General features: G+C 45.1%; 2 protein-coding genes across 4 annotated transcripts; both read left to right on the plus strand.

Annotated features, from left to right (window-relative positions):
* The first annotated feature begins 4,502 nt into the window (after positions 1-4,502).
* On the plus strand, positions 4,503-207,068 carry TIAM1 (TIAM Rac1 associated GEF 1). Of its 3 annotated transcripts, none has more exons than XM_044251032.1 (27): positions 4,503-4,713; positions 62,630-62,806; positions 73,178-74,151; positions 88,679-89,126; positions 94,607-94,779; positions 111,055-111,279; positions 113,330-113,515; positions 119,613-119,759; positions 122,249-122,323; positions 124,826-124,996; positions 130,976-131,080; positions 138,200-138,281; positions 143,885-143,971; positions 149,328-149,552; positions 164,924-165,027; positions 175,160-175,339; positions 176,262-176,330; positions 176,659-176,784; positions 181,825-181,933; positions 185,816-185,995; positions 186,089-186,207; positions 190,946-191,054; positions 195,327-195,385; positions 195,940-196,042; positions 198,369-198,456; positions 200,792-200,964; positions 204,506-207,068. In XM_044251032.1, exons 3-27 carry the CDS (start codon positions 73,189-73,191, stop codon positions 204,973-204,975), a joined length of 4,776 nt encoding a protein of 1,591 aa, XP_044106967.1. In that variant the 5' UTR covers positions 4,503-4,713; positions 62,630-62,806; positions 73,178-73,188; the 3' UTR covers positions 204,976-207,068. The 3 variants fall into 3 exon arrangements, with proteins under 3 accessions (XP_044106967.1, XP_044106968.1, XP_044106969.1); XM_044251033.1 differs by having other exon boundaries at positions 175,235-175,339; XM_044251034.1 differs by lacking the exons at positions 4,503-4,713; positions 62,630-62,806; positions 73,178-74,151; ... (10 more) ...; positions 149,328-149,552; positions 164,924-165,027 and adding an exon at positions 169,545-169,763.
* A 33,160-nt stretch (positions 207,069-240,228) lies between these two features.
* Positions 240,229-240,549, plus strand: LOC122910311 (protein S100-A10-like). The gene has a single exon (XM_044254958.1). The coding sequence runs from the start codon at positions 240,229-240,231 to the stop codon at positions 240,520-240,522; it is 294 nt and encodes a 97-aa protein (XP_044110893.1). The 3' UTR covers positions 240,523-240,549.
* Positions 240,550-288,358: the final 47,809 nt, after the last annotated feature.

The raw sequence follows: 288,358 nt of genomic DNA on the forward strand, positions 1-288,358 counted from the left end.
GAGAAAACTCGGTTCAAAGTCACTAAGTGTGCTGGGGGTGAAGGTTAAGTTGTAAAACATTTTATTTTTTTAAAGATTTTATTTATTTATTTGACAGAGAGAGATCACAAGCAGGCGGAGAGGCAGGCGGGGGTGGGGGGGAAGCAGGCTCCCTGCCGAGCAGAGAGCCGGATGCGGGGCTCGATCCCAGGACCCTGGGATCATGACCTGAGCTGAAGGCAGAGGCTTAACCCACTGAGCCACCCAGGCGCCTCAAGTTGTAAAACATTTTTGCATCAAATCAAAGTGAACGAGGGTCTGCCCTTGAAGACAGTGTCTGAAAGGGCGAACTTCGGTTTTTCTCTCAGAGAGGGAAGGCCTTGTCCGAGGGGGTGTCAACGGTGTTCAAACACATCTGCATTCTTGGTGAACCTCAGACCAAGCGCAGGGGTGGGTGAGATGGATCCACATTTAGACTTTTAATCCGTTTCAAACATGAAAAATTGATTTTGACCATCAGTCTGGTGGCCAACCACAGAATGGCTTCGTAAAAAAGCTTTTGAATTTCTTTAGCGATACTCTATGATTAATGGGATCTGGGTTTGGGTCTGCGGTGATGCCGGGGAGTCATCGCTTTGGTTCAGATTATCTGCGAATTCATGAACACTCCTGCTGGGCTTCACCTACTTGAGGAGGAGAACCCTCTTTCTCTCCACCTTTGCTGCTGTTTGCTCTTGCGAGGTGACATGGGGGACGGTGGGTTGATGTGGAGGCTTGTTTGCCTTGTGCCTGGGAACCCACCTTACCGTCTCCGTGAGCTGGGAAAGGGAGGGACAGGTACGCTCCGTAGGTGTGGAGGAGCTGGTGTCCACATCTTGGACCTTGTCCACCCAGCGGATGGCAACCCTTTTTTCTGTTTCACTGCTCTGATCTTGGATCCGGTTGGTTCTGAAGACCCTTGAACAGAAATCTGGAAGAGTCTTGCTTTAAAGAAGGCATTGGTGTCATTGAGAACACAATTTGAAAGGAATTTTACGAGTCCGCTCTTGTAGGACAAATTTATAAAACAGCAGGATAAAGCCTGAATGAGAGTCTACGCGGAAAACACATAAACTCATCATAGTTTTTTGTTTCTGAGCATCAGTTCAACTGACAAAGGGAAGGAGAGCTGTCTGACCCTTTCTGAGTTTCCCCCCACGTACCAAATGTTTTCCAACATATATTTATGTATTCATTATATAGTCTTTTATCTGGGTAGCTAGCTCTTGTGTAAATATCCACGACCAGGACAAATGCCTTCTTAAGGGTGTCATGGCTTCGAGTTTTTCAAAATATTTTTCCATAAATCTTTTTATTTGTGGTAACGTTTGATTGTTTTTGTGACTCGCGTCATTTAACATCCCGCCCCCCCCTTGGGAAATTGCAAAGCACAAAAGTCAACTGTGCTCCCTCTACTGGTTGCATTTCTTCAGAAGAGAAACACCGTACATTTCTTTTTTTTTTTTTTTTACATTATCACCATTGTTTATCTTGTACAAGAATATTTAAAATATCTTTTTTTAAAAAATTTTTTATTTTTTATAAACATATATTTTTATCCCCAGGGGTACAGGTCTGTGAATCGCCAGGTTTACACACTTCACAGCACTCACCAAAGCACATACCCTCCCCAATGTCCATAACCCCCCCTTCTCCCAACCCCCCTCCCCCCAGCAACCCACAGTTTGTTTTGTGAGATTAAGAGTCACTTATGGTTTGTCTCCCTCCCGATCCCATCTTACATTTCTGATTAAGTGCATTGCTTTCGGTGGGACTCGTTAGCTGTGCTCACATTTTCTTTTCCTAAACTGCTTTTAAGAAGCAAGACCTAATGGCATTCAGAGCCGCAGATCAATAAGCTGGTGACCGAAAGCGTCCTCTGTCCCTCCCATTTGTTCCCAGGTGTGCGGAGGGGACCCCCAGCCTGGCGTCCTTCCTTTGATGCCAAGAGCAGCTCCCTTGGGAGACTAGTGGCCGCTGCCTGAGGACCTCTTGGGTCCTGAGTTTGTGAGCTTCAACCGATGTCAGCTGTTTCGTGGTCTGTCCGCCACTGAATGGAACCCGCGGGTTTTCTGTGGGCTCACAGCTGGTTCAGCCTCTTGAACTCGGGGTGCCCCGCGGATTCCTCCAGAAGCAACTATAGGAGAGTCTTTACTTACTGGCCTGAGAGATGGGTCAATGAGGTGAAGACCGGTTCCATTCCATCCACATGCATTTATCCCCTACTGACTATCCATGAGGCTCCGAGGGAGTTCGAGGGGAGCAAACCCACTGTCCCATGTGCCCTGTTTTGAGAAACACTGAGCAAAAACAAGACTTCTCCCGGCAAAGAAACATTTCTTAGGTAACGATGAGACCAGAAAACCTGTAGAAAAGATGTATTCACTTTGTAGGTTCTTAACCCAGACGGGTAGACACGGGAGGGCTTGCCTCTTTTTTCCCCCCGGAAGTGATTTGTAACTTTCTTTTCAATAAACTGTAATCAGATTAAACATCCTTCCTGTTCTCAGCGGAGTGTCTCCCCTGCTCGGGACTGTCAATAGAGAAATGACTCTTGGTGCCTGCGATAAGCAGGTTTTGTCTGTGGATCTTTCCCAGCACCTACCCTGCCTCCTCCCCCACAGGCATGCTATCTGTGATTCTAAAGCTGATACATACCCTCCCCCCCTTATGTCATCTTCCTCCCCACTCCCTTCTTTATTATTTCCATCTAAATTTGACACAGGTCCTTAGCTTCTCGAGTGCATAGGCTTGAGGCTGTGTCCCCAAGCCTTAATGCTTTCCTGCTTCTGACTCCAGTGCCCACTATCTCTGATCCCACGCAGGTGGTCCAGCCCTCATCAGATGCTGCACAGTGGTAAAGGAGGAGAAATGCTATTGTATATCCTTATAAGTCCCCAGATAGTCTCCTCTCCTGCTGTTGATAATCATATATGGAATGAATGCATTCGTTGATAGTGAAGGCTCTCTCCCGGGGCTTCTCATTAGCCAGCGATATTGGCATTTGGGGCTGGGTAATTCTTTGTTGTGGGAGGCTTTCCCAGGTAGCATCCGTGTCTTCTGCGTCTTCTGCCTGCTCGATGCCAAGAGCTTCTCCGAGTTGTCACGACGACAAATGTCTTCATGATTGTTGAATGTTCCCACTGGGCAAAGTCACTTCCGTTTTTCTGCTGATTTCATGTATCTAGTCTCTTCATTCTGTTCCTTCAGAATTCTCCATGGACATTCTTTTGTTCATTTGCTTCATTCATTTAATTTTCTCCTTATGCCAGCCTCTGCTCAAGTTACTGAGAATATAAAGATGAGCTAGGCATCTCCTTCTATATATGAGTCAGTTTTGGGTGTATCATGGTTTCCACTATTTTGTGGAATCATCATTATGTTATCATTAATGTTTTATCATCATTATCTTGAAAGTTCCCTTTTCTGAGTGTTGCTCCCAGCCTACAACTCTGGCAGGCGTTTGAGTAATTAGGACTTCTTTAATGAATGTTGTATTTCTTTTCTACAGTCTGGGTTCTTGAGGAAAGCCCTTTGCAAGTGTGGGTCAGTATCCTTGGCCTTGACACAGCTATTAACCTTGTAAAATGACAATGCTCTAGTAATCTATCGATTTCATCCATGAATGCTTCACCTGTTTCAGATATGGCCTCCACTTGTCATTCCAGATCTCCTCTTTTCTTATATTGTGATTTCCTTCATTTTCTTTAACTGGCCACCTGAGGTGTCATTTAACGTGTGTGGTTATTTTTTAGTGTTATTTAATGAAACTTCTCTTTCGGAATCAAGGTCAGTGCTAGCAAAGGGGATGATTGTTGGATTGCTTTTGGGTGGACTTTGAAGTTAGCTGGTGTCCTTTACAATGCCTAGAAACTGTGCTATGAATATTACTCATGGGAACTCAAGTTTGTGGCAGCTATTTTCTAGGGGGGAGGAAGAGGGGGATATATTTCAGGGAGGAGTCTACTGATGCTCCAACTATATTGGTAATTTAAAAAAATTTTTTTTTTTTTGCTGCATAATGGATACTTGAGGGTTCACTGTCTGCTTTGCAAATATATTTTTGCACGTCCAAACTCTTTTTAGTAAGTTTTAAAGGAACCATAGCCAGTTAGAAGTTTGCTTTTTGTTTTTCTGCCCCCGCCTCCTTTTTAAGTAGATATTTAGGAATTAGGTTTCTACTGGCTCACCTGCCCACATTCCTGTCTGTGCAGAGGGGCCATCCTACAATTATTTAAGATTTCTAGCTTTTTAAATAAAAGCCTTCTTGCCCTGTGCTGCCACCAGTAAATAAAATAAAATAAAAAATAAAATAAAATAAAATAAACAATAAAATAAAATAAAATAAAATAGATAAAATGGTTCAGGCCTGTTAGGAATAAAATTTCCCCCAAGGTTGTGAGGAGCTCAGAGTCTGGAGGGACAGCCAGCCTGAGCTCTCGGTCTGGCAAACGCCGAGGGGGAGAATTAAATTGGGGAAGGAGGTGGAGAGGAGGGAGGCGACGGTGGGTGGGGAGGAGCGACAAACCCTCTCCAACACACCCAAATGACCAGATTCATCACAGCACGAAACTTCACAAGTTACGCCCACTCCCGCTGCCGGAGCCGGGGAAGGCGCTGCTTCCTCATTTCGGTGGCTGGAAGTTGGGAGACGTGCGGCGAGACCGGGAGGCATGTGCGCCCTGCGCAGCGCCGGTGAGCCTGAATTTCAAGCCCCTTCTTTCCGCCGCCGAAGGTCTTTGTGCTGGTGGTGAGGGCTCGCAGCCCGGGTGGCTGTGGCCCGGGGAGGCCGCTGGGGCCCCCGGCTCGGCGGCGGGGCGGCGGGGCAGCAGGGCGGGGGGACCCGTGCGCCCGGAGCCCCGCGCCCGGCAGGATGGGTGAGCGGCGGCTCCACGCTGTGCTGGGACACCCCGGGGGCGCCGCCCGTGGGCCTTCTGGCCCCAGGGTGAAGGGTTGGGGCTTTATGAGCCCTTCACCTTTCCCTTTCCCCCTTTGCCTTCCTAACCAGGGATCTTGAGGGGTAGGGCGGGAGGGAGGCTGCGGGATCAGGTCACTCACCAGAGGTGTCCCCGCTGTCCCCGCTGTCCGGCTGCGCGGTCCGTATCTCCTGAAAGGCTCGGGAGTCAGTATTTCCAAGGGAATGTTTTGAAGCCGGGGCTCGGGACAGCGCCTGGATGGGTGTGGGAACTCTGTGGGGAGCCATCAGAAGCCTTGCGTTTCTCATTAATGGGGTGTCTGTTCGGGGGATTTAGTTCAGCTCAAGACTTCCTAGTACTGAGGTGTTACTCGTGTATCTGGAACTTTTTTGAAAAGAGTACATTTTTCTGTGGCAGCTGCTTTATCTGCAGGTCGATTGCCTAAGTCAGATTTGGGTGCAGTGGGGAGAGGAAGTTTTGGGCGGAGGCTGGCACCCGGGATCATTGCAAGTGACGTTGAATATAGGTTCCCGCAAAGGATGAACTTGGCCGAAGGTAAAGGCAGACATTTTTTAGGTTTTATTTGAAGCCCCGTTTAGAACTTTGTATTATTCGCTCACTGCATGGGGATCTGATGGAGGCTTTTGGGCTAATTTACCTGTTTTACCTATTTTATATCCAATCAACAGGTTAGTATAGAGAAGTGGGAGCTGTATGTTTGAGTGTGTGTGTGTGTGTGTGTGTGTGCGTTTTTGAGTGTGTGTGTGTGCGTGTAATCCTCCCTATGAATTTTTAGAGAATTGTCTTATTTTTAGGACACCTTCGTGGAGGTAAAGAAATGGGCGGCTGTTACTATGTTCATAGAAAATCAGATTTCCTTTTCTCTCGGATCCGGGGTGGGTGCTGTTAGGAGGGTGAGCAGAGCTGGATTTTAGCACGATCCTGATAATCAGAATGGCACAGGGGACAGGGTGCTGTGGCCATAGTTTGACTTAGATTGCTTTCACCTTCCAGCTTTCCTAAAGTTAGTGAGACAGAAGTAAAACGAAATAAATGACTTTTAAGCCAAAGCAGACACGTCCCAGGGAAGAACAATAGGTTGCGTGGTCTAGGCTGTGACAATGGCCAGAGCCCTTTGTTCTAGCTTCTTGAGGATCCAGACAGAACAGGCCATGCAGATGTGAACTTGATGGCTCACCTGAAGTGCGTGGCCGGCTTCCCCCACCCCCAAGAAGTCTGTAGCAACTCACTCAACAGGAAAGACAACCAGACTGGATCTCGTGATGGTGCCGGTGAAGCTCACTAATAGACCCTTGCTTACAAGGAGTTTTATGGAACCATAATCCTTCGCCAGAGAGAGGAAGTATATTACTAATAAACGTATCTAGACTTGGTCATATGAGACTGTTTCATGCAGACATTAGAAATTGGATTAATTCCGCTATATGAATTAGGTAGGTGCAGGTAGGTGTGAGAGAATATTATAATTTTTGTCTCACTACTTTTTTCTAAAGGACTCCTTACTTTCCCATAAGTATCCTGGTTTGACCCTGATTTTTGTTTGTTTGTTTGTTTCTGAAGTTACAAATTTAATTTGTTTAACAGGAATAGGGCCATTTAAGATTATCTTGTTTTAGTATTTTTTTTAAATAGGAAGTTTCCTAGTTCATGTAAATTTGAAAATTTATTGGTATGAAGTTGTACAAAATATCCTTGTATAATATTTTAGAAGACTGTAGAAATGTAGAAATGTTTCCTTTTTCCTTCCTTTCTTTGGGTGGGGAGAGGCAGGGGAGAGAGAGAATCTTTTTTTTTTTTTTTCTTAAAATTTTATTTATTTATTTGACAGACAGAGATCACAAGTAGGCAGAGAGGCAGGCACAGGGGGAGAGAGAGAGAGAGGGAGAGAGAGAAAGGAGGAAGCAGGCTCCCTGCTAAGCAGAGAGCCTGATGCAGGGCTCGATCTCAGGACCCTGGGATCATGACCCGAACTGAAGGCAGGGGCTTTAACCCACTGAGCAACCCAAGCGCCCCTTGGGAGAGAGAGAATCTTAAGCAGGTTCCACACCCAGCATGGGTCTCCATCTCAGGACCCTAAGATCAAGACCTGAGCCCAGATCAGGAGTCAGATGCTTAACTGAGTGAGCCACCCTCCTGAAACGTTTCCTTTTTCATTCCCAGCATTGGCTATTTGTGCTTTTCTTGTTCTTGATCAGTCTTGCTAATGTATTAACAATTTTATTGACATTTGAAAGAACCAACTTTGGTTTTTGTTTGTATTTTAAATGAAACAAAAACAGTGCCTCTTTTCTTAAGTTTACACACATTTATAAAGTCCTGTGCTGTGGAACACTGTCAAAAAAGATTTTAAGAGCCTTTAAAACTAAGTAACCGAGTCTCCTAGCTGTAGGGAGACAGACATTATGAATTTATTTTCTGTGTCTTGGAAATCATGTTTCTTGGTTTTATTAAACATACCTTGTGCTCTTCGAGTATCATACGCAGTGGATTGAATTGTTCTAAGGTGGGTTTGGAGGAGTCACTGGGGCACACCCTGTGAAATTGTTGTGGAAACATCCAGCTAGAATTTACATAAGATTTACTGGTAATTTCCTGTGAATTGTAGGTGCTTTAAACCGACTTGACAATACAGATTTATTTTGTACGAGGGTAGAGCAAATTTGTTGTAATGACTGAGGAAGAAAGTTGTGTTTTGGTTCATATTTAATGCATGAGTCTTGGCTTTTTAACGTTTTCTCAGAAGAATCTTTCTGAGTTTGTGACAGTATAAGAACAAGAATTTTAGAGTCAGAAAGAGCTGGGTCTGAATTCTTTTTGCCTTTTTTTCAGAATTTATTTAAGTAATCTCTGCATCCCAGATGGGGCTTGAACTCGTGCCCCTGAGATTGAGAGCCACACGCTTTACTGACTGAGCCAGCCAGGTGCCTCTGGATCTGAATTCTTGCTCTATCACTTGTAGCCCTAAAATTGCCTAACCCCTCTGAGCTTACATTTCCCCTCCTGTGAGTAAAAGTAATGAAAACTGCTTAGGGGGCTGTTTGTTTGCTGGTGCAATGTCTTACTTTTTTTTATTTTTTTTAAAGCTTTATTTATTATTTAGAGAGAGAGTGTGCGTGTGCATAAGAGCTGAGGGAGAATTGTCAAGCAGACTCCTTGTTGAGCTCTGAGCTCTGGGTTCGATCTTAAGACCTTGGGCTCCTGATCTGAGCTGAAATTGGGAGTCGGACTCTTAACTGACTGAGCCACCCAGACGCCCCTGTTGTGAGATTTCTGCCCGAGTATTCACGGCAGGCACCTGTCTTGTGAGTTGGAACAAAGCAGCACTTAATACACTGAAGGACATTGCTCTTTTCCCCACCCTGCCCTTTCTGGTTGTACTTCTGCTCTCATAAATTCTCTCAGTGCCTTCCTTCCAGAAATGGGAAAGGTTATTGCAACAGAGTAAGACAAAGACATTTCTCCCATCTGTTCTCTCTTCAGTATGGGCAGTTGGGTTAGTAGGGTCACTTTCCATATTTCCAGTATTTTCGTCGTCTTGTCCCAGTTGATCGGTGGTATCCTGGCTGTATTTTTTTCCACTCCCATTTTTACCTTAACCTTTCTGGGATTATTATTTTTTTTTCTTTCAGTTTATCTCACTTCCTTGAGGGTCTCACTGCTCTATTATTTCCTTCCTTCCTTCCTTCCTTCCTTCCTTCCTTCCTCCCTCCCTCTGCTCCTCCCTCCCTCCTTACCCTCTCCCTTCCTTTCTAGCAATGAAATGAGTACGCAGCTCAAAACTTGGCAGAGACTGGGATGTAACTTAGTGGGGTTGTTTCTGTGAAGGCAGCGCTTGTTCGATCTAGTTACTCCAGAATTCTCATGACTCTACAAAAGATGCTCAACATTCCTAGCCATCAGGGAAAAGCAGATCAAAACGACAACGAGACACCACCATCTCACTACCCAAAAGACAAGAAATAGCAAGTGTTAGGCCGAGGAGAAAAGGGAAGCCCCGTGCAGGGTTGGTGGGAATGTCAACCGGGAAACAGACGGTGCTAATCAGAACCGTGTCTGTTTTCTATGGCTGTTGCATTTTCTGAGAATGTTTCTGTAGCGCCCAAAGTTCCTCTGTCCTTTGGGGGAAGTGTGGATGGCTGAAGGAGGTGTGGATGGTTGAAAGGAAGTGTGGATGGTTGAAGGCTACGGCTGACCTCATAATCAAGAAGGGAAATGAGAGACGTGGGGCAGAGCGGGTTGACTGGGTACTATGCCAGGACTGTGGCATTATTGAAGTCATGCAACTTTAAGCTCTTCATTCTCCCTGGGGTCTGTCAATTGAAAAAAGGTCCTGGGCTATATATGGCCTCATTAGTGAATGTTTCTTTAGGTGTCTAGTTGTGTAAGGGGCAGAATGGGCGAGGGGAAGGGGTTGTCCTCCGGGGAAGGCTTGGCACTGCTCTGCCCAAGGGGTGGGTCTTGGTTTCCATTTTGTGTAGTGAATCGGCCTCAGCTGGGAAGTGATTTTCGAAGACGGACAGGTTGACTACCTGTGGTCTGGCCCGTCCGCTCTGACCCGGTGTGCTGAGTAACTGTGCTGCTGTTTGTCCTGGTTGGGGCTTTTATGAGTGGGGAACAAGGAGGTGTATAGTCTTTGTTAAGTGTTTTGCAATGGCACGCCTCCGGTTTATTTTGATTCTGTTGCTTGAAAACAAGTATTGGCCTGGCCTTCATTGGTAAAACTTGGGGGAGGGGGTGGAGAGATCGTGAATTTTGGAAAGTTTTACATGTTTAAGGGCTTGGGGGGGGTTGCAACGGAGGGGTGGTGTTCCTTGTAGTGAAGCACGTGATCCGTTAGAATTGTAGGCTCCATTGTTTGAGATTTCTGACTTGTGTAAATTCAGAGATTCTTGTGGGCAGGAATAACCATGGCCCAAGTGGTTTCTACAAAGTTGTGGTTGAATAAGGACCTGGTAAATACTTTTCTGATTATTGACATACGAATACTAAATAGTGATTTACCGAGTGTCTGTAACACCCAATTCTTCTCCTGTGTTATCTCGTTAATGTTTCAGAGGACAATCCTGCAGCCTCTAGAATTATATAAAAAAATGAGTACAAAACCCATTATTTTCCTATGTCTGCTCGTGTAGGTAGAACCGGTGTAGACTGAGTGAGGCCCACCTTTCTAGACCTGAAAGCCAGGAGGAGAGGAGGGTCGGTACATGGGGTGTGAAACTCTGAATCCTATCTCTTCCTGGGACGTGAGTAGCCCTTCTGGATGGCCCATTTGGAGATCTTGAAAGAAGCTTCTTCCGTGTGGGATGGGGTAAGGGGGCATTCTCACAGGGTTTGAAAGGAGGACTCAAACTTTTAAAGACCTTCCTCCCCTTGGGACTCTGCTCAAATCCTCCTGTCCAGGGACAACAGGAGGTTCATTATATGTGACTGCTGTTTTCATGGAAACAGCGTTTGCTGATTTGCTCCATTCACAGTTTGAGGCTTTGAAATTGGTTTCCTGGGAACCTTCGGAGGTGTCAGGTCCCGTTGTTGGGTCATTCCATGGACAAGCCAGTCCTTCGGGCTTGACAAAGAGGGTGTAGTGGTGTATTTCCCACAGCAGGGTCACCATGGGTGGGTCTGCCCCTTTGTAAGTGACCACTGATTTGCCTTGATACCTTATGCCTTGACTCAGGAGGAAAAAGATTCCCTTTACACTCTTCTCAGATCACATTATTTCAGACACTTCGCGGGATAATGAGCCTCTTACCTTTGTCTTCCTGGAATCTCTTTTGTCTGCCTTTATGATACCCGAAAAGGAGAAGAAGGTATTGTTTTGGACTGCAGTAGGGGAAACTTGGTATCAGAATGGGCTTTTTCTAGGGCTATTCAATGTGAGATCATGTTACTTTTTAAAAAAGATTTTATTTTATTTTAATTTTATTTGTTTATTTGACAGAGAGAGAGGGGGATCACAAGTAGGCAGAGAGGCAGGCAGAGAGAGAGAGGGAAGCAGGCTCCTTGCTGAGCAGAGAGCCCGACGTGGGGTTCGATCCCAGGACCCTGAGATCATGACCTGAGTCGAAGGCAGAGGCTTATCCCACTGAGCCACCCAGGTGTCCCCGTTTTTTTTAAGATTTTAAAATCTTAAAATCTTAGAGCGAGAGAGAGAGAGAGCAGGACTGGGGGGAAAGTCGGAAGCAGGCTCCCCGCTGAGCTGGAAGAAGACACGGAACTTGATTCCGGGACCCAGGGATCACGACCTGAGCTGAAGGCAGATGCTTAACCGACTGAGCTACCCGGGCGCACCGAGATCGTGTTATTTTCAGCAGGCAGGGCGAACCTTTGCCTCATCGGGGAAGTGGGTTTGGGTATCGGGGAGTAAGTACCGTGTGGAGGGCTCGCTCAGATTGATACGTTCAGATTGGTGCCTTCATGGCACCACAGGCAAGGAGCTTCCCACTGAAAGGAACAAGCCGCAAACATGCCACAGGTCAGGCATTCAGGGCAAAGAAATAACGCTACCCCCTGGCGTGGCTGAGTCCCAGGAGGGGTTGTGTGTGCTTTGGTTTCCCTTCTGCCAGGTGGGCAGAGCGGCATGTCCCCCCTCCTTTACTTCCTGGGGAGGACAACCACTTAGACCAACGGGGCCTTTATAACTCTACAGACTTGGAGTGATTCTTCCTGGATATGTCTTCCGCCCATGAACAAACCCACCCGAGCCTTCTTAGTTAGAGAGCGCGCCGCCCTGTTTTCATCCTTTACTAGGGTTTGGGAGGAGGCCGGCCCCTCCCGAATTTGAACAAAATAGGCGACCGCTGACCTGATGGGGAGGAGAAATCACAGATGTTTCCTGATGCACCATTCCTCCTCCAGTTGTTGTTTACTTTTGATTTTACTGTACTAAGAGCACTTCGCCTGAGACCCTCCCTCTTGTCAGATCTTTAAATGCGCAACACGGTGTGAGTTGCTGTAGGTACAGTATCTTAACAGTGGCTCTCCAGAACACAGTCATCTGGCATGACTGAAATGATGTCCCCAGTGATGAGCAGCTTCCGCTTCCCTCCCCGCAGCTCCTGGCAAGCCCTGCTCTGCTCCCATTGAAGTTAGATGGTTTTAGATTCCTCATGTAAGTGGAATCCTGTGGCATTGGTCTTTCTGTGACTTTCTTTTTCTTTCTTCTTCCTTTCTTTGTTTTTTTCTTTTTCTTTCTTTTCTTGATTTCATTTATTTTGACAGCACAAGTGAGGGAGAGAGCAGGGGAAGGGCAGAGGGAGAGGGAAAGGGAGAAGCAGGCTCCCCACTGAGCCGGGATCCTGGGACTCAACCCAGCACCCTGGGATCATGACCTGAGCCGAAGACAGATGCTTAACCAGCTGAGCTACCCAGGCCGCCCCGGTGACTGGCTTCTTTCGCGCAGCAGAATGTTCTCAGGGTTCATCATGTTGTTGCGAGATATCCCAGGGCTTCCTTCTTAAAGGCTAATACCATGTTGTGCATCTACACTGCATTTTTCCCCATTCATCTGGCACTGGACATGTCAGGCGGATTTTGCGTTTTGGCTGCTGAGTGCACAGGGTTGAGGAGGGTTGAGACCACCTGTTTGAGAGCGGCTTCCCTTTCTTTCCCATGCACGGGGCAGTGGGCTGGCTGGATCCTGTGGCGGTTCTGTTTGTCATTTTCCAGGCAGCGGCCATGCGGAGTTCCGGGGCTGCAGCGGCCGCGCTCCTGCATGCGGCCGCCCGCACCCCTGCGCCTCCCAGCCGGCGCTGCAGGCCCTGCTTTGCGGATCGTGCCGGGACTTGTGGGTCCCGTCTTACCTGTTGCTCCTGAACCAGACCAACAGCCTCTGACCCCCCTTTCTCAGCGGCAGCCTGGGTACCTCCCTGTCAGTATTTACATCTCCTGGTGTTAGCATAATCGGGTGATTTGCCTTCTTCAGGAGGCAAAAAATGATGGAAATGATAACAGTTCAATAAGGACAAAACCGCCCTGAGACCCTGGGAGCACAGGCTGGCCCCGCCCTTTGCTCCGCCCCCTGGAGCTCACCTTTCTTGCGCGTTTGCTCCCTTTCTCCTGCTTTCACTCCCGTGTACCTCCTGTGCTGGGCAGCTGCCCTCAGGGCCGGATCCCCGTGTCTCCCAAGGGACCCCTGTTCCTACAGGGCAGCCCTTAGCCAGGACTAACCACTGGGGGCGGGGCAGGGGGAAGGTGCATGTGCATGGATTTTAGGAAAATTCTGAGGTTTCCTCTCTCCTCTTTGGTGTTCTCCCCAAATTGGGTGTTCTCTATAAATGAATTCTCATCTGTGGCTTAAGTAACTTGTTTAAAGGAACAGAGTTAAAAAGTAGGGAGCTAGTGTTTGCACCCTGGTCTCCTGGCTCCAGGGTCTGTGTCCTCTGCCACGCCCACTTTTAAAAGATTTTATTTATTTATTTGACAGAGAGAGAGATCACAAGTAGGCAGAGAGGCAGGCAGAGAGAGAGGAAGGGAAGTAGGCCCCCTGCTGAACAGAGAGCCCGATGTGGGACTCAATCCCAGGACCCTGAGATCATGACTTGAGCGAAAGGCAGGGTCTTAACCCACTGAGCCACCCAGGCGCCCCTCCCCCACCCCTTTAAAAAAGATTTTATTTATTTGAGAGCCAGAGAGAGCCAGCATGAGCCAGGGGGAGGGGCAGAGGGAGAGGGAGAAGCAGGCTCTCCACTGAGCAGGGAGCTGGATGCTGCTTGATTCCAGGACCCAGGGATCATGACCTGAGCCCCCCCAGGTGACCCCAGGGTCTGTGCTCTTAACCAGAATGCTCCCTTGTGTTTCTCCGAGGCAGGGCTGCCTTTCCCTTCCATTTGTTTGCCTCAGGTGTGCGCTGTGCATTACACTGTCTTGGGGAGCTCTGGAATGACCCATGTAAGGAGGGACTGCCCGGCTGCCTGCAGGCTGTTCCCCCAGTCAGCCTTACTGGGTCCCTTTCTGGGCATTTGTCCCCCCTGTTTTCTCCACTAAGATGACGTCCTCCTATCCCTCCTTCAGTGTCAACTCCAGCCCACCTCCTCCTCACCTCCTTTCCAGTCTGTCCCAGACTACTGCCCTCCCCCCACCCCCCAGCACCAGTGACATTTGTCAGATGTTGTCTTGGACAGCGGTCTCCTCTTACCTCTGGTTTCAGTTACCCGCAGTTGAGGGTCAGCCGTGGTCCACAGGCAGATCCTCCTTCTGACGTATTGTCAGAAGGTCAGTAAGAAACCACGAGAGACTCTGGACCCTGGGAAAGAAACGGACTGTTACAGAAGGGACGGGGGTCGGGGAGATGGGGTAACCGGGTGATGGGCGTTACGGAGGGCACCTGTGGTGATGAACACTGGGTTTACATGCAGCTAATGAATCGTTGAACGCTACCCCCCAAACTAATGATGTACTGCTTGTTGGCTCACTGAATATAATAATAATAATAAGTAAATGAAAATAATGTCCCTTGTAGCCCAACACACGTCACAGTGCCCATGTCACGCCCCTCACTTCATCTCATGACGTCAGCATTTTATCGTCTACGGTCAGCACAAGCAGAAAGGTGAGACCACATTCAAATACCTTCTATTACAGTATAGCGTTATCGTTGTTCTGTTTTCTTATCAGTTGTTGTGAATCTCTTCTATGCCTACTTTATAAAGTAAACTTTATCATAGGTACATTTGTATAGGAAAAAACACAGTATAGGTAGGATTTGGGGCTGTCCGCGTTTCTGGCATCCACTGGGCGTCTTGGAACGTACCCCACGGATGAGGGGGTCTGCTGTACATCTTCTCTTTGCCCTCGTTTGATTGTAAATCCTGGGGAGCCATGACTGTGTGCCTCTAACCACGGGGTAAATGTTCAGTGACTTGATTCTTTGGAGATTAATCAAAACCTAGTCAGAGCTGTCCAAAGAAATGCCAAGGTTGTTTCCAGGTTCTGTGAATAAAGGGAAATAATGTGGTCGAAGAACAAAACTGAAAAAGAAAAATAAGGCAGGGGCAAATCTAGAAATTGTTAGCGTGTTTTGTGTGAGCCTTTGTGTGCATTTCACTCCACAGCTGTTCAAGTTGAATCACAGAGTGGATGTCTCATGACTTGGCTTCAAGCACAGTGGCTAGCCACCCCCCCCCACCCCAGCGGGGATTTTAAGCAGATTTATGTGATGAATAATGTGGGTTTTCTTCCAGTGCTTGAGATGTAGTTTGACAAGCTTTATGTGAAGAGTAGGTAAAATATGTCAAGTGTCTCCCCCCCCCCACCCCATTTGGAAGATAACAAAGATGTTCCCCAGCAGAGTCACTGTATTGAATTTTGCTGGTGGCTGGCTGCCTGTCCACGGTGACCTCCCTTCTTTGGCCAACTCAGACATACTTTGCCTCCTGGGTGTGCTCCCACCCTAAGGTCCAGGAAGGAGGGTTAATCCAGAACTGAAGATGCAGAGGGGAAGAGACCATGTACACTGTGTGCTTGGTGTTCTGCTAAGTGATCTTTAGCAGAGTACGTGACTGATCCCTGCTGCCAGCCACCCTGGGGTGTGCCATTCCCCCTCCAAGTCCAGTCGGTGGAACCCACATGACTTCACTAAAATCACACATTGCGCTGACCCTGGATTTGAGCTGTGTTTTATTTGACTTCCAAACCCACAGCTCTTCCGAGATGTGAACAGGTGTTTAGATGATGATTCTAGTGGTCATATTAACTCTAGAAATCTGAGACTTCTGGGTTCTTTTCTGACCTGTTCCTTTTCTATCTTAGCCGATTCCCCCTTAGCACTTAAGGGCTTCTGAATTTGTTAAAGTCAGTATTGCCTGAAGTGCCATATTTAGGTGGGACTTTTGGTGAGTAGGGAGTCCAATATTTGAAAAACTGCAAGATTAGGGATCTGACTTTATTTTTAGCTACCTATCCACACCTGCACACACACACATGCACATGCACACCTCTCCGCAGGTGAAACATATCCAGCCCATTCTTTGAACACTCTCAAGAATGCTAAGTAGTTTTAACCTTCTTTGTAAGAAGAAGGAGCCCCTTTAGCTGGACCGGGGACTTCTGGTCACTGTCTTGTTCTGTAGCACATATAGCCCGAGATGTTGGTGCCCACGTCGGATGCAGCAGGACACCCTGGGTCCTTTGCCTGTTCTGTCCTGCTCCTGCCCACATTGCATAAACATTGGCATGGCAGGGACAGATGGCCACTCGGGAGGCTCCTTTGATGTCACATTTGGTTGCCTGGGTAGGGGGTAGAGGCGGTTGCAGCCAGTCTCCGAGGGAAGAGGGAAGAGAGGCTGCCTGGGAAATGCCTCCTTGACAGTGGGTAAACAAAAGCTTAACTCCAGAAAGGCTGGGCACCCTGGTCCGTCCGCAGGCTGGGGCAGTGATGGAGCAGGTTGACATAAATGCGTTTAGCTTGGGACAAAGCCAATTGGCGCAGAGCAGAGTCTTTTCTCTCTGCTTCTAATTGATGCTTCCTGAAGTTCTGTTTTCTTATGAGAGAAGGTGGATGGTCTGGGATTGGGGGGTGCTGGGACGAAAGTGATGGGTTGCAGATAATTACTTTCAGAGCCGGAAAGAAAACTCATTCCAGGGGCGCCTGGGTGGCTCAGCTGGTTAAGCCGCTGCCTTCGGCTCAGGTCATGATCTCAGGGTTCTGGGATCGAGTCCCGCATCGGGCTCTCTGCTCAACAGGGAGCCTGCTTCCTCCTCTCTCTCTCTGCCTGCCTCTCTGCCTTCTTGTGATCTCTCTGTCAAATAAATGAATAAAATCTTTAAAAAAAAAAAAGAAAAAAAGAAAACTCATTCCAGAGGACTGGGTTCGCTTTGCTAGCGGCTGAGGAGAAAGTACCTGAAGTCCCGGTGATGCCGGCGCGAGCTGTGGGCGCCTTTATCCGTGGGACTCTTGGCTGGTCAGGCAGCGTCGTGCTGTGTAATGGGGAACTGAAGGCTTTGGAAATTTCGGGAAGAGTGGTAATGAAGAACACGCAGGCAGGGAGTGTGTGAGGCAGCTGAATGGTACCTGAAAGAAGAATCCAGAGTTGACAGTATGTGACCATCCAGTGGTTTTTTGGTGGTTTTAGCTTTACAGGGAACACCGGAGGTCGTTACAGTCGCCCTGCCTGCGAAGCCAGCATGGAGTTCAGTCACGGTGGAAAAGCCGAGAGCCACAAGGGTTGACGGAAAGCTTTTCCGATTAGCCTCCGGGTCATAATAACTGTTGCTCTTTGTTTTTCTAGTGCCTGTTCAGAAGTCCCGACAAACCAGAGTAAGGGAATCTCTTCACGTTAGCACAGTGACATGTAGTTTTTAGGCTTCACACTGTCCGCGAAGGGGGAGGACAGTTAGTTCATTGATTCGTTTATCCCAGAGCCATTCGTGGCCGGGGGGCCGGGCTCTGGGTATCATTGTCGGAGGTGTTCCGGGGGTGGGGGGGCTCAGTGAGGTGTGACCCACAGCTCGATCTCCCTCAGGGAGCTTACGGTGTAGAAGGGAAGAAGAGATGATGGGGGGGCTGGGGGGAAAGTTCACGGGCCACGGGAGCGCTATCGTCTAGAAGTTCGGTACATTTGAAGGGTCACGACGTGAGCCATTCAGCGGTGGGATGGTGGCGTGATCGGCAGAATTATTAATGATATTGCTAATTTCTCTTGCGTATTAAGAGCTGACACTCTGCCTAGCACGGTTTTAAAGGCTGAACCTGTATTAACCACACTTCATCCTCCAAGTAACCCAGTGAGCTGTATCAACCCCGTCTCCCAGCCGAGGAAGGGGAGGCAGAGAGAGGTAACCGTGATACAGCCCCTCACGGCCAAGTCCAGCCAGACACACCTGGGCAGGTGGCACTCCCGGCAACCCCTTGCTTCCGCGGTTCTGCCCATTTCTCATTCTCCTGTGTTGCTAGAACTGTCAGTGCATCTATAGTATTTCTTTCTTTTGAGGAAACCAGAGACAGGGGCGCCCGGGTGGCTCAGTGGGTTGAAAGTCCGACTCTTGGATTTCAGCTCAGGTCATGGTGTCCGGGCCCTGAGATGGAGCCCTGGGTTGGGCTCTGTGCTCAGTGGGGAGGCTGCTTGGGATTTTGTTTCTCCCTCGGCCCTTCCCCGTCCAATAAATAAATAAATCTAATTCTTTTTTTAAAAAGATTTTATTTGGGGGTGCCTGGGTGGCTTAGTTGTTAAGCGTCTGCCTTCGGTTCGGGTCATGGTCCCGGGGCCCTTGGATTGAGCCCTGCATCAGGCTCCCTGCTCAGCAGGAGGCCTGCTTCACCCTCCCCCACCTCCCCTGCTTGTGTTCCTTCTTTCATTGTGTGTCTCTCTGTCAAATAAACAAATAAAAATCTTTAAAAATAAATAAAAATAATTAAAAAATACTTTATTTATTTGAGACAGAATGAGAGTGAGAGAGAGAACAAACACAAGCAGGGGGAACAGCAGGGAGAAGGAGAAGCAGGCTCTCCAGCAGGGAACCTGATGCGGGGCTCAATCCTGGGATCCCGGGATCATGAGCGGAGCCGAAGGCAGACGCTTAATCAACTGAGCCACCCAGGCGCCCCTAAATAAATAAATCTTAAAAAAGAGAAAAAAAGAAAGAAATCAGGGGGCAAACATCCAATGTAGGTGTATTTCTGTTCCACTTCTTTTATCTTAATTTTTTAATTTTTAAATTATTATTATTTTTTAAAGGTTTTATTTATTTATTTGATAGAGAGATCACAAGTAGGCAGAAAGGCAGGCAGAGAGAGAGGAGGAAGCAGGCCCCCTGCTGAACAGAGAGCCCGATGCGGGGCTCGATCCTAGGACCCTGAGATCATGACCTGAGCCAAAGGCAGAGCCTTAACCCACTGAGCCACCCAGGTGCCCCGATCTTAATTCTTTTTAAGTTTTTAATTTTAATTTCTTAATTTTTCTTTTTTTAATTGAAACACAGGCGACACGCGGTGTTGCATGAGTCACACATGGGCGGTGTAGCACTTGGACAAGTCTACGTTCCGCCATGCGCGCAAGGGTGGCTCTTTTCTGGCTGGTCCATTTTTTCCAGCATTTGGAGAAACCTAGTCTGTGCTGATGCCTGCTGGGCCCTTTAGTCTTGTAAAGATCTAACCAACCTGACTCTTTCTTAGGTCCTTGGAGGGTGATTTTAATTATCATATAAATAACATGACTATGAGTGTGGGAGTTTTATCACTCAGTTCCTTGGTGGTGGTTTGAAGGTTTTTTTCTGGGTGGTTCCTGTGTCGATGTTGATACTGCAGGAAACTGTTGCTTGCCTCGGGCATAGCGATTTTTCTGTTTTGGTGAATGGTGTGTGTGTGTTTAAATTAGGTGAGGGAGGTCAGTAAGTGTAGTCATTTGTATTTAAGCAGAATGGTTATCATTAATTGCCAGTTGATGTTTATTTAATAAAATGGGAAGCAGAGATGAGCACCAGCCTGAAGTTTGGTGAACCCAGTGTTTCTGATGTGCTCTTCCTAACTCTTTCACGACAGGAGAGCTAGTTGTTGGGGCAACAAATGATGTGGTAGTCAGGGTCCTGGGGATGTCTGCATATCTCCTTCTATAGGGCAGTCAGAGCCCGTGATAGTCTTATGTATCAAGAGTCAACTTTTTTTTTTTTTTTAAGATTTTATTTATCTATTTGACAGAGATCACAAGTAGGCAGAGAGGCAGGCAGAGAGAGGTGGGGGGTGGAAAGCAGGCTCCCCACTGAGCAGAGAGCCCAATGCGGGGCTCGACCCCAGGACCCTGGAATCATGACCTGAGCCGAAGGCAGAGGCTTAACCCACTGAGCCACCCAGGTGCCCCTCAAGACTCACCTTTTAACTCCGTCTTGCTATACTATTTATTTAAATGTGTTTCTTTCAGCCCCAGATGCTGTGGGCTGCATTTTATATATTTGGTGTTCTACTTAAAATATTGTGTCACCCTCTGGTTGTGTTTTCTTTCCTCTCTTTTCTTTTTACTCCAGGGAGAGGGGGTTTCATGTAGGACGAAAATGGAAACCAAAGAAGAGACAGAATCTGGAAGTAATTTTCAGCAGCAGAGAAATTAAACAAAACGAGAAAACACCCCCATTTTGTTGCGAGTCGGGTAAAGGGAACATAGGAGCGTGTACTTGATTTTTTCTTGGTGATTGGATATGTTTTATGTGGGTGCCATTTTCTTTCGAGACTGTATAGTTAAAAGAAAGCAAAAAGCAGCGCTGAATGTTAAATATTTCCATCTTCTCCAGAGCACCTCAAGTTGGCATTTAAACTCAGATCGCCGGCCTCTTATTTCTGTAGCTTGAAATCGGATTGCAGTCCGGCAAGTGGGAGAACCTTAGTTCAGGTGACCCGGTCTGTTGATCCCTCTGGCTTTCTCCGGTTCTCTTTTTAACTCACAAATGGGAGTGGGTGGGAATGCCCGGGAATACTTCGAATGTGGTAAATACAGGATGTGGGAAATTCATCTGCGAAATGTCAGCCTGCAGTAGACATTGTGTAAATGTCTACATGTACAAATGGAAAATGGAAGGCCCTCTCAAATGCCTTGTGGTCTGTTTGGAGAATTTAAAGCTGGCGTGGCCCCGCCGGGGAGTCCCAGGCTGGAGTAGGATGGCAATGTGCGGTCTCTGACACTAGGAATGCATTTCGGTTTTAGAGATGTTGACAGTGAATTTTGATGTAAGCCGTCATTGAGAAAATGGTTTCTTCTAGTGTAGCGTATCATAAAACATGTTCTTGGATATCATTTTTATCACACTTTGCCTGAGAGGTGGCTGGTAGTTCCTTGAGCAGTTTTGGGCTGACCCCCTGCAGTCTGTTTGGATGTGGCGAGTTCCCCTTTTCCAATACATGGATCTGTCTGACTTCAGATACCTGCATTTCTTATTATACTTTTCGTTTAGTAATTCTAAGTGGATTTTGGCAGAATTGGTTGAACGGATGCTTACTTTCCTAATTAATTTCGATACCTATGCGGGGACCTCTATGAATTGTTGTTTTAAAATTTGTCATGATCTTGGCTGAAGACTTGGTTCAAAGTTTGAAACACATTTCCCAGGCAACAATTTGTTTCGCACCTGCCTTGGGCTGTGCTCAGGGAGAGGCTCGTGGAATTCAGGCCCGGAGATGGCTCTCAGCCACAGGCCGGGGTTCCCGTTGAGAAATATGGGCTCGGGGTCCTGGAATGGACAACAAAGTCCCACAGACAGGGTTCCTGAATAGGGACAAAAGAAAAAACTCAGAACACTTCCCATTTCCGAGTTTATAAATCTATTCGAAGGGCTTGGGAAAACCACAGTGTAGGGCATGGATGCATGTTGTATGAAATTAAGACCAGACCTCTTTGCCGATGTCATTTCTCAAAAAGGTTCTTGGAAAGGGGGACTTTCCGGAAGAATACAGAGCCAGTTTTGTCTTTATCTCCTGAAAGCTGTGCTTTCCATTTCTCTCTCTCTGTCATTTTGCTTCCTGAAAATGCTGGTGACGTGCACTGGACCCCACCCGCAGGTGTCTAAAGTGGCTTTCGTCATAAGTGCCCCAACCCGGAGGCACCCGAGATGCCCTTCAGCAGGTGAAGGGAGAAGGAAACAGTGGTTATCTGGATGATGGCGTGTTATCCACCGCTCAGAAGGAATGAGCTAGCAGGCCACGAGACCCATGGAGGAACTGAAGAGAGGTGATCTAAAAAGCACGCTTTCTGTGATTCAACACTGTGACATTCTGGAAAAGGCAAAACTATGGAGAAAGGAAGAAGTTCATAGTTGCCAGGAACTTGGCGGAGGGAGGCAGGCACGGATGGGATTAAAATCCTGATTTTCAGGGCAATGCGGCTCCTTTGTATGATCGTTATAATGGGGGATACATGTTCTTATACATTTGTGAAAACCTGCCCAAAGTACACTGCCAAGCGTGCCCCTTGATGCAGACTCTGGATTTAGGGGTGACAATGTGTCGATGCAGGTTCACCGCGGATAATAGAAGTACCGGCCTTCAGGGAGATGTCGATCATAGACGACGCTGTACGGGTCTGGGGACGGGACGCACTCGAGAACCCTATATTCTGCTCAGTTTTGCTTGTGAACCTTAAACTGCTCCCTCAGATAACATCTCTGTAGCAACATACAACCTGGAATTGAGGGAAATGGCTGTGAATTCCCTTCCTGATAGCCAGTTGAAGGTCTTTTGAGCTAGATTCCTTCTCAGAATCCTTTGCAAGCCCCTCTGCTTGGGTGGCAGCTGGCGGGGACAGCGCGGAAGATTCCCCATGGAGCGGGAGGTCCCGATGTTCGGAGAGCTGGGGTACAATGAGGAAGGCGACTTCCTAGCCAGCAAAGCATTGACTTCAAGTTCGTGTTTTTTTCCTTCTGATTCTGTGTTGTGCCCGTGTTGTTGGTACCAAGGATGCAGCTTTTGATGACTTACTCCTTTGGTGGATTCCATTTAGTAGGACTTTTCTGCATTGGGCCTGGATGGGAGGGGTTAACTTCGGTAGTATTTAAAAATACTGTGGCCTGCAGACCAGACATCATCCTGTCCTGCCTTGATCTTGTTCCCTTTCCCAAGGGCAGTTCCCAGGGGAGCCGTGTGCACAGGGCCCATGAACGTGGGACTGAGCGATGACCACAGATTTTTCTGGAAGTTTACACCAGTGTTTCTCCTCGGAGGTCATCTGTCACTTTTCCAAAGTCACCACTCAGGCCTTCAGCCCGTATTTATCGAGCATTCCCTTCGTGCCCAGCCCCTTCTAGGTTCCGGGGCTGCAGGAGTGAACAAGACCCAGAAAGAATCTGCATGTGTGTAACTGTGGGAGACGGACAGGGAACAGTGGTTAGAACATGGGGTATGTTGGGGGTGCCTGGGTGGCTCAGTGGGTTAAGCCTCTGCTTTCAGCTCAGGTTGTGATCTTAGAGTCGTGGGATCGAGCCCCGCATCGGGCTCTCTGATCAGCAGGGAGCCTTCTTCCCCACACCCCCCTGCCTCTCTGCCTACTTGTGATCTCCCTCTGTCAAATAAATAAATAAAATCTTAAAAAGCAAAACAAAACATGGGGTATGTTGGCAGGTTATCACGGCAGTAGGGAAATAAGAAGCAAGGAAGGGGCCAGGAAGAGTCGGGAGTTTGAACTTTTGAATGGGGGCAAAGGAAAGGCCCCCGCGGGGGTGACTTTGGAGCAAAGATGCTAAGCAGTTGAGGAAGTGAGGTTATTTTTAACAGATGGAGAGATCGACATAGAAGCACGGGGTCTGGCTTGCCGGAGAAGTAGCTTGGAGGCCACTGGCACTCAGGTGGAGAGAGGGTACTGGAGAGCCAGGAGGAGGGTTTCAGGCCGTGTGGAGAGCGGGTGAGACCGTTCAATTCCAGCCCGTGGCCCGCAGTAACCCGAGTGTGAGCAGTGAGGGTCGTGTCATTGCTCCCACTGGTGCTGTGGGGCTTTATGAATAAGGATTTCTCTTTTCACCTTCTGTAAGCATAAATCTCTTTCTTTGAGTGAGGAAAGGGACTTCCTCTTGCAAGTGTGGTTAGCGGAGATGAGTTCAGAACGAATTCAGAAGTGCCCAGAAGGGGCCCTTGGGTGGCTCAGTCGGTTGAGCTTCTGGCTCTTGATTTCAGCTCTGGTCATGATCTCAGGATTCTAGGATTGAGCCCTGGATCCCACTCTGGCTCTGGCTCTGTGCTCAGCTGGGAGTCTGCTTGGGTTCCTCTCCCGCTGCCCTTCCTTCCGCTCTCTTTTCCAGCTCTCTCTCTCTCTCTTTTTTAAAGATATTATTTATTTATTTGACAGATCACAAGCAGGCAGAGAGGCAGTCGGAGAGAGAGGAAGGGAAGCAGGCTCCCCGCTGAGCAGAGAGCCGGATGCAGGGCTCGATTTCTGGGATCATGACCTAAGCCGAAGACAGAGTGTTTAACCCACTGAGCCACCCAGGTGCCCCTCTTTTCCGAGCTCTTAACAAAATAAATAAATGAATCTTTATCTTTGAGCCTTTTTGCTTTTTTTAACATAGGGTTCTCTGCAGCCCCGTGTTTTGTTTACCTTCAAAACAGAAAAATCCCCGTCCCTCCATTTGGCTCTGTTTTTTGCCTCTGGGAACCTCCTTCTTGCCTGGAACCAGATTCGACTCTTTCCATGATGTCACCCCCGCCCCCCCCATCCCTTTTTGGTTCCGGTGCTCATCGGGGGTCTCGCTCGGTCCTGGGAAAAGTGAAGCGCGTGTCAGGTGTGTTGTGAGGCGCCTAAATCGTGGCCTGCCCACAGCTGGTGGGTCTCTGAGCCTTTCAGAAATCCAAACCTGAGTTTTTTTTGGTGTTTGACCCTTGTTAGCCCGTTTTAAGGGGCATGCAGTAAATTTGCACACAGATGTTAGTTTACCAGTGGACTTTGAACAGAATAATAATAACTTTCACATCTGGTCCCCTTTTCATCTAGGGATCTTAAAAACCCCAAGTGCACATTAATTAAACCTCACATCGCGGGAAGGTAAGGTAGGCGGGGTGGGGGAAGGCCCAGTGCTTTAATCACCGCTGCAGAGAACATAGAGGGACAGCCTGTGGGCCCAGCACTAACAGGCATTTTGCATTTCACCAGTGCCTTTCATCTGGCTTCTTAAATACTGGCAAGTATTACCTGGTGGGAAGGGCATCATTATGCACATCTGCAGGGAGTGGGGACTCTCCCGGGACACGGAGACCTAGCTGTTTTCAGTAGGATTATTGCCGAGGACTCCTTCATTTCTGGTTCATGGGTTCTTGTGATGGTTTATTGTGGATTATCCGAGGTCTCCTGCTGTGGACAGAAGGATGGTAGAGTTGACTGGTAAGGTTGTTCCCCGCGCCCCCCCCGCCCCCGTCTTTTTGGTTTGGTATACAGAGAGGGAGGGAGTTTCTTTGTTAATTTCAGCCACCTTCCAAGCTGGTAATGGGTAATTCTCATTTAGGGCCCTGGGACATCCCCTACACTCTAAGTGTCTCACTCCAGAAAGTCCCCCAAGTGAACTGGAACAAGAGAAAGGCAGGGGAGAGGCTCTCCCCAGAAGATGCTGCTTGAGTCCATTTCTGGTAACTGAGGGCATCGATGTAAAAAAACAGAACAGAAGAGGGGGGAAAAAAAACCCAGAGGAGAAAGTGTTGTGGTCATGTCGTTAATAGGTAGAGAATTCCCCTGCTAACCTGTGGGAGGGAGTCAAGGATCTGGTTCCAGCTGAGGTCAGAGTGTTTATAGGCAGAGCCCTAGTCCTTCTGTACCAAGGGCTGGGTCATTCCTCAGGGGGACGCTTCGTGGCGTCCCTTGGCAGGACACGAGGATGGTGCATGATAAACAGTTGGTTTGCAAAAGCGTGAGTTATTTCGATTTTAAAGAGAGTACTTAGGCCTATTCTTTAAAATTCCCCCAATACCAGTGTAAAGTATGCTATCGATTTTATACTCAAATACGGCATTTATTTAGAATTGCATGTGGAAATAAACAATATAACGGAAACAGGTTGAGAAGTAGGGGTTGTTTGAATGCCTCCTCCCTGTGACCCCTCGAACCCACTGATTCCTGGTCTCTCTCTCTCCGACTTACAAGGTAGAAAGATACTTGTATGTCTGCAGATAAAAGATAAGCATTTATATATTATTTTAGATGAAGACCCTTCGGAGTAAATTCTAAAAGTCCACCCCATAAGAATGTATCCTTTAAGGATGCTTGTGTAATTGTATTGAACTGTAAAAAAACAAAACCAAAACACTTTCGTTCTTTGACAGTGTTGATGTGGTTTTTGCTTACTTTGGTGCAAATCTAGTGGGAAGATCATCTGTTCTTCTATATGGTTGTGGGTTAGGTGTTCACTGTTTCCTTGTACTATGGGAGCTCTAGTTGGCAGGGACTTCACAGACTGGTCCTTTCATAGATGAATAATTGGAAGTTGACTAGTTAATCGCTTTGCTCATGGCAATGTCAGGGGCCCTGTGGATGGAATTCCAGAATGCCGTGGTAGCTTTTTTTTTTTTTTTTTTTTAAAGTAAAAAAGATCTATTTATTGAGAGAGAGAGCATGAGCAGGAGGAGCAGAAGGAGAGGGAGAGAGAGACTCTCAAGCAGATTCCATGCTGAGTGTGGGGCTGGATGTGGGGCTCCGTCTCACAGCCCTAAGGTCACCACCTGAGCCGAAACCAAGAGTCGGACGCTCAGCCGACTGTCCCATCTAGGCGCTCCCCGAGGTAGCTTTGATGCCATCTGACAGGATTCTGACAGCTGCACATGGAGAATAAAACACAGCTCTCCTGTTTACTAGCTGTGTGGCCTTGGGTAAGTCACTTAACCTCTCTGTTCTCTAGATTCTTTCCTTCCAAACTGGGGATAAGTGCTTTCCTTCTAGAACTGTTAGAAAGAGTAACGTCGTTCTCTGGTGTCTGATTCATAGCCTGTCCCACGGAGTGTCACCTTCTGTTGTTCGTGTTATTGTTGGCATTGTGGCCACCATCTCTCTGCCCTTAGGCTGGAGTCAGTATTGGAGACTTTTTTTTTTTTTTTTTAAGATTTATTTATTTTTGAGAGAGAGAGAGAAACAGAACAAGAGGGACAGGGAGAGAAAATCTCAAGCAGCAGATGTTGGGCTCGATCGCTTGACCCCAAGATCATGACCTGAGCCGAAACCAAGAGTCAGATGCTAACCCACTGTGCCACCCAGGCGCCCCAGCACTGGAGTTTTAGAAAGATATCTCTTCTCTACTAAACCACTGTAAGAGGGTCGGTTCCCAGCTGTCCCGGGAGCTTCCCGGGTGTAACATGAAACCGGCCCCTTACTCAGAGGCAAGGTCGAGACTGAAGGAAGAGGCCACTCTAGGCTGGTAGGTTTGCTCGTCGGGGGCAGCAGCGAGATGAATGGTTCCCTGCACCCACCCTAACACCCAGTCTGGAAAGGGACAAAGAGGCCCTCACCGGGTTCAGTCACGTGTACCACATACGTGTTCTCAACACCACATGCCCATCTCCACACATGTCCTTGGAGCAGCCTCTGGGCACAAGAAAAGCAAGGGAACCCACCTTTCCAAGGACAGGGGAGGGGGTGACGAGCCTCCGAGGGCCTGGGTCCAGCTCACGGGTCCGTCGGCAGTCCTGTCTTTCTGATGCCGCACCCCAACAAGGATTTAACCATTTCTGAGGCTCATTCCCTTCGTTTCCTCCCTGTGGAGCCTGGATGCTCATCTCCATTTTCCACAGCAGGTGGCCATCCTGAGATTCGAAATCTGTTCTTTCTTGACTTTGTGGAGGACCAAAGTGTACATTCCTTTTCCACGGACTTCACCTGCAAATGCAAATTTCCCTCGAGAGAAATTTGACGAGCCTCTTCGTGGCTGAGGGGATCCTGCCTGAGCTACGTGGGAGAACCATGGATCTCGCTTTAATTATCAGTGGCCGCTAATCACCCTTACGGAAGCAGAAATGGAGACCTGTGTGTTTCACGAGCAAGGCCTTTAGCGCTGGCCGTAACTCAGTCCGGTAGATGTAATAGACACCCGACCAGGGGATGGATCTTCCCAGTGGGGATTCATGGGACACAGCTTCCGTCTCACAGTGTGGCAGCAGGGACAGGAGAGTCAGTGCCTAGTGCCAGAGCAAGGCAGTGATGACCCCAGGACTACATCTAGGTGAGGGCAGAGTGTTGAGGCTAAGAGTGGGGGTTCAGGGGCAGGAAACCAGCCTCGTTGTGATGGAGAGCATGACTGGACTACTGTCTGTGAGCAAGTTACTGTCCTTTTGTGGCTTCCGTTCCTTCCCCTGTATGGTTGGGGGTGGGAGTGTGCCCTCTCCTAGAGCTCTTGCGAGGAGCAGACACATGACCCTTTGTAAGGACTGAGGGAAAGTGCCCAGGACACGCACACCTTCTGCACACGGGAGCTGGACTCCTTTGGACATCGTGGCGGGGCAGGTGGACACGTGGGGCTGGGGGAGGGGAAGACACAGCCAGTGGAGCTTAACTCCAGGCTGGCCTTTTCTTTCTCTAGTATTTTTAAACTGTCCTGCACATTCATTACAGAGAGATGAGAACGTATAGATAAGCAAAGAGGAGGCAGTCGGAACTCCCCTTGGGCCTGCTTCCAGAGGTGCCCACTCTTTTAACAGCCCATTTCCTCCTAGACTTCGTTTTTCCTCCCCTGCTGAGTGAGTTTCTGAAGGATGTCAGGGAGGGTTAATGTTTTCCGGCATTTAGTTCCACCAGTTTGGTTTCCTACATGTTATGTAGGGAGCAGGTTTTGCTTGCTTTCAGAATTCTCGCACGAAATACTAAAAAAACGCAGACGAGCATGGTTCACAGCACGGACCAAGGGGCCAGCGTCTAGCCTGATCTCAGATTATGTGGAGAAGCCCGCAGTCGTGGGAGCGGGGTGCAGGCCGGGGAACACTCCCTGTGCGTCTCCTCTGGCTGGCCCGGCACCAAGTGCTTCAGGTGGGCGACTTCCCATATCCACAGAGCCACCTTCTGGAACATTCTTGCTCTTGTTCAGCTCTAACTGAGGAGGCCCGGAGAGGTTGAAGGATTCGCCCACCAGTGCATGCGCGGCCGCGCAGACCTGGGCCTGTCATGGGAGCCCAGTGCCCCGTCACCTGCTTGCCCTTTCCTGCTCACACCTGCCTCGGGGCCCCCTGACTCAGCCGTCCTTGCTCAAGGCTCCTATTTTTTAAAAAAAAGTCGTTTTTTGGGGCGCCTGGGTGGCTCAGTTGGTTAAGCAACCGCCTTCGGCTCAGGTCACGGTCCCGGAGTCCCGGGATCGAGTCCCGCATCAGGCTCTCAGCTCCATGGGGAGTCTGCTTCTCCCTCTGACCTTCCCGCCTCTCATGCTCTCTCTCTCAAATAAATAAAAAAATTAAAAAAAAAAAAAAGTCTTTTTTTTTTTTTTTTTTTTTTTTGACGAATTGTATTTAGAAATAGAAAGTGAACAAAACCTTTTTTGGGTGTGTGGTAAGATAGACACAACACAAAATTTACCATTTTCAGCATTTTTTAAGCGAACAATTCAGTGGCGTTAAGGACATTTGTGATGTTGTGCAACCCGGACCACTGTCTATTTCCAGAACTTTCTCATCCCCCCCAGACAGAAACTCTGTGCCCACTAAACAGTAACAGCCTCCCCACCCCCCATGTCTGTTCTACATTCTGTCTCTATGAATTTGCCGAGTCCGCATAGGCAACTTCTCATCTAAGTGGAATCATACAACGTTTGTCTCCTTGTGATTAGCTTCTTTCACTTAGTGTAGTGTTTCCGGATTCATTCATGTAGCGTGGATGAGGAATTCATTCCCTTTTGTGACTGAATAATACTTTACTACATAAACAGACTAGATTTTGTTTCTCCGGTCCTCTGCCCTGGACATTTATGTTCCTGCCTTTTGGCCGTTTTGAACAGTGTTGTTAGGAACATTGGTTACACAGCTCACCCACCACCGCAGAAAATAATCCCATTAAAAAAGTGGGGCCTTAGACTTTTCTGTAGAGAAGATAAACGAGTGACCAACAAGCACATCAAGAGACGCCCAACATCATTAGTCATTAAGGAAAGGCAAATCAAAACTACAATGGGATGCCATTTCATGCCCAGTCGAAGGGCTATAATAATAGTAAAAAATAAGGAAAACAACACATGTTGGTGAGCCCGTGAAGAAATTGGAACCCTGGTACATTGCTGTTGGGAATGTAAAAATGTGGCAGCTACCGTGGAAAACAAGTTTGGTGGTTCCTCCAAATGTTAAACATGAAACTACCATCGGATTCGGCAATCCCACCCCTAGGTACGCCGTCCCGAAGAATTGGAAGCAGGGACACAACAAGATAACGAGCCTGCTGGGGTTGTGTTATTATTATTCATCAATTTATCCTCTTTTATTTTTTTTTAAAGATTTTTATTTGTTTATTTTGGCAGAGAGATAGGTATCACAAGGAAGCAAAGAGGCAGAGGGAGAGAGAGAAGCAGGCTCCCCGCTGAGCAGGGAGTCCGATGCGGGGCTCGATCCCAGGACCCTGGGATCACGACCCGAGCCAAAGGCAGATGCTCAAGCAACTGAGCCACCCAGGTGCCCCCAATTTGTCCTTCCTTTTTTTGTTTTAAAGATTTTATTTATTCATTTGACAGAAATCACAAGTAGGCGGAGAGGCAGGCAGAGAGAGAGCAGGAAGCAGGCTCCCCGCTGAGCGGAGAGCCCGATGTGGGGCTCGATCCCAGAACTCTGGGATCATGACCTGAGCCGAAGGCAGAGGCCCCAACCCGCTGAGCCACCCAGGCGCCCCCCAATTTGTCCTTCTTAAGGATGATTTACTTTGTTGCCATCCACTCTGCTAGCATGAAGAGCAGCAGGGGGAAAACCAAACCGAACCAAACCAAACCAAACCCTTCCACGTTTACGCTGAGGTAATGGCGCAAAGCCACTTGAGAAACACAAAGAAAGAAACACAAAGAAAAAAACCCCGGAAGCCACCTTGTGCTGTCAAGACACACAGGAGACATCCTGAATATGAAATGAGACTCAATTAGGTTTTTTTTCTTTCTAGTCACATCATCAAGATGATGACAAGCAGATGTGTATATGGAACTCTTTTCTCTCCTAGCCTCAGAGCCCAAAGGTTTATTTCCTAAGTAGGAAATTTTGTTGGATGCCCCACGACAACATTGGCAGGTGTTGCTAATCAGAGTTGGAAGGAGCACACCTAAGTAGGAAACAACATCGGTTTTGGATTCTTGGATAGTTACTCTGTGTCCACGAGGTGAGTCTGTAGACCACCTCCTAAACCATTGATCATTCTACCTGAACTTTATTATTACCCTTAGGGGTGTATCATAATACTCACACTGGAATGTTTGTTACCCTAGAAATTCACTCTGAACAGTAGCATAAAATACTCTTTCTGTAGAGACCTGGGAGCTCTAAATGTCCAAATTCTTATCTCCGTAATCCTGCCATCAGTTCTGTCACTGGGCAGTAACGCGGAGGAAAGTACCTTCTTTCTGAAATCCTCTCTCACGCTGGGCCTGTGGTTATAGGCTTTGGTTTCCAGGAACTTCTGGGAGGAAACTCCATCAGATTGGGGATATGCATTATGGTTGTCTGATCAAGTTAGGCCCATGTAATCTAAACTTGGAAAGTAGCAGCTAAGTCAAGCGTAGTGTTTGAAGTGACAGCCCACCCGACGTCCAGAAGATGGAGAAGATGAGCTGGTTGGGACTGGAGAAGCTCTTACCCTCTGCATGTTCTGGACCAATGGGAAGAGACAGAGGAGTCAAGAGACCGAGATCAGATGATCCCCTCTGTTACCAATGTAGGATTGGAGGTTATGATGTTGAGACATAGCAACACTTACGATTCAGGAATGGAGTTCCGTGCAGACCAAGCACTGGGCACAAGGAGGCCTCTTCGCATGAGGCAGGCCCTCTAGAGTTCCCTACTACATAAGCTCGAGCAGAACCCAGACCTTGGGTTCTCTGTGGACCTAGAAGATCCCAAAGACAGGGGAAGTGGGGCCTTGAGCTAGGCACGTGTGGGTCATGCCCCTAAACGAGGTGTATGCCTCTGCCTCCCCAGAGCAGCCAAAGGATCAGAGAGGCCAGGATGTTTTCTGTAGTTGAAGACATTTCCTGTGGGAGAAAACCTGGGGCCCAGGACGTGGCACAAAGTGTTCCATCCAGTTGAGCGCTTTGTCCCGAAACACAATTATTTGTCATCTTTGATCTGATGAGTTTTTAGTGAGAGGGCTAATAGAGAGAGTGAGAAGAAGTTAAAATTATTTTAAAAAATTTTTAATGAAAAGTGGACACCCTTTTTTATCTGAGGGTGGCCACATTTCATGATTGTTTACATGTGGTAAACCTTTTCTTGACCCATTTTGGCTGACAGTTAGGAACAAGCAATGATAAAGCAGTGATTTTTTTTTTTTAAGTAATTGTTTTTTTTAAAGACTTATTTGTTTGAGGGAGAGAGAGCACGTGTGTGTGTGTGTGTGTGTGTGAGTGTGTGTGCATGTGCGTGCACACACACACGCAGGTTGGGGGGAGGGACAGAGGGAGAGAGTCTTCGAGCAGATGCCCTGCATCACGCAGAGCCTGACACGACACAGGGGCCAGTCCTACAACCCATGAGATCGTGACCTGAGCCCAAACCAAGAGTCAGACGCTTAACCGACTGAGCCACCCATATACCCCTAAAAGTAATTATCTTAACATTCTGCCAGTTCTGTGTTGGAGGTGGGAAGTATAGGTAGGTGACAATATTCAGTTTTGCAGATTTAGATACCAGAACCTTGGTGTCCTAGCAAGGGACCCTCTACTTAGTCACCCTTGGTGGGCACTTGGTTTTGTAGAATCAACGAATGGATGCCATGTGTACGTTTGGCCAGATTGCTACTCACGGCCAACTTGGGGCGCGATGCTCTCCCCTCCTGGCATGTTAATTTCATTTGTATGTAAAAGCTTTATGTGGTTTTGTTACCAGGTTCGGTGACCCTCACAAAAATAAATACATTTACATTAAAACTTCTGTGGGTTCCTCTTAGTTGAAAAGCAAGTAAAAGCCATGAGTCATTCCTCATACAGGTGTGGAGATGACCATACACATAATCTTGGATCCAGTTCCAGAAGGTTCAGAGGCCTTTGAAAGTTCTCCAGGGATCCTACCCTAAAAACCTTTGTATTAGGGCAGTTCCCAGTGCCTGTTGCAAAATTGCTAATGTTAGCAAGTCTACGTGACCCCCCTCCCCACCCTTTAAAAGCTAGATGTTTTTTGATACTAATAGCTTGTAATTTCCAGCTGGACTGTGTGGTTTGTTTTTGTTTTTGTTTTTGTTTTTTTAAATGAGGGTTGAAACCTTTTTGGGGTTTATGAAGTAATTTTAGTGGTTTGGAGCCAACATGACCAAAACAATATAATGGAGTAGAAAAGAAACCAGGCTGTATGTTTGTACATCTGTCTGCTTGGTTGAGATATGGTCCCAGTTTGAGAAGAATGATGTCTGCTCTGCCTTTCTTGCTGTATATTTAAGGCTATGGGAGCAATGTAAAGAAACGCATTCTTTCGTTCCATTATATGTTAGATTACATTGGCCCCTTCTCTTCCTTGTAAAAAGAATGTTTGGGAGTTCCATGGTCCCACTAACATTTTTATATCGTAACATCCTCTTCCAAGCAATGACTTAGCCAACAGTCTTTCTGGGGACCTTCTAATGTCACTGAGCTTAAATCCTACGATTGAAGGTTCTCCTGATTTTCCTTAGTATTTCAGTCGTTTTTTTTCCGCACTCCAGCTAAGAACCTGTGGGATCCCCACGCCGACATCACATACCACCACAGACAAGAGGTTTCATGGTTCCTGGCCTCTTTGTCCTCTCTGGAAAGTGGTACCGATAATGATAATCTCCTCTCCTCAGGATTGCTGGAGAGACTAAATGAGCTTACGTGTATAAAATGCATAGCGTAAATCATCAATAAGCATGAATCAGTATTCTTAGTAGTAGCTGAACTGTTCGCTATACCATGTAGGAATCACATTTGTGACTTCCCTTAGAGTTTCTCAGAATCTGTCAATCGTCCATTCTGGCTGCATTAACCAAGCAGATGAGCCCTCCATGGCAATGTTCTTCTTTTAAAAGCATCTGTTTAATTTTCTTTTCTTTTTTTTTTTAAGTGTGGTCTACTTAACTCCTGATTTCTTGTATAAATTATTTTACCCCCACACGTCCTAAGTGGCATTAAAAGAACAATCTTTCTTTTCTCTATATTATGAACCAACATTCTGTTCACTTACAAATGTTGCAAATGTTGATTATTTGGAACCCAGATGGGAGTCTCCTAGAAAACTCTGAATACCACTGAAACTCAACTGCCAGGATCTGTTATTAAAGTAAATGTAGTTTAAAAAAAAACCCAAAACCACCAAAAAAAAAAAAAAAAAAAACCACCAAAAAAACCCCACCAAACCAAACAAACAAAAAAACCACACCACCAACACACACACACACACACACACACACGGCTAAGTAATTTTCCTGGTGTTTTTTTTACCCCTCAGAAGTACTTTTTGTAGGCATTGTGTTAATGTTAAAGGAAAGAAGTTGATCGAATTTCCAGGATTATCAGACATACTAAAGCAAATGTCTACCCCAAATAAATATATTCAAATTCTTAGAGAAGATAATTTATGCATGAAAACCTTGCTTCTCCACTGCTCTTAAGCGCATTGCAAAAAGATTTAAGTTGGAGCTTGCTGTATCTTGTAAAGTAATATTGAGGACATACTCTGTGCATATAAACCCGCTTTTTGCACCAGGCTAGTGAGTAGCTGCTATAATTTAAGGGTTGCGCGTGATGTGGGTTTGAGAACATGGCCCGGCTGTCTCCCATAGGGCCACCCGCCCTTTGTTAAAATGGAGCCTCCTGAAACTCCCTTCTGTATCATTCCCTGCCCCTTTCGCTCCTCCTATTTATATGATGTTTTCCTGTTCTCTTTTCTCCCTTTCACTTTCTGGCTATAAAAACTTTCCCTTTGGAAGGAATGTAGTTGCTAGTATCTGGCAGAATTCTGTGGGAAAGCGGCATATGTCTAGGGCCAAAGGGCCTTGTTTGGAATTTCTTCTCAGCCGCTTCCAAGAACTTGGGGGACTTAGTTGCCCTCTCGGAGCCTCAGTTCGCTCATGTGTAAAATGGGTTGCCTGTCATCACCGGACTCAGTGAACACTTTAGGCTGGTAAGTTTTGGGTTTATTTTTTTAAAAGGTATACGTTTCTTAAGGAGAGAAATAATAAACATCTGATCGGTTGGGTAGAGAATGCATTTTGTGAATAAGGAGGGTCTTTTTGGAATATTTTATTTATTTATTTAACAGAGAGAGAGAGAGACAGAGACAGAGAGACCACAGTGAGGCAGAGAGGCAGGCAGAGAGAGGAGGAAGCAGGCTGCCTGCTGAGCAGAGAGCCCGATGTGGGGCTCGATCCCAGGACTCTGAGATCTTGACCTGAGCTGAAGGCAGAGGTTTAACCCACTGAGCCACCCAGGTGCCCCAAGGAGGGTCTTTTTAGAACCCTTGAAAATCTCAACTGCTCTCACTTTTTCTGTTTGTGAGAGTTCTAACGTAACATGCTGTGTAATTCACACGAATGGTAACTGACGTTTATTGATCACGTTTTACGTTTCAAGCCTGTCATTATATGTGTTTGCATTCTAGGGCGTTGTTATCCTTCCGGTTTCCCTTGGGGCTGAGGTGGTAATGGTGAGATATTATTAGGAAGAATGCCCTGAACTGATTTCTCATCATTTACGGATGAGAAATTGATGCTTAGTGCTACCAAGATGCCAGTAGTCTTCCTGGCCGATCACGGACCCATCTGTCTCTCCGCAAAGAGAAGTCCCTGGAGGTGAATGGACTGGTGAGTGAGGGGTAGGATTTCCCTCCCCGATCTCGCCGTTTGCGGGCTGCTCCGCATGCACCAGTCTAGTCCAACGTGTGGAGGAAGTGGAACTCTTGTGAAATTTTTGCATTGACCCAGAAGTGAGCGGATGAGTCTTTTATGAAGAAATGACTCACTGCGTTTCGTTGAGGCTGGTGGTAAACCACTTCTCATTGCCATTTGGACCCAACCCTAAACCCCACGTTCCTAGGAACCTTGGTGGGCATGTGTAGAGTGATTTCCCTGCAGCCTTGAGAGCGTTGGTCTTTCACTGGGTGATGTCACGAAAGAGAAGACAGTGTCTTAGTAAAAGGAGCCGTTCCCGAGGTGGAGTCCCTCCACTCTTTAAGGAGCTGGCAGCTGGCAGCTAATACCAGCTAGTATTAATTGCCCTCTTGAGTTAGCAGTTTGGACTGTATTTCTCTTACTGCACCGACAGACAAGTGTCAGAAAATGTTTCCTGACAGTGATGACAGCGGGCAGGACAATCAAGGTTTTTCTCCTCCTTGGTGCAGGGGACACTCGTCCTGGCGGTTCCCTGTCCACAGGTTGTGAGAAGGTCCCGTCGAACCAGTGCAGGTGTTGGCTGGCTTGTTAAAACAAGTTGACTCTCTCCTTTCTCTCCAGAAAATTGGGAGGGCGGTCCTTGGTCACAGGATCACATAACACGAGTCACTGGGCTGCATGGAAATATAGAAAAATGTAAATTATCCTTTGCTCCAGAAATAAACATCTTGGCAGGCTGCCCTAAACAGCTTTCCTCAATGAGTATCGTCAGTGCTGTCCTCCTCCTCCTTGCACTGTGTGTGTGTAACACTGTGTGTGTAACACTGTGTGTGTGTAACCCTTCCTTCTGGGTCGTTGGCTGCGATATGAGGAGCACACCAGAGCCTGGCTCATCATTTGGGTGTCCCTGATTTGGTAGAAAGGAATGCCGCAGCTAGGGATTTCCGTTTGGGACTTCTGACTCTGAACAGTAGCTGGGAGTTCAGGGTTTTTGGGAGTTCAGGGTGTCTAGGCTGTAAGTCTGTGAAGTTAATTTAACCCCCGTGGTGGTAAATTTCCAAGATTTCTCTGGAGCTGGTCATTTGATGTCCATCCAGGAAATTCTCAACTAAAGTCGATTAACCCAAGGCAGATAGTCTGACTCCTTTAATGCACAATCCCAAATTTATGTGGTTTCATACATTCGGAGGTTTACTGATTGTTCTTGTCACATTTACCATGCACTGGCGGCAGGAAGGGGTGGTCGTTTCTTTTTCAACCCACGGGATTATTCAGGGACTCAAGCTTGGAGTTTTCTCCTGGCTTCTCCATGTTTGGTGTACAAGGAAGAGGAGAAGGTAGCTGTAGGGTCTCCAGACAGGTGTCGAGTAGATTCTGGATGTGGCCAGTGAGCCCACGTTCCATGGGCCATGACACAGGCATGCGGTCCTCACATAGCGGTGACTGGGCCAGGAAGCTCCATTTTCTTGCTTCTCAGGTGAAAAAGGAATTGATTAGTGTCTCTGCTACAGCTGGGTATTTAAACTTAATCTTAAGGGTTTCTGAAGATGAAGTATTAAGTTAGGAAGACCTTAAAAGAGGAATTTAGTTGCCTTGGTAGCTAGGTATTGGGTCTGAATTCTAGAGTCATTTTTACATTAGGTGTTTATGAGTGTCCCATTAGTGGAGAAGAAAGGCTTTTTTCATTTTATTTCATATATATATATATTTTAAAGACTTTATTTATTTGACAAAGAGAGAGATCACAAGTAGGCAGAGCAACAGGCAGAGAGAAAGGGGGAAGCAGGCTCCCAGCTGAGCAGAGAGCCCGATGCGGGGCTCAATCCCAGGATCCTGGGCTCATGACGTGAGCCGAAGGCAGAGGCTTAACCCACTGAGCCACCCACGCACACCCTCCCCCCTTTTTTTTTAAGTGCTGCATTGGGGAATTTTCTCTTTGCCTAATCATGTGTTTATTCCTTGCTCAAGGACCCAGGATAAATGTCTGGTCATGCATGATATATTCTAGGTATAATCAAATTTGGATTTTTCAGACATTTCCTCTGGGGATCTGTGCTAATTTTAGAGATGTCCTGAAGTTTGTCTTTGTACCTCATTTTTCCTGGAGTTTATCACTGACCCTGGCTTTTCAGTGCGAGAAGGCCACGTCTTCGTGTTTCTTTTGAGAGACCACTCTTGATTTTGCAGGAGAACTTCTTCAGCCAGATTTTCCAGTCTAGGAGTGCAGAATTCCAGCTCTGTTTTTTTTGTTTTTTTTTTTTAAGATTTTATTTATTTGTTTGACAGAAACCACAAGTAGGCAGAGAGGCAGACAGAGAGAGAGAGAGGGAAGCAGGCTCCCCACTGAGCAGAGAGCTTGATGCGGGGCTCGATCCCAGGATCCCGAGATCATGACCTGAGCTGAAGGCAGAGGCTTAACCCACTGAGCCACCCAGACACCACCCCCCCCCCCAGCTCTGGTTTTTCCTGGATGGAAGATCCACCCCCGCCCCCTCCTTCAATTCTAAAGCTTTTCATTTTTAATAGTTTTGGAGTCATCTAAAACTTTTCATACCTTACCAGTCACATGCAACAGAGTCAATGTTGAACATCTGTTCTCCTCAGGTGATTTTTTTTGTCCCACAGAACTGGTCCTTGTCTTGGCGCTGAGGTTGGTAAAGGAGAGGTTGCTCAGGTTGGAAGGTGCAGGAGAGTGAGGCTCCGGGGCTTGTCCTGCTGGCTTCATTCCTTCCTGCCACATCTGGTGTGGGTCCATGTCCTTCCTCCTCTTCCCTACCAGCCCTGCTCCCTCTAACTCTCCCTGCTGTTAATTTACTGCGGGCTGTCAGACCGGGTCATCAGGCTTGTTAAGTTGGGAATCAGTAGGCTCTAAGTGAGGACTACAACACAGGGACTCCCATTATCGATGGAATCAAGTTCAAGCTCATCACCTGGCGTTTATGATCTTTGGCAGCCAGCTAGGATGGCCCTTGCTGGGTGACACAAGGTACAGCAAGCCCCACCCCCATCACACACACACACACACACACACACACACACACACACACACACACCCCACCCCCTTCCTGAGCCACACCAGGTTATAATCACCATAATCCACATGTGCTCATAATAAATATTGACAAGTGGGGCACCTGGGTGCTTTCGGCTCAGGTTGTGATCCCAGGGTCCTGGGATAGAGCCCCACATCGGGCTCTCTGCTCCGGGAGAGCCTGCTTCCTCCCCTCTCCTTGCCTGCCTCTCTTGCCTACTTGTAATCTCTCTCCCTGTGTCAAATAAATAAATAAAATCTTTAAAAAATAATAATAAATAATAAATATCGACAAGTGCTTATTGAGTACTTACTATGTGCCAGGATCTCTTACGGAATATAGTAAAACCTTTAACCCTCCTGAAGGCCCAAAATGTTTAAATTATATTGAATAGAGATTGCATTTGCAAACTTTTTAAATAACCAACAGTTCTTGTTGTATGTAATTAATATAGTCTATAGCAACAATTAATAATGAAGTATAGATTTAAATGTTCAATGGAAGGATCTGTGGAATACGTGAAAGCCTTTAACTCTTCCAGGGATGAGCTGGGTCATCTTATTGTGTCCTTTTCACCAATGAGAGAAGGAGATGCATCAGACTTTCAATTCAATTCTTTATATCAAATGGGTAAAGGTATGCAGGTTTCGTAACTTGCCCTGGGTTACCTAGCCAGAGCTGGCTGATGCCTAGAATGGGCTCCGTGATGCTACTGGACTCATCCTGTTGAACTTCCCTCCTTGTCCTCTCATTATTATTTTTTTTTTTAAAGATTTTATTTATTTGACAGAGAGAGAGGAGGAAGCAGGCTCCCTCCTGAGCAGAGAGCCCGATGCGGGGCTCGATTCCAGGACCTTGGGATCATGACCTGAGCCGAAGGCAAAGGCTTTAACCCACTGAGGTGCCCCCCTCCCTGTCCTTTAATGCTACCCGGAGGAACCCTTAATTTCTGTCCTCAGAATTCAGTGGGGGCTCTTCCTCTTCCTGTCACTTGCCCTTAGCATACATTCTGTTCTCCCTGAATGAGGTCAAGTCTGTGACTACAACTGAGAGCACTTCTCACGACACCTGTCTGTAAGCCCCTCTCCCTCTGCTGGACGTGAGCTTTTTTGAAGACACGATCAGGAATGTTGTATTAAATGCTAGCGGAATCGATGAGCACGAGAGATTACCAGGCCCAGCATCCCACTTTGCAGATGACAGAACTGAGGCCTGGGAGTTTCCATCACAGGTGTCTGGGGTATATCTCAAACTGGAACCCACAGCCTCAGAGTCTGTGACGACATGGTCGAAAGCAGGACACTTGGCGGTAATTTGGGGTCTGTTCCTTCATTATGGGCAGTGCAGTGGGTGGCGCACAGGGCTCTGAGATGGGGGAGATGTTTCTGATCATCCCAGGTGTTTAATGTGTACTTAGAACATTAACAGTCGTGGGAGTGGCTTGGCACAAAAAGACAAAGCAAGGCCTTGAATTTATACAGACCTGCTGACTCATGTCCCATGTTCTGGTGAACAGAAGAGCCTATGAGCACGTGTGGCTAAAGGGGTTTTATCTTGTTTCTAAGTTCAAACTAGCCCATTTGATACTTTTTCATTCATTCTCCTATTTAACGTAGTAAGTTGCGTGTTAAATTGTTTCAGTTTCATGATACAGATGACCGGTGATTCATTTGTATCTGTGTGTATGACTTAGAATAAATAAGCTGTCATGCTTCAAATTTTGTTTTATTTTGAAATTGTCACAAGCTTGGAGAAAAGTTGACAATACAGTATAACGAATTTTATTTTCTGTAAATCATTTGGGGGATAAGTTGCTATTACCCCAGACAGGAGGGTTTTTTTATTCCTCTGGGTGGAAGAGAACACTTTTCTATACAACCGTGCCCCAGGGCTCAGAATCACAGAATGAATGGATATGTTCCCACCAGGCACTCCTCATACCCTGTTGTAGCTTTGCCATTTGTCCCAAGTGCTGGAAGGGTAGGGCCCTTTTGTTTTCTTTAAAAAAGATTTTATATATGAATTTGAGAGAGAGACAGAACACAAGCAGGGGGAGAGACACAGGGAGAGGGAGAAGCAAACTCCCTGTGGGAGAGGGAGCCTGACATGGGACTCGATCCCAGGACCCTGGGATTATGACCTGAGCCAAAGGCCGATGTTTAACCCACTGAACCACCCAGGCATGCAAGGATAATGCCCTTTCAAACAGTGTGTGTGTCTAGTTAGAATCATGTGTTGGGTTGTCATGTGTCTTCAGATTAGACTCCTATCAGGAATGCCACCTCACACTTGATTCTCATGACCTTGATACTTCTGAGGAGCTCTGGACAGTTTTTGGTCCAGTGTCCTTCCTTCCATTTGGTTTTACTCACTGTTTTCTCCCGATCAGACTCTTCTTCTGCATCATTGTTAGAGAGAGCTGAGATGTGGTTGGTGTGTCTTTCTTACGGTATCGTCCCTGGGAACTCCCAATTTTGACCTGTTTAATTTCTCATGGTCTCCCCTCACCCTGGTCTCTGGGTTCGAAGATGCCGTCTGTCAGCCTGATCTGCAGGGAGGTTACTCACTGCCCCCTTGTAATTAGTAAATGTTTTTGTTTTTTGTTTTTTAAGATTTTCCACACCCAGTGCTCAAACTCACAACCCTGAAATCAAGAGTCGCATGCTCTGCTGACTGAGCCAGCCAGGAGCCCCAGTAAATGTTTTTTATAGAGAGATATTTTGAGATTATGTAGATCCCCTCTTTCTTATAGAACTTTAGTCAATTTATTTATATCTGTGTGCACTCATGGCTTTTTATATTAGTCAGTGGGTTGTACTCTGTTCATAGAAGTGTTTATTTTGACACTCTGGTCACTCCTGATTTGACCTGTGATGGTCCTGTCAAGCAGACTGCTCTGTCCGTTGTGTCCCCCGATCCCTCACTCTGTTTGGATTCTGAAGCACCCCGACTGCTCCCCTCCGTGGGTACCTTACCTCCCACCCCCAATGCTGGGACTCTCAACCCCCAAGCCAGGACAGTCCCTTGGGTGGATGCTCTCCTCACTCTAGTTGCTGGGTTTTTTATGCTTATCTTGGGGGTCAGTACACTGTAGATGTTTTTAGGAAGGTTTAGGGGAGAATTGGTTGTGTTGTTACACTGAAAAAAAAAACAATGAAGCCTGTTTAGAATTTGTAAGCTGGTGGGGGAGGGTGATGGCCCTGCCTTCCGGCACGTTCTTAACACAGATTGTTCAAAGGTTTAGGAGAAGTTCCATCTTGTTAAACCCAACTTTGAAACTTTTGTCATCAGCAGCACCCGGGTGGCTCAGTCGATTGGGCATCTGTCTTCCACTCAGGCCAGGATCTCAGGGTTCTGGGATCAATCCCCATGTCCAGCTCTCTGCTCAGCTGGGGAGTCTGCCTCTCCCGCTCCTGCTTTCCCTACTTATGCTACCCCCCCCAATCAAATAAATAAAATCTTTAAAAAAGTGTCACCTTTTCTGTCAACACCAACGAAGGGGTGTTGGTGAGATTTCTGAGGTGATTTGGAAGGGTTACTTCTCAAGGAAAGCCTGGGCTGAGGCTGAGGGACAGGAGGGCACTCTCCTGGATGGAGGCTGTCCGAGAACCCTGTCAGCTGTTATCCGTGGTCCTGTAAGGAAGGACACACGCTGGGAGCCCACTTCTCTCTATTGTGTGTGCTCCCCTCTCTTCTCTGCCCTGTCGTCTTCCATGCTGCACTCCCGTGGGCCCTGTGAACCCTTTTGCTCAGCTTGGGAACCAAATACTCATTCATTCATGACCACTCTCTTTTCTATACAGTTTATTATGATTTGCCGCTCCAAAAATAATCAGCTGAAATTCTTGGCTCCAAATATAATTTTTAAAAAATTGTACGTAGATACTTGTTTTTAAAAAGACGGTATTTTAGAGGAGCAGTGCTCGTAATGAACACTTCTGGTTGCACATGCCTGTTAAGCAAAATATTTAAAATCTCTATCATTTATTTTATAAATATATCTTCTCTCTCTGTCCGCCCCCCCCCATACACATGCACACACGGACCAGTGTGACAAAAGATACTTATCTGAGACCAGAGTTGGGTAAATTTAGAAATTCAAACGTGTTGATGGTGTAATATCCCAATCTGTTGTCAGAATTTGCTAGAACCGGAAAAGTTCTTTTTGTCCTCTTGAATTTTAAGAAACCATACCTACATGGAAAGAGATCTTGACCATGTCCTCCATACAGTATGTATCCCTCTCACCTTTGACATGCCCTAGGTTCTTGGCTGCATTGAGCTGGGTCCCCAGATTTGAGGCTGGTAGGATGGATTTCTCAGAAACAGATTCTGTTTCAACATGATGACTGCGTGCCACCCCCACTGACCCAGAACACAGAACATTTGAAAACTCAAGACTAGTATCTAATGGCTTATCCTGATTCTTTTTGCAGTTTAAGCTTCCAAGATTTTCCCTTTTTCCTTTCCTTCCCCTTCCTCCCCCTCTTGTGTTCTTTCCCTTCCATGGTGCTGTCTACCATTTATCCTACCTCTAGTACTAACTTATATAGGGAACCCGTAGGTCAGTCTGGAGTCTGAGGAAATTGCACAGAGGGCGTTTTTGAACAGAGCTGTAGCTTTCACAGCCAGTTAGAGACCATAACCCTTAAAGAGTTCCACCAAGCCGTGTCTTACGTTTCATTGATTTTGGTGACCGGAAGCGTGGAGTAGAGTTTCATGTATATTCACTCTATTGTTTACTTTCTGTTTTATCCTACTCATTTTTTTCCCAGCGTGGTTTTTTTTTTTTTTTTAAGTCCTTTCCTGTTGTTGTTGTTGTTGAAACAATTATAAGTCATTTGGATGCTAATGATCATGAAGGCAGTGCCCTTGTACAGTCCAGACCTAAACCCAGAGGTTACTTTGCATTGGCTGTGGATACCTCGCAGGACAGTGTTGCAGGATATTTGACATCTCAGTTTCAGGTTGAGTAACAGTGTTTCTATTCTCAGAGCCTAATATCCCACCTGGATAGCAGGGGTGGGGGGTGGTGGGGTGGTGGGGGGCGCTGGTCAATTACATTTGTCTAGTGTACTTTGATTATCTTACCTAGGGTGTAATTCCTAGCGGAGTCCCTTTGTTATTTTTCTCAATTCCAAGGGTGTCCTCCTTTAATGCCCTTTTCTGTATCCCATAGCTAGGGATTACATAATAAGAGGGTCTAGAGAAGAATCAGAAATGGAGCCCAGTGTTTTTATTGTACAGTGTTCAATTCCGCTGTATTAATCTAGCCCGCATGAACTGAGCCCTAAAGAAGTAGGCCATTGGTTTCCAGCCTTGGGCTCCTGATCTGGGTTCTTCCTGGCTGGCCAGAGAGGGTAGTCAGACCTGTGTCATAGGCTTGATGGAATGCCCCGCCTTCTCCCCAGTCCTGAGCACTGGGCACATAGTATCTCATACATAAGAGCTGTGGCTTATACTTGCATGTGAGTGTGTGTGTGTGTGTGTGTGACACACACACACACAAACACACACAGAGTCTCACTCTCCAGAGAACTCTGCTCTAAAACTCACAACTCAGATCAACCTTTGTTACCACTTCCGTGCATACCTGGGAGTTATCTACTCTGAGTCAGACTTTTGGAGCTGGATGTCCTGAGTCCGTTTTGTAGCAAACACATTTTATTATTGCCTCCTCCTACCATGAGATATCAGGAATTTGTGCTTTAATCCCTTAAAACTGTGACCTTTTAAGTCAAAATACTATACAAGTAGTATTTTGGCATATCTGTAGTTGAGGGTACTTAACATTAGTAAATCTGATTTACTTTGTGCATTCCTGATGCGTTCTGGATAACTCAACGTGCACTGCCACTGGTGATCTTCTTTCCAAGACACTTACATTTTTGTCTCTAGTTATCTTCAATCAACAGTGGTTATATTTAGAAGATGAAGTTTCTGTCTTTAATTTTGGGTAACAATAATCTTTTCAAAAAGCTTGCGATAGCTTAAAAGAGCTGAAGATCTGGTGTATTATTTTATAAGCTTGTAGTCTTTTGAATTGTTGTTTCTCCTCCTAACAATTGATCAGTGAAGAGGGATATTGGATGCCCCTCCTGAGTATTCCTTGTGAAAGCATCATGACTTTTCATTGCAGTCTGTAAGGAATGAGATTTCAAACACTCGGGTACCAGTTTCACAGATAATCTTTTCATACTTGCCTTTTTTTTTTTTTGAGAATGTCTAATTATGGTACTGGAGCGTGGACATTGCAATTACTAATCAATGTCTGGCTGTAGTGAGCGATCCCACATTTACCATCTGCTGATCCACTTCTCTGGGTCAGACAGTAGTCGGTCGAGTGGTTTCCGATGGATTGCTCATTTACTGTTAATATTTCCATTTTACCAACAAGGAGACTGAGGCTTGGTGGCGTGAACAGACTCTCCACATCCATTTAGGTCTTCAGAAGCAGAAGCAAAATTCCCACCCAAGTCTGTCTGGCTCTGAAGTCCATTCTTTGAGCACGGATCTCTCGGTCCCATCACTTACTGGCTAATGCAATGCAGTTGAGCTTGAGAAGGTCTCCTTGTCTGGGAACAATTCTCATTTTGACGGGTGCTGTTGGGTGTCTTTCACAATTGCTCAAGACCTGCTCATGATCTGTTTCAGATCTCATTTTGAGATTAATAATGAACCCTTAAGGGCTTTTCCCATTGTGTCAAGTTCAAACAAAAGAAGCTGACAGACTCCCATCATAAATCGAACATACGTAACAAACAAACAGCACAAGTCCCAACAAGAAATGATTGCTCTCCCGAAGCCTGGGCCCATGTCAGCAGTTAACCGTGTTTCTCGGAAATGTCATGGAATCGGGGAGGGCGGTGGCGTGGATATGCGGCTGGGCTTCCTCCCTGAAACATGGCTGTGTTTTCCTTCCTTCCAAGATGCATGGAGCCGATTTGTTTTTGCTTGAACCCCAGAGGGAGATGGTGGAGTCTTCTTGATTAAATGGGCATGATGTATTACAAATTATTCTTGAACAGGTCGTTGCTACATCTTTAAGGTGTCCGGATGCCCTGTGTAGAAAACAAAACAAGCCCACAATGAGAAATTTTGGCTCCTGGTTGTTGATGGTGTTAGTTATAATTAGTGGGAAGAAGCTGTTAATTCCGAATCTGGGTATTGCCGCTGTAGAGAAATCACCTGCAAAACTCGTACTTTCCTCCTGCAGTAGTATTTCATGTGAAGCCATGTGTTGTATCTTTTTCTGACTCCTATATCCCAGGCCTTATAAGAAAAGGGCTTGTGGGGCGCCTGGGTGGCTCAGTGGGTTAAGCCTCTGCCTTCGGCTCAGGTCATGATCTCAGGGTCCTGGGATCGAGCCTGGCATCAGGCTCCGAGCCTGTCTCAGCAGGGAGCCTATTTCCCTTCCTCTTTTCTGCCTGCCTCTCTGCCTACTGGTGATCTCTCTGTGTCAAATAAATAAAAATCTTTAAGAAAAGAAAAGAAAAGGGCTTGGGGTGGGGGTACACATACTATTGTCCTTCTTTTGATTTATTTTAAAGCACGCACTGCAGTATGGGATAACATACACATGTGTTACCCCACTACCTCTCACCCCCAACACACACCTGAACCTGGCGTGGGTCTGACCCATGCCCCGTGAGTAAGAAGCCCGAGCGCCAAGGATGATGCCTGGTTAGTCATCATCATCTCTCCCATGGTCTGTTTTATGGATGATGGAGAGGTCTGGGTAAAGAAACATGGAAAGTGGAAAGGGAGCTCTGCCTGACGTGGGTAGTGCTGGTGATGATATCGAGAATTGGCTGCCAATGAAGTAAACACCTCAGTGACTTGGCTCTGTATTTGGCCAGAACACTGAATCTGTAGTAATAAAAACAAGCCCATTTTTGTTAGATGGGTTCCTCACAATTAGAACCCACAAAACACTCAGGGTCTCACAGGCCATTGATAGATACTAGAAAAAAAAAAAAAAAAGAAAGTTTTCATGATGAAGAAAGTTCGAGAAGTTGGTTAAAAAAGTGAAGGGCAAGAATTCGGGTTCCCTTCTTTGACCATGGAATGCATTTTTCTTCAGGCACCTGTGAACATTCCCTGTGTTTCTACGGAGTGTGTACACATATCGGAAGACGGGGTAGAGTTGAGAAATGAGCGCGACACGTTTCGGAAGACGCAGACCTGGCTTTTCATCATGGTCAAGTTTCGTGCTCTAGACGTAGACATGTTACTTACAATTGGAAATGTTTCCTTTTTTAAGGATGTAAGCAGTCTTCCGGTTACAGATTCAGATACCAAAATGATCATCACCTTTTTCCCCCTGACTAGTCATAACACTCAGCTTAAAAAAGTCACAGTCCCATTAAACTGCCATCCTGTCCTGTTGTGTACAGTCTCATAATCTATTTTTTTTTTTTTTTTACCTTGCCCTGTGAAGAGCATATATTTCGTTGTAAAGAATATTAGGGACATGAACATTCTCTTGGCACAAAGAATTTTATTTAGTCGCACCTTCATTTTTCGTGTACTTTGAGCTCATGGTAGGTACTTAGTTTTTGGGTCTTACATTGCATTTTTTTGGTTTTTGTTTCATCCCTTCCCTCCCCATGAACTGTGCCCCCCCCCCCCAAAGGATCTTTAGGGCTGTTTCAGGAGCCTGAAGCCTTCCCCATCTTCGCATCCCTGTGAGATCTTGAACCAGCAAGGGAGGGTGCTGAGCACACACTGATCTGTAGTCCTAAAAGCTACAAAAATTGAGATCCATCTCTGAAAGCAATAATCGGAGGGATTTTTTATTTTAGAGGAGAGACGTCATGATCTTATTTACCTTTCTGGAATACTGAGCCGAGCGGGTACAGCACAGATGGCAGTCTGTTCCTGTGAGTGTGGGGACGGAGTGAGAGAAACAGAACAAAGCAGGTGGCTCTGGTTCTGGCCCCCCTGGTGCCAACATTAGTTCAGGCCACACACAGTCCCCGCTTCCCTGAGCTTGTTCAAGTGAGACATTGGTGGAACCAGAAGGCTGATATTATTTTGGTCATCGAGCTCTATTTAGTGAATGCACTTGATAAATCCCCTCTTCCTTCTCAGGGATGCTATTTTGAATGGAAAATTACTACTGGAAAAGCAAATCCCTACATCGATGATGGACACAAGATCTCCCCCCTTGCTCTGTTATATCCTCCACACCCCCAACAGGTTCCTCTTCTGCGTTTTGGAAGCGCTTATTAGGTGCTGAATTTTCTTTTTTAAGTTTTATTTATTTACGTCACCTTCACGCCCACCGTGGGAGTTCAGACTTATAACCCTGAGATCAAGAGTCCCATGTTCCTCCCGCTGAGCCTGCCAGGCACCTGCCCAAGGTGCCAAATTTTACTGAGGAGGAATAAGAAGCCATAGAGAAATTCACTGATTTACCCCAAGTTGTCAAGTTACCCTGGTGCTCACAGACTATCCGTTACCTCCCTACTGTGAGTGCTCTTTGGTTTGGTCCTTGAACAAAATTCAGCTTCCTACCCTATGGCAAAGCAGAATTAGGACGCCCAAACCAACTCTCTCAGCTTGTTTTCTCTCAAGGTGAATATTTTCAGAAGGGGGCACGCTTAGGGCTTGGGAGGGCTGTAGTGACGCCTGAGCCTTCCGAGGGTTGGTTCGGTTTAAATGTGGCCCTGTCAGTTCTAGCTAGCTCGGAGGACTTGCTTTCCCAGCGTGATGCATTAGTCATGAGTGTAGGAGGGTGTTGAACCATCATTCCGACCCTCCTCCCCATCACTGGGTTTTCAAGCGCAACTTCAAGCCCAGCTGCATTAGAATTGAGGACATGCTGGGAACACCCCCCCACCCCCACCCCGCTGTGTGCTTGAAGTCTTGGCTCAGGGGTGGGGGAGGGTGGTGATTTTAGATCCAGGGCTAGAGCAGAAAAGTCACCATGGGGAAGCTTGTGTACCCCGGACCTCCGTAATTTATGTATTATGCAGTGGGGTAGGGGGTAAGAGAGGATTAGAAGTGTGGGGGCCGGTGTATTTGTGTTTTCCATTTTGCAAATAATATTTTGATACTGTTTTCCATATTGAAGAAAAAAGGAAAAGAGAGCCATAATTCTTGATGATGTTGGCTACCAGCAGACATAAGCTCAGAGGGACGCAGTTACCTAGAAATCTGTGACAGGGGCCCCTGGCTGGCTGAGTTGTTAGAGCATGTGACTCTTGATCTCAGCAGTGTTCAAATCCCACGTTGGGTATAGAGATTACTTAAGAACAAAATCTTCAAAAAACGTTCTTAGAAATACGTGGCAAAGATGACATCAAGAAAGTGAGGCCACTGTCCTCAGTGACCCCCCTCATGCCTTGGAGCTTGGGGCTACGAGGAACACCATCAAGTAGATCTTCTTTTAGAGCTCAAATCTGGTGGGTCAGTCAAGAACAATCACTGGAAAGGCTGTTGTAAACATTCTTGGCAGAATAATTTGAATTCTTTCTGTTCCTTTGGTTGACATTGATGCCATTACTAGGTATTGGAGAAAAAGTCTGTCAGACACATGATAATGAATTTTTTTTTTAAAAGATTTTATTTATTTATTTGACAGACAGAGATCACAAGTAGGCAGAGAAGCAGGCAGAGAGAGAGAGAGGAGGAAGCAGGCTCCCTGCTGAGCAGAGAGCCTGATGTGGGACTCGATCCCAGGATCCTGAGATCATGACCTGAGCCGAAGGCAGCGGCTTAACCCACTGAGCTACCCAGGCGCCCCATGATAATGAATTTTGTATGTTCACTTGGCTAGGCTGTGGTGCCCAGTTGTTCGGTTAAGCACCAGTGTAGATGTTACTGTGAGGTAAATTTTAGATATGATTAGCATTTAGATCAGTAGGGATTGAGTACAGTGGATTGCCCGCCATAATGTAGATGGGCTTCATCCAATCACTTGAAGGCCCTGTAACAGTAAAGGCTGAGGTCTTCTGGATGGAAGGAATTCTGCCTCCAGATGCCTTTGGAGTCAAGACAACAGCAGCATTTCTCCTCTAGGTCTCTACCTTGCCAGTCCGGCCCACAGATTGTGAGCTGGCCAACACCTACAATTGCATAGCCAATTCCTTAAAATACCTGTCTCTCCATTCATCCTTCCCTCCCTCCCTCCCTCCCTCCCTCCCTCCCTCCATCCATCCATCATCCATCCATCCATTTGCATCCTACTAGTTGGTTCCCTTTCTCTAGAGAACCCTAACATAGGACACGTGTGCCATGGAACATCATGTCGGAAAGTAATAAACTGTAATCCCTTCTTCAAGGAACTGGTGATCCTCCTAGAAGAGAAGGATTTAGACAAATATTCCCGTAACTGATAACTGGGGATTCAGAGAAAAGTGGTGAAACAAATCTTGGAAGACCAGAGCTTTGCTCAGTTTTCTAGTAAAACGCTCCAACATAAAAAGAGAATTGACTTCCAACCACTCTATGAGCCATTTTATTTTGGGGAAAAGATGGGTATTTTCACCTTACAAAATCATAGATATTGAAAATTTTATTCCATTATCAACCTGCCCCACCTCCTCTGCCCTCACTAGCCTCGTGAGTAAATCTGTGAGTCATAGTGACTCTTTAGAAAGACTCCCCTTTATCCCGATGGATAGACTCCCTGCTGGCTGTGCCGGGGGCGTTGGTATGTCGGGTAGCAGAGCAGGGATGCGAGGGACTGGATTCTGGAAGGACACTACGTGCCTCTTGAAAGTGTGTTAGTTGGGGTTTGCAGTGATGAGTGCACTAGGTGGGCAGTGGAGAGGGATATTAGTGATGGGGATTAAAGGCAGGGAGACCTAGTGTAAAGGACAGAAAGCAAAGGAGCAGGCTATAGAGAATACTTCAGGGACTTTGGAGGAAGAAGGGGAAGAAGGAAAAGATGGGAAGAAAGAAATGGGGACTCCTGGGTGGCTTACTTGGTTAAGTGTCTGCCTTTGGCTCAGGTCATGATCCCATGGTCCTGGGTTCAAGTCCCACATTGGTCTCCTTGCTTTGCGGGGAGCCTGCTTCTCCCTCTGCCCCTCCCCCCTGACTTGAGTGCACGCGTGTGCACGCGCTCTCTCTCTGACAAATAAATAAAATCTTGGGAAAAAAAAAAAAGGAAAGAAATGCATGTTTGTGAAGTCCCAAAGAAATACCAAGGAAGAGTGTTTTCAGATACATTCCCTCAATCCTCAGCACAAACCCTCATGGCAAATTACCCATTTTGCGGATGGAGAAAGTGGTATACAGGGATGATAGGTGACCGGTTCAAGGTCACAAGGACATTAGATGGCAGCTAAGGGCTAGATCTGACTGAACCCAAAGTCCGTGTTACATTGATAAATTGCGCTACCTTCTGGGAGGAGTCCTAAGTGTGGAAGGTTTTGACCCTAAATAATGTGTCAGGTTTGCACTATCACTGGTTAGTCCCATGGAGGGGTCCAGAAGGGGGTTACAAAGAGGGATGTGTGCTGAAGACCGAGGTTCAGGTAGCGGGGAGGGTGGAAGGAAGTGAGTTTTATTAAAGAGAAAAAAGAGAAAAGTTCTCCATATGGAGAATTTGGTAGAAGGCTACAGGCAGGACCTATCATTGGGGTCAGAGGCATATCTGTAATGTGCCCAGAGTCCAGGGAAAGGAATCCTGTTTTGATGGCAGGCGGCCGGGGTTGGGGATTGGGGGGGCGTGGGTGCTGATGGGAGGCCAAGGCCATCTGAACTCGTAAGTGGGAGCTCCTTTAGCTACAAGTGGTTTTCTGGATGGGAAGCTGGCCAGACAGAATGAGGATTTCTTCCAGAAGATGAAACCTTTTCTTCTCACCTAGGAAGACCAAAGTTTCATTCAAAACTATTTCAAAAAATGGGTTTTTGCTTTGTGCGTTGTTGTTGCTGGGGGTGGAGATCAGCAGGTTGCAAAAAGGAGTCCCTCTTTCCTGTATCATTTTCCTTTTCCTACACATGGCATCGTCTTACCAAGCACTGGTGAAGGGATATTGCCTAACATCTTCATTGCAGGAAACACCATGTAATGGCCCCCAGGGACAGCTAGCCCTGTCATCCCATAACTTCAGAGCAGCCTCACGTTCTCACCTGAGGTTCTTCCGGAAGATTCTGGGAGATTTTGACACTACTGTGTTGTTGCTTCACAGGAAGACTAAGCTGTGGGGGGAAATTTAGATTGTACAGTTGGGGAAACTGAGGAATTCGTCAACTAGGCTTATAAAACAAACCTTACCAACAGATTTGGGGTTAGTTTTTGTTGGTAATTAAAAAAAATTTTTTTTTCATCATTATTATTTTTTATCATAATGACGTTTCTTCTGCTTCTGGAGAGTTCCATCGCAGCTTGCAGACCCCACCTGTCCACCATGTCCCTGGAGGAAATCGCAAGCTTGGACCAAGTTGGAACAAGACAGGAGGGGGCGGGGAAAGGAATAGGTCCCCCAGGTGGTTTTGTTCAAGCCAGGATGAGGTGGCCTGGCCAGGAGGCATTCCTGTGAGCTTCCCACGTGCGATCTTTTTTCAGTTTCCAGATCAGTGTTCTCCGGGCTAGAGCAGTAGTCTCCAATGTCGTGTGGATGCACGAGATGCTTTCCTTAGGGCATGAGAAGGAAACTTCAGAATCTATCTTTCTCTCTGTCTTGGGCACTTACATTTTTGCATGTTTCTGTTGGGGTCCCATGAAGGATGCACATTACTGACACACACACAAAGGTAAAATGTGCATCGTTTGTTTGAACAGTAGCTCATGCACGTGGCCCGACACGTTAGTTAAACGAGCGAGGACACGCTTCCATGCTGTTTGAGGTGGGCATGCTCAGAACGCCTTTGCCGAATGAGGTTGCCCGTAAAACCATTGGCACAGTAGTGCCCTGGACAGGAGTGCGCTCGCTAGTCCTTAGAAGGCAGGCCGGTGTCTGTTCTGCTTGCTTTGTGTGTGGTCTCATAGATACGACTTGGCAATGAATGTCAAGCTTTTTAAGCTAGTTGCTGTCATACGAGAAACAGATTTGCTTTGCGATTTTATGTATCGGTTTTTCTGCACGGGGACTTTGATGTATCGCTGTTTCAGGGCTGTTCCCATGGTTTCCCAGGAACCGTCTTTATGTGAAAGGGGCTGATTATCCTCTTTTGACTACAGGGAATAGTCATAAAAAAGTCATTTGATTTTTTTTTTTTTTCCCCTTCTACTTTAAAAAAAATCAAGATTGCAACCATTTCATGTGCTTTTCATTTCCCTCCCAATTTTTAACTCCGTTAGGATGAATGTTCGTTGTTATTCAGCCGAAAAGATCTTACACCATTTGAAGTAAGAATTGGTTGTTCCATCTTGCCTTTCTTTCTTTTTCTTTCTTTCTTTCAAGATTTTACTTATTTATTTGACAGAGAGATAGAGAGAGAGCACAAGTAGGCAGAGCGGCAGGCAGAGGGAGAAGAAGAAGCAGGCTCCCCACTGAGCAGGGAGCATGTCGTGGGGCTCAATCCCTGGACCCTGGGATCATGACCTGAGCTGAAGGCAGCTGCTTAACCCACTGAGCCACCCAGGCGCCTCCCATCTTGCATTTCTGGGCCAAGCTGACTGGCACTTTTTGTCTTCATTGCATCATGTGTTTACTGGAAAGAGACTCTCATGACGGTTCCAATGATGATGCAGGTTTTAACTTAAGCAGGTTAACATGGAGTTCCTTTCAAGTGTAAGGTGGGCAGAAGCTTCTAGAACCTATCCTCTTCATTTAAAGAAATGGATGGTCGGGAAGGTTGGATTGACTTGAGTTGCTTGTGGCCCTAAAGTGAGCGCGTGTCTTTTCTGCCATGGCTCTGAGCCCACTGTCACACGTCAGACCCAGGGTTCTCCAGTGTAACCAGACGGTAGCCGGAGGCCTGCAGTCCTCTTGCCATCTCGCTCTCGTGTAGAAGGGGTGGCAGTTGTGCTCAAATGTTCCATTTGCGCTAGTGTCTGATACACGGCTGTGTGCGTCCCACACTCATCTCACTGTGATCTGCGCGGCTTGGGGGCCTCGGCCTTGTAGTCGGCGATCTTATTTAAGTGGGAAACCCAATCTCACGGCGAGTCAGGAGCGTGGTGGGTGTCCTGGGGACCTGGAGAGTTCTGGGGGCTGAACTCCAATCTGATTTACATTTTAACTTCATGGCACAGAGCCCGAGGCAGCATTTTATTTTTGTGTTACTGATGCTGTTTGATCCATTTATTATTAGAGCCATTGGCTGAGTCCATAGAAGGCGTACTTGAGATAATGGTTTAAACTTTTGGCCTCTCACGGGTCATCAGAGGTTGTGTGTGTGTGTGGGGGGGGGGGGTATGTTTAAAGTTCTTTGATTATACAGTGGAATTGGCCCATATCTGTGTCTCCATAAATCCTTCCTGATCTAGGCTTTTTGGCAGGGTCTCTACCTTCTCCCTCCCTCCTTCCCTCCTTCCCACCGACTTCCTTCCCCCTTCCCTCTTCCTTCCTTCCTTCCGGTGCGGTGCTCCTGTGTTCCAGCCCTGTTGCTCTGTGTCTGCACGGAAGGGACACCATATTTCTAGTATGATCACTGTGCATTCCCACCTCTCAAAGGCAAAACTTCGGAGTCGGGTGCTCTGTTTGACCTCATGGTGGAAGGTGTTACTGTCAACCTTCTTGGTCAGTTACCAAACTAGAAACTTCAGAAGCATCTCTCCCTTTTTTTTCCTGCGCTCCCCATTTTTGATGGATAAGTGTGTGGCCACTGAGTCCCGGTGACTTCAGCCCGCCATCCTCCTCACCTCAAGGCTCTCGCTGTCCGGGTTTAAGCCACCTTATCTCCAGCCAGCCACTGGCTGATTGACCCTTTGCCACAAGCCTCCGCCTTCTCTTCCGTGCTAGCCAGGGTGGGCTGGGGACAAGTGTTGGATTGCGTACCTCTGCTGATAAGATCGCATCACAGACTCCAGGACACAGAAGGTCTGATTCCTTTGTGCAGTGTCCCCCGCCAAAGCCCATCTGTTAAGCCTTATCACCTCCAGCTCCCTTCTGTGCATCTGCGTCTGTGCAACACTGGACTGATGCTTTTAGCGAACAGCCCTTTGCTCTTTTTCTGGAAAGTTCTGCCCCCCACCCCCCCTTCCCCCCCCCCCACACTCCCTCCTGTCCCTGTTTATTTCCTCCCATCCTCACAAGCTAAACCAAATCCTATTAGCCCATCAGGACCAGGCTCAAATGACAGCTGCTTCTGGCCAAATTAGCCTGTTTCTTCTTATCATTCACTATTAATGAATTATTAATTATCATTCATCAATTAATTATCATTCACTATTAACAAGACCAGGTGAGCCTTTTGACAGCTGAGTGGAGAGGTGACCATTGTTTACTCAGATTTGGTGCATCATAAGGAGAATGGTCTCTTCCCATATCCTGGGCATACGGTAGGTGCTCAATAAATATTGGTTGAGTTAGCGGTTAGTCGCAGTCAGCAAAATTGTGTAGGCTCTTCTACAGACCGTTCACAAGGAGTTTTTAGATAGCCATAAGCGTAACTATTTAAGATCTACTTTTATATGCTCTATTTCATAAGATGCTGTCTGTTGTGAGGCACACCGCTGTTTTGTGTACCTCTAAGAAAGAAAATGGCGCCTGTGAAACCACACCGCACCATAGCGACCGTAAGGCACAGTGAATTTCAGAGATGTTCAAAGTGACAAATGTGTTTTTCTTAGAATTTTAGAATTTCTTAGAATCAGTGAAATAAGGAACTGTGTTTTATCTGCCGGAGCTTGTGTAGTCTTAGTTTTATAACTGCCAGAGAGTTGGAGGTGATGTGCAGATAAAAAATTGAGGTCATTTTAAATGTGGTTTTTTTTTAAACTTTAAAACGAGAGAGTAGAAGAGCATTTCGCGCTGAGGAGCCTGGGACTACCTTGAGATGCAAGCCATGTGGAACCTTGTCCTGTCAGTCTTGTCTCATGAATGAGCCCTAGTTTCTTCCTTTTTATTTTTATTTACTTATTTTTAAAAAAAAGATTTTATTTACCTATTCAGTTGGAAGATCAAGTAGGGAGGGGTAGGGGGAGAGGGAAGGAGGGAAAGAAGCAGGCTCCCATTGAATGTGGAGCCCTTCGTGGGGCTCGATCCCAGGACCCTGAGATCATGACCTGAACTGAAACCAAGGGTCAGACACTCAACCAACTGAGCCACCTAGGGGTGGCTAGGGGCCCCCGGCTTCTTCCTTTTTAGAAGATGGAGACTTACAGGTAAAGAATCAACCCCATTTTGAAAACCCTTAGGAGGAATGCCTTTAAAAATTTGTCACAAATCATCTTCTTTGACATTGAAGTGGAAGATTCTTTGCTGCGCTGAAATGTTTTCCTTAGCCTTACCTGTTAACCACCTAAACACGTATCAGGATCAGTATTCCTGATGTCCCCTTCCCAGTGGCATTGCACAGGGCCCGTTAAGTGTCCCTTTTTCCGTAAGGCAGCTGTGTTTCTTGCCATCATACTCACTCATTGAGTTTTGGTCACTAAGTTACATTGTTAATCTAATACGCACGCGTATACATTCTTAATATTTTTAGTTTCTCTTCCTTCCTCTCCGTCTTTAGTATCTGGTTTACTGAAACCTCTTTAGCCATTTCCTCTGGGAGGATTTTGCCGTCTCAGGCATGCCTTCCGCCAACACAGATGCCACCAGCAGCAGGAATAGCTACCAGCTGGGGACACAATTCTTTCTGATGGGCCCTTTAGGCTCGAGCGTGAGGGACCAGCAGTGCGGATTTGGGGTTTCCCGGCCTGGTAACCTCTCCACAGGGGCTTTTGTGGTATTTTCTCTCCCCTCTGTGTCGAAGGCAGTCCTGGGCCCTGTTGCTGGCAGCCGTAGTTGCTGCCGCACGCTGCTGGGGTGCGTGGCCTCACCCCAGGGAGCTCTTCCCCGACTCACAGAGTGGCCCTCCCATGCAGTGTGGGGGAGGTGGCTCAGGTCACGGAACTGCTGTGCCTGGATGGTGGCAAATGGGACCAAATCGCCAGGGCGACCACATCTTGCTCCGCTTCCTGATGAAGAAGGAGGACCCCTTGACAGCTCGATTACAGTTCGGGCCGAAAGACTTCCCTCCGGGCTGCTCAGTGAGAGAATAGAGGAAGGGAGAGGCCAGGTTTTAGGGGTTGGAGATCAGCAGGGGAATGGCAGGTTACCCTTTCACAACGCTGGGTCACCTGGGAGGGCCTGGAGAAGGTGGTAGAGTTAGCCAGCAGCGGTTGAGTCTGAAAAGTCCCTACTCTTAGAATGCCCTTCTGGTCAACTCTGCCCTTCAGAATGGAGGACCACCCTTCAGTCAGTCTCCTGGTTATAAACAGCAGGTGTGGAAAGCCAGAAAGAACTAGAACCAAAGTCCCCCTCTGGAGCTGTAGTCTTTGACAGTGAAAGAGGAGCTGCCCTAACCCACACCCCTTGTCCCAGTAGTTTTGGGATCTGGGGCTTCTTCCTGTCCCTGGGGAGGCTTCTATACAGCTGTGTGGGAACAGGAGGCAGGTCTGCCCAGGGAGAGGGACCTGGATGGCAGGACTTTGGAAAAGACGTTGTTGGAAATCTAACTAAGGCAATTGATGTGTTTTGGAGAAGATAATTCTGGGGAGCAGTTTAAGGATTGTACACTCTGGTGGGTCTCACAGGGGCTGTGGAAGCACTTTGAACAGAGTACTGTCCTCTCACAGGCACCTAGTTCCCTCACTGGAACATTCAGCATGGCGGAATGCTGAAGGACAGATTTCAGCATTAGCCGTTAACTGTGGTCTGCTCCTCTTCTATGATCCTTGGGAATCAGATGTCTCATTCTCTCTTGTAGTGACATGGGTGTGCTTTTTTGACATGACTCAAACTTGAAGTTGAGAATTTTGGGATCTGGGAGCCTGGAGCTGAGTGAGCTCTCACAGCACATGGTCACTCCTCTTGGAATGTTGGGTGGAATTCTCAAGTGTTTGGTAGCTTTGCCATTTCTTAGTGGGAATGATACTACTTAGATTTTTGAGAAATCATGTGGTTCTCGTGGTCAGTCCTGAAGAAGCTGTTAAATCCACTTTGGTCAGTTGGGCCTCATTTGGGCCCTTGTTGAGCCAGTCCGTGGGGGCGTTTGGGAGATTGGATGGCCAGCTGTGGACACAGCCCTCTGGGACCGGCAGTCTCCAGACTTTCTTGGACGAAGCTGGGAGGGAGCTCCGTAGCGAGTGATGCAATGTTGGAGTTGGATGCATTGGCCGTTGCCAGTGTCCAACCATAGCTGCAAGACAATAAACACCAAGAACCGAGGGAAACTTAGAAGAGTATTTTGGCCTCAAGCCACTGACACCCTGCCAGACAGATAGTAAGCATTCCATAAATGGTAGATCGCACTGAGTTGGGGTAGAACGTGTTACTTCACTTTGAAACACACTGACTTTACTCCTATGAAATATGGTAATGTCTGTCCCTGCTGAACCTGTTGGTTAAGTATTGCCAAAGATTCACTGTTCTAAAATTGAAGTTATTATTTTAGTAGAGCTTTCTTGACTTATAGCTGGCTTGAAAATACTGGTTCTATGAACATGTTTCCTCAGTTACCTTGGGATACACTTGGATGTACTAGGAAATAGCATTGCTCAAAACTAGTGTGGTGTTGGGATATGGGAACTTTCAGGGATTTTGTTCAACTGATAAGGGTATCTGTTTTTACCTGTCGCAAAAACACCATTGGGCCAAAGCCACGTCATCCATGCTCTAGGGAGTAGGACTTTGGAGCCCCTGTCATCACCCATCCATCTGTGCTAAAAATCTTGCTCCTGTCTTGAGTCCTCACATGGTTCTCCTGGGAGGGAAGGTGTGGCACATCTTCACTGGGGTAGAGTGGACAAGCTCTCTCCTGGTGGATCCCTCACCTCACGCCATATGAGGGTGGCCATCCTGTCACATGACCCAACCCTGCGTTTCCAACCCCTCAGGACTCTGGAGAGCAAACAGGGATTAAGGACAGTTTCCTGGAGGGTTATGCAGCCTCTCTACTCTTAAGCAGTATTCTACTTCTTCAGAACTTCTGCTACCGAGTTGTGGTTTTCTTTTTTAATCATTCCTCAAGAAGACACATCGCTGTGAAGTGTGTCACTGAGCCCATGTGGAAGGAGATGGCCCAGAGCATTGCTTATCATCACAGTGACCTCGGAGAACCACTGTGGAGATTTCTGTCTGGTCTTGGTACCAAAAACATTCATCCTTCTTCTGACCATTTGATTAGGAATTGTGAATTTTACAACCGCCATGTTTTCTCAGTTTGAGTTGGCTGTTGTAAAGCTTACTATAATAGAACTGGTTGCATAGCTTGATAGGGTATACTGGTTACCCGTATTCCCTCTATCCTTTGGGTTTCTTTTGGGTTTGGGGGGCGTTAGTAATTTCTTCTATTTTAGATTATGTGTCTTTTTTTTTTTTAAGATTTTATTTATTTTAGAGCGGAGGAGTGTGCACGCATGAGCGGGGGAGGGGCAGAGGGAGAGGGAGGGAGCATGGAGCCTGACGTGGGGCTTAATCTCATGACCCTGAGATTACGACGTGAGCCAAAACCAAGAGTCGGACACTCAAGTGGCTGAGCTACCCAGGCGCCCCTAGATTGTATATATTTGAAAGTCCCTCACTACTGAGTCCTTTGTTGAATAAATAGTTAAAAAAAATATGTAAAAAAGATGACCAGTGGGGCGCCTGGGTGGCTCAGTGGGTTAAAGCCTCTGCCTTCGGCTCAGGTCATGATCCCAGGGTCCTGGGATAGAGCCCCATATCGGGCTCTCTGCTCAGTGGGGAGCCTGCTTCCTCCTCTCTCTCTGCCTGCCTCTCTGCCTACTTGTGATCTCTGCCTGGCAAATAAATAAATAAAATCTTTAAAAAAAAAAAAAAAAGATGACCAGTGAATTTTCTTTAATTTTTGAATCATGTAAAATTTTTCAGTGCCCTGGACCGATCATCCATCCATCCATCCATCCATCCAATACAGATTTTTAGACTTAAGTATGAATACTGAAAACTAAATTTTTTTGGTGCTTATTACTTTTAAAGTAAACATTCAGGATTCTGACTTGTTCAGGGTTTTGGTCCAAGACCTCTACAGCCTCCTTCCCTCTGCTACTCATTTTTAAGGTTCATGGTGAGGGGAAACTTCCAGATTCTCATTATTTGACTAACTGTGGAACAGTTTTGGGCAGTGAAGTCATAATGAACAGAGTTAGGAGTTAACATACGTAGGCAGCATTCTATAGTTTGTGTAATGGTTCGTGTTGATTCTCTGTCTTTTAACAATCTTTTTAGGTAGGTAAGTAAGGTTGATAATCTTACGTCCTCATTTTTCCTGTTGATTGTACTTGCCCAGGGTCATATAAGTATGATAGCTTGGTGCATGAGCCTGGGTATTTGGAGGGCATGTACAGTGTCCCTTTTTCTATATGCTTTGGTCTCTGGAACTTGCAAGGACTTAAAAATGACAGGATGTTCCTTACGAGTGTTTTTTGAAGGTGAAAAAGAAAGTTCTGGTCTGGGAGACTTTTTAGGAAAAGCTATAGGTCCACTGTCATGGACACAGTATTTCTGACATCTGTCATATTGTCAGCTCACCTCAGACTGGAAGGTTGGGGCCGTGGAACCCCTCCACCTTGTCCATTTTGGCAAGTATAAGAAGCCAGAGATGAGTTTTGGTAATTCCTTCCCCCACTTCCAGCCCTCACATTTCCCTGTGAAAGCTGCTTGACACCTGACCCAGAGATGGACTGTAGGAGTTGACGGTGAATCAGAATGAGACTGGAAAACACGGTACAGTCAGCGTTCATGCCCCATGAGTGTAACATAAGCAGGCCGCTGCTGTTGCCGGATTGCATCACAGTGGTGTTGTGTGCCGTGACGAGTTGGCTAGATCCCATCTTCCAGCTGTGTCAGTCAACTCCCTTGTTGCCCCGTAACAAATTTAAGGTGACTCGTGTCATCCCGCTTATCACACGGACCCACCTTCATTGAGTTAGGCACCCTGTTTGCAGGAAGTCCCAGTAACAGTGGCCTCCTATGGTGTACTTCTTACAATTTACAAATGCCAAGTAATGGTGGAATCGTAGCTAACGTTTTTGCAAAGTGATGTCATGGTAGGCGCTAAGCTAGTCATGTAACACAGATGGTCTTTAGTGCTCATGATAACCCAGTGGTTTAGGAGCTATTCTGTTGCAGAGGGGTGATACGGAGAGTTTGCCCCCAGATCACCCAAGTGAGTGGTGAGGCCAAGATTTGACCTCATGCAAGTATTAAGACTGAGGCTCCAACCCCCAGCCATGAACTTGGTGCATAGCTGCCTTCTATTGAACCTGAATTCTTTGCAGTTCTTGAAGAAAACTCAGAGTCTGCTAATTGTTCTCAGGGGCCATGGTGGAGTCAACCACTCTGGGCAAAACGAGTACTGCTTGGCATGTTGGCTTGGCTTGGCTGCAGATTGCAAAAATCCATGAGGCTCTTCATTCATCCACGTCACAGGTCAATTCCACTGCTGGGGTCACAGGGAGCATTTTTTTTTCCCCACCCATATCAAACAAAAATTCTACCAACTCAATTTTGTTTTCCTGCAGTGTTTTATTTAAAAAAAAAAAAAAAAGCCCTGTAACTCTCATCCTCTTCCCCATATCGTTCTTCTGCTCAGGAATTAGAAGGCTGTAGATGGAGAAAAATTATAGTTCTGGAAGGTAGAATACGTTCTTCTTTTAAAGTATAAGAAAATGCATTATCAGCTTCTGGGGAGCAGGTGGAAGGGCAGCTGCCCGCGGGCCCCCATTTGCCAGCAAGAATCCAGCCTTGCAAATTATTGGCAGCTGGCACCGTAATGAGTCCATTTCAATATAAATGGGCTGTTGCTTATTAATTTCTGCCAGTTCCTAGGCAATTCAGGAACTGCTTTGAAAATTTGAAAATTCGCAGAGAACAGCTTCAGGAGGATGCCTAGGAAAAGAGAGAGAACAAGCTAGCAATGGGGGAATTATGGAAAGGGCACGTATTGTAGGGTAATAATGGGGTATGGCTGAGAACGCGGGCTCCCTTCCTTGCAAAGCGTGAGTCACCCACTTCAGGTTAAATAGTACGTTTTCTGAGATAAGGAAGAATCGCAACTTCTCTGATTGTTCTGTTCTCTGTGGATGTGTGCATTTATTTATTGACTGCTTCTGTGGGGCTGCCTTCCACAAAGTAGGCAGTTTTCTCTGGGTTCCTGTTCAAAGTGTTGGGCACCCCGGGCTCACACCTTGCTGGAACCAGCAGCAGTGGGTGGTGGCAGTGGGCAGCCCCACAGAGGGATGTCCGGGAGGAGGGCGATAAGGTGCAGTACCCCCTCCCTATGGGACCCCCAGACTGTCTTTCTTCCTTAGTATTTGCAGTTTCATCTCAGAATGCAGGCTTCCCCCCCCCTTTTAAAAAAATACCATTTTTAATATTATTTTGCAGGTAGAGAGAGAGAGAGAGAGGGAAGCAGGCTCCCTGCCGAGCAGAGAGCCTGACACGGGACTCGATCCCAGGACCCTGAGATCATGACCTGAGCCAAAGGCAGCGGCTTAACCCACTGAGCCACCCAGTTGCCCATGATATCATTTTTTTTAATCATTTTTTTTTTTTTTTAAACATTGCTTGTTCCTGCAGCCGTCCTTGTCCATGTATCTTCTGTGCTAAAAAGCAGTTTAGGTATTTCACTAAGTTCTTTTCTGTGCATATTTTTCACGACTTGCCTCTGAATTTGATGTCTGGCCAGCGGAGAACGTGTATGCGATGAACTCTGTGTGTTTTGCGTTTTTTTTGTTGTTGTTGTTTTGTTTTGTTTCACCGTTTTTTGACATTTTCTTCAACTTTCGTCATAAATGAGGCTGTTTGGATAATAACCAAGACTCCCTTGTTTCCTTTTATTGATTATCTCTGTTCGTTGAGACCTTTTGAAGATGAAGAGGGAGCCATGGGAATATTTCCACAGGAGCCCGTTTCTGTTAGCTGCTACTTTTCTCCATAGAAATAGGGGGAAATGATCATTTGGTCTGTAGGACTGGTTCTTACCGTCAGTAGGGCTATGCTTGTATTTATGTAGGGATCTGATTATGTCTGCACTCTCTACCTGGAGCTGAAGATTGTGCTGTTAGATTTGGGGCTTGGTATCACACACAGAATGGATGTCAGAGAATTAAGGAGAAAGGGCTCCCTGGAAAAGGCCCGTGTTCTGTGTTCTGGCTGACCCCTTCCTTTCTCTTTTCCGTCCTTTGCAGGTTTTCGGCACATCCTTAGACACTCACAGGAGACGATGATGGCCTCCCCGAGGGGCAGGTGCTGACCCTTTCCGAGTCCCTGCTGCTGTTCATCCTGACGCCATTTCCCATCTCCATATCTAAATGCCACAGTGCTCTTGGGGCAAGTTGGGCTGGGAACCACTGTTGCCTTGTAAGGTAGGTTTGTTATGAGTCGTTTTGAGCCCATATACATCCGCATGAATCAGTGGAAACGCTTCCAAAGTGGTGGGACTGATACGTTTTAGTGTAATTGGAATTGCCGGGTTGCATGTAGCTCGTGGGAAAAAGAATTTGGAACCACTTCTTTGGATTAGCATTACACCCAGCTAAGAATTCAAAAGCATTAGCATTCAAACTTAAAAAAAAGAAAAGAAAAGAAAAGAAGAAGCCGGTACCTATGAGATCTTTTCTCTCCCCTGTGAATTGCCCTCAGGGTCTTTTAAATTTATCCCTGAGCTTCGCCATCTTTTTATTGGATTATTTTGAAAAAGACTAACCTAGCTGCAAATCTGAACTTCAAAACAATGATATATTTTGTTTCTGGTTTGGGTGATCTCTAAAAAGCAAAATAAATACAGTCAAAATAATAATCTTTCTAAATCAAAGATCATCTTTTATTTGTTGCAAAACTTTCCTGTTTAGTCTCTTGTGTTAGGGGTGTTTGCGTGTGACTTGGCAAAACACTTCTCATGGGTTTGTAAAGATTTAGCAAAAACTTTCAGAACTTTGTCTCAGTTTAATCTTAGCTACCCCCCCCACCCCCTACCCCACCCCTGTCTTCAAGCTCAGCCTCCAGTAGAGAAAAAACAGGCTTGAAACCAAGACCTCCCACTAGAAGCTAATTTTAAATTTGCAATCTGTTGTCTTGTGATTTTCGCTTCAAATTTAACTTTGAAATAAATACATTTCATCCTTTCTCCTGCAAATTTGGAGGTCTGTTTTCAAGTCATAGAAGGGCGATCATTATGTTTATTTTAATAAGTTTTTAAATACCTCAGGGGAGTGAAAAATCACATTATTAATAATTATAATTTCTGTGCATCATTAAATGCCTTATTCTTGGATTTTGCAAGGTCCTCACCAGTGACTGAGGAACCTTGCTTTGGGAGTTCACTTTTGTCTTGAATGTGATATGAATTGGGTCATTTGGGGCCCACTAATGAGCTCTGATGTTTTATGTATTTGAAGAGCCCTTGTTTTAAGGGAGTCTGCATGGGGAACACTCCCGCTGAGGAGATCTATGTATTTAGGTGACCGAGACAGGGGTTGGGTACGGCAGGGTCCCTGCCACTAGGCCATTATAATAAGGTGGGAAGGGGGTCCATACGAAGCAAGACAAGTGTGTCACTGTGCAAATAACCACGCAGCAGACGCCATGTAAGGAGGTCAAGCAAAGTGCTGTTGAGAAAGCATGATTAAATCCAAGCTAGATAGTATTTTCTTTACCTTAGGTAATTTTTCCCAGCCATCTGTTACGAGTTTGGGTTTGGTGTCGTTTGTTGTAGCTGTCAGCCCAGTGCCCACATCCTCACTCTCTTCAATTATCCAAAAAACCCAGGGACTTAAAGCATGTTAACATGTTTTATTTATTTGCCTTTCCTTAAAATCAATTACAGTTCAGTGCAGAAACTTTAGAAAATACCCCCCCGCCGCCAAAAGTGTAAGTTTTGAAAAATTGAAATTACCCACAATCACTCTATCCAGAATGATTGCTTTTAAAATTATTATACAGGTCTAGCGCGTGTGTGTGCACGTGTGTGTGTGTGTGTGTGTGAGAGAGAGAGAGAGAGAGAGAGAGAGAGAGAAAGTGAACATATTATTAATATTCTTAAAATTGAGAGAGAGAAAGTGAACATATTATTAATATTCTTAAAATTTTAACCTGCTCAAAACCATTTTCTTGGTTGTGCACCTCAAATAGAAGTGTTGTTTTTTATTTTTTTGTTTTTTGAGATTTTATTTATTTGTCAGAGAGAGAGCGAGCACAAGCAGGGGACCGGCAGGCAGAGCAGGCAGGGGGAGAAGCAGGCTCCGCGGTGAGCAAGGAGCCTGATGTGGGACTCGATCCCAGGACCCCGAGATCATGACAGCCAAAGGCAGATGCTTAACCACTGAGCCACCGAGCCATCCCTCAAATAGAAGTTTTTACTTCTGAGAGGAAGAAGAGTTTTGCTCCACTGATGTTTGGTCCTACAGTAGAATGATCTTTTTTGATTATCTACTTCTGAACAGGGCAAGCCTTAGCAGGCTGACCCACAAGGCTGGGCTTGGATCACAAAGAATGGGAAGACTAGGGAAAGCGTGTGTCACTCTGGTCTCTGTTTGGGGACAGCTTGAACTGCTGGTCTCATCTAGGAAATCCGACTTCCGGACCATAAAAAATATTCTAGGCTCCTTAGTTCTCAAGGTGATGAGGTTATTTCTAGTTCCTTTGTATCTTCTTCTTTCTGTTGCTGTTTTCCCTCTGAACAGTCTGAAGTTACAAGAGTATTTTTGTTTGTTCCTCTCTGCCCAGAGACCTTGGCCATGGGGTGGCTTTCTATGAACTAGAAAGTTTTCTCATGTAATACAGAGAAAATGTAACAGTGTGATGAGAGACACCATTTGCATGATTTGTGTTGGGTCGTCCAGGTCTTGCCTTTCTTTTTTCTTTGTGTTCTGTTTCTCTACTCCTGTATAATCACTGATGTTCATAATGCTTTTATATAGACATTGTGAACAGTTAAGCTTTTCATTTATTTCAAGAGTGCTTACCTTTACTTGGGGAGCATAGTTAGAGTAGTGGCTTCATTTTATTTTATTTTTTGGAGAGGGAATTTCTAAAGAAAAACATTTTACTTATTATTTTTTTTAGAGAGAGTGCACTTGTGTGTAACAGGAAAGGGGCAGAGGTAGAGAGAAGAGAGAGAGACTCTTAAGCAGGCTCCATGTCCAGTGCAGAACTGGATACAGGGTCTTTCTCATGACCTTGAGACCATGACCTGAGCCAAAATCAAGAGTCAGATGCTTAACCAGCTGAGCCACCTGGGGAACCCAGAGAAAAAAAATTTTAATATTGAAGAATTTTTTTTTCCCACTTCATTGATGAATTTGGATGTGCTTTGTGTACATTTCCTAGCATGTGAGTCCCAGAATATATTGGTCTGCAGTTTCAATCATGTGATTCAATCATTTAGAAGTCTTTGCTACTCTAACATCTGGGTCACTTTAGGATCGACGTCTATGGATTGCCTTTTCCCTGGAGAGCTGGTTAGAATTTCTGGGTTCTTTGGAACACATTGTGGACATTTTAAGTGTCATATTGGGAGACTTGAGTTCCTGTTAAAATCATCTGGAAAACGATGGTTTTCTTTTTTTGCTGTTTTAGCAGGCAGTTGACCCAGCCAGGTCCCACACATAGGCCACTTGCGTGGCAGTCTGGGAGGTTGGCAGTGGTTTTATGTAGTAACTCAGCTCCCAGGGCCTTTACCGTCTTGCTTGGGTCGGTCTGAGGCTGGGCATCTGAGGCGGGTGAGCCCGGGACTTGTATGGATTCGTACACAGCGCTGGTAGATTGGCTTCTCCAGCTCTCTTTGCTCGGAGACCCCCCCTCATTCCTTGGTTGGCAGGGGCCACTCTTCTTGGTTCTTTGGCCGGAACAACGGGTGCATCTTGGGAATTTTTGCTCACCTGTGTCAGAGGTGTACTTCCACATAAGACTGGGAGAGAGGAACCGGGAAAATCAGTCTTGCATGAGCAGCTTCTTCCGGTTTTTTTTTTTTTTTTAAAGATTTTTTATTTATTTATTTGAGAGAGAGAGACAGTGAGAGAGAGCATGAGCGAGGAGAAGGTCAGAGAGCGAAGCAGACTTCCCATGGAGCTGGGAGCCCGATGTGGGACTCGATCCCGGGACTCCAGGATCACGCCCTGAGCCAAAGGCAGTCGTCCAACCAACTGAGCCACCCAGGCGTCCCGCTTCTTCCGGTTTTGACTTCCCCACACAGCATGCTTGTGCTTGAACTTTGGAATCTTTGGACAATTGCTATTTTCTTCGGCCCCAAGTTCTTCAGTCTTTTCTCAGTCAGAGAAAAGTCAGTCCTGGTGCCGAGTTCCATTTCGTTCATTGCTTTATGGAGACAGAAGCGCCGCCCCGGTTAATCAGCTCTACCTCTTTGTTTCACTTCCCTTTGGACCACTTGTCTGTGCTTACTTTGTGTTTCCGGGTAAGAGATGCTAAGTGATGCTCAATGCATGCGTATTTTTTTTTTAAAGATTTATTTATGTATTAGAGGGTGAATACGGGGAGGGGCAGAGGAAGAAGGGGAGAGAGAATCTCCCAACAGACTCCCACACCCAGCACAGAGCCTGATGCGGGACTCGATCCCACGACCCGGAGATCATGACCTGAGCTGAAATCAAGAGTTGGATACTAAGCCAACTGAGCCACCCAGGTGTCCCGATAGCACGCTTATTTTTTATTGCCTGATTTGTTGAGACTCTATTAGAATGTTTTAAACTATATTAGAATGTTTCAGCTATAAAAGCAGATTTTAAAATGTTTCATTTTGAAGAACTCTCCTTTTTATTTTTTTGAAAGAGAGAGCAAACGTGTGAGTGGAGAGGGGTACAGAGGGAGAGAGAGAGAGAGAGTCTTAAGCAGGCTCTGTGCCCAGCAAGGAACTCAACGTGGGCTCAGTCTCACCACCCTGAGATCACGGCCTGATTCAGAATCAAGAGTTGGACACTGAACTGCCTGAGCCACCCAGGCGGCCTGAAAAATTCTCACTTTTAAAGAGAAATTCTGTTTAACCAGACTCTTTCAGGTATTTAACGCTTTGCTTTTTAAATTTTGAAATAATTAGAGATTCACAAGACATTGTACAGATGATGTACAACCTAATGGCTGTTCTTATTGATCAGTTTCCTTCAGATACTTTTTCACTTACTCACTGTGTATTTAACTTGGTGGATTTCAAGGAATATACTTGGATTACCTGAAAAGTTTAACTCATTGCTTTAAGAGAAAGGTCATGGTGGTAGAAAAAGCCACACTGCCTCTAGTGTCCTTGAGTTCTGGCCCCAAGACTCTAGATTTTCTGACCCCACACCACTGTGAGGTGACCCCCTACTCAGGGTGCCACCATGCCACTATGTCTCCCTTGCCTCCATTTTGTCTGGGTCTCTGAGGCCGAGTACGTCTGCACTGTCCACCTAGACAATGGGGAGGGGTACGCTCTGAACTCTGAATTCTGTAGGGACAGCTCTCAAAAGAGGAGGCAGGGAAGAATTGAGGGCAAGAAGTGAAATGAGGCGAAAGCAAGGCCTTCAATCTTTGGCCAGGTAATTGGGGGTGGGGAGCAGAGTGGAGCAGGGGCGAGTGGTCTGGGATGAGGGACCTTCAGGTGGAAGGGAGCCCAAGTGACAGGCACGTTGATGACCGCTGTGTCCTCGAGACATCTGATGGAAGGGGCTAGCATAGTTAAGTCTGATGTTGTGGTTTTCTCTAGTCCACACTGTGGTATTGTTCCTAATTTGTGTCGTGATCCCATTCTCACCTCCTTTTTATTGTGGTTGTATGAATTTCTGCATTCTAGGTTAAAGTTGAGTTTGTCATTCACTTGCTCAGTGTTCTGCCGCCGAGCACCTTTTACCTTTCAGGTGGTGTTCTAGGCACTGAGGATATAGCAGTAAATGAGACAAGCAGAACTTTTAGCCCTCCTGAAGCTTCTGTTCTGGTGGGGAAGGACAGAGAATAAAAAAGTTAAGTAAGTGAAATATATTTTGTGTTCTGGTTGTAATAAAGGCTAAGGAGGAAAAGAAAAGAAGAGAGGTAAGGATTGAGCTCTGTTGGTGGGGGGGGGGCTGTCATTTTGGATAGAGGTCAGGGAAGGTCACCCTGAGAAGACAGTATTTGAGTCAAAGTCAGAACGAACTGGAATGTGAGTGAGGTAGTGAAGGACGGTTGTAGGCAGAAAGAAGAGCATGGGCAAAGGCCCTGGGGCAGGCTCAGGTAGCCAGAACTTAGACCTTTGAAAAGAAAGTATGAGAAGCCAGATTTGAGGTCTAAATACTGAGGGTTGTTCTTGTGAAAAAATCTTGTCCAATACCTCTTGCCTAATCCCCCTCCCGCTAAGTGCTCCCTGAAAATGCAACTTATTTGGAACCACTATCATGCTACATCAGGAAGTGATAGTTTTAATGAGTTTAAAACTGGAGACAGTTTCCGGCTAGAGGCTGAGTACTCTTATTCTGACGCTCTTCTTTGTAATTTCTTTTTTTTCTTCTTCTTCTTTTTCATTTCTGCCCTGGTTTTTGCATTTCAGTCTGACCTTGATCTCTGTTTTCTCACCTCGCAACAGTGTGATGATCGCGTTGGTGAGGTACTACTGATCACTCACCTTCTGCTTTGTTCCTAAAATGCATGACTGCTGACTATCTCCTGTCTGGAGTCAAACACTTCTAGCCTCGGTAGAGGCTCCTGAGGAACTGAAAGCTGCTTTCTACCCCGAAGTTCCTTCCTGACTCACGGGGACAGACCGGGTGTGGATGTAAATTACGAACTGGGTTTTTTGTTTTCTATAAAGTCAGTGATGGGGTTAAACAGAGACTAGGGAGGTATTCAGATGATGGGAGTAGCTAGCATTTTACCTTTTTGTACAGGCAAAGGATTAGAACTTCCAGTTCGCCCGTGTTCTGGAGGGGCACAACATTCCCGTGGGGAAGAGGTTGTCCCAGAAAGAGGAGATTGTGTCTGTTGACTGCCACGAGCATTTTATTTATTTATTTTTATTTTTTAAAAGATTTTATTTATTTATTTGCCAGACAGAGATCACAAGTAGGCAGAGAGGCAGGCTGAGCAGAGAGCCCGACGTGGGGCTCGATCCCAGGACCCCCGGGATCATGACCTGAGCCAAAGGCAGAGGCTTTAACCCACTGAGCCACCCAGGCGCCCCATCCATGAGCAATTTTAATTTTTCGTGCTTCTGTTCACTTCTGCGTCCCCCCACCAACACCACACGAGCCCTTGTGGTTCTCACCAACCTTTCAGGAAAAGTTTTCAAATTAAGGGCTATTTCAGCAGGTCCCCAGCAACTGATTTTTTTTGACTTGCTTCAGACTTCCTGCCGACTCTGTGTAGGTCACCCCCTGAGAATTTCTCTTGGTAGGATTTAGGAGATTTGGCATTCGTCTCTAAATTCTAGTTCTGAAGATAAAAATGGCTTCTTTCCTACCTTGGCCGGCTGGAAAGGATCCTGCTACTAAAAATGCTATTAATATATCAGGCCCGTCGGAGTGATGCATTAGGTGCTGTAATTCTTGAAGGTTGGGGCCATTTCCTTTAGGAAACCTCTCCTGAGGCTTTTAACTTGATTGCTTTTCTGTTGGCAGAAACGAGCCTCACCAAAAAATGTGTAGTTGGGAATATGCCTGTCAATTTATATTTGCAGGCTTTTGATACGTAGAATAGAGAAGGGTCCTCCTTGTGGGTGTGAGGACACAGTTTAGCTTGTCTTACACGCAGTTCTGCCGCCATCATTCTTTTCCTTCTTTTAAACTTGAACCTGTTGATTTTTTTTTTTTAAGATTTTATTTATTCATTTGACAGACAGAGATCACAAGTAGGCAGAGAGGCAGGCAGAGAGAGGGGGGGAAGTAGGCTCTCCGCTGAGCAGAGAGCCTGATGTGCGACTCGATCCCAGGACCCTGAGATCATGACCCGAGCGGAAGGCAGAGGCTTATCCCACTGAGCCACCCAGGTGCCCCTAAACCTGTTGATTCTTAAAGTGGAACCATGGCTGACACTCGTTCTAAGCTTTTTATTATTTATTGGAAAAACATACAGATACATAGACACATTCAGGTGTCTTAACATGTACTTTAAAAGATCAAGAACTCTAAGGAATTGGCCATGGCCTTTAGGTATTAAAATGCTTATGTGGGGCTGCCTGGATGGCTCAGTGGGTTAAAGCCTCTGCCTTTGGCTCAGGTCATGATCTCAGGGTCCTGGGATCAAGTCCCATATCGGGCTGTCCGCTTAGCAGGGAACCTGCTTCCCTTCCTCTCTCTGCCTGCCTCTCTGTCTGCTTGTGATCTCTGTCAAATAAGTAAATACAATCTTAAAAAAAATATATGCTTATGTGTTGGAGCATCTGTGTGGCGCCTTCAGTTAAGAGTTTGACTCTTGGTTTTTGGTTCAGGTCTTGATCTCAGAGTTGTGAGATCGAGCCCGGCGTTGGCCGCTCTCTCTCTCTCTCTCTCTCTCCCCCTCCCTCCCTCCCTTTTCTCTGCCCCTCGCACTCACATGTGTGCTCTCTTTCTCTAAAATAAATAAATCAAAAAAAAAAAAAGAAGAAGAAACGCTTTCTTATTTATTTGACTTTCAAAATGTAGCACACAATATTCTTCAGGATATAGATCACAAATGGTCATGTATGGACAGTGGATGTTTTTCTTTCCCCTCTAGTGAGTTGAATTGTTGTTGTTGTTTTTCTTTGCCCCTTAAAGACGCCAGCCAGAGAGGCAGGAGCTTATTAACTGCTTTGAAATATACTTGCTGCCGGGAAAAAGGAGATTGTCCTGCTTGGAAAGTTCCCTCTGAGAATCACATGATGTGTGACCCAGTGGGGAATATTCCAGTATGGGAAAAGTGTAACATCTGGTGCCTGTGTGAGTTACCTCCGAACTCACTGGAACACGAAATGGAGGTTTTCCCTTCCTGCGGCCACCGATTTGGTTTCCATGAAGATGGGCTCGTCTGAGTTGATGGAGTGTTTTAGACGGAGTGTGAGATTATAGAATGATTCCGGATCAGTGTGAAGGTGTCTGATAGTCCCGACTCTTTGTTATGGTCCTGGTCAGTTCGTTCTCTGTGTCCCCCCTGGTACCTTTCACTGTTTTCTTGTCTACCTTCCATGGCTACGGTATCCGTTTCTTGAGAGTTGGGAGCGTGTCTCTTTTGTTCGCTGCTGTGTCTCTGGCTTCTACAGCATGGTAGGTGCTCATGTATTTTCTGAATGAATGACTACGTAGGTGGTTGGAAACATCAGCGCAGGAATATATACAGCTACTATATTTTCCCTCTTTTCCTTTCTGGCCACTTTTATGTGTGTGTCTTAAGCGCATACAATTTGAATGGTACAGAGAAAGAACAGAGTATCGAGAAGAGGCTAGGAGAGTCACAGTCCCTGAGCTTTGAAGGTCTTTCTTCTTTCTCCCTGTGGGCGACAGTCACCAGGCCAGGGAGAGAGACCGGAAAATGGGAAGGAAGGACTTGAATTAACCTGGGTAGCCCCAAAAGGCTGAATTACATTTAGTGGTTTCATAATGTGAATTTCTGTGTGCAGGGCACTCTGTACCAGATTAATGTTCCTGGTTTGGATTTGCTCCCAGAAATAAACCCATTAGTCTGCTGCTAAGCAGAGAGCGGGGTTTCTTTTCGTTTTGCTCATCTCCCTCTCCCTGCCTCCCACTTCATGCCCCCCTCTGAAATACCAAAAGTTAAGGTTTTCAGAATGCCGGGGCATTGAATTGAATTTTAGGTAAATGCCCATTGTTCCTTTTGACCTGGATGAACTAGGAAGAGTTGATCGGACTTATTAATCTCTTGAGTGTTTCAAGTTTTGATTGATTTTTTTTAAAAGATTTTATTTATTTATTTGAGAGAAAATGAGTGAGAGAACATGAGCGAGGAGAAGGTCAGAGGGAGAAGCAGATTCCCCAAAGAGTCAGGAGCCCGATGTGGGACTCGATCCCAGAAGTCCGGGATCATGACCCGAGCCGAAGGCATTCGCTCAACCGACTGAGCCGCCCAGGCGCCCCTGATTTTGAAATACAGATGAAAGTCCGGGTCAGACGGAAACACTGGGAGGGAGGGAGGTCGTCAAATGCTCCAGTGAGTTTGGTTACTGCTTTTTGAACCACATTATCATTTCCAGCAGAAAGTCCGTTTGTGGGGTGCCTGGGTGGCTCAGTGGGTTAAAGCCTCTGCCTTCGGCTCAGGTCATGATCTCAGGGTCCTAGGATCGAGCCCCGCCTCTGGCTCTCTTCTCCTCAGGGAGCCTGCTTCCCCCTCTCTCTGCCTACTTGTGATCTCTGTCTGTCAAATAAATAAATAAACTCTTAAAAAAAAAAGAAAAAAAAAAGAAAGTCCGGCTGTGCTTTCAGGGTTTTTGGTGTCTGGAGAGAAGCCGAGCTGGAGGGAACCACGAGGGTTTGCAGCCCTGTGAAGGCAGCACGGCAGCGGGCCCTGTGGGCAGCTAGCTACCCTCTGGGCACAGACACGTTTAATTCTCTACATGTCTACCTGGGTTCTCATTTCACATCGCGGAGGGCCCGTCTCAGTGGAGGCGTCAGTTCTCACCTGCAAGTGTGTAAGGGCCCAGGCACCTGCCAGATGGGCAGGTGCAGAGGATGGGGTGGGCAGAGGATCGTGTCCTGTCGCCTTACCAAGCTCTCTGCCCGCCCCGCACCCTGAGCTCTTTCTGTTAAACTACCCATTCGTGACTCACTTCTCCCCTCCTCTCTTTCCTCCCACCCCCCATGCTGCAGACCATAAAACCATGGGAAACGCAGAAAGTCAAAATGTAGAGCATGAGTTTTATGGAGAAAAGCATGCCAGCCTGGGCCGGAAGCACACGTCCCGCTCACTGCGCCTGTCGCACAAGGCTCGGCGGACGAGGCACGCGTCCTCGGGGAAGGTGATCCACAGGAACTCTGAAGTGAGCACACGATCCAGCAGCACACCCAGCATCCCGCAGTCCCTGGCCGAGAATGGCCTGGAGCCCTTCTCCCAGGAGGGCACCCTAGAGGACTTCGGCAGCCCCATTTGGGTGGACCGAGTGGATATGGGCTTGAGACCCGTGTCGTACACCGATTCTTCCGTCACTCCCAGCGTGGACAGCAGCATCGTCCTCACAGCCGCCTCTGTGCAGAGCATGCCAGACTCGGAGGAGACCCGGCTCTACGGGGATGACACTACGTATTTGGCTGACGGAGGCAGGAGGCAGCATCCCTACACATCCAACGGGCCCACTTTCATGGAGACGGCGAGCTTTAAGAAGAAACGCTCCAAATCTGCAGACATCTGGCGGGAGGACAGCCTGGAATTCTCACTCTCCGATCTGAGCCAAGAACATTTAACAAGCAACGAAGAGATCTTGGGTTCCACCGAAGAGAAAGACTGCGAGGAGGCTCGGGGCATGGAACCCCGGGCGAGCCCCCGGCAGCTCAGCAGCTGTCAGCGTGCCAATTCCCTGGGTGACTTGTATGCTCAGAAAAACTCCGGGGTGACGGCAAACGGGGGGCCCAGGAGCAAATTCGCAGGCTACTGTCGGAATCTGGTGTCTGATATTCCCGATCTTGCAAACCATAAGATGCCACCAGCTGCTGCCGAAGAGTCTCTTCCCTACAGTAATTACAACACACTCCCCTGTAGGAAGTCTCACTGTCTTTCTGAAGGTGCCACCAACCCACAGATTAGCCATAGCAACAGCATGCAAGGCAGAAGAGCAAAAACAACTCAGGTAAAGTGGTTGAAATCTGTTTCACTATTTTGGAAATGGTGCATGAGTTCAAGTGCATGCTTTTGCTCCTGCAAGCTTCCCATCTTTGAGTGCCTGGCGGCGGCTGCACCTGCTACTACCCCCTCCCCCCCGGGATTCATCTCAGCTCTGCTTCGCCCCTCTTCCAGTTCGGTGCCAGGGGTGGGATGAAGGGGAGAGAGAGAGAGAGAGAGAGAGAGAGAGAGAGAGAGTGTGTGTGTGTGTGTGTGTGTGTGTGTTGGGGGGGTGATGTGGGTAGGAGTGAGAATAAAGCTGATAAGTTCATACTCGGGACCTGCTGCCTCTCCAGCTCAGCTCTTGAATAGCGTCTCGCTTCTGCTGAGCCTCCTTCCTCTCCCCGGACAGATGGGCCCGGCGGGTTGCACACTCTCGGGGTGTCTCTCCAGTGCCGCAGGTGGGAAGCTCCTCGGAGGAGGCCTCTTTGATTCAGGGCGGGCTCTGGTCATTGGTCAGCTTCTCGCGGGGGTTGGCAGGCTTCCGACCTTACCAGGAGCCATTTCAATTTCCTGTTCCTTGCGATGCCGGCCAGCCCTGTCTCTGGAGGGAGGGGCAGCGGAAGGAATGACATGGGCGGCTTCCAGTTCCTACTTTGCAGCCAGCTCGTTGTTTGACCTTGGGCAAACCCTGACTTCTAGTTGCTTCGCTGAAAAATGGGAGTGAAAAGGGCTCAACGTGCCTGTTCAGGGGTCTTGGGCAGGAGAGAGATGGGTGTGAAGGCGTTTCTTTAAAAGATTTTTTTTTACAAGTGCCTTGCTGATGGAAAGAGATCTCATCACCTTCATTGGTAGTCATACTCCCCCGGAGCCTAAGAGCCCACCGCGCACTCCTGTGTGTCCTGGTCCTTTTTTGGTCCTGCTGTTCCCGGTCGCCGAGTTCCGGGCGTCCTGGCTGGTGTTGAGGAGGGGTTCATGGTTTAACAAGACAGTGCTTCTGATCAGAGATCCAGTCAAGCCCATTTGCCTCGAAAGGCACGTCAGCCTCCAGGGTGACCAACCGACAGCCCCGTGGTCAGTGGGAAAGCGGCAGGTGCCCTCCGAGCCGACCGGGCAGGGGTGGTGCTGTTCCAGGACGAGTCAGACAGGCCTTTTGAGGTTTAGTTCTCTCAGAAAGGGGGTCTAAGGAAAATGGGCAGATGGTGGGGAATCCAAAGAGGGGGCAGAGAAAATGGACACTAGACTGTATTCTTGCTGGAGAGCAGATTTTTATAAAATAGCCCCGATCTCAGGTTTCTGATTTTATGTTGGAATTTTTAATTCTCCTGTACCAGCCATTAGGGGAGTCCTCGGTGTTTTTTGTTTCTTCTCCTATGCTAGCTTTCTGTATTAGGATAATTAAAACTTTCTGTATGTTCCTCCAAGTTTATATGGGTTAAAGGAGACCGTGTTTGACCTCTCCCCTCCTTTTCTTTCCCAAATCATGTTTGACTGTGATAAAAATACACATGACATTTACCGTCTTGGCCATTTTGGAGTGTGTAGTTCACGTTCACACTGTTGGGCACCCATCACTACGTCCATCCCCAGAACTCTTTCCATCTTGAAAACCTGTTAAGCAACAACCTCTCATCCTCCTCCCCCAACATGGGCCCCACCCCCCGGCCCCACAGCCCCAATTCTGTTTTCTGCCTCCATGAATTTGACTACTCTAGGGATCTCCCATAAGTGGAATCCGGTAATAATGGTCATCTTGTGACTGGCTTCTTTCCCTTAGCATAATTTCCTTGGGGTCCATCCATGTTGTAGCCGGGATTTCCTTCCTTTTTAAGGCCGAAGAATATTCTAGCACGTGTGTGTTTGCTGCAGTTTTCTTTTATCCATTCATGTGTCGAAGGGCAAGTTGTGCTGATGATGTCCAAGCCAGGTATCGGGGCTCCACTCCTCACCTGGGTGACTTTGGGCAAAAAACTATCAGATGCGGGAATAATAAGTAAGGCCTTTTGAGAAGATGCAATGAAGTAACACAGTGCCCGGTCCTTTGGCAGCAGCCGGTAGGGGAGGTTTTGTTAGTCGTTGGCTGTGTTCCTTATTAGTGGCGGTGTAGGACTTAAAGGCCCAGGGTGGTTCAGTGTTTTCTATCAAAGTCTTGTGTCTTAGAAACAGTTGTTCAAGACGTTGACTCTACAATCAGAGGAGATGAGCCTGAAGTTGCATCCCCATGGACACCTGAATTTTGTACCCTTCTCTTCTTGGGGGCGAGGCTCACTGATGGGAATGATGGAACAACCCCCCTGCGGGGGCTGCTCCTCACTGTCCGTTTGGGAAGTGGAGAGACCCGTGAGATAGGTGACCTGTCCTGTGACCTGAAAGGGGCCGAAGGCTTGGTCTTAAAGGCACGGCCGGAATGGCACTGCAGGGCTGAAACGAAGAGAGGGGCTCCTGGCCTTCAGGATTCAGAGAAGAGTGCGTTGATGCAGGCAGTTGAGAAGGGAACATGACCTATGACCTGTGACTGTCCCTCTTACCTGGAACAATGCCACCCGGGACTTTTTTTTTTTTTTTTTTAATGGGGTGGGGCAGAGGAAGAGAGAGACTCCACGCTGAGCACGGAGGCCGACATGAGGCTCGATCCCACGACCCTGAGATTCTGACCTGAGCAGAAATCAAGAGTCAGAGGCTTACCCTACTGAGCTTGCCAGGCGCCCCACGTTAGCTCACATTCTGTATGAAATCTAAGAGGGGTGCCTGGCTGTATTCTGGCTCTCCATGTTGTGCCCCACCCCCCGGCGCCCCAGGCCGGGGACAGCTGGACCTCTGGTTCAGCCCACCCCCCGTGGATGGGGGCTTGAGTCACAGCTGACTACACCCAGAAGAGAGGGCAGAGCAGTTTTCTCCTGCAGAGCCGGTACCACTGTGAGCTCTCACGTGTCATTGTTCTATGAAATATCCAATTTTGGCTTGGCGCCTTCGGAAATTGTTAATATATGGAAGTGAGATCATCTAAACGTGGTGTCTCAGAATGTCACTGCCTCGGCAGCTTAATGTGATGCAGAGAGCAACGGACTCGCAGTCCGGGGACGTCCATTTACATCCTGGCTGGCTCCTCGCTGACCGGTGACCTTGGGCGAGTCACTCCCGTCTTGGGTGCCGCGCAGGCTCCTTCTCTGTCCGCGGCGAGGGACACCAGCCTCTGACAAGCACCCTTAGGGGAACCCGGCGGGCACCCAGCGTGGACACCTGTTGCAGAGTCCATAGAATGAACGGAAGAATTATTTTCGTATTGACTTTATATGTTGAGCGAGGATCTTTAATGACTTGAAACAAACCCCAGAATTATGCACAACAGTCCCCATCCACCCACGCTTCCTAGTCTAAGTTTGGCATGTTCATCCAACGCGATTTCTTGAGAACCCACTATGTTCCAAACAGTGTATTTTAAGAGACAGTGGGTGTGGAAGCTTCCTTGAAAAGAATTCCTTTTTTTTTTTTTTTTTTTTTGTTCTTTTTTTTGTTGTTGTTGTTGGTAAAAGTTTCTGACCCGGGGGAATCTCTTCAGCGAGCTTGGATCGGAGATGTTAAAGTTCCTTCATCCTGCTCTGGTGACGTAGTTGAATCTGTAACTGTCAGCAGTTTACTCCCCAGAAGAAGAGTTTCTGGAAGACATTTGGCCCCAGAGTGTGGTCTCTGAGCCTGGGATGAAATACACTTTATCTGAAACAATGGGAACAACTTCTTTGGATTTGAAAATGATCGAAAAAGAGTCTTTGACCGTTTTTCCTTTTTTTGTTGTTTGTTCAGTAGTTGGACGTGTTACTGAAACATGAGGCCTTGGAGCTCACATGTAGTTTTTAAAAAATAACACCTGTTTCATGCCTGCCACGTGGTGAGTGCTTAGGAATTATTTAATTCAGTAGGTTTGAGTGTGTGAGTGTGTGCACGTGTGTGTGCACGCACACAACATGCATGAAAATTTGTGTTGCGACTGTTTTGTATTCCTTTGTTGGAAGGGTTTATCCGTATCGCTTAAAGCAGAGTTTACTTGCATTGATGTCCAGAGAAAGACAAGAATAGATTGGCCCTTGATTTGATGGATACATTATTGGTCTTTTGGACTGAACTTGACTGTCTCTGATATTCCCATGGTTAACACTCAGAGCTGGGGCAGCCTGATATCACGTAAAGACGTTCTGAAATCCAGCAGAGCCGAGCTTGTCGGTCTGAGCACTGTTTCTGGATGGACCTCGGTGCCTCCTGAATGGGGCTGATGGGAGTTCTGCACGGAAGTGAGTACGAAGCTCCTGGCGCGTTGTCTTCTTGCGCTTAGTAGAAGCTCAGTCGGTCATGGTTATTAGTTGTGATGGGAATAGTTTGGCTTCCTCTTTCAGAGCTCAGCCCTCCTGTGTCTCAGACTTCCAGTGGGTGAGGTGGAAAGAGAGAACTGCCAACTGATGGAACATCTTGGAGCCAGGCTGTGTGTTTCAAAGGGAAGCTTTGGCTTGGGGCCATCGTACGGGACTTGGTAGGAGAGCTTCATTCATCCACTTAGGAGATGGAAGAGTGGGAGCTGCTCTTACCAAGAGCTTCTCAAGGAGCCACAGCATGGAGATAGCCTGGGACCCCTGCTCAGAGCCCCCTGTGGAGATGGGACACTGATGATGGGTTTGTGTGTTTGTGCAATTTCTGACCACCTCTGTGTCCCCAGAAATCTTCACACCATAGCGGATGGAGTCGGAACGAGGTAAGGCAGAGCTCTCCATCCGTTTCTGGCCCCCGTGGGCCATTGACAGTTTCTTTTCAGCCTGATTTCCAGCTCACAGATCACCCCTATGTCCAGCCCCCTCCCTTTGTGGGGGAGGAAATATATCTAAAGAGATGAGGCGACCAGGTCTCGCAACTAGATTAAAATCTAGGTCTCCTGACTCACCGACCAGGGTCATTCTTCGGAAGCCCACACCCCCACACCATTACTTCCTCCTCATTCTCGAACAGATTCCAACTTACATGTCCTTAGATTTTAAGATCAAATTTCTCAGTTCTGGGGCAGAAGCGAAAAAGGATGATTGACTGAAAAGAATGTAGGAATGTTCACACTGTAGCCCAGGCGCAGTGGTTCCTGAGAGAGGTGTCCGCAGCAGGGTTCAGAAGAAAGCCTTGCTTTCTTGTTTGGAAAGGCAAGTCCTAGATCCATGATTTCAGCAACAAGGGGTGTGCAGTGTTCTTGGAAGAGGCTCTTGAGTTCCTAGCAAAATTGTGTTGGTTTTTATAAAATTTGTTTTGCTTTACACTTAGCTTAAATGGCTTAGGAATAAGTATGTTCCCCAAGCTGAAAACCGACATCAGCATCCAAGAGATTCTTAACCTTTGGTCACAGACTCCTTTGAGAGTTGGATGAAAAATTTGGACCCTTTTCTTAGATAAACACATGGACCACCCTTCTGCATTCAATTTCAGGGGCTCCATGGGTTCCCCAGTCTATCTAGAAGCTTCTGGTTAATAACCCCAGGTTAATTCTTTATGAAACAATATATTTTCATATAAAATTTATTTTTTTTAAAAAACCCCTTGCCTTGCCTTTTCTTCAGACCATTCGATGCTTCTTTTTTCCTTTCCCCTTGATCTTCCTTTTTCTGGCATCTAAGTTAAGCAATGAGATAGTGTTTTGAAAGCAAGCCCATCCATTTTCGGCAGGAATATCTGCCTCTTGGCCAAGATCTTCTTTGGGGGAGTGAGAGGGTGAGTAGGTAGTTGGGGGATGGCTGTGTTGTTCGTTTCAGACCCTTTCTACTTGTAAAAAGTATGGTGGACTCCAAAGGGCTTCTGTTTATGTGGCTTCTAGCTATAAATAGTTATCACACTAGAAATTGAAACAGGAAAGCAAAAAAAAAAAACAAAAAAACAAAAAAACCCCAAAACCACTTGTTGATTCATTTTTAAAGTAGAACCAATAAACCCATTCTTTGTTCACAGAAATGACTTTTTATTTTCTAAAATTTAAAAAATTAGGGAGGAGAGAGGTGTTAATTTATATTTGACAAATCTCCACAGTTTCTGGCAAACAGGAGATCCTAGAGTGTCCTCTCTGCTTCTGCCTTCACTCTTTTGTGATTGTGTTGGTTGGTTGGTTGGTTGGGGGGAAATGTGGTTTTGCCCAGGTAGCTGGAAAAGGCAGGGCATGATAGCCACCCCCTGAAATTACCTGAGGATCCCTGGTCCACACTTTGAGCTGCCCATTGAGGCTAATACAGGCTGGGGAAGTTTAGGCCTTCAAAATTCCCATTTTTAGTTCAGTGCTTGAAGAAGAGGAACGTCTGTGTTCATTGATGAAACTGCTGGTTTCTTAGCATCACTGAGGAGGAGGAAGGGCTGGAATTGGGAGCTTAGAGCCCTTCCAGAAGCCTGCTATGAGGGCCTAAGAGGGCCTCCATGGAGCCCAAGGTAGAACTTAGGAAATAGGCTTTTCACTGTCATATGGATGCAGTTTGCTCTGGATGACTGTTGGCAGATTATCTAATGTGGCCCATAGGACGGCACGTCCTGTCTTTCTTTTTCTAGTTTAAAAAAAAAAAGTTAAAGAAAGCACTTTAAATTAACTCTGGTTATGTCTGTAAATGACATAATAAAACCAGATTGTTTGAAGATTGCAAAGTTCAGCTTGACAAGTAGGGCTCACTTCTCAGCTCAACCGTAGCTGGGCTTGAGCTGAGCCGGGAGATGAGCAAACCTTTAAATCAAATGAAAATGTAATCCACGAGGAACTGTTTTCCTTGTTTGGAGATTATGGTGGAAAATGAATAGTGGTTTATTCATGGAAAGGTGGGTTTATTTTTATTTATTTGTTTATTTATTTATATTTACTAAGACTTTATTTATTCATTAGAGAGAGTATGCACATGCGTGCACATGTGCACACACGAGTGGGGGTGGGGCAGAGGACGGGGGAGAGCAGGGAGTCGGACGTGGGGCTCCATCCCAGGACCCCGGGATCATGACCTGGACCAAAGGCAGACCCTTAACTGACTGAGCCACCCAGGCGCCCTGCAAAGGTGGGTTTATTTTTTTGAAGTGTCTTGCCTACTCCACGCCAGATACTGTTTGTAGTGCTTTGGGATGTGTCAACAGGAAAAGGTCCTTGAGCTCATGGAGCTAGTTTGGGGGTGAAATGGGGACGTGCAGGCAGAAAACAGCATAATAAGCGCTCGACATGCTATGGAGAAAAGAGCAGGGCAGGGCAGATGAGGCAGTGGGGGATGCGGGAGGCAATATGAGATGGGGCGGTCAGGCTTGACCCCCTCGAGAGGGCAGACTTGGGAGCGGTCATTGATTTGGGAGGTGGGAGTGTGCCCTGCGTGTTTGAGGGAGCAGAGCTGGGGCAGGGGAACAAGATGCTGCAGAGAAGTTGGCCTGGCAGTCGGAGGAGGGAAAGGAGTCTTTTAGCTGTGGAAAGGGGGGATGTGAGCTGAGCCTTAAAGGATGAATATCCTGGAAGCAAGAATAGTTGGGAGCATGCACCTGCGTTGCCCTGACTGGTAGGTCCGTCCTGTGCTCCAGTGTGAAGGCTGGACGTCTGCAGGGGGCTTTGCAAGGCAGGCCGAGGAGCCTTCCACATGGCTCCTGGGAAGGTCTGCCTGGCTATGGTGTGCAGGGTGCATTGAGGAAGGTTGAGGGAAGAGAGCTTGTTGCTGAACCACGGCCGTGGCTCTGAGAAAGGAACCCGCAGGTCAGGTAGTGAGGAGGGGAAGGATGACTACAAGGTTTGAGGCACCTATGTAGAAAAAAGCAGATAAAAAGAGAGAAGATGATTCATTCGCTCAGATGTTGACAGTCCCCAGTCTGGAGTTACCTGTAGCAACATTTCAAGCATTTGCTAACACACTTCTGACTCCTTTTTAGCAACTGTAAGAACGTTGCGTCGAGAGAAATTTTGAGTCACTCCCATTGGGGATCATTAGAGAAGGAGGGAAGACGTGTTGAAAACATAAAAAGGCGTGGAAGTTTTGTCTTGGGAAAGGGAGAAGGGAGAACTAGAGCTGGGTTTTAGAAGTCTTTCGAATGGAGGTGGGGCATGATAGTGGGAAACCCAGCGGGTAGAATTTACAAACTTCAGAATTGAAAATGCAGAAAGGCACTGGATGTTTGGTTAGAGAGCAAGAGAGAGAGGGGGAACAAAAAAAGCCTTACATGGAAAAGTAACACTGCAATATTTCTAGCAAATCAGGAATGGCAATTATTAGTAACAGTGTGCATAGTTATTAATCGACAGTGTAGAAAACACCACCATTTTGGGGCGCCTGGGTGGTTAAGCATCTGTCTTGGGCTCAGGTCATGATCTCAGGGTCCTGGGATCGAGCCTTGCGTCAGGCTCCTTGCTCAGTGGGGGAGCTTGCTTCTCCCTCTCCCTCTGCCTCCCCTCCCCCCTGCTTGTGGCCCCTCTGTCAAATAAGTAAATAAAATCTTAAAAAAAAGAAAAGTAGAAAACACCATTTTCCTAGGTTATGATGCTATTTTGCAAATGTGAAAATAACTTAAAAGGCACTTCATTGGCTCATACCAGCCGTGGTCAGCCCATTTCCCCCAGTTTCCTCAGCAGCACCCTTCCACGTTAGGCACTAGAGAGCGAGGTCAGGCAGTGCTTCTCTCCTTGGGCCAAGATGAATTTAGACCGAAGGTGGAAATGACAGTAATCCTAGTTAATGCTTTTAAGCAGGTACTATGTGCTGGGCACAGTTCTAGAAACCTTTGCTGGGTTAATTCAGTTCCACAGCATCTTAACAGAGTGTTCTAAAGGGGAGATAACTGTTGTCATCCCCATTTGACAGGTGGGGAAACAGGCACAAAGCAGTTCAAAGTAACTTCCCTGGGATCGGTATTGACCATACTGAGATTACCGAGGGAGAGCATCCTAAGAGTATATCAAGTATACTGAGGAGAGAACACTGGGAGCCAAAAACAGTATTCATGTGTGTGCGTGTGTGTGAGACGGGGCACTTGGCAGTTTGGGGGACAAGAAGATGGTAAACCAGGGGAGAAGGAGTGTTTTAGAATTGAACAAGGCAAAAGTTGTTCTAATTCAGAGCTTCTGCAAGTCAAAATTTCTTCAACCCCCTGAAAGTCCACGAACTCTCTATATTTAGCTTTTCTGTATAGCTATGTGAAAGCAAAGCTGGATTCATCGGGGAAATTAAACAGCGTAACCAAGGAAATAGCTTCTAATTGCATCAGACCGATAACTACACATGGCTGATTGATCTTACTGTCCTTGAAATGTCCCAGGGCCCTTGAACTTTGTGGCTGATTACCTTTTCAAAACTGTGTTCACCTGGCATTAACACAGAAAACCTGTCCCTCAGAGGATTTGTAAGTTGCCCAGCGAAACCACTGGAGCCTTGTTACAATGTATCGATACCCTCATTCATGCCGCCTGACCCTTCAGTTTGCCAAGGTGGTGAGAAGGGGCTTTATATTTGCTGCATGCCGCCAGCATTTTAGTACCCGAGCCCACGTTAGCATTTGTGGTCCAGCTCTGGTGACCTCGATGACCCTGGCCTGGCAGCTGTGGTGTGCTTCGGGCTACAGCTGGCCACTTGTGCACCCGGTAGGAAAGTGCATACGTTTGTGCTGGGAATCTGCCAGTGCCGTGGAAACTGGCGAGCGCTCTAGAAATCTGTCTTGGGAGGATGTGTCCAGGGAGGCCAGGCTCTGAGAGCCTCTGTACCCCATGAATGTTGTGTATAATCGGAAGCCTTTTCAGTGGAGTGTTTCTAACACGGGGAGTATATTTTGAGTAATTTCCAGGAAATCTCTGAGTGGATCATGCATCACATGGGAGTCACTTCTCTGTGTCGCTAGGGTCTTACCATCTCCCCTGATCTCCTTTGACTTTTGAATTAGAGCTTGGTATATGATGAACTACTAGGACCTATGAGATGCTAAGAGACCTCACTCACTATGAAGGAATATATCTTGTGTTTGCTATAGACACTGCTGGGCTCCCGTGAGATTCTGCCCTGGGGTTGGTTTTTGGATTTCTTGCTGCTGGGAAGAGTGGGGGAGGTTCTGAGTATGGAAAGAGTCCGTTTTCTCAGGTGCCAAGCCCTTGAGAGTGAGGTGGGAAGGAGGAGGAGCCCTCGGAAGGATGACCACCAGGAAGGTTCGCTTGACGGTGGCCCTCTTCCTTCTGAGCTCTTGGAAGGTGCATTGCAGTGACAGGCATCCTGACGTCGGAGGGTGATGGGCATCCGGGATGCAGCCTCGGAGGGGTGGATGCCTGCTGTTTTCCAAAGTGTGAACCCAGTGAGCACAAGGGTGATGTATGGAAATGTTTGAATCACGATATTGTACGCTTGAAACTAATCCAGCACTGGATGTTAGCTAACTGGATGAAGATAAAAAACAAGAAACAAAGTGGGAACCCAGAGCCTCTGTGTCGGAGTGTCTGGCTTTGGTTTGTGCTAGAGATTCTGAGGTGATGCTTAGGCATTTGGGGAGTGGGGTTCCACAGATGATTCTGACCCACACTGAAGCTGGAGGTTGCTGGTGCCCGCGAGCCTCTCGTGGACCGTTCCGGCGTTGAATAGTGCTTCTGGTTAGGTCGTCCTTACTTCACGTGATGCTAGAGCCTGGAGCCTCTGGGTATTTGGGACATCGCAAACTTCATGATCAAGTCGGGTTGGGTCTGGGCAACCCGCATGTTTCCCAACAGGCTGGGTCACATATCAGTGGGGGCCATCTACCACCGAGCCTGCTTGGCCACATGTGGAGATAAGGTGGAGTCGGCTTGGACAAAAGATCCAGAGCATTCCCCAGCGGTTACACAGGTTGTGTGCTCCAGGGCTATGCCGTTCACCTAGGGCCAGCAGGCTTCTCACCCGGGGTGATCACTTTTTTGCTCAGATCAGTGGCCATCCCAGAGCTGGGCACACAGAGCCCGGGCCATGGCGAGCTGATAGCAGCAGTCGGCGTGAGCAGATGTTCAGGCCCGGCAGAGAGGTGAGTGTCTGCCAAGCCTTAATGCTTAGTTTCTAGAGAGGCCCCGGGGTATTCCATAAAGGGGTAAATGGTTTGTGGGGAAGTCGGAGACTTTAAGACACATGCTCTTAAGGGTTTGGTCTGTCTCGTTTCTGCCTCTTTCCCTCCTCATTCACCTCCTCCTTCCTCTTATCCCTACTCTGAGATTTGAGCTCTTTGCCTGGGAAGTTAAGGCAAACAGATACTAGCTTTCGCTGGGAAAACCTGAAAAGGGCCTTGTTGACAAAAAAGGGTAAAGCATGGAGTTGCCTGTTTCGGTAGAACCTGGCCAGGTGCTGCTTACAACTGAGCAGTGGGGCTGCCGTGTCATAGTGGAAAAGGTGGTTGGAAATGTGAGTTCCGACTCCCGGTCGGCCAGCAGCCAGGGCTGTGAATTTCTGAGCCCCAGCATCCTCATTGATTAATCAAGGGGATGGCTTTGCAAGGTCCCTGCCTATTCTTGAGCTCTGGGAATTAACAAGATGCCTTGAGTCCATTCTCTCCCTGGTTCTGAGGTCTTTCTCTTACAGACCAGGGAGGTTACCAGCATAGCGAATCTCTCCCTGACGTACAGAGATGCTTCTCACCTCTTTGCATCTTAGAGGGGAGCTTGGCACTGATGCCTTCCTTTCTTCCAGGGAAAGACTGAGACCCATGAAAATGAATCCAGATGTTTAGGAAATTCACACACACCTGGTCTCCCACCACCCAGGGTTGTCTTGAATCATCAGTCATGGCATATTTTACTTATTGTCTTTATTGACATGGTCAATATTCCTGCTGGGAGAAGTGGGAGTTCTTACCTGTGTTTTCCTTTTTATTTATTTTTTTTAAAAGATTTTATTTATTTATTTGACAGAGAGAGATCACAAGTAGGCAGAGAGGCAGGCAGAGAGAGAGGGAAGCGGGCTCTCTGCTCAGCAGGGAGCGACTCGATGTGCGACTCGATCCCAGGACCCTGAGATCATGACCTGAGCTGAAGGCAGCGGCCCAACCCACTGAGCCACCTGGGCACCCTGTGTTTTCCTTTTTATATAGGGCATTTTTACCCACTGGATCTGGGTCCTTCATGGCCCCGGTGGGATGGCAGATAGCAAAGTGATGGGACTTGCAGTTGCTAGCGTATGCCTTTAATCCCCTTGAAATCCCAGAGGTCTGAACTCCATTGGAAATGCAGCTGGTCCTCTGAAGCTATCCTAACTCCTTCCTGCTTCTGTTTTCCCTCCTTGCTTTTTCTTTTCTTTCTTTCTTGAAGAATAGTAGAGAGGGGTTCCCAGTTAACCTTGAACATCTGTCAAAGGTAGTATTGGCCAGATCCATTATTTTCCTCCTTTAAAAAAATTTTTTTTTAATTTATTTATTTGACAGACAGAGATCACAAGTAGGCAGAGAGGCAGGCAGAGAGAGAGAGGGAAGTAGGCTCCCTGCTTAGTGGAGAGCCTGATGCAGGGCTGGATCCCAGGATCCTGGAATCATGACCAGAGCTGAAGGCAGAGGCTTAAACCCACTGAGCCACTCAGGCGCCCCTACTTTCCTCCTTGTGCACACTGTTCTCTTTATTGTGGGTTTTTTTTTTTTTTGAAGGTGCACGGTGTTCTGATTTAATATATGTATACATTGTGAAATGATTACCACAATCAAGTTAATTAACACATGCATCACCACACATAATTACCTTTGTGTGTGTGTGTGTGTGGTGAAAACACCTAAGATTACTCCCTTAGCAAATTTCAGTACCCAGCATGCTGCACATTCGATTCCTAGAGCTTAACTTTTTTTTAATAAAGATTTTATTTATTTATTTGAGAGAGAGCACGAATGGGGAGAGAGGCAGAAGCAGACTCCCCGCTGAGCAGGGAACCCAATTCGGGGCTCGATCCCAGGACCCTGAGACATGCATGACCTGAGCCAAGGGCAGACGCTTCAGTGACTGAGCCGCTCAGGCGCTCCTAGACATTATAAACTTTCATAACTGAAAGTTGGTACCCTCCTTTGGCTGCCATCTCCCCCTTTTCCCCACCCCCCCACCCCTGATAGACACTGTTCCGCTCTCCGTTCTATGAATTCAACATTTTTGGATCCCCCATATAAGTGAATCATACAGCATTTGTCTTTCTCTTGCGTGTCACGTCTGTCTCTGCCCATCTTTTAGTCGTTCGCTTAGTGTCTCTTGATGACGAAGGTGAAGTGAATTTTGAGGCCCTCACTTAAGAATGGACCAAGTGAGATGGGTAGAGATAAGGTCCACCAGCTGTCCGGGCCTCGCCCAGGACCGTGTCGCTGTGTGGCTTGGTTCATTCTGCCCCGTGGCCTCTTAGCAAATATTTGAGCCCAAAGATTTTATTTTTATGCCAACTCAGAATAGTCTGTTTTTACATTTGTGAACCATAATTGGCTGCTTCTGAGACTGAAGGCTGAAAAAGTGGTGAAATCCCCAAAACCGTGTGTTACTTTGCCATCTCTTCTGTGTCATGCCCTTGTACCTGTTCTCTTCCATGGAGAAAAATCAGTCTGATTTCTTATCCATAAGACCGTTGAGCTGTCCTATCCAATATTGCTGTCATTATCCCTCCTTGATTACTGCCATTATTTAATTATTGTTTATGGACATGCCTGTAGCACTTTGGAGCGATTAAGGTTCTGATTTGAGAACAGATCTGTCTCTGTCCCCGAAATGTTAGGCTTGAGAGCGGGGACAGTGCTTTGGAACTTCCAGATGTTTTTAAATTGGAAATTGATACCCCGGCGTGCTGGCAGTTGCCGGAAGCTGTCACTTGGCCCAGGGGCAGTGAGTAGCCTGCCTGGGGCTCCGAGCTTGCTGGCTTTGAAAGGGCAAGGTAATTGGAGAGCCTGCCTTGGAGCTGTGGGCCCCACAGACTTATTTAGCTCAATGCAGAGTGAGAGGCTGCTTGTTTTCGAGAAGGGACGCTGATTACAGCATGAGGACTCTTGCCTGTTCGTGGGACCTGGGTCCTTGCTGGGTGAGTGGGTGAGGCTGTGCGCTGGTTATCTTTTGAGTTGCCACATTATAAAACAGACTCCTAACCGAGTTATTTATTGATTGATTTACGGAATCGTACTGGCTGCAAAGACCTTGTTACCCCCTACTCTGACACAGCTAATCAGCCTGCAGAATTTCCTGGAGTTTGGGGCAGGCTGATGAGGGTCAGGGAGCTGAGCTCTCTCAGCATGGCGGTGGGAGCATCTATAGCTGATCTGCCAGTTAGTTGATTATCTAAGTCAGATAAATGATAAGCTCTTGGAAGCCTTCCTTGGTTTTTAATGCATATTTCTTCAATGTTTGGGATGGTTCGCATTCATGCCAGGGCGGCTTAACGGCCCCCTGTCGCCCCCCCCAACTACCCTCCCCAGCCGTTTTGCCGACAGGTTGGGTTTGTGCGGATCTGGGGTTTGGGGAGGAGTTGGTCCACGCCCGGCTGGGGAGCAGCGGTGCCGTGTGGGTTCCCTGCAGCTCTGCCGGCTGCCGAGTCCCCGGCTCTCCTCTCGTCCTGATGCATGTCTTCCTCTTGTCCCTTTCTGCTCCCAAGGATGTTAACGCCGGCGAGGGCAGTGAGTTCGCGGACAGCGGGATCGAAGGGGCCACCACCGACACGGACCTCCTGTCCAGGCGATCCAATGCCACCAACTCCAGCTACTCGCCCCCCACCGGCCGCGCCTTCGTGGGCAGCGACAGCGGCAGCAGCTCCACCGGGGATGCGGCCCGCCAGGGGGTGTACGAGAATTTCCGCCGGGAGCTGGAGATGAGCACCACCAACAGCGAGAGCCTGGAGGAGGCGGGCTCGGCGCACAGCGACGAGCAGAGCAGCGGCACCCTGAGCTCGCCGGGCCAGTCGGACATCCTGCTCACGGCCGCGCAGGGCACGGTGCGCAAGGCCGGGGCGCTGGCCGTCAAGAACTTCCTGGTGCACAAGAAGAACAAGAAGGTGGAGTCGGCCACCCGGCGGAAGTGGAAGCACTACTGGGTGTCCTTGAAAGGTAGGACGGGGAGCGCCCCGCCCCCCGGTGTGGGAGGAACCTTGCGCGTCAGGGTGCACCTGCGCACCCGATGGTTTATGAGGACGTGGGGTGTGCATTTTATACTACTTTTAACCAGTTGTGTAAGTATGGGAATACTTAGTATGAAATCTTCCCTCTTAAAAATTTAGGTGTGACCCTGTCGTGGACCATAGGGCAGATCTCTAGAATGTGATCATCTCTCTCTTTTTCAAAGATTTTATTTATTTCCTTGACACAGAGAGAGATCACATGTAGGCAGAGAGATGGGTAGAGAGAGAGGGAGCATACAGGCTCCCTGCGGAGCAGAGAGCCCGACGTGGGACTTGATCCCAGGGCCCTGACACCAAGACCTGCGGTGAAGGCAAAGGCTTAACCCTCTGAGCCACCCGGGTACCCCGTGATCATCTCTCTCTCTCTCTCTCTCTTTTTTTTTTTTTTAAAGATTTTATTTGTTTATTTGACAGACAGAGATCACAAGTAGGCAGAGAGGCAGGCAGAGCGAGAGAGAGAGAGAGGGAAGCAGGCTCCCTGCTGAGCAGAGAGCCCGATGCGGGACTCGATCCCAGGACCCTGAGATCATGACCTAAGCCGAAGGCAGCAGCTTAACCCACTGAGCCACCCAGGTACCCCATGATCATCTCTCTTAACTGAAACTTTCTGTGCCTTGATTATCAGTAACTCCTCACTTCCCCCTCCCCCACCAGTGCAGTTTTGTTTTCTTTCCTTTTTCACAGTTAAGCTAGAGGAACATCCCACATCGAGTTTCCTTGTATAGACAGCTGCTTCTGAGGACAGCTCATTTGAGGGACGTGTTCCAAAAGAAAAGTCATTCAAGTTAGGGAAGTGCCTCCTAAAATAACTATTTTGGAGGGAAACATTCATTTGAATCCTGTGAAATGACCATTTCTTTAGGCTAAAAATGCTAGAATATCACTAATTTCATGAGGCTCAGCCCAGTGCTTACTAGAATGTCTGAGTCATCCTAGGTTTGTGAAAAAGTAATTGTTTTACGGTCACACTCGACTATATGAGAGAGAGGGAGAGAGAGGGAGAGAGAGAGTGTGTGTATGTAGATACACATGTGGAGACATGGCTGCCTTTTCATTAGTAAGTGTAATGCTTTTATATGTTGCTATTCGTTATCCTACTTCAGAAGTTCATGCACATACTATTGTGCATGTCTGCATGTGTCTCCGTAGGAGAAAAGCTCCCATTTGTGTGCTCCGTGTCTGAGAGAGTACTTGGAGTCAGCCCCCTTAGACCTTCTGTCACAAACCAAATTTGAGACCGGTTCAAGTATGGCAGGACAGGTTCGATAGGTTAACAAGCATGAAGGACAAGCACAGGGAGACATCTGGGCTTTCCAGGTGTGGTGTACCCTCTAGACCATTCCATACTCCATCTCCTTAACTGTGGTTAGAGGGAGAACATCCAGTCCTAGAGGCATAGAGCATTCTAGAGTCTGCACAGTGAGGCGCAGGCCATCCCCTGAAGGACAGGCGAGGTGTAGGTCGGTCCCATTACTGCTGGTGCCAGCCGTTGCTTCAGTACTTCAGTGAGACAGGAAGCGAGCTTGTTAATTAGACCGGACGTTTTCACTGCATGTCCCAGAGATCCGCAATGATGGTACCTGAAGTGAGATAGAACTGAGTTCCCTCTTGTCCACCATAGGCTGAAGTTATGGTGATTCCTTCCTGTGAGTCATCCAGGTCCCAGGTTCCTTCTGTCTCCTTGCTCTGCTGTTCCCAGATCCAGTCCCTGTGGTCAAGGTAGCTCACCACCAGGCCCACTTCCCACAGAAAAATGAAGGCGTATCTCTCTACCCTGTATCAGGGCCATGATAACCAAGTACCACAGACTTGAGTGGTTTAACCAAAGCAGTTTATCTTCTCACAGTTCTGGAAGCTGGAAGAGATCAAGGTAGAAGTGAGGCTGGGGAGACACCTGACTCCTTGGCTTCTCGATGGCTGTCTTCTTCCAGTATCTTCCCCTGGCCTTCCCCATCTGCCCGTCTGTGTCCGAATTCCCTCTTCTTAGAAGGTTAGCAGTCAGATTGGATTAGGGCCCATTCCTCTGACCTCAGTTTATAAAGGTATTTGTAGAGACCCTAACTCCAAGTACAGTCACATTCTGAATTACTGGGTTAGGACTTCAAGTAGGAATTTGGGGCGAGATAATTCAGCCCATGACAGGCCGTGAACCTGTGTGTTAAGTAAGCTTCCCAGGTGATTGCTACAGCTGAGACACCAATGTTAGTGTCGTAGACTAACAATAATTAGGCGCTTTTTCACTTGGGACGTGGAAGAGGGCATCGTTTGGTTCCGCCGTTCCCTTAGAGAATAAAGGATACCCAAAGCCCGGGTGTGCCATCTCAGAGCAGGGGCTCCAGAGCCCGTTAGAAGAGGGAGCCTTCACGCTCTTGGTGACCCAGATTTGAATGGCACAGTCTGTCAGGCTCCTGGCCCAGGACACAGAGCCACCGAGCCCTCCGTTTCTTGATCCTGACGGGTTCCCATTATAGATCGACATGCTCGGGCCTGGTCCTTGCCACTCAAAGGCAGAGCGTGCTGCTGTGTTTTCCTTGGCAACTCTGGAGATCGAGAAATAAAAAAGCAGAGAGCACCTGGGAGTTGTGGGGGTAGATTTCTCTAAAGAGTCTGCCACTTTAGGCAGAGTAATTAATTTTTTTAAAAAATGATTTCATTTAGAATTAGTCTCTGGAGTGTCTCTTTCGGCAAGTGCTGAGCATACAGGAGACGGCCAGGGGTGGGTGAAGGCAGACGGACTGCTTTCAGGAAGCACGTGCTTCCGGGATTTGCTGCTTCGTGTTAATCTTCACACCGAAACAGGCAGGAAATGAGAGTACATTTTAACGATTTTAACCAAGTTTAACCACCTACTGTCAGGGGTGATTGTAAACCAATGTTGCAAAATTACAAAAACAGCAATTTGAGAAGACCGGAAAATGTTCCACATTTGCACACGTCAGGGTCTGTGGATGTCTCGTCTTCATGATCCATTGGCTTCTTTCTCTGTCCGCAGCCGATGGTACAGCTGTGTTGCTCCTTGTCTGTTCAGAGTCTGCTAATCATTAGTGTCGTGTTAGTCCTAAAGAGGAGAGCAGGGTTTCTCAACAGGGGCACTGTTGACATTTTCTGGATAATTCTTTGTTGTCGGGATGCTCTCTGGGGCTGGGCAGGATGTTTAGCAGCATCTCTGCCCTCCACCTGCAGGATGCCAGTGGCACCTGCCCCATTCCCCCCATACCCAGTGACAAACAAAAATGTCTCCAGATGCCACCAGATGTCCTTGACCTCAGTGGCAAAATTGAGGGTTTTTCCCACCTCAAGAACCTCCGATTTGGAGGAAAATAGCATCCCCTTTCCATTTTCTTTCCTATATTATCTCTGAATCTGTGCTAGTTTAAGAAGTGAAAATAGGTACAGACAATTCTGCAGTGTGTTGTATGTGTTTCTGAAAAGACCTGCGATCTTCAGAATAACAGGGACTGTGGGAAAAATAAGGTTGGGACAGACTCCTTAATAGGTACGTCATTAAGTTATATGTTTGCAGGGCACCTGGGTGGCTCAGTTGGTTGAGCAGCTGCCTTCGGCTCGGATCATGATTCCAGGGTTCTGGGTTCGAGCCCTGCATCGGGCTCCCAGCTCAGTAGAGAGCCTGTTTCTCTCCCTCCCTCTGCCTGCAGCTCTGCTTACTTGTGCTCTGTCTCTATCTCTCTGTCAAATAAATAGATAAAAATCTTAAAAAAAAAAAAAGGGCCAAAAAAAATTATATGTTTGCAACTTTTTAGCCCAGCACTAAATAGATAGATAAGATAGACGGGTAACTAAATACTCTGCTAAAAACACTCAGTAGTTCACATCTTACTTTTTAACAATGACTGCTTTGGAAAACGTGGGACTTCACCTTTCAAAGCAAAATAAATATAACTAATGGGTAGAAAGAAGAATCAAAACTCCCGAATTCTTGAGACCAGGACAGTGATGAAGAAATCCTAAAGTTCAGAAGCACCATACGACGGGACTGGTAAGGAAGGCTTTGGGGAGACTCTGCCAAGGGAAAAATTGTGATGCGGGTGGACACGGCATTCAGCTGAGTTCGGGGATTTGCCTTCAGCAGCTGTTAACCTACAGATGTGAAATACGGTGGGCTGGGTGACACTGCCTTTGAACTCATGGGACTTCTCCATTGATCCCCATCATTGTGCATTGCTAATCACATAGAAGCAAATTTGCTTTATGAAAACTCATATGGTAGCTGCACTTTCAAGGACTTTGCTGTTCACATAAAGCATGGCCCTTGCTGGTGGTTAAGATGTTGAAAACTGAAGAGTTAAGAAAGAGTCATAAAGTGGGGCTCAGGCTTCCCCCGAAACTGGTTTGACTTCCAGTTTGACTTCCCCTGAAACTGAGTTGATGGTAAATGTTCAGCTAGTAATTACTATTGAGGTGAGCCTCACGTGTAGGTGACGATGGAGAGAGTCTCCTAAACCCACCTTGCAACAAATTTCGGAGAGGTTTTTACTGTGACTGCCTCACTAGTTTTGTGGTGCAAGTAAGCGTGGATCAGGCTTCCAGATCCTGCAGCCCCTCATACATGTGCCATGACATACCTTCTTTTGGGAGGAACAGGGACATGGTTTAATTCTAGAAGAGCATTTTATAGAACATACTTGAGCTCGAAAAGCTATCATTTCTTGCCTTATCCTTAAAACACCTAAAGCTAGTATTATAAATGGCTTTCTCCAAGGGCAGAGCCAAGAAACCCAGTTAATTGTATCTCCTGGTTATACATCACGGGAGCTATCTGGAAGGGACTCCATTGGTTTTCTACAGTCTGGTGGGCCTCACACTGTGGAACTTGCGGTTCTGACCTGTGGAGCTGGGGTTCTAGCCATCCCCACTGGCCAGAGGAGCTATAAGAATGTGCTGTGTTACAGACCCCATATATCTGTAACAGAGCAGTCTAAAACAGAAAGTGAGGGTCTTAAAGAAGTTGAGGATGTGCATGGGTTGAGAAACTGGGATTTAAGAAATCTTTGCCTTTTGAGGTACCTGGGTGGCTCAGTCGGTTAAGGGTCTGCCTTTGGATTAGGTCATGGTTCCAGGGTCCTGGAATTGAGTCCTGCGTCAGGCTCCCTGCACAGCGGGAACCTGCTTCTCCCTCTGCTCCTACCCCCACTCATGCACACACTCTCTCTCTCTCTCTCTCTCCATGTCTCTCAAATAAAATCTTTAAAAAAAAGAATCGTTTCCTTTCTTTCAGTCCATCTAAGATTTCAGTACAAGCAAGGCCCCTTTCTGCGTATTCTCTGGGTTTCCACATGCTTTAATTTCCAGCCCTCCCCTTTTGGTAGGACACGAGCAATAGTTTCTACCACTGAATTCTCATTGTACAGGCACCGACCACTCACACGGACCCCTGTTTTGTTTTCTCAGGGTGCACACTCTTTTTCTACGAGAGCGACGGCAGGTCTGGAATAGACCACAACAGCATCCCCAAGCACGCTGTCTGGGTGGAGAACAGCATTGTCCAGGCTGTGCCTGAGCACCCCAAAAAGGACTTCGTCTTCTGCCTCAGCAATTCCCTGGGTGACGCTTTCCTCTTTCAGGTTTGTGGGGCACTTCCTTTTGGGACGTTTCAAACCTCCAAACCAGCCATCTTCCTCTCCGGTCTATGTGCCCCACACCCTGTTTTCCTTTCAGTGCTGGGTTTTATCATTTTTTCACTATAGAAACAAGAGTGATCAATGACAAAATACACATTTACATTGAAATGAGAGAACTCACCCAGAGTGTTCCAAGGGAAGCCCAGGGAAGGACGTGAGTGGACTTTGAGAAACTTGCCCTGTTCATCACTTGCCTGTTGAAGGATTTGTCGGTGTAATCTCAATGCCGTTCGTGTAGAGCCTTAGAAAGAGATGATGAATTCCTTAATTTAGAAATTATTTGAGCTGTCAAAATTTTGTACCATAATGTTCTCTTCTAATATTACTCATAAAGTAAAATAATGACATCCCAGAAATGACTAGCTATACCCAGATAATTTCTCTTCCTCATCTTATCAGAATTTGTACCCAGTGTTCTTGAAGTTTGCATGTTAATTGTGTTTAAAAAAAAAAAAATACTAACCTGCTAATCCCTTCAGGGTTAGCATTTAATTTTGTAGGGAATTATTTGGGTTTGGTTGGTCATGATGCACTCTACCAGAACTTTTGGTTGTGTTAGTTAGGAGGACTTCCTTCATGTGTTTCCATGATGCAGGAATTCCTCCAACTTTTACTATCTGCTTCCTACATGCTTCGCACAGTGCTTTTGAGAACAAGAAGATTTTGACATAGTTCCTACTCTTAAAATTTTCCCATGTGATGTGGGAGAAAGACATATGGATAGATCTTTGTAGAGTAGGAAAGCCCAACCATTAATGTTAAAGGGCGAATAAGGATGAATTGGTTGAAATGGATAGTGAGAATATTCCATGCAGAAGACAGATCTGGATAAAAGGCATAGAAAAGAGCAATAGGTTATTTCATTGAGTTTTTGGATCTGGCCATTAAGTTATTTCCTTTTGGGCCATTACAGTAAGAAGGTGGTCTTTTTTTTTTTTTTTTTTTGTGAATAGGCAGAGAGCATGTTTTTTCTTGCTTTAAATCAGTGACATAAAACATAAAGAAGAGTGTACAAAACATAAATGTATTGCTCAATGTAAATATGTACTACCACCTAAGTCACAAAACAAATTTCTAACACCCTATAAGCCACTCCCCCACCCACATACACAAATGCAGGCTACTAGTTGGGTAGAGGGAATATGTGTTTTATCATCCAAGCGAGGATACTTTTGTTTATCTGGGAATGTCATTTCTCCTTCATTTTTGGAGGATAGTTTTACTGGGTATAGAATTCTTGATTGACAGTCTAATTGGAGTGTTTTGAAAATATTATTGTACTGCCATCTGGCCGTGGATTCTGATGAAAAATCAACTTTGACTCTTAAGAGGATCCCTTGTATAGATGAGTTGCTTCTTGGGACCACCTGGCTGGCTTAGTCCATAGAGCGTGTGATTCTTACTCTCAGGGTCATGAGTTCAAGCCCCCAAGTTGGGGGTGGAGCCTACTTAAAATGAAAAACACATGAATTAGATGAGTTGCTTCTCAGTTGCTACTTTTTATCTTTGTATTTAAACAGTTTATCGTATGTCTCTAAGTGTTAATTTCTTTCTCTTTATTCTACCTGGCATTCATTGAGTTTCTTGGATGTATGGATGTGTGTGTCCAAATCACATTTGGAAAGTTTATGGCTATAATTTCTTTGAAGACTCCTCCTGTCCATTTCTCTCTCCTTCTGGGACTTTCATTATGTTTATATTAGTTGCATTTGATGGTGCAAGTCTCTGAGACTATGTTCATCTTTCTTCATTCTTTTTTTGTTCTCTTTCATGGGCTGGATAATTTCAGTTGACCTACTTCAAGTTCACTGATTTCTTTTTTTTGCCAGTTCAAACCTGTTGTCCAGCCCCTCTGATAAATTTTTCACTTCAATTATTCTACATTTCAACTCCAGAATTTGTATTTGGTTCTCTGAAAAAAAATTTCTTTAAATTTCTCTATTGATATCTCTATTTGGTGAGATACCATTCTGATACTTTACTTCTTTAGACATGATTTCCTTTAGTTCTTCGGATATATTCCAAATAGTTAATTTAATGTCTTTGTCTAGCAAGCTACCATCTGGACTTGCTTAGGGATGGTTCCTATTGACTGCTTCTTTTCTTGTGTATGTGCCATGCTTTGTTGTTTCTTTGCATGTTCCATACTTACGTGGTTGAAAACTATATTTTGGAGAATTTAATGTGGTGGCTCTTGAAACCAGATCTTCCCACCCTCACCCCCAGGGTTTGCTGATACTGATTGTTGTCACTGCTGCTTGTTTGTTAAGTGACTTTCCTGAAATCTATAAAATATTTATTCTTTGTCATGTGTGACCACTGAAGCCTCTGCTCTCAGTTATTTTAGTAATCAGCTTATGATTGGAGAGATTTCCTTAGATTCCTGGAAACAGACTTCTAGTCTTCCCCAAGGATCTCTATGTCTTCAGCACTCAGGGAGCTAATTAACGGCTCTGCCTTAGCCTTCGTGTCTGCTTGCACAGAGCCTCCAGGTCAGCTAGAGGGGTGAGCATAGGGCCTTCTCGGGGTTTTGTGGATGTGTCCACAGTCCTATACATGTATGTGACTTTCTAGATTCCCTGAACTATGGATATCTTATGAATTCATATCTTATTCCCCGGCTTTTTAAAAAAAAAGCTACCTCTTTTGTCTCAACTGTCATCACGGGCTCAGGCAGCGATGATATTAAACAGTTGTTGCTGATTATTTTTACAAATTCCCCTTGGGATAAAGGCCATCTGCACATGTGAGTTCTGAGGTAAAATAGGAACAAGTCCTGTGAATAGGGGTTTCCTGTGAACTGTCAGGTCAAATAATGGCAGTTCTCTGAGAATGGTGTTTTGTGGGAGCTCATCACCACCCCCCACCCCACCCCGCCTTCAGTGATTGCTAGACTGCTCTTTTTCACCTAATTGTGTAGGTAGGGAGTTGAAGATGGGAATATGGCAAGCCAGAATATCCTCAAAACTTGCTATTCTTACTGAGATTCAGCTATCACTTTTTCCAGTAGAAGTACCTAATGTTGTTACAGCAAGATCTAATTAGTTGCCAGAGCTCTGAAAAAATTGATTTTGACCATTTTTGCCAGGGTTACTGAATTTACAGAGGAGCAGTTTTTTTAAGGTCCTTACTCTCCCATTTCCACTGATTAAACTCATCAGGACACTGTAGAGAGTAGATGGTTTTGAGAGAGATACCAGCTTCATTAACAATTATGCCAGGATAACAGGTATAAATTACAGCAGGTTCAGGTTAACTGGGATGTGTAGCAACCTTTCCATAGGTGCATTTGGGTTGATCCCTATTTGGGGGAGGATAATGAGCAATGTTGTATTCTTTTATCTGTGTTCAGGATATGTTTGTCCACATTTCTAGTGGTGTATACCTAGGACTGGTATTGCTGTGTCATGAGCTAAATGTACACATTCAGGTTTAGTAAATACTGCTAAACGGTTTTCAAAATGATTGAAATAATTTATGCTCCCATCAGCGGCCTAGGAGAATTCCAGATGTTCCTTATCCTTGTCTAACACTTGTTATTGTCAGATCTTTTTTTATTTTTCATTTGTAAGCTATTTGTGTGAAGCTGAGTACATTTTTGAGGGTTTAATGACCAATTCAGTATCATTTTTGCTAAGGGCTTGTTTCAAGGGCTTATTCCTGCCGATTTTTCTGTTGGGTTGTCTCTCAGTGATTCATAGCAGTCTTTACATATTTTGTGTTTCAAATTCTTTTGATTATATGCATTGCAGATATCTTTTTCTACTCTGGCTAGCCTTTTACTCTGTTAAAGGTATCCTTTGTTTTACTGACTTTTTAAATTTAATGTATCTCATTGCTCAAATTTTCCTTAATGGGTAGTGCTTTGTGTATCCTATTTAAAAAAAAAAACCTGCTTTTTTGCATCTGGCATAGCTTCTTATTAATTATTTGGATATCTTATATATGAGGGAGTGCCTAACTGTGCTAATAATAACAATCAATAATAACATATGATAGCAGCAGCTGTCTTTTACTGAGTCCTTATTGTATGCCACCATCTGGAAAGTGTTTTACATTGTGAGTCACATATAATTCTTTAGAAAAATTTTTTCTTAACTTAAATATAGTTGATATACCATTTTCTATTAGTTAAGGTACACAACAAGGTGATTTGGCGATTCTGTACGTAAATGTAATTACCATTTGTCACTGTACATTATTACAGTATTATTGACTGTATTCCCTATGCTGTACTTTTCATCTCCATGACTTATTTATTTTATATAACTGGAAGTTTATACCTCTTAATCCCCTTCACCTGTTTCGTGCCCAAACACCACCCCACCCCTGGCCCCTGATCCCGGGAACCACCAGTTTGTTTTTGGTATTTATGAGTCTGTTTCTGGTTTTGTTAACTCATTTGTTTTCTTTCTTCAGTTCCACATATAAGCGAAATCGCAAGTCACATTTAATTCGTACAGCAATCAGTGGGTTGGATTGTATTATCTGTATTTTAACCAATTGACGTGGACTGTGTTTCCCATTTGGTGAAGCTCGGGCTTTTATAATGGGTAATAATTAGATGCCAAGTGACAGTTGCTGAGTGTTGGCTGGATTCAAACCAAGCCTCTCTTTCTCTAAAGTCTTTTAGTGTCTAAATATACTATTTACCCCATTTCTGTTACTATTTAAGAAGAACATGGGCAGGAGTCACTGACCAGAGTCAAAAGGCCCTGTTTCTCATTCTCAGAATTAAGCCACTCGTTGGGAATATTTCAGTATTTCGGCTATTCTTGGCTAATCTGATCGGTTTCAGGAGACTCTCCTTTTACTCACACGCTGCTGATGTGAATTCCTTTTGAAAGGAATGCCTTCCTGACCATAGAATTGCTGGTACAATCTAAATATCCAATAGGTCACATTGAATAAAATTCTTTGGTGGCAACATAGGACCTTATTCATGAAAACCTCTATGTCTTCTTGTTAGGGGGAAATTTTTATGCCACTTACGTGGGATAGAGCACAAAATGAACCTTTTCAGAAGAAATTGCTGCTGTTCAGGATCCATGAGGGCATTTTCTACCTTCTACTTATTGTAATCCACATGACTCTAGAGGGGCTAGGTTTGAAAGAAATCTGTGTGTGTGAGGGGTGAGGGTAACGCAAGGGAGATCAACCACGATTATGGAAATAATTTGTAGTTATTCCAGCCCTGGGGCTCAATTCAGGACGCACAGTTGACAGAGCCCGCATGCTGCTGATTTGGTGCTGTTTTTCAGATCCGCCCATGGTAAGGAGATTCGTGTTACCAGCGAAAGCAGAAAAGGGGTTTTGTGTGCAGGATGGGGTTGGGAATTTGCCTGAATATTAGAGCCAGTTTAGGTAGAAGAATTGCTGTGCTGTCTGCAAAGGGAGGCAATGGCTCCTGCATTTCAACTTTTCTAGAGATCTCCCCTCCAACTGGAAGCCGGCACCAGTGTCTACCACCTACTAAGTACAATTTCGTGTTGGGCCTTCCTCTGTCCATTACTGGTGGATGTTACAGACAGTTCCAAAAAGCTCAGGGGGTTTTATGGTAAGAATGATGCCTGATTGGAAACAAAATCATATGCAATGCCGTATCTCCAGAAGTGTAGAAAATCTCTGTCAGGGGTCACTGCCTTTCCATAGAAGGTTTTCTTATCATTTAGAAAATCACCTGTAGGAGGATATAGCATGGATGTTAAAAAGAGATTAGTGAAAAAGGAATAGTATTTACACCATTATGACGAATTGGGCATTAGATATAATATCCAAGTCAGATGTCTTGTAGGTAGCAAATGCTCTTTACCTGTTACGGTTCTCATTTTAATTATAAGGAAAAGTGTCTAGTGCCCTGTACTCCTCTTAAATAAGATCTTTACAGAAGGTGAGTGTGGCATTCCGGGGACGAGGCTAAGGCTTTGAGTGTTACTAGGCTCTTAGGCTCCAGACAGTTATTTTGAAGTACCACATCTGGTTCTGTGTAGACTTGATGAAGGTCATTGGCACACATGCCCTGAACCAGGGCAGCCAGATTAGGGAAAAATCTGGAAATCATCTTACACAAGGAGGCATCAAGAGGACTTGGTCGAAGAGACTCCAAAGGCGATTTAGCATCTTGAACTTGAGTAGATTAAAGTCTAGCCTCACCTTCAAGGTAGGCACTGTCTCTGCAGAGCCCCTGCTAGCTGGTCAGCCTGCCCACTGCCTGATGACCTCCATTCCTGGGAAGCTTGGAGCTCTTCAGCCATCTGCTTTGCTCGTTAGCTCCAAGATTTATCAAGTTCTTCGTTGTGTTGATATAATACACTCTTTATGGTGACTTTTGTCATTTGCCTTTGTTTCCATAGGTTTTCCAGGTCTAAAGCAATTCTTCCTCTTCTTTCTTCTAACCTTTTACATGCTTGAAAACAGCTCTTATCTGTCTTGTGCCATATTTTCTGTTCAGGCTTTCCTGTGGAAGGTTTCTGAGCCATTCTCCTACGATTCAGGTCTTTGGTGTTCTTCCTTGTAAATAGTTCTGGAACCCAACACCCTGTCCCCTGTGAGGTCAGTCCTACGCAGTCTGCCCACAGTTTGGTTCATGCTTCTTCCCATTTTCTTCACCACGCTCGTGTCAGTTCCTTAATTTAGTAGGAACCGCACCAAACTGTTGATTCATACTGAGCTTGTGGTTTATCATACCCACAACATTAACTCTTACAAGTTCTCTTCCATCTTATAATAGATGTTTCAAGAACTCTAAATCCAGAAGTTAAATATACTTCTTTGAAATCTTATGTTTGTGGTTTCTGCGCTTCTGATGAACTTGTTGAAATCTTCTTGGATCCTAATTCGATCTTCCCTCTTAACTTCATGCTCCTCTGCAGATCAGACAAACTGGACCTTTTGTCGTTGCTTTCTCTGTTGGTTTAAATGTGGCCTTAGTCTGTAGCTAAGTCCTGTTTTCCCATTGCCATAGATCATCTCCCTGCCTCTAGCTAGCCACTTTAGAAACACTTATCGTTGGTTTTGACATGGGTTAGTTGTGAAGGTGGGTGAACTCCTAAGATGTCTGGAGCCCCAGGCAGATTTTATCTATATAAAGAATTTGTCTCACCCCAGATCAGCTTCATCAACACCATTCTGGTGGCTCACCTCATGCAGTCTAGTGAAAGAAATACCAGATAGGCTGATGGGAACAACCCGCTAGGCATAGACTCATCCAGGAGCTCCTTAGCCTATCTTATTGATGCTACATATGGGATACAGGGTCAGAAAGCTCCCTGAAAGGGAGAAGGGAGGGGTGTTCCTCCCAGACCCTGTCCTTTTCAGGCATCAGAAGGGGTTTTACCAAAATACGGGACCCCATTTGCTTAGCTCTAAGGAGGGTATTGATGGAGAGTGTGGATGTTGAAGTACAAAATGAATACACAGGGCTGGTACTCACTTACGGCACATGCCCTACTATTATTGTATTCAGAGGTCTCCTCACGTATGTTAAATGTACAGTGCAGGGATATAATTGTGGCTGAGCTAGATTTTAGTATATAGTCTGTATACTATTATGTAATTTCCAAATAATATGTTACTGACCCTATTTGTCTTCCTTTTTACATTATTTTAAATTTGTATGAAGTCAATATGAGCTCGTAGTTTTAAAGAATTCAGTTAACCTTAAAAGACTTAGAGTGAAATTCTCCTCTTGTCCTCTACCTCTTCCCCAAGCCTCAGGTCTGTCCCCAAAGCAACTAGGCTCAGTTATTTTAGCTGGGTTTTTTTGTTCGGTTGGGTTTTTCTTTTTTCTTGTATTTACCCTTATTTCTCATTAACATGTTTACAGTATTTCTTAATTGACTTCAGACATCAGCTACTGACTTTCTGTGATGAAAGATGGATATTCAGCTGTATTATATATGAATTCTCTCCTTTCTTCATATTTATATATGGTTATGTGAACATTTAGGATTAAATCAATAATCTCTGTTATACTGTTAGGATTTTCCATGCTGCTGTGACCATATAAATCATATTAGCTGCTGGGCCAAGTAGGGTATCATCATTTTATATTCCTTTCTTGAACAACTTTTTGGGTTTTTTCCTATAGTTTATGCCTGCCTCTTGTTTTCTGCCCCATTTACTTATTTTTATGCTTAATTCGCAGTATTTTCTAAATCTCCAACTTATTATTTAGTCTCTTAGTACTATTTTGTGTCCTGGAGATTGCTTTTCCCTGGTCCTTTACCTGCCTGCTTCAGTCTGTCTCTTTTCCTGGCCTCAGGCATCGTAGTTACCCTGGTTTCCCCCTCATTACCGTAGTTAGATTCTTGGAATCTTCCAAGAATCTTCCAAGCTCAGATTCTTGCACATCTTCCTTTTTTCTCCTTCCTTTTCAGGAATACAGACAAATAAACCTGTGATAACTTCCTACAAAATGGGTTCATATTTGAGAATATCTTCATTCTGCCTTTTACTTGAATTATCTTTGAGGAATTTGGAATTTAGTTTGAAAATTATTTCCCCTTTATTCACTTATAGTCTCATACCAGTTGCATTTTGGATTATCTTGTGTGTGCTTTATTTTCTCTTTTGAAGTTTTAGGATAATTTTCCATCACCAGGGTTATGATTTCTCAAAGGGGTTTGCCTTCTGTTGAGATCTTAATTTTCTTTTTTATTCCTAAAAGCTCCTTTTCTCTCTCTTCCTCTCCCTTTCTCCCTCCCTTCCTCCCCTTCCCTCCTACCTCTCCTCCTTCCCTTTTCTCCCGTCCCACTCACCCTCCCTTTCCATTTTTCTCTTTCCTTCCTTCCCTCCCTCCTACCCTTCTTCCTCCTTTCTTTTCTCTTTCTATCCTTCTCTCCCTGTTCCTTTTTCATTGTAACCTGTGCATTTGTTTGTTTACAGCTTTAGATTCTTTTGTGTCTCTGTCTCTGGGGATGTTACTGGATTTTCAGGGAATTTTCGGGGCTTCATGCATTATTTCTCTTTCTTTGAGATACATTGGCTTCTGCGCGCTTTGGTCTCTGGCTTTCATGCTAGAGGCGTTCATCAAATGTCTGGTGGTCCTTGATTATCTGATCATATTTAAATGTGAGGTACCAAAAAACTGCTCGGATATTGTTTGTGCCATCTACGGGGGGCTTTTAAGCATGAACAGATGGTAAGACCTTTTTGTTGGGGGTGTCCATTTGACAGTGTTTATTGGTCTTTTCTGTGGGGCTCCTCGGCTTTGCCAGAGACGACTCCTGCCGTTGCCATCTTCTGGGCAGCCTTCCATTGATGATTCCCATTTGCAGTAAACAGTTCCTCCTTTTGTGCCCATCTTCCTAGAGTCTGGGCCCTCTCTTCTCCAAAGAATTTACCTTAGGTGGGTGAGGGGGTAGGGAGAGGCGGAAGTATGAGTTGGGGGGTGGTACCCAGTTTTATGACTTTGTGCAGTGGACAAGGAGAGCCTCATATTAAGTTCTCTTTGCAGATGGTAAAGATGGTACTGGGATACTGGGACACCTGGCTGGCTCAGTCCGTAGAGCATGTTACTCTTGATCCCGGTGTCTTGGATTTGAGCCCCTTTTTTATTACTTAAGGAAATTTAAAAAATGACAGCTTATTTAAGTCTTGTATAAATAAGATTTAAAAATAGAAAAAATAAAGACTTTCAAGAATTCACACAGGAGCTTCATTCCCTGCTAACCTCTTAAAAACACCTAACTTTATTCCCCTTTTCTTGTTTCTTTTTATATGGAAAAAAAGAAGTTCAACCTACTTGACAATTATTCTCGTGCCTCTATAAACTCAAATTATCTGAAATTTTAGTTTCCTAGATCTGGCATATATTCCCTAGTATTTCTCTCGTTTAAAATGAATTTCCCTTTTCCTGCCACTCACGTAAACCATTGATTATCTGAAATCACTGAGTATCCTCCATTCAGTTGGGTAATTGAAGCTGGAGCTATTTAAATACATAATGAAGCCCTGAGCTTCATCTTAACTCCGCACTCAAAGGGGCTCTTATGCAAAATGCATTTTTTGCTGATTATATTCCTCTGTTGGCAAGAACTTTGCTTATTCCCTTCACTGAACTTTGTACAGTATTTATAGCATCTCGAGAGGGCAAAGGAAGAATCAGGAAATTCAGTTTTGCTACCTGTCTGCTGCTGTTTGTTTAATAGAGGCAGATGGGTGTGGAGGAAATCACAACCGTGGTGACAGGAGTGGGGTTGGGGGGGGTGTCTCTCCTTCCTGCCCTTTGACCCCTGGATTCTGACAGAGGGCCCTTTAGTGGACCTAATGTCCCTAATCAAACTTGCCTGTTTCAAGAAGGCAATGCAAAGGTAGTTTGAATTGGTTGGATTGAATTGAATATGGTTTTGAAAAGCTTTTTCTAGCATGTCAGATTTTAAGTCCTGGGAAACAGTCTCTCAAGTTAGTGGTCTGCCGTGACCAGCTCTGCAAACTGCCGGGAACTGTTAACAGAGTTTTTCTGCTTAACTCAATGTTGACTTCAGTCAGGGCGGACCTAGCCCACCCTCTCCTGGACACATAGCTCTGGGTATGCCCCTGGGAATGGACCAGCCCTTTCACAAAGCTCGTTCAGGGACTGTGCTTCTTAGAAACAGACTCAGCTGAATGATCGAGAAAGGCAACGGCTGTGTTGTTGAGACGGGGCAGCAGGAGCGGAAGTTTTCTCTAATCGAACTGCCTTCAGCCACCAACAGGTTCCGGAGAAGGTTGGAGGCTTGAGGCATACTTAATGGTTAAAATGCCTGATGGATACATTTTCAATAAAGCTATATAGGCAGACTTGTCTCTCTCTCTCTCTTTCTCTAGGCTATGGGGCTTGGTGCTTTTGTGTATTTGTTTTTTGAAGATTTTATTTATTTATTTGGCACAGAGAGAGAGAGAGAGAGAGAGAGAGCAAGCACAAGCAGGGGCAGTGGCAGGCAGAGGGAGAGGGAGAAGCAGGCTCCCCGCAGAGCAGGGGGAGCCTGATTTGGGACTCGATCCAGGACTCCGGGATCATGACCTGAGCTGAAGGCAGACGCTTAATCAACTGAGCCACCCAGGCGCCCTTGTGTATTTCTCAAAGTCTTAATTGCGGTCAAGTACACATGACATAGCATCTTAACTGTCTATAAGTGCGCTGACATTTGGTGGCGTTCAGTACGTTCACACTGGGGTGTGTCCGTCAGCACCGTCCCTCTGCAGACTCTGCTCATCTTGCAGACCTGAAACTTGCAACACGAGCTCCCGCTCCCCTCCTCCCCGAACCCCTGGCAACCACCATCTTTCTTTAAATAAATTTCAGGATAGCTGCTCTGCCAAATTTAAATATACATCTTTCAAAGGCTCCTTCGCTTCTCGGCTAGTATCGGTCTTTCTTTCCACTTCTTCTTTTTTTTTTTTTTAAGTCATCTCTGCACCCAGCCTGGGGCTCAAACTTAGAACCCCGAGATCGAGAACCGCACATGCTCCATCGATCGAGCCAGCCAGGTGCTTCCACTTCCTAACGGGGATGCAGACATAAACTCTCTGGCATCAGAATGGGGGTGTGTTGCCCTTGGCTGAGTATGGCAGAGACCCTCAAAGGTGGAGGGAAGAAGGGGTCCCGCTTTCATTAAAGAGAGGAAAAGGGTGTTGTTGTACAGAACCTATCAGATTATGGCTCTCCTTGTGGTTGAAAGTGTGTTACATAGACTCCTCAAGAAGCATTGAAGTGGGATTTTCACTTGCATCAGTCAGGATGGTTAGATTATTCTGTAGGAAGGTGCAGCCCTCATATCTCCTTTTCATTCCGCCACGTGTCTGACAGATACTGGTCTGAGGCCGTGTTTGTCCCGGACTCTCTGGAGCCCAGGCTGACAGAAGGTTCATCCTGACACATGGCTTCCATGACTGTAAGCAGAGGGACCAGAATGGGAGTGAATCGGGCTTGTATTTAGTGATGACACATGTCCCTCCCTTCTCCTCAGATTCATTGACCAAAGCCATGACTTGGCCACACTGAACTTGATAGGGAGCAGGAAGGTTCCATTCTCCTGTGTGCCCAGGGAGAGCTCAAAATGTTCCAATTACAACACAAATGACACCACAGGGGACCAGGTTCGGAGGAATCGATGAGAACTGGGGTTCAGGAGCAGCGTGGCATGTAACAAAATGATTTTCAGCACGGGATAGGTCAAGATCAAGGTTTGCAATAAATTCCTGTGTTATATCTAACTTTTTCTGGGCTCTGGTTTCCCCATCTATAAAGTGCACCTGGGGGATGTTTTTTATTTTAAAAATTTTAAATTTCTAACTTAAATTAGCAGAGCCTGTATCATGTGGTTGGAGATCTTAACCATTAATTCTTCAGATCTGCTATCAGGCATGTAGGTTTCCTTTTCTTGCTCCATGGAGTAAGGTGGGAGGGGCCTGGGGGTGGGGGTTTCTCATGGAGGCGGGAGGTGGGAGCCGCTGGCGGGGACAGATGCCCCCCTCACAGCAAGCGTCGTTGATGTGCCAGGTGTTTCTACAGCAGACATCGGAGCCTCTCCTCATGGCATGTGCTGCCTCCCCATAGATTCTGTCTGAGACGCTCCCAGCGGTGTCCTTTTGAATAGGTGAAAACGCTGGCTCCCCTAAAGTCTGAGCGCTCCCTGCGTCCCCTGAGCTGCACACACAAAGGAAAACGCATGCTTCAGCTCAAGGAGGCAGCTGCTTATCCAATGACCGGGGCCCCGTTGAGAGGATCGGGCTGCTTGGAGCTTCCCTTGCAATCTTCTAGAGACAACTTTTAAGGAAAAATGAAACCTGAAATCTATTATTTTTAGGATAGTCACAGAAAAATTCTGCATAAATTTAGGGTACTGAATCTTAGAAGGTTTTTTTTGGTGAACTTGCTATTAAAGTATAATTTCTACACAGGAAAGTACACATTTTGATGGCATTTCAAAAGCTCATACCCCCATGTCGTACGCGTGTGTAACCAGCACCCAGACCAGGGAGCCGAACATGGCCAGTGCCCCAGACGCCCCCGTCATGGTTCCTTCCAGCTGCTTCTCCCTCCCCAGCTCCCACCAAAGCTCTCCTTTTCTGACTTGTAACGGTACATCCGGTTTTGTCTGTGTTTGTGCTTTAGACCAGGAGAATTGTAGTCTCTATTCTTGTATGTCTGACAGCTTGTCCTCAGGGTTACGTGCGTGAGGTGTATTCCCGTTGTGGTCTTAAGTTCTCCGTGCTGTAGCGTGCTTCATCGCGCGATCATACCTCACGTTACGCATGCATTCTGCCGTGGGCGGGTGTGGGGGTGGTGTCCAGTTTGGCCCATTGCAGATGCTGCTGCTGTAACCATTTTGGTGTATGTATTCAGGTGAACATGTGCATGCATTTTCATTGAGCGTGTACCCTGGATTGCATTTTTGGGGTCACAAGGCATGACTTTTCTTAGGTATCCTCCAGTAGCTTTCCAGAGCACTTACACCGGTGGTATTATTTCCATCCAGCAGCAGCCAGCAGAGCCTGGGAATCCTGGTTGCGCCATATCTTTGCCTGCACTTGGTATTTTCTTCCTGGAAGCTTTTTTTTTTTTTTTTTTTAAGATTTCACTCATTAGAGAGAGAGGGCGTGCATAGAGGCAGAGTTAGAGGGAGAAGTAGACTTCATGCTGAGCAGAGAGCCTGATGCGGGCGGGGTTCAACCCCAGGGCCCTCAGATCATGATCTGAGCCAAAGGCAGATGCTTAACTAACTGAGCCACCCAGGCTCCCCCCTCCTTTTTTTTTTTTTTTTTTTTTTTAAGATTTTATGTATTTGAGAGAGAGAGAGAGAATGAGCTTGGGAGGGGCAGAGGGAGAGGGAGAAGCAGCCTCCCTGCTGAGCAGGGATCCTGACATGGGGCTCCATCCCAAGGTTCTAGAATCATGACCTGAGCCAAAGGCAGAAGTTCAACCGACTGAGCCACCCAGGCGCCCCCTCAAAGCTTTTCTTTTAGAAAAGAATCCTTACTAGGTTGTTTTTCCATCGGAGCTAACTTCTCCCTCCCTCCTTCCTTAGCTCCCTCCCTAGACAGATAGTTAATTAGATAGATGAAAAACAACTCTACTTGGTAACATACCCACTAATGCCGAGGCACTGAGAGATTCTAAGGGTCAAACCCTGTGCTCTGTACCAGGCAGGAACAAGCCTGGTGCATTTATCACATATGGGAGGACCTAAAACTCTGTATTTTTCTGGAGTTAATTGAAAGTAATATATAAAGATAAAATGGAAGAGAGTGACTTTCTTTTTTTTTTTTTTTTTTTTAAGATTTTATTTATTTATTTGTCAGAGAGAGGGAGAGCGAGAAAGCGAGCACAGGCAGGCAGAGGGAGAAGCAGGCTCCCTGCTGAGCAAGGAGCCCGATGTGGGACTCGATCCCAGGACGCTGGGATCATGACCTGAGCCGAAGGCAGCTGCTCAACCAACTGAGCCACCCAGGCGTCCCGAGAGTGACTTTCTAAGAGGAGATACACCTTAACAATTTGAAGCAACATTAAGCATTTAAAGGTGAATGTCCCGTACAGACCCACGGGTCCCTACAAGTACTTACCTTGAATTTCCGCTGTCACTACCTCCTCTTCTCCCCCTCAGTTTCCACAAGATGATTCCATTTGCTTTGCTCTGCCGCTCCTCTGAGAACGTCCAGCTCCCTGATGTCTTCGTCAGGCGCAGGCATATACTTCTCTCTAAAAGTCACAACTGCTGGGCTGTTGAGGTCTGCCTGGCAGGTGGTGGCTCTGTTGGCTGGCACCATGTCGCAGTTCCCTCTGTGGGACGCAGACCAAGGGGATTCAGAAATAACGTGGACATCTGGGGGGTCTTTGGTTGCTGGGGTGCAGAGTACCAGGCAGTAGGGTCCCATGACTGGAATTTTGTTCATCAGCCAGCTCTCCAGTAAGTTTGGAGACTAAGAAGATGCATCAGAGAGGGAGGGGGGAAAAATCAGTGTTTTGTGCGTAAAAATGATGTTGGCTGGTACTTTAGTACTCAAGTGGCCGAATAGACCTTTTTCTTCAGTGTGCTAATTTCTGAGTGTTTATTAAACCTCTCCGGGCTTCAGGGGATACCCGGAAAATTCTAGCCTGTCCTCACTTAGAAATACTCGTTGACTCAGTTCCTGAAGTATTTGTAATGGTGGTTTAGTGCTAATGAGCTGTCTCCCCCAGACTGTTCTCTGACTTTCCCCCTTCGGAGCCCCTTGAGTCGCCTTGAGTTGCTTGTCTGTCGCTGGGGGATGGCCATGTGAAAGGAGAACGGAATGGGAAAAGCCGTTCCTCGCTGCTGGGTGGCTCCACTTCCTAGAAAACTCCCACGTGTCCCCGAACTTAACGCTGCTTCTGGCTGCCTTGAGCTCCTTCCGCAGCCCTAACTGTGTCATTGCTGCTTGACTCTGGCACGGGGCCTGTGGATTTGGGTCACAGCAGCTCGCCGGAGGCAGGGCTGGTGTGTTCCCTGGCCAGTGATGTTCCTTGGCCTCGATCTTGACCTTGGAACTGACCAGCCCTCTCTGAAAACTGACCTTTGGTTCAGAACAACCCTCTCCGCTAGAAAGTAAACTCTCCGTATACGATTATCACATATACAAGTGTCTTAAGTTCGGACTGCTGTTCACATAAATGGACAAGTAAACAAATAAATAAGCGGGTGGCTTGTAAGCAATAGATGTTTTTTATTTCTCACCTTCCGGAGGCTGGAAGTCCCAGATCAGGGTGGGGGCATGGTTGAGTTCTGGGCAGGCCTGCCTCCTGATTCAGAGACTGCGTCTTCTTGCTGTGTCCTCCCTTGGCAGAAGGGGACTAGTTAGCTCCCTGGCCGCTTTTTATAGGAGCGCTAATCTGCCACAGGAAGGCTCCACCCGTATGACCTAAGCACTTGCCAAAGACCTCACCCCCTCATACCATCACACAGTGGGGTTAGGATTCCAGCATTTGAATTTGGGGGAGACAAATTCATTCCGTCACAACCAGCGAGTTCTGAGCAGACCCAGAGACTCCTATCCCACGCAGCTCTTGGAGGCCGGGGGTGGGTGTGGCGTCTGACCCAAGACCTCCTTGTTTCAGTGTCTCTGCAAGGGTAGGTCGGGATGGTGAGCCTGACCCACGGCGTATGCAGACCTGTCACCCTGACTCCTGGGGCCGTGGCTTTCCTAGAAATGCGCTGGTTCCCTGCTGATAACCTAAGAGGCGGCTGTTTCTTCTCCCCCCCCCTCCCCCCCCCGCAGACCACCAGCCAGACGGAGCTGGAGAACTGGATCACCGCCATCCACTCCGCCTGCGCAGCGGCCGTTGCGAGGCACCACCACAAGGAAGACACGCTCCGGCTTCTCAAGTCTGAAATCAAAAAACTGGAACAGAAGATTGATATGGATGAAAAGATGAAGAAAATGGGCGAGATGCAGCTGTCTTCAGTCACTGATTCAAAGAAGAAGAAAACTATATTGGACCAGGTACTTGTTCTTATGCGTTGGGACTTGGGCGGGGGAGTGGTAGGTCTCCCAAGTTCTTGGGCTTCTTGGAATGACAGAGGATCATTGGTGATGTTATTAGCCTGTCATCCGGGTGGCTGAATTCTTTACTGTGACAGTCACTGTCCCTCGCCCACCATTCCCAGCCGATTGTTGTGAGCGGGAGGGAGCAACATTACATGGAAAGAATCTAATAGAGGAGGCTTCTCACTCCCACTGGTACCACGCTCCTTCTAGGGCGTTTGTGAAATCGCCGAGTCTGGAGTTTGCCCCCCTCCCCCGCTTAGGTTGATGAGGGGCTCAGCTGTGGTGGGACACACTCCCGATTCCTCAATTTAGAAAAGGTAGAGTGTCTTTTAAAAAAATGTGTTGCGGGGCGCCTGGGTGGCTCAGTGGGTTAGGCCGCTGCCTTCGGCTCAGGTCATGATCTCAGGGTCCTGGGATCGAGTCCCGCATCGGGCTCTCTGCTCAGCAGGGAGCCTGCTTCCCTTCCTCTCTCTCTCTGCCTGCCTCTCCGTCTACTTGTGATTTCTCTCTGTCAAATAAATAAATAAAATCTTTAAAAATAAAAAATAAATAAAAAATAAAAAAACGTGTTGCAGTGTTTGAGCAGAAGTATAAAGAAAAGACTGAGCGAGGTGACAGACAGAGGACACGTTTGCCTTCTACTCAGTTGTTTCCACGCCTGTGATAGCCATCTAGTCATGCTTTGAAGCTTTGTCTTAATGTTTAGGAAATAATTATGTGGGTAAGTGAATTTAAATCCCTGAGCGGTTGATGGCATGGGCCAGCCTGTGGTGTCCCATGGGTCTCGCCCGCTGTTACCAGACACGGTATTTATTGTCATTGACACGAAAGTCACATGGCGTACAATGACCCATTTCGAAGTGTCCAATTCAGTGGCATTTCGTTCATTCACAGTATTGAGCCCCCACAACCTCTGTCTTGTTGCCAGACATCGTCATTCACCCCAGAAAAAAGCCCTGTTCCTGTTAAATCGCTTCCCCCTGCTCCCGGCGCTCTGCCTCAGTGGATTCACCCATTTTGGATGTTTGAGCGAAGCGGAATTACATAACACGTGACCTTTTGTGTGTGAATTCTTGCCGTTTGTGTCATGTTTTGGGCTTGATCCACATTGTAGTGGATCTTTGTATACACCATAGTTTATCCGTTTGTCCATGGGTGGACATTTGGACTCTTTCCACTTTCTGGCTATTGTGAATAGTGCTGTGGACGTGGACGTACGCAAACACTATATTTCACGTCAAAGTAAAAAGTCCATGTCTACCATTAGTCGTTATCCAGACCTTGGCTGACATCACTGAGCCCTCGCTGTGCACCAGACCCTGTACTGAGTCTCATTCTTGCATGATCTTTAAATATCATTTCTGTCTTAGAAAGTAAGTATTACTTGCCATTTTGAAAGACAAGGACACACACACACACATACACACACGAAAAGAAAAGAAAAATGAGGATGCATATCTTGGATATACCCTGTGGTTGGAGTTCTATTCCAGAGCCTCAGTCTTCACCTTCTAGTGTTTTCTGCTTCCCACCCTGTACTGTCTGCCATGACCTCTTCCCAACAGCTCGCGGTCTCTTTGCTTGTGATCTTTAATTCACCTCGCTTTTCCTTTTATTCTTCGTCTTTCTATAAGAAGTCTTCTCTTGGTAAGTCCTAGAATTCTCCAGTGGTAGAAATCCTACAGTTGGGTTTGTGGCCCAGAGCTCGGAGCTGATGGGCTAGAATGGCCCACAAAGTGACATCTGTAACGGGACACACAGAGCAACTAACATATACTTTCTGCTTACCAAACTTAATGTATGACTGTAGATCTTTGTGGGGGGGGGGAACTAAGTTATGAAAACAGTAAGACTTGAGTTGCTGTTTCCTGGGAAACTTAGGGTACCTGTTGTTTACCGCTTACAAGTGTGATCAATACCTTGAGAACATCAGATCTGTAACGTTGGTGGAGGATGAAGTTGTTAACGTTTGTTTTCCCTTTTATTCACCTTTTCACCACTGTAGATCTTTGTTTGGGAGCAAAACCTTGAACAGTTCCAGATGGACCTATTTCGTTACCGCTGTTACTTAGCTAGCCTCCAAGGCGGGGAGCTGCCAAACCCCAAAAGGCTACTTGCTTTTGCAAGCCGACCAACGAAAGTGGCGATGGGCCGTCTTGGGATCTTTTCTGTATCGTCCTTTCATGCCCTGGTGAGTAGAAGCTGAGGTGTGTCTAAGAAATATTTATCTTGACTGTTAATCCTGAGCAGGACTCGACAAGAGTGTCGGCCGTGTTTTTCGAATTTACGGCTGTGTGTGGATGTCTGACGTGTTCCCTCCCTCTGTGGTGGGTACGGATCTTTGTTTGAATCTGTTCTGAAATTTATTACTTAACGCCTGTCTTGATGGGCCCTAAATTACCGTGCAAAGAAGACATGAAAGTTATTATCTTAAGAGATCTCTGCGTGTAGTGTTTGTTGATAAGTCATGTCATCTTTGGCAGTGTCCTGGTTTTTATCCAAATACAGATTTTTTTGATATTAACCTCGTGGAAATGTTAAGTGGAGAGCTCTCTCCTGCATAAATACATTTGACACACACGTACAAAATCATATAAACCATTTAGTAAACATAGATCTCTTTGGAGATCATCCTTCTCACTCTAATTTTAAATATTGTAATTCTGGAAATCAGTTCTGGACAGTCATGACTAGCCGATGCGTTCGAGGAAGGTAAAGATCTTCTGTGATTTTCCAGCCCGACCGACATAACGTGTTTGCTCCGGAAGGAGAGTGTTCCCCTGACCTCCGGAGCGGCAGATTGCCTCGTCGTGTTGTGTGTTTGCAGTCTGTAATTTTATGTGCTTGCTAAATTGCGAACAGCTTTATGTACTTTTGGCTCCTTTCTTCTCAAAAATTGCTGTACGAGTAACACGGTTTCAGCCCATCCAACTCAACACCCACTTAACATGTACTGCACCTTTAGCACATTTGCTGCGGAATTAAATGTTAAGGCTCAGGTTCCAGAAGCGGCTTTGGAAGACCTTGGCTGTGCTGCTCTTGGCTTGCCGTGTCAGCTGTACCCTTCAATTGAGTTCAGAGCTGTAATTCAGTCAGAGGCGTTTGTATTCTTTATAAATAGATTAGCGTCATCATTCAGATAATTAGGGGTAGATTTACATTTTTAAAGAAGTCTTAAACCAATTTCTGGAGTTATTAAAACTGGCATCCTGATTTGTTCTGCTAATTACAGCTCAGCTCTTGGTCTCTCTTGGTCTCCCTGGCTACAGCCTTTCCATATAGTTATTAAGTCCTTTTTTCTTTTCTTTTTCTTTCTTTTTTTCTTTTTTTTTTTGTAGGGATGGGTCAACGTGCTGAGATGTCTAATCTTGCAAATGGTTTTTAGTTTGAGGCTCTAGGGCTGTTTCTCTGAAACCTGGACGTCAATTTTAACTTGACCAAATCTCAGTTGGCCTATTGTGCAAAAAAACAAAACAAAACAAACAAACAAACAAAAACCCCAAATTGGGATAAAAATTCTTGTTGGCTGCCTTGCAAGAATGTCGAGGTGGCTTTTGTGTTACGGGAGCTTATGACATCCATGGTGCAGGTCCTGAATTAATTCTAAACCCCAAGCATCCGAATGGCCTTTTTCCTTTTCCTGGGCTTGATGAGGTTTTTATAAGAAATAATTCTGCGATCCACCTAAAACTTCTTTGCCTTACTTTCTTCAAAGCCATCAGAGCTGACTTCTCTGAAACAAGGAAGTAAATCACTGTATTGTTACCCTTCTGTAGTTTATCTGCCGACTAATTTCCTCTGCCTCATTATCTGTGATTTGTGTATTCTTTTTCTTTTGATGGAGAGGCTGTGACTGTCTGGCCAGTTCAAGATGGGAGAGTTAGGAACTTGGGCTTTTTGGGCAGTGATTTTATTTTATTTATTTATTTGTTAAATAAAAGTAGAGAGAGGCAGAGAGAGAGAGCTAATGCACAAGTTGGGGGGAGAAGCAGGCTCTCTGCTGAGCAGGGAGCCGGATGTGAGACACTTATCCCAGGACTTTGGGATGGTGACCTGAGCCGAAGGCAAACGCTTAACCGACTGAGCCACCCAGGCGTCCCTGATCAGTGATTTTAAAGAATATATATATATATATATATATATAAAGACCTTATTTATTTATTTGACAGAGACAGACACAGCGAGAGAGGGAACACAAGCAGGGGAAGTGGGAGAGGGAGAAGCAGGCTTCCTGCCATGGAGCAGGGAGCCCGATGTGGCACTCGATCCCAGGACCCTAGGATGATGACCTGAGCCGAAGGCAGACGCTTAACCATATGAGCCAGCCAGGTGCCCCCAAAGGAGGATATTTAATTCCTTACGTGCAGCTTTCTCTTCCTTTGGTGTTTCCTCCCCGCTCCCCCGCAGCCGCGTCTGCAGTATGCTTCTGGGTGCCCATCTGTCTAGGTGCCCGTGCAAACTTCTCTTTTCCATGAGGGGTTTTGCTTCAGACAGAACCAGTTAGGCAAGGCTGTCAGGTATCTGTTCCTGTTTGCTGCTCCCGTTCCTGTAGGAGATCCCGGGTAGGGAATTTTACAGTCTGATTTATTGGAGACTTATTTTTTTCCTCCTCTCCTTGTCATTTGACCCCAGGGAATTTTTTTTCCTTGGGATTGAAACAGGCTTCAATTAGCTTTTGTCCAGAATTTTTTTTTTTCCCTTCTTTTTCTTTTAAGGTGGGGGGTGCATGGGAGGAAGAAGTGTGAGGGCAGCCGGGCAGGGGGGCGGGGGGGACGGCGAGGAGATTTGGGCTACAATTTAAGTCCCATTCACCAGGAGGGCTTCCCATAATGCTCAGTGATTTGCAGTAATTAAGTAAAGGGTCCCCACTGTACTCTTTGAAAGAAGGTTATCATTGTTCTTGTTTGCACAGATGAGCAGAATGATAGAGTAATCAGGTTCCGGCCACAAAGGGAGGCATTGTCTGGGCAAAGATCATTGAGAAACTCTTGAGCTCTCGTCTACTAGTTCTTTTGCCAGCTTCCCCCCAAGCACCCCCAAATCCCTGAGCTTGTTTTGGGTCATTATTGTGTTGGGGGTTGTACTTAGTTCAGCAGTTTCTAGGGCCCCCGGCAGTTTAGAATAGAGCCCTCGGGGAAGCACCCATTGGTTAAACAGACTAAACCAACTGGTCAACCGGTAACTGAGAATATTTATGATTGCAGAAGTTTCTCTTCTGGGAGCACGTGGGTGGCTCCATCAGTTAAGTGGCTGCCTTCAGCTCAGGTCATGATCCCAGGGTCCTGGGATCGAGGCTCATATCGGGCTCCCTGCTCAGCAGAGAGCCTGCTTCTCCCTCTCCCTCTGCCTGCTTCTCTCCCTGCTTGTGCGCTCTTTCTGTCAAATAAATAAAATCTTTTTTTTTTTTTTTTTTAAGAAATTTCTCTTCTGGGCTCAGTTCTTCCAGAATTATAAACTAAAGAGTTACTGTTGGAACCACGTTATGCAGGATCTCTGCTTTTGCTTTGTGATGTTGGTTTATTTATTTTCTCCAATTCAGTCAACAAGTACATGGGAAGCCTTGCATATGTCACTTATTTTTGTGATCAGGTTTCTAGCAGCAGACAACCCAAAGTTCTTTTCCTATTGGAGATTATATTCTTGTGGGGGGAGATGCAGAAGAAAGAAGCAATTAAATAGACATGGTAGATCCAGTATTGATGTGTGCCACAGGGAAGTAACCAAGATACTAAGACAGGTACATATGAATATATAATCAGGGTAATACACTGGCCCTATATTTACATATGGCTGCCTGTATGTGTGTGTGCATGTATCTATAGGTGAATTTATCTGTTTTTTTCTTTTTTTTAAGATTTTATTTATTTATGTGACAGTGAGAGAGAGATCACAAGTAGGCAGAGAGGCAGGCAGAGAGAGAAGGGGAAGCAGGCTCCTTGCTGAGCAGAGAGCCTGATGCGGGGCTCGATCCCAGGACCCTGAGACCATGACCTGAGCTGAACGCAGAGGCTTTAAGCCACTGAGCCACTCAGGCGCCTGCTGGTGAATTTATCTGTTAATACGGAGGCAGATAAATATGAGGCCAAATGGGCGCTTTTTCCCCTCCAGGATTTTTAACTTTAATACCATTTATTTAGTGGTTCTTGGCCTCATTTTGTGACGATAAGCTTAACTGATCATTGAAATAGTCACACGAGCATGGGTGTTTGTGAGCACACTATAAGCTTCTTTTTTTTTTTTTTAAAGATTTTATTTATTTATTTGACAGACAGATCACAAGTAGGCAGAGAGGCAGCAGAGAGAGAGGAGGAAGCAGGCTCCCTGCTGAGCAGAGAGCCTGATGTGGGGCTCTATCCCAGGACCCTGGGATCATGACCTGAGCCGAAGGCAGAGGCTTTAACCCACTGAGCCACCCAGGTGCCCCTATAAGCTTATTCTTTTTAAAACGTATGTTTACCTTTAAGAAGGTAAGGAGAATAGAGATAATGTTTATCTGTTTCAAGTAGATATGTGCCTTTTGGTTTGTGATTTTTTTTTTTCCTTTGGTCCCCCTCAGCACCTTGAGCACAATAATCCTAGATCAGAGCTGTTTCTGTAATGTGGTGTTGGATGTGGGATTTTTATCTGCCCAGATCTGGGTTTTCTTCTTTGCCAAGCTGGGAAAACACAAGATCTCATCTTCCTATTTTCACTTGGGACCAAAACCTTCCCCCGATACCCATGCAGAGAAGCTGTTTGGGTTCCTGTTTGTAATGTCTTTGCCAATCTGCTCATGGAGCTTCTAGGGGACTTAAAAGCCCAAAGAGGTGTGCCTTCTAACCACCGTGCTTGATGGCTGGGGGGCCCTGATGTTACCCAATGGTGTTTCATTCCCTAGACTGCTGCCAGTTGGCAGTCATCACCCTGGGAGTGGCCCGTGTGGGAATCTATGACAAGGAGGTTCCAAGACTCATCTCCAGCAACAAAGAAGGGGTGGGGAGGTTTCATTTCAAGTCTGACTTGCTGTATCTCCTGGCACTCCCTTATATGAAAGGAAAGCCTGTGGGTGGCCTAAGTGAGACCTCACTTAAGCTCCTGGGACTTCGCTTATAGCCCATAGGATACACTTCAAGCTTGAGCTTGTGCTTGGGAAGAACTCTGGAATCCTCACCGAGATGCAGCGTCTCCTTGAGCCCTTGTCCCAGAGGCAGATTTAAACTTGGTGGGAAGGGGGGGGAGCGGATGCCCTCGGAAATATTTATCTGGGCTGCTGGCATCTGGCAAATATCTCAACAGAGTTTAGCTTCCCTTTATTTGTTTATTTTTTTTTTAAACAAAACAGAACTTTTATTCCCCCTTTACCTAAACATAGGACACGTAAGGCCAGTAAGGGGGCTTTGCCACTTTCACGGACCTGGGTCCCTTCCATCTGATGGTCCTGCCGTCCTCGGAAAGGGTTCTGTCTGAATGTCCTAGACTAACTAGTTCGCATATGGACCTTCCTTTGTTGAGAAGGGAAGCGAAGGAGAAGGGGAAAGTTGCCCTCTTCTTGAGGATGATTCCTGCAGCTTGGTATGGCCCTTCTGCTTATCTCCATTGTCCAGGACTTTGCCGCAAGCGCATGTCCTGCTATAAAGGAAAAGAAGTCAGCTCTGGGTAGCCATGTGCTCAGCTACCTGGGGACTTTCTCTAGCTGAGGCAGAGGGAGAAGGATACTGGGGGACCCCTGTCACTTCCCTAAGAAGGGAATTATGGAATTCTGAGAAAATCAGTGGAAGAGTGGGTTAAGTTTAGATTTTTCACGTGGAATCACAAGAACAAACACATCCTGTTTTTCCCGATGCTCAGGCACCGTTTTTCCAGAACGTAGAAACAGCTCTGTGGCATTCGGGGAGAATCTTAGTTAGCTTAACTTACTGCTCAAGGTCAATCCTGTGACCAGAAGGGCACCTACTTCTTGGAAACAGAACCTATACATTCTGTTACTGTGTTTTCCTGTGATTTCGGACCGTGATGGAGTTTGCCAGCCTTTCGGTTCTATCTTAAATCCACGAAGGGCCCTCAAAGTCCTCATGTATAGGGGTCAGAGATGAAATGCTTTGGCGGTGGGGTCAGTGTTGGCTTTTTAAAAAAATTTCTATGAATTTGAAGATCTCATTGGCTTTATTAAGTAACTCATGAATCGGGCAGCGTCCCATCCAGCACGCAGAAGGATGTCCCCTGGAGGTGTGGCGTCGCGGGGACCCCTTGGAGCAGGGGAGCCCTACTGACGCCTCGCTCTTGTTGATGTCGTTCCTCACTGTTTGCAGGTGGCAGCTCGCACTGGGGAAACTGGAGTGAGACGTCGTACTCAGGCCATGTCCAGATCCGCCAGCAAGCGGAGGAGCAGGTTTTCTTCCCTTTGGGGTCTGGACACTACCTCCAAAAAGAAGCAGGGACGCCCCAGCATCAATCAGGTAGGAAGCAGGGCCAGGTCGCTTCCCCAGCCAGCTCCCATTGGGCCTTGTGAGGGGGTGTGTGCGCCTTTATTGATCCTGGCTGGTCCTTCACATCGGCTGGTTGACACATGATGTTGCTTGCACTAGACTTTTAGTAGATAATGCGTATGCCTGACTTTGAACCCTGCTCTTAGTCTCTCCCCAGGCTCCTGTCTCCCCACCTGCATCCTTTCCGAACGCTGGTTAATTATAGACCTCCTGAAAGTGCACAATTCATCCTGAGTCTTCAGAAAAAAGCAAGGCTTGTTGATGAAGCCAAGTGGGCACCTGAGCACAGAGTTTTTTAGGCTGCCTCTGGCGCGGGATCAAAGGCAGCCGCTGGGGAAATTGGACTGTTTCTTTGCCCTTGGCTTTTTGGGGTTGACATTAAATGGGTAGCTCCTTTGCCTTTCGCCCAGATGCTGGGGCTCACAGGGGATCTCAGTACATGGTGAACGGCACCACCAAGAAGAGTGGTGGGGGGGTCAGGCCTCCGACAGTCGGATGCTGTCCCTTGTCCCTTATACCCCTTCTCGCCCAGACCGCCGTCCTGCTAGAGTCGCTTCTACGAACCTTGCCCCATTGTCATTGTCATCCTCCTCCTTTGGTTTTGTGAAACGAGTGGCTCCAGGACCACTTGTTCGGGTTTTAGGGACTGAAGGAACATGGTTGTTGGTCTTTTCAGGCGAAGGAGAGGGTTGGATTCGTGGATGATGGTGGCTGGAAAGGGAGGCAGTGAGCATTTTTGGAGGGCATGGTAGGATTGCCTGTTCACTCTGTGCCCTCACGCATAGTGAGAAGCCAGCTGACCACCTTCATAAAAAGATCCCTCATTATTTGTTCTGATAATCCCAGCCTTCAGTTGGCTTAAGAACTGAAGTTTAAAAGAGATGTCAATCCTGAAAACCGGTGTCCTGTGTTCTTCACTGACCACCATGCTCACCGTTTAAATGCGGGTTATCTGTATCCTTGATGGAATTTGCAGGGAACCAGAGTCGCAAATGGTAAGGTAGCCGGGACCCCCTATGGTCTGTTCTGTGGTCTCTGGGGAAGGCGGGACATCCGAGTTTATTACTCCGGAGTTTGCTTCTGTGTAAATCTGAAGAAAAAACAGTTTAGAGGAGAGTCATTCTTTCTTTCTTTCTTTTTTTTAAGAATTTATTTATTTATTTGAGAGAGAAGGAGCAGGGGGAGGGGCAAAGGGAGAGGCAGACTCCCCGTTGAGCAGGGAGCCCAAAGTGGTGCTCAATCCCAGGATCCTGGTTCCTGAGACAAAGGCAGATGCTTAACCGACTGAGCCATCCAGGTGTGGCGGAAAGTCATTATTTCATCCATAAAAAATCACACAAGAGATTTGGCGGCTCTTGCCTAAACTCACCCACGGGGGACTTTCACAGTAAAGACTCCCCCCTCCTTCTGGGAGGTGGTGTGGTGTTGTGTGTGAATCCCGTGAGGGCCGAGGGCTCAGACCACCACTAAAATATATGCCAGGGCTTTGAGGTTGGCAGCTCGGCTTGACCTTCTTTTCTATCAAAAGCCTTGCTTCACCTGCTTCTTCCATGTAGGCGCCCAGTTGTGTTACATTCCCATCGCTGCCAAAGTAGATGACTCGCATTAACCCAGTCCAAGAGAATGTTTTAACTTATTTCAAAAATCAAAGGGTGATGCAATGTCTTCCAAGCAATTCTTGTTGCTTTTTCTTAAAGAGTTTACAAAAGCACACCAACAGAAATTTACTTACTAACTCAGTACTTTGAAATCAACAAAAATCGTCTGTTTCTGTCGATCTCATTTACATCAGGAGAAAGGCTTTTTCTTAATCATCTGTACGGTCCTGATAGTATCTGATTGGTTTAGAGCCAATATGTGTTATTTCTCCTGTCTCCATGTTTAGATTTTGATGACTTAGCAGAATTCATTTAATTTGAACAACAGACAATTTTCTGTTTTGTTTTTGTTTTTTTTTTTTAATTAAAAAAAAACACAACCTTTTCTGTGTTGTAGAAGGTACTAGAAAAGTATGTTCTCGGGTTCTACTCCACAGAGTTTGAAAAATTAATTAGTGATAAACATTTGATCATGTCTAGGAGGGAATTGCAGAAACTCTTCAGTGTGAACAAACCTAGATCATTGCTTTAGCAAATGTATTGTCTTTAAATCTAAATGAATTATCCAGATCTAAGAGCTAACTTTCTCTTTTCTTCTTCTCCCTCTTCTTCTCCTTCTTCTTCTTTAGCTTCTTTCTTCTTCGAGTTGTCATAGATCATGGGAAGTGATCCAGTTAGAGGAACGTACTTTCCATGGTCTGCTACCATGGGATGTGCTCCCTATTTACAGATCTGATAGAGGAGTAGTTGGAAGCTCTGTAATGTTTTCTAAGAGCCATGTCCATTTTCCATCCCCCTTCTCATGCCTCGTTTGCCCTCTTGCCCAAGGTCTTTTTTAATATGATTCTTTTGTACGTGCAGGTGTTCGGTGAGGGAACGGATGCTGTAAAGAAATCTTTAGAGGGAATATTTGATGACACTGTTCCAGATGGCAAGGTAAAAATAAACACGTTCCTTTTCTAAAAGTACCACAAATGTATCAACATCACACAATTCATTGGTTCCTTGGGATCCTAAAATTAAGTGGACCCTGTTAAATACTGAAATGATCAGATCTTCAAAGTTATGTAACAGGTCAGTAAAATGTGGAAAAGCCTTTTATGTGTAAAACTTGGTAACAAAGAGAACACGCTCCTGCTGCCATAACATTTTCAATACTTACCATTTGGATGTGTAATTTCCCATCTAGAATTTAAGACAAAATTTGGGTTCTGGGGAGCTGAGTATTTTATGTCATTGCTGATTCCTTTTATATCCACCTTCCATTCCCAAGAAGTGAATTCGTACTGCCCTCCCTCTCTGCCCACACATGCTGTTTTGTTCCCATTAATTTCAAAGAACTGTTCCGATAGTATATTCTTTAAACAACAAAAAGAAACCTGCATTTGCCTCCTGAAAGACAAGTATTCAATTAAAGATTCACAGACTTGTTCCAACCTTGTGCTTGGATTTAAAAGGGGTTGTCAAACTGCTCTGATTGAAAGCCCATAAAGAATATTGATTTTTTTTCTTTCCCCTGGGCTACTTTTTTCAGCCTCTAAATAAATGGACATTCCCGAGTTTTAAAGACCCTCGTAGTGATACCAGCAACCTCTTTGTTCGGGGGTTCTGATGTCGACAATGTGACCTTGGAAGGATCCTCTGGTTTTCGGACTCCGAATCGATATGACAGAGAGTTTAGCCCTTGGTTGCTGTGCAACCAGCAGCCGCGTCAGCAGCCTGGCGTTCTAGGTGGAGCCGAAACTCTGAAACCAGAGTGCGGGGGGCAGTGGGGCGGCGGGGGGAGGGTTCGGGCCGCTGGAGCGGGGAGGAGAGGCGAGCGGCCACGGGCAGGCCTTCTCTCACTTTTGTGCTCGGACTGCTCCTGGATTGTGTCATCGTGGGTGCAGAGGCAGCTGTCCTTGGAAATACCCAGCCGCAGCCCTCTCTTTGAAAGACTCTCTCTCCCTCTGATGAGACCTGGTGTAATTAAATTGCTATACCTAGATGCGATCCAAGCATAGTTTTTGATATTAATGGAGAAATTTCTGAAGTTAGCTAACTCATCTTGCATACGATTATTAGTTCGCTTTTAATGTTGGGATATCCTCTCCAGACACAGAGATCCTGGAACCCGTAAATGTTTTTCCTCTGGATTTCTGTGTCCCTTTTGTTTTTCTGTTTCTTGGAGATACTTCTTTATTCCGTTTCTTGGCTAGAATGCCTTGATCTCAAAGAGCAGTTTAGGTGCAAAACTTGGACCGATCCATTGCTAAGCATCATTTTTTTAACATGGTGCATGGGGACAGTAGGAGATTCTGATTTTAGTTAATGGGATTTAACCAAGGGGATTGCTTTATTTGCCGATCCTTCCTTGGGGTTTAATTTATCTGCACATGCAACATCATTCAAAGCCAGAGCTGAAATTGTTTTCTCAAGTGAATTTAGCTCAGTAGCCTTTACAGAAGTAGGTCCCCCATTCTGGGATTCGTTCTTTTTGTGAATGGAAGTTGTTACGTTACCACCTGTCAGCCTTTGTTTGGAAATCTGTTTCTTGTAATTTGTTAATACCAGCCTTGTTCTTGGTAACCTATAGATATGTATTTACTGATTGGTGGCCTGGTTTTAAACCAATAATCAAGTCTTATCAAAGCACATCTTGCCCATCAGTATTCTTTCTCCATTGCTGAAATCTAACATCATTCTTCGTTTCCTTATTTCAAAGAGATTGGACCCCTGTTTCATTGCTGTGGAGGGTTTTAGCTGCCCGGCTCAGATTAACCCAACTGCTGAATGCACGCATATGCCATCCTTACAAACCGGGCGGTATTCCCCGGCCCTCCCGCAGAGTGGTGGGGAGGATGGAGTGTGGCAACAGCCTCAGAAGGCCAGAAAGATCATGCCTTGAAGTTCCCTGAATGTCACCTGGGAAGTGGAGCCGTTTCCCTCCCAGAACTGTGCCGGAGGTCAATGCAAGCCAGAGACGATGGTCCCCGTAAATACGAGTGCTAGAGCATCATCTTTTCTTTAAGAACGTCCCTGGGGCCTCACTGTTGCCTTTGAAACAGAACTCACCCGTAGATATTCTTGCTGCAGGAATTCCCTGCTCTAAATTAAGGCGGGTTGGTGGAAGAAATCCTAGCAAGAACACTGAGCTGAATGGATGAGCCATTTCTCTCTTTCTTCCAAATTTCAGTGCCCACTCACTCACACACGGCCCACCCGTGGATGCTGTGGACCAGGTCTAAGAAACCGTATCTAAGAAATCTTTCCTTCCTCTATTAAAGCTCTTCTCTCAGTAGCTTCTTCCTGTCTCTGAATGTCCCTTTCTTTAGCCAGTGCCACCATCTCTGCTCCGGGTCATGTTCATGGGAATAATTAATCCGTGTGTACGATCTGGGGATCGAAAAGAGCAAAGCCTGACTACCGTTGCCCGGCTAACTTGATTTCTTACCGTAGAGGGAAAAAGAAATGGTGTTGCCCAGCGTCCATCAGCACAATCCCGACTGCGACATTTGGGTCCATGAGTATTTCACTCCGTCCTGGTTCTGTCTGCCAAATAACCAGCCAGCCCTGACCGTCGTCCGGCCCGGGGACACTGCCCGGGACACCCTGGAGCTGATCTGCAAGGTATGAAGTTACTCGGGTCATTTCCTTGAGAAGAGCAGAGGGGGCCGGAGGAATTTCCCACGGTGCACGGGGGAGTTGGGAGGCGTGCTGGAGAGGCAGGCATTCCCAGTGTACCTCCATTTCCCCTCGGAGCAGCTTGGGAATCCTTTGTGATTGTATGCATAATAAGCAGAAGCGAATTCTTTGGCTTTGGGAGGAGAGGGATTCTTTTTAAGTAGCTTCATTCAATATGTGTATTTCATAGAATTGTAATGAGCTTATCACACACTCATTGCAAAAATTATAGACAATTCGGGTAAAGAACAAAGCGAGCGAAACCCACCCTTCCAGGATCTGGAAGTTATGCTGTAAACGGTCTGGCGTCTGTCTTCCCTTCTGTTTTCCACACGCACACACACGCGTATATTTAATGGTATCTTGTTTTGTGCGCTGTGTATAACCTGCTTTTTGACAGCAGCAGACACGCCGTTGCATCTGGGGAGGGAAAAACTGAAAGAAATATGTGTGACCTCTAGGATGGGGAACTCCCTTTCCTATAAAACAGAGCATTAGCCTCTTTTTGTGTGAGTATGTGACAGATGCCTGAGCTCATTCTCTCTGCTTTCACTTGAAGCTGAGAAATTTCCTAATCTTTTTCAAGGTCAACATGGTATTGTTTTTTTTCACTCCCAACGGGCAGCCAGTTGGAAGTCCCTTGCGTGAGGGAAGCAAAGAGGAAAGCAAAGAGCTTTCCTCATGGGCCGGTTTTTACTTTCACACAAGTGATAGCACTAATAGTCCTATTTAGTTCTATCAAGTCCGAGAAAGAACTGATGCCCCCCACCCATTACACAGATGGAGAAAGTGAGGCCCAGAGAGCCGTAGCTCCTGGCCCTGGGCTCACATCACAGTCAGTTTGCAAAGGAGGGATTGAACCCACATCCTCCGAGGCTCTGAGCCTCAGTGTACCCTCCGGCACCAGATTGCTCATCAGGAAGGGTAGGATGTAAGGGTCAGAAGAATCTAGAATCTGTTCTTGAGACAGTGTGATGGTTTTCCCCAGGGCCACGAAAGGGCAAGTAGAGACCTTTGTGGCATAATTTTGCCCTGGAAGAAACTGCATGGAGACAGTGACATTTTGAGGACCTCCTCACTCAACACAATCGTTTATAAACACTGCCCAGCTTTCTGTCCCATAGCAAGCACCTCAGTGCTGTGTGTAACTCTGCAATCAGCAATTTTTGAATTTGTTAAAGAAAACAAATCACTAGGGCCTTTGTAAGGGGGAAAAAAAAGGCTCTTTTTATGAGTGGGAGAAATGAAACAGTCTGGCTCAAATAAGCCTTATGTGCAGGAAATGTAGAAGGACCATTTGTTTCGGGACAAAGCTAAAACCAGCCCCCATATAGGTGTTAAAAATAAATGATACTGTTACATGCTTTGAATCCTTCATGTACATGAATTCCAGCTTTTTGAAGATAATGGTATTTCTGTTCACATTTTTCATTTTAATTACTTAACAAAATTGGCCTATTGAGGATTTCTGCATTCTTTTATTTATAGATTAGCACGATTCTTTAGAGACCCATTAATATTCTGCAGAGCTGTGGGAGTTATTCTCAGAACTGCAGCTGAAGGTGTCAAAAGTAGGACTCTTGTGCTTTTTTTTTTTTTTTTTTCCTCCCCATAAGCCCAACTTACTTGGCATTACTTTAGGGCCTCCTGTATCCATCAGCTTCAGACACAATTAGGAATGGGAAGGTAGGTCAGTTTTCCAGTGACCATCGATGGGTGGAAAATTGAACAGTGAGTGGGGAAAATAATGATGGGCCCAATCTGAGATACTTTTCAAGCAGTTGCCTTGATAGAAACCCAAGGAATGAGGAGTAGTATTGTCACGGCAACTAGAGACCATCTCTACAAAAGATAGTTGGACCTGTCCCCCATGAAGTGTTTATTTCTATCGCTGGAAAGACTTTTCATGGCATCATGAGGGGACAGAAGGTCATCCTGCCCAATTTTCCTTGGATCCTCAGCTCTTTTTCCCCAAAAGTAGAAATAAAGACAAAAAACAATATGGCGTGGGACAAGCTTAAGTGTCACGAGTTTAAAAATGGAAAACTTCTGTGTGCACTTTAAGAAATTGATGGTCTCTGGAAAAACACCCATGTAGGATAAATTATATAGTGTGCTGGGAGCCAGGTGCCTTCTAAAGCTGGCTGCTTCTCTGGAAAACACTTTATTGTCATTAGTGGAGCCAGTTTTATTCTTAAGAGGGAAAGAGATAATGGGGAAACAGTGCTACATGTTATTAATGATCTAATTAATGGTGAGTGTTTTTTTCTGTTGGAGGAGGGACTGAAAAAGAAAGGTGATTGTCAGAATATCTGTCTTTTATTTCTTTATTGTCATTCTCAACGTGGGTGATGGATGCTTTTTCTGATATTTAATAATCAATCTCTTTCTTCTGTCTCTTGCATTCAGCTCATTCTCTTTCCTATTCTATCTGATCCACATCATTTCCCATCAGTTTGTCATCTACCATCCGAGAACCAGTCAAGTTCTGGTATAGTAAATGTTTCAAGATCTACATTTCATGTACCGTTCATGTTATGGATGTTTCGGAAAAGATTGTTGCTAAATATAGCAGGTAACCATGTTGGCCTATGGGTTTTTGATATATTCGATCATTGCAATTACCAAAATAATTGCAAAAAAATTCATTCATCCATAGTCACTGATATTATTCATGTGTGGCCCTGGGATGAGTTTTATTTCATGCCATCCCTATGTTGGCTCATGCCTTTGATTAATCTATAACCATTGGCTTTAAAAAAAAAAAAAAAAGTCACCTTGAAGAGGAGGATAAATATCTTTGGAAATTCCATGGTAGTTGCGTGCGCACGCACATGCGTGCTTGTGTGTGTGTGTGTTTGCATGGATTTCTATATGTGGTAACTGCATGCTTTTATGTTTCCCTGAGAAGTTGGACCAAAATGGAAGAGCAATCCCATATGGATTGAAAGATCACATTATTATCCATTATAATTGGCTCAGACTATTTACTGAAAAAAGCTGCATTGTGTTTTACTACTTCATCCTTTGAAGTAGATGCAAATTAAAAAAAATATATGCCAACCCAGCTAATACTTGTTCTATGGTAATATTCATCTTTGGGTATGATGTGTGGCTACATGGCCTCAAAATGAAATCAGATGGTCTCTAAGTAATTCAAGTAATGCACTTTGGAAAACTGATTGGTACCACTTAAATGTTTCCCTCACTGATTTTTCTCTTGAGTTAGAAAGCTTTCTCTTGAATGTTTTACAAGTCTACAGCAGGCCAGATATTTAGAATTGCCATGTTAAAATATTTATTGATGTTTGGAATTCTTTTTTGCACAAAGATGTATTGCGAACATGGTAATTTTCTCGACCTGCCTTAGTATTGACTAGCAGATACTCGGGGAGCACAAAATTCTCCTTGAAAGTTCTGACGATCTGATTTAATCCATTAGGATGAAGAAGTTCATTGGTTAATTCATTAGGATAAGTATTAAAAATTTTTTTTGTTGTGTATGCCATTTTTGTTTTTCAAAATCATCAGGACATTATTGTACATAGCTTCATGAAGTTTGGAAAAGCCGGTGAGGGAGGGAGGGCGGCAAGAATCGGCCTCATTATCACTGTTGTCTTTGCTGTGCTCCTTGAAGTGAGGTACCTTGACAGCTGTCATTTGTCATTCTCTGTACATCTGTGGAAGTGTTTCAGCACAGGAGCACTTCAGGTGTGCTGAGAATCTCCAGTCTTCATCAGGACCATCTTAAGATGTTTGGTGCCTGATAGTGGGGCATCTGTCTCACACTGAGGGTTCAGGAACCAGAAACCTCTTAGGTGAGGTTGCTGTTTGGGTCCGACTTCCAGAAGACCGTCTGACTAAGTCACAGCCTCATTGGGAGTATCCGCAAAGTGTTTATTAACGATGACAGTAGGGTTGCCAAGTAGACTTGTTCCTTACCACGACCCGATGGAATTTCATTTCTGTTTCCTTCCCACCTCAGTCAGAAACAGATGGTGGACACAAATTTTTTTCTTCTACTTAAAGATTTCAGTGAAGACCTGGGTAGGTGGGAAGCAGTTGCAGCTTCTGTCTCTGGAGGGAAACTTTCCTGATCCTTTTACCCTAAATATTATTATTTCATGGATGTTTGTCTCAGCAGCTCTCCCACAAGCAATAGATCGCACACTTGAAAACTTGCCCGTTGTACGCTTCTCTGGATTACCCGTACGCTCACGTTGTCTTAGACCCTGACCATCTGGGTCGGTGCGACACTGGGCATTGGACCAACGGTGCCTGTGATCACACGGCGAGCTTCAGACCCTCACTTGACTTGGGAGAGGATACACAGTGGGGGTTCCGAAGAGTCACTGATAGAAAACTTGCTAATCATCGCGCTAGATGTTCAGAACACACTCATTTGCACTCTCTGGAAATGAGCAGGATTGAAATTGTGGTCTCTGGAAATGTGCCTAAGGCAGGATGCCTGTCTTGTATGTATCTTTATTCAAAAAGCAAAGGCACCACCCCACCGCCTTCCATTTTCAGCTCACCCTTTCTCCACAGCCATACACACGCCTAAAGGCTTCATTTCTATTTCTGCAGTGCCTCACACGAGGTCGGGGACACTTACGAGTTTTTATTAGATGTGATCAAATGACTGTTATTGGAATAATTGTTGGCATGATCTTAGTTTGGCCTTGAAAATGTTTTTGGGGAGGTGGGCAGGGTAAGCAGGAGGAGCTTGAAAGCAGTGAAAAATCCATTTCACTTACCTTTAAATAATTCTCCCCATTGGAGCTTTGGGTGGGAAGAGATTTTACATTGACGAAAAATGTCAGACTTGTGTAAGAGTAGAGAATCATGTCATAAACATCCTGCATGTCATACTATCACCAAGGTCCTATGATCACCGAAGTTATGTTTCGTCTGTTTACCAACTCCCTTCCCTGCTCTGAATTGTTTTGGAGGCGAATTGCAGATGTCATATCTTTATCTCCTAGTACTTGAGGATGAATCTCTAAAAGATAAGGCTTTAGAAAAAATGACTCGATTCAGACATTTTCTAACAATCATTTTCAGGCTGCCATGTAACTTTCGAAGAGCATTTTCTTATGTTTTTCTCTGCATCTTCATGAATTTAGACGGAGGGTTAGTCATAAAACCACATTGCCACTATGGCTTCCCCCCACCTGCAATGTTAAACTGAGGATGACTTTCTAGAGGGGAAAAATCAGTTGACCCGTTCTGGACCAAAGGAGAAGGCCTGGATATTTCAATCCTTAACGATTTTAGAATTGTTTTCTTTGGGCAAGTCATTCAGTGTGTTTCCAAAGCTGGACCTGTGCCCGTCTGCACTGCCCCCGGAGGGAGTCTCACTTGGGGTGTATATAAATAAGACTGAAATCCAAATGCCTTGTCTTCACACTGACTCGCCTGCAAATGAACTGTTAACAACTGTCCCAGTGTCCCCATGTGGTTAGAAAAACAACTTTGCTGGGCACAGCTTTTCTCTACCACTGGGAGTACTTCCTTGCCTTTCTGATACTTTGCTCCTTTATCACCTTTGTGTGTTTGGAATTATGTGGAAGGGCTTCTTTGATCTGGTGGGTTTTGTTGCAAAACCGGTGTTAAAGGGTATGACTCAGATCAGCAGCAGTGGAGAAGCGACTCAGTTATTTCCATGGAATCATGAAGTCATAGCTACCCATGGGATGTTATTCATCTGTTGAATGAAAATGCTTTCAAGATTTGAGTTTTCAACGTAAACCTTCTAAGAGGTATAGAAACGTTACCTCCCCTCTGCAGTGAGAAATCTCTGGAGTCTAGAAATCTCTAGAACTCTCTAGAATTCTCGGGATGGTAATATGTCAGTGGGCGCTAATGATTCCTCTTTACTGTTGAACAGACATTGTCTTTTCTTTTTCCTTTCTCTTATCCCAGACACATCAGCTGGATTATTCCGCTCATTACCTGCGTCTGAAATTCCTAATAGAAAACAAAATGCAACACTACGTTCCAAAGCCCGAGGAGGACATTTATGAGCTGGTAATGTTTATGACTGTTGTCCAAGTACATTCTGTGGGAGATTATTTTTAAATTATATGTGTGCCCGTGCTAATTGTGGTTGGTGAAGAGGAACGAATTCTAAAATAAATGAGCCTCCTTTGGCGCTCTAAACTTGGTGAAGGTGGCCTTACTTCTCACAGTGTGTCTGCCGAGTAGAAATGCCACCTTTGTGCGATCGTGAAAGATTGAAATCCGGAGCTGCCCCTGAGAATTTTAGTTGCTTTCCTTGCGGATTTGGCAGTCCTTTGTTTTGAATCAGTGACTCAGAGATCAGCTGGCTTTTGTCGGGGGTGAGGGGGGAAGCACAAATTCCGTGTTGACTGACTCCTTCTACCTGTGTATGGGAACCGATGGGTCGAGTCCCGTGGGATGAAAAGGTGGCTCTGGGATTGTATGTCCCCGTCTTTTATAACTGTCCTTACGGCAGTTCCTGGGGACATTTACATAGGTTCTAGCCTCATCACAGGACATGGGTTCTAAACTCGAGCTGGGTTTTATACTGGCCCTACTGCTTAGTCATTTTGTGGTATTGGCAAAGAAAGAGGTGCTGATAGAGTTGACCCCTGAACAGTGCAGGGGCCCCGGGGCATTAACTGCCTGCATGGCCAAAAATTCGAGCGAATTTTTGATTTCCCTGAAACTGAACTGCACATAGCTTGCTGTTGACTGGAAATCTCACCCATAGCTTTGACAGTCAATGAACGCATAGTTTGTCTGTTGCATCCATTATGTCCTGTATTGTTGCAATAAAGTAAGCTGGAGAAAAGAAAACATTATTAAGAATGTCACAGGAAGAGGGGGCGCCTGGGTGGCTCAGTTGGTAAAGCAGCTGATTTCAGCTCAGGTCATGATCTCTGGGTCCTGGGATCAAGCCCCATATCGGGGTCCCTCACTCACCACCGAGTCTGTTTGTCCCTCTCCCTCTGCTGCTCCCCCTGCTTGTGCTCTCTCTCTCTCTCTCTCTCTCTTTCAAATAAATAAATAAAATCTTTTTTAAAAAGTTATAAGGAAGAAAAAAATACATTTACAGCCCTCTAAAAAAAAATCTATGTAAAAAATGGACCCATGTAGTTCAAACCCTTGTTGTTCAAGGGTCATCTGTGCTTATTTTCGAGGATTTCGCAAAGATTAGACATCGTGATGCACATAGTAGATGCTCAGTCAAAGGTGGTCCCAGCAGCAAGACAGCGACAAGTTCCTTTTTTTGTTAGGCGAGTGATCCATTTTTCAGTTCCAGGAAGAGACGTTTGAGGAGCAAGGCGCCTCTCTCTTGGAATTCGTTCTTCCCTGTCTGCCCTTAGTCATTCCTCTGGGGGCCACCGTGCTTCTTGCCACGGAAACACGAATGATAACAGTATGACTTCAGACACGCTTGCACCACAGAAAGCAGAACTGGAAACTTAAACCCCAGTAGTCTCTCTCTCTGAAAAGGAGAAGCGTGATTTAAAATTTAGTGGGGAATTTTGTTTCCAATCCACTGTTTTTTTGACGTTCACTTCGTGTATGCTAGAGCTCAGCCAGCGAGAAGCACGCAGTTCGAGGAGTTTGAACCCATGTAGGCCGTCCTGCTTCCCGTGCTACGGTCCTAAGTTGGAACGTTGCCATCATCCGGAACTGTTCCCTCGTGCGCCTTTAAGTGTTGCTAAAGCAATCCAAGAGGGAGCGCGTCCGCTGCGCTTTTCTGAGCCGTGCAGTCAACAGAAGAAGGTCAAGACCAGCCTATTTCCAAGCATCGCCTAAATAATTGGCTGTTAACAGAAGAGGGAACTTTTAGCGGAGAGTAGCTGATTTGTCCCCCCGCCCCCGGCACGTGGAAGAGCCCCAGCTTTGTTCTCTCGGAGCAGAGGAAAGAAAACCCTGTTCCTTACGTAAAAAAGGAAAGCGCGTTGGCAGTAAGATTGGAATCGCCGCCAGATCACCCATGTGTTTGCATCTTGGTGGTCGTGACTTTCCTATATCGCACCTGACCCACGTCCGTGTCCCTCGTCTCCCACACATAGCAAGTGCTTGCGACACGTCTCATGAAATTATACAGACTTGATGACTGTTTTTGAGTCTTGGCCGTTGTGTAGTTCATCTAATGTAGGAGACAGAGGTGTGCTAAGGTTAGTCTGTTTGTATCTACGGTTGCTGGACAGATGTTCTAATTATAATTTTTTAAAAGAATCTAAAATGCGAACAGAGCATGGTATTCTCTCTTGCTCGTTGCAAAAGGTCTCCAGCTCGGAGATCCCTGAGGAGGCAAACGCCGGAGACTCATTAATTTTATTGTTCAGACTGCAAGGGAGTATTGCTTACTCACATCTCTGTTTTTATCGGATTCTGAACTTTTTTATTCTTTTTTTTTTTTTTTAAGATTTTATTTATTTGAGAGAGAGAAGCAGAGAAAGAGAGCATGGTTGGGGGAGGGACGGAACGAGAGGGAGAAGCAGACTCCCCGGCCGAGCAGGGAGCCTGAGACCGGGAGGGGCTCGATGGCAGGACCCCGGGATCATGACCTGAGCCCAAGGCAGACGCGTCACTGACTGAGCCGCCCAGGGGCCCAGGAATTTTTGGTTCGTAAGATAGCCTGGGCAACTTGGTAAAGCCTGCATGAAATAAAATACGTCGGCTTGCCAGTGGCCTAATTATGTTGAAATAATTATCAAAAACAGTCTTAAAATTATAGATAATATATGTGCTTATTTATTGGGTCATTAAATAATAAGAGCTAGCGGTAAGTCTGATAGCTCCCGCTGTTTTGAAGTCGTGATGAGCATGAATAACACTTTGAGGTAGTAGTGGCCGCTAGAATGTGACTGGGAAATAACTAATTTTTTTCTCATGACAGGTCACAGCGGCTGCTAATACTCCTGTGTTTGTTGCCTGCCTGTATTTCTGATTGGAGATTTCAGTTGCTTCAAATGCTAGGTTTCAGTTACTGGTTAATGAATGAATATAAAGATGTTATTTTTTTTTTTCTCCCCACCATGTATGTTTATACCCCCCCTTGAATTCTGCCCAAGGGTTTCTGGTTTCCAGTCCCTGGTACAGGCCATTAACTGGTTCTGATGTCCTTCTGAGGCAGGAGGTGTTTGAACCCACAGTGTGCCTAGAGGCTCTTTGAGAGTTTGCAGATTTCAGTGTGTTGACCCTTACTGACCAAGCATCAGACCACTCATAGTTAATTGGTTCCCAGTGCCCACCTCCATTTTATTTTTATTTATTTTATTTTTTAAAAAAGATTTTATTTATTTATTTGACAGAGATAGAGAGGCGGTCAGAGAGTGGGGGGGAAACAGCTCCCCGAGAAGCAGAGAGCCCGATGCGGGACTCAATCCCAGGTCCCTGAGATCATGACCTGTGCCGAAGGCAGAGGTTTAACCCACTAAGCCAGCCAGGTGCCCCATTTTTATTTTTAAAGATTTTATTTATTTGTGAGAGAGAGCAAGTGTACTCACAAGCGGGGTAGTGGCAGGCAAAAGGAAAGAGGGAAGCAGGCTCTCTGCTGATCAAAGAGCCCGTTGGGGGACTCGATTGCAGGACCCTGGGATCATGACCTGAGCCGAAGGCAGATGCTTAACCCACTGAGCCACCCAGGCGCCCCTCCTCCATTTTATTTTTGACAGACCAGGGAAGCTCACGGATTACGAAGTGGTTTTCTCAAAAATAACTCATTTACAAATGACTGCCCCATTATATCATCTATAAACAATTCTCTGACATTGTTTTACCCACCGTTCTTTCGTAGGAAAGCCGGTAGTTATTAGGAAAAGTATGTACTGGATTTTAAAGACTTCAGGGGTCTGGCATGTTCGCTCTGTGGCTTAGGGGATCCTCATGCTTGTGAATGGCTGCAACGCGTTCATGACCTGTTCGTCTGCTTGGCTGTTGACGTTCTGATAGAAGTGCGATCTCCGTGGCTACTTGTTCCTATTTGGTGGTTGGGCCCGTGGATGGGATGATAATGAATGAGAAGCACTGGCTTTTCAAAACCCATTTTAAATGTGTTTTTCTTGAAGTGATGGGGGAATAAAGAGTTTGCAGAAACACTGATTAATTGATTTCCTAACGAGTACATATTTATTTAGCACTTCTGTGTGCCTACCACGACTATAGCTGTTCCAGGCACTGGGAGACGCCATCAAAAATCCTTCCTCCTAGGGATGCCTGGCTGGCGCAGCCCACAAAGCTTACGATTCTTAATCTTGGGGTCATGAGTTCAAGTCCCACCTTGGGCGTAGAGCCTACTTAAAAAAAAAAAAAGATGGAAAAAAGTCTCCATTCTTCATGGAACTGATATTCAAATTTGTGAAGACAGATATAAAAATATATAATTTTTTTTGCATAAAAACATGTAAATGTACACTTTCGGAGGATGTCAAGAGCTTGGGGAGGAAAGGTTAGGTCTAGGGGACAGAAAGTTGGGGCATCCGGAGGCCGAGGGTGCTGCTCCTTCAGCTGTGTTTGGAGTGATGTGTGAACAGAAGTGAAGTGAGACAATGAGTCGTGGAGGTATTTTGGAGGGAAGTGTTCTAGGCTGAGGGACAGAGGGGGTTGAGGCCCTGTCAGGGGGCAGGGGGCAGGAGTAGTGGGAGTGAAGGGGGTTTGCTTGCTGTGTGAGGAGGGCCGTGGGTAGGGTAAGTGAAGGGGCTGGGGAGGGAGGCTTGAGGATGTAGGAGAGGAGGGAGTCGGAAGCAGGGTAGGCCATCTGGGGTGTGCGAGAGAGGGGAAGCCCCCGGGGAAGAAGGACATTAGCAGACTTCTGTTTTAGTGGGCTCACTGTGGCCGATGGGTGGCCAGTGGACCATAAGAGAAAGAGCTGAGAGCATTTAGGGGGCTAGTGGCCAGTGGTAGCAGGGGCAGTGGGTGTTGCTGGCTTGGACCAGGGCTCCCAGAGGAGCTGTGGAAACAGAGGATTATGATTTTACGATAACTTGAACACTTGGTAATCAAGTTTTTTCTTAAATCTGATGACCTTTAATCTGGTGTTTGAAAAGCGGGAAAGCGTGAGACACCGTTGATTTAATCAAATAAAGGGAATGTCTGTGACGTTTCGCTGTTGAAGCTCTTTGTATAAAAGGACACAATTTTATCATTTCTAGTTTCACGTATTGATTGTGCTTGCACTGAAAATATATTTTAAAGTGCAGACCCTTCTTGAGATTTCGATATGTTTTATTAGTGCTTTTTACTAAACACGATGTTAGTCTAACTACCCCTAGAAAAGACTGTGGCCAAGGGGCTTAGTAGATTACACTAAGTTATCGTCTGACGCTGGTCAAAGACACAACGGCTTTCACACCAAATCCAAACAAAAGTAGGAGGCAATAATCGGAAAGAATAGGAAGACTATTCACAAAGCTATGGTCCCACCGGGTCTGTGGAAACCACTTGGAACTTTCCGGAGATGATTGGAACAGTGGCATACTGCCACCTAGGGTAAGACTTTGGCTCTCAAGGAAATTTTTTAAAAGCATGCTGTGAAGAGCGCTGGGTGTTAGAGGCAACTGAGGAATTCTTGAACACGACCTCTGAAACTAACGATGTGTACTGTATGTTGGCTAATGGTTTAAATTTTAAAAAGGAAATAAAAGTAAAAACCAAGGCTCAAAATAAGTCAAAGGGAACGCAGTTCATGGCATTTTATTGACCAGTCCGTGATGTTCTCAAATAATGGCATAAAATGTATTTTTGGTAGTTTTGACTTTGGTGACTGTATCTTCTGAACTAAAGATAGGTTTTGTAACTGATTTCTTCTGATTCGTAGAAGGTATTTGTATGAACATTTTTCTGAAGTACAAAAAGGAAAAAAAAGCACATGAAATTACATCCCTAACCCATGGCATTTGTTGAAAGTTGCATGATGTGAGCATGTTCTAGAGGACCTGGGCTGTGTGGTTGGTGGTCCCTTTATTCCAGGCTCCCTGAGTCCCAAGCATCAGACTCATCTCTCCCACCTGTCAGCTGCCCTAAGAGAAGAAAAGGAAACTGCCATTCTTTTCTACTTGCCTGAATTACATTATTTCTGGAGGAATCACCATGTGGTCAGAGATGGGAGCAGGTTTAGATAACCACCAAGACTTCCCGTTCATGCTAAGAGACATCCTTTTCTTATTGACCTTGGCACAAACAGATTTTCAGTTCAAAACTGAATGATAGCTTTTACGTTCCATATGAGCTTTGACACACGTATTTGTTTTTGGAATACTTATCATCATTTTGGAAATGGCCTTTGGCTTGCTTACCTAAGAAGTAAGGTTTGGTACCTCCAAGTGAAAATGAATTAAACTAAATTCAGATAAAGTTTCTGGTGTGTGACCTGCAGCTTTCTGTTGCCTTTTTCCCCTCCCAAGATTTCTTGGGATTCTAGAGAACTGATTAATTTACATGCTTTAGTTTCCTAGCTAATTTGGTATAATCCAGCAGCTAAACAAGAATACCCTCCATTTATATAATTTGCTGTCCATTTCAGTTCTTTAACTTGTTGGGATCTATTGTACTACCATGAGCCCTTTGGACAAAAGTGGTTTGTGAACAGAAGAAAATGGAAGCACAGAGATTTCTCCTTATTTCTAAAAATCTGTTGTCAAGATCTTTTCAATCTCTTTCTGATTTTAATAAATTTTTCCCCCAGTACTGGGGATTTTGGGGGAAGTGCAGAGGGAGAAGAAGAGAGAGAATCTTAAGTGGGCTCCATGCCCAGTGTGGGGGAAGGGGGCTTGATCAGACGACCCTGAGATCGTGACCTGAGCTGACGTCGAGAGTCAGACGCTTTAGTGACCAAGCCACCAGGCGAGGCGTCGCGAATACTGGAGATTGTTTATGACTTTAGCCAATTTATTTCTCAGGTCTGTGAGAGGTACCAGGTGGGAGACGACACACAAAGTGGTGTTGAGGGCTTATTTAGAAACTGGAACCGTAGCTAAGTTGGGGAATAGGAGTTTGACATTTCTGCTGTGGTTCTTAATGAGTTCAGTTCGATAAAGGGGCTGGGATGTGATGAGACTTTACTTCCAAGTATCAATTGCGAGAAAATAGAGCCACAAAACGATGTCTATTCCTAGTAAGTTATTTATAATGAAATCCTCATCAGACTCCTCTTTGTCAACTTTTCAGCTGTACAAAGAAATTGAAATTTGCCCAAAAGTCACTCGGAACATCCAGATTGAGAAGTCAGATACGGCCAGTGATAATTATGGTACGTTTATTTTTCTTTGATCTTTGGTGTTTTTCAAGTTAAAGCAATTCCTGGGTAAATATGCACCTATTTACAATTCAGGAAAATGCCTTTGGGGCCTGTTTAGAACAGATAGCACATCTGGCTTCTGTGCTCTGCAGAGCAGCCAACGTCAGGAAAAAAGAGATATTTACTGTGGGTATGGGGAAGACTTCAGCGTAAATTTCATAACCTTAATCAGCAGGATTCAACTGTCATACAAAGGAAATGCCTGTATCGGGAGTGGATGACTTTATCTTGTGGTATACGCTTAGTAATGAAGAAATGATCTTTTCACACCTCTCTCCCTCAGATATACTCATTATTCTCCCTTCTCCCACAAATCATGTGAAAGGAACTCATTTGGGGGTTGTATGGGGGGCCCCTAAGACCACCCCTAGAGTTGCTGATTCACTAACACGACCCAGAGGACTCCGTATATAGTCCTACTCACGACCATGACTTATTACAGGGAAACTGAACAAAGCAGCATCAATAAAGGGGAAAGGCACACAGTGGAGTCGGAGGAAACCCGGTACAAGCTTCCCAGAGTCCTCCCCCAGTCACACAGCGCGTCCTTACTGTCCCCAGCAACAAGCAGACAGTGCCTGGGAGCCGTGGTCCAGTGGGGAAGCTTGTTGGAGACTCAGTGCCCCGACAGCCACATAGACACCCTCTGCCTTGAGTGTACCAGAGTCTCGGACTCCCAGGCGGAAAGCAGGTGTTGGGCGTAAACCATATTACTTGCACACATCCGAGACCCAGGGAGCCTCATGAGGGTGATGGGAACCCACCCGAAATCCAGGTCCCCAGATGCCAGCCAGGGGCCAGACCGGTGAACAGGCCTTTCGAAGACTAGCGCTCAGGGTTGCCATGATAACGCTCTCCCCGCTGTTGCCCACATCCTGGCGTCGTTGACTAGATCATCCCTTCCCCATGCTTCCGACTGCTTAGCATCACGCCGTGTGATCGGAAAAGCAGTGGAGCTGGTGTTTCAGCAAAAGACGTGGGGAAATTCATCCCACCACGTTAGTCAGGAGTGGCGGGCGTGGCCGTGAGGTAGCTCCGGACAGGGAAATGCCTTCCAAACGTCACCACGCATCCGTCCTGGGTTGGCTGGGACGCTCTGTGTGGTCCTCACTCCAGGTCGCGGGCCCCCGGCCGCTGCCACCTGGGGCAGGTGGTGAGATCAGGTGGTAAGCCAGGCCCTGTGCACCCCAGTGTCCTCCGGGGGGCAGGGAAGTATAGCCCTGCTCTGTGCAGGGAGGAGGGGAGCCTGGAGAGCCGGAGGGAATGACAGGAGCCTACGCTATATGCTCATTTACGGCTTCTCCCTGAGTTCAGTTTTCGGCTTTTTAGCATCTGAGCATCTTCAGGTCCTTTCCTGCGCAGCGGGAGGGCGCGGTCCTTCCGCACTCGCTCCCGCAGGTGCCCCGTCCTCGTCTCCGAACGCTCCCGAGGCCACGTGGCTTAACGAAGAGAACCTAATTGTGAACCCCGGTCACCGGCACGACGCCTTCCTGCTGTTTCCCTCTTGACCCTAAAACTAAAGATGTCGTAAATCCGGAGGATGTTTTCGATGGCAGAGGAAAAATGTCTGTGAAGGGCTTATTATGCCTCAGAAGCGTGCCCTTGGTCATTAAAGCAGTTACTGGGAGCGGTGCTATAAAGAAGCATCTGGGTTCTTCAAAGGAAGATGCACCATGCACTCTTTTCTCTTCAAGCAGCGAGAAGCAGGAGAGGGCTGAATTTCAAGCTCCTGATACGGAACTTTAAGGTTGACTGGTACTTGGACTCGGAAATGGGGCATAAAACTGCTGTAATTGTGTTATATATATATATATATATATATATATATATATATTTTTTTTTACTGACATGACTCAACCCACTTGCATTTCCACGCCGAAGGTGTTACAGCGCATCCGACATCTGCCCAGAACGTCTTGTCAGCTGCACTTCTCAGACCGTCTGATGTCTTCGGAAGCAGGGTTTTTGTTTCGTTTTGTTTTCCTGTCCCCCGCGGACCACCGCTGCTTTCGTAAACTAGGAGAGCTCACGCGTGGGGGTGTGCCAAGGTCACACGGCGGGGTTCTTAACGCTTAGTCTCAGTTTCTGTCCTTAGGCGACTGTCAGCAGCCAGCTGTGCTGGGATCCTGGATTGCACTTTCTAGAACCTGCTGCAGGGGCTACTCTGAGTTCACGCGGGCATAAGGTCTTCCAACAGCGTATTGATTGAGAAGTTAAACAGTCCCCCAATCCCGAGAGGCCCGGTTGCCTCTGAACTCAGAACCACCAGCGACTCTCCAAATCCAGCGTATCCCTACCGAACCCCAGCACCCAGGAAGGGCGCCTTCCTGCCGTGTCCCGAGCTTGGTATATGTGAAAGTGACTAGCGAGCGCCAGCGTACAAAAAGCTAATTACAAGCCACATGCTGCCCTCTGTCTTAGAGCACTTCAGGGAGGCGAATAGCACCTAATAATCCAACGGATGGAACCACTGGGAAGATTTGACGCTTCCTTAATATCTCCCGGTTGCCCTTCCCACCACCTCTGCTGCAGGGTATTTGCAAACCTCGTTGAAATCAGATCAGGTAGTTAGGAGATGAAACATGATCGCCTCGGCTGCCTTGAACTCACCTGGGATGCCTCGACGCATCGTTTAAGGAACATTCATTCCTTGTTCTCCGGGGACTGCCGCTGGTGTGCTTCGGTCGTGTGAACCGTTTCTGTCAGAGGTGCCTTCACTTGGCCCATTCTCTGAATTTCCCTGTACCCTGGAATCTGATTTTGGGTACTTCCCTGCTGTTTCTGATGTTGTCATGATTTTTCTTTGGCTATAGATTTTAGTACGAAGAACCTTCTGGTTGGTTCTCACAGGACTTTGTCACCTTGGTTTCTTTTCTTAGTTTGAATCACTTCCGTCATTCTCGAGAGCAGTTCGGCACTCGTGGTGTAACTGACGGCCTTCCGAGGGGGCGGGTACGTTGGGCTTATATTCTGTAACTCCTCCTGCCTCCTATCGGCAGTCTTTTGGGGCTACTTTACATTCATCAGCCTGGGAATTAGATCGTTATTATCCTATTTAAAAGGAAAAAAAAAATCTCGCCTGTACTGATTAACTGTTAAAATCAGTGTTCTTTAGTAACCTCAAAATAACCCAGCTGTAGGATGTACCCTATTTTCTTCGTATCTGTCAGTGTCGAAGATGGGTGTAAATCCCTCCTCCCCCGAGTGTGCACTTTCCTGACATCTTGAAATGGAGGCTGCTCTTGGGGACCCTGAGAGCCCTAGGGATGTCTGCTGCGCAGCCGAATGAGGGGAAAGCTGCCTTTCTGAACGCTGAGAGGGACTGCTGTTTGCTTAACACTAAACGGGTGTCTTTTGATAGGATTTCCAGCGCAGGGCTCAACTGCTACTAACTTTGTGCATGTCGGCTTCCACTTGCCTGATCTTCCAGAAAAAATTGCTAAAGCTTTCTTCAGCAATCCTGTCACAGAGATTCGCCACCAACTTGGGGGGTCCGATCTGTTTCGCAGAGCCCTATTTGCCCAGTGCCAATTTCATGGTCAGCCGAGTCTTTGTTATTCTCTCTTGGTTATAAAAAAGAAGACCAAGAGAAGAGCGGATGGGGCAGAGGAACAGCTCAGCCTTCTCCACTGACTTTGGCTTAAGGAGGTTTGGATCCTGTTTTCCACCGTCTCCTGTTCTGGTGGCTTCAGGTGGCTTTTCCCCTAACACCTTGGCATTTACTGCTCACTTTAGTTTTTGTTTTTTTTTTTTTTTTTTTTTTTTTTTTTTTTAATATATTTGACAGAGAAAGAGAGATCACAAGTAGGCAGAGAGGCAAGCAGAGAGAGAGGGAGAAGCAGGCTTCCCGCTGAGCAGAGAGCCTGATGTGGGGCTCGATCCCAGGACCCTCAGATCACAACCCTAGCCGAAGGCAGAGACTTAACCCACTGAGCCACCCAGGCTCCCCCTCACTTTAGTTTTAATAGAGAAAGAAATTTGGCCTCAGAACTTTACAGAGTCACAACATTTCAGAAAGGAGATTCCTGTATTTAATGAATCTTATCCATTCTTTCTTTTGACCTAACCCTCGGTTCTGCATTTATTCTAACGGATGAGGAAAAAAAATTCTCTCCTGAAACAGAGATGGATAGACCTATTTTAAGGCTAATGTCCACGTCAGTAGCTCATGTATAAAATTGTTTTTACTCGAGTGAGGCTTCGTGAACCGTAATCGGAAAGTTGCAAGTGGCTGTAAGAATGGAATTAAAAATAGGAGTGGAAAGTCCTCAGGGCGTGGCCTGTGTTGTCCCCATCTGAGGGAGTTATGGTACTGGAGTGGGCGAGGACAGTTGGTAGTTTTGCCCGTGTGTGGGTATCCATTTCCTGGTCCTGTGAATGAAACAGAAAAACACATATTTGTTATGACATGGCCTGAAAAGTCTTGATGATTCCCGGGGTCCCCATCCTGTAATTAGTTCTTCTGTGTTGTTGTTATTTGCTTATTTGTTCTTTAAAACCAATGTGGTTTTTTCAGCCTCAAGGTAAGTACCTGTATAATGGGATTATTTTTCACCCAGACCTGAATGATGTCAGATCTTTACAACTGCTTTCATTCTTGTGGCTCTTTTAGGGATGTTCATCCAAGTTTTATTTGAGGGAAAGGTTGTACTGGTTGGGACCTTGCACTGGTGGATCAGAAGGAGGGTCGTGTGTGTGTGTGTGTGTGTGTGTAAGTAATCTCTACACATAACGTGCCTCTCAGGACGCCGGGATCAGGAGTCAGATGCTTCACTGACTGAGCCGGCCAGGCACCCCGATCTGGAAAGAGTTGTAATGAGACTCTCTAGAAACAGAGGTGACCAGGGCTTTGGGTCACAGAGGTGATCCAGTAGCCCCAGGATCAGGAGCGTCTCAGATCCCCTCTTTTTCAGAATGTAACAACCCCAGGATTAATGAGTAATGGGCTTTGGGCTCTGGAAGACTGGACAGGTAATAAGGCAATGTTAAGATCACACATTAGTAGAATGTGAAATCAATCCATTTCACTATAAAATAAGATTTGTCAAGTGAGTTGCTACTTAATCCTGTTTGCAGAATTTTATTAAATCAAACTAGTTGTCAGTACAATAGTACCTATGGCAGAACACACACCATAAAGTTGTCAGGTGTAATGTATTGTAGGACAAGGATTGGCTAAGAAGAGTCAAGAGGACCCAGGTGAGATAAGCTCATCATTCTGTTTGTGCTGGGGGGAGACAAGGAAGAACAAACACTGGCATATACTAGCGAGCAAGGTAAAAAAATAAAATCGTCTTCCGTTTGAGTTGGTAGGTAGGTAGTATGAGGACAGACGTACCTGGTAAGACTAATTTTTACAAGTAGTGGCTTTTTTTAAAGAGTTTTCCAAAAATACATTTTTCTGCTTTGCAAAAATAATACGAACAAGGAAAAACAATTGCTCCAAACTGTAACCAAAAACATTCAACATACGTCGTTCACAGCGGGTACTTCCTGCTGTTTGGTAAACATTCAGAAGGTGTGAGCCCTACCATTCTGGCTTCTGTGTTTTCTAGGGTTTTCACTTTCCTCTGTGGAAGAAGATGGTGTTCGAAGGCTGTACGTGAATAGTGTAAAGGAAACCGGTTTAGCTTCCAAGAAGGGTAAGTCGTTGGCTGTCTTATTCGTTTGTCTGTCTGCCTCTCCTAAATTCCCCTTGGGGTGTCTCTGGTGGTGCAGATTATTTGAACCCTGTCTTATTGAAAACCCTTGGAGGAATATGGATTTTATTCTCTAAACTCAGGTGGATAAGAAATGTCCCGTTCTTGGATTTTAAATCTGATTCTGAGCCCTTGTCCTTGGGGCAAGTGGGAAATTCCATTCTAGTCTGACATGATTGTCTTTCTCTACCAGGCAGGATGGTGTGGAAGTCCTAGGGGGGTTTTCCCGAAGCAGCATTTGGGAACACCCCCCTGTGTTGGCCCCCGCTGCCATTGCCTCTGTCCTGAGCCTGCAGATCTCTTTCAGAGTGGATGTTGTCTTGCTCCCATTCATGGAGAAATCTCAGCAGATGTTGGGAACCTAGGGCTTCAGGATCCCGTCTTCTTGCCTGGCACAGAGAGCTCTCCTCCGTCCCACCCCGCCTGCAGCCCTACGAGGGCTCACTGGAGTCCGGGTGACTTGTGAAACCTCAGCTCTCTTTCCTCTTTGTGCTCAGAGAGAATCTTTTCAGCCTAGATTTTTTGCTTCCTGTGTTAGTTTCCTTGGGCTACAGTAACAAATGATCACAAACTGAGTGATCAGAAACAACAGGAATGTATGCTTTTCTAGTTCAGGAGGCCTGAAGTTCAGAATCAAGGTGTGGGCTGTTTTCCTTCTGGAGCCTCTGAGAGAAAAATCTGTTCCATGCCTCGTCCTTGCTTCCAGGGCTTGCTGGCGGTCCTCAACATTCCTTGGCTTGTGCCTGCCCCCCTCCAGTCCCTGCTCTGTCGTCCTGTGGCCTTCTTCCCTGTGTGCCTCCGTGTCTACGTGGCCTTCTTAGAAGAATACTGGTCACTGGTCTTAGGGCCCATCCTAATCCAGGATGGTTTTATCTCAGCTCGGTTACATCTGCAGAGACCCTGTTTCCAGCTCAGGTCACATTCTGATATTCCGGGTGGACATGAATTTTGGAGGACCCTTTCTTGCCCACCATACTTAGCATAAGCACATCTCACAGGTAGGCAGGGCTCAAAATCCACCTTTCTTTCATTCTTGTTACAGAATTCTTAGTTTCCATCCAGGTGGTGGCAAAATCATACCCGTTGAATGGAGAAGACCAAAACATCTGGGTCACTTGGCCTGAGATATTACACACTTGGCCTTGTGTCTGCTCATTTAGAGCCGCTGAGTGGGGCAGCCAAGGAACTGGTAGAGTGCCCTCCCTTGCCACCTCCTTCCGTGTCTTGGCACAGTTTAGCTCTGGGTGTTCATGACTTACGAGCCACCCGCGCAGGTGACCTCGCCCTGTGCTGTAAGCCAAGGATGGAAGTGTGACAAAGGGCAAATAAAGTCAAAGTCATTTATCCACTGTTCTTATGGAGGAGGATTTTCCTTCTGTCCTTTCCAAGGCCAAAGGCAGCCTGGAGGCCAGGGTCTGACACTGTGTCAGGGTCTGGAGGCGGGGGCTGGAGCTGTAGCTCAGCTAAGAGTAGAGGAAGGTAGGGTTCCTACACCTTCAAACCCAAAGGCTGATTGTTATCTCTAGCAGCGCGCGGAGAGTGTGCCTGTTGGCGTCGGTGTGGAGGTGGGGAAATGTGCAGCCTCGGCCTCAGTCACTTCCTGTTTTAGTTCTTTGAATCCGGGAACCCTGGTGTTAGATAAAAACAAATGGTCTTTTGCTCCAGCCCACCGGCCCCTGTCGTCCTGTTCTCTGTACACTGAAGAGTGATGGCCATTTGGCCACCTGGGTCACGAACACCATCCTAATACCCGCTCATAGAAAGCAACGTCAAGAAAGATATTTAGGTGATAGTTTTTTGTTGTTGTTGTTGTGTTTTAATGTTATATCTGGCCTCTATGTGCAGACCTCTGGGTCATCACAAAACATTCTCCTCCTTTAGCGTCCGATTTCTGTTTTACCTCATTCTTTTTTTTTTTTTTTTAGATTTTTTAAAAATTTATTTGACAGAGAGATCACAAGTAGGCAGAGAGGCAGGCAGAGAGAGAGGTGGGGAGGGGAGCAGGCCCCCCGCTGAGCAGATGTGGGGCTCGATCCCAGGACCCTAAGATCATGACCGGAGCTGAAGGTGGAGGCTTAACCCACTGAGCCACCCAGGCGCCCCTACCTCATTCTTCATAGACTGCGTTGGATGCCCATCACCTTCTAACTAAGTCTTTTATTTATTTTTGGGAGCCACCTTGGGCTTTTGGCTTGTCCTGAGCTAAGGGTTCATCCCCCTCTAATACCCACCTACCCCTCTGCTGGATCTCACATTGGCTGTACTTACAGAATTGACTTTTTTTTTTTTTAAAGATTTTATTTATTTATTTGACAGAGAGAGATCACAAGTAGGCAGAGAGGCAGGCAGAGAGAGAGAGAGGAGGAAGCAGGCTCCCCACTGAGCAGAGAGCCCGATGCGGGACTCGATCCCAGGACCCTGAGATCATGACCTGAGCCGAAGGCAGCGGCTTAGCCCACTGAGCCACCCAGGCGCCCCAGAATTGACTTTTTGAACCGAAGTATGTTCTTCTAACACTTCTCTCTCTTCAGCTCGGGCCTGTCCTTCTACTCTTGGGGTCACCCGAGGCCGGGATCTCGCATCTCACAGGCTGCCATCGACGTGTTTTTCGGATGGCTGCACAGCACAGGGCCCAGTTGAGAAAGCCACGTGCGTCTTTCTCAGCATCTTCTAGACGCTTCATTTTGCCACGGCCAGTTACGGGGATTGCTTCTGGGAAGGCCCTCCCTGGTTTTCTGTGAGCGAGAAGAGCTTTCCCTTTTCTTCTGCTGTGTATTTTTTTTTTCTTCTGCTGTGTATTAACGAGAGTTCGCCTCTGTTGAAATAGATCCTCCCTGTGCTCGATGCTGTGCTTAATCTCCCTGAGCTCATTGTCACTTTTACTTAGGAGGAAACTGGGGCTGGGAGAGATTCAGTAACGTGCCCACGGTCACTGAGCAGTTACACGGTGACATGGGGACCAAAGACCCCGGTGGGGTGCTCCGTGGCTCACTCCTGCTGGGCTGCCCACAGTCACGTGTTAATACTGAGAATAAGTCCCTTAGCCAGCTGCCTAGAGTCATTTTCTAGGGCTGCTGTAATGACGACAAACTTGTGGGGGGTGTGGTCGGGGTGTGTAAAGCAACAGAAATGTATTCCCTCCCGTTCTGGAGGCCAGAGGTCTGTGTCCTCTCGGAATTCTCTAGGAAGAGCCCCTCCTTGCCTCCTCCAAATGCTGGTGGCTCTGAGGGTTCCGTGGCCTCCAGCCCCCGTGGCTGCCCCTGTTTCTACATGGCCTTCTCCTTTCTGTGTGTCTTTTCAAAGGACATCGTCAGTGGGTTTAGGACCCACCAGAAAATCCAGCTTGGTCTGTCTCAAGATCGCGTATTTAATTACAACTCTGCAGATTCTGTTTCTAATAAGGCCCCATTCACAGCTTCTGGGACATGGATGTATCTTTGGGGGGCGTCCCCGTTTGTCCTACTACACACTTTGGTTCTACCATTCATAGTGAACCTGGAAGGTCTTGGAATGAAAGAAACAAACTTGGGGCACCTGGATGGGTCAGTCGGTTAAGCGGCTGACTTTTGATTTCGGCTCCGGTTATGATCTCAGGGTTGTGGGATCGAGTCCCGCTTTGGGCTCTGTGCTCAGTGTGGAGCCTGCTTGAGATTCTCTCTCTCTTTCTCTTTGTCTCTCTATGCCCCTCTCTCAAAAAAACAAAAACCCAAACTCATAGATGTTTAAGTCCTTTCTTCTGTTCTTTGTATCACCTCCTCTTATATCTAAGCAAAAGGGTTGTCTCCAAGAGAAGACTTCAAAAAACCAAAAACTAGCTACCTTTCGCATGGGGGAAATTTTGTATTTTCAACTCAAATGCCGTGATGCCAGAATCTTTTACCTAAAAATGGAGTGGTTAGCGTCCCAGAAGCCCGCCTCCATACTGGGAAAAGTATTGTCCTTTCCCTGCCATTGCCTTCTCACTCAGAGTATCTCTTAGAGTATCTTTTTTTTTTTTTTAAAGATTTTATTTATTTATTTGACAGACAGAGCTCACAAGTAGGCAGAGAGGCAGGCAGAGAGAGAGGAGGAAACCAGCTTCCCACAGAGCGGAGAGCCTGATGTGGGGCTTGATCCCAGGACCCTGGGATCACGACCCAAGCCCAAGGCAGAGGCTTAACCCACTGAGCCACCCAGGCATCCCTCTCTTGGAGTATCTTATGCTACAAGACGGATGTCAAGTAGTTTGGAAACCGGAGTACAGATGACCAGGGAGTATGACTTGGTGAAGCTGGGGAGTGAGAATGTCTCTGGGGAAATACTTTCCCGTGGCTTCAGAGGTGGGATCTGTGGAATCTGCGTGGCTTCTCATTTCTACAGCTCATTCCTTACCTTTCCCTTCACTCACTCCCTTTGTCGAGTTTGCTTTTCTACTTGAGTCTATAAAATAAGAATTGGACTCTTTTTTTCCTTCCTAGCTGAAACAATAGTTCGGCTTTTTCCACGTTCTGCTCTGCCCTCTCCCTTTCTCAAACGGCTGACATGTTCTCTTAACATCAGGTTGAAATCCCCCAGGGAGGGTCCGTCACAACCTCTTGTTCGTTTGGGTTGGGCTACTTCATGGTTGCTCCTTTGGGTCCCTTCAGCAGCTCTCCCAGCGTGCTTTGCAAAAGCAGCGGAACCTTCCGGAACCTTCCGAGAGATACGCACTCCGAGGTCCTGATATAGTTCAGCGAAGGGAGGAGGGCGTAAAATGATCCTATTTGGTTCATAGATTGTGTTGGGGATCGAGTCAATTTCTGTGGTCGTGGCCAGAAGCGACTCCCCGCATGCTGGCTCCCAAGCTCATTCCATGGCGGTGATCAGGAGATGTTAGCGGGCTGTGCCACACGTGTGCACTGTAGCATGTGCGTGTGCAAAACCTACTAATTGCAGTAGTCAGAGCATTTCTGCTTCTCCCCCCAAAACTGAGGATAGCAGCCAGAAGTAGCATTTGTGAGGAGGAATTGGCCGATGCCCAAAGCATAGAGATTTGGGAAGGAGTCAGTGGGTTTGGTCGGTATATTCAGGACAGGTAGGCATGCTGTCACATCCGTGTCCAGAACCTTCTGGAACCAAGGCCCTTGTGATCTCCTGATCCTGGCTGTGGAGGACGGGCCCCCCCCATGGACACCAGCACCGGGGCTGGGAGGCCCGTGACGCGGGAGCCCCGCGTGCCCTTTCTCGGGCCTTCTGTGCTGTCGCGATCTGACTTGTCCCCGCTGCAGCGGCTGCTTTAATGTGTGTGTGAAATGAAACATTTTCCGTCTCGCGTTGGCAGGCCTGAAAGCAGGAGATGAGATTCTCGAGATCAGTAATCGGGCTGCAGGCACCCTGAACTCCTCTGTGCTCAAAGATTTCCTCGCGCAGCCGTCCCTGGGCCTCCTGGTGAGGACCTGCCCTGAGCCCGAGGGAGGCGTGCAGCTGCTGGACTGCCCGCCCCACCGAGCCGACGGCCCTCTGGACCCCAGCGAGAGCCCCCTGGCCTTCCTCAGCAGCAACCCAGGTATGGCTGCGACGTGGACCGTGCGCGGTGTGTGAGTGTGAGTGAGTGTGTGTGTGTGTGTGTGTGTGTTCCACCGGACTGGGGCCAGCAGGATGTGTGAGTGAGATGAGCTGCTTCCCGAAGGCGTGCTTCCTGTTAATTTCCAAGGTTCAGGGGACTCGTGTTCTCGTGAAATACGTGTCTGGTCCCCAGTCAACCTGTCCTACATGGACAGCTTCTGCGTACCATTGGCGTTTGTTATTGTGGATCAAGTCAAATGGGTAGAGACCATTGTCTCTTGGCTGTGGATGGAGATGACAGAGAGAGAAGGGCCAGGAGGCACTGGGGCTCTGGGGCCCAGCTCTGCCCTCCACGTCACTGTCCCCCAAACCATTTCCCTTCTGCGTGAGAGAGGCCGTAAGTTGCCCAAAGGGGACATGCATCAGAGCTCCTAAGGTCGGCTTCTCTTGGGCTCCCCCGATGTTGTGTGTGAGTGTGAGTCCACACGCAGAACCATCCCTGTCCCAGTGTTGCTCTCTCTGCTCACGGCTTTTCTCCCCATCCCTTTGTAACCTTGCGCTCCTCCTAAAAGAAGCAACCAGAATGCTACCTGCCCCTGGAAGCCTTCCTAGTAGTGGACCTACCAGAGCTAGTTCTCTCCTCTGGGTCCCTAGGGCCCTCCAAAGACATCTTTCACGTGGGCCCTGATCATGTGATACTCTTCTTACTGGCCTGTCTCTCCCTTGTCCCGAATTTGTGTCCTGGGACGAGCGTACATCTTCTTCCTGTGCTCCCACAGGTGCCCCGTCCCCGTTGGGCGAGAGTCCGTGAGTGCATCGGTCAACAGCATTGTCACTTCCTTCCTTCCCCGTGATTGTAGAATTGGGGTTGATTTTAGTAAGTTGGGGTTTTGGTCTTATTTTCTTTCTAAACCTTGAGTTAAATTAAAAAAAAAAAAAAAGTCTTCAGTTTCAAAATCTGGGGGTAGGTGCTTGGATTATTCTTGCCCTGCCCATTGTTTTTCAGATTCTCTTCTGAGGTTTGGCTCCATGAGAGTAAATCGCTGGCAGAACCCTTGTGAGAGTTTCTTTTGCTCAGTAGCTGTCGCAAGAGTTTGGCAAGTTGAGGCTTCAGAAAATTGATGGCACCTATTTCCGTTGAGTTCCTTGAGTCATGATGTCATTTCAGTACTCACATCCCCGTCATGTGTTTTGTTTTTTTTACTTTTTTGTTTTTTAAGATTTTACTTATTTATTTGACAGAGAGATCGACACACAGGGAAAGAGAGAACACAAGCAGGGGGAGTGGGAGAGGGAGAAGCAGGCTTCCCACCAAGCAGGGAGCCGGATGTGGGGGTTTGATCCCCTGACCATGCCTGGATGATCCCTGGATACTAGGATCATGATCTGAGCCCAAGGCTGATGCTTAAGGACTGAGCCACCCAGGCGCCCCGACCCCCATCAGATTCTTAGAACAGGACTCCCACATATGCTCAATGGGGAATGGAGACCACGAAGGCTGTTCTTTTGTGTGACCACGAGATGGCAGCATCGATCCCATAAAACTCCAAGGAGCGAGGTTTCTATAATAAGACTTTGAATGAAGTATGTTGTGTTAGATTGGGTTGCTTAAAGGATTTTTTATAAGATCTGGATGTACATACTATGAAAGACAGTGTGTGCACAACTTTTTTTGAAAATTTTTTTTCCGTCTGCGCCCTTCTGGTGGATTATGGTTATAAAGCAGGGGTCGGCAGACTATAACCCCTCAGTCGTAGGCAACCCACAGCCTGTTTTCGTAAATAAAGTTTTATTGGGACACAGTCATGCCTGTCATTTATGTCTTGTCTCTGGCTACTTCCTCACTGCAAAGGCAGAGTTGAGTAGTAGTGACAGGGACCTGTGGTCTGAAAAGCTGAAAATATTCACCATCTGGCCCTTTACGGATAGTTTCCCTGAGAGAGTGTGACTGGAATTGTTCACAATTGGCCCCTTTAAAGGTCATCACTATTTTAGGAGTGTTTCTTCTTTTAACAAAATTGTGCGTGTGTGTGTCTGTGTGCATTTTGCAAATTTTTATTAAAATTGTTTTACATAGGGACGCCTGGGTGACTCAGTCATTTGAGCGTCTGCCTTCGGCTCAGGTCACGATCTCAGGGTCCTGGGATCGAGCCCCGCAATGGGCTCTCTGCTCAGCAGGGAACCTGCTTCCTCCTCTCTCCCCCTCTGCCTGCGTCTCTGCCTACTTGTGATCTCTCTCTCTCTCTCTCTCTCTCTCTCAAATAAATAAATAAGCAAAATCTTTAAAAAATTGTTTTACTTAAAATGTATTTGCATACAAGCATTTTAGAAATACTTGAGTATAGAATATAGACTATATATATCGTAGGTGTCCCATCTTTTATATGGCATTTTTTTTTAAGATTTTATTTTTATTTATTTGACAGACAGAGTTCACAAGTAGGCAGAGAGGCAGGCAGAGAGAGAGGAGGAAGCAGGCTCCCTGCTGAGCAGAGAGCCTGATGCAGGGCTCCATCCCAGGACCCTGGGATCATGACCTGAGCCGAAGGCAGAGGCTTCAACCCACTGAGCCACGCAGGTGCCCCTATATGGTGTTTTAAACCTGACTACTGACCTTTACATACTGTGTATGACCTCCGTTAGGCCAGTCACCTTTGAAGGCCGAGTGCTGAGTCCACTGAACTGACCGGTGTTCAGAACGTGTTAAAATTTCCAGTTTGGAATCACTCTTAGAAGATTCATTGATTCCTTTGCTTTTTTTTTTTGGTTGAACGATACGTTGGCTCTAACATTCGTTGAGTGAGGTGCTGAAAGTCATTATGGTGACGGGGCCGTGACTGTGTTCTCAGACTTAAATGTTCGCGAACGTTCTGTTTTTTAATCGGTTCACCTTTTAGTATTTTGCAATGATCCAAAATCCTTCAGAACAAAGTCTTCTGAGTCCAAGTCAGATCTCTAAGTTGTCTTCAGCATTAATAAGTTCCAGAAGAATTCGCAAATGCTCCGGGCTGTCGCAGCCCAGCTGGGGTGGCTGGAGGGGGAGCCTGAGTTTCAGCCTCTCTGCCTTCTGGTTGCTACTATTTCCTAGTTCCTGTTTAACCGTGAAAAATAAAAGAGACATGTAAACAGGATAAAATCACCTGAAAGATGGCTCCATAATGAGGCCGAGATAAAGCAGCGTCTGCCGACAGCTGCAGTTAAAATAGCAAAGAAAACCACTAGCAAAATGGTACAATGGGGAGGCTGCACTATAGCCTTAGTCTAAATTTAGAAGTAGCTAAAAATAAACGTCCTGAGGGGCCAGTTTGAGGCCTGATGCAGGGACCATCTTAATGGCGGTCACAGTGCGTGGTTGGCAGCCTTGACGGAGGGCCTGGCACTGTCTCAGGGCCCCGGGGGTCCTCGGGAGCCCTGACCGGTGCCTGTCCACGAAAGTTCGGCCCGGCTGCTCACTCCATCCTTCAGGCCCGAGGAGGCAGGCTTGGGCCAGTCCTGCCCTCAGAACCCTGACTGCAACAGGGAAAGAACTTTCAGTTCTGAGCCCCTTTTTCTCATGGAAAGGTTTGTTTCCTGTCTGAAGGCATCACACCCGAGTGGCTAGGAATGGGCTCTGGGACCAGGTTTCTCGGGACTGAGTCCAGTTTTCTTTTTTTTCTAGCGTTTATCAGTTTCATCTCTCCAAGCCCCCGTGTCCTCATGCATCCAATGGGGATATTGCCACAGTCCTCTCTCGCTAAATTGTCGTGAGGGTGAATTGAGTTATAAAAGTAAAAGTGTTTAGGTTTTAGGAAGTGCTCGATAAATGTTCCACATTCGAGGCACGTGAAGATTTCCTGGCTTGTAACCAGAGGCTGCTCACGTCGGATCTCACCGGTCTCTGCCTCGCCCACCCCAGTCTGCAGCGGGTAAATTACCTGATGACTTTGTTTATGAATACCTTCCTTAAGTATTTTCCTCTCCCGGGAGGGGGAAAGAAATGAGAGACATCTGGGCCCCTTTTCAGAGATGCGATTCACGTGGCCTGGCCCGAGGCCTCGGGGTGCATCTGTTGTGGTGGTTGCTTAGAACTCGGATTCTAACGTGCAGCGAGAACCAGGATCCACGCCCGTGGGTCAGCAACACTCCTTTGGTTGGTGGTCCCCTTTCTGTTGTCTTGGTGGAATGTTATAATCCCATGCAAATCATCCCTAGTGGTATCTGTTGATACCACGTTGTGGTCTGAGATTTTTTTTTTTAAATTTTATTTATTTATTTGACAGAGAGAAATCACAAGTAGATGGAGAGGCAGGCAGAGAGAGAGGGAAGCAGGCTCCCCACTGAGCAGGGAGCCCGACGTGGGACTCCATCCCAGGACCCTGAGATCACGACCCGAGCCGAAGGCAGCGGCTCAACCCACTGAGCCACCCAGGCACCCCTGAGATTTTTTTTTAAAGGTTATTTATTTAAGTCATCTCTATACCCCACACGGGGCTCGGGCTCAGGACCTGGAGGTCAAGAGTCGCATGTTCCATCCATTGAGCCAGCCAGGCGCCCCTGAGATTTCTGTAGTGCAGATCTCTTAGGCGGTGTGGAATGCATCTCCAGCCTCCTCGCCCTGTACGGCAGGGAAGCGTGGTTGCACGGGTTGCTGTGTTGGCTGAGAAAACCACGGACCTCAACCTGAGTGTTCTCTCTAAGACCCAGTTTCCCCCTGTCCGTCAGTGACCGTCCGTGGGTCCTTGTTGAAATCTTTCTTGAGCTACTTTGATCCTTTTTCTTTTAAAATATTTGTATACTGGCATACTGGTAAGAAAATGGAGGAAGGATGTCTAGACAAAAAGTCCCTTGAATAACTGTTGTTCTAGAAAGGACCTTGGAGCAGAGAGGAGGAAGTTGCAAAACTGTTTGTGCGAGGTTTCCAGAAAGCCTCTTGAATGTTCCTGTGTGGTTTATTTTGAATACTGAGCTCATCTAGGGCTATCAATGTTGGGGGCCAGATAATGCTTTGCTGTTGTGGGGGGGCCGTCCTGGGCATTGATGTGTACCAGCATTACCACAGACCACTGTAAATTAGTGAGTAGCCCCTTACCCCCAGTCAAAATACCTATATGTTGCCAGATGTCCCCTGAGCAACAAAATCTCCCCCATTTGAGAGCCACTGGCCTGATTTCTCAGAAGGTAAACCTGCCTCACCCAGTTAGAGAACTAGTCACAGCGAACATCAATATAGGAAAGCAAATACAGATCTAAAGTCATTTTTAAAAGTTTCATAAAACATTTATTGAGGGAACTCCAACACAAATACCCCTTTCTGGCATCTCCCTCTCCCTCCCCCACTTTTGAGTCAAGGGATGAGCGAAGAATAAATAAATGCTTCGTTTGAGGCCTTTCTCCCAAATGTGAATAAAACTGTTCTGGCAGAAGATTTTTTTTTTTTAAAGATTTTTATTTATTTATTTGACAGAGAGGGATACGTGGGAGAGGGAACACAAGCAGGGGGAGTGGGAGAGGGAGAAGCAGGCTTCCTGCCAAGCAGAGGGCCCAATGTGGGGCTCGATCCCAGGACCCTGAGATCATGACCTGAGCCGAAGGCAGATGCTTATTAGCTTAATGACTGAGCCACGCAGGCGCCCCAGCTGGCAGAAGATATTGATCACTGAGGTTAACTCCTGAAGCAAAGGTATTTCAGTCATTCATTATGCAGAAGTCCACATTTTATGCAAGTTCTAAGAATCCATGCCGGTACCATGGATGGTATCTTTCCAGGGTTTCGGAATATCTGTGGTGTCGTTCATTTTAAATTCTGCCACCGAGGGCTCACATCCATTCCATTTTTATCGTGACTGAAGCTCTGCTTCATCTTCCCTAAAATTCCACCTGACCCTTTGGGGTGAAGCAGGTGCGCCCTCCTGTCCCTCACTATTCCTACAAAAATGCCAGGGCTCAGCAAGCTGAAGTTGGTTATTGTTTGAGAAATGGTCATTCTGGAAACTGAGCCTGGGAGAGCCGGGCCTCTGCAGCCCACCCTGGCCCGTAGAGTTCAAGACAACTGGGGCCATCGTTGGGTTTGAAGAGTCAGTCCCCCCCTTGATAGACCTGAGGCACATGTGTCTGATGCCGTGGAACCCTGGAGTCTGTTTGGAGTGCCGAGCTCCCTCCTGCAGGAAGTAGATTAAGCAGTGTTTGTTGTAACAGGAAAAGCTTCTGTGACAGCGAGGAGAGGTGAAGGCACCTTGGTCAGGGAAGGAATGGTTGGGCGCCCCACACGGACAGCATTTTGACCGGTGGGCAGGGCGTGCTTCCCTACCTGTTCTGTTCCAGACTGCTGTTCCATGCAGACTGTCTGGAGCCTGATTCTGAAAACAAGACAAGTAGGCCGAAGGGAGAGGCAGCAGAGAAAGAGGAACCACACAGATTTATCTCCCTACAAACAAATATGGCCCCGTCTTTCAGAGCTCGACATATCATAGATACCAGGAGCGCGGGGTCCTCTGTTGATAAAATGTGGAACTGTGTGCGTTTTGTAAACTGTCTGGATTTTGTGCCTTTGTCATACAGCACCTGCTTCCTGAGGCCCTCCTGGGGCCAAACCCCTGGTCTTCGCTCCAGCTGCACTGGGTCGCTGACACCCGTCAGATCCTGTGAGGGGGGAGAAATGCTTGAGAATGTGAGAGCCTCCTCGGCATATTTTTAAAGAACACGAATAAACCTTACATTATTTCACTTTCACCACCAAGTAACTGAATCAGTAATGCCTATCTCTGTAGTTTTCGTGGATTTAAAAATTTCTCTCCATAGAGAAAGAGATGCTGAGATTTTGTGAAATTTGGCTGGAAAGATGTTATTTGCTAAGTTAAAGTTAGAGGGTTTTTTCCATCGTCTATATTAAGCTCTCTCTGATTCTTTGTTCTTTCTTTATAATTATTTTTGTTTCTTAAGTTTGTTGTGGAGAGAGTGTTTGTGCTGATCTTAGATATATTATGAAGTGTTTCTGTGGAATTCTTAATAGGACAATAAGAAGACTGAGGGGCGCCTGGGTGGCTCAGTGGGTTAAAGCCTCTGCCTTCGGCTCAGGTCATGATCCCAGGGTCCTGGGATCAAACCCTGCATCGGGCTCTCTGCTCAGCAGGGAGCCTGCTTACCTTCCTCTCTCTCTCTCCGCCTGCCTCTCTGCCTACTTGTGATCTCTCTCTCTCTCAAATAAATAAATAAAATCTTTAAAAAAAAAAAAAAAGAAGACTGAAAAGCAAAATAAAATCCTTTCCTAGTGACTAAATTTCATTTCAGCTTGATGTTTTTATTGGCAATAGCTAACTTTTTCTTGCCCTCTCCCGCTCCAGCCCTCAAATCATTTTTTTCCTCACAGAGATTTAAACTCAGGCATTAATCAAGGCTTTCAGAGAATCAGTGTTCTAATCGGTTCTTCTTTGGCAACATTTGAATCGGAGAATCCACTTATTTAATAACCATTGTTAAGGCAGCTCGTGAGTGAAAGAGTTTTATCTTCTTTAAGTCCTGAGTAGAATTGGAGGGAGTCAGGGGGAATGTGTCTCCACCGAGTAAATTAAAGAGAAATCTAAATGTCAGGCGTCGATGTGTCTGTCCTGCCCGTGGTGAGTGGGACATGCTAGTGGCAAAGGTTCCTTGGTCCCAAGACCATTACTGTGATGAGAAAACCAGTCTGAACAGTGAAGAAACCATCAGACCTGTTTACAAAACGCGTGTTATTCGTGGTACCCGTGGATGTGGCCAGGAGGTCCTGTCCCGCCCAGCCTCAGCCCTGCTCTGTGTGTCCTTGTCCTCTGGGGCTGCTCCCCCTCCCCCCAACACCCCGACACTCCCAACACCCCTCCCCCACCTCCAGTCTATCCCTTGTCTCTTCAGATTTGGCCCCGCTTCCTTGTGCTTCCAAAATGATGGCCGGGCCCGTGCTCTGTGCTGGACATTGTGCAAAAGGTGGGGACGGGGTGGAGGTGAGAGCCTGCTGGTTCCCTTGCTCTGACCACTTCATCAGCCACCCCTCGGCCTTGTCTGCAGCTTTTCCATCTCTCTGATGGTGAGCAGAGCCATGTTTGCGCAGGCATCCTGGTGAGGAAAGGGGCACAGCTCCCTCCCGGGCAAAGAGGAGAATCCCTTCAGTGTCTCCTGTTAGAGGAAAGTGTCGTGTAGCTCAGAGTGTGGGGAGCTGCACTGGGGTTGCCAGAAAACTCCGCAGTGTTGTTCCACCAGATTCATAGGCCAGGGGGCCTTCCGAGAAGCTGTCAGTTCCCCCCTCTCTGGCTTTCTTTGATGGCTAAATGCCCCCCTCACCCATTTATTGGTTATCTTCTGCTAAGTATCAGACCACCTCAAGACAATCATTCTGTTTGCTCATTCTTTTGGGCTGGGTGCTTGCTCTGCTGCCCTTCCCTGGAGTTGCTCCTGTGGCTGTGTCATCCGGTGGCTTGACCGGGGCTGGATCGATACGGCCTTGCTTGCATGTTTGGTGCTTGGTTGAGTGGACCCCCCACCCCCCGCCTGAGGCCTCTCAACCTCAGGAGGCTAGCTTGTGGTTTCTTTGCATGGTGAGTGCAGAGGTCCTAGAGGTGAAACCAGAAACTGCAGGGATGCTTGCGGTCTTAGCCTGGAATTCGTGTCTCCCCATCTATGTCACATTCTGTTGATTCAAGCAAGTCACAAGGCTAGCCCCAGTTCATGGGGTGGAGGAAAAGTACCACAAAAATCTGTGCCCAGAGGGTTAGTTAGAATTATTACTTTGCAAACTGTCTTCCACAAGCTACATTGCTTGTTCTCTTTCTTATTTTATTAATTTTTGTCTTCAGCTAAGGGCAGAAGCATTGGGGTAGAAGTATTGGAATAGAAAAGAATACATGCTTTAGAATCAGACAGACCAGAGCACCTGGGTGGCTCAGTCAGTTGAGTGTCTGCCTTCAACTCGGGTCATGACCTCAGAGTCTTGGGATCGAGTCCCACGTGGGGCTCCCTGCCCAGTGGAGAGCCTGCTTCTCCCTCTCCCTCTGTCCCTCCCCTGCTCATGCTCTTTCTGTCTCTCTCAGATGAATAAATAAAATCTTTGGGTGGCGCAGTTGGTTGGACGACTGCCTTCGGCTCGGATCATGATCCTGGAGTCCCGGGATCGAGTCCCGCATCAGGCTCCCAGCTCCATGGGGAGTCTGCTTCACTCTCTGGCCTTCTCCTCGCTCATGCTCTCTCTCACTGTCTCTCTCTCAAATAAATAAATACAATCTAAAAAAAAAAAAAAAAGAATTGTACATACCTACAGATACTGATTTGTAAAACTTCCCTTATATTCTAAAAATTAACATTTTTGCTAGTTATACGTTGAAGATAACTTTAATCAGTATGTGTCTTGTGGCTTTTGACAAAGAAGAGTTTTTAATTTTAATAAAAATTTTTGTCTCATATGATTTGTACTTTTTATATCTTATTTAAGAACCCTTCTCTTGCCTAAGGTAACAGACGTTGTCTTCTGTATTTTCTTGTGAAAGATTTTATACTTCGGGCTATTCACATGCTTCTGATTTATACCTCCCAGGTACTGATTTTTGTGAATGGTGTATGTTACGGTGCAACTGTATATTTTTCCATCTAAGTAATTACTGTCATAACAATGTTTATCAGATATACCAGTCCTTTCCCCGGGATCTGCAATGGCATATCTGCTGTATGTCAGGAGGCACGAAGGCTGTTTCTGGGCTTTTTTTTTTTTTTTTTTAAGATTTTATTTATTTATTTGACACAGAGAGAGAGAGCACAAGCAGGAGAAGCTGCAGGCAGAGGGAGAGGGAGAAGCAGACTCCCTACCGAGCAGGGAGTCTGATGTGGGGCTGGATCCCAGGACCTTGGGATCATGACTTGAGCCAAAGGCAGATGCTTAACCCACTGAGCCACCTGTTTCTGGGCTTTCTTTTCCGTTAGCCTGTTCCCTTACTCATTCTCCATTGCTTTAATGATTCTTTGGTGTTGGTTGAGACTTATGTTGTGGTCTGATGTGTAGCCTGTTTGCAGAAATTGCTGATCCTTGGGGAAAACTTACATTCACAAACTCTTAGGAGCAGTGTTTGAAATATATTCATGGATCAAGCTTAATAGCGATCGATACATTTTCATATTGTGACTAAACCTGCTTTGTCTGACACCTGTCAAGTTTTCTTTAGGTTGGCCGACTATGTTTTCCTCCTCCATTTACTTTTATTCTCCTGTGTCCTTGTGTTTAGATCTCTTTCTTGTATATTGCTTGTAGGTAAGGCTTTGTTTTTTATCGTTTTGGTTTTTTAATCTAAACATAAAGTTGAAGTATCAGATTTAGTTCACTTTGCATTTATTTAGAAGATCCATGTCTTTTGACTCGTTTCTATCCCATCATTTTGCTGGCTTTGTCTTTGCTTGTTTTTTTCTTTTCTTTCCAGTCCTCTTTGGGCTTGGATTTCTAAATTTCACTCTCGGTTTTATATAATCTAATTCTGTTTTAGTGGTCACCCTTAAGATGTTAGCGTGATTTCTACCATAACAAAGACCCAGGTCAGTCTTTTTACTTCCCTCTTGAAGCATAAAATGGCCATGAAATCTTTAAATAGAATCACCTACATCACTGTTTTAGTTGCATCTTTTTGTGACCTACAAACCCCCCGCCCCAACCTTTTTTGGAGTGTGTGGGGTGTTATTTTACAAACTAAGACTTGCACATGCGTATATCAGCTCTTTACTATTTTATTGTATATTAGATTGTGTGTGTGTGAGTATGTGTGTGTGTGTTCCCAGCTGAAGTGCAAACATACCCTATTTTATTGTGCTTTGTGGATATTGTGTTTTATAAATTTGAGAATTTGTGGCAACCCTGTCCTGAGCAAGTCTGTTTTTGTACCACATTTCCAACAGCATTTGCTTACTTTGTGCCTCTTTGTCACATTTTGGAAATTCTTGCAATATTTTAGGCTTTTTTTTTACTATTATTTGTATGGTGATCAGTGACCAGTAATTATGACTTGCTGACAGCTCAGGTGACTAGTATTTTTTAGCAATAAAGTATTTTTAAACTAAGGTACATACTTTTGGGTACACCTGACTGGCTGAGTCGATGGGGTGTGCGACTCTTGATCTCAGGGTTGTATGTTAGAGCCTCATGCTGGGTGTTTTAAAGATTTTTAAGATTTTAAAAATAAAATCTTAAGGGCGCCTGGGTGGCTCGTCAGTTAAGCATCTGCCTTCAGCTCAGGTCATGATCCTGGGGTCCTGGGATCGAGCCCCACATTGGGCTCCCTGCTCAGTGGGGAGCCTGCTTCTCCCTCTCCCACTCCCCCTGCTTGTGTTCCCTCTTTCACTGTCTCTGTGTTAAATAAATAAATAAATAAAATGTTTTTTAAAAAAATCTTTTAAAAAAAGGTAGGTACTTTTTTTAGACCTAATGCTGTTGCACGTTTAATAGACTGCAATGTGGTATAAACATAACTTTTACAAGCGCTGGGGCACCAAACAATTCATTTGACTTGCTTTGCTGTGATAGTGACTACATTGCAGTGGTCTGGAACCCAAAGCACAGCATCTCCCAGGTGTGCCTGTATGTCCTTTTAGAGAGTGTTTTTAGGGAGGTTCTGTTTATAGCGAACTTTCTCACTCTCTTTCTCAGAGAACATTATATTCTTCTTATTGAATATTTTAGCTGGAAATACAATTCTGTGTTGGTAGTTTTAGCATTTGAAGGTTTCTGTGGTTTAGGGAGGTCTTGTCTTCGGATGGACCTTTTTATTCTTTCTTGAACTTTTATTTTTATCTTTTTAAAATGTTTTTAAACTTTTTTTCCCATTATTTGGAGAATAATTTCTGTAATCAAACCCATGTAGATAAGACCTTACATATTTAATACAGTACATTACCCCTGTACAAATGGAAAAAAATTATGTTTAACGTTTATAGACCAATATGGCTGTTAATTTCCATACAATGCCAACCCAACACGGTACAACTGGGATACTTTTTCCAAATACTTTTTCCAAAATTTGGGATACTTTTTCCAAACTTTAGCACAGCTAAAGTTTCCAAATTTATAGTTTTATTTTTATCTTTTATCTGTTGAGTGCTTTTTATATTTTTAATTAATTATTTGTTTATTTGAAAGACAGCATGAGCAGGGTGGAGGGGCAGAGGGAGAGGGAGAAGCAGACTCCCCACTGAGCAGGGAGCTCGATCCCAGGACCCCGAGATCATGATCAGGCCGAAGGCAGACACTTAACCAACTGAGTCACCCAGAGGCCCCTTAGATTTTTTTTTTTTTTTTAAGATTTATTTATATATTTGGGGCACCAGTGTAGCTTTGTCAATTAAGCATCTGCCTTTGGCTCAGGTCATGATTCCTGAGTCCTGGAATCGAGTTCTGCGTCATGCTTTCTCTCTCTCTCTCTCTCTTGCAAATAAATAAATAAATAAATAAAATCTTTTAAAAATTGTTTATTTATTTGAGAGAGAGACAGAGAGAACAGGGGGAGGTGTGGAGGGAAGGGGAGGGATGGTCAAGCAGACTCCATACTCAGTGCAGAGCGTGATCTGGGACTTGATCTCACGACCCTGAGATCATGAACTGAGATAATGACCTGAGCCAAAATCAAGGGTCAGACACTTAACTGACTGAGCCACCCAGGTGCCCCTCTATTGAGTGTTTTATTTGAGTGGTTATAGTTATCATTTTGAAAATCCCGTTAATTTATCTAATCTTTTAGGAAGTTATCTCTTTTCTTGTTCCTTCTTAAAAAATTTTTTTTGGCTGTACTTGGCATTCTATATCTGATGACTACAATACCATTCCTTGGGAGTCTTATTCTGTGTTTCTTGTGTCTGCTGCTTCTCACTCGTGGGGACCTAGTTCTTCCTGGGTTTTATGATACTGGATTATGGATTTTTATTTGATCAAGCTTTATCTGTGGGCATTGTATGATACCATCATTAAGTGTAAATTCCTCCAGAGGGATTTTGATTATGTCTTTGCTGCAGCCTTTGGAATACAAATCTACAACAATTTTAAGGCAGTTTTTCATCTTGAGTGTCATGGATGAAATGTTTGTGTCCTGCCAAAATCCATATATTGAAGCCTTGAGCCCCGATGTGATTGTTCTTGGGAGTTGGGGTCTTTGGGAGGTGATTACGTCAGAGTAGACCCCCCACAATGGGATCTGTATCCTTGTAAGGAGACAGAAAGAGTGGAGCTCACTCGTTCCTCACACGCTCAAGGGAAATGTCATGTGAGAACACAGGGAGATGGTGGCCTTCCACCAGTCCTCAGCCAGAACTAAATCTGCCAGCCCCTTGACCTTGGACTTCCATCCTTCAGAACTGAGAGAGCGAGAAGTGTCTGTCATTTCAGCCACCACATCTGTGGTCTTTTGTTAACAGAAACCCAAGCAGACCAAGGTGTGGAGTCCCCTGGATGAGTCTCGAACACGGGGGGGGGGGGGCGGGGTGGCTGGTGTCAGCCTGTGGTTGTCACCTTTGGCAACCCCTCCCCCACCTTGTTCCCTTCCTGCTCTTCTGTCCTAGAGTGTGGGCAGAATCAGACAAGCTTCCTTTCCTTAGTTTGCTCCCTCCTCCCCTCCCCTGCCCTCCTCTCCCCCTCCCTTCCCTTCCTCTAATGAATACTTTTTTCTTTTATCATTTTACATCTTTTTAGACCAAGGGTGTGGCCCTTCCTGGCAACCATATGAATGTGGGAGAATCAGTTCTAAATCTCCAGCCCTTACAGACCAGACGCCTGTTTTCAGTATCAATGTCTTTACAGTTGGAAGCAGAGTCTCCAGGGCACGGGTTCCCAAGCCGGGATGGGGCTGCTGTGGGGAAATGTGTGGGTGTATTTTTCTTAGCACAGAGACTGGGGGGTGCTAATTGTATTTACTGCCACCGAGTGTTCGTATTTACAGCCACCGAGAACTAAGCTGCTTTCTTTGACTGCTACTACCATATGATAGAGGGAACAAGTTACTAGAAAACCCTAGAGCCGGGGGCACCTGGGTGGCACAGTCAGTCGGACATCCGACTCTTGGTTTCTGCTCAGGTCGTGATCGCAGGATCGTGGGAATGAGCTCTGTGCTGGTCTCTGTGCTTGGCGCGGGAGTCTGCTTGGGATTCTGTCTCTCCCTCTCCCTTTGCCTCTTCCCACTGTGCATTTCCCCCCACCACCAATAAATAATAAATCTTAAAAAAAAAAAAAAAGAAAGAAAGAAAAAGAAAATTCTAGAACCAGAGCAAAAGGAGGACAGGACATGGGTGGAAACTTCCATCGGTTGTATTCCCTTCATTGGTGCTTCATTGCAGAGCAGGACAGGGGACTGAAGGATGCAGCGTTGGAGCCCAAGTGTGTGCGTAGAGGTCAGCTTCCTCCCTGTTTTATGGCCAACTTTGAACCCGAACAGAAAGTGATGCCAAGCAGAGGATGACTTGATAGTGTCACTGGAGAAGGTAGCCTGTTCGCAAACAGGTTTTCATCCAAAGAGTCAGAAAGTGGCTCCTTCTCTCTGGTTTTTCTGTCTTGCCCATCTGTATCGCAGTGATGTCGTCTCTGATCTGGGTTTGTAAATGTCTTGGAGGCTCGCTAGTCCACGCGTGGTCCATGCACAGTATTGACTGGTCTCATCTTGGAGCTTGTAAGAAATAGGGAAGTTTCTTCAGCCCCGAACCTGTTGAATCTGGATCTGCAGAGCGTAATCCCCTGAGTTTAGATGTTCTTTACATTTGAGAAGCCCGACAGAGGATGGTGGACTGTGATGTTCTTTTCCTTCACCTTTGCATGGAATATGGTGGGAAGTATGGAAGTCTGGTGTTAACGTTTACAGTTTGCCAGACTTTTGCAAATACAGACCTCACACACACTAGGACTGAATGTTTATTGTCCTTGGGTCCACCTCCAAATACCATCACGTGGGAGGAGGTCAGGGCTTCAACATATAATACAGCTATGTATTAGAAAATTTATTTGTTTTTAAAGATTTTATTTATTTATTTGACAGACAGAGAGATCCCAAGTAGGCAGAGAGGCAGGCAGAGAGGTGGAAGCAGGCTCCCCGTGGAACTGAGAGCCCGATACGGGGCTTGATCCCAGGACCCTGGGATCATGACCTGAGCCGAAGGGAGAGGCTTTAACCCACCGAGTCACCCAGGCACTCCTAAAATTTAAAAAATATATATATATTTACTGTCATATAAAAATAACAGTAGTAACAATAAACACAGCAACACACGTACTGAGCCAAGATCGTGGAGCTCACACTTGGAGGGTCTAACAGTGTATACCTGTGTCGGGGGACTGACCCTGGGCCCCCCTTGCACAGGCCTGGCGTTTGGCAGTTGCTCTCCATGTGACCCATATTTTCTTCCGATTTCATATTGCAGGACACGGGCTCTGCAGCGAGCAGGGCAGTAGCGCCGAGACCGCTCCGGAGGAGACCGAGGGGCCGGACTTGGAATCCTCAGATGAAACTGATCACAGCAGCAAGGTGAGAGATTCTCATTTTCACGTCCCACGTGTCGAGCCCCCGAAGAGTCACAGCTAACATGTCACCTTTACAGCTGTGTGTGGTTAGAAGGCTTCTCCATGGGACCGGGCGCTTTTACCTCGGAGATGTCACTAAGATACGAAATCCCAATTACAGCCTCGGTAACCAACCGATACGTGCGAATACAGGGCAGAAATCAGCTTTGATGAGTTTACATCTCGTTTCCCCTGTTTCCCTCTTACATTTCCATTTGTTTTGGAAGAAATAACATCCAAAATGTGTGTGGCTGGGCCAGATAGACTTTCTTGCCATGCATGGTTTCTGTATGATCTGTGTTTGGTTCTCGTAAAACGTGAGTGGTTTTTACACAAAAGAGGAAGAAACGATCCTTTTCTTCTTTCATACAGCGTGTCCCTCCGTTGTTCGAGGCCTGGGAGAAAGCCCTTCTTCTCACTCTTTGGTGGAAGGCCATGAATTTGTTTTCTGTAATTCATCGTGCTTTTATCCCCCTTCAAAAGAGTTCTGGGGTTCCATAGCCTGTTCTCCGCGCACTCTCCAAAGTATGACAGTTTAAAAACTTGGTGTTACCTTCGTGCAAAGACCCTTCCCCAGCAAAAGTAATTGTACGTGATTCTGTTTCTTTTTCTTTTTCTCAGATTTTATTTATTTATGAGACAGAAAGAGCATGAGCAGGGGGGAGGGGCAGAGGGAGAAGCAGGCTCCCTGCTGAGTAGGGAGCCCAGTGTGGCTCCATCCCAGGACCCTGAGATCAATGACCTGAGCCGAAGCCACCCAGGGGCCCCGCGTGATTCTGTTTCTGTATTTATTCACCTTTCCCAGCGTTGCTGACATACGTAGGTGGTACCCTCTACCCACCTTTCTTTGCTTGGACATTTTACCACTTTTTCTGATCAAATCGTGTAACTTGAAATTGTACCTTTGTTTTCCCTTTTGCAGTGTCAGGGCGATTCTTGCCTTTGCCCGGTGATTGGATGATGGGGTGGGCGGGGGTGTCAAATAACACAACTTAGGAGAGCATGTTGGTCATGGAAATGCGCTGTTCAAATATGAACGATTCTTTTAAAAACCTGCATTTCTCTGTGTGTGCGCGCCTACGCTTGACTATCTTCAGCATCACGTTTACCCCAGGTGTGTTTCTTTGATCATCATAGATAGGATCACCCTTCTCCGTGTCCTAAGTTGAGCACAGTATGAAATTTAATATTTGAGAGTAATTTTGGTCATTATAAAAGGCTTTAATATTGTTAGTGGTTAATTAAAACACAGATGAATGGAAATGTGCACATTTCATTTAAAGCCAAAAGAGACAAGCAAAAACTTGCTTAAACTTACCTTTTAGGTGTGTGGCCCTTACTTTACTTTTAGGAGCTTGGGGGAGGGACAAGCCCCCTCCAGAGAAATTCTGTATTTCCAAACTGAGGTAAGATACTTGGAAGGGTATTTATTAAGTCATTTTGTTATTGAACTTAAAAATGTTAATTCTCGGTTTGTAATTTAATTTAGGAATACAGCTATTTTTCCTATACCTAAAACCTTTATTTCTGAATACCTTTTAAGTTGGGTCATTTTTACCTCACTGTAATAGGCCAGTGTTCTCATTCCTTGTGGATTTTGAGATTGTTTTCATTTGAAATTTTGTGAGTCATGAGGTCCTAAACAGGGTCCTCTATAATATTCGGTCTGGCAGCAGAGAGGAAGGAGGCGGCCCCAGAGTTTTGTTGAACTGCCCTTGGATACCTTTCTGGCTTTGTGGTTCTTTCTCCAGAGAATAGGTCTAAAACACATCTGGAGCAGACAGGGTCAGACGCAGGAACAGAACACTGTGTCCCTGAATTTCACCGTGGAAATGCATGGTGGCTCTCGCAAAACAGAATGTCTTCAAAATTGTCGTTGACAAGTTTGGGTGATGATCAGTACTTTTTTTTTTTTTTTAAAGATTTTATTTATTTATTTATTTGTCAGAGAGAGAGAGAGAGATTGACAGAAGGTGCACAAGCAGGCAGAGAGGCAGGCAGAGGCAGAGAGAGAAGCAGGCTCCTCACTGAGCAAGGAGCCTGGTGTGGGACTCCATCCCAGGACCCTGGGATCATGACCTGAGCTGAAGGCAGAGGCTTAACCCACTGAGCCACCCAGGTGTCCTGATGATCAGTACTTTAAAAGCTAGTACAGTGACCTGTGCTAAAACCATCAGTTTGTTTCATTTTCACTAGCTTGGGGAGCACTGATTCTGTACCCAAAAATACTCCCTGGTTTTGGTTGGACTCACATTTTATCTTCTTTATTTGACCTGCTTTGTCATGCAGCCCAAGTTAGTTAACTAAATTGTCCTTCAGTGAGTTAATGTCTCACTTTGGATATTTGGAAGCAAAAAACTTAAATTGAGCAAATGGTTCTTGGAGTCTGGGTCCTAATACATTTTTTTTTTTTTTAAAGATTGTATTTATTTGAGAAAGAGAGAAAGAGAGCTGGCAGGGAGGGGCAGAGGCAGAGGGAGAGGGAGAAGCAGACTCCCTGTTCCCAGGACCCTGGGATCATGACCTGAGCTAAAGGCAGGTGCTTAATGGACTGAGACACCCAGGCACCACGCCCCTATTCCCCACCCCACACCACTGTGTATTCTTAGTAGTGAATGAGAGCTAACGCTTACTTAGCATCTTGTATATGTTGGGCACTATTCATATTAACTTATCTCATCCTCACAATACCTCTGAGAGAGAAATACTATTACTCCCTCTATTTCATAGGTAATGACATTGGAACAGAGAGGTTAGCAACTCAGTGAAAGTCACACAGCTCTGAGATGGCAAAACCAGGCCTCATGTTGTTACTACTCTGTTTAACCAGATTGGTTAAAGTCTGGTGTTAAATACCAGGTTTCGGGAAAATGAAGAATCAATTAGTGCACCATGTCAGTCAGTTAGACATGTACTCATGAACCACTTACATATTTTCTTAATGCATAACCCTTCTGGGTGTATTTCTTTTATGATTTAAAGTAAGAGCAAGCACATATCTTGAATTTCTTGATCAAGATTAAATACTTTTTTTTAAGATTTTACTTATTTGACAGACAGAGATCACAGGTAGGCAGAGAGGCAGGCAGAGACAGAGGGGAGGAAGCAGGCTCCCTGCAGAGCAGAGAGCCCAATGTGGGGCTTGATCCCAGGACCCTGGGATCATGACCTGAGCCAAAGGCAGAGGCTTTAACCCACTGAGCCACCCAGGCGCCCCAAGATTAAATATTTTTTGACACATCTCCTAGATCAGTCATTTTTCTCGAGAACAAACCGCACATTAATTTTTAAGTCACGAGCTGCCTATAGCCAAGGAAGGAGGATTTAGCCTTACTTTGAATGCACGTAGAAGTAAATAAATAGTAAAAGTAAATAAAGCAGACGGATCAAGGACTGAAATGAAATAAGCAGTCTTTTTTTTTTTTTTAATTCTCTGCTGTTATCTGGGAGGCCTGTTGATTTTTTTTTTTGTTTGTTTAATATTTTTGCTCTTCTTCCTAAATGAGTTGCTTTATGAAGTCATGGGCAGAATTAAGAGAATGCAGGTTGGAGCGTTATGTGCTTTTTGACTTTTTTTTTTTTTTTTTTTAATAGTAGCTTTTGCTTCTCCCAGCCTTTTGGGGTTCTGCAAGTAGGTAATTGCAGGCTTGCTGCGAGAGCATTGGTGGCCCTGGAAAGTGGCATCTGTGGGGGTGGGGGTGGGGCTCTCACCCTGCCAGGGCAGTCTAGCAGCCTTTCTCTTTGTGAGCCACCTCCTTCCTCTTCTGACCGAGGGTGACAGCCTCCAAGGGGCCTCCTCCACTCTGGTCACTTGTTTCTCTGCTTCTAACCGAAAACTCTTGTCTCTGGAAATGAATGCTAATGAGCTCCCGGCTGTCCTGCTCTGCATTCCAGGCCCCCTGGCAGCTGTGATTTTGTTTTCCACTTAGCAAATGTATTAGAATAATTTTCAGAACATTTCCATTCAGAAAGCCATCTTTTTTTCTTTTTCATCCAAATTGGGATTGTCTCAGAAATGTCTGCTTTTAGTAACAAAGCATTAGTGGAAAATGTGAAAACATAAACTGTTCCCAAAAAAAATAAAGCGTGTTTTGATTTTAGTTAATGTTATGTTATTTTCCTTAGTGCCTGCTCCCAACTCAGCGAGGGGTGTCTTCCAAGTTGTCGGAGCCGGCGGGGGTTAGTATCCCTGTGCACTGGCATGACGCTGGCCAATCAGCTGATCTCGGTCCGCAGAGCAGAGAAGCTCCCATCCTGGGCAGGCTTTTTCTGCTTTGTGTTCTGGTTTCTTTTGGTCCTCCCTTTCTGGAACTTTTGTTGGTGAGCCCGGTGACATCAAAGCATGAATTCTTGTCCATGAGTTAGACTTTGACACCATCCCAGAGGCCACTGCTGGGAGGGAGGGCGGGCGGGCGGGCGGGGGTGGGGGTGCTCTGAGGGGCGCTGTCCTGTCCGTGTTGAGATGCGGCAGGAGCCGGCTCGGGCTCTCTGTGCGAGAGGATGCTCCCTTGGGGACTGGAAGGCGTTTGGCGCTCTCCGGGTATTTTAAGAAACTTCTGCTTCTGTGCGGAACACGTCAGGTGGTAGAATTACCATGAGAATATATTCCTGACGATGTCTGCCCTGTGGAAAATAAAGCGCAAGCCCAGGATCGAAAACAATGACAAGTCCGGTGACTCTGTGTATCAGACCCTTCATCTGGTGAGCACGTTTGAATTCTGTGTTGCTGACCTTGTGTGTGTGACGACTTTCTAGCTGAATTGCTTTCCAGTCCAGAGGAGGGTGATTATACGTGTCCCGCTTCCCCCTGATTGCTTCCTTTTACCTTCCGGATCCCCTTGTTGATAAAGGATAGATAGTTCAGCGCGGGGGAGGGGGTGGGCATCGGTCGTTGGCGTGAAGTCGAATTTGCCTAGAACCTTCACGTTTGTCTCTTTGTTCATTCTTAAATGGCATAAAGATGGATGATGTATTTCTGAAACTGAGGAATTCTTCTCCTTTCTTTTGGTGGTTGAGATTTCGAATGTGTTTGTATGATGTGTGCGGCAGATCTCCCCAATCCCTGCCCCAGCCTGGGTCTCCTGAATGGTCAGCAGGCATTTCTGGAAGAAGGATGTTCACCGTGGCCTCCTAGAAAGTTTTAAGTGCTTTTGACTATTTCTGATTACTTGAGAAGGAGACGGGGCTAGAAGTGTTGGCTCAGGGGTTGTGTTCATGGTTTAAAGTCCACTGACTTGGATTGTACCTGTCAGTCTAGAGTAAATGCTGAGTGCCTGGTCAGAAAATCTGGTGGGTTAATGACAAGGAATAATTCAACCAAACCCCATGAAACTTTTTAGTGGTTCAGTATTAATATTGGAGTCTGTCTACCATTCGATTTTGTGTCATAATGAAGCTTGAAATTTGGCAGTGAGTACACCTGATGCACCCAACTAAGCCTTTGTCCTTCTTGGATGTTTCTTCTTCAACATCTGTTCCAAAGGAGACCAGAGAAGGGGATGGAAAACGATAGGGACTACCATTGTAGGCAGTGGTCTCTGAAATTAATAGAAAACATGACTTTGGTGTTTGGCTCCCAAAAAGCTTAAGTAGAGGTTTTAAGAATTGAGGCCACTCTGGCCCCTTTTTAAATCTGTGGGATGTGTTAAATCGGTCAGACTTAAAGGACAGTTTTAGAACTCTGAACTCATCTCGGGATAGAAATTGCCTTTAGTGGTTGCATAACAGGAAACCTTTAAACAGCTGGGTAGCTTGAGTCAATAGTGTGTCCTTAAAGGCCTCCCCCCCCCCTTTTGTACTTTCTTTTCATCTTCCACAGGAAGAAAGCGATATTATAAACACGGAGCTTCACGCTGGCCTCAGTAAAGTGGCCCATTTCCTCCTGCAATCGTGTACTCTTCTCTGCACGTTGGTGGGATCATTCTTAGGCCTGACCGTGGAAGGGCCTCGCTACCTCGAACGGTTTTAAAGCGGCAGCCCTCAAGGGCCCGAAAGTGCTTTTCTGTCTCCAGGGTGACCGATGGCTGTCCTCCCGTGGCGGGAGGTTTGCACTTCCCATGACAGAAGCCTGGACCGTCTCCTCCTCCTCAGCAGCGTTTCGCGGTCTGCCCCAGTTCCAGGAAACTTGGCTTTAGGAGTGTGTGAAGAAACCCCCACGGCAGCCGCCTTTCTAGGCATCTCAGGCTGCAGAGCTTGGTGGAGAATAGAGGACAGCGCAGAAGGCTTTGCCCCCGAGTTGGGGGGGAGAGCCCTGCGCCCCTCGTATGCCCTCCACCATGGCCAGGCTACCCAGAGAAGGTCTCCGCGGGTCTTGATGCAAAAAAGTCTGGGCCACAGTATATAGGGCCAGTTGGGACTTACAAGGTGGGGCCACAACAGGTAAAATCTCTGCATTGGCGCTATTCTAGAAGCGACCCTACATTTCATACTTTCTTCATACTTCCTTCCTGCATCTCACAGTTCCTTCCAGGGATGTATTTTGGGGTAATAGTTTAGTAAGACAGAATTCTCAAACTTGATGACATCATTGTAATGGTTTCCAAGTAAAAATTTCATTAAGAGCCTTGCAAAACATGCTGTGACAGTATGCATTGTAGCTTAGAATTCTTTTATTCTTTATTTAAATGACGTGTGATTGAGAGTGAGGAGATTATGTCCCCGTTAAGATTCCGTGTGTGTTCCTTGGAGAGTTTAATACCTTGGGGACCAGGGTTGCCCGTGTTGAGACTGCTTTGTCTCATCTCCATGTAAGAGAGCCCCTGGCTAACTTTATCCTGACTTTAGGATTGTGTCTAATAAGGAACGGATGGCTAAGGCTTTGAACTCTCAAAAGAGGGTTTCAGGGAATTCGGGGTTGTCCCTGGGATGCTCAGTTATAGTTGCTTTTCCTACACTCCAGAACTTGGCTCAGAGAGGGAGAACGATGAGCAGGCTGGGTGTTTGCGAATGAGGTTGGGTAGGACGTGGTTTAGGTTTAGAGCACGAAAGCCCTAGCCCACATCCCACCGACCTCTAGCTGTCCCCTTGGGCTGCTTTAATGAACATAAGGACGTCGGGCCTTGGAAGTGGTGAACTTCACACAAAGTCAGAAACGCTACTCACACTCTTACACTTGGAAACCTCAGAGCACTAATGGTGAGACAGAGGGAATGAAAACCTAGAACATCCATCCCATACTTTCCACTGTTAAACACAGATACAGGTGAGGATGGCAGCAGGTCAGCGTGATGAGAATTAGGAGCGCAAAGGGAAGCATCTTCTGGAATTTCCTGCCTTTGCTATGTGTGCGAGTCTTCAGATTGTAACTTTGGCCCATCCTGAAAGTATGGGGGACCCTTTGTGTACTGCATGAGGACATTAGATTTCCCAAGGCAACTTGTTGAAATGATAATACCGTAAAAAGGCATATCATGTCTCCAATGGGAATGACGTGGCGGATTTATTTATCATGAGGAGCAGCTTTGATGTTCATCTGCGTATACAGATGACGAGAAAAGCATTGTGTAACTGAAGGTGCCACTTAGATGTTTGTTGTCTTAGGTTCCTTCTCAGGATGTGGCATCGAAGCCATAAAGGACAGCTGGACAAAGCTGGGGGCCAGGGCTGTCCGTTGTCCGTCATTCTCATCGGCTGTCCGTGGGATTTTCGTTCTGGGGAGGGTGACCCCCCACCCCAACCATCATCCTGTCTATGTTATAATGCAGTGACCTATTGTAGTAATCACTGGATCATTTAAAAGATGTGTGAGCATTTTTGTTACCACGGGTCACGGGTCTTCCGTGCCTGTGGAATTTGTAAGACAGAGCCACATTTCACCGTTTAAGAGTGACAAGCTAGCAGAACACTAACATAACTAAATACAACTGGTTGATTTCTACAGCAACAAGCTTCGATGAAATTCTTTTTTAGCAGCCTTATTGAGATAGAATTCATGTATCATGCAATTTAGCCGATTTTGGTGGGTGTTTTTGTTAGCCACTGAAGGGAGAATTCTGGGTGGGGATGTACAACGTCTGGAACGCTGACTCCAGGGACGACAGTGATCAGTGCCCCTGAGAGGTGACTAAAACCTTCTGGTGCATAGACTACGGTTAGTGCTAGCAACGCAGAAGCTGCGGTCCTTCTAAGAGAACTGAAACAGGTGCGCCTGGGTGGAACGGTTGGTTGAGCATCTGCCTCTTGGTTTCAGCTTGGGTCATGATCTCGGGGTCCTGGGATTGAGCCCGACGTCAGATTCCATGCTGCATGAGACTCTCCCACCATCTTCCTCTGCCCCTCCCCCCCAATAAATAATTAAATCTTAAAAAAAAAAAAAAGAAAGAAAGAAAAGACAAAGAAATAACCATTGGGGCACCTGGGTGGCTCAGAAGGTTAAGCCTCTGCCTTCGGCTCGGGTCATGGTCCCAGGGTCCTGGGATCGAGCCCTACATCGGGCTCTCTGCTCGGTGGGGAGCCTGCTTCCCCCTCTCTCTCTGCCTGCCTCTCTCCCTCCTTGTGATCTCTGTCAAATAAATAAATAAAATCTTAAAAAAAAAAAGAAAGAAAGAGCCATTATGTGGATTTGGGTCCTGGCTCTCCTCCTTGCTGTCATGGCATTGTTGTGAATGCGTCCTTGTTAGGTTCTGATTTCCCAAGTCCTTGTACTGCCTTGGTTCCAGGCTCCGTTCCCTTTGAGATGTGCCACAGAGAGGAAGGCATATTAACGTTGCTGCCTTTTTCCTCTGTGATTAAGGGATTGCCCCCCGCGGATTTCCCTTGGTTTTAGCCCCTCTGCTCTGCCTAATGCCGGCCCTGACTTTCAGCTCTGGGCAGCAACTGCTGTTTTGGGGAGGATGTTCTCCTGTTCTTCCCTGGGAGGCGGGTGGGGGAAGAAGTAATTCTCCGCAGCCGTGTTTGCTGGGAATGCTCTGTGCATGGGGATGGGTTAGATGGTGAAAGTGAGGGAGAGGAGGTTGAGCAGGCAGCCTGCCTTCAGAGAGCTATCCAGCGAGCATCTGGAGGGTGATACATTTGGGCAAAGAGTAATCAACTAGATTTTGGGCCATAAAATGGCCTCTGCAGGCATCCCAGCCAGAGCCTTAAAAAGTTCGCGGCCCGTCCCCTCCTGGGGGTCCTGGCTGGGCTGATCTGGAGGGTGCACTGGGATGTCCGCCAGGTGTTTGCTGTATGCAGGCTCGAGGACCCAGGCTCCAGGACTAATTCCTCGGGGTTTTCAGCAGCCTGCCTTGGAGAACTCTTTTGCATAACTGGAAAGTGGCAATTTTAGAATCCTAGAACCCGAAACTTCTACCTGAGTCATCCTGGACAGAGATTCGGTGGAGGCTGAGCTCCCCGACTGAAGTCTTGTTCAGAGCCCCACAGCTTTTATTTCCAGAGAGAGGAGGTATCTTTCTGCTTAGAGAAGCTGGAGAGACAGAAACTGGGTTTCGTTTTTTGTTTTGTTTTGTTTTGTTTTTCCTTCTTAAAATATATCAGGCTCTACCGTTATCTAGAAAGTTGCCTCCGGGCCAATTTTTAACAAAGCCAGAAAGAATCTTAGCTTCTAAAATCATTTTCCACCATTGCAAAATAAGTATAGTTTACTTCAGTGGGGACTGTGATAATTAGCCTTGTATCTGGGGTGAAATGCGTTTGATTTTTCGGTATCTCCATCTCCTTATTGTAAGCTTCTTGCAGGGTATTTATGAACACAGGCTTTGGTCCATACTGCCTGGTTCAAATCCCAGCTCTGCCATTTTCGAACTCCGCAAGAGCTGTGCAATCTCAGATGAGTTGCTTAACCTCTCTGGGCCTCCTTTGTTCAGCTGTTTCGCAGGGATGCTAAGAGCCCTTACTTACCGTGTGGGAGGATTAAATACATCAGACAAGTGGCTGGCATGTGGTGAGCACCCAGATTATGTCAGCAATTGTCCTGATGGGTGTTTTGAGCGTTCGGTGAGCTCTCCTACGTGTGGAGCCGTCTGGGGGGAGGCGCGATGGAATTCACGTGTGGCGGCTCATTAACCAAGAAGGACCCCTTTAGGCGGAACAGATGTCAGCTGGGTCTCTCTCATGAGAGGTAACTTCCTCTGCCTTGCCTTTTAAACTGTGCTCCGAAGAGCACGGAACAGGTGGCCGCGTTCTGCCGCAGTCTGCATGAGATGAACCCCTCTGACCCCAGCCCATCTCCCCAGGACGCCACCGGGCCTCAGCTGGCCACCATGAGGCAGCTCACGGACGCCGACAAGCTGCGCAAGGTGATCTGCGAGCTCCTGGAGACGGAGCGCACCTATGTGAAAGTACGTCTGCCGGCCCACCCTCCCTCCCCGCAGGGTCATTGTGAAGGAGGGGCGTTGTGGGTTACGCTGTTTGGGCTCCTGGGGAATCTGGCGTTTCTTCTGAACGTTCGGATCTCCCGCATCGTAAGGAAGCACATCAATTCTTAGAGCAATTCCTTGACATTTGTAATTGATCGACTGGGAAGGGAGATGATGGTGAATATTCCGTGAGCCTCTGACCTTTCTAAATCTGTTCTTGAGCTAATACTACAATTGAATTTAGGTTTTGAAAGATTTAAAGGTATTATTTTCGGTATCTAAATTGAGTCTAGGCAGAAGGGTATCTGTTCTCTTTTAATTCTCCCTGGTGTTCAGGTATTTAGTTGTATTCCTGTAACTACGTAAGTTATTCCTGTGTAATTCGTAATGTCTATGTGATACATATAATAATGCATGCTTTCTACATACATTATAATGCATACATTGTAATACATTCCTAGGACTGTAATAATTATCTATTCCTGAAACTATGTAATTTAGTTATAGGTCACAACAGTGTGATCTGTTTTTAATGATCTATTTTAGTCTTGAATTCAGGGGTCAGCAAATTCTGGCCCTGAGGCCAAATCCAGCGTCCTGCCTGTCTTGACAAATAAAGTTTTATTAGAACACAGCCACACACATTCATTATGCGTTGTCTGTGCTGTAACAGGAAGCAGTTTCCCTCTTACAGCAGCAGAATAACACAGTTGTGACAGAGGCCACGTGACCTGCAGAGTCCAAAAATGTTCCCGAAAAGCTTGGCTCACTCCTGCTTTAAGGAAACTGAATGACCTAATGACTGTAATGTTAGCATTTGGGACGTAGTCTGTGTTTTTTTTTAATCCTTTACTTTCCTGCTAGTCTTTTAGAGATGCTAATGAGATATCCTTTCGACCCATAGGACTTAAACTGTCTCATGGAGAGATACCTAAAACCTCTTCAAAAAGAAACTTTCCTCACCCAAGATGAGGTATGGTGGAAATTGTCTTAACTTCGTGTGTCATGCTGCAGCTTGACTTGGTGAAGAGGAAGGAATGGGGCACCCGTGCAGGACTGAAAACACTGGGAGTTCTCTCAGTTGTGATAACTAGATCTGATGGTTGCGAGTGACGCTCTTGGCTTGTACCCTGAGAGTAAGGAGCGTCACCACCCCCTGCCCTGGCCCCCCTTCCCCCAACCCCATGGGCTCATGATCCTAACTGCGATGTAGTGATAGAGAAACGTCGACATCAGAAGCAGATAAGGTTTCTGAACACCAGTGATATACGGGGTGGCTTAAATTCTTCTTCATTTTCTAGCTTGATGTGCTCTTTGGAAATCTAACCGAAATGGTGGAGTTTCAAGTCGAATTTCTGAAAACTCTAGAAGATGGAGTGAGACTGGTACCCGATTTGGAAAAGCTTGAGAAAGTCGATCAGTTCAAGGTAAGTCCTCCAATGTATGTCAGGCTGCCTCCTCCTGTCATGGGTGGATTATTCTGTAGGTCAAGTGGAACCTCTGAGAACACATCGTGGGGGGCAGAGGCTCTCTCTGGTACGTTCTTATGCTCGTGGTGTTGGGTGTTCATTGGACCTCCCGTGGGGTCCATTCCTGAGGGGATTCTGAGATGGGAACCTTGTCTGGCTAAGGTGGCACTGGAACTCACGGGAAACTGATGCCCCTGCTGGCTTCTGCTCTGGAAGGTAGACCAACCTTGACCTTTTGTTCGGTTGACGTGTGGCCCTTTAATTCTTGCTATTAGCAGATGAGACTAGCACCCTCGGTTTCCCGGTAAACAAGTTAATTTATCATGTTCTGGAAAACTTTGCCTAATGGAAATGAGTATCATGATCCAGGAGGGAGACAGTCTTCCAGCACACAGTGTCCTCAGAGCGCTAATGAGGATTTATGGCTGGTACCTCAGTGAGGATGCTTAGAGCTTACTTCCCCCTCTGGCTCTCCTTCATCACAGATACTTCCTGTGGTGCGCCTCCAACCGACAGAGCTCATCGACCCACACACAGTGGTGGTGGTTTCTCGTAGAGTTTAAAAAAAAAAACACACACACACAAAATCAGATTAATTCAGGTGTCAGGAGCTCTTTGTTACCACAGATTAGAGTAGTTTGCATTCTGGAATTCTCTGCAAGTGCAATCAGGCAACGTATGCTCTTTTTTGTTAACGTGGCATCCTTTACTTGGTGGAGTCAGGCCACGTTCCATCCATGTGGCTGCATATGTGGCTCCGTGGTGTCCCACCGTACAGAGGGAGTATGCTTTGTGGCCCTTTCACCTTTCCTGGGCATTTGGGTTGTTTTCATTTTGGGGCAGTTACAAGTAAAGCTGCTATGCAGATTTGTGTATAAATGCTAATGGATATCTGTTTTCCTTTGGCCACGTAAGTAGGAGGGTGGCAGTTGGATCACGTGATTATACCAGTGCGCATTCCCACCAACAGTTCTGTCTCACCCTCCTGAGGTCATGGTCCCTTTTTATAATTTTAGTCATTCCACTGGGAATATAGGGCACCTCATCGTAGCTTTCATTTTAATTTCTCTTAGGACACAATGACGAGCATCTTCTAATGTGCTAATTTGCCTTTAATACACCCTCTTTGGTGAAGCGTCTGTTCAGATCATTTGTCCGTCGACTGTTGGTTGACTGTTTTCTTACTATGAGTCTTGCGAATTCTTTCTGTGTTCTGAATAGAACTCCTTTACCAGAACCAGGATTTGGAATTATCATCTTGTCGTACTGTGTCACTCAAAGATCGGAAACTTCAGATTTCGATGAAGTCCAGTTTTTCAACTTTTTCTTTTTTGAGTCATACTTTGGGCGCCATGTCTGTGAAACTTTTGCCTGAACCTGGGTCCTAAGGAGTTCCTCCTTTTTTTCTCCCAGAAGCTTTGTAGGTTGGGCATGTGCTTTTCGGCCTGCCATCTGTCGTGAATTAAATTCGTCAGGGTGTGATGTTGGAATCGGAGTCCTCTTTTTTCCATATGGATGTCTGATTTTTCTTGTGCTTTTGGTCGAAATGACTATCCTTCGTCGTCTTCCACTGTATTAATTTTGCAGTGGTGTCGGACTCAGGTTCAGTTGTCTGTATACGTGGGACCCCCCATAGAGGTCGTAGACTTCGACCTCTCCTAGAGCTTGCCAAAATCAGGCTGGGTGCGGTTAGCGCACACGTTTAGGGACTGAGCTGAAGGCTGCTCTCTGTATGCTTTTGTGTGTCACAGCCTCTCTGCAAAGAAGCTGTTTAGTACACACACCCACGTGCAGACACTTAGCATAAGAATATATATATATATACTTAGATATTTTTATTTGGAGATAATTTGAGACTTAGGGAAAGGTTGCAAGAATAGTCTGAAGAATTTCTGGATATCCTTCACCCAGATTTCCCAAACATGAATATTGGACCACGTTTACTTCTTTATTTTCCTGTCTTTGGTGTGCGTGTGTGTGTGTGTAATATAATTTTTTCCTCGAACTGTTGAAGAGTTTAGTTGTGGGCATAATACTCCCCCTTTTTATTTTTAAGATTTTATTTATTTATTCGACGGACAGAGATCACAAGTAGGCAGAGAGGCAGGCAGAGAGAGAGGAGAAAGCAGGCTCCCCGCGGAGCAGAGATCCCAATGCAGGGCTCAATCCCAGGACCCTAGAATCATAACCTGAGCTGAAGGCAGAGGCTTTAACCCACTGAGCCACCCAGGCGCCCTGCATAATACCCCTTTAATCCTAATTACTGCATCCAGTTCATTCCCTGTGTGCTCAAGTGCTACTTGGATGAGTGCCTTTTCTCCCCTCTTCATATTAAAGGTGCTAATCGTTCCATTTGAAATACAGTTTGGTTGGTTGGTTTCTGCTTATAATGATCATATATGTTTTCTAAATGAGTACATTCATTAGGACAGTTACAAATTGTGACAAGGGTCGGTAATTTGTTAGTTAATTAGAAAGTTGCTTAGCGAGGGTCGTAATAAAAATGGATGCATTCCAGGCATTCCTTGAAACGTTTGTTTGTTTCACGATTTTATTTATTTGAGAAAGAGGATGAGCAGGAGGAGAGGCAGAGGGAGGGGAAGAAGCAGGCTCCCCACTGAGCAGGGAGCCCAATGTGGGGCTCGAACCCAGGACGTTGAGGTCATCAGCTAAGCCACCCAGACGTCCTGCAGCACTTGGTTGTACTCTGAGGCATCTAACGTTGAATATATTCACTTAGCAGTTTCCTGCTGTGGGGCTGGTGGTTTGGGTTTAGTTCTGGTTAATCCCTTAAGGAGAGTTAGGGAGACAGAACTTGATGTGGACATGGCTGCATTATGAGCAGGGTTGTTCGGGGAGGGACTGGTACATGGATTCTCGCGGTGCGCTCTTTCTAAAGGGTCGCAGTTCTAAACTCCACTCGGGTGGGACTCTCTTCGCTGACCTTCACTGTCCTGGTTTATGGCTACACCTGACAGTCTCCCTTCTGTCTGTAAGGCAAGACAAGTATCGTCATGGCCCAGGGGCTTATTTCTAGCACATCTGAGTTGGCTTCTGGAATTGCCTGTGTCTCCTCTGAAAACTATGGCCGATGTTTGCACCATCCTACTTAGTTTAAATCCTGATTGTATATTTGGCCAAAAATATAAAAAGTCGTTAAAATATTCAAACTGTGGGATGTCTGGGTGGCTCAGTCAGTTAAGCATCTGCCTTCGGCTCAGGTCATGTTCCCAGCGCCCTGGGATCGAGTCCCGCACCAGGCTCCCTGCTCAGTGGGGAGCCTCCTTCTCCCTCTGCCTGTCTCTGTCTCTCTCCCTCTCTCTGACAAATAAATAAAAATATTTTTAAAAAAATATTCAAACTGTGTTGCTTAGCACATTAGTCCTAAGGCAGTATTAGAAAAAGAGAATTAGTTCGGAGGTCAAGTTTTGATAAAATATCCCCTTGGAAATTTGCATTGTCCATCAGCCAGGGAGAGTGTCTGTGACATTCTCTGGAAATACAGTCTTTGTGGATAAACCCCTCATACCTGTGCACACTTTGTGTCCTGAGAGCATTTTCTAAGGCCAGAAGAATAAATGAATACCTTAATTATGTTTATCTGTTGGCTGCCTGTATGGTTAAGCCCTAGGTAAGTAGGAAGTTAAACAACTGGCCTAATATGGTTAATGTGAGGCATTAAAGTTAGAGTTTTTTCTTCTTCATCTTTTCTTGTTGAATTATCGAGTGTGTCTCGAGGCATCACTGTCCCAGCAGAGTCAGACTGTCCCTGCTGGGACCCTCTCAGCCAGGGTGGTGAGGTTGGGAGGGGGTGAGGCTTGAAAGGGAGAGGAGGAAATGTAGAACGTGTAGGCCTCTAGTTACCCATTCTGGGTGGTTCCAAAGAAACTTTTTGTTTCGGTAGACGGTCTATCAGAATTCTGTGCATTGTTTGTTAGAAAAATTGCACATTGACATCCAAAACTTTTTTCTTGGAATTTCACTTTTAATTCTAATCAGTCATGTGCTCTCTCTCTCTCTCTCTCTGAACAAGACTAGATCAGTGTGAAACATAAAGGATATTTTTCTGAGACTTGTATATATATATTTGGGTATATATGTATATATATATATATGTATATACATATGTATATATAAATGTGTAGGATACAGAGCATCCTTAGGCATATTAAATTCTAGGTTTTTTATGTTTTTAAATTTTTTTTAATTCTGGGTTTTTTTTTAAGTTTTTTTTTTTTTTTTTTTTTTTTTTTGGAGAGAGAGAGAGAGCAAGTGCAAACAGGAGCAGAGGAAGAGGGAAAGAGAGAATCTCAGACCAACTTTGCACTGAGTGGGGAGCCTGACATGGGGCAGGATCCCAGGAGCCTGAGATCATGACTCGAGCCAAAATCAAGAGTCAGCCCAGGTGTCCCAAGGCACATTAAATTCTAATAGATCCTTTTGAGGCAGAGGGTGTGGGCTGGGATAGGATACCTGACTTACTCCCAGAGTCAGGCGTGTTTCTCCCATTCTCACCTACTCCATGCTAGGATACGGAGCCGTGTTGGAGATGACAGAGTTAGTGACCGGGGATGTGTGTCTTCTAATTTTGGGGTGTATGCATTTCCTGTCTCTACTTGGTGTGTCACTTCGACCTCCCAGCAGGAGCTAATGAGAGATTGCAGGAGCGTTCTGCCTTTTTCCAAAATGCCATCCATATTTTCTCATTAACATTCATACATCCCAGCTGGGGCATTTAAAGACCCAAGGCTGGAGAAGCAGTGACATCTCCAGCGTAATTAGCGAGAAGGCCGGCTCCAGCACGGAGCGCGAACACGTCAGCCCTCATCCTTTCCCGCAGGCAGTTTCAGGCCATCGGTGAGCAGAGCGAGGCTGTGACAGGTGTGAAAGGTGCTGATCTGTGGGGAGGGTCAGGCACACGTGAGCCCCCCGTGTCCTGCTGATATTTCCAGATGAGGATGAACGTGAACTAACTGCGGTTTTTCTCGTTAAATCCAGAAAGTGCTGTTCTCTCTGGGGGGATCCTTTCTGTATTACGCTGACCGCTTCAAGCTCTATAGTGCCTTCTGCGCCAGCCACACGAAGGTCCCCAAGGTGCTGGTGAAAGGTAGGCGGGTGAGGACTGGGTGGCGGGTGGGCGTATCTGGTGTAATTCACACCGCTATGGCTGGCAGCGCCAGGGGCGTTTGGACAGAGATCCAGGAGTCATGCCAGATAGTTCCTCAAATAAGGTACTGAGAAGTGACATGCACGACTGTCTTTTTTTTTTTTTTTTTTTTAAAGTAAACTCTGCCCATCATGGGGCTCAGACTCACAACCTCTGAGATTGGGAGTTGCACACTTTACTGACTGGGCCAGACAGGCACCCTGACGTCTTGAACTAGCTGTCTTGTCAATAATTAATTAATTAATTAACTAACTAATTTTTAAAAGATTTTAAAAGAGGAGCAGAGGGAGAGGGAGAAACAGATACCCCCTGAGCAGGGAGCCCAGTGCAGGACTCCATCCCAGGACCCCTGGGTTGTGACCTGAGTGGAAGAACCACCCCGGTGCCCCTTGTCAGTTTTCTTGTAATGCAAGTTTTGACTGAGCTATCTGGGGCCAGAATTAAGGGGTCATTATGTTGCAATTATGCAAAAACAGGGATGGGTGGGCTTTAGAAATTCCCTGCTTTATTCCTAATTTTTGCTCATTTCCTTATAACATCGCACACTTCATATATATTTTGGTGGCATTCCATCTTTCCTGCAGCTTTTTTTTTTTTTTTTTTAAGATTTTATTTGATAGAGAGACCGAGAGAGAGCTCAAGCAGGGGGAGTGGGAGAGGGAGAAGCAGGCTCCCTCTGAACAGGGAGACCACATGGGCCGATCCTAGGACGCTGGGATCATGACCTGAGCTGAAGGCAGCTGCTTAACCGACTGAGCCCCCCAGGTGCCCCTTTCCGACACCTACTTTTGTTGCTAGCTGTGTGATATTAACCCCGCCCTCGACTTGCAGTTCTGTTTTGCGTAGAACAGAATAGGGTTTTAAATTGGCAGGGTCCTTTCCTTCAGTTTTCTGGAGAGATGATGGATCATTCTGAGAGCCTCCAGGAAGCTGTTTTGCTTCCCTAGTTCACATGTGATGTTGGTGATAGGTAAATGGATTAAAAAACAAACAAAAAAAAATCCAGCCAATTTCTCTGGGAAACAGTCTAACTAGTAGAAAGTTGGTTTGCAGAGACTCTCTGGAAATCAGCCTGCTTGGTCTTGGTTTTGTTTTTGTTTTAAAGATTTTATTTATTTATTTGACAGACAGAGATCACAAGTAGGCAGAGAGGCAGGCAGAGAGAGAGGGAGAAAGGGAGCAGTAGGCTCCCCAGTAAGCAGAGAGCCCGATGCGGAACTTGATCCCAGGACCCTGGAATCATGACCTGAGCCGAAGGCAGCGGCTTAACACACTGAGCCAGCCTGCTCGGTCCTAACACTCCCCCCTGGCCATCACACGCACAGCTCCTGATCCAGTCCCTGAGTACGCAAATAATTGACACATGTTATGCTTTCCTGCCAGAGAGAATGAGCTTGACTTATTTTAAAACCTATTAAGGAAATATTAGTACAATGCCGGTCTCTGGATAACAGAAGAGCCTGCCCCTGATAATGATACTTCATGGCAGAGACAGTTCATGCTGTGAATCTCCTCCAGCCCAGAAATCCAAAGGGCACCTGGGAGTCTCCTTGTCCTGTCCTCTGGCCCAGACGGCGTCTTCACATGTGCTGTATTGGTCCTGTCGCTCTGCGCACACGTTTCTTTTTAAACTTCAACCGCACGCCGATGGGTAGGAGATCGTTAATGTAACAACTTCAGAGCACTTTGCTCTGCTGTAAAATTAGATATGCGTTACAGTCCTTAGAGCAATTTGTGTTCTTTTTAATCACTCAGTAGATTAAAGGCTTCCCCTATAGGTTTTTCTTAATTCAATAACATGGAGGGTTTTTTGCACCTGAAAAACATTATCGTGTCTTTCCGAACGATTCCATAAAACACGAGGCATGACCTACATTTTTCTAATGGCCGGATGTGCCAAGAGGGTGACGAGAACACTTTGAGAACAGAAAGTACCCGATTCTGACTCTTAATGGGCTCACAGCGAGGCTGGATCGGAGGGACACTCCATTAGCTCACCAGGGGCTGAGAACCGTGCCCTCTTTAGTTCTGGCGTGACCTGTGGTTGATGGCTTCAATGCTCACGGCCGTATTTCTGGGCGTGTGGACTGTGGATGGATTCCTGCACCCCTGGCAGATGTGGACGCACACCGGGCTGTCCCACAGAAGCTACGGCGTCCGTGTGCGTCGGCTCAGGGCTGGGCCTCATTTCCCTGACACGCAGGCCATTCATTCCAGTGTCCTTTTCTCTTCATGCATTTCTTCTTTGAAAGGAAGAGAAATGGTGGCTGAACCCCAGGAGGCTGGTTCCTCTGAATGGTGCTTAACGGGGATGAAAAGACGGTGGTCTTTATGAAGCCGCCTTCCCGTGATGGCTGTTTTAAAGATAGAATAATCATTTTACAATTCACGATGTCCTTTGACCCTGTCTTCTGGTCTTGGCTCACACTGCTTGTCCCCGGAGATGGAAATACGTTTTTATCAGAAGCTTTGGAAAACACGTACGTAGGCCCACTGTTGGGTCACTTTGACACATTGTCCTTAAACCGCACCCCCCTTTCTTGTACTTACTCCCTTTTCCGTCTCCACCATTTCTTTGCACCTGGAAAGCATTAATTAGCCTTGTCTTCCTAATTCCCCACTGGTGGCCACCTCTCAGCTTATCTGGGGACTCACAACTCCCCAGGGCTGCTTTTCAGCCCAGCTGGGACCCACATAAAAACCGGGCTGGTGAGGGAAGGGCTCCCAGAGTTTTATGAGGTCAGGTGTACATTTCCCTGGGAGAGAACTCCGCAGTCCTGGGCAGGAGGGCCCGCCCTCCAGATGCTAAGAGTGGGTAGCCCTGAATTAACATAGAACAGATCTGAAAAGGCGTTCACTGTAGGAGGGCCAACCCTGCCCCACTTCCCAGAGCCCCCGAGCATGCTGCTTCTGGTTTGTGCTTTCTTTTTTTTTTTCCCCCTCCTGTCTTTTTTCCCCAAAAAAAAAAAGGCCCTGCCAACAATGAAAGGCTTGAAAGAGACAGAGAAAACCAGGGTAAAGAGTGTTTTAAAAAATGCAGGCTTTCTGATGGTTCAGATACGGGAAACCAACGGATCCGAAGACAATGGCCATTGAAAAGATAGTTTGTTCCTCACAGCTCCCACGAGGAAGGGAAGGGGCATGACGTGCCCCATGGGGCTCCATGGGAAAGTGCCAGGGCCAGTTAGGAAGCAGAAGGAGCCGGGGGAAGACGTGGGCGACTTTACTGCAGTTGTTGGGAGAAGGCAGGAGCAAGGCACGGTGGGCGGATTTAGGATTGGGTCATTTCAGTGGACTCTGGGATATCGGGGCTGGCGCAGGTGGTTTGGTACCGGGCCTGAGTAGGGCAGGGCCCAGTGGCCCAGAGTGAGAGAGCCCACTAGAAGGCGTCAGGGGGTGGGGGGTGGGGCTCCAGATCGCTTGGTTTGCATCTGAAAGGTGTGCTCCCAGGTCAGTCCTTTACCACCTCTAGGAATTGGAAGCCCTAGGAGGAGGGTTCTTAGTCCCAGAGTCTGTAAGGCCCCCGATGTCAAAATATCAGAATACAAAGTCGCTCTTAGTCCAAGGAGGCTTAACAGCAGCCCCTGAAAACCCACAGTGTGTAGGATTCACAAACCCTGTGATCCCTTTACTCAAACCCTGTATTGCCCCCAAATAAATAAGGCCCTTCCAGTCGTCTCCCTGAGGCCCCCACCTTCCATCTCTCCGCAGCCCACTCTCCGCTCAGTTCTGGGGGAAGGTGCCCCCGGAATCAGTGAGGGGGATAGTGAGGAGGGGGCATTTCGGGGATCCGCCCCGACAGCCTGTGTTTCTCTCTTCCAGCCAAGACGGACCCGGCTTTCAAGGCGTTCTTAGACGCCCAGAACCCGAAACAGCAGCACTCGGCCACCCTCGAGTCTTACCTCATCAAGCCCATCCAGAGGATCCTCAAGTACCCGCTGCTGCTGAAGGAGCTCTTCGCCCTGACGGACGCGGAGAGCGAGGAGCACTACCATCTGGACGGTGAGCCCCGGGCCCCGAGCTCCGCCCCCCTCGCGCGCGTCTCCACCGAGAGCCTCGAGATAGCCTTTCCGTTTCCTGCCCGTTTTCTTCCAGTGGCCATCAAGACCATGAACAAGGTTGCAAGTCATATCAATGAAATGCAGAAAATTCATGAAGAATTTGGGGCCGTGTTCGACCAGCTCATTGCAGAGCAGACTGGTGAGAAGAAAGAGGTAAGGACGCCTGCTTCTCAGGACACCCAGCCGCAAAGTTGGGTTGGTTTCATTGTTGTTGGTTTTTTTTGTGTGTTTTCTTGTTTTTTTGTTTTTTTGTGTTTTTTTTGAAGGTGTTATTTGTAAGTAAAATGGTTACGAAGCTATGGTTTCTGTTGGTGGAACTTTTGTCGTTTATCCAAGGCTGCAGGTGAATTTTCTTCCTGAGCTGAATTATTTCCTGATAGAGGAACCGTGTTTCTGAGTCTCACCGCTTCCCCCTCGGGGCCTCTGGTTCTGTTAAGTGTGAGCTTGAACTTCCAGACATAGCTGGGGCCGCTTCTGCAAGCACCGGAAAAGGTCAAAGCTACATCCCTGGAAATTAGAACAAGGCTTGGCATATAGTAGGTGCTCAGTCAATATTTGCTGAATGAGTGACAGTTTCAAATGACTTCAAGAAATCTTTTTTTTTTTCAAGTCTTACCTTAAAAACCTACTTAGAAGAAACTGTGACAGGAACGATACACCTGAGAAAAACTTAGAGCAAACCCTGAGTAGTGCCCGAGTTAATGAGAAGACTTCCCAGGACCCTGGGATCGTGACCTGAGCGAATAAAAATTCTGATAATACTGAGATGACTCCGAGGGCAAGGCATAGTCCCTGGTAACATTCCTCTCTGCCTCTGGACATTCAACTGGAGTGTTCTCCTCGGGTTTTGCTTTCTGCCTTTAAAGAAAAAATAAAGGAGAAAAGCCAGGAGGAGACCAAGCAGAAAACACTCCTGCTGGGGTAAAGGGGGAGAGTTAAAGGCAAGGGAGTGGGGGACGCTTGATTGTTTAGTCCAGCTGAGAGAAGAATGGCCTCGTCTTCAAGGTATACAGGGTTCCCATCCAGGTTCATTTTTATGTCCTCAGGGAGGCAAAACAAGTTTTCAGACTGCTCCAAGATAATTTTCAGAGACAGCTAAAATCTTGGCATCGCCTCTAGACATAAGATCGAACACATATTAAGAAATTTATTTTACTCATGGGGTCGGAGGGAGCCAGGCAGATGTCCTAAGGGTTTGTTGGAAAGGTGGGAACCGCACAGGTATGTTTATGAAGGGAAGAAATATGGCGAGGGTTTGCGAACGGAGGCACACTGGTTTCTCCCCAGTGGGAGGAAGTCGGTCAGGTCGGTGTCTGACCGGACATCCGCCGTCTGCACCTTGTAGAGTTTTTCTGGAGGTGCCCAGATGCCGCATGGAGGGCTGGGCCTTCAGGCCTGGGAGGGTGTCCTCCAGAGGATGCGTCATTCTCTGTGGACGCACGATTTATTTTTTTCTGCTGCTGTGGCAAGCAGAACACAAACGTTCTCTGTCTACCTGACAGATGCTTTCATCAGCCAAGGAGGGCAGGAAAGGTGGGCGCTGCAACTCTGGAAAGGTGGATGGAGAGCTCTGGAGGGAGTTCTCATTTTATAAAACTTTTGTGAGAAGAAGAACATGGTATGCTTCTGAAAGGGCAAAACAACAGAAAAAGGCAAGAAGCAAAAAAAAACCCACTCTCCATCTCGAAACAAAAAACTTAACCACTCTTAATGTTTGGGTGTTTATTTTAATTAAAAAAGTTATATATCCGCAGATGCTCGAAAGTTATAGTATATCTTGTTTTTTTATGTTACTTTAAATTATTCAAAAGAATCACTTAAATTATTGTGTAATAGTTCATTGTGTGGCTGAACAATGATTAATTCCGATTGTTGGGTAATTCTCTTGGCTTCATTTATTGACTACGATGAGTCATCCTGCAAATATTTTTTTATCCTAACACTTCTCCCTCCTGTATTTTAGTTTTTTTCCTTTTGATAGAAGTGAATTTTGTTGAGTCTTGGAAACGAACATTTTCATTTTATTTCATTATACTGTTCATTATCTGCCAAACTCGTTTCTGGATTTGAATGACCTTGGGAGCAAAGGGCCATTATGCTAAAGACTAGAAGGTGATGTGCACGGTGGATTGCAAAGCATTGAGGAAAAAAACATGAATATGGTTCAAAAGTCAGGAACTGTAAAAGGGACACGGCTTTGGTGAAACTGCCCATTCTCTGAAATGAAATTCTGACCATCAAGCGAGAAATCTTTCCAGCAAGGAACAAAGAGACCAAGTGCTATACAAACTAGCCTCCTGTGAGCTGTAATTTTGTAAAAAGAAATGTGCAAAAGTTGGAAGGAGGGACATTTGACTGCCTACCAGTGTTAAAAGGAAAATCCTATCTCAGTATTCCGACGACCAGAGCCCAGAAAGATCAAGGCTCGGAAAAAGATGCAGAACACGGCAACAGGAGATTGTGTTTTCACACCGTAAGATGAATAAGGAAGAAATAGACCCCCAAGGGGGGCGGGGCAGAGGTATCACAGCCAAAGACGATTGATCTCTCAGGCAGAAGGACTTGGTTTCCACGCAGTCCCTCTTTGAGAATGGTCTTGCAGCCGGAAAGGATAGAACGTCTTGATTTCACAAACACAAAGCCCCGGGGAGAATGGCTTCCAGGGATCTGGTGCGCAGGTCAGTTCCAATTCTGTCACACCGCTCACAGCGTAAGTTGGAACAATCATGGAAACCTGGAGGTAGGCAGGTCACGTGTCCAGATTTTCACAAAGGTGATTCCTGATCATTGTAGTTCCCTTTTAATGGCAATATCCGGTAAAAACCTAGAATGTATATATGAATGGTGTGTAAACAGTTACAGATAGGAACAGTTGAAACGGTTGAAACAGTAACATTCCAGGGATGGCGGTACCTGATCTCTCATCAGCCAACTTCCCTGCAGGCAGATACGTTCGCAGAGAACAAAGCAGGTTAGGAAACACTGTGTGATGAAGCTAGGCCTTCAGCCTGCTAGTCCGTGGCAAACCCTGGGGAGCTAGACTGGATTGCACAGATCATTCCTTTTGCTTAGGTAGGAGGAGAAAAGGCTTCAAAAAAGAAGGGTTCACAAGACCTGGTATAGCAGGACATCCCAGACCCCTAAGCAGAATTTAGTCTTCGGTTTGGGCAGAAGATTCAACGGTCTGTGGAAGGCCATGGGGAGGCACTGTTGGCCGGAAGGGTGGCCCTGACCCCTTCTTTCATTTGCATGTGGAAACTTGGGAAACCATGTGGGCTGGGACTGGATCAGTCCATTGTTAGAATGAAACAAACAACTCAACATCTTCCCATGCCCTACAACAAACACAGGTGTGTTCTATTGAACACAACTAGGCTTAGGCATGCCCTTTCCACAGCTGGAAGGGCGAGCTCAGGAGGGCTGGTGGAAACTTGTTAAGCCAAGCGCATGGCCCAAGCCCAGAGTCATCAGGGATTTGCCTGGTCGAGTGGGAGGTGCTCGAAAAAATCACACAGCAGAGTGTGCAGACCCAGAATTGTGTTGGAAGGAAGAAGTACAGTTTGGATAAACATCTGCTCTAGTGACCTTTTCATGACTTTTACAGACTCACCCCTAAGCCTGGGGCCCAGAATGGTGGTACTGGAATCTGACTTCTGTGTATAGGAAGCACCCCGTGTGGATGCTTGGGGCACGGGTGGTAGAGATGGTAGTTTCCTCAGCCGATACTGTCCTGGAAGGTTGGTTGGCTGGCTATTTTCTATGTCTAGGCAAACTAATACGATGGCTGAACTTTTTTTTTTTCTAACCCTTGGCTATCCTGCTAATAACACAGGTCAGTAATAGAGTAATTAAAAGCCTAACGACCCATCAGCCACGACAAGGATGGCAACACCAGTGCGCCTTGTACTGCTGGAGCCACGTGGCCAGCATCGGATGGTGTCTGGCTTGGTGCCTCAGGAGGGGCACTGCCAAGTGGCCCTGGGTTCGGCGGAGGGCTGCTTGGTCGCCGCTGTATCTAGAAACCCCATCAGGGCATACGTAGCAGAACAACCCAGATCCTTGAGCTTGATTCCTGCGACTGCAGAGCCTACCAGCCACTTACCGTATTTACCAGTGAGTGGACCATGGTCTCTGATGGTTACAGAACCTTGTTCTCTGATGTGGTTGCCCCGAGAGCAGGTCAGAGACCAGATGATCCCCCCAACAGCAAGTGGGCTGCTGAGTAGGGAGAAGGAGGAGACGTGGATGGGCTTGCATGTGGGTCCTGGACTCCGGAGAGAAAGGCAGACGGGGCTGTCGAGAGGCATAGGCACTGGGTTACTGTGCAGGCGTGTCCGGATGGCTTTCCAGAAGGACTCACTGAGACAGGCTGGCCACCGGACCTCACAGTTTCTGCGGATCCCAGAGCACAGCTGCACACACTCCAAACTCCTCAGTTGGCTTCTCCCTCCTCAAAAGTGAAACAAAATCTTTAGACAGAGCTGGAAGAAGAAAAAAATAATCGATTCCACTGCTTCCTGGAAAAAAACGTGGCTCTGAGGGGATTTCAACTCTCAGGCGGAAAGGCCTGGTTTTCTGGGGCAGATCTCAGTGATGGACGGCTGCTCGCTTCTTCTTCGGAAACTCTCTCCGTTTGAACACAGACCGATGCCGATTTTGGAGACGAGTTTTGGCAGATTAACTGTGTGTGAATTTGGGGGCGGACCCGGTTTCTCTACCTCTTTGCCATTTTATTCTTGAAATTCTTGTAGACAAATGTGGGATAAAGGAGAAAAGATAAGGACAATGTTTTCATGAAGTAAGATTGACATCAGCCTGCCAGATTTGGAAACATGAAAATCAGTCTGTTTGTGCAGCACCCAGTAAGGTTTGCCCTGTCCCTGTTTCTCAGGTCGCAGACCTGAGCATGGGGGACCTGCTTTTGCACACCACAGTGATATGGCCAAACCCGCCAGCCTCCCTGGGAAAGTGGAAAAAGGAGCCAGAATTGGCAGCCTTTGGTACGTATCAGAACAGGGTTGGGGCATCTGGGTGGCTTGTCAGTTAAGCATCTGACTCTTGATTTTGGCTCAGGTCATGATCTCGGTGTTGTGAGATCGAGCCCTGTGTTGGGTATGGAGCCTGCTTAAGATTTTCTCCCTCTCTCTCTGCCCCTCCCTGCTTGCTCTCTCTCTCTCTCAAAAACAAAATAATAATAATAATAACAATAACAACAACAACAACAGGGTTGGTAGGGGGTAGCACAGAGAGGGAAGCTGGGCTTACTTTGCAAAATGAGAACATTTCTTTCTCAAGACCCGGTTTATTAAGGTTAACTTCATTTCAGTTATCTGAATCGGTCTCCTGCCCCGGCCACTAGTGTGTCCAAAATAGTGAATGAAAACTTCCAGGTCCATATGGTCAGTGTGACGACCCCGTCCCATAGGAGGGAGGGAACGGCCTTGCCGAGCCTGCCTCGCGAATCACCCTGTAGGCAGGGAAAGGTTTTGTTGTTGTCCTCACTGCTCAGAATCTTTTTAAAATAATGGGTTAATAATAATGTTATTAATAATAATAAGCCAAGGAAAACTTGTGTGAGACATGAAGACAACACTGCCTGGTTCTGAGAGATCTGAGCTCTTTCCTTTCTCTCTGATTCTGCCGTGTGGGTGATACTAGGATTCAGGCGGTCGGTTCGCAGCTCGTTTGTGGGAGCAACACTGGGGCGCCGTGATCACTCGTGAGCTGCTTCTCAATAGCGTGACTAATTCAAGCCAAAGCAGAGATGCTTGTGGATGATTTATTTATTTTTTAATAAACTAGCTAGGCATTTTGAGACAGAAAACTATGGGAATTGCGTGTGTAAAATTCTTCTATGGGACCTGGTTCTGTGTTACATCGTGTCTTTTGAGCCCCAAACAGAAGACTCTTTGGTAGGCACTCGATATAAAGGAAATCTAGTATTTTCCATTCTCTTCCCTTACCTTGTGTTTCTAGGGGAAAGGGATGGTTGCTTATTGCTTCTTTAATGGAACACATTTTTATTTTCTTTCCCCCACGATGTGAATGGAGTATCCCCAAATGGAACATCCTTGTGGTGTTAAAATCAGAGTGTTAGACATCAAGACTGTCGAACTTCCCGTTAGCTCACCCAAGGCTTCGCTGAAAAGCTTAGTGACGTTCCTAACAGTTCCAAAGAGCCGCTAGAGTTGTTGATGCCATTTCCTTAAAAATAACAAAGATGGGTAGAAGTGTGCAAGGAAAGTGCATGACCAGATAGGACATACAAGAAAGGATTGGGATATTGTAACATGTTGGTCGTTTTTGATGGGCGGCTGCTTTCGGTGGGGCTAGGGATAGATTTGTCTCCCCGCCCCCGCCACACATTACCAGTTGTGTCTCTTATATTGTAATTTCTTCTTGGAAGGGCTGGGAGCTTTCAGATGCTTCTTGGTAGGTGGCTTCTGGGAAGTAGGATTCCGAAGTAAATGACCCAAACCGTCTTATCTTCTGGTTTCTGATTCTGGGTTACTGAAGAGTGGTTCCAGAGTTCCACACTGGAATTTTTCGTGACTGTCTCCTGAATTGTACAGATTTCCTGTGGTTAGAAATAAACAGATTTAGGGGTGCCTGGGTGGCTCATTCAGCCTTTGGCTCAGTTCATGATCCCGGGGTCCTGGGATCGAGCCCCACATCGGGCTCCCTCCTCAGTGGGAAGCCTGCTTCTCCCTCTCCCCCTGTTTGTGCTCTCTCTCAAATAAATACATAAAATCTTTTTTTTTTTCTTTTTAAAGAAATACAGAGATTTAAAAGAAGAAAAAAATTGTAAGAAAGGAGGGGTCGACCAACTTTCTCTGTGAAGGCCACGTAGTAAATACTTTCAGGTGCAAGGGCCACGAGGCCATGTGCAGTCAGAGGCAGACAACATATAACCAAGTGGACTTCTGTGTTCACAGGCTGTTCCCAATGGGCTGCGGGCCCCAGTCTGCCAACCAGTGGTACAAAGAGTTCCGGAAATGCTGGTTTTGAGGTTTGGGGTTTTACTTGGCTGCTTGCTGCCTAGGCTCTGATAGAGAACAGTGCGTGTTTCACTCTGCGTCACTCTGTTCTCTGCCCCACGGGCTGCTTCCTGGGTTTGGGAGGGTGGGCTGGCTCCCCAGATGGGAGCCCCCAACCCCTGTGCTGGGTGTGAATGGAAGCCGCAGCCCCCAGGCCCTGATCGGTGGTCACAATGCCAGTGGGTCCCATGGGCGCCGCAGTTAGCGAGGTGAGACGCTCCCGAGGCTCTAGGAGAAGCGGGAAGGATTCAAGCCAGGGTTGCGAGTAAGGGCAGATTGTCCTCACCATGATGAGATGAAATTCTTCGTGGGTTCCCAGTCCGTAAAGGTGCCACGTTGGGCCGTTGTGGTGGCATGAACAGAGCCTTGGAAACGCCCTTTGAAATCCGGAGTTGTTGTTGTAAGGGAAGCAGATTACCGTGGAACCGGCAGCTTTGGGGTTAAAACGTGGTTGTCTCTTGTTTTGATTTAAATCTCTAATCTCAGGAAACAGTGCAGCTTTCTTCTGCAACTGAAATCGATGTATTATGCTCCTAGCACCTTGATATTTGCTTCCAGGACAGCTCATCTGAACTGAATGTTGATCATCACCTCGAAAAAGAAAAAGAAAAAGAGTTTGTTGAGGCTTCTGCCTTTTTGGGTATTAGATGATCACCTTTGGGGTGTGGAGGGAGCGCTGGAGGCGGTCAGGGGTGCTAGGAGTTTTGACTGAGGTCCTGTCTATGACATCAGGACAACACTTGCAGTCAGTTGAGTGAGAATAGCCCCAGGGGGCCAGACAGAGCTTAAGGAGGAGGTGGTTGTAACCCCAGCTGAGGACCACGGTGGCCCTACCACTGTGATCCAAGATGGCTGAGGTCAAGGTCAACTGAGGCAGGCCGGCCGCCCCCATTAAGCTGTGGTCCCAGGGACGTGGTGGGTCTTCTGAGACTCAGGTCACTGGACACCCTCTCCCAGGGAAAGTTCCCTCAGTTTTAAAGGACGTGTTGTCCTGGCCACTGTAAGTTCTGGAGGCTTCCTGGTGAGCACACAGGACCTCTTCAGGTACTGGGCTCAGCCTCTGTGCAGAGCTGGTGCAGCCTCCTTGGCCAGTGGGAAATTGGGAGAGGGTGCCTCTCAGTCCATCCTCTGGGATTCTTAAGGGGGCCCAGATGCGGGGAGCGTGAAGGGCCAGGGTCAGTCCAGACTCAGTGGCTCAAGTTGGTTTCTTCACACCTTCAGGTTCTTTTCTGCAAGGGAGGTGAGAGCCATCCTGTGCCGAGGGGAGGCGGGGAAGCTGACCGATCCTAAAGCAGATGGAAAATGAACCGGACACTTTGGGTTGGTCTCCAGATGGCCTGCCTCCACCCTATCCCAAGGAAGAATTTGCTGAACATTTATTCCCTTTGTAGTTCTGGGTCTGGTACACCAGGCGTGCCCCCTCCAGCTGCCATGGGACTGACGGGGCCCCGGCTCTGCCTTGGGCCGGGGCGTGAAGGGGATTGGAGTCCCTGCCACCCAGAGTCAAGGATGGGCTCGCTCCGCTTCTAGTCCTCCGGGCGCCACTTCTTCCTCCCCTGGAGCAGGGGTCAGAGTCACCGAGTGGTCACCGTGCTTAGCATTGTTCAAGGAATTCTATGGACTGTGCCTAACTATTGTGTCGCCCCCGTCCCCCAAACACTGGGAGAGTAAACTGACCTACTCCCTGTTTCTAAATGGCTTCCTGTGATTCAGTCTGTTTGGAGGAAGGGCACATGCATTCTGCTCCACAAGCCGATTTTTATTTCTTCGGGTCGGAAAGATGAATTCTGTCTCCCAAACTCTGAGCACTCTGTGCGTGTGTGTGTGTGGTATCAGCTTGTTTGGCGTGCGTCTACGTCACCATAGACAACATCGTTGTCCTTGATGCCTGCCTGGTTTCCTCTAGCCGCTGACCTAGCACATCTCTATGAAGTTGTGTATGGCTGGCATTTTTAAACTTGAAATGACACCATAGTTAAACGGCGTTGAATCTGAAAGTTTCCAGGCGGGAGGGTTTTTTCCATTTATTTGGGCTTTCTGTGTTTTTATGGAACCTGGAAAGTGCTGTCTCAGTAGGCTTGGTGAACGGTTGGAAGGTGGGGTCGGCGTGGGCTCGTCTCCCTGCCTTCTCCCGAGCTGTAGTGTCGATAACCCCACATTAGCGGGGTTCAGGGGAAAGCCCCACACATTACGCGCTGTAACCGCCTGTGTTGTTTTTTTTTTTTTTTTCCCCAGTCTTCAAAACTGCTGTGGTCCTTGTATATAAAGACGGCTCCAAACAGAAGAAGAAACTTGTAAGAATCTTACTTCCCCCTTGGATCGAAAGGATCTCCTTTTCTATCCGTGTCTCAGTTCTGCTTGCATAGTGATCATCCTACGCCTTTGCCAGACACCAGCCTCTGAGATTTTTTTGCCTTTTTTTTTTTTTTTAAACTTTTTAAACACATTTGAAGTGTTGCTACGGACTGGAGGAAATTGCCCATCCTGCCTGCTGTCTGGCGGACTCACACTGAAAGCATGAAAGCGAATCGATATCAGGCCTGCCAAGACCAGAACCTTCCTGACACTTGTTTGCTTTATCCATTCTCCTTCCCGGGGTCCCTCTTCTCCTCCTTCCCGTGTCTCTCTTTTACCTGGATCTCCGCGAACTAATTTGCAGACCCTGTGCCTGCTTATCTAAACACTGCCTCTCGCTGTCTGCTGGATGAACCAAAGTGCCATAGGGTTGAGGTCCCCCCCCAGACAAGCATGGGGGTTCCAGCCTCACTGATCTGGGGCGGGGGTGGGGGGACCCAGTCCAGTCCAGAACAGATGGTTCTCAGGCACCTCGTACCTTCTCTTCCTGCAGGTAGGATCTCACAGGCTTTCTATTTATGAGGACTGGGACCCCTTCCGATTTCGGCACATGATCCCCACCGAAGCTCTGCAGGTTCGAGCTTTGGCGAGTGCAGGTAAACCCCGAAATGCGCGTGTCCAACGTGTGTGTGAATTGTTGGTCTGAACCCACGCTCTTGGTCGAACTACCCTACCACTGTTTTCCCTCCTATATTCAACTCTCTTTCCCCCCAGCATCTCCCCTGCCTCTTGCTTACCGAGCCACTTACTAGCTATTTGAATGAATGAATGACCCGAGTGAGTGGATGTGGTGTCTCCAATACCATTCCAAGGAATTCTAGTCATTCTGTTGTATACATTAATACTACATCAACTGGGACGCCTGGGTGGCTCAGTTGGTTAAGCAGCTGCCTTCGGCTCAGGTCATGATCCCAGCGTCCTGGGATCGAGTCCCACATCGGGCTCCTTGCTCGGCAGGGAGCCTGCTTCTCCCTCTGCCTCTGCCTGCCCCTCTGTCTGCCTGTGCTCGCTCTCTCTCCCTCTCTCTCTGACAAAATAAAATCTTAAAAAACAAAAACAAAAACAAAAACTACATCAACCGATGTTGGAGTGGCAGTGAGTCTCGTATTGCTGGAGAGAATCCTGGAGAGCATGAGCAAAGTCCATGTAAAATAAATCACTTACTTTTTTAACCAGGAGACCAGAAAAGGCCACCAAAAGCACGAAAAAGCCATTAAATAAGTATTTGTGTGTGTGTGTGTGTGTGTGTGTGTGAAGCATTACAAATCTTTATGTTAGTCTGGAGGCCTTTGAAATGTCAGGCCTTTTCCTGTGATCCAAATAGCCATAAAGCAAGCTGTCGGACTGCGAGAATATACTTATTACTATAAATTAGATGATGCCTTAAGCTCAAGACCCATGAACGCCAGCAGGGTACCGACCAAGAGCAGGAATATTTTTGTGACTCGGCGGCCCCATTCAGGGCCTAATTAAAGGCCATTGTGGGGAGGAGCTGTCCGCAGTTGCTCGCTCTCCTGAGCACACTCTGGAGGGAGCACCTTGGGGGTCAGGTGGAAACTCTCAGGCCAGCAGCCGTCTGCTTGGCCAGAGAGGCTGTGGAAGGGACCACCACACATACACGGTAGATGCTATTTCTGTATGCTCTCCGGCATCCGATGTGTCCACTGTGTGGCTCATCTTGTCCCCCTTTCTGCGTGTCACCTCGCAGTAGAAAACGTCAAATGCAAAATGCGCTTTGGACAAACGTATTCAGGATGATCGTTCGCCGGAGGTTTCTTCCTGACCGTCCAGTGCGGAGATTTTCCCTGGCGCGTTTTTACATAGCGATTTGATTTTCAAGACCCTGGACCTATTTTGCAATCTTGGGCTGCAGATTACCTAGTTCGTGTTTCCCGGTGCCTGGTTTATAGGATGGGAAGCTTACGTTTATAGCAAACGGCAGGCTTCTCAGCCAGAGATTTTCCCTTCACGGAGGACTGAATACACACAGAATTTAAATTCTCACAAGAAAGCCATCTTTGTGATATGCCATTCCATTCTCACTCTGCTTTTCATTCAAATCAGGCTTAAAACAATCAAGATAAAAGCTTGTTTTAACAGTTATAAGGACCAGCCAACATGTTTCTCGTTATGAGATACATTCCAGTAGATCTGAGAAGTCAGAACGTGCAATTGCTTGATTTTTTTATCTTCGTTTGGGAAGACCGGTAGAAATTTTGGCAGATGAGTCCTGGTTGGGATGAAACAATGTGGGCACAGTGAGGGTTTGTGGCCGGGGCTCTGACCACGGGGAAGGCAGAGACTTCCCCATGTGTGGTCTCGATGTTTGTAGTGATTGTTTCTTTCACAAACACTCTATTCAGGACCTAAAAGAATACGGTACTGCTGCATTGTAAGGCGTAGAGATGAAAGCCAGCTGTTCTCACCTTCTCAGCATCCCGTTTTTGCTTCCCTCAGAATGGGTACCTTGGGGGTGTCGAGAAAGCAAAACCCCATTTGTTTCCAGGACCTGCTTGTTCAGGGCACTAGGCCTGGGGGCTCACAGGGAGGGCTCCCGCCAGGGACATGCGGACCTGCCTCTAGCGTTGGCCTGATCGAATCTGCCTTACGACTACTCGCTCATCTGAAATTGTTCAGCCAAACAGCCTGTGCACTGAAAGGGAGCGGTTCTTGCAAGAGTGTGATGGGCTGATGGCCCTTTCAGACCACCAAGCTGGAGATTTCAGTACCTGGAAATTTTCCTTCACATTAAGCCTTTCACTTTGTCTCTTTAAGATGACAAGGAGGGTAGCAAAGTACCTTTGGCTTTCAGAGGCTCTGCACTCTTGAATCTCACACCGAGGCTTAGAAAATGCTTTTGTAAAAATGAAAATAAATCTCTTTGAGACATGCCCTAATTCATCCTTGTTCTGATTTGTCTAGATGCAGAAGCAAACGCTGTGTGTGAAATTGTCCATGTAAAATCTGAATCTGAAGGCAGGCCGGAGAGGGTCTTCCATCTCTGCTGCAGGTGAGCCTGGGGCCAGGATGGGCTGACTTCGCTGCCCAGACGGGAGGGGTGTGATGGCTCCATGTTCCTCCCCCGCTCCGCGGTCTGTATGTCCCCCTGTACGTCCCTAGATGCTGTGTGCTTTTTCTTGTACATTTCAGAAATGCGATAACACTTAAATAACACTAACATTAAATAACACTAATTAGGGGCATCTGGGTGGCTCCCTCCGTTAGGCATCTATCTGCCTTCGGCTTGGGACATGATCCCAGAGTCCTGGGATGGAGCCCCGCGTCCGTCTCCCTACTCAGCAGGGAGCCTGCTTCCCCCTCCACCCCTCCCCCCCCCATGCTTGCTCTCTCTCTCTCAAATAAATAAATATTCAAAAATAAATAACACCACCTGGACACGTTAAACTGATTTTATCAGAACATAGGCAGTAACCTCATTAACTTCATATCCTTCTAGAAGGAAGTAGGCATTTTCTTGTGCGTGCGAGGTTCGGATGAGGGCTTTTTGCCCATAGTTACATTGGATGAGAAGTAGATTTGAAGGATGTGGCTGTCTTGTACTATTTTGTTTCGGTGCTGAGGTGTGTTTATACTGTAGCATCTCTGAGATGAGGCAGTTGGAGAACGAGTGGGGGACGAGACAAGAGGATGTGGGGTGTACAGGCGCTACCTGGGTCCTGGTCACGTCGAGAAATTTCGGTTGGGGGTTTGCCACAAGCTGCTCAGTTTGACCTACAGATCTCAGGAAGAAGCTGAGCTTAGAATATGGGCTTCTACTGATGACTTCTTTTCCTTTCCTTTCCCCCACCCTGGTCCTTCTCTCTCCTCCTCCTCCTTCATGAGAATTTGAGAATTTTTTTCAAATGCAGCGAGTTCTCCCTCCCACTCTCTCTCTCTCTCTCTCTCTCTCTCTTTTTTTTTTTTTGCCTAACAGTGTCAAAATGAATGGTCCCGATGGCCAGTGTCTGGTGTATTTGGCTTGTCATACAATCTACACTCAGGCTTTAAGCTGATCATGGGTACTCAGTGATTTACTCAGTACCTCCCCAGTACCCCACACCTCGGGTAGTAATATGCTGTAATTTCCCTACAGGGAAATCTGACAGGGTCGGCGCACCTGGGTGGCTCCGTTGGTTAAGCATCTGCCTTTGGCTCACGTCGTGATCTTGGGGTCCTAGGATCGAGTCCCGTGTTGAGCTCCTTGCTCAGTGGGGTGTCCGCTTCTCCCTCTGCCTCTCCCCCTGCTTATGCATGCGCTCTCTCTCACACACACAAATAAATAAATAAAATCTTTTTTAAAAATTTAAAAAAAAAAAAGGAAATCTGATAGAATCAATGTTGTTGGGCTTATTAGCAATATGTTTTCATGTTACTGCTACCGTCATAAGAAGGTCCATGAACCAAGTATGAACTGTGCCCCTTTATGCGTTATGCGTTACTTCATTTAACCTTGGCTTGGGGGAGCCAAGGCTCACGGAGGGGCCTTGGCCTAAAATATTAGAGCAAATGAACTCCGAGTTCAAACTCAGGGAGATCTGACTCCAGAGCCCCTGTATCGTGTATCTGCATCACTTGTCTGTGTCAGTGACACATCAATGAGGAGCAGAATGTGGGAAGCTGCTGGGACTAGAACTCACACTCTTTTCACATGGTCCTCATGTGGTTTGAGCACCATCTTTACCATTGGTGATTTGGTTGGTAAGGTCCGGGGGGACCGCTGGGCCTGTTCCTAGAGAAGCCATGTTCGTCATTGATAAGGAATGCCAGGGAGTGCTTACCTGGGGTAAAGATACCGAGAACTTCATGAGAAAAATGACTCTCACCCCGAAGTACTTTTTTTATTGTGGGAATTAGGACTTGGGAAGGTTGTTCAATTCTCTGCAGTGTCGCTTTAATACTGACTTGGTAAAGTGTGTCATGGGATATTTCGCAGAAGGACAACGTAAGAGGGAACTACAGGTGTTGGTTGGGACATCAGATTTGGGTCCTCGGCAGAGCTGAGAATCCTGTGGTTCAGTTGTCTGCAAAAGCATTTTAGGAAAAAAGGCTTTGCCATAAGGGTCAAGGGCAGAATCTGGCAATGTCCGGGTGTGGGACCCGTCTGCTCATGCATGGGTTGTCTACCCCACATTGGCTGCAGGAGATGAATCAAGGAGCGTGAAGGGAAGGAAGTCCTCGTTCTCTATCACCAGTGAAGAAAAAAGCATAGAAACGAGTTGTGGCCTCATTCTCTATGACCTTTGGCCCTCAAGGATGTTTGTTGGGCTGTACCCGGTGATATCAGAAGTTCCCCGTGTGTTCAGGACTTTGCCCCTAACACGTGTCCATCTTCTTTCTCCTTACAGCTCTCCAGAGAGCCGGAAAGACTTCCTGAAGGCTGTGCATTCAATCCTGCGCGATAAGCACAGAAGACAGCTCCTCAAAACCGAAAGCCTTCCCTCATCGCAGCAATACGTCCCTTTCGGAGGAAAAAGATTGTGTGCGCTCAAAGGGGCCAGGCCGGCCATGAGCCGGGCAGGTACTGTGGGGATTCCGACGTTCAAGATCCCCGTGACCCCCGCTCCACTGTAGAACTCCAGAGAGCTTGACGTTTTCGTCGAGCAAGAATTAGACGTGGCCTTGAGGGGGCTAATGTTGGAGTCCAGCCCTTCCCTGGTGTGAGGTTCCTTGCCCGTGCCTCCTTCCCAGCAGCTCCCTGGGTTTTCTGCCCTTCATTTATGCCTCTTGCCCTCCCTCCAGCTTCCCTCTGCCACCCTCCTCCTTTTGGCTGGGGGCTCCTCTCTCATTCGCCACACCAGGAAGTGAGCGCATTCTCTTCCTGGAGGGCCTCTCTCAGCCTGCTTGGGGAATGGGAGTCGCTGCTTTGCATGGCAGCCATCTTTGTTTAGCGGAAAGCAGTGTGTCATGTCTCCGCAAGGTCGTGGCCCACCATTCTGAGGACGTGGTGGCCTCGTAGTCTGGAAACACGGCATTGCCTGTTCTCAGGAAGGATTCCATGTTTGGTAGACCAGATGACACATCAGATTTTTACCCTTGCCTTAGGCCAGCTACCCAATTTTCAGCTTCATTGTTAGTTTGGGGAAGGCTTGAGCTGCTGCTAGTAAAGGGGAATGTAGAGTTGAAAGGGTCCCAGAGTATATAGTCTCTAAGGACTGGAACTGTCACGGTGGAGTGGGAAGGAAGGAAGACCCATAGTTCCGTCTAGAAACAGCAGTAAAATATATCTAGGAAGAAAGATGTTTTCATAACCTAGATGTATTAATGATATCAAGATATTAATACTTTTATCACTCGTTTCTTAAGAGGCACCCCCCATTTTTCAGGGATGCCAATAAAAGAGGCTTCCTTTGCAATTGCCAAGAAGATTCTGACCTTTCCGCCTATCCTCAGTTGTGTTGAAGGGTCATGGATAGAACTGTGAATGGTTGGAGGTTTTTGTAGACGTAGCCTATATAGCTTGACAAGGGATATTACATTCTTTAAGCACTTAAACTGAACTAATGTTGGGGCTTAGTTATCTTGAACCTGTTCTCCAATCAGTTGATAAATGTTTACTGAAAACCTAGTGCAGTGAACACCCAGCGTTCTGTTGGGTTCTCCAAGGTACCTGAAGCCTCACATACCTCTGTATCCATAGTTTCTCATGGAGGCCTCAGGTTAAGAAAGCTTCGCGGATCCCTTTATAAGCTCAAAACAGAGCGTTTCTCCATAGAATTGTCCCACCTAATCCGTTTACTTGCCCGGGGATGCTTAAATTAGGATTGAGAAGACATGTCCCAACCTTAAGAAACCCGCCTGTCACTGGCCAGGTTTCGATCGTTACTCAAGGACTTAAATTCAGAGCTGCATTTGCTTCGAAACTAAAGCCATTTTAGTCTGTAGGACCCTCAGAAGTTTTCCTGCTGACACCCCTTTGGAAAGAAACCCAAACCACACCTTACTCCATCATGAAAACCAAGAGAAACCCCCCACATCAGCCTGTTGGCTTTGGCTGATTGGAAGATTTTCCACACGATGGCTCATTTTTGGCTGAGGAAAGTCTCTGCTATTCAGCTTTTGAAACTCCTCATTATCAGCGGGTTTTTTACGTTCGATGATTTAAAGATGGTGTGTGAGTGGGTCAGCTAACACTGGCCTGTCAGTTTTAACAGTGCACTGGAGATACTCAGCCCAGAGATGGTCTCCCTGAACCCCAGAAGGCTGGCCGGGTTATTAAGTATCCTTTTAATAAGGGATAAATACTCAGGCTTCATTATGCGTTGTGACGAATACCCATGAAAAGCCCGATATCCTCACACAGGATTCAGTCCTGAAGTACCGCATGTTTGCCGATCACCCAATTAAAATTTCTTTTGTTCCAACATTTTCTTAGGAAAAATTTCAGTTATATACCAGCTGAGAGAATCCTACACATAGAGAACCTACCATCTATTCTGTAGTGGATATTTTTCTGTATGTTCCTTACGTATCTACCCATCTGTCATCCATCAGCTCATGTTTTTGACACAGTCCAAAACTACAGACATCAGCTCATTTTACCCCTAAACACTTCAGCATGAGGATCACGGGCGGATGTTTCCAAGGGCCCAGTTTTGCATTGAGGTAGTTCTAATACAGTGATGGGAGAGAGCCAGTCTCCACTCTGGGGGTTTTGGGATAGAACTGACCGGAATGTCTGCTTCTTCCCAGTAGAGAAGATACAGTGGTTCTTTTTTTTTTTTTTTTTTTTCCCTTTGTTCCATTTTTTCTGGAGACCTTTTTTCAGTTCCCTTCCTTGATCAAAAGGGATGTCCACTTGTTCCGTATTTTATGATGGTAGAGCACCCCGGAACCATGATGTCACCTCAGGGGTCCGAGGCAGAGGATGGCTGGAATGGGAGCCCACGCACGGACCTGGGACCTGCTGGGTTTGATAGTCCCTGGGGGTACCCCTGTCACTGAAGCAGCTTAATGGTTTTCAGGGCTTAAGTTTCAGGAATGCTCCTCCTACTTGGTGTCCAGGCTCTCCCCCTCCATTGGAAACCCCACATTGCATTTTACCTTCTCGGCTGCTTTCTCACACAGCCGCCATTTGACTAGTGAGGGAGAAGCAGCAGCCTTCCCCGTGTGTGTGTGTGTGTGTGTGTGTGTGTGTGTGTGTATGTGTGTGGTGGGAATGTTCATTTGTCTGACTGGGTGGTGTCTTATGTGTTTGGAATAATTCTGGCTTCCTAGAAGGCAGGAGGGTGAAGGAATGAATTCAGAGATTTTTTTCTTAATTTGTAGTCACTTCGTGCAGCACTCTGAGGCTCGGTGGCATGCGTGTCCTCTGTTAGCATTTCTCAGGCCATCCAGGCACTGATATTTTAATTGCTTTGTAGGAGAGAAATCGGTGAGACACAGAAGGCAGTGCAGGGGAACTAGAGCTCCCATTTGTATAGCTTCACCGTGAACGTGGAGCTTTGGCAGAGAGAGGGCAGGGCGGTCGCTGGAGACTAGCTGTCTTGCCCGTAGCTAACTTCCCGTCCTCCAGAAATGGTACATTTGGTTTTCCAGAAAGCAATATAGCTTCTGCTCCCTTGACACATCATGGTGTTGTTTACAAAGACAGTGGAACTGTAGAAGCATTGTCCACCCTTACCAAAGACCCATCCCAGCGAAGTGGCCCTGGGACGGCCCCTGGACGTCCCCAGAGCACCATGCCTTGCGACCTCATCAGGGTTAAGGGCACTAACCAATCCCAAGGTCGGTGGTCTCCTTGGGGACAGCACAGGATAGAGAAATAGATTGTTGCAGAGGGAGGTGAAGACCCTTTTCCCCATAACCAACACCCCTCTCCGTGTCCCCCTGCCCCCCACTCTGCCCTTTGGCCAGTTGCCGTGCCATCCTCCAAGTCCAGACACGCGTGTGAAATAAAGACTCTAAGACAGACTGATGAAATCTGGACTTGAAGCCCTGAACGACATCAAGGCACTAAATGAATCCCATGTAGTTGTTCCTTTGTTTTCTTTGCTGTCTGCATTTCCTCGCAGGTAAAGCATGTGGCGGTTTTATTTTTATATTTTTGTGTGTGTGTGCAGTGTCTGCCCCAAGCAAGTCTCTTGGGAGAAGGAGGCGGCGACTGGCTCGAAACAGGTTTACCATTGACTCTGACGCCATCTCGGCCAGCAGCCCGGAGAAAGAGTCCCAGCAGGCCCCCGGTGGCGGGGACACTGACCGGTGGGTCGAGGAACAGTTTGATCTTGCTCAGTACGAGGAGCAGGATGACATCAAGGAGACAGACATCCTCAGTGACGATGACGAGTTCTGTGAGTCCGTGAAGGGCACCGCAGTGGACACGGACCTCCGGGAGCAGCTTCAGGCTGCTTCCATCAGTCAGCGGGAGAGAGGCCGGAGAGCCCTGGATAGTCACGCGTCCCGCATGACGCAGCTCAAGAAGCAAGCCGCCCTCTCGGGCATCAATGGAGGCCTGGAGAGCCCGGGCGAGGAAGTCATTTGGGTTAGGCGCGAAGACTTTGCCCCATCCAAGAAACGCAACACGGAGATCTGACTGTCCCTTTCCCCCTAGAGAGCGTGTGTAGATACCGCCCCCTGTCCCCGCCCTGCCTCTACTCTGCCCCCCATCCTGTCCCCGCGAGGAGGAGAATGTTCCCTTGGGTCGCACTCTTGCACACATGGCCTTGGCGGCTGACTCTTGTTCCGAAGCCACGAAGCCACCCAACGTCGTCATGTCTAGAGACATCAGAAAGAATTGCTCAGAATCCCAAATAAGCTTGAGTCCTATCTTCTGTATATTACTAAGGGCTTTTATTTATTCTCAACTAATCAGGGCCAGAAGAATTAAAAAAATTAAATTAAAAAAAAAAAAAAAAGATTTTACAGCACTGGAAAGCAAAGGACCCCCCTCCAGGAGTTTAAAATATGTACACAGATTAGTCGAAGAGATAGCACACAAAAATAAAATTAATAAAATTTTAAAAAACTAATAATAATAAAAGTCACACTCTATCTGAAATCAGACCAGGAGCCATCTCTTAGTTGGGGAAACCACCTTCAAACACAAAAACGCCACAGAGCAACTGTACAGCTTCACAGTGTTCTTACTCCTTTTCCCTCTTCAATGTCTGAGAATATCTGTGTATTTTAAGAATGTGTGAGGAGACGGTGGAGATGTATGTTTTGATGAGCTGTTGTTTTTTCTTTCTTCTTTTTTTATTTCTCTCTTCTGTTTTGATCTATGGCTGGTCTTACTCGATGTCCGTGTTGGAAGTTCTAGTTTTGCATAGAGTTTTAAAGACGCCAAACTCTTTAAGAAGAGATCCAAATTTATCACTTGAAAAAAAAAACAAAAAACACTATTTTTTGTATTTTACCTGAGGTGCAGAGGCACAAACAGATGAGAATTTTACAGTGTTAGTGTAACTGAGTCTTTAAAAAAAAAAAAAATGAGGATTTTACCTTTTACAGAGAGAGTGAGGCATGGTGATTTATATTTATATACGAAAGGCCAACAAGATGCTTAGGAGAAATTTTTTTTTTTCCAAGAAGAATATTTCTTTTTGTTCTTTTTTTTTTTTTTTTTTTTTTTTTTTAAATGTTTGAATCTCTATCTGAAATGGGAGCTTGGCTGGGTTAAACATGACACCCGGATGGGCGTGTGTGTGTCTGTTGCACATGGCGGGGGAGGGGAGACTCCTTCTCAAGGGGTTGCCATGGTGATCATTGGTTTTCCCATTAAAGTTGCATCTTCATCCATAGATTACCTATCCCTTCCCTGACAGTCCATACCAAACCTCTTAACAAAACAGCCTCTTCAAAACCATCCTTTGTGTTTCCTACTTTCTACCTGCCAACGAAACAGGGTAAACATGCTAAAAATCTCACATTCTAAACATATTTCCAAATAGGAAGAACAAAAACAAGTTAAAGCACTTTCGATTTTTTTTTTTTGAACGGTTTATAGCTTTTTTTTTTTTTCTTCCAATTTCACAATGTCCACTTCCTAAGAAGGGTTTAAATAATATGAAAACTTTCTTTTTGGGGAAAATATCTATTTGGTGTTTGACACATCAGTAGGTACTTTAAAGACCTGAATTTTATAGTAGCTTTAGGAATTATATTTTATAAAAATCAGTTATGAATTTATATTTCCAGACAATAGAGAGTTCAGAACATCATGCTTCTATGCCCCTGCTTGCTTTACCCGCTCTCCTACCTGATATCCCTCCCCTTTTTGGGTTTCCAGGGCTTTGAGCTTGATCTTTTGAAAGTTTTATTCTATTAAATTTTTGCTATATCTTCTGATTTTCTTAAAAAGCTTTAGAATGATTTCTATACCCTTTGTACCACTGCATTGTTCCATACCTCCAGTTCGATGGTGTCCGGATGGAAAACTGAAGCGAAGACTTCTGATAAGTCACACTTAACTAATCCCAGTGCAACACTTCCGTCTGAAAAATGCTGGAAAGTCTGGTGCTTGGAGAGGGTGCCATTGTGTCTCTTGTACATAAGGTCACGACGTGTCTATGTCAAAAGTTCTTATATATTTCTTTTATAAGCTGAAAGAAGGTCTATTTTTATGTTTTTAGGTCTACGAATGGAACGTTGTAAATGCCTGTCAAACAATAAAAATACTGAAAAGTATCTGGACAGTCCTGTGCCTTTTTGGACGGGAGGATGGATATGGACCATTGGCGGGAAGGAGTTCTGTGAGAGGAAATTCTTGGGAATGCCTGTTTTGTTTTGTTTTCTTTCTCTAGATGATCATGAGCATCAAGGAAAAGCCGACTTGGTAGAGCGTAAAGATTTTGTTATTTTTTTTTCCAAATTGAGGTATAATTGACCTGTACTATTATATTAGTTTCAGGAGGACGACATAATGATCCGCTGTTTGTATATAGTGCACAAGGGCCCCCCAGGCGTCCTCTGAACGTCTGTCCCCACCCAGAGCTCTAAAGTTTTTTTTTCTTGTGATGAGAACCTTCAGAATCTGCTCTCCCTGCTGCTTTCCAGTATGTGTTACAATGTTTTCACTGCAGTCTCCATGATGTGAATGACTTCCCCAGGACTTTGCAGTTTGTAACTGGAAATTGGTACCTTTTGACCCCTGTGGCCCCTTCTGTCCCATCTCTGGCAACCACCAGCCTGTTCTCTGTGTCCAGGAGCTTGGTTTTTGTTGGTTTGGGTTTGGGGAGTTGTTTTTCGATTCTCCATATAAGTGAGGTCCTATGGCATTTATCCCTTTTTGTCTGTAGAGCTTGAAGTTTTTTGTTTCTGTTTGTTTGTTTGTTTTAAGATTTTATTTATTTGTTGGGACGCCTGGGTGGCGCAGTTGGTTGGACGACTGCCATCAGCTCAGGGCGTGATCCTGGAGTCCCGGGATCGAGTCCCACATCAGGCTCCCAGCTCCATGGGGAGTCTGCTTTGCTCTCTGACCTTCTCCTCGCTCGTGCTCTCTCTCACTGTCTCTCTCTCTCAAATAAATAAAATAAAATCTTAAAAAAAAATTTTTTATTTATTTGTGAGAGAGAGCAGAAGGCAGGGAAGGGCGGGGGAAAGAGGCAGAGGGAGAAGGAGAAGCAGAGAGCTCGGTGCAGGACTGGATCCCAGGACCCTGGGATCATGATCTGAGCAAAGGCAGACACCCAACTGACTGAGCCCCCAGGTACCCTGAGCTTGAAGTTTTAACAACAACAACAACAACAGCATCTTGGTCCTTTCTCTTTTTCTTTTTTTTTTTTTTTAAGATTTATTTACTTATTTTTAGAGAGAAAGAGAGTGAGCAAGGGGAGGGGCAGAGGGAGAAGGAGAGAGCACAACTTGACCCGACTCCCTGCTGAGTGCTTACTTAGCCCAACAGGAGGCTCAATCCCACAACCCCGAGATCATGACCTGAGCCAGAATCAAGAGTCAGAGACTCAGCCGACTGAGCCACCAGACGCCCCAGCATCTTGGTCTACTGATTGGAAGACTAGGAAGTGGCACATATACATATGTCTATATCCACACTGATCACTTTCCCAGTGCCCTGTGCCCCCGCCCCCCCCCCCAGGGGCAGGCTGAGAGGTGCCTGGGGAAGTACGGGGGCGGAGGGCAGAGCTGGGACTGGCCTGGGTGGGGGAGCTCTTGAGCCCATGGTCTGGCACCCCATTTGTCACTGGGGGTCTGCTGTCTGGGTCTTCACGGAATCAACAAACGTAAATGCGGTCTTGGGCTTTACCTTCCCTTTCAGGGTCTTGATCTCTCAGTCCCTTATGAACCTTACCCAGTCAGTTCACCCCACCGGCCCCTGCCCTCCAGGTGAACATGTGTTCTCCTGCCTGCCCGTGTGAGCTAGAAAGCTTCCCGCAGCAGCCGGTGAGCACCTGCTCGCCGTGTGGTCCGTGGACCAGCAGCGCCGGCCTGGAACCACGGGAGCTTGCGAGCCCTGCAGAAACTACCCCACCCAGACCTACCGAACCAGAACGTGCGTTGTAACACGATCCCAGGTGAGGGAGCCCCAAACGGGGCTCAATCCCAGGACCCAGAGACCCATGACCCCAGCGGAAGACAGACGCTTAATGACTGAGCCACCCAGCCTCTCCGGCCACATAGCTTTCACAAAACATTTACAAGAGTACCTGATTCCATCAACCAAAAGATTTCATTTTTATAAAGACAAGATGAAAAGGAAACTAGCGCTCAGCGTGGTCTCGCCGTGAAGCCTCGTGCGGCTTCACCTGCCCCGGAAACCACACTCAGCATCTTGGCACCAAACCCTAGAGCTTTGAACTGTGGGAGCGCCATGCTTCATCTTGATTTATTGTGGGCGTCTGTTAGCAAGATGCATCCTATGGTAATCAGAAAGACTCAGATTTTCCCTTATGAATTCATGGTAAGTGCTTCTTTGCGTTCCTACCTTTCAGCTTAAGAAAGCTTTCGCAGGAAAGCTCTGCTTGCAGAGAGCAAGGGAAACCTGCATGTACAATTTAAGACACAGAACCGTTTCTTTTTTAAAAAAGATATTATTTATTTATTAGAGAGAAGGAGCACGGGCAGGGGAAGAGACAGAGAGAGACAAGCAGACTCCCCGCTGAGCAGGGTTTTCCCCCCAATCCCCACATCCCCCCATCCACCCCACCCCCACTCTGTGACATGGAGCTCAATCCCAGGACCTTGAGGCCATGACCTGAGCCGAGAGGGCTGTATGGGAGAGGGTGGGAGGTGAGGGCTATGTGTGCAGGGTGTGTTGGGGGCTGTGTGTGAGTCTGGGGCTGTGGGGGGAGTGGGGGGCTATGTGTGGGGGTTCATGTGTGGGTTTGTGTGAGTGTGGGAGGGTATGGGACCGAGGAGGGTATGTGAGAGGGTCTGTGTAGGGGGGCCTACATGTGTAGGTGGGGAGGCTCTGTGTATGGTTGTCTTGAGGGGCAAGGGGAACAGTGGAAACAAGGTCTTAATTTTTTCCAGACTCTGTTGACACCCAACTTTTACCTGAGTCTTATAGGCAATTCTGCTTTCCAGCTTGGCGCAAACCTATTCCGGCGTAGGAAATCCCTGTAACAATCCCTCAGAAGACAGGAAGTGGGCAGATAGGGAAAAGAGAGAAATGAAAATACAGGGAGAAAAAATCTTTTAAATACTCAAAAATTTCACCCACTGATTCATAAAATCGCGGCATCCTAGGCTTTTCTAAAAGATGTCGGTGTCTGAAGAAAGAACCAAGAATATTCAAAACACAAATCATGACCGTGTAGGATTCAGTGAAGAGGATGGAGCTGTTGGGAAGGGACTGTCTGCTTGCTGAAGCCGTGTCAGAACCCCCCAGACACATCCCTGGGATCACTTTGTTTCCGTCGTCCTCCTACACCGACAATGGATTATTCTGGTCTTTTCTGTCCTTCCTGTGTAGATGCAAATAAGTTGTCCTCTGTCAGAAGGCAGTGTCTCATCACCCATGTCCACGCCTCAACCACGTGCTCGGTGTAAAGGGATAAATCAGACAAATCTGCAGATCTCCTTGTCCGAGCTGTCCAGAGCAGACTCTTCTACGGGCTGCTGGTCCCTACCTTGCTGTCTAGAGCCGGGAATATTAGCCAGGCGCACACCTAGCGCTGTCCAGAGAGCCCGCTGCTCTCCGACCGAAGAGGCATGACGCTTTCCGGAATTCCCTTAACATTTTAAAAATTGGGATCCAAAAAAATAATAATAATAATAATAATAAAATAAAATAAAAATTGGGATCCGCTAGGGAACATCCTCTGTTAGAAGAGAATCCCAGGGGCGCCTGGGTGGCTCATGGGTTAAGCCTCTGCTTTCGGCTCAGGTCATGATCTCGAGCCCATGATCTCCGGGTCCTGGGATCGAGCCCCACATCGGGCTCTCTGCTCAGCAGGGAGTCTGCTTCCCCCACCCCCAGCCCCGCCTGCCTCTCTGCCTACTTGTGATCTATCTCTGCCAAATAAATAAATAAAATCTTAAAAAAAAAAAAAAAGAAAGAAAGAAGGAAAAAGAAAAGAATTCCATTTTCCATGTTCTTCCAACACGCTGCACACCCAGGTCAAGCAAAGTCGGCTTTTCACCAGTGGGACCCTCGCAGCGTGGCCGCCATCTGTCTGAGCCCCAGCCCCACGGTCTGAGGCTTCGGGACTTGGCGCATTTTCCTGGAAGCCACAGGGGGCTTCCTGAGCTCTCCCCAAGAGCCCCTTGGTCTCCGAGTTCTGAGTCTCTGTCTTAAACAGGACGTCCTGTGTTCTACTGGGCTTGGCTCTGGGCTTGTGTTTTGTGCCTGGTGTTTTGTGCTTTAGGTATTAATGGTTGGTTGATTATAACCTTTCACTTTTTTTCTTTTTAAAGATTTATTTATTCATTTGAGAGAGAGAGAGAGAGGAAGAGAGACTATGAGCGGGGGTGGGGATGGGGGCAGGGGCAGAGGAAGAGTGAGAGCAGCTCAAGCAGACTCCAGAGCACGGAGCCCGACGTGGGGCTCGATCCCAGGACCCTGAGATCACGACCTGAACCAAAATGAAGAATGAGACACCTAACCCCCTGAGCCACCCAAGCGCCCCATAATTCCTTCACTTTCAATCAGGATGTTGACATTTTGGCTCATGTCCTTCCTGGCCCGTTCCTCAAATACATGTGTGGGTGTACATGTGTGTGCAAACACACACACACTTATAGACTGGGTTCATGCTATTTTATTGGCACATACTTTGTTTTTAAGTTTTTTTTTTTTCTTTTTAAGATTGTATTCATTTATTTGACAGACAGAGATCACAAGTAGGCAGAGAGGCAGGCAGAGAGAGAGAGAGGGAGAAGCAGGCTCCCCGCTGAGCACAGAGTCCAATGCAGGGCTCGATCCCAGGACCCTGAGATCATGACCTGAGCTGAAGGCAGAGGCTTTAACCCACTGAGCCAGGTGCCCTGACACATACTTTTTTATGAACCTGATTTTTACCCTCAGTGCTACAAATTGTGGCCATTTGCCCAAGACACTATATAGACATATATAGGTTTACATGATTCTGAGCCATTATTACATAGTAATCCATTTTATTTCTATTTTTAAACTTTTTATTTAAATTCAATGTCATCCATTTTAATGGGTAGACTACAAATTGCCATTTTTTATATATTCCATTCCCTGCTGATGGTCATTAAGGATTCTGGTTTTTATTATAAAAAAAAATACTGTGAAGATCTGTATTACACATTCTTTGAACATGGGTCTCTTAGAGTATGACCATAAAAACAGCTTTAAGTATATCGATACACATTTTAAATGATTCTGATGTACATTTCTACATCGTAGGGGCCGTATCCTGTATTGTCTGGCTTCTGGTAAGGGTCAGGATCCAATTCCAATCCCCTGTCTGGTATCTTCACTTTTTCTGCCCCCACCCCTTTTTAAAGATTTATTTATTTGAGAGAGAGAGTGTGTGTGTGGTGGGCGGAGGGAGAGGGAGAGAATCTTAAGCAGACTCCCTGCTGAGCACAGAGCCTGACATGGGGCTCTATCTCACCACCCCGAGATCACAACCTGAGCTGAAATCAAGAGTCAGGTGTTTAGCCGACTGAGCCGCGCAGGGACCTCTGGTTGTCTTCACTTGGCCTTCACAGAAATGCCTGTGGCCATGGAGACTGGCATTTTTACCTGCATTTGTATTTGGGATTCTTGGGCCAGATAAGGCTATTGAGCTGGGCCTCCTCCCAGTCTTGTCCTCCATTCTACCCTCAGTTTTGCTGGAGCATTTGGCCATGCTCAGGATTCGGGACTTCACATACCGTAAGCAGAACATCCCTGCACAATCTCCCTTTCAGAACTCCAGGATTTTAAATAGCCTGACTCCTTACGTGCTGCTTCTGGTTTCAGCCCCAGATTTAAATGAGGGCTAAGCTCTTACTGATTTGAGTGGTCAAATCAGTTTCGAATCACAGACATGTTTGGGCAATCCACTTCTCTTCCCAGTGCGCTCTTATACCTAACGAATAAAGTGGCCTTTTGAAACAAAAATAAACATTGATAGATTCTTTTATTTTTATGTTTATCTTTTTGCAAAAAAAATCAGAGAAAGTCAAGGTGGGGACAAGTAGTTGGGATGAAATTTATGTTTGAAACAAATCTTGACGTCTTTTATTAAAAGCCGTTATGGAAAAGAAAGATTTTTGTAGAACAGAGAGAGGGACAGTGATTGGTGGGTTTTCAGTAAACTCTTAAAGTCTCAGGGAGTTTCTCAGCACGAGTGAGAGGAAGACGAACCAGACTCACAGAGTCATGATCCTTGAGCCAAAATGTGACTCTGCAGGAGGCTCACGACACAGATGGTGTAAGAGGAACCCACCTCCCAGTTTCTTTCCTCACCTTCGTCTGCCTGGGAACGTGCTTATAAGTAAGTTTTCTCCCACCTCTGGCGGAATCCTCTCCCTCTCTCTGGAAGACAGACAGACTCTTCTCATCCATCCCAGAGCGCACTAAGGTGCACGAACCTCAGGGACCTCAATAGCCACAGAAAAATAATCCCCGGAGAAAGCGAATGACTCTACAGACCCGGAAGCTAGTCCTTCCACAAGTCAGCGGGTTTTAAATTTGCTTTCAATCAACTTGGAGGGGGACCGCGTCAAGTTGTCCGGTGATTAATCATCGCAAACAATGATCGATGATATCCCTGATTTTTGGCGCAGGACTCAAAAGATGGAGGAATTGCGTGGGAGAGCCATAATGGAGCTACACTCTCTCCCATCCAGTCCAAACAGGGCTTCTCTGTCTTGCATCTTTGAAAATGAAAACAGAAATAAGAAAGTGCTGAAGTCTATGGGCAGCTAAAACTAGGATCCCTTCTGGATACATGAACCAATGGAGCAAAGGACCCAAACACTTCCGTGTCATTAGCAGGTCATTTCCGGTGAGATGGTACCTCTCGCCTCTAATAATTTTTTATCTATGTATTTTTTCATGTTGATCAATTGTACCAGTAACAATCATAATCCTAACTCAGTCCAAAAGTGGCTTTTAAATAAACAGTTGGAGCTTTATGATCATAGGAAACGCTAAAACTTTTTTTAAAAAGGATTTTATTGTATTGAGAGAGAGAGAGAGAGAGAGCACATGAGCAGGGGGGAGGGAGAGGGAGAGGCAGGCTCCCCGAGCCACAGGGAGACTGACATGGGGCTCCATCCCAGGACCCTGAGCTCATGACCTGAGCTGAAGGCAGATGCTTAACTGACAGAGCCACCCAGGTACTCCGGAAATGCCAAAACTTTTAACAAATTTATGTAAATATTTTTATTATAAAGCAGAATATTAGGATGATGGGGATTATAAAAATAAATCTAAAGGAAAAGAATGAAGTGAAAATTTTGAGTTGTAAAATGTATTTTTAGGGGCACCTGGGGGGCTCAGTCGCTTAAGTGTCTGCCTTTGACTCAGGTCATGATCCCAAGGTCCTGGGATGGAGTCCTGCGTGGGGCTCCCTGCTCGGGGGTGAGGGGAGTCTGCTTCTCTCTCTGCTCCTCCCCCTGCTCTTATTTTCTTCTGCTCATTTACAAAGATAACTTAGAAGAGCCGGTGTGGTTTTATTTACAAAGACCTGTCTTATGAAGGCAGCTGGTCCGAGAGAATTTCTCGTGTTTTCAATTATACATTCTAGCCGTGTATCCCCAGTCCTGGGAGCAGAGTCACTAGACTGCCGTGTCCCTCTAGAGGAGCTGGGATGGGGTGGACTCCGTCCCTGCCACAGGTCTTGTTTTCATAAGTGAATAAACAGCAACGGCTTTCTTCAAGGAAATGTCCCCGCTGGACCTTCGTGGACGTATGTGTAAGAAATTTTGACATTATAAAAATAAATTTCCCTTGGGGAAGTGGTAGCAAAGCACACATGTCATGTTGGAAAAGCCCAAGTTGTTTGTCAGGCTCTGGACAGGCAAACCATTCTGTTTTATTGCTTCCCTGAGAACTAGATGAGAGACAAGGAATTGGCCAGGGGTCGGCGTTCCAAGAAGGAGAGGGATGTTTTAAAAAATGACTTTTAAGGGGCACCTGGGTGGCTCACTGGGTTAAAGTCTCTGCCTTTGGCTCAGGTCATGATCCCAGGGTCCTGGGATGGAGCCCTGCATCAGGCTCTCTGCTCAGCGGGGAGCCTGCTTCCTCCTCTCTCTCTCTGCCTGTCTCTCTGCCTACTTGTGATCTCTATCAAATAAATAAATAAAATCTTTTTTAAAAAATGACTTTTAAAATTGAGGTGTGACCTATGTATGTACATGGGGCTCCTGGGTGGCTTAGTCAGTTGAGTGTCTACCTTCGGCTCAGGTCATGATCCCTGGGTCCTCGGATTCCAATCCTCCAAGGAAAGCAAGGCAGGTGCCTCCAAGCAAGGTGGCAGGTTGCTCAGCAGGGAGCTGAATACCTTGGTGAGTGTTCCAAGTGCACACCCCGTATAAACACCACTCAGAGTAGGGTTTTGAACACTCCCAGCTCCCCATAAGAGGCCCCGTACCTCTGCCAGTCAATACCCAAACCGTTCCCCAGGTCACTAACACAACCTCCATTATTGCTATGGGCAGAACGTTCGTGTTCCCCTCCTCGCTGAGGGCTTAAGCCCCAGGGTGATGGTCCTAGGAGGTGTGCCTTCAGGCAGTGACGAGGTTAGGAGGGAGGGGCCCTCATGAGGAGGATTAGTGCCCATAAGAGAAAGGGTGACCTGGTTTCTCTCCAGCCTTTGAGGACACAGTAAGAAGGTGGCCATCAGCAAACCAGGAAGGGGGCTTTCACCAGGCACCAAAACTTCTGTCACCTTAATCTCGGGCTTCCTAGCCTCCAGAACTGTGAGAAGTAATAAATAAATAAATTTCTATATTTTGTGTTGCAGCTATAGCTAACGAGACTGTATTGTATATTTGAAGATCCTAAGAGAAAGATTGGAACTATGAGAAGGATGGATATTAACTAAACTCACTACCATTATCCATAAAATATACATGTAGCAAATCATTCTATTGCACATATTAAACAATGTCATATGACAATTATATAGCAATAAAACTAAGGATAGAAGAATTTTACATAATTTTCCCATGTTAGGAAATAGTCTCCTTTTAATCTTCTCCATTCATTAAAACAATGTAAAAACTACAAAAAAAAATTCTCTTGTTTAAACTACCTGAAAAAATAAGCCATCTCATCTATGATATTTTGTTGTAGCTTTGCATGGGCTAAGACAGTCATTACCAACTCGCTCAGCTCACTTTTGAACTTGACATAAATGGGATTGGGAGGTATGCACTCTTTCATGGCCGGCTTCTTTCACTCCCAAATCTGAGATTCCTCTGCACATTCTAGTAGTACATTATTTTTGTTGTTGTATTTTTTGTATGAATAATGCAAAATTTGCCTATCCATTGGATGATGGGTCTTTAAACAGGCTGCCCAAGGGAGGGGATGGCTCTCACCATCATGGCTACAAAGTGACTAATGGGACCAGACGCTGTTGTTTGCCTGGGAAAATTTATTCATTTATTCAACAAATACGTATGAGCACCTGCTCTGTGTATGACGCCCCAGGCATCATGTTCTGTGTGCTGGAGGTATCAAGGGGGCTCACGAAAGAAGTCCTTATCTTCATGGAGCTGACGTCATAGAGGGAAGGGAAGGGTCTATCTGCTGAGCCTCACCTATGCCAAACCAGTCTTGGTGGTGGATGGAGACTGCAGGAGAGGGCTTCCCCGGGAAGGCTGACATTTTCCAGGATTAGTGCCGTGGGGACTTCCTCGAGGGGAGAAAGCCACCTCCCCAAAGTCAGGAGTGATGCCCCGAAAGCCACACAGAGAGCCCATTCTGAAGAGCCTTCCTCCTCCTTTCATAGATGCAGACTGAAAAGCAGCCCAGCTCGAACAGGAGCTGGACTTTCCATCCATCCTGGCAGCTGGATCAAGTCGGGGAGAGTTTGATCTCTATACTATTCCGAGTATAGACAACGTTGGCTCCCCAGGGCCAAGAGCTGGAGACAATTCCCAGGATATTTTCAGATGGGGTCCCAGGCCAGATCTATGCAAAGGTCAAAACAGAACACAGACAGGGGTTTGAAAATCAGTCTTTGTAGTTTTATTTTTAACTTCCCTATTTGTTATTTTTATTTTCTCTTTCCCCGTAGAAATTTTAACAGCAGCAGCAACAATAAAAGCTCATTTTCACTTGATTTCTGGGGCAGCAAGAGAGTGAGGAAGAGTTACATGATGACAAGCGTCTGATCGGTAATACCTAAGAACTGAACGTGGGACGCGGCCGCAATGAAGACGACAGTCAAGTGGGCAGAATCCCTGGGCCCTTTGGAAGGAGTCAGTGGTGATGCCCAAACACTGACCAGACTCAGCAGGTGGAAGCCCCCCGCCCCCACCATCCCCATCGTGCTCTGTGGGTCACTTACACTTGGGGGTTCCCCTAATTCTGGAAGAGGCTGGCCCTTCCTGCAAGGGAAGCACGTGATGGCTTAATGCGCACGCAGACATCTTCTGATGGTAACAAGGAGACAAGTAATTGGAAAACCTTAATGCATCAGCAGTTCTCAACCCCGAGGAGCTCTGAAAATACGATGATGACTGGACCCACTGCAGACCCAAGAATCACAATCTCCAGGTTAGCATCTGTGTATTTTTTTTAATGCTAGACTGTATGGAGCCCGGCTTTTATTCACTTCATGTGAGTGAACAGAGAAGCCCAGGGCTTTTTTTCAATTTTTAAAAAGCCTAATGAAATGATCCATCCACCTTCAAATAGGGTCTGAGACAGACTTAAACGCTACATGTCCTGACTCATAACTGTACTCACAGTTACTAGTGAGCAATCACGCTTACACACATGCCGGGCAGAATGATGGGTGTATTTCTCTACCTGAGATACATATTTATAAAATCATACATATTGATTAACAAAACCCTCCTTGTTGGCCAAAGAAAATCCTTTGAATTCTGAGGTGTCCCCAGTAAGGACAGAGACACAAAGTGGGGACAGTATTCGTGAGAGGGAAGTTTGAATTCATATTTAAACCCCATAGCACATGACGGAACAGGTTAGTAAATTAAGAAACATAGAATCTGGCTCTTTGGTTCTGTTTCTGTATTTTCCGTAGAAAGGATGCCCACACCCTACCCCGCCCACAACCAGGGAGACCCTCCTAAAAGCCAACCAGCAGAAGAGACACCCAGAACTGGAAGACCCTCAAAGCCAGACCATCAAGTGTTGAAGACAGGATACCTGTAGGCAAAGAGAACTGGTTAAGTATCACTTGGTAGAGCATTACTCTCTCGGGTGTCCATCTCACATCCCCCCTGGAAAAATGAGAGACGGGGCCCAATAGTAACTATTATAACCCCACTATGGACTGAAGCTCTAGGTAATACTATCTAATCTATTTCTAAATTATTTCTTATATAAAACTTTGCTTTTAGGAAACAGGTGTTCGACATTCTCACCCAAGCAAACAGCCGTGTGTACATGTTACAGGACTTACACTAGCAGCAAATACATAGATGAGAGACCGAGGTATGGAAGAGTTAAATAAATGGTTCATACTAGAGAATTTTACCAGCAGTTAAAAAAAAATAGGGTAGCAATACCTGCATTGACTTGAGTTTATTTGAAAGCATCCAGGCGATTCTAACGTGCGCGTAGAGCTGTGAACTACAGCACGCCTTCAATCACAGGCCATGCTTTTCTGGCTTTCTGTCTTGTAATTGGACTGAAAACTACTGGATCTAATTTAGCTTGGAAATTTGAAAGTCCATACATCTAATTAACATTTATGGAGCACCTATGATATGATGAGAGATTGGGGGACCGAGGCAGATAACCGTAATTCTCGACCCATGAAACTCACAATTTGGCAAAATGAGTGCCTGAAAAGCCCTGATACACACATTGTATAGAATTTCTGTTTACGGAGAACTGTTTTTCTTCCTTCCCATGTGCTTCCTGAGAAGGAGCTCGGTATTTGAGACAGGTATAGGGAAGCTTCATGCCACATGAAGATGTTCAAGGATGTGAAATCTAAAAATCCCCTCATTGTTGGAAATACAATTCACTTGAATTTTTGTGTATTTATTTTTTAAAATTTATTAAATTAATGTAAGTTCAAATGCATATGATTTTATTTATGTTAAGATACATAAACACTAAATTAAAATAAAGGGAAACTCACTGAGTTGTCCCATTAGCTCATTTCTGTTCCTTCAGTCTGAAAAATGACTGGGCGAGGGCAGCTACACACAGTAAGTCTGTTTTGTCTAGACATAACCATTGCTTCCACGGGGTACTGCCTTCCATTTACTCTGGCTTTCTATGTATATGCATATCTATGTAATACATGGATATAAATATATCCATATTTAAAGGCAGTCATATTGTACCTTACCGTACTGTGATCTGCTGAATTTCACTTACACGTAATGAACAGCTCCCCGTGCCATTAAGCATCCTTTAAAAACAGTTTCTTTTCTTTTCTTTTTGTAGATTTTATTTATTTATTTCAGACAGACACAGAGAGAGAGCGAGAGCGAGCACAAGCGGCGGGAGGGGCAGAGGGAGAAAAGCAGACTCCCTGCTGAGCGGGAAGCCCAACTTGGAGCTCGATCCCAGGATCCCAGGATTATATGACCTGAGCCTAATTTAGATGCCTTAACCAATCTAGACACCCAGGCATCCCTTTATTAATAGTTCCTAATGGTTACCAAGATTTCATTTCAGTGGCCACATTGTAGACTTTTAAATACTTGGACAAATGAGGGTCTCAACTTCAATTTGAGAATTTTGGATGTTTGGATTATTTACTCTTTTGGCTAATTATACATAAAATACTGCCAAGCTACCCTTCACCTCTAAATGAGTTTCACTGAGCATTTGCTACCTCATACCCTCTCTCTCTGACCCTTACAAGATCCCCTGGAATGGGCTGCGCTGTCATCCTAATCTCCATAGTAGACGGGAGAAAAGAAGGCTTGAAGGAAGTGTGACTTGCACCTCGGCAGCTTTCCTGTTGGTGGATGACCAGGATCAGACAATCAGACCCCACACCCGTGACCAGGATCAGACCCCACACCAAGAGATAGACTGGGGAATCCCAGCATTTCCAGCAGGAAAAGTCATCGATGGACTGTAACGATAGGATGCTAGAATTACAAGGATCAAGACACTGTCCCCGCTTCTTTGAAAAAGAATGAACGTAATATTCTCGTATTTTCTTTATGGGTTCATGCCCTTGAGGAGGATGAGAAGGGAACCGCTGTCCAGCTTTTCGCCCGAGCTGCTCTGAAGGCTCCACGTGGACACGAGGGCCCCCTGCTGGACAACTGCCGCATGGTCTCAAGTTTCTCTCGCGGGGTTGACCCCGAGGGGAGCGGAGTTTGCAGGAGGTGGGGGGAGGCGAGCCCACCCGGGGGTCCGTCCCAAGCTCCTTCCTTAGCTGTGGCAGCGTCTGACTCGGCTCTGGGCTGCGATCAGTCTCTTTCAAGGCAAGGAGGGGATTTTAACGAGTCCGAGCCGGGAACTACAGGTCGTATCAATCATGGGCAAGAAACATCCTTTTCTCCTTGCCTGTCTTATAATTGGACTGAAAATTATTGGGTCTAATTTACTTTGAAAATCCATACATCTGTCTCCAGCTCTGGCAGGGCAGAGCAAGCAGTAGGATGCTTTTTACCTTAATGAAGTGGTGAAGAAGATAAAACTGACTTCTACTTTCTGAACGTTTTTTCCTACTTAAGGATCTGCTTGAGTAAGGAGCATTTGTAAGGATCGTGTCCCACTGCGCCCCGCCTAGGTGCCCGGCTTGGCCGCGGGCGCTTGTCCAGCCCGGGAGCGGGAGCCTCTCTGGTGCCGCCTGGTGGTAAATCGGCGAAGTGTCGCGTCTTATTTGGACCCAGAGCCCAGTGTGCACCCTTAGAGGACCCTTAGAGATAATCTTTTCTAATCCCCTGATTGTACAGATGAGGAACTGAGGCCCTGAACGGGGAAGAGGACTTCCCAGATCATACACGTTAGTGATGAAGCATATTTTACAGGTTCGCACACGTTAGTAACTGGGGTCTAGCCGTGGCAGGGGCCGTGTTCAGGGATAGGAGAGAACCACTCAGGTCTTCAGAGGAGGTCAGTCTGAGCAAAGCGTGGAGATGAGAATCAGCTGATCGTAGGCAGAGTTGGAACAGCTGCTGGTGCCACATGCCAGGCCCTCAGGTGACGGTTGGTGCCTCTACGTGAGCCTGAGAATCTGGAAAATTCTTTGAACTTAGAGACTTATAAACCCTTCAAGCTAAGTGTTTCCAAAACTGGACGCATTATTCCAGCCCCTCCTTTTTCTTCATCGTATCTCATCCCAGTCACTGGAATCACCTTCTACAGGGTTGAGCGAGCTGGACAGCGAGTCACCCCTGTCATCTTCGTCCATCACAGAGCCCTTCTCTCGAACCTTCTCTCCCACCAGTGCTTCCTCTTGCCTTTTGACTGAAAGGGCCTTGGCAATGGACACCTGCCAGACAGCTGGGCGGCCGTATCGTCTGAACATTCTTGGTGCATCTGGATAGGGTCTTACCGTGGCAGGCTTGTCCTGCCTTCTCAAGGGAGACTTTGGGACCCTTCTGTCCCCAGCCCTTGCCCACCTCCTTTCCAACTGGAATGCAGCTGTGTGTCCCAGATTTCACCAATCCCGGGCAAATTCAGCAGGTCTCAGCATGAAGGTGAGCCATGCAATGGGGGCTGAGGCTGTTCGTCAAAGCTCCAGCGTCCTGTAGGGCATGATGGGAGGATGCGGGAGGAGGAGGGGCAGGGGCGCAGAAGACCCAGAAGAGAGAGGAGATGCTAGATGACTTGAGGGGGCTGAAATGTGGGGCCATGACCTAGTGTGACCCGAGGTGATGCATGGTGATAAATTAGGTTGTCATTTGCTCATTTGTAAACGTAGTTGCATTGTGGTAGAATGGTCTAGGACTCCAAGTAGGAGTGATGAGCTAGAGAGGCTGGCAGAGAAGCTTGGCTGGCTGGAAGCAGATCCTCACATGTCAGACACAAGAGCAGGTGCAGTGAGTGGTTGTCAAATAGGTAGAATGGTTATTTGTTCTCACCCCAAAACAAGGTATCACCAAATTGGACAAAATGGGCAAACTGGACAAGAAGAAACAGGTAAGTTGGGCTTCATCAACATTAAAAATTTTCATGCATCAAAATATACCATTGCGAGTGCCTGGGTGGCTCAGCCAGTTAAGTGTCTGCCTTCACCTCAGGGCATGATCCCAGAGTCCGGGGATCGAGTCCCACATCCTTCTCCCTGCTCAGCGGGGAGTCTGCTTCTACTTCTGCCCCTCACCCCACTCTCTTTCTCTCTCTCTCTCACTCTTTCTTTCTCTCTCAAATAAATAAATAAAATCTTAAAAAAAAAAAGAGACACCATTGAGACAGTGGAAAGACAAACCACAGAATGGGGGAGAATATTTGCAAATCATGTATTTGATAAGTGTTTAATATTCAGAATACAAAAAAGGGAACCAACAACTCAACAACAAAAAAGACAATCCAATTAAAAAAATGGGCAAAGGGCTTGAACAGACATTTCTCCAAAAAAGGTACACAGATGGCCAATTAGCACACAAGATGCTCAACATCTTTAGTCATGGGGCAATGCAAGTCAAAACTGTAAAGAGATACTATTTCACACCTGCCAGGATGGTGATAACAGAAAAGAAAAAAATCCAGAAAACAAAAAGTGTTGGTGAGGATATAAATACGTTGCAACACTTGTATGTCAGGCATAGGAATGTAGAATGGTGAGAATGTTCTGGGAAGTAATTGGCAGGTCCTCAGAAAGTTAAACATAGAATTACTGTGTGACCTAGCAATGCCTTTGCTAGAAGCATTGAAAACAGGGACTCAAACAGATACTTACACACCAATGTTTTCAGCAGCATTATTCACGATAGCCCAGAGGTGGAAGTCACTCAGGTGTCCATCAACAGATGAGTGGAAAAGCGAAATGCAGGAACGTGCAGTGGAATATTATTCAGCTGTGAAAAGGAAAGCCGTTTTGATATAGGCAGCAACACAGATCAACCTTGAAAACAGAATGCTAAGTGAAATAAACCAGATGTGGAAGGAAAAATATTGCATGATTCCACTTATGTGAAAAATCCATAATGTGCAAATTCATAAAGACGGAAGGTAGAGGGGCACCTGGGTGGCTCAGTGGGTTAAAGCCTTTGCTTTTGGCTTAGGTCATGATCCCAGGGTCCTGGGATCGAGCCCCACATCGGGCTCTTTGCTCAGCAGGGAGCCTGCTTCCTCCTCCTCTCTTTATCTCTCTGCCTGCCTCTCTGCCTACTTGTGATCTCTGCCTGCCAAATAAATAAATAAAATCTTAAAAAAAAAAAAGAAGGTAGAGTAGCAGTTATCAGGGTTCGTGAGGGGGGAGGAGGAAAAGGGGAACGGGGAATTGTTGTTTAGTGGGTATGAAGTTTCGAGGTGATGAAAATAGTTTGGAAATAGTGGGGATGGTTGCACAAAGCTGGGAATGTAATTAACACATGGTTAAAATGGTTTATGTTACGTGTATTTTACCGTAATAAAAAAATGTAAAAGAAATTATCTTCAGTTTTGTAAGAGTATAGATGTAAAAGTGGAAGAGCTAATACGCAAATGTTGGATGTGTAGTTTCACTGATGAGAGGTTGTGTTGTGCCCAGTGACAAGGGCGCCACACAGACAGGGCACGAGGTTGCCGCGAGTTCTCCGCCTGCTGAGTGTTTCATGCTCTCGTGGACTCCTTGGAAAAACCCCGAGAGAAGCCGTTCCCATGCTCACTTTCCAGTTGGGAAAACAGACTGTTTGGTCTTGGCCCAAGGTTACCCATTTATACAAACAAATTTAAGTCTATCCTGCTCAAAACGGAGCCCAAGTGGGATCACTGTGACCTCACACATCCTCCTATTTCCTGTTACTTTAGAACAGTGGGTGTAGTCTTTGCTCCTGGATTATATTTTGGAGAAGTCGCCTCACCCTCAGAGGGTACATTTGAGCTGCTTTGCTTAACTTAACTGGGGAGGGAGGTCACTGTGAAGGGTAGATCCTAAGACCTTTCAACATGCCTAATTTCTCAAGGGACTTTCTGGAACTCATCACTCTTGGGACACTGACCCTCAGTTGAGTTTGTTAGTTTGTGGGGTTCATTTTAGTGCACAATGGCAGATTTATTAAACTTTGAATGCAGTTCTTTTTCAATGTAGTTTAATACACCTGCCATTTTTGAATCATCCATCTTTGAAATTTAGTGGACTTTGGCGAGAGACGTTCCTGAATTTCCTTCATATGACCAGTAGAGGTCGCTCTTTCACTACGATTTTTTTTCTTTTTTTTTTTTTTTGGAAAAAAGGCTCTACAGGAAGTCCACACTAAGGCCCTGATCAAAAATTATCCTCCTTACCCTCATTCTCTGTCTCTTTTTTCCTCCTTCTGTTCCTGCCTCTGCTTTTCCTTTTTCAAAATTTCTCCCCACCCTCCCTTTTTTTAAAAAAAAAGATTTTTATTTATTTATTTGACAGAGATCACAAGTAGAAAAAGATTTTATTTATTTATTTATTTGACAGACAGAGATCACAAGTAGGCGCAGAGGCAGGCAGAGACAGAGGGGGAAACAGGCTCCCCGCTGAGCAGAGAGCCTGATGCGGGGCTTGATCCCAGGATCTGGGATCATGACCTGAGCCGAAGGCAGAGGCTTTAACCCACTGAGCCACCCAAGCACCCCTCTCCCTTCTTTATTCCAATCAGTCAGCATAAGATATGACAGCAGGGGAGTGATGTTTTTGCTTAGCAAGTTCTGGGGACATTCATCACCCCTGCATGCTGAATTCTATGGTCCCCACTAAGGACAAACTCTCCGAGTTCAGGGACCAAATGGCAAAGAGAGTTAAACTCCCCTTTATCAGCTTTTACCAGATGGAAATGGACTTCCGTTTTTGTGGGTAAAGTATGGTCACGTAGCTGGGATTCTGTGCTCCTTTCCCCAACTATTTATTTTCTGGGGGTCTTACCTGTCTTCGTCCTAGAGAGGACAACAGGCGCTGTTCAGAAAAATCCGTTGTCCAATCTGGGAAGCACTGAGATTTTGACATTCGATAGTTACAACTCATTTTCTGCCCGGAGACTGTATTGCTTTCCAGTAGTTCTCTTCTTTGGCGGCTGACAGTGTATTTAGCTTTTATTATTTTCTTAACTGATCACTAATAAGTTATTTCAGAAAAAAAGTATTTCTTTTTAGTGTTTTCAACCAGGTTTTCATCTTCTCTGTTCCATATCTTCACCTGTGTTATTCGCGAAAGGTATCCACGGAAGCCTTTTTAAAAAAATTTTTTTATTTTTTTATTAACATATAATGTATTATTAGCCCCAGGGTACAATGGAAGGCTTTTAAGTGGGAGAGTTAACAATCAAAATCAGATTTCACCAATTAGAAAAAAACCGATCACGTATTTTATTTTTTTAAAAAAGATTTTATTTATTTATTTTTCAGAGAGAGCACAAGCAGGGGGAGTGGCAGGTAGAGGGAGGAAGCAGGCTCCCCACTGAACAAGGAGCCTATTGTGGGACTTGATCCCAGGACCCTGGGATCATGACCTGAGCCGAAGGCGGATGCTTACTTAACCAACTGAGCCCCCAGGCGCCCCTGATTTAATATTTCAAAACAAAGAACTCTGTAGCCTACAGAGAGAAAGGGAAAATGTGTGTGTGATGAGGGGTGGGAAAGGAATGCTCCAAACACGATGTCTTCTCTATTTTAAGTTACTTTGGTGTGGATAGAATTCTTTAAGTGTGGGGTGATTTAGAACCTCAAAGAAATGGTGCCGGTTTGCAGACATGCCTCATTCCACAGCTTGGTTAGTGAGAAGTTTGCTGGAACCTGGTATTTGCGCCTTGGGCTCCACGGGTTTTAAGGACCTGAAATGTCCCTGGGAAGTTGAGAAGGAGATAATCTACCCTGTTCTCATTTACATTACCCCTGCTTTTCCTTCTTGGGCAGCCTATGCAAACTAGCGGGAAGGAGGTGACATGGGCGCTCTCATGGCATTGGTTTTGACTGAATTTTCTGTTGCTTGTGTCACCTTGAGCCAATTTCTTATTCTGCCCAGGTGTTGGCTGTCCTGGTCACAAAATAAGATGTAGAGTTAATGTTTGTCTGCTAGGTGTTCCCGAGTTTAGTCTTTGAGGCTCCATGGTCTGGCTCTGATTTATCTGAAGATTTTATTTTTAAGTAATCTTTGCACCCAACACGGGATTCGAACTTCTGCAACCCGAACATCAAGAGCTGTGCGCTCTACTGACTAAGGCAGCCAGGCGTCCGCCCCCAGCTCTGATTTATTATTTCAGTTGTATCGGTCAGGCTTCTCTAGAGAAACAGAAATAACAGAATCCACACACACACACACACACACGTTTCCATATATATAAAATCTGAAGAGATTTATTTATTGTGAGGAACTGGCTGGCATGATGGAGGAAGCTGGGAAGTCCTATGAGATGCTGTCTGTCGGTTGGAGATTCAGGGAGGCCCGTGGTGTAATTCAGTCTGAGTCGGGAGGCTTGAGAACCAGGAGTGCCTGTGTCCAAGGTCAGGAGAAGACGGGTGTCCAGCCCACGCAGAGAGAGTGAATTTGCCCTTCCTTTGCCTCTGTGTTCAATACAGACCGTCAGAATGAAGCCCACCTATGTTGGGGAGGTCCAGCTGCTTCACTCGGTTCAAGTGTGCTAATCACTTCTGGAAATACCCTCAGACACATCCAGAAATAGTGTTCTTCCAGCTGTTTCTGGGCACCCCTTACCCACTCAAGATGACACATAAAATTAACCAGCACACGAAGCAACTGTCTCACATTCTGATAAAGGTAGAGATACTCAGTAACCACAATATTTGTATTTGTTTTTCTCTTGGTTCTGAAAAACCTTTAAAAAAAAAAAAGATTTATTTATTTATTTATTTGACAGACAGAGATCACAAGTTGGCAGAGAGGCAGAGACAGAGAGAGGAAGGGAAGCAGGCTCCCTGCTGAGCAGAGAGCCAGATGCAGGGCTGGATCCCAGGATCCTGGGATCATGACCTGAGCTGAAGGCAGAGGCTTTAACCCACTGAGCCACCTAGGCATCCTCTGAAAAACCTTTTGATACTACTCTGAGCCTTTATTTGGCCAGGAATAGGAAAAAGGGAAAGTGAATCAAGAAAATGAAGGACAGGGACGCCTGGGTGGCTCAGTGGGTTAAAACCTCTGCCTTCGGCTCAGGTCATGATCCCAGTGTCTGGGATCGAGCCCCATATCAGGCTCTCTGCTCAGCGAGAAAGGCTTCCTCCTCTCTCTCTGCCTCTCTGCCTACTTGTGATCTCTGCCTGTCAAATAAAAAAAAAAAAAGAAAAGAAAAGAAAAAAGAAAATGAAGGGCAAAGAACGTGACCTCTGGGGCCCACCTACCTGGCCTGTAGTCCCAACGCTGTTACTTACTAGCTACTTGGAGCAAGCTTTGGAAATGCTTTTTGTCCCCATTTTCTCCTCTCAAAAGCTGGGATAAAAATAGTACCTGCCTGGTGGGATTGTTGAGAAGAATAAATTATTTAAATGTGTATGTTTGTGCCCCATAAATGATAGCTATCACCAAATAATCATTGTTCCTGCCAACTTTCAGTAATGTTTTCTAAGATCAGCTTCATTCCTTGCCTACTTGTGACCCACTGACAAATGTGAGGGGCACTGATTTTTGTGAAAAACCATGTCCCCGGCTCAGGTTCCCGCCCTCATGTATTTAACATCATGTTGAAAGGTAAACCCAACATATCAGTAAAATCTTTTTTTTTTTTTTTAAGATTTTATTTATTTATTTGACAGAGAGGTAGAGAGAGAGCACAAGTAGGCAGAGCGGCAGGCAGAGGGAGAGGGAGAAGGAGGCTCTCTATGGAGCAGGGAGCCCGATGCGGGGCTCGATCCCAGGACCTGGGATCATGACCTGAGCCAAAGACAGACACTTAACTGACTGAGCCACGCAGGTGCCCCAACATATCAGTAAAATCTAAGTGGTTAGTCTGACAGGTAGCTGTCGGAGGACGGTGCTTCCAGGGTCACAGGTCATATTTTGGAGTCTTGCCTTCGGGTCTTTTTGCTGACACCCCTTCAGAGAACCAGAACTGTCCTGTTGGTAGGAAGAAGTGTTGGTTTAGTCCAATACACCTGTATTATAGGCTGAAAACCACATGCCACGATGGGGAAGAATCATAATATATATAATGTAATTAGAATAGATGTATTACATAATATATAATTAATATATTATAAAACATATACATGATACAGGATTATTATATGTAATTTATAAATCAATAATAAGAAAAACTCAAAACGGAAAAAGGATAAAATTTCCAACAGGTAATTCACAAAAGATGAGAGTTCAATGTGTAGTAAACATGAACCCTCACTAGGAATCAGAGGTATACCAATTAATACCACAGAGAGATCATGTTTTACACCATTAGTGGAGCAAAAAAACAAGACAAACAATACCAGGCATTGACAAGGGTCTGGAGAACTGGGAATTATCAATCACGACCAGGAGGACTGTCAATAGAGTAACCGCAGTAACCGCAGAGAGAAACTTGTTATTATTTAGCGAAGGGAAAGATGCGCCTTCTCTTGACCCTGTAATTGCACTTCTAGGCAGGAACGATACTGGATGTCTTTAACAACCCATGGGGCAAGCACACCTCCAATCAGAGTGGAGGCTCCTCCTAGTCAGCAGGGGCACATGTGTTGCTGAAAACATGCTGGATACCAGCCCTGCTTCTAGCAATTTTCCCTAGAGACTTCACACATTGGATAGGCAAGTGTGTAGGAATATTTATTGCAACATTGTAAAAAAAAAAAAAAGAAAAAAGAAAAGGTAATAAAGCAATCCAACTCTTCAAGAAAAGGTGAATAAATACGTTTTGGTTTATTGTCCAATAGAATAATCAGTGAAAAGGGATGAAACTGAGCCATATGTATCAAGTGGGTAAATCTTGGAAACCTCAAGTTCAGGGAAGCAGCAATGGCAAAGGACACATACTATAAAATGTCATTTATGTATTTATTTTTCAAAAGTAATCTCTATATCCAGTGTGGGGCTCGAACTCACGACCCCAAGATCAAGCATCTCCTGACTGAGCCTACCGGGGACCCCTAGGAGATACCATTTAAATAAAATTTGGAAACAGTAATACTATGGTTATGTGTAATAATGGTGAGAAGAATCCACGGGAATGACCATTTACGTTCAATGTATTGGATATTTCTGGGGAAAGGAAGAAAGGAGGGAGGGGTTTCAACGTGACTCGTTTCTTTTCTTTCTCTCTTCTTTCTTTCTTTCTTTCTTTTTTTAGATTTTGTTTATTTATTTGACAGAGAGAAACACAGCAAGAGAGGGAACACAAGCAGGGGAAGTGGGAGAGAGAGAAGCAGGCTTCCTGCCCCGCAGCGAATGCTGCGCTGAAAACAAGTGACGCCTTCTCCGTGCAGCCCACCTGGTGGGTTCTGCGGTGCCCTTGGGCTGACCTCCGACTGATGGGCATTGCCCAGGTAAGATTTACAACTCCTCTTTGAAGCCTGAGGCTCAGGAGGATGGGACTGAACACAGGTGCCTCAAACGAAAAAGGCAATTACAACGGACTCGAGGCACATTCAGCAGCTCTAAGATGTTGCTTAAAGACACTAATTTCTTCCAGAGATAACCCTTCTCATCCCACTTCCAGGAGATCACTTAATCTGTTCTGTCCTTTCCCGTGAATCTTAAACTTCGCTGTGCTCCCGACAAAAAAAGGAACACCGACCACAGTCCATTTCTTGAATTATTATAATTTAAGGATGGGAGCTTCTGGGTGATCGGGTACAACTCAGTCGCAGAATTTCTGACTGGAGGTGGCAAATCGGAAGAAGGGACATTTGTATTTGGGAATTCTCCCGACCCGTTCCCCAGCTCCTGGGATGCGTTTGGGGCAACGTGGTCTGACAGACCACACTCGGGCTCTACAGTTAGTCAGACCTGGTTTTGAAGCTGGCTATGGCCTTGGGCCATTTATTTTACCTCCCAGAGCTTTGATTTATTTCCTCAGTGACAAAGTGAGGGAGGTGATGCCGGCCATGAAGGAGCTGGGAAGTTGACGGGTAAGGCAGCTGGTGCAGTTCTGGGCACCGGGCTCATTCTCTCCTTTCCCCCATATGCACAAACACCCCTAAATGCTCTGTGTCCTGCAGCTTTTATTTTAAAGGGGGAAGTGTAGAAAGAGAGGGAGAGAGAATCTTTTTTTTTTTTTTTAAAGATTTTATTTATTTATTTGACACAGAGAGAGAGATCATAAGTAGGCAGAGAGGCAGGCAGGGAGAGAGGGGGAAGCAGGTTCTCTCAGCTGAGCAGAGAACCTGATGCGGGGCTTGATCCCAGGACCCTGAGATCATGACCTGAGCCAAAGGCAGAGGCTTTAACCCACTGAGCCACCCAGGTGCCCCAGGGAGAGAGAATCTTAAGCTCAATGGGGAGCCTGGAGTGGGGCTTGATCTTAAGACCCTGCGATCCTGACCTGAGCTGAAATCAAGCATCAGACGTCCCCCTGACTGAGCCACCCAGGCACACCTGTGTCCTACAGCTTTTATTCCCGTCCTCACTTGCATCCAGATCAGCTCTTAGGAAGGTTTTGATTTGAGGGCAGGTGGGCAGAGGTAAGGGAGGTGGAAACGGGGAGGCTGCTGGGGAACCAGTGCGGGAGGTGGGTTTGGAAAAGAAGTTTGCCAGGGAATTTCTGCTTAATGTTACTCTTCCCAGATTTTTTTTTTTTTTAAGTTAATCTTGAGTTATAAAATCCAAGGGTCTCTTGCTGCCATTTCTGAAGTGGTGAGATTTGGGGTGGGGGAAGCTCCTAGGGAGGGAGGTGTTTCCCAGCTCTGGATTCATACCCTAGGCTTGCTGCCCTCCTACCTAGATCTTTTATTAGCCACCTGGGAGAAAGCTCATGGGATGCAAAGCTTCATTATTCTTCAATGGAGGCAGAAGTAGCAATTTGCAGATTGGCCAGAGCGTTGCACTGGTTTTAGGGCCATTGGCTGTTTCACTTAGAACAAGTGTCTGGACTTCTCTGAGCCTCAGTTTACTCATTTGTAACAGACAATGTATCCTTCTGTTCCCGCCTACCATTGGGGCTATTAAATGTAAGCATAGAGGGGAAAAGCACTTCAAAAACCATAAAGTGCTGTACGAATCTCAAACATCATTAATATCCTTGCCAACAGCCTGGACAGATGTTGCCTTCGGGTAAGAGGGATGTAAATTGGTCATTGTTTCCAGCAGGACACAAAGCAGTATCTTTACCTAGTGAACCTGATGTTCCATACATTCTGCTCCTGTTTCCCCCCCACCCCACATCAACAAAGCTATTATTTTTTCCCCCGGTTTTATTGAGAAATGATTGTTATACAACACTATTGAGGTTTAAGGCACACAGCATAATGGTTTGAGTTATATATTTGGTAAAATGATTACCATAGTAAGTTCAGCTCTCATCCATCTTGTCAGATCAATACAATAAAAAGAAAAGAAAGAAGAAAAGAGTATAGGGAAAAAGGATTTACTGTCATCACATTTCCTATAGGTCAGGCAGCAGTGTAAGCTATAGTCCTCCTCTGTTCATTGCATCTCTAGTGTTATTTATAACTGCAAGTTTGTATATTTTGACCACATTCTTCTAATCCTCCCTCCTCCCACCCCTGCTTCTTGTGGCAAATGTGATTGCTTTTTCTATGACTTTTTTTTTTTTTTAAGGTTCCCCATATGAATGAGATCATACAGTATTTGTTTTTCTCTGTCTGACTTATTTCACTTAGCATAATGCCTTCAAATTATATCCATTATCACAAATGGTAGGATGACCTTGGTTTTTATGGTTGAGTGATATGCCATTATGTCTATATACCCCAACTTCTTTATCCATTCATCTGTTGTTGGACACCTAGGTTATTTCCATGTTGTGGCTTTTGTAAATCATGCAGTTGTGAACAGGGAGGTATGGATTTTTTTTTTTTTTTTGAGTTAGTGTTTTTTTGTGATATATTATCAGAAGTGCAATTTCTGGATCTTACGGAAATTCAATTTTTGATTTTGTGAGGATACTCTGTACTGTTTTCTGTAGTACCGATTTGCAATACCACCAATGATGCCTAAGAATTCTCTTTCTCTCCATCCTGGCCAACTTTAGTTTTCTCTTGTCTTTTTGATGATGGCCCTTCTATCAGGTGTGATATAATATCTCATTGTGGTTTTGATTTGATTTCCCTAATGACTAGTGGTGTGGAGCATCTTTTCACATACCTACTGGATTTTTGTATATCTTCTTTGGAGAGATGTTTATTCAGGTCCTTTGTCCATTTTTAATTGAGCTGTTTTTTGCTTTTGAGTTGTATGAATTTTTCATATGCTTTGGATATTAACTCCTTATCAGATAGATGGTTTGCAAATATATTTTTTTCCCATTCTGTAGATTGTGTTTTCACTTTGTTGATGGTTTCTATTGATGTATAGAAGATTTTTAGTTTCATGGAGCCACACTTATTTTTTTTTAATTTTATTTTATTGCTGTGCTTTATTGCAAAAAAATCATTTCATTACCCAGACCCATGTCAAGGAGCATTGTTCCTGTTTTCTTCTAGGAGTTTCATGGTTTCGGATATTACATTTAAGACTTTAATCTATTTCAGGTTAATTTTTGTGAATGGTGTACAACAGGGATCCAGATTCATTTTTTATATGTAAATATCCAATTATTCTAGCACCATTTGTTGAAGAGAATGTCTTTTCTTCATTGAGTATTTTTGGTCCCTTGTCAAATATTAGTTAACTGTGTATGCATGGGTTTATTTCTGGGCTTTTGAATCTGTTCCACTGGTCTATTTGTTTTTATGCCAGTACCATACACTTTTTAATAAAAGTTATATATATATATATAAAATATATAAAAAATAATATATATTATTTATATAATATATTATTTATATTATATATTTATAAATATATATTATATATAAATAAATATATAAATATATTTATATAATGTATTATAATTATTTATATTATATATATTATTTATATAATATAAAGTATATATATATAAAATATATATATATTTAAAATGGAGAGAGAGAGAGAGTGAGTGCACAAATGGAGGGAGGGGCAGAGGGAGAGGGAGAGAAGCAGAATCTCTGCATGGCATGGAGCCTGACACAGTGCACAGTTTCATGACCCTGAGCTCATGACCTGAGCTGAAATCAAGAGTTGGACACTGAACCAACTGAGCCACCCAGGTGCACCAAGTACTATACTCTTTTGATGACTATAGTTATATTACAGTTTGAAATCAGTAAGTGTAAAACCTCCTGCTTTGTTTTCTTTCTTAGAATTTATTTGGTTATTTAGGGTCTTTTGTATTTTCATGTAAATTTTGGGAGTTTTTTCTCTATTTTTGTTAAAAAAATGCCTTTGGAATCTTGATAGGTATTGCATTGAATCTATAGATGGCTATTATTAGTACTGACATTTTAACAACATTAATTCTTCCAATCCATGAACATGGGATACCTTTCCATTTATTTGTGTCATCTTTGGTTTCTTTCCTCAATACGTTGTGGTTTTCCGTGTTGAGGCAAAGCTTTCAGCCTTTCACCATTGAGTATGATGTTAGCTGTGGACTTATCATCTGTGGTCTTTATTATGTTGACATATGTTCCTTCTATTCCTAATCTGTTAAAAGAGTTTTTATTATGAACAGATGCTGAATTTTGACAAAAGCTTTTTCTGTGTCCATGATAATACGATTCTTTTCTTTCATTCTATTAATGTGATATATCACATTGATTGATTTGTGTATGTTGAACCATCCTTGCATCCCAGGGATAACCCTACTTGGTCATGGTGAATGATCTTGTTAATATCATGCTGCATTCAGTTTCCTCATATTCTGTTGAGAATTCTTTCATCTTTGTTCATCAGAAATATTGGTCTGTAGCTTTCTTTTCTTGTGGTACACTTTTCTGGTCTTGGTATCAGGCTAATGATGGCCTTATAAAGAGTTTGAGAGTGTTCCCTCCTCTTCAGTTTTTTGGAAGACTTTGAGAAGGATTGGTGTTAATTCTTCTTTAATTATTTGGTAAAATTCATCAGTGAAGACTTGTGGTCCTGCACTTTTCTTTGTAGTGAAATTTTTGATCACAGATTCAATCTTGTTACTAGTATTTGGTCTCTTCAGGTTCTCTTTTTTTCCCACAATTCAGTCTCAGTAAGATTCTAAGACTTTTTCTGTTTCTCTCTAGGTTGCCCAGTTTGTTGGACTATAATTGTTCAGAGTAGCCTCTTATGAGCCTTTGAATTTCTGTGGTATTAATTGTAATGTCTCTTTTTTATTACTAATTTTATTGATTTGGTTCCTTCAATTTTTTTTCTTGGTTAACCTAGCTAAGGGTTTTCCAATTTTATTTATCTTTTCAAAGAACCAATTCTTTGTTTGGTTAATCTTTTCTATTGTTTTTCTGTTCTCTATTTCATTTTTTTCCTGCTCTAATCTTTATTATTTCCTTTCTTCTGCTAACTTTGGGCTCAGTTTGTTCTTCTTTTCCTAGTTCCTTGAGGTTGTTTATTTGGGATCTTTCTTGCTTCTTAGTGTAGGTGTTTACTGCTATGAACTTCCTTCTTAGAACTGCTTTTGCCGCATCCTGTAAATTCTGGTATGTGTGTTTTACTTTTCATTTATCTCAAGAGACTTTTTAATCATCCCTTTAATTTTTTCTTTGGTCCACAGGTTGCTCAGGAGAATGTTGTTTAATTTCCATGTGTTTGTGGATTTCTCAGTTTTTCTCTTGTTACTGATTTCTAGTTTCATGCCATCGTGGTCTGAGAAGGTGCTTGGGATGATTGCAGCCTTCTTGAACTTGCTAAGACTGTTTTGTGGCCTCATATCTGGTCTATCTTAGAAAATGTTCCATGTGCACCACAGGAGAATGTGTATTTCCCTGTTGTTGGATAGAATGTTCTGTATATGCTTGTGAGGTCCATATGGTCTGTAGTGTTTTTCAAATTCTCTGTGTCTTTATTGATTCTCTGTCTGGGTGATCTAGCCATTGTTAAAAGTGGGGTATTAAAGTCCCTATTATTGTATTACTGCTTATTTTTCCTTTTAGCTCTGTTAGTTTTCACTTTATATATTTAGGTGTTCCAATGAACAAAGCTATTATTTTGTACAGCATTTCCCCGATGGCTGGAAGAATGGTTTAGAGATACTGGTAGGAGGCAAGATTTAATCACCTACTCTGAGCTGAAAAGATGGAATAACTCAATGCTTTAGTAGTCAGAACAGAGACAAAGTCATGGAAAACTGTACCAAGTAAAATAAATGTATTTTTTGATTTGTTCTTTCATTTTTCTCTTGGTCTAATTTTAAAACCACAAAATGATAGGAATTATTACTCAAATGAATATTGGCTTTCAGGTTATTCTCACAGAAAATCTCAATTATCATTTATTTTCTTGGAAGGTCTGTGATATTTTGAGTCCAGAATTTGTCAGTTGTAAGTGAAAGAAAGTTAACTCAAATTAATTAAAAAAAAAAAAAGACATCTTTAACTCACTTAACTGAAAAGTTCAGGGGTAGATTAGCTAGATTCAGGGCCTGCATGTTTCAGGACTTGACATCTTTTGGCACTGCTTTGTGTCAGCCTGATGGCCTCTGTGGTCCCAATATGGGTTTCAGATGACTTTCACCTATCCAGGGGTGGTTGGCTGCTCAGCTGGTAGAGCATGTGACTGTTGCTCTTGGGGTTATGAGTTCAAGCTCCACACTGGGTGTAGAGATTACTTAACAAATAAAATCTTTATAAAAAGAAAAAGAAGCCCTGTTTTGTCCTTGATGGTATTGAAAGACTGACTATTGCTTCAGATACACCGTGGACCATTCCTTATAACCCTGTCTCACAAATAGACTGACTCACAATAAGAAACCATGTGTGATAACTCCTTAGGGTCTCCAGGGAAACTGAGGTTTCTGTAAAAGTGCAACGCTCGGGGTGCCCAGGTGGCTCAGCCTGTTGGGCATCTGACTCTTGGTTTTGGCTCAGATCCTGGTCTCCGGGTTGTGGGATCAAGCCCCATGTCAGGTTCTGTGCTCAGTGGGGAAATCTGCTTGTTCCTCTCTCTCTGTGCTCATGCTCTCTCTCTCTCTGAAATAAATATACAAACTAAAAAACTTTGAAAAAAGAGCAAAGTTCATAAGCCTACTATTCCTAAAACATTTATATGTTTAATTTATAATAAATTTTATTTTCTCCCATCCCAGGCTTGGTACCATGTCTGAGACTTGCTTATGTCACCAGATGAAAAGATAACCCACCAGCTCTCATGTTTACACTGGCGAGAGAGGGGAGGCATAATGCCATGTCGCTGAGGAGCAGGTCACCTGAATTTTATTTTGACTCAGCCACTTGTGCTGGGGCTCAACTGCACTCCCTCCATGGCTGTGGTTACTGTTGCGGCTTCTTCCAGCACCCTGTGGTCTGTAATAATTAGCAAGAGCACATGGAAAGTTCTAGGAGCTTCTTGAAAGCCAAAATGCCAAGGGCTATTACTCTGTGACTAGAAAGAAGGGGTGGAGAATAAACCTGACCCATTGTGCTCCTTCCATATTTGGAAATTGGCCCCTTAGACACAATGAACTCAAAGTTTCACACTCATCTGAAGCATTGAGGTGAGTGAGGTCCCATGGGGAGGGCTTTGCAGAGGTGTGTGTGCGTGGTCTGCTCAGAAAGGTGAAGGAGGGACCAGGCTCCTCTCGGTTGCACTGGTCCATTTGTGATAGGCTCCCAAAAGAACCTCAGGTCCTTGTTCACTCTGCTGTCCACTTGCAAGTTATCAAGTTACACTGTCCAGTTTCTAGACAGTGCCACGGCTTCTTTCACATGGAAGACAGAAGTCTGATACTTTCCCCTTCTCTTGGTGTCTGCCTGTCTTCTTCATACCACTCATAGGATTATCTTCTAAAAATGTGTATGCATGTCATTCCTCTGTACAAAATCCTTCCCTACGGGCCTCAGTGCCCCTGAATAATGGCCCCACCACCCTATAGCCTGGCTCCAAAGACCGTCCTGGGCTTGGGAGTTACTGACCTCTTAAAAATACCTTTGTCTTTTCTCCTTAATGAATTGTCTACATTCCCACATGTTCGGTCTCTTTGAATGACCTTTCCCAAACAGTGTGTCAGCTTCCTTAGTTGTGTAAAAGAATAGTAATGCTTCTCTCTCCCAGACAGAGCAGGAGATTAAATGAAATATTTCATGGAAAGAGTCTGAAGCATTTATGTGATCACAAAATGGTGGTTGTTATTGTTATAATCTTTCTTTCACAGCTTAGCCTGAGAGCTGTTTCTTTTCCGATGTCCTTGTCCTTGGCCTAGGGGACTTTTTCTTCCCTTGAAATCCCAAAGCACTCAGTCTCCTTATCATAATTTGGTATTATATAAAAAATATTATGTACTCACAGTTTGTATCAAGTCTAACTTTATGTGCCTTTCTGATTTGCTAATCTTCAGATTCCCCTGTGTTATACCTCTTCTTTCTTGGTGGCAGGAGCTCTCTGGACATCTGCCAGCTGGCCTCATGGCCTCAGGCTTCCCTCCTCCACATCACAAAGCAAGGCTATGACAATGTGGTGTGGCAGCTGTGACCACCATGGTACTCATGGAAGCAAGAACAACAGCAGTTACAGTGTTTAGGGGATGCAGAGTCTTGGCCCTGTGGCCAAGAAGGGACAAGGTGGAGGCACAACCCAATTTCCCTGGGGATGAGTTGTTTTAGTTTGGTGAAGCCTTACATGCTGTCACCAAAGAGTGAGGCCAGGAAGGTCTGAGGCTGCAAGCTCCCACCAGGGTCTTTCCTGCAAAGGTGGCCCTAGATACAAGAGGTCAGTTGGCTTTGGATTTGGAGCTGACCAAAATTCAGTAGGTCTCTGGCCTTTCTTCTGCTTCAGGATTGAGTTAAAGGGCCACGCCTAAGGAGTGAGCTCTGACTTCCCAGTGGCTTCCTGGGGGTGCCAGTTAATACAACTTGGGTGAACTTGGCCCATTGGGAGCCAGGAGATAGGAATGAGCCTACAGATAAGTTTCTCTCCTTTCTTCTCCTATCTGGCTCTTAGGTTCTGGTTTGCTTTCAGTTTCTTTTGGAAATGGTCCATGCAAGTGGGCAGCATGTACTTAATGCTGAGGGTATGATCAACAGGAACAAGTCCACCTTTGATTTGCGGTTTTCTACTCCGCTGTCCTTTCCCCCTCACTTTGGCTGTTGATACATTGCACCCCCCCAAGAAAACAGCATGCAAGTTTCACTTACATATCTGTTTCCTAGGGAACCCTGCCAAGAAAATCTTAATTTACATCTCTGTCTCCTGTCTGGACTCTTCCCTCCTCTGCTCTCCTCTCTATTTTGTTCCAAGCAAGATCACAGAGAGTAGAATTTTTGTGGAAGATTCCCAACATTTCTTCCTTGTTGAGGCTAATGCCTTATGAAATCATAGAGCAGTAACTTTCTGAGTGGGATTCAGGAAGCTCTGCTTCATAAAACAAATGTGGATGCATTCCAATTTTAAGTAATCCTTTGAATGAAAATTCTTATTTACTCAAAAAGATTAATTGAAAGTGATTATTTTCTTTACAAAAGAGTTTCACTTAAATGTCTATCACATATAAATAATGATTTGATTAATACATTTTCAATTGTCAATGAACTTTGCAGTTGTAACCCAAGTGTTAGAGGCCATGAGGAAGCTGGTTGTTGCTTAGGACTGCTGCGCGGGAGAGAAGGCACGTACCCATGCTTCCCTGGAGGACTTGCCTTTGCTTTTTCACTGCTTCCGTGGTGGGAACAAGCCTAAATACTCCAAAAACCCTCCACCTCAGGACTAGGGTGCTTCATAAATGCCTGACATGATGACATAGCCGTGTGTGTGTGTGTGTGTGTGTGTGTCCATGCGTGCACATTCTGGATGGTAGACAGTAGGTAGAATAATGGCCTCCCCAAATGCCCATGTCCTAGTCCCTGAAACCTGCAGATACATTACCTTACATGGCAAAAGGGATCTTGTCCATGTGATTAAATTGAGGATCTTGTGATGGTATGATTCTCTTGGATCACTCAGGAGCCTCCTCACACGGTCACAGCTGTCCTTGTAAGGGGGAAGCAGGACTGTCACTCACAGAAGTGTGTGAAGATGTTGCCCACCTGGTTTTGAAGACAGAGGAAGGGGCCATGAGACAACAAATATAAGACACCTTTAGGAACTAGGCAACACAAGGAAATGGATTCTCCTGCTGGGCCTACATAATGAACACAGCCCTCCTGACGTCTTGATTTTAGCTCGGTAAAATTTTGACAAACAGAATGGTAAGATAATAAATTTGTGTTGTTTTTAGCCACTACGTTAGCAGCAATTTGTTACAACAGCCATGGAAAACTAACGTAGGGGATAAAATATTAATTTTTGAGTTACTCCTTGCTAATCATTTAAATAATTTTTAAGCTTGTCCTTGGTGTTAGGCACACTTGTCAATAACATAGGCATGGTTCCTTTCTTCTTAAAGCTCCCAGCCTAGTATGGCAACGATGCTAACATCCACTATTTCCATAACTTTATCAAAGTACATGTTGTATCTGTTGGTTAGGTTTCTCTTTCTCAGTATGATTTTCTTTTCATTAAGAAGTCATTTCTTATTTAAGCCATCAAACATTTCACATGTACTACGTAGAAGGTATGACAAATGGATATTAGGGAAATAGATTCTTTTCAAGAAATTTCCAATCCATTTGTAAAACTGGAAAAAGTCAAAAGTATACAACTAATGGTACAAGGCAGTATATGATTTTTGGTAGAAGAGATGTGGCCTGGAAGCAGAACTGAGGACTCCTTGATTTTCCCTCAGTTGGCAACTCTGTTCTAGATAGCTACCACATTGTCCTTGGACTTGCAGGAGAGGAATGTCTATTGCCTATAGACCTAGTGTCTTCTCTATCTCTGCTTGCTTATCCAAACGACACTCAAATCTCCCCATGTCCCTTTCAATGTGGACTTACTCTAGAGGCAGGTCAAGGTTGTACCAGTTGCTAATATTGACCTGATAATTTTTTTACCACACACAAGGGAAGGAAATTCTTTTAAAAGCAAACCACTCGGTCCCTGCTTTGTCTCGGGCCAAGGTTTCAACAGACCTCACCAAAATGCCATCTCAAACGGAACATGCCATGGACACCATGATGTTCACGTTTCACAAGTTTGCTGGTGATAAAGGCTACTTAACAAAGGAGGACCTGCGAGTACTCGTGGAAAAGGAGTTCCCTGGATTTTTGGAAAATCAGAAAGACCCTCTGGCCGTAGACAAAATAATGAAGGACCTCGACCAGTGCCGATATGGCAAAGTGGGCTTCCAGAGCTTCTTCTCGCTAATCACAGGGCTCACCATTGCATGCAATGACTATTTTGTAGTACACATGCAGCAGAAGGGAAAGAAATAGGTGATATTGAGCACCATTCCTGCCCAATGAGAGTTCTTGCGAAGGGTCTCTTAAAGAATCTGTCCCACAGCTTCCCCCTCTATAAAGGATTCCATTGGCAGTTGGGGACCCTCAGAACATGTACAGATAAAATCCAACCCCCATTTGAGAAGCAGAGAAAGAAAAGTCAGATAAGCTTTTGATTTTTATATTGTTTGCATCCTCTTGCCCTCAATAAACAAATTCCTTTTTTTAGTTAAAAAAAAAAAAAGCAAACCCCTCACCTCATTTTTATCCTTCCAGCTAAATATCTCCCTCCTGTGCTCCGTCAGCAGTGGGGTTCAGTTGTGTGTCACTGCTTTATTGTATGCTTGGACCTTGCCAGGATCTAAATGGGAGGAGAAGGGCCTTGAGCTCTCCCAGAAGTCAGAGTATGCACAGCTAGCGATGCTAAGTGCCTCAAGAGACTCCAGGAATTTCTGGGTATGAATGGATCCCAGGGGAGGAATGCATCAGGAGGTCAATGGGCTACAGACTCTTTTATGGAGGAAGGGAACCATCTATGCCTCAAAGGATAAGGATGATTTAATAGAGCAGAGAGTGGGAAGTGTTGTCCAACCAGGAGTCCGGAGTGAACAAAGCAGAAGAGTGGGACTCTAGTGTTTAGGTTCTAGATGCTATGCTATTTTGACCTGACTTTGTAAATGCAATTTCAGTTGTCTGATTTGAGTCTTTCTCAAAATATAGCTGGTATTTATAGGATACGGTGGCAGCTAAGGTTCTTAGATGGAGTAAAGTGATGATGCTGAGAAAACGGGGAAGCTTAGGACATGGATTTTTTTCTTAATCCTTTTTAATTGGAAGCCTCCGAGGAAACAGTGGTCTCTAGCCCTATGTTTACCTGCAGATTAAATGATACAGAAGTTACTTGGTAATTTCTCTTGTCCTTGGTTCAAAAAGCCTGCTTCAGAGAGGAGCGTAAGGAACAGTCAACAAGATGGTGAGGACGGTTGTAGTTTCCTACCGTTTTCACTATTGGTGTGCAAAGATCAGGTCAGCAGCAAGAGATAGCACAGATTAGCTTCAATCCTATGGATTTACCCCCTGAGCAGTCTGCAGGGAAACCCGCTCCTCATGGTGAAAGGGGTAGATGATATCTTTTTTTTTAAAGTAGATTTTTCTTTTTTAAAAATTGAAATTAAACTCCAATAAGTCTAAGTGTGGAAGTAACCAAGCATAAATTGTCATGGTCTTGGGTTACAATATTCAACAACTGGTTAATTAAGAATATCTCAGAGAGATTTTCTAAGCATAGATTCTGCAAATTATGGAAATATTCTAGGGCAGAGGGTCCTGGAGGACACTGTTCAGACAACATTAATTATTATGGATTATTCTAGAACAGGTTTCTAGAAATCTTTTCTAGAAAATCGATCATAAGTATATTACTTTTACTTTATTTTACTTAGCATATGTGTGATCTCTTCATTGGAGTCTCACTCCTCTGTGTCTGCAATGTTTTCTAGTTTTCTTGGGTTTCCCACTGAATTAAAATTTCTTTCCGTAGATGACACAACTTGAAGTATTATCAGTCATGACTATTTTAGATGGGATTAGTTGCTTATAGCAAATTGATCATGGCAAGGGCACATCCTGCAAATACAGACATCCAGGAGAGAAGGAACCCTGGAGCCCTGTGTTATGATTTGCCAAGGGCGACTTGGTTTATCATTTCAGGTATTTGGATTCCTGGTGACAGAAACTGACTCTAGTCAATAAAGGGGGAAGAAATAAAGAAATATATGGAACTGAAGGAGTAGATGAATAAATGAAATAAGCATAAGAATCTGTGCAGAGCTGAAGAAAGAATGAGCAGAGTGTGATGCCTTTGGGATGTATTTATATCAGTTATTTTCTCCCTTTCAATCTCTGCACAAAATCTGAATCTTGGATGGGTGTGAGGAACATTCAGCCTTGGTTTATCTCCCCTTGGTCAGGAAAAGTGAGGGCATATTAATGTTGTTCTTAATTATTTTTTTTAAAAGGTTTTTATTTATGTATTTATTGGGGTTGGGGGAGAAGGAGAGGGAGAGAACCTCAAGCAGACTCTACGTTGAGCTCAGAGCCCTAAGATCTCGGTCCCAGAACCCTGAAATCATGACCTGAGCTAAAATCAAGAGTTGGATGCTTAACTGACTAAGCCACCCAGGCGCTCCAGGGGAGGGCATCTTCAATGGCAGACAGCTCTACTGAAACTATAAATGGGGAGAGTGGTTCTATGCAGGAAAGGCGAGGTGTTGTTTTCAAAATCAAGTGAGTCGGGTTTCAGGTCCTGAACAACAATAACAGACATCATCTCCAGACGGCTAGAAAGTTCTCTAATGTTTTCAAATTGGGAGGAGAGTTTTTTCTATTCACTTTCATTATAACCTCTAGGGCTTCCAAACAAGTTTGTCAAGATTTAAACACAAAGGTGCTTGTAAACTAGGTAATAAACACTAGAGCAGAGGGACAACTGGTAGATGCTGCAATAACTTCATTTTCATTCTAAAGCATAAAAAGGTAAGTGATCTCTCATATAACTAGTTCCATGTTTCTAAATGAAATTTTCATAATATTGTAGGTAGCATCAGTGTAATATGGTGGAAAAAGCCTGGACCCTGAACTGGAGGAGTTTATAAACTTGAATTTTGTTTTTTGTTTTTTGCAATTCTCTCTCTCTCTCTCACTCTCTTTTTTTCTTGTAATAGGGAACTAGCAATATCTATCTCAGGGTAATTGCAAGGTATGTGAGACTCTTGGTGCATATTAAACCCTTAATAAATGCTAGTTTTCTTCTTCCCACTGTGTGTTTGTGTGTACTTTTTGTTTTTTACATGAATCATGTTCTAATGTAGATTACGTTTCCCTGTAATGAGCTGAAAACCAATTCTCCTTCCTTCAATTTTATTTTTCTGCTTTGGAGCTGATGTTGGTAACTACAGCAAACAGCAGATAGGTCTGTCTCTATTCTGAAGTCCATTTTACAAAAATATCATCATCTTTCCCTTAATTGCAGATGGGGCAATTTATATATCAGGTTGTCTTAAACATCTCATCCAGCAATAGTCGGGTATAGTTTGAAGGCAGAATGAGATCCTGTATGGGTCTGAATCATAGCTTGAAACAAAATCACCCAGTTATGAGTGCTTGGTTGAGCAAAGAAAAAGGAATATCTTACAACACCTAAATTGCAATGGCTGAGAGTAATATGTCATTCATTGCAATTTAAGTATTCTAAAATATTTCTTTTTCTCTGCTCAACCAATTTCTCATATTGAAATGCTTTAATGGGGTGAGTCTTCCTAATTTTTAAATGAGGCTGAAAGTAGAAAGTGGCACAGAAATAAATAAGAAGCTGTTTTGTAGGCCTCTGGACGGGGGAGAAGATAGATCTCAGAACATGTAGAAGAAGGAAAAAGCCACCTTGGAAAATACACAGGCTTCCCGCCCTTATCAAAAGTTTTGCTTTCTGTGGCTTCAGTTACCTTCAAGTAACTGAGAACAGGTGACCCTTTTTCTGACCGATCGTCAGAAGGTCAACAGTAGCCGGCTGCTACGTCACAGTGCTTACGTCCCTCACCTCACTTCATCTCATGGGCATTTTATCATCTCCCATCATCACAAGAAGGGTGAGGACCATACAATGAAACATTTTGAGAGGGAGAGAGAGAGAGACCACATTCATATAACTTCTGTTACAGTATATTATTATAATTGTTCTATCTTATTATTAGCTATTGTTAATCTCTCATTGTACCTCAGTTATAAATTTGTCTTTATCAAAGGTATGTATGGATAGAGAAAAACATAGTATATACATAGTTCGGTACTATCTAGGATTTCAGTCACCCACTCGGGAGCCGGGGACATATTTCTCATCGATAAGGGAGTCTACTGTAGTAGACAGAAAACCACCACTTCCACCCATCCCTTCCCCCATAGAACATGGAGAATGGGCTTCAGGGTCAACCAGAATAGAATTAGAATTCCATCCGTGCCCCTGCCTAGGAGCCATTGACTTTGGAGTCATTTCTCAGTCCCTCTGGTTGTCAATGTCCTCATCATTGTCCCCATGTAAAATAAGCCTAAATAATGACTCTTTTAGCAGGGTTACTATGAGGGTAAAATGACAATGCAAAGCACCTTGGAGTGATTGGAACATACAAAACATTCCATAGATGATATCATGCTACTGGTTTAACACATTTAGTTTAAAAAGTGTTCTAAACTATATACTTAAAATATGTCTTCATCAGGAACATATCTGAAAATTATGCTTTTATTTATGGTTGATAATATTAATTCTCACATTCTAAGACCAGAATGTGATGGGATATAGTGTCAAAGAAACACAGACTCTGGGGTCACGCAGATTTTAGCTTCCTCTTCTGGAAAGCTGAGAAATTTGGACAAGTCACTATAGCTTTCTGAATCTCAGCATCTTCATCCACAAAATGGGGATAGTACACTTTACCTCTTGGAGTTTTGGGAGCCTTATAAAACAACCAATGAAAATTGCCCGGCATGTACGAAGCCACAAACACTGGTTCTATTCCCTTGTGGTATTATTCTGAGACTACCATAATCCTGTTACACCTCACAGTAGCTTCAGAATATGGGCAGAATAGAGAATCTTGGCATCACAAATGTTATATATTATAATGGAATCATAGAATATAAAATTTGAAAGCGAACCTGATACGAATGAAGTTTCAATATTGGTCTTTGGTGTGCCAGTGCCTTTTAGAGCCTCCTTGGTAATTAAGTTGCTGGTTAATTTCTGTAGGAACTAGTCCCTCACTGGCTTAGAGTAAAGAGGCCATTCTATTTATAGGCAGCTTTAACTTCGTCAGGAAGTTCTCTATGTTGAACCGAAGCCGCCTCCTGGTAATTTCTCCTTACTGGTCGTAGTTCCAGATCCCGACAATCTTCCCATCATAGCTCTTTGTTAATTTAGAGCATGCTCTCACAGAAGGGGCGCCTGGCCTGGAGCGGGCCCTCACCAAATACTTCCTAAATGAATGACGGAGTGACTAAAGAACTGGACGAGAATGAGAACCATTTAACAGAATGGATGTTTAACTGTCTATGCCGAAAATGTGAGCACATTTCACCTATGCTAAATTATCATATATCGCTCATGGTATAAGAGGGAATGCAGAATCATTATGGGTTTTGTAGAACGAGATATATTATAGGATTGCAGCCTTCCACAATTACGGAAGAAGCTGGAAAAGTAGGGGATTGAAAGGAGTTGCAGGATCAGGGAATCATCACCAGCGAGCCCTTCTGAAGCAGTAGGGCAAGTGGACCAGTGGGTTAGCAATATGGGAAGGCAGGGACATCATCTGAGGAGTAGGACTGGGAAGGAAATGTGATGGGGGTGGTCTAAGGAAGGCGGCGGTCCAGGCCTCTTGTAGCAAGAGAAAATTCTCCAGCAGACTTGGAACCCTGCCATCAGCAATCCCAGGTACCAAGCCTGCTAGCCCAAAGCTGAGGATTTCAGACTTCCCAGCCTCCATAATCACGTAAGTCTCCCATCCAAGTACTAACCAGGCCCGACCCTGCTTAGCTTCCGAGATCAGACGAGATCGGGCGCGTTCAGGGTGGTATGGCTGTAGACCATAATCATGTAAGTCAATTCCATTGATAACAGATAAGCAGGCAGGCATCCAGATTGATGGATGGATGGATGGATGGATGGATGGATGGATACATAGATCAATCCCATTGGTTCTGTTTCTTCGGAGAACCCTGACTAATACACCGACTGATAGCCATTCCTAGCTGACAACCACATGAAGGACTGAGTTGGGGAGGTGGTGTCCTCACTGGAAATTCTAGCTCTCACAATCATGAGCATCTGTTTTTAGGGTCTGCCATTCTACTGCTAAAGAATCCTCAATCTTCCAGATACCTTTGCTCTGCATGGGAAGAGACACCTGTTTAAGGGCAGTTAACCCTGATAGCTGGAGGGGAGCAGCTTGTTGGAGAATGAGCTATGCCCTGGGCTCTGCCTGCTCTGGCTCCGACTTCGAAACTTGCCTCTTTGATGACATCACCTCCTTTTTTCCTTGAGTATCTCTGACATTCTTTTCCCTGTCTCTCCACTCACACCCAGTCACCTCTCTTCAGACCGCCCACCCCTCTTCTGTGGTTCCAGTCTGTCCCCACACCCTCCTGATCTTCAGCTCTGCACATGGCCAGGATTCGTCATGCCCACATCATGCCCTCCTTTCTGTCCCAGATTTCTTGCTTTGGCAACGTCCATCACACCCATAACGCAGACTCCAAAATCTTAGGCAATCAGATTATTTGCTTTCTCCATCCTGACTGGTTTCTAAGACTCACCGAAGAACATCTTGTCACTTTGCCGATTGGCTTTGAGATTCCCCCCACGACATCTTCGCCAGCTGGACCACTGTCCTTTTCCCCAAGTTGATGTCATTGCTGAACACATTTCTTAAGTCTTCTTAAGAATGTGCAGAGAAATAACCCGTGCTTTGGCATCACAGCCTAGATTCAAAACCACTCTCTGCTCCTTTACTTACAGCTGTGTGTTCTTGGTCATGTTATTTTGCTTCCCTGAGCTTCAGCTTCCTTACCTCTAAAATACATTTAATAAAAGCTATTTAATGTGCTGTTATAAGTTTGGATGAGTACTGTGGCCAGAGTCGTCATAGATGACAAGCAATGTCAATGAATTTCCCTTTTCCTTCTCAACGTTCAAAGAGCAGGTGCCACATTGGTGTAATATCCAGATTCCCCCACCCCCCCAATAATGCACTCTCTTCAGATGAAGCCTGGCTGTGAACATTTTGTGATCGTCAAGGTCAGAGGGAAGGTCACGTGGACTTCTTCCTTTGGTGGCAGCCCTGCTCTCCAGAGCCGTGTCCCATCTCCAATCACAACAAATCACATTGCAGCCTCATAAATTCAGGCAACAAGGCTGAATTTGCCTCTCTTTTTATTCAAGGCCAAAGTTCATGTTGAATTTAATCAGGTCTGAAGTGGCAATAGGAATCTGCAAACTGCAAGATATATGTGACGACTAATGAATGCATCTCCGTACAGCTCCGCTGCCTGGAGAGGAGGAATAGCCGCAGGATAATGACAGCCATCAAAAGAGGAAAAATAATTAATGACAACAGAAAAAAAATGTTTCCAAAGTAATCAGGTTGCTCATGATACACAGGTTGGAAAAATTAATTCAAAGGGCATTTCTCCATTTCTTCTGAGTAGGTATCAAAGATACAATACAGTTAAAACAATGGAAGACATCTTTTATTATAGCTATATGGTCAACTCCATTCTTATGCAAAGGTGAAATACAATTAAAGCAATATAGGTCATTTTACGTGATAGCTATGTGGTCAACTCTTAACTTTTCTCTTTATGCAGGAAGGGAGGCGATTGAAGACAAAACAACTTGATTTAAGCAAGTAAGTATTTAGGGCTGACGATGTGCCTTGAGTAACTGAATAACCTCTAGGTTATAGTACATGAAGAGGTTGAAAGCAGTACCTTATTGAGAGAGAGAATGAGTGTCCTTGAGCTTAGTTGTTGCGATCAGGAGATGTTTTGAAAGTGGGAACCAGGAAAGAGCTATGGCGGCCAGGGAGAAATGAGGGAGAAGTTTGGAACCAGGTTTCTGACTGGAGAATATTTTTGTTTCTTTCTCAAGTTAAGGAAGACTCCCAAGTCCATCTTGCCCCTGAGAAAACATTCTAAGAAAGAGAATTCCAGGTAACTTTTTAAATACATTTTTTTAAGATTTTATTTATCTATTTGAGAGAGGGTGGGGGGAGAGAGAGAAAGAAGACTCCCCACAGAATGGGGAGCCCAGCATGGGGCTCGATTCCAGAACCCTGGGATCATGACCTGAGCCAAAGGCAGATGCTTAACTAGTTGATCCCCTAGGCACTCCTTTCACGTACCTTTGAACTGGAAGGCCATATACAGAGTGATCTCTTGAACATTCTAGCCTTATTTGATCCAGACCAATTTAGTAGGTAAAGTATTTATAATGAAGGAAGACTACCATAATAGCAGTGATGGAGAGGACAATGTGAAAATAGTAATTCCCGTTTATTGAGCTCTTGTTACATGCCAGACCCCTAGCTCTACACACTTCCTAGCATGATCCATTTCATCCTTATGGGATTCTTAGTCAGAGGCCCTTAATCTCTTTATCTATAATTTCCACTTAACCTCAAGAGTTCTTTTTCTCATCTGAGAAATGAGGGCATTACATGAGACAATGGACAGAGAGCCTTTGGCACAGCGTCTGTTGCTGAGGAAGTATTCACTGAGAGTTGTATTCATTCTTGTGACTATTATAGGGAAACGTCCAAAGGCACGTGCCCAAGGGCTCCCATGACCCAGCTAGCTCTGCATTCACTTGTGTCTGTCACTCTGCCACCCCAGGCGTTTTCCTCAGCCTTACTCACTCGTCACCGGTACAGACTGTCTTCCCTTCTCCAGGCTCAGTCTCTTAGGCTCCAACTTGACTTAGGCCATTACCTAGAAGTATCCTGGGAGGTGTTATTGACCCCCTGACACTAATCACACCACATGACTCAGTGGTGCCCTAGTCTGTGCTTGAGGAAAGCTCCCAGATACTTCATAAGTCCTGGTTTTATAGTATCTCTCCCAGCCTTGCCCTGCTTTCCCTTTGGTGACCAACATCACAAAAGCTGGAGGAAGAATGGCTTCAGGTGCATTTCTGTTAAGTCAGTGTTCTCCAGAGAAACAGGATATTTATATATCTATCTGTATCTATATATTCTCTCTCTTTTTTTTATAGGTAAATATAATGAGATTTATTATTAGGAATTGGCTCACACAGTTATGGAGTCTGAAAGTCCCAAGATCTTCAGGTCAGGAAGCTGATGTCCCGGGAGAGCCAATGGTGTAGTTCTTGTCCATAGACCAGCAAGCTCAAGACCCAGGAAGAACCAATGTTTCAGTTTGAGTCTGAAGACAGGGAAATCCCAGGTCTCAGTTTAAATGCAGTCAAGTAAGGGTTGTTCTCTCTTATTTTAGGGAGGGTCAGACTTTCCCTTCTATTTAGGCCTTAGCTGATTGAATGAAGCCCCTCTTTCCCCCTACTAGGGAGGACAATCTGCTTTACTCAGTCTATCCATTAAAATCTTAATCTCATCCAAAACACCCTAACAGAAACACCCAGAATAACATTTGATAAACTATCCCTCTCAGTCAAGCTGACACATAAAATTAACCGTCATAATTCCCATTCTCTCTTTTCAAGCCCCCTCCCTCATCCCATCAGTAAAATGGCCTTTTGCTCAAAGGTCCCAAGTAATTTAAATTTTGCCCACCAGGGTGAATTTTTATCTCAGGGACAAGAGATGGGAGGGATGGGATCGGGGAAGGAATGGCAGGAGTAATTAAAAGTACTTGTTATAATTGCTTTTTGTTACACCCAACTAATTGGCAAGAGGTAACAAGGAGGAGGTCATTATGCAAATGTGTGGCTGCTTTGTTCTGCTGGAGATAGGGGTATCAGAACAGAGGATGGGTACCTCTCTACTGGTTAGTTTCTTGAGGGTCTTTTCATTATACTTTGTTGTTCTTTTTCTAAAGTTTATTTATTGTTGTTATTATTATTATTATTATTATTTAGTACCCTCTACACCCAGCATGGAGCCCGAACTCAGGACCTGGAGATCAAGAGTCATATGCTGTTCCGACTGAGCCAGCCTGGTTCCCCTGTACTTTCTTATCAGTAACACTTGGCCTCCACAGGACAGGTCTCTGTGATCTTGATTTATTAACTTTTCTCAGCCTACTCCAAACAGGCTGTATTCAGAGTGACCCCTGGTCTGCATACAATTCATGCCATTTGCCTCTCCATCATTAACTACCACCATCATTTTGATGCATAGCTTGGGTCTCATCTTCTCCTGGACACTGTTCAGTCCTCAATGTCTTTCCATTTCTCTGCATTATTTTCTTCTAGCCTCTTCTATACACTGATTGCTGTCATTTGGGAAGATAAACCTGAAAGACCTCAAAATATTAAGGACTTCTCCCTGTTATCTTCCCATCAGCAGAAGGCAGAGCAAACAACCTCAAGATAAAGCTTTGGGTCTTGTGTATCTCCATGAGCAACTGCAGGAGTCCTGAGACTCAAGTCCTGCTAAAAAAGTAGTCATCAATTTTACAATAAGTGACTCCAAAATATAAGTCAAATGGCATAACTCCTCTGATCAAAACTCTCTAATGACTTTTTATCTCAATTACAGTGAAAGCCAAGCCCTACCACAGTTGACAAGCAAGGAGTAGCTCCGTCTAATCCTCTGTCTCCTCTGATCTTGGCTCCTACAATTGTCCCTCTTGTCCAGCAAAGTATCACCTAGAGAAACCTGTGTCAGGAAGGGCCCTCAAGCGCTGAGTCTCCCTTGCACTGTAAAGGCAAAGACAGATACAAATAAGATGCTTAATTCTTTCTTTGAAGATAAGGGAGGAGACTTCCCATTTCTTCAAGCAGCTCCATTAGAAAACTCATAATTGTAAATTCTTTCCCTCTTTGAATGTATGTAAATCTTTTTAAAAGCTCAATAAGCCTCTTGTCAGGTTTATGACCCAGAAATGTCTTTCTCAAGTGCTCCATCTCCCAGTTTCCGTGGGAGGATAGGGACCTGACTTTGGCAGGTGCCTCACTCCAAACCATTCCTGTCATGAGGATGTGAGAGGTTTATTTTTCCTTTCCGTAAAGCCAATTAGTAAACACAGAGGGTGACCTCAGTTCCCAGGTGACTCTGGGATGATCTCGGTGTGACAAATGGTGCTGTCAGATCCCGTTATAGGGGAGTGCTTATTGTTTATCTTGAGAACATGCATGTAATCGGTTTTATCTGCTTGGCTCCATAAAATGGTAAGATTCCTCCCCCCCCCTTTGCAATCTCTTTGCAGATTGCCTATGATACACAGCATATTCTGATTTAATGGTTATTCAGTGATAGAACAGTTTTATTTCTCTTCTATCTTTTTCTGGGTCAGGAGAGATTTTGCTAATTACATTGCAATTACAATTACAATTACAGTTACACTACCTGCCTGGATGGGTCCCCCACACTTCTAGGTCCCTATGGCTCCCAATTTCTACCTCCACACTTTCCTCTTCTACTTCATTGCACCAGACAGTGGATTTTCCACTTTCTTTTCCTTCTAGGAAAAGATGTCCCCATATTATATTTTTCTCCCCACAGCACTGATCTTTACAGACCAGACTTAATGGAAAATCTCCATCATCCGAATCTTCCAGGCATGTTTTTGGCTGTGGAAACTCTTTTGTTTGGATTCCCCCAGCAGTCCTTAGACAAAGACTTGAGTGCAAGTAGTTTATTTGGGAGGGGCAAGGAACACCAGTGGAGGAGCTGGGAAGTGAGCAAGGAAAAAGAAGGCCAACAATGGGTGAATTATAATTATTGCAGTGGATGATGGGAGCTTAATCTCATATGGAAACTTGGAGAAGGGTCAAATATGCACATAGGAATGACATCATGGAGGAGTCAGGAAGCTGGGATATTTATTCACCCCCGAGAGTCAAGGCTGTAGGTGGTTATTCATTCCCTGGCACATCCAACCTGTCTTGCTTGTGAGCAGAGCTGCCCTCGGTCGCTCAGCAAGAAGCCAGCAGGTGTAGTGATGTGGATTCTGTCTGTGCAAGAATTGCCCACATTGGAGGTCAGGGCAGTAAAGGGCAGGACACAGGAGCATCTGCAACAGGAATCTATGGTAGGACACCGAGGGGACACAGGAATGTGCAGCCCCGATGCCTTCACCGCTGGGCTTGGATCCAGCTGCTGAGCGTATGGTGCCCACATGGCCTTCAGCCATCATTTCTTTAGGATCAGCTAAGCATTGGAGTATGTCCAAGGTCATGTTCATATCTAATCACTGATCTGTATGGGAGTATGAAGGTCAGAGCACGTTGGCCCTATTTGGCTCAAGGCTAGAGGGCTGTTCCAGAGGCCGAGGCCACGTGGGTCAGCTCAGGCTGTGTCGAGACAATATCATGGCTCTGCTTCTCCTTCTGCCCAGTTCTGCTCCCTGCTGCTCCTTCCCTTAGGGCTGGTCTTAGAGCTCTGCTTAACAAACCACCTGCCCTCGAAACCCCTTCCCCAAGTCTGCATCCCACAGCCCCACCTGCTTTAATGTGGAAGAAGCAATTCTCATGGACGAAAGCACATTGGCTCAATATTTTAAGCTTATCATCCCCTGCTAAGCGACGGTAAAGGATCTACATACCCTAGTTCCTCCACAGTAAGCAACGGCAGGCCCTTATAAGGGCAATGGTCATTTTTAATAAGCGATTATCTCCATTCTTCTCAGGGAAGATTCTCTTTCAGTTTGGACTGTCTTCTTCATGCTTTGCATGGTTCTTGTATTGAGACCTCTTTTTCTTGCTTCAGGGACTTCAATTCTCTGTCTTTCAAGGTGGTTCTGGTCAACAATTCCAACTTCATCAACTGGTTTCTAAGGAAATATCGATTTCTCTGCAGTATCTGTCCAAAGCTGGTTGCCACCTTAAAAGAAACATTGGTGAACCATGAGAGGCTATGGACTCTGGGAAACAAACTGAGGCTTTTAGAGGGTAAGAGGGGTGGGGAGATGGGTGAGCCCAGTGATGGGTATTAAGGAGGGCACAGATTGCATGGAGTACTGGGTGTTATACACAAACAATGAATCATGGAACATAGGTATGGTGACTAAAGAAAACACAATTCAAATAAAAAAGAAAGAAAGAAAGAAGGAAAGAAAGAAGGAAAGAAAGAAAGAAAGAAAGAAAGAAAGAAAGAAAAATATTGGCCTGAGCTTGCAGCTCTGGGTGTCACTCAGCTGAGTGCTGGCAGTCTGTGTTCTACCTTCACTTGCTGCATTCCTTTTTCCTGCAAAGGCACTAGGAGCAGGGTTTGAACTTCCCGATCAGTGTCCAGGCTGCGGACCCACTCCCCCCGTAGAAGCTTAGGGCACGTTCTGTGATTTTGCAGGCCAGCCCTTTGGCAGATGTCAAAGATCACACGATATCCAGTATTTGGGATTTTATACCCTAAAGCTTAAGGATGGTCCATCAATGGAGAGAAAAGCAAAAGAGGTATCAGAGGTTTTGTAAAAACACAAAAATGTGGCTTTACATTTTTTCTACATGTGTTCATAATTTGTTCTTGATTTTTATAATACAGAGCCATTTTTAAAAAGATTTATTTATTTGAGAGAGAGTGTGAGCACGTGCAAGGTTGAGGGGGGAGGAGAGCTGGAGGTTAGAGGGAGAGGGAGACAAGGAGACTCTGAGCTGGGGAGCCCTACACAGGGCTCCATCCCAGGACCGTGGGATGGTGACCCGAACTGAAATCAAGAGTGGGGCACTCAACCGACAGAACTACGCAGGTGCCCCTAGAGGCATTGTTTTTTTTTTTTTTTTTTTTTTTTTTTTATATACCACCACTTCCCTTTTATTTTTTCTTCTTATTGACAGTTGTTATATATTACAATAGAATATTCCTGTTCTTTTTTTTCCCCTAGAGGCATTGTTAATTCACGCAGTAAGTACCTTAAGGTTCATCCTAATTTTGGAATCATGGTGTTTGTCTATACACCTTGCTTATACATGAACACAGACACACAGACACAGACAGACACAGACACAGACACAGACACAGACATAGTTTGGGTGAGCATCTCTACCCCTGGGTACAATTGTTATTTGTCCCAGGAGCTGAAAAAAACTCGACAGCCCCATAGCTGAGAAGCACTCCGTATGCACCCTCTTACAGAGTCAGGCATAATACCTTGCAATTTGCCAAGAAACATTAGTTAAAATTGTTTGCTATCCAGGCAAGCCACAGGGAGGGAAAAGATATTTGCAACATATATAACTGGCCAGTGTGTACTCCTGGGGACTACTAGAAACAACCCAAGTGTCTATCAACAATAGAATGGAAAAGTAAATTGTAGTACATTCTTGCAAAATAATACCACACAGTAACAATAAGGACTAAACTACAGCTTCACACCCTGGATAAGCTTCATATTCATAATGTTGGGTGTCAGAACCAAGCCTAAGAGAATACAGCAGGAGCCTATTTACCTAAGATCCTAGATAGGAGCAACTAGATTACAGGATTAGAAATCAGGGTAGTGATTCCCTTCAGGGAGCTACTATTAGGGAGAGGGCCTAAGGCGGACACTAGGGCTTCTGGGGGGCTGGCAATTTTCCATTTTAATTGGACCTGGGGGTTGGTCAAATGCTCTCTCTGATAAGTCATTGAACTGTTAACTTATTTTTGGGTGTGTGTTTTCTGACCATTTGCCATATTCCAACTGAGAACACTCAATTTAAAAAGAGTCAGCTAAAAACAGAACTTACCAGACATTTTTTGAGTACCTTCCATGGGTTCTGTAACAGGCTAGGGCATATGTGGGTTTCAAATGAATAAACACATTGCTTTTAGTGTTAAGAAACTCAAAATCCAGTAATTTATAATAGGGGTATGTTTGGGGGAGGGGTTGATGAGTCCCTCTTCTTCTAGGATCGAAGTCAGAGTCGGGGAAGTTTTTTCTAATGCACCCAGGCTCCATCAGGGTATCCCTGCATTACTAGCATCTCTATGTTAGTCCTAGAGATAATCATACCTGAAAGAGGATGACAGCAATTTCAACAGGAGCCACCAAGAAAATCAAGTGAAGCACCTCAATTAAGAAACTTGCTTACCTGTTGGTTTTGCTTTTCAGTTTGTACAGCCAATGTTTCCTGCTCTATGAATACTGAGTGTATCTGTTATAGAAAGGAAGGCATCAGTATTCCTCTGGGATTATAAATAGGAAATGGGTATTGTTAGTGGAGAAAACGATCTAGCTAAACATTAATTCGAACTTCAGTGGGAATTTTGATGTCTGAAAATTGTCCTAGAATTTTTGAAAATTGTACACTGGTTAAATTACTCCTTAGGATATTATATGAGAAAAATTGTTACACAACGTGAAATATATTAAGGAAAATGGTGTTTGCCATTTCTTGAATTAGTTTATTTATGCTATTAAAGATGTTTGAAAAAGTAAGGACATAAAGTTAATGTTCTTTGTGTTACTAAAAGATATTTTAGTTGGGCAAAGGTATTAATGATTTTCACATAAAGCCTTCAGTATTTCAGTAGTCTGCTTGATGGGTCTGGGAGGGCTGATCAGAGCTTTAACAAAACTGATGAGAATATCAAACATTCCTAAGGCTATTAAATATGTCTGAAAAATATATACAGAAAAACAATGATATGGTAACGAGGAGTTACTCATGAGGACTGTTGAACTTGGAGATTGGCACAAATCTTGGCCAGGCAATTGCTTTTATGACCCCATTGCTGACTAGTATCGTCTACTTGACAGAAATAATATACCACACATGAGCCTCTCACTAAATTCAGCTTTCCCTGAATGTTCACCAAGATTTATCTCACATAAGATGGATTGAACTTTCAAGGCTTAGGAAAAACTGCACATTTGTTTCCAACTCACCAGCTAAAAAGTATGCCAACCTCATGTCACACTTGAAAGGAAGGCGTCAAAGATCATTATGATGCCCCAGAAAGGGACAGCATTCCATGTCACCACCTAACATCTCAAGACTGAAGCTATAAAAACACCCTTTTGGTCTGAAACCCAAGTTAACATTAAGCATCTGGGCTATAATAAGTTTATGGCCACCTGTTAAGAATAACTTTTCAGGGGCGCCTGGGTGGCTCAGTGGATTAAGCCGCTGCCTTCAGCTTGGGTCATGATCCCAGGGTCCTGGGATCGAGCCCCGCATCGGGCTCTCTGCTCTGTGGGAAGCCTGCTTCCTCCTCTCTTTCTGCCTGCCTCTTGCCAACTTCTGATCTCTGTCTGTCAAATAAATAAAATAAATCTTTAAAAAAAAAAAGAATAACTTTTCAGTGATGCTTGGGAATTAGCTTTTTTTGTTAAGCTTTAGGGTGTGTACTATCTAGAATTTCCTTAGAAATATAGTTTGCTCTTGGACAATGTGGGGGTTGGGGAACCAACCCCCTTGCCGCCTAAACACCACATATGATGACTTTTGACTCCTCAAAAAAGTAACTACTACTAGCCTACTGTTGACTAAAAGCCTTATCTGTAACATAAAGTCGTATTTTGTATGTTGTATGTATTATGTCCTATATTCTTACAATATTAATCTAGAGAAAAGAAAATAAATTTTTAAAAAGATTTTATTTATTTATTTAACAGAGAGACAGAGATCACAAGTAGGCAGAGAGGCAGGCAGATAGACAGGGGGAAGCAGGCTCCCGGCTAAGCAGAGAGCCCGATTCGGGCCTTGATCCCAGGACCCTGGCATCATGACCTGAGCTGAAGGCAGATGCTTAACTGACTGAGCCACCCAGGTGCCTGAGAAAATAAAATGTTATTAAAGGAATCATAAGGAGGAGAAAATACATTGATAGCACTGTATCTATTAAAAAACAAAACAAGCCTTCGGCTCAGGTCATGATCTCAGGGTCCTGGGATCGAGTTCCGCATTGGGCTCCCTGCTCAGCAGGGAGCCTGCTTCCCTCTCTCTCTCTCTGCCTGCCTCTCTGTCTACTGTGATCTCTCTCTCTGTCAAATAAATAAATAAAATCTTTAAAAACAAAACAAAGCAAAACAAAACAACCCTCATATATAAGTGGACCTGTGCAGTTTAAACCCATGTTGTTCACCATAAACTGTAGTTAAAAAAAGAAAAAAAAACTCTGTAGATTTTGTAAATGTTCTTGGTTTATTGCTTATCTAATTATAAATGGTCTATCAGTGATAAACATCTAAAATAAAGAAGCAAGCTTTTGCTAACTCTTCTGTAGGTCTAATTTCTTGTAAAACGGTTAAATCCCAGTTGCCTTCAGACCAAGGAATATTTGTATGTGTGGCTTGAAATAGTGTTTTTGTATTAGGATAGCCAGACTATGCTGTGGTAACAGATACCCTCTCAGATCTCCGCGGATTCACCCAGGAAGGTTTCTTTCTGACCCTGTCTCCGTCTTATTCAGGTCAGGCACCTCTCCTTGGGGAGGCTGTGGCTCGGGGATCTGAGCTGCCTCAGTCTTACTGCTCCCGTGTCTCACTGTTCCAGTCAGGCTGAAGGACGAAGGAAGAGGAGACAACATGCAGAAGACATAGCAGCTCCTACGGCTTTGGATGGGATGTGACATACGAGTGCCCTTCCCTTTCCCCTATGCGAGGACCCAGTCATGTGTCTCTGCGCTCCCAGGAAGGGCAGAGTTGGTGGTCTCAGCCGTGGCTAATTTCCTCAACCAGAACTGTATTGTTTTGCACATCTCAGGGGCTCTTTGCTCCTTTCTGTGCCCACCCCATGCTCCATTTATGGGTTCAACCCAAATATAAATATAACGGAGAAATGGAAAGATCAAGGGTGAACTTTCTTCATTTGACATAGGACGTTCTTTTCCAGGCTAACATAGTTCCTCGCCACTTTAAGTGGTACAAGTTGTGGGTGCCTTGGCTCAGTCGGTTAAGCATCTGGCTCCGGATCCTAGGGTCCTGGGATAGAGCCCACATGGGGTTTCCTTCTCAGCAGGGAGCCTGTTTCTCCCTCTCCCTCTGCCTGCTGGTTCCCCTGCTTGTGGCCTCTCTCTCTCTGTCAAATAAATAAATAAAATCTTAAAAAAAAAAGTGGTACAAACTCTCTTCTTGGCATTCCAAGACTCAAATAAATATGTAAATTCATGTATCTATCTACCTCTCTATGTATGTTGTGGGCATAAAATCTATAAAATATTCTGATTTGTTTTCTTATAAGAATAAACGAAAAAGATGTTTATATTTTCTTATGGAATTTTTAAGGGGATTTTAATGGATTATAGACATTTGAAGGGATTAGAGGTTATCTAATAATTATTAGTTAATTTATTTAATCAAGACCTCATTTGGGGCTTCCTGTGCCTCAGCAATTCTGATGAAACATTACTGGTATTAGAATAGTCCATGAGAGACTATGGACTCTGAAAAACAGTCTGAGGGGTTTGAAGTGGCGGGGGGGTGGGAGGTTGGGGTACCAGGTGGTGGGTATTATAGAGGGCACAGCTTGCATGGAGCACTGGGTGTGGTGAAAAAATAATGAATACTGTTTTTCTGAAAATAAATAAATTGGGAAAAAAAAGAATAGTTCAAAGTGTCTTTTTCCCTTACTTCCATCTCTGTCTACTTAACATCACGTACACAGAGCATTTGGAGAGATTAGAACCTTAACTGACATTTTCAGGGCAGAAGGGAGGCATAGAGAAGTGATCATATGAGATAAGCTAAAGAAATACCTTTACCATCTTGTCTAGGAGCTCATTCATACAATCTAGCCCTGCCCAACTCACACCCTCCATACGTGACCCATTCATCATAGGAATCCCTGCCAGACGAGACCTGTATCCCACTCCACAGAATTTCTAAGAGAACAGTCCCTCTACTCTTCATTGCCCAAAGAAAATCTGTTTGTCTTTACATCTCCTGGATTTTGGAGCATAAAATTTTCTTCATCTTGTTACACATTGTTATATCCTATCTACTTCTTACCTACTTCTTCTTTCTTTTTTAAAATATTTTATTTATTTTTAACAGACAGAGATCACAAGTAGGCAGAGAGGCAGACAGAGAGACAGGGGGAAGCAGGCTTCCCGCTGAGCAGAGAGCCTGAAGTGGGGCTTGATCCCAGGACCCTGAGACCATGACCTGAGCCGAAGGCAGAGGCTTTAACCCACTGAGCCACCCAGGTGCCCTATCCTACCTACTTCTTAAAAGTTTTTAGATGATTTACGGTAAAAACCAGTTACAATAAAACTGTGAAGCATGAGAGTCAAAGGAGAAGACTTGAATAATGAAGAGGGACAATGATGCTAGTTACTCCAGACTGAGGAAAAACCACTGTGATTAACTTGGAAACCTAGCTCCAAAATTTCTGGCTAAGGTTATTAAGGAATCTCATTAATTTTCATCTCACTTGATTTGGTAAGTTTCTTTTTTCGGTTTGCCATGATTCTTCTTGATTTGGGCTCTGTCACCCAATGTCTGGCTCACCTTTCTTTCGCTTATTTCTTTAACGTGTATTCCTCGTACGTCCTCATTCATTGATCCAAGTCAATTTGGGCCAATTCAAATTCAGTGACTAAGTCAATGAAAAAAATGTTAACAAAACAGGACCAAATAGAGCTTTGTGGTATGTTCTGGAGATAGCTTTCAGTGTTAACTCCCATTCATTCAACGATTCGTTCTCTCAAATATTACCAAATGCCGACATATTCCAGACACTGTGCAAAGCATATGGGAAATAGTTATTAGTTCTCCCTGCTCCTAAGAAGATTGCAATCTGAAAAAAGTAAAGCTTAGAGGGGTTTAGCAACTTATCTGAATTTAAACAGAGATCCAGTCAAATTACAGTGCTGGAATCTGAACTAAGTCAGTCTTTATCAAAATTCATGCTCTTAACTTTTATCCCCCTACTTCCTCTGTGGTAGGCAGAATTTCCACAATTCCCTCCACAAAAATGTCCTTTTCTGATCCACAGAAGCTGGGAAGATGATGAAATATCACTCCTATGGTCTCATTATGTCATCTGGCAGAGTTAACCTTGCGATTATTTGGGTGGACCTGCCTGATCACACGATTCCTTCAAAGCAGAGAGCTCCCACAACTAGTAGCAGATGAGGGAGTCTGAGATTCCAAGCACGAGAGTTTCAGTATGCTGTTGCTGGCTTTGAAGATGAAGAGGGCCATCTGTGAATGAATGAGGTTTCTCTCTAAGAGCAGAGAGCCCCTATTAGCTAACAGCCAGGAAGGAACTGGGTGCCTCAGACCTACAGCCATAACCTAAATGAGTTTAGGATTAGACTCATCTCTAACGCCTCCAGGTAATAGCCTAGCCTGGCTGACTCCTTGACTTTGGTCTTGTAAAACCCTAAGTAGAGAACCCAGTCAAGCTTCCTGGGTTTCCGACCTACAGAATTGTGAGATCATGTATTGTTTAAGCTACTAAATTTGGGGTTGTTTTTGCACAGCAATGGAAAACAAACACACCTTCTTAGATTAAAAAAAAAAAAAAGTCATCAGTCTACCTTCTTTGGGTAACTGATCCGTGAATCACTGTGAATCAAAACAGATGCATCCTGTCTTCTACAAGAACTTCTTAACATTTTTTTTAAAAAGATTTTTATTTATTTATTGGACAGAGAGAGAGATCACAAGTAGGCAGAGAGGCAGGCAGAGAGAGAGGAGGAAGCAGGCTCCTTGCTGAGCAGAGAGCCTGATGTGGGGCTCGATCCCAGCACCCTGGGATCTTGACCTGAGCCGAAGGCAGAGGCTTAACCCACTGAGCCATCCAGGCGCCCCATTCTTAACATTTTCTTAAATCATGAGAAAATTCCAGGAAAACCGATTGTAGCTGTTCATCAGACGCGTACTTTGAGTGGTCGTTCATATTCAGTGAGGTGCTTTCCTATATATTTCTCTTTGGAGGACCAGGAGTGGCAGCTGTCTCTGAGTGTATTTGCTCAGTAGGAAAACAGGGTCTCTGAGGTGAGAAGGCTTGTGTAATGTCACACAGGAAATAGGTGATGGATCAGGATTGTTTAAATGTGTTTTTCTTTATTTTTAAAAATCCTCTTTCCTTTAGGCAGCATGATTTCTAAATCTGACTCTGGGCCAAAATTTCCTCTAAAGGTGGATTTCATGTCTGATGCAGTTGTGACATTTACATAGGGAAATATCTTATAGCTGGTTTTCCTATTTTCATTTTTAGATGTATTTCATCATCATAGTGTCTTGGGTTTTGCCAGGAAAATGTCTTTTAGTGACCTCAATTATATGCTTTTGATTTGTTTAAAACATGCCATTTCCATTTCAGTAGTGATCCAACTGCTTGGCATTCGACAGAACCTCACATCCATTGTTGTATGAACAGACACCGAAAATCATTTTGATGCAGAAAAGGAAAGCAACTAAGTTTAGGTTACTAAAGGAAAGTCAGACTGAACTCTCTGACCCCGAGCCCCAAAGAGCACAGTATAAATGCTGGGCAAGCTATTTTTGTCCTCTGCTTTATAAATGAGTTCTTTTCTTTTTCTGTTGACTACTGTCTGGGCCAGCTGCTGTTTTCAGAGCATAAAAGAGACGGGAATCGTGAAAGCATGGAAATAAAACCTTGCCTGAAACATGTTAGCCAGTGAATCATGGCCTGTCTCCCCCATGGCCTGTGCAGAGCCTCTGAGTCATTTGTGAATGAAGGAGCATAGGTTAGTGATGGCATCAACAAAAGGAGTTAAGACAGGTGGATTCTATTTCTGGTTCTAAATTGATGATAAAATGACTTCAGAGAAGTCACGTTAACTTTTTCAGGCCTCCTACCTATGAAATAAGAAGAAAACTATTTTCTTGAAGACGATACAAAGATCTTGTTCTAACAGCTGGATTCTCTCAAGCTTCTCCCTTGCATTCAACCCTGCACTCCAGCTCGGTGACCTATGCTTTTTCTTCGTTGGGGGGGGAGGAATCCCAGGACAATAACTCAAGTGACTCAGTTTTGATGTTGGTTCTCTTGGAGTTTTGAGCTCTGGTTGGTTCTGGCTTTAGTTCTCGACTCGGGAAACCACTCTGCTGACATTTATGTTTATTGTTCTCTAACTCCCCCTCTCCTCTTTTTTCCCCACTTTTCCCAGATGGTACTTCCCTAAATGATATATTGTTCAGTGTTATGTGGTTTTGAATTTATTAGAGACAAAATTAAAGTATATGTCTTAGGATACTTGCCTTTTTAGCTCCACATTATATTCCTGATGTTCATCTATGTTTTTACATGTATCTGTAATTCATGAATTTTCACAAGAACACAGTTTCTCATTGTATGACTCTCATGCAGTTTATTCATCTCTTTTACAGGTGATGTACATTTAGGTTGTTCTCACTTTTCTTTCTATTGCAAAAAGTGCTTTTATGAATATGCAATTGTCTTCTAGAAGTAGATGCTGGGTGATAACGGTTTTCAAAAATGCTTGCCTTAATTTACAATTCTATAGATGAGTAACTCCAGATCCTTGCCAACTTTAGATTTTGCCAGAATTTTAAAATTTTCTCAGTTTGACAGTTGTAATGTGGTACTTCATTGTGGTTTGAATTTTTATTTTATTGGTGATTCACATGGCTGAGAATCTCATTTAAATTTGTTTGGCCATTTGGCTCTACTCTCTTCTGAAGACCTAGTCAATCTGTTGTTTCAGTTTTCTATTGGTTGTTTGCTTTTTTACTTAATGATTCATTGAAATACTTTATGTATTCTAGATAGTACTGCTTTGTCAGAAATACACCTGGCAAAAATTTTACAAGTTTGTGGTTTGCCTTTATATTTTTTCTCCGATATCTTTTGGTGAACTAAAGTTCTTACCTTTTTTTTTTTTTTTAAATTTATTGATTATTTTAGAGAGAGAGCAAGCAAATGGGTGGTGGGAGGAGGTAGAGGGAGAAAATCTCAAGCAGGCTTCCCACTGAGCATAGAGCCTGATGTGGGGCTTAATCTTTTAATCCTGAGGTCATGACTTGAGCCAAAATCAAGAGTTGGACGCTTAACCAACTGAGCCACCCACGTGCCCCCAAAGTTCTTACTTTTATTTATTTTATTTTATTTTTCATTTTTAAGATATTTTTTTGTTCATGAGACACACACACACACACACAGAGAGAGAGAGAGAGAGAGAGAGAGGCAGAGGGCAGCGAGCCCAAGGTGGGACTCAATCCCAGAACCCTGGGATCATGACCTGAGCTGAAGGCAGGCGCTTAAGCAACTGAGCCATTTAGGTGGCCAATTTTGCATCTTGTTTTAGAAAGAATGTCCCTTGTCCTTAATGTCACAAAAATGTTGTTCCATGTTGTGCCTAAAAATTTTTATAGTGTTGCCTTTTGTGTATAAGTCTTTAGTCCATTTGGAATTGGTTTTTTTGCATGAGATAAAGGAGAGCTTTGATTTCATTTTTCCCACACAATAATAATTGTTCCAGTCATGTTTATTAAAAGCCTATCTTTCCCCTGCTCTTGACATAACAAGTTTATATTCTGTTTTTTCCCCCAAGTTTTTATTTAAATTCCAGTTAGTTTACATATGGTATAATATTGGCTTCTAGTATAGGATTTAGTGATTCCTCACTTCATTCAATAGCCGGCGCTCATCACAGCAGGTGCCCTCCTTGATACCCGTCACCCATTTAACTCAACTCCCCACTCACCTCCCCTTCAACTCTTTCTTCCTCTACTGTGTTTCATTGGTCTATCTATTTGTCTTTCCCTATAATAACAGCGTCCTACTTGTTAAAGCTTTATAACAATTCTTTTTTTAATGAATAAGTACCTTAATCCATATCACCTACCCCTTGACTTCACCTCTGGCAACCACTGATCTGTTCTTTGTATCAGGTTGGCTGTTTCTTTCTTGTTTGGTTGTTTCTTTTTAGATTCCACATATAATGTGAGATTCCACGATATTTATCTTCCTCTGTCTGACTTACTTCACTTAGAATAACCTCTTCAAGTTCCATCCATGTTGTTGCAAATGGCAAGACTTCATTTTTTTTTTTTTGATGGCTGAATAGTCTTCCACTGTATATAGATTTCACAACTTCTTTACCCCTTCATGGATCAATGACTCTTGGGTTGTTTCCATATCTTGGCTCTTGTAAATAATGCTACAATGAACATGGGAGTGAAGATATCTTTTTGAATTAGTGTTTTTGTTTTCTTCAGTTAAATACTCAGAAGTGGAATTGGTGGATCATATTTTTGATTTTTTGAGGAAGCTTCATACTGTTTTCCATAGTGGCTGCATGAATTTACATTCTTACCAATGGTGCCCAAGAGTTCCTTTTTTTCCACATCTTAACCCACACTTGATATTTCTTATCTTTTTGATAATAGTCATGTTAACAGTTATGAGGTAATATCTCATTGTGGTTTTGATTTACATTTCCCTGATGACTAGTGATGTTGAACATCTTTTCATGTACCTATATATCTTCTTTGGAAAAACGTCTGTTCAGATCCTCAGTCCATTTTTTGATTCAGTTTTTTTTTTTGTTATTGAGTTATATGAGTTCTTTATATATTATGGATATTAACTTTTTATCAGATGCATGATTTACAAATGTTTTCTCCCATTCAATAGGTCGCCTTTTCATTTTGTTGATGAATTCTCTGGTGTGCAGAGCTTTTTTGTAGTGTCACTTATTTGTTTACTTATTTATTTATTTATTTTTGTTGCCTTTGCTTTGGGAGTTAAGTCTAAAGAATCATCACCAAGACAGATGTCAAGGAGATTACTGCCTATGTTTTCTTAAGACCTTATACCTTAAGGTCTTATGTTTAAATCTTTATTTTGAGTTAATTTTTGTATATAGTGTCAGTTAGTACGGTTTCATTCTTTAGCAAGTGGCTGTCCGGTTTCCTCAACATCATTTGTTGAAGAGATTGTCATTTACTCATTGTATATTGTTGGCTTCACTGTTGTAAGTTAATGGACCATATATGCATGGATTTATTTCTGGTCTCTCTACTCTGTTCTGTTAATGTATGTGTCTGTTTTTATGCTAATACCACACTGTTTTGAATACTACAGCTTTGTAATAGAGTTTGAATCAAGGGCTGTCATGTCTCCAGCTTGTTTTTTCTTTATCAAGATTGCTTTGGCTATTTTAGGTCTTTTGTGGTTTGATACAAATTTTGGGGTTGCTTTTCTAGTTCTGTGAGAAATTCCATTGGAATTTTGGTGGGAAAAATTCTACTGGAATCTTGAATCTGAAGATTGCTTTGGGTAATATGAACATTTTAATTTAATTTAATTTTTTTTCAGTGTTCCAAAATTCATTGTTTATGCACCACACTCAGCACTCCATGCAATACGTGCCCTCCATAATACCCACCACCAAGCTCACTCAACCCCCCCCACTCCCTCCCCTCCAAAACCCTCAGTTTGTTTCTCAGAGTCCGCCGTCTCTCATGGTTCGTCTTCCCCTCCAATTTCCCCCAACTAATTTCTCTCCATCTCTCAATGTCCTCTGTGTTATTCTGCATACTCCACAAGTAAGTGAAGCCATGTGATAATTGACTCTCTCTGCCTGGCTTACTTCACACAGCATCATCTCTTCCAGTCCCATCCATGTTGATACAAAAGTTGGGTATTCATCCTTTCTGAGGGAGGCATAATACTCCATTGTATATATGGACCATATTTCTTTATCCATTTGTCTGCTGAAGGGCATCTTGGCTCTTTCCACAGTTTGGTGACTGTTCCCATTGCTGCTATGAACATTGGGGTACAGATGACCTTTCTTTTCACTACATCTGTATCTTTGGGGTAAATACCAAATAGTGTAATTTCAGGGTCATAGGGAAGCTCTATTTTTAATTTCTTAAGGAATCTCCACACTGTTTTCCAATGTGGCAGTGCACCAACTTGCATTCCCACCAACAGTGTAAGAGGGTTCCCCTTTCTCCACATCCTCTCCAACACTTGTCGTTTACTGTCTTGTTGTTTTTGGCCATTCTAACTGGTGTAAGTTGGTATATCAATGTGGTTTTGATTTGAATGTCCCTGATGGCTAATGATGATGAACATTTTTTCATGTGTCTGTTAGACATCTGTATGTCTTCTTTGGATAAGTGTCTGTTCTTGTCTTTGGCCCATTTTTGACATGCTTATCTGTTTTGTGTGTGTTGAGTTTGAGGAGTTCTTTATAGGTCTTGGATATCAGCCCTTTATCTATATTGTCATTTGTGAATATGTTCTTCCATTCTGTGGGTTGCCTCTGTTTTTTTTTTTAATTTTATTTATTTGACAGAGAGAGATCACAAGTAGGCAAAGAGGCTAGCAGAGAGAGAGGAGGAAACAGGCTCCCTCACAAGCAGAGAGCCCGATGTGGGACTTGATCCCAGGACCCTGAGATCATGACCTGAGCTGAAGGCAGAGGCTTAACCCACTGAGCCACCCAGGTGCCCCTGCCTCTTTGTTTTGTTGACTGTTTCCTTTGCTGTGCAGAAGCTTTTGATGTTGATGAAGTTTCAAAAGTTCATTTTCGCTTTTGTGTCCTTTGCTTTGGAGTCATATCTTGAAAGAATTTGCCATGACCAATGTTGAAGAGGTTATTGCCTATGTTCTACTCTAGGATTCTGATAGATTCCTGCCTCACGTTGAGGTCTTTTATCCATTTTGAGTTTATCTTTGTGTATGATGTAAGAGAACGGTCGACTTTCATTCTTCTACATGTAGCTGTCCAATTTTCCCAGCACCATTTATTGAAGAGACTGTCTTTTTTACCCTAGATATTTATTCCTGCTTTGTCGAAGATTATTTGACCATAGAGTCATATTTGGTCCATATCTGGGCTCACTGGTCTATGTGTCTGTTTTTATGCCTGTACCATGCTGTCTTGATATTCACAGCTTTGTAGGAAAGCTTGGAATCAGGCAATGTGATGCCCCCTGTTTTGTTTTTCTTTTTCAACATTTCCTTAGCAATTCGGGGTCTCTTCTGGTTCCATACAAAGTTTAGAATTATTTGTTCCAGTTCTTTAAAAAATGCCGGTGGTATTTTGATCAGATGGCATTGAAATCATAGATTGCTCTAGGCAGTATAGACATTTTAACAATGTTTATTCTTCTGCTCCTAGAGCATGGAAGTCTCTTCCATCTTTTTGTGTCTTCTTCAATTTCTTTCATGAGCATTCTGTAGTTTTTTGAGTACAGATCCTTTACCTCTTTGGTTTGGTTTATTCCCAGGTATCTTACGGTTCTTGGTGCTATAGTAAATGGAATCAATTCTCTAATTTCTCTTTCTATATTTTAGTTGTTAGTGTATAAGAAAGCAACTTTTTTCTGTACATTGATTTTGTATCCTGCCACATTACTGAATTGCTGTATAAGTTCTTTTAGTTTGGGAGTGGAGTCTTTTGGGTTTTTTCCATATAAATTATCTTATTATCTGCGAAGAGAGAGAGTTTGACTTCTTCTTTGACAATTTGAATACATTTTATTTCTTTTTGTTGTCTGATTGCTGTTGCTAGGACTTCTAGTACTATGTTCAACAACAGTGGCAAGAGGGGATATCCTTGTCGTGTTCCTGATCTCAAAGGGAAGGCTGTCAGCTTTTCTCCATTGAGGATGATATTCACTGTGTGTTTTTCATAGATAGATTTTATGAAGTTGAGGAATGTTCTCTCTATACTTGTACTTTGAAACATTTTAATCAGTAACTGATGCTGTATCTTGTCAAATGCTTTTTCTCCATCAGTTGAGAGGACCATGTAGTTCTTTTCTCTTCTCTTACTGATTTGTTCTCTCACATTGATTGATTTGTGAATGTTAAACCACCTTTGCATCCTATGGATAAATCCCACTTGGTCATGGTGGATAATCTTTTTAATGTACTGTTGGATCCTGTTAGCCAGGATCTTCTTGGGAATCTTAGCATCCATATTCATCAGGGATGTTGGTCAGAAATTCTCCTTTTTGGTGGGGTCTTTGCCTGGTTTGGGGATCAGGGTAATGCTGGCTTCATAAAAAGAGTCTGGAAGTTTTCCTTCTTTTTCTATTTTTTTGAAACAGCTTCAGGTGAGTAGGCATTATTTCTTCTTTGAATGTTTGGTAACATTTTCCAGGGAATCCGTCAGGCTCTGGGCTCTTGTTTTTTGGGAGGTTTGTGATCACTGTTTCAATCTTGTTACTAGATATTGGTCTATTCAGGTTGTCCATTTCTTCCTGATTCAGTTTTGGAAGTTTATAGTTTTTCAGGAATACATCCATTTCATCTAGGTTGCTTAACTTATTGGCATATAACTGTTGATAATAATTTCTGATGATTGTTTCTATTTCTTTGGTGTTAGTTGTGACCTCTCCCTTTTCATTCATAATTTTATTAATTTGGGTCTTCTCTCTTTTCTTTTGGATTCATTTGCTCAATGGTTTATCAATCTTATTGATTCTTTCAAAAAAACAGCTTTTAATTTCATTGATGCATTCTACTGTATCTCTAGTTTATCTCATTGATCTCTGTTCTAGTTTTGATTATTTCCCTTCTTGTGTGTGGGGTTGGCTTAATTTGTTGTTGATTCTCCAGTTTTTTAAGGTGTAAAGAGAGCTGGTGTATCTGGATTTTTCAATTTTTTTGAGGGAGGCTTGGATGGCTATGTATTTCCCCCTTAGGACTGCCTTTGCCATATCCCACTTTGGACCAAAGTGTCTTCATTCTCATTGGTTTCCATTAACTGCTTAAGTTTTTCTTTGATTTACTTGTTGATCCAAGCATTCTTAAGCAAGTTGGTCTTTAGCTTCCAAGTGTTTGAATTCCTTCCAAACTTTCTTTTGTGGTTGAGTTCCAGTTTCAAAGCACTGTAGTGTGAGAATATTCAGTGAATAATCTCCATCTTTTAGTATCAGTTGAGCCCTGATTTGTCACCCAGTATGTGGTCTATTCTGCAAAAAGTTTCATGTGCATTCGAGAAGAATGAGTATTCTGTTGTTTTACGGTGGAATGTTCTGTATATATTCTGAGGTCCATCTAGTCCAATGTGTCATTCAATGTTCTTGTTTCTTTATTGATTTTCTGCTTGGATGATCTGTCTATTACTGAGAGTGGGGTGTTAAGATCCCCTGCTATTAACATATTCATATCAATATGACTCTTTATCTTAATGAACAGTTGTCTTATGTAGTTTGCTGCTCCCACATTGGGGGCATAATATTTACAATTGTTAGATTGTTTTGGTGGATAGACCCTTTAAGAATGATGTAGTGTCCTTCTTTAATTCTGATTACAGTCTTTAGTTTAAAATCTAATTTATCTGATATGAGAATCACTATTTCAGCTTTGTTTTGAGGCCCATTAGCATGAACAATGCTTCTCCATCCTTTCACTTTCAGCCTAGATGTATCCTTAGGTTCCAAATGAATCTCTTGTAGACAGCATATGGATGGGTCCTGTCATTTTATCCAATCTGCAACCCTGTGCCATTTTACGAGAGTGCTTAGGCTCAATCACATTGAGAATGATTATTGAAAGATGTGTTTTTATTGACATCATGTTGCCTGTGAAGTCCTTGTTTCTACAGATTGTCTCTGTAAATTTCTGTCCTATGACACTCTTGGTTTCTTTCTTCTTTTACAGAACCCCTCTCCCTTTTATATTTCTTGTAGTGCCAGCTTGGTGGTCACATATTCTTTAAAACTTTGCCAGTCTTGGAAGCTCTTTATGTCGTCTCCATCCATTTTGAATGTCAGCCTTGCTGGATAAAGTATTCTTGGTTTTATGTTTTTCTCATTTAGTGCCCTGAATGTATCTTGTCAGCCCTTTCTGGCTTGCCAGGTTTCTGTGGACAGATATGATGTTATTCTGATGGATCTTATCTGTACATAAGGAATCTCTTCCCCTTAGCTTCTCTCAAAAGCTCTTGTCTAAAATTATGATTCATCAGTATTGCAGTCAAATGCCTCAAGGTCTTTCTAGATTCGTTCATCTTGGGGGGTATTCTTTCTACCTCTAGGACAGGATCACTGATCACTGGTTCCATTCCCCAGACTGGGAAAATTTTCATGGAGAATTTGTTCAACTATATATTCTAGTCTGCTTTCTTTCTCATCCCCCTCAGGGATCCCAATAATTCTGACGTTGGAATGTATCATGGCATCATTTTTTTCCCTAATTCTGTTTTCATGGCTTCTAAGCTGTTTGCTCCAGGCTTCCTCCTGATCCTTTTTCTCTATCACTTTGTCCTCTAGATCACTAATTCTATCTTCTGCCTCAGTTACCCTAGCTGTTGGAGTATTCAGATTAGATTGGATCTCATTCACAGCATTTTTAACCTCTTTCCAGGTGGCTTTCACTTCTGCCCTAATCTAGTCCATGTTTTCACTAATGGTTTTCTCCAACCTAGCCATTGCCTGGATAAGTGTCATCCTCAATTCCCTTTCCAAAATACTGTTTATGTCCATATCCAATAGTTCTGATGGAGAGGGAACAGTCTTTGAATTTTTCCTCTGTGGGGTGTTCCTCCTCTTAGTCATTTTGGTGAGAGGTGCTTGTCTCCATCCAAAATGGATGGAGACATAAGTGAATATATCAACCGTGATCCAGACAAGGTGCACCCTGGTAGGCTTATGAGCAATCAGAAGTCACCACCAAAGAGAAAGAAAAAAGATAAAAAAAAGAGAGAGAGAAAGAGATGGAATAAAAGAGAAGTCCCAGCCAGAATGGGTTTCAAAGGTAAGATTTATAAGGTATACAAATGAAAACGGACAAACAAAAAGACCGACAAAAGTAAATGACAGGTGAATCATGAGAGACTATGGACTCTGAAAAACAATCTGAGGGGTTTGAAGTGGCAGAGGGGTGGGAGGTTGGGGTACCAGGTGGTGGGTATTATTGAGGGCACGGATTGCATGGAGCACTGGGTGGGGTGAAAAAATAATGAATACTGTTATGCTGAAAATAAATAAATTAAAAAAAAAAGTAAATGACAAGAAAAAGAAAAGAACCCAGCCAAAATGAACCCCAAGGATGTGATTTATATAATACCCAAACAAAAACAAATACACAGAGACACTGGCAGAAGAAAAAGATGGGATGTTGGTTATAAATCCTCAATTTGAGTGAAGATTATTTTGATTCTTCCTGGGTGTGTCTTGATATCTTTGTTAAAGGACTCAACTTTCCAAAGATAAAGGGAGATTAAAACTGGTTTATATATAGGGGTAGTATTAATTAGGGAAAGAGGATTACCTTGAAGCTTATATCTATATGTATATTAAAAAAATAGAAAAGCAAAAGAAAACCCAGGTATATGTATGAAAAAAGTTAAAGTTAAAAGGTTATTATGGAATTTGTTGCATTGAACCTCTTGTTGTAATGGTAAATAGGTTAAAAAAATTAAGAAGAATGAGAATAGTGAAAACAAATTAAAAATAAAAGTTGTATCTATGAAATATACAGGTTTTAGGACACTACCAAGAGCTAAATACATTGTTTTCCCCTGATATTGGGGTTTTACAATTCTATGGGGATGCTGTGGTATTGTCCTCTCATTCTTCGGGATGGCTTTCTGGGGGAGGGGTCTGCCACATTGTTTTTCAGTTAGTCTTTCTTGGGTTGACCCTATCAAGGGTCTGGGCTCTGTGGAAACTGGTTTTTCAGGCTTTTGTTCTCTGGAGGTTTTTGTTCTTTGGCAGCTTTTTGCGTCTTTTTGGAGTTTTTGTGGAAAGCAAACTGAACCCAGAGCTTTGTCTGTGAGAGAAGCTTCAATTTGCTCCCCTCTGGGTTGTCCAGAACACACAGACTTCCCCTCTGCAAACTCCGCTGAACTGTGCAACCTCCCACGGGCAGTGCAGGTCCCCAGCCACCGTGTCAGGGGTTGTCCGAAGTGCAACCCCATCAAAGCTTGTCTCTACACCCCCACGCCACTGAAACCGTGAGTGATATTGGTCCAAGGAGCCTGTTTACTGTGACTGCCTTTGCTTGCACTGCTGTCTGGGATCTAGACCTCAGGTTGCCATGGCGGGAGATCACACTGAGTTCCTTCAGGCCCCAGCTGGGAGAGTCCAGACCCTCGGCTGGTCACAGGGAATGCTGGCTAGCTCCCCACAGAGTTTTACCAGGTGCGGTGGGGAGTGGGTAAGACCCTGGTCATGCAGTGCACAAAAGTTCTAGGGAGCGCAGGCTGGTGCTGTCACCAGATTCCCTCATGCGGGGCTGAGAGTGCCCAGCCAAGCCATGATGCAAGTCACACAACCCTGGGAGCTCTGCCACACTCTTTCTGGCCCGGGTGGTCATCAGTGGTGGCCGTTCTGGGTCCGTGGGCTTGGGCCCGTGCCCATGGCTGCGCCATTCCACCAGTTGCCCTTTAAGATCTTTTGCTCTTTTTGAGTGCTTTTAGCTAGACTCTAAGTTAATGCTGTCCCCAAGCACAGGGCACTCTCATATTGGGGTATTATTTTCCAATAGGTCCCTTCTGGTGGCTCCCTCCCCCTTTTGTTTATCTTCCGATATCAGTTCCACGTTCCCACTCTGCTTTACCTGTCCACTGGTGTCTTCTGTCCCCGTAGAGATCCAGACGTGTATAATCCTACATCTCAGGCTGGTTTCACAGGTGTTCAGAGTTTTCTGGTAAATAATTAGCTCACTTTAGGGGACCGGTTGAACCAGGGTCTCCTACTTCTCCACCATCTTGCCCCTCCTAACATGAACATTTTAACATTATAAGCCTTCCAACCAGTTAAAATGGACTATCTTTCCACTTATTTCTATGGGTCCTCTTCAATTTTTTAAGTGAAATTCTTATAATCTTTAGTGTGCAGGTCTTTTACCTACTTGGTTAAATGTATTCCTAGGCAGTTTATTCTTTTTGATGCAATGGTAAATGGAGTTGTTTTCTTGATTTCTCTTTCTGATAATTTGTTGTTTGTGTATAAAATCACAACAGTTTTTGAGTGTTAATTTTCTATCCTTCAACTTTACTGATTTCATTTATTCATTCCTATAGTTTTTTTAGATGGAGTCTTTAGGAGTTTTGTATGTAGTATCATGTTATCTGGAAATAGTGACCGTTTTACTTCCTCCTTCTCATTGGGATGTCTTTTATTTCTATTTCTTGCCTAATTGTTCTGGCTAGGACTTCTAATACTATGATGAATAAAGTAGTGAATATAGGCATCCCTTTCTTGTTCCTGATCTTAGAGGGAAAGCTCTCAGCTTTTCACCATTGAGTATGATGTTAGATGCCTTCATTATATAGAGGCACATACCCTCCATATTTTTTTCAGAGGATTTTTGTCTAAACGGATGTTGAATTTTGTCTAATGCATTTTCTACATCTATTGAGAAGATCATATGACTTTGTTCCTTCATTTTGTTAATTTGGCATATTAAATTGATTGATTTATGGTTGTTGTACCAGTCCTACATCCCTAGAATAAATCCCATGGATCATCATGCATGATTCTGTTAATGAATTGTCCAATTTGGGTTGTTAATATTCTTTTGAGGATTTTTTTATCTGTGATAATCAAGGATAGTGGCTTCTAATTAATTTCTTCTAATTGTGGTGTTTAGTCTGGCTTTGATACCAGAGTAGTGCGGGCCTTGTAAAAGAGCTTGGAATTCCTCCACTCTTACTTTTTGGAAGAGTTTGAGAAGGATTGGTATTAAATCTTCTCTGAATATTTGGTAAATTTAAATATTATGTATATGTAATTATATATATATATATAAGTAAATATTATGTATACATATATGTGTGTATGCATATGCACACATACATATATGTATGTATATACACATCTGTAACTTTTTTACATTGTATCCATGAGTAAGACTGATCCGTAATTTTCCATTTTCATAGTGGTTTTATCAGTTTTTAATGCAAGGTTATTCTAGCTTTATAAAATTACTATGTCTCCATTTTGTTTTGTTTTTAAAGATTTTATTTATTTATTTGACAGGCAGAAATCACAAGTAGGCAGAGAAGCAGGCAGCGAGAGAGGAGGAAGCAGGCTCCCTGCTGAGCAGAGAGCCCAATGCAGGACCTGATTCCAGGATCCTGAGATCATGACCTGAGCCGAAGGCAGAGGCTTTAACCCACTGAGCCACCCAGATGCCCCTGCTTTGTTTTGTTTTTAAGTAAACTCTAGGCCCAACTTTGGGCTTTAACTCATGACCCCAAGATCAAGAATCACATGCTGTACTGACCAAGGCAGCCAGATGTCCGTGTTTTTTTTTTTTTTTTTTAAAGGAAGACTTTTGACTGATTACTTTTTTAAAAATGTAAATAAATATATTATTCATTGTTTTTTAAAATTGCTCTTTGGGGCAATTTTGTAAATTATATTTTTCAAGGATCTGGCCGTGTCATCTAACTTTTTACATTTATTGGCATAAAGTTGTTATTATCTTTTTAATATTTGTAGCATCTGTAACTTTGTTTCATTTTCATTCCAGTATTATTCATTCAGTTTATCTTTTTTCTGAAGCAGACTTGTTCAGCATTTGTCAATTTTATTATTCTTTCAAATAACCTAGTTTCACATTACCACTCCCCTCCATTGGGTGTTTGTTCTCAATTATTTCATGTTCTTATCTTTATTTTTTTATCTTTTAATGTTCTCTGGGAAGTTAGATTTTCAGTCTTTTAACTTTTCTATTATAATCATATTGCATTACACATTCTACTATAAATACTACTTTGCCTTTCTTTTACAGGGTATGAGACACATGTTCTATTTTTGTTATTATTGAAACTCTAAATATTTTATAATTTCCCTTAAGAGTTTATTTGAGAGTTATTAAATTTGTGTTTTTAAATTTTCAAACATATGGGATTTTCACTTATAGTTTTGTGTTTGTAAATAATAATTACGTAACTTTTATAGTTAAATATGTGATCTACATGATATCAACGTTTTGACTTTTTTTTTAAACTTTTTGACATTTTTGAGTTACTTTAACTTTAGACATGGTTCATTTTTATAAATATTTTTCACATTCTTGAGAAGAATGTATATTGTGAGGTCATAGTGTTCAATATACGTGCATTAGATAATGTTTTTGCATATTATTCAAATCGATCTCCTTGCCAATTTATTTTGTTTTTAGGCTATTATTGGGAACAATATGTTTAACTATTGCACTATGATGGCAGAATTGCCTTTTTTGGGGTATTTCTGCTTATTTTTGCTTCAAGTATTTCAAAGCTATATTACACAGTGTCTTATTGCATCCTAATACCTTCTTTTGACACTGATGTCTAGGAGGATCGAGTAAATACACCTGGCTAGATTAGGGTTAATTTTCAAAGAATGTTCCTCAGCTCTGCCAAAGATCGTTCCTCTGTCTAAGAATTTATATCAATATGCATTTCAGATGTACAAATAAAAGAAAGCATTAGATTAGTGGACTGTGTAAATAACACCAGCAGGATTTGTGTAAATTATATTGCTTTTTGGTAGTGATGGGGAAGCTGGGTTTATGTTTCTTTTGTTGGATTTGTTAAATAGGTTTGCTGTCACTTCTTTTCATAGTTGATACATTAACTTGTTCTTGACTCTCTGGGTTTATTAATCCCCTGAGAGGAAAAACATGATGCTGAAGGCCATGAGTCCGTGATGGAAGAAAAATGGGAAGGAACCACAGAAAAGGACCCAGTCAGTCAATATCTATCTGTCTAGAGTTCTCTCAGTATCTTCCTTCTCTTCTCTAGCTTCTGGGCTCCTTGAGGGGGCAGGAAGGAAATGGGCTTTTAGAATCTGCTGTCCCAGTTTCAACTGTCACACAGAAATCATTAACATTATACAGAGTGTGGGTCTGAATGACATTAAACATTGGACACCTAGACCAGCATTTTTGAAATCTTAGTTTCATGACGCCATTTAAAAAAAGTCTAAGTTACCTTTAAACCCAAACATATTCAGAGGATGATAGCAATTACCCACGATTTTGAGAGATATGCAAGACAATACATTTTTGAACTGTATAGTTTTGGCAGAGCATAGTTCCTTTTGAAGTGCTTTATCAGGAATGAAAATGATGAAGAGTGCTGAGAATATGCAAATACATTCAAGTGCACACAATTAAAACCCTGAGATGCATTGATGATAAATCACTTCACTGTGGTTGCAAGTATTCGCAATAGGAATTCAAATTGATAATTATGATTATATGATTCTTAGAATAGCTAACAGTTTTCCATTTTCATCTGCTCTTTGAAATCAAAGGAGGTGTATAATAGCAAAAAACCCATCTATAATAGGCAGATCGCATTTGGAATATATGGGAACTCTTTCTTCTCTCTGGCAGTCTTATAGAGAAGTGCCTTGAGAAAACAAGTAGAAAAAAAAAGGCTGGTCCTATTCCCCAGGATCTCACATTCCCAACCTCAGAACAAATCTCAAAAGTTTTAGTTCCAGAATTATGTCCAGTAGAGGCCTTCAAGAATGAGAGCAGGTGCTCTGTGCACCCATGACCATGCAGATGTGTAGTTCTGCAGTGTCAACCACTTCCAACCAATCCCTTTGCTGAGCAAGCCTGGATGGGTGGAACGACCTTATGAAGGGAATGTGTGTGAGGGTGTGTTAGGGGAGGACTACTGTGGTTTCTTATCATCTGCACCATTTTTTTTTTCTCTGCTTTTTGTGTCTTGCTCAGCTTGGAGGGATGAGTCAAGCTGAGCAGACATTCTTCCAATTCAGAACCCACGTTGGTTGCATGTGCAATGGCTTTGTAGAGGTACAGGAGGGCTAGCTTGGGTGGATGCTGGGATCACTGGGCTCTTGCTGGAGAGCTCACTGGGTGCAGCAAAATCAGCTCACTTCCTCCTGGTGCAGGATCTTCCCTAGAGAGGAGACTAGGCTGCCGTTCTCTCTCATCTTTTGTCTGTCTGGACCCAGCTTATTCCAATGTTTAATTTTCAAGTGTGCTGATTTGAAAATGTAGGTTTTATTATTACTCAGGTATGATGGGGTCAACAGATGAGGAGATGGCTGCCACTGAAAAGACAGTATGTTACTCATGAACTGTTTCCTGGGGTTGGGGGATGAAGGCAGGCCATACCCCACAGGCCACACTGGGAAGCACCAGGGCCAGTCAGGAGACTGACGGAGTGAGAGGAAAGCATGGGCAAGAACCTGTGCTGGGTTTTCTACAGGAATATGATACCAACAGGGTACCGGTATCATTGGATTGATTGGTTCGCATTTCAGAGGCAGGTTTGGTGGTGCCGGGGAGGGGCGGTTCCAAGAGTTAGCAAGCCCTCAGGATGTCAAAGCATCAGAGTCTCATAGTTTTATGCAGTGTTGTAAATGACAAGAGCCCCCCTTCCCGTGGGGACTTCTCAAGGCTTTGCACAAGTGTCTAATAGTGACTGGACTCTGGGTAGACCCGCAACCCAGCTGAGAGAGCCTGTGTGCACGGACAGCACATTCTGTCTGAGTTAAATTCACCTTCCCTCCTCCAACACCTACCCTGGGGTGGCAGATTCTGCAGTGGACTTGGACTAAGACATCACAGAACCTCTCTGAGTTTCATCTGGGAACCGTGGGCAAGGGCAGTCTTATCTATTGAGAGTGAATCAGAAAAACAGACATGAAAGGGATTTAAAGCTTTAAAGTACCTGCCGTACTGTACAAGAATGATTCATGATTACTTGGTAGGGAAAAGAAGGAGATACCTCGAAAGAAACATGCACTAAAATAGAAATAACATAACACACTACCAACAATGCGATAAAGTCCGTCTTTTAAAGTTTGATTTAAAGCCGACACAGTAAGCATGAGCTCCATTTAGCATTCCAAAACTCAGAGTTTTGGCTCTGAGTTGAGGTAATTTATAGAATTTGGCAACCCTCTAACTCACCGTGGAGATGTTGGCCAAGTCTTGCAATTCTTAATCAAATCATCACAGCACAGTATCTGTGTGCTCTTGTCTACTTCTTTTGAAGTAAGATTTGGGCAATTTCCCTGTAGGCCCTTAAGCATTTCAGGTTTCCTCAAAACAGTTTCCACAAAACCCGTTTTCCTTTATGTCTGTGACAAAGTCCTAGAGAGGCTTTGATTATACTGTTTGCCAATCCCGTTGAAAAAAGACTTTCTCTTACGGGCTGGGGATTCTACTAGGACGCTCGGTTTATTTCCTTACAGGCCTGGTGTGTACTAGTTAGCAGCTGCTTAGTGTCCCAGATTTTAAAAGAGAAGGTGGTGAGGCTTCCTGTAGGATGATGGAGGTTCTCAAGAAGTAAATGTAAAGAAGGCAGAGAGAAGGTGATTACATTGTGTTCTGAGGACCTCGGCAAGCAGACAGAATTGAAACAGACCATCCCCAGAGAGGAGAGGGAGAGACATGGGAGTTCATAGAGCAGGATTAGAAACTGAGTTACCAGAATAACAGGCAGGAAGCTGGGAACTGGTGTGGCAATGCTAGCTCTGTTGACGAGAAGCCTGTTGTTTCCATTTATTATCTGAAAAGTAGGACGAGCCATCTCACTGTAGAAGAAGACCACAGGCACCTTCGGATGATGCTGGAAGCCCACAGAAGCTTCGAATTTCTCTGGAAATGCAAAAGAATGCTCTTTCATGCAGACGGTAAAATAATTATGATTGCCAATGCACCAGCTTTAAAAATACATTATGAACTTTCATTTCTGGAACAATGTCTCTCAGTGGAAGGTGTTGTTCTCAATAAATAGGAAACTTAAAATGCAAAAAACAGTGATAAGATTTACCTTGCTTAAAATGGAGAAAAAAAATCACTTGTAAAATGAAGATTAAAAACCTCATGGCCTCAGGGCACCTGGGTGGTGCAGTCCGTTGAGAGTTCAACTTTTGGTTTCGGCTCCTGTCATGATCTCAGGGTCATGGGATGGAGGCCCACTAAATTTAGGCTCCATGCTCAGAGGGAAGTTTGCTTAAGATTCTCTCTCTGTCTGCCCACACCCCCACCCCATGCCCTCTCTTTGTGTGTGTGTGTGTGTGTGCGCGCGCGCACGTGCGTGTGTCTAAAATAAATAAATAAATATTAGAGAAAAAAAGAACAAGAACAAGAACAACAACAAAACCCACATGCCCTGTTTCTGGAAATATCGACCAGCTTCTACACAGCAGATCTTAGGCTGAATGATGTAAACTTTCCCACATTGCTAACTCCCCGTGTTAGCCCCTCAGGCCCCTTGAGGGATTTTGGGAACCCCTTACTTTCAGAGTCCCCCGGAAGCTTATATAGTTTGGGTCCCGGGGGAGGGGGGCTAGCACAGAGTAGGTATCTCTGGGTTTAATATCAGATCCGGCTCTCAGCAGAAGTGGGCACGTGGGTTCGGCAGCGATATCTTTCCCAGAGCTGGGATTTGGGACTTTCTCCTTTCCTGACATCTTGTACTCTGGTTCCTGCTGGGCTGGCTCCCCATTCTCACGGGAACACCTGCTCCCACGGTTCCTCTCTGTTGTCTGAGTTTTTGCTCCCTTCCACCTCCTTTGCTTCTCGACTCAAGCTGGACCCCAGGGCCCAATGTGTGCAAATTCTTCATTCACACCGCAGCACCCCTCAGCCCGTATAGTCTTCCACTGTTCTCACTTGTCACATCCATGCCTGGATAGGGACACTTCCTCCTGCTATTCCCAGGTCCCAAGAATTGATAGAGGAGGGTGAGGAACTTCTGAGACATCAGTCTGCAGCTCTCTTCTCCCCCCTGGAAATTCTCCACTTTTACTTTGCTCAGAACATCAGGTCTGTCTAACAGTGACCCTTTAATTTCCCCTTATATCACATCTAAAGTTCTCTGAGTGGGGGCAGGATGTTTTTGAGATATTAACCTATGTTAATTAATTCTTCCAGCATTTCTTCTTTTCTCTCCCCATCCATAGAAGCAGTGAATGGGCTCCATGCCCATGGTCTCAGCATTGGGATAGGATGGGGGACTGCCTTTGGTTTCAGAGAAACCTTGAGCTCTTAGGAGAAAGGGGGAACAGAATTGACCCTATGTTTGGATGAAACAAGAAAGGAGGATTCTCGTCTCCACTTCTCCTTAGTCCTTCCCCAGACTAGAATTCTCTGGGATGGTGGGGAAGACAGAGACTCGGTGAAGCCTGGAGAGAGGGAACCCACTGCCTTCTTGATCAACAGAATTGCAGGGAGAGAACGGAGTCATGGTGTTTAAGTACATGGGTGCTTAGTGTGGTAGAGATCCCTGCATGCCAGGCATGGCACAAAAGCCACAGCAAGAGTCTCCTGCGCTGGAATGATGTGGAAATGGCAGAGAGAGCCTCCAGACTGCGGGCATGTCTTAGTGGAAATCTCTGACCATGTTTTAGTTTTCTGAGTACCCCAGAACCTTGACAGAGCCGTGGGAAAGGAAGTGGGGTGGGGAGAATCAACTAGGATAAAATTTCCACCAATCCAGCAGGCCAAGGACTTATAATGCAGATTAAATTGAGTTACAGAAAAGACTGTTTATATTTATTGTACACTTGAGTGAAAGACTGAGGTTCACTGAAGGGGCATCTGCAGCTCAATGTTTATAGCAGCAATGTCCACAGTAGCCAAATTCTGGGAAGAGCCCAGATGTCCATCGACAGATGAATGGATAGAGAAGATGTGGTAGATACCTATACCGTGTAATATTACTCAGCCATCAGGTAAATCAAATCTTGCCATTTGCAATGATGTGGATGGAACTAGAGGGTATTTTGCTAAGTGAAATAAGTCAATCAGAGGAAGACAATTATCAGATGATCTATTCATATGTGGAATTTTAAAATAAAACAGAGGATCATAGGGAAGAGAGGGAAAAAAAATAAAACAAGATGAAACCAGAAGGGAGACAAATCATAAGAGACTCTTAATCATGAGAAACACATTGAGGCTTGCTGGAGGAGAGGTAGGTGGAGGGGTGGGGTTACTGGGTGATGGGCTAGGGCATGTGATGGAGTGAGCACTGGGTGTTGTATGCAACTGGTGAATCACTGATTTCTACCTCTGAAACTAACAATATGCTATATGTTAATTAACAGAATTTAAATTAAAAAAATAAATAAAATGGGGGAAAAAGACCAAGATTCAGACCCAACTTCATTGCCTTCTGTTCCATTTTCACTGTAAGCACATCACACCATCATCCTGGACTCTTGTTTAACATTTTCCAACATCTACCAAGCCTTTGCTGTAACATACAGCCCTTCTCCTATTAGGTTATTTTAAGTCTCAAGGGACAGAAGTCAAAGTGCCTAAGACAAGAAGGTGAGTCTGTTGGTTCATGGGATCCGAGGACATGTTAAATGGGAAAACCATTGGAAAGGCAGTACTGTAGCCATGCCTTAGAAATAATTGGAACTTGGGTCTAGCTTCCCTTAGCGTTCTTTCTCTCCATTTCTTCCATCCACTTCTCTCTGAAAAGCAGAATTATCATCTTTCTTTGCAGATTGACTGGCTTATTCTAGCAGGGAAGAAATATGATTGCTGACAGCACCAAAGTTTTTCATGTTAAAATTTCTGCTATGAGGAAAAGACTGACTCATGCTTTCTCTTTGATACCACATTTAGAAATCCGCATTTCTGACATTCCTTATGTCAGCTGCAAGGTTCAAGGTGGAGGTAGAAATAGTTTACAGAAAGGGCTAAGGAAGCGATGGAACAGACAAAACAATAGACGTCCATGGCCCATCTTGAAGGAGGTAGGTAGTTAGTAGTTACTGGCTGTCATTTAGGTGGGTGGTGAGCACCCACATTCAGTCACAGCAAGTAAATACTCACAAAGGAATGGGAGTATATTACCTGTATTGTTTCCACTTCCTTACTGCTCACTCTCCTCACTTTCTTGCAGTTTGCTTCCTGTTTTGAGCACCATGAAGACATTCTCTTAAAGGTTGCTGTGAGTGACCTCATAATCCTCCAATTCAACTACCTCTTCTTTTTTAAAAAAATAACCACCCTCTTTAATCTTTCTCTAGTAGTTGACTCTGTCCCTGGCACATTTTGCCAAAACACTTTTTTTCTCAGCCTGAATTCATGGGCCCATTTTTACCTGGTTTTCTTCCTGTTTTCCAGATAGTGCTTTCTGCGCCCTTTGCTGATTTTTCCTTTTTCTTTCTGCTCCTTAATTGTAGGCAATCATCGCATTTTGGACCTCCATCCCATTTTTCTCTGCTCTCTTGCCTACTGTGGTTGGAAAGCTCCAGTAGCTTTTTCATTTTCCACAGCATAAAAACAAAAGCACTAAAAGCCTCAAAAAGCTAAAGCAAAGTTAACACTTCATAATCATAATGTGATGAATGATAATAGTAACAGCAAGAATTGACAATTATGGAGCATTGATCACTGCTCTAAGCACTTCATTGAATTAAGCCATTTGATGCTCATCCTACAAGGTGAATGTTTTTTTTAACAGAATGTGCATGGCATGTGCACACGAATGTGCACAGGCCTGTGCAGGAATTGAACACTTGTCCAATGTCAAACGATGAGAAAGAGAATGTTCGTACTTGGGGAGTCTCCTAGACATGCCTAGAAGCTTCTTGGAATTCTCACTTTCGCTCCCCCTGATTGGCTTCCACTTCATCATTAAATGTTCTGCTCCACTTTCAAGGAATAGGTTCCCAGATCATTCCTTCTCAGTGCCTAAATGATTCTTTCCTGCCTTTGAACTCCCATGCTGTCTTGCTTATAAATTTGTGACTTTATATTCTAGTTGATGATTTAAAATATGTCAGCTGATTTAATAGACAGTGAGAACCTCTAGGTTTGTGTGCTCCCCACCATTTCCAGTTTTCCCAACATCATTTGTTGAAGAGACTGTCTTTTGTCCATTGGATATTCCTTCCTTTTTTGTCAAAGATTAGTTGACCTTATAGTTGCAGGTTCATTACTGGGTTCTCTTGGTGCTTTGTTTATCACAGATGTTCAATTAATGGTTATTAAATGAATAGATAAGCCATTTGTCAAATAATAAATACATAATTGAGAATCTTTTGTATAGACCAAAGCTGCCTGCAGGTTGGTACTCTTCCTAAAACTGTTACATTGAGGTAAGGAGCTTGGATCAGAGTGTAAATCAACACACAGCTTTCTTCTTTAAGAAATTCCTGCTAATGGGGCTGGGTGGCTCAGTGGGTTAAAGCCTCTGCCTTTGGCTCAGGTCATGATCTCAGGGTCCTGGGATCGAGCCCTGCATCAGCACCACATCGGGCTCTCTGCTCAGCAGGGAGCCTGCTTCCTTTCCTCTCTCTCTGCCTGCCTCTCTGCCTACTTGTGATCTCTGTCTGTCAAATAAATAAATAAATAAATAAATATTAAAAAAAAAGAAATTCCTGCTAAGGATATAAAATCCATGTGAAGAAGTCTGTTGTATTTCTATACATCAATAACAAAGCAGCAGAAAAAGAAATCAGGGAATTGATCCCAGTTGCAATTGTACCAAATACAATAAGACACCCAGGAATAAACCTAACTTAAGAGGTTAAGGATCTGTACTCTGAAAACCACAGAGCACTTAACGAAAGAAACCGAAGAGGGCACAAAGAAATGGAAAAATATTCCATGCTCATGGATTGGAAAAGCAAACATTGTTAAAATGTCTATACTACCCAAAGCAATCTATACATTTAATGCAATCCCTATAAAAATACCACCAGCATTTTTCACAGAGCTAGAACAAATGATCCTAAAGTTTGTATGGAGCCACAAAAGACTCAGAATAGCCAAAGCAATTCTGAAAAAGAAAAGCAAAGTTGGAGGCATCACAATTCGGGACTTCAAACTCTATTACAAAGCAGTAGTTATCAAGATGGTATGGTACTGGTACAAAAACAGACACACAGATCAATGGAACAGAATAGAGAACCCAGAAATGGACCCACAACTACATGATCAACTAATATTTGACAAAGCAGGTAAGCATATCTAGTGGAAGAATAGACAGTCTCTTCAACAAATGGTGTTGGGAAAACAGGACAGCCACATGCAGAAGAATGAAGCTGGACTACTTTCTCACATCATAAACAAAAATAAATTCAAAATGAATGAAAGACATAAATGTGAGACAGAAAACCATCAAAATCCTGGAGGAGAACACAGGCGTAACCTCTTTGCCCTTAGCTGTAGCAACTTCTTACTAGACATATCAATGGAGGCAAGGGAAACAAAATAAAAAATGAACTATTGGGATTTCATCAAGATAAAAAGCTTATGCACAGCAAAGGAAACAACAAAACTAAAAGGCAGCCTACAGAATTGGAGAAAATACTTGCAAATGACATATATGATAAAGGGTTAGTATCTAAAATCTACAAAGAACTTATCAAACTCAACACCCAAAAACCAAATAATCCAGTTAAAAACTGGTGAGCATACATGAACAGACACTTCTCCAAATAAGACATCCAGGTGGCTTACAGATATATGAAAAGGTGCTCAACATCACTCATAATCAGGGAAATACAAATCAATACCATGATGAAATACCACCTCACACCATCAGAATGGCTAAAATTAACAACACAAGAAACAATAGGGGTTGGAGGGGATGTGGAGGAAGAGGAACCCTCTTGCACTGCTGGTGGGAATGCAAACTGGTATAGTCACTCTGGAGAGCAGTTTGGAGTTTCCTCAAATAGATAAAAATAGAACTACCCAATGACCCAGCAAGTGCACTAGGTATTTACCCAAAGGACACAGAAATACACATTTTAAGGAATACGTGCACCTTGATGTTTATAACAGTGTTATCAACAATAGCCAAACTATGGAGAGAGCCCAAAGGTCCATTGTCAGTTGAATGGATAAAGAAGAAGTGAGATATCTATCTGCATATCTATCTATCTGTCTATCTACGTAGATAGATCTATCTATCTATCTCTCTATCTACGTAGATAGAGAGATAGATATCTCCATCAAAAGGAATGAAATCTTGCCATTTGCAATGACATGCATAGAGCTAGAGTGTATCATGCTAAGTGACATAAGTCAGAGAAAGATAAATACTATATGATCTCATTCATATGTGGAATTTAAGAAAGAGAACAGGTGAACACATAGGAAGGGGGCAAAGGGAAAAAAGGAAAGAGGGAAACAAGTTATAGGAAACTCTTAACAACAGAGAACAAACTGGGGGTTGATGAAAGGAGAGGTCGTTGGGGAATAGGCTAGATGGAGATGCACGTAAGTGATGCGTCCCTTTATTCCACGCCAGAAGCCAATATTGCACTGTATGTTAACTAACTAAAACTTAAATAAAAAAAAGTCCCGCTAAGAAAAAAAAATATTGGTTGAACTAAGCAGTATGCAAATAAAACAATAAATAAAAAAGAGTGTGAAGATCTCTATTTTGAGTAGCACAGCTCTAGGGGATAGAAGGCAGGCACGATATGACTTCTACTCCTGGGGACTTACTTTCTAGTTGAAGAGCTATAAAACAATATTTCAAAATAAGAATAACAACAGCTAAATCACAAGAGGATAAGCATGCAGGTGAGCAAAAAGAATAAAGGAATTAAAGTGATTCCAAACTTTTGGCCCAACTCTCTGATTTTTGCAGATCAAGAAACAAAGTCTCTGACAGGCTGTTATAGGCAAGTCTTAATAATGGAAAATGTTTCCACGGAAGCAAAAAATGAGAAACACAATTCAAAATACAACCAGATGTTAACTGTGATATGAACATTCATAACAGTTATAGGGGATGTGGGTATCACAAGAAAATTCTCTGATCTTTATCTGTAGATACAATAAAATCCTTAAGTTTGTGTGATGAAATACGACAATTGGGATGTAAATGATTTAAAAATGTATTTTTGCAGTCTTCATGTCTTTGCTCTACTTAAAAATGCTAAATTTATCTTGTTAAAAAAATATAAATACTTAAGAAAGCACTTTGTGAGTGGCTGTATTTTCTTGGAAGGGCTTCAAATATAGATGCGTGCAACAAGGCTTTCAAACATTTGTTTGTTGGTTATGAATACAATTTTAAGTAGTCTGACAGTCATCATTTTTGGGGGGAAATATTATCAACCAGCATAGACTTACTGAACCAGGCATGATGCCCAAAGTAGAACTGATTACAAATATTGGGTTGAATGTGCCAGATTTCTTGAACAGTCACATCCTAGAGATACGTGCTTTAAAACAGCAGATTGCTACGGAAATAGAAAAAGAAATCGACACATTTTAAGGAACAAAATATATAATCTGAGCATAGAAATTTATGCTGTTGCAGGTAAAGGAGAAAGAAAAATTTCTACCCCAGGACAAAGATAATACTGTTGTGGTTCGTGTGCTTCCTGACAAGATATTTCATCTGCCTGGACACACATGAGATGGGGCTCAGCTGGCAGGAGGTAGAGACAGATTCTAGCACAAACAGTCCAGTGCACGCTTATGAAGGGGTTATAAAAACCATCTGATTTACATTCTCTATTAGCTCCATTCTCATTGCTGAACTAAGGGAACACACACATGGGATTTCATTTTTCATCAAAATGAAATCCCAGTGAAACCAAAGCAAAATGTAAACAACAACAACAACAAAAAACCCCTGAAAAAAATAGAAGTCCTGTGTCAGTAGGAACTGTTGATTAATTTTGCTTAAAAGCTATTTAAAGGTAAAGAGAGCAGACCAAGAAGGAGGAAAATCAAGACAGAGAGACTTTCAAGCTTGATCATTAAGTGATCTTGATTGATTAGGGATGAATAGCAGGTTCGTTTTTGCTTGGCATTTTTTTATCCCCTCCAAGATGAGAAAGAACACAGAGGCTGTTTTCTTCAGACACTTACAAGGCTCAGGCTGAGAAGTATTGAAAAAACCTGTATTGAGCTTTATTCTTGTTACGGACTGAACTGTGTCCTAAATTCATATATTGGAACACTAACCCCCAAAGTGACTGTATTTAGAGACAGGGCCTTCAAGAAGGTAATTAAGGTTAAATGGGGTCACAGAGTGGGGTCCCAATCCGATAGGACTGGTGTCCTTACAAGAACAGAGAGAGAGAGACATCGGAGATGTTCGCACACGGAGAAAAGGCCAGGTGAGGACGGAGAAAGAGAGCAGCCATATGCAAGCCAAGCCAAGAGGCCTCGGGAGAAACCAAACCTATTGACATCTTGATCTTGGATGTCTAGCCTCCAGAACTGTGAGAAAATATTTCTGTTGTTTAAGCCACTCAATGCCTGGCACTTTATATAGGAATCCTAGCAGGCTAAGACATTCTACATGTATTCTACTCAAAGTATGGTTAGAGCCAGTCTTTGAAGTGTATGTTGATGGTAGGTTAAGTCCTGAAATTGAGAGTAAGATTTAGGAAACTTCAAACAAAAAAACAAACAATTTGACAGATTTACTTTATGTCTCTTGAATCAAATAGTACAATATTGAGACGAGTGATACATATTCTTTTGAAAAATTTCACTTTTCTAATAATGTATTTTTTTTTTCAAAGGCTTCATCCATTTACTTGACAGAGAGAGATCACAAGTAGGCAGAGAGGCAGGGAGAGATAGAGGGAAGCAGGCTCCCTGCCGAGCAGAGAGCCCGATGCGGGGCTCGATCCCAGGACCCTGAGATCATGACCTGAGCCAAAGGCAGCGGCTTAACCCACTGAGCCACCCAGGCGCCCCCTCTAATAATGTATTTCTGCTGTGTTTGACAAAAGTATCACTTTGTGAAGGACTGGAAAAATAATCTGGTCCTTCAGCATAGGGACAAGGCTTGCAAGGAAACTCATTCCCTCATTTCTCATTTGTGTTTTGAATCCAAGACAGATGATTAAATTCTGTGATCTCTGAATGGGTGTACATCTCAGGAATCCAAGAGAGATTGTCTTCCATCTTCTCCACTCAGATTCTCATTGAGAAATGGCCCAGATTTTTTTTTTTTTTGAATGAAGACAATGTAAACTGGAGGGTAGGGCCCAAAGAACATGGTTCTTACTGTCAGAGCTTACCAAGAGCTCCTAGTCGCTTCCTCTGACAGTTGAAGAATACAAGAATTGCCACACACAGCCTAAATGTGATCCACCCAGCCTAGAAGTGGCTTTATCGTGAGAATTCTGGAGATTTCTCTGGGAAATCTGGGAGGACATCTGCCTCCCAAAGCCTCCAACCCCAAATGTTTTCAATGTCCAGCACGAGTATGTCTAAGTGCAAAGTCTCCATAATTCAGAAGAGCCCTCCTGCAGTATGGCCTGAGAAGAAGAAAAGCAAGTGGGAAAGATAACCAGTGTTGGTGGAAAATCTATTTTGTAACAAGGC

This window comes from Neovison vison, chromosome 6 (assembly GCF_020171115.1).
Source record: "Neovison vison isolate M4711 chromosome 6, ASM_NN_V1, whole genome shotgun sequence".
In the NCBI taxonomy this organism is placed as follows: Eukaryota; Metazoa; Chordata; class Mammalia; order Carnivora; family Mustelidae; genus Neogale; species Neogale vison.

Bases quoted from the DNA above. Each gene is read 5' to 3' on its own strand.
- LOC122910311 (XM_044254958.1), top strand. From the start codon at position 240,229: ATGCCATCTCAAACGGAACATGCCATGGACACCATGATGTTCACGTTT.
- TIAM1 (XM_044251032.1), top strand. From the start codon at position 73,189: ATGGGAAACGCAGAAAGTCAAAATGTAGAGCATGAGTTTTATGGAGAA. The intron at 111,280-113,329 runs GTACTTGTTCTT...TCACCACTGTAG, and splicing joins AGAAAACTATATTGGACCAG to ATCTTTGTTTGGGAGCAAAA. The intron at 113,516-119,612 runs GTGAGTAGAAGC...CACTGTTTGCAG, and splicing joins TATCGTCCTTTCATGCCCTG to GTGGCAGCTCGCACTGGGGA.